The following is a 288,358-nucleotide window of genomic DNA, read 5'->3' as shown; positions in this document are numbered from 1 at the left end:
CCTAACAATCTTAATGATTTCCATGGGAAAAAAGAGAATGGGAGAGAAACAACACCTGATTAAGCATGACTTCAATTTTAAAATTTCACCATTGTTTTCGAATATTTCTATATATTCTATCCTCCATATCTTTGGAGTCTTTCTCAGCATTGTTACCTTCAGAGGTTTCTGCAGTCCTGTCACTCTTGACTCCTGATCAATTCAGACTTTAATTGCCGCAACTCTGGTAGTTGTTCAGGTCCTACATTTCAATTCTTTTTTATCTCACTTCCCTTCTTAAAGGCACCACCCTAAAATTCTAGTTAGTTGATCACATAACACTAACATCTGTTTTGGAGAGATTGCGCCTGGTAAAAGACTCTATATGGTTGCACAGTGTTGTCAATCTTTCTAGGAGATTGGTATCGGATGAACTTTTGGTCATTTTAGGATGGACATCGCTTAGCCAAAACAATATTGTGTCTGGATAAAATTTACATAATCTTCTCTGTATGTCTGCACCATTTTTACATGCACATGAGTTATACCTGTATATTAACATTGTTACCAATTAGATCTTACCTTTAGGTAACACTTTAAACATATCAAATCATTCCGGGGTGCTTCATTATTAAAGATGTTGGGACCATGTTACAAGAGTAGTTGTCAGGATGAGCATATTAGGAGTTAGATAGTGTCTGAAAGGGGTAAACTGAGTTAAACAGTCAGGGAGTTTTCAGGAGAGTGGTTTAAGAGCTTCAAGCTGCAAACAGCTGAAAGCACAGTTACAAATAGTAGACTGATTAAAATAGGGATATCTAAGGGACCAGAATTGGAACTAGGTGGGAATTTCAGAGGTCTGCAGCACTGAAGAAGCAACAGGGGATGGTGGGGATAATGCCTTGGAAGACTTTGAAAATAAAGATAAGAATTTTAATTTTGAGGCATTGCTGGCTACAAATTGTTGAACTCTTAATTGGCTAATGTTAGCTTTGTAATTGTGAACATCAGGAAGAATGATTCCCCATCACGTCCCAGGAAGATAGACGTCGCTCTCCACATAGAAGGAATCTGATTCTCATTCTGCTTTGTGCCATTAGTGGCACAGAACCTATTCTCAACACTTCAGATTTCCATTCTACTGCTGAATATTTCAGTGGTAGTGGTGAGACAAGATGGCAAACTAATAGCCTATAGAGTGAAGCTGAATGGTTGTCAGAAAGTGAAATGGCACTAAGACCATATCCACCCACACGTAGAACAGTTCCTTTACCATGTTAGGATTACTTTGCAACTTCTATTTATGCAAACTAGATACTGATTCACAGTCAAATAGAAAGTGTTTGAATATATTCAGATCAAGGCAGCTTGTAAGGGCATATCTCATCTTAGATCTTGATAAATGTCATGCAATGTACTGATGAAAAACTGAAGTGGCTTTACATTTGTGAAGGATAAAAGTATGTGCAATGAGGTCAATCTATGAAAAATCAAAGCTATTTCTTTATCTGACCTTGTCGTTTAATGTCTTAGAACTTGCTATGAGATTTAATGTACTGAGATGTTGAGAGATGCAGTAGGATGCTTAATTTCCAAAGCAACCCACACAAAATGCCGAGGAATTCAGCCGGTCAAGCAGCATCTATGAAACTGAATAAGAGTCATTGTTTTAGGCTGATACCCCTTCATCAGGACTGGAAAGGAAGAAGCAAGAAGCCAGAATAAGAAGATGGTGGGGGAGTGGAAGGAACACAAGCTAGAAGGTGATAGTTGAAGCCAGGAGGCTGGGGGAGGAAGTAAGATACAGGGAGCTGATAGGTGGGAAAGGTAACAGACTGGAGAAGGAGGAATCAGATAGGAGAGGAGAATGGACCACAGTTGAAAGAGAAGGAGGAAGAGGACCAGGTGGAGGTGATAGGCAGGTGAGGAAAAGAGGGAAGAGTGGTTCAGAGTGGGGAATGAAAGAAGACAGAAGGTGGAGGAGGGTTCTTACTGGAAGTTAGAGGTCAATGTTCACGCCATCAGGTTGGAAGGCTAGCCGGAAGAAATATGAGAAGTTGCCCCTCCAACTTGAGAGTGGCCTCATCATGGCAGAAGAGGAGGCCATGTTGGAATGGGAATGTGGATTGGTATTAAAATAGTTGGCCACCGGGAAATACGGCTTGTTGCAGATGGAGTGAAGGTGCTCAGCAAAGCAGTCCCCAGTCTAGGCTGTGCCTCACCAGTGTAGAGGAGGCTGCATCAGGAGCACAGGATAAAGTAGAGGACCCCAACAGATGTGCATGTGACATACAGCCTAACTTGGAAGTACTGCTTGGAACCCCGAAAAGAGATGAGGGAGGAGGTGAATGGGCAGGTGTAGCACTTCTGCCACATGCAAGGAAGAGTGCCAGGAGGGAGATTAATTGGGAGGGATGGATGGACAAGGGAATTGTGGAGGGAGCAATATCTGTGGAAAGTGGAGCATGCTGGGGGGCGAGGTAATATGTGTTCGGTGGTAGGATCCCATTGAAAATGGTGGAAGTTGCAGAGAATTATGTGCTGGATAATTGGAGGCTCATGGGGTGGTAGGTGAAGACAAGAGGAATTTTGTCCCTGTTAAGGCAGTGGTAAGGTGGAAAATGGGGGAGATGTGGGTGTTAAATTCCAATGGCTTGCTTGTTATTAGAAACTGAATGCTTTAAAAACTGCAGGTGCTGAATATCTGAAGCAATAATGGAAATTACTGATGACATTCAATAGGTTAGACGGTATTTGTGGAGGGAGGAACAAAATTAACTTTTCAGATCAAGACCCTAAGGACTTCCTCTTTTGATTGGTCAATGGTATCAGGCAACTTCAACCCATTTCAGATTGTTGCTAGGGACTTCATTTTGGCTTGCTTGAAGTAACCTCTGCCTAGTTATCGTCAACATATCACCTGCAGCACCAGTGGTCCCAGGACAATTGACCACTGTTACAGTACAATCAGGAATGCCAACTGTTCCATATCTAGACTGCATCTTATCATCTACCTGTCTTCCTCCTACCTGCATACAGGCAGAGACTAAAGAGTAAAGCAAGGGTAAGGACAACAAAGAAGTTGGCACAGGAGACAGAAGAGTGGCTATAGGATTTCCTTGAGTCGGTAGACTGGGCCACGTTCAAGGACTCATCAAAGGATCTGGACAAACACCACAGATGTTATGGAATTTATAAAAGTCACTCATGGATGAGTGTGTCCCCACAAAATCATTCAGCCATCCTCCAACCAGAAGCTCTGGATGTACCAAGAGACCCACAATCTGCTGAGCGATCAGGTCTGGCGACCAAGTAAAATACAAGAGGTCCAGGTACAATATCCAGAAAGCTATCCCACAAACGAAGAGGCAATTCTGGACCAAACTCGAATCACAGAAGGATGCTCGACAGCTGTGAAAGGGCTTAACTGCTATCACCTCTGCCAAACTAAAACCAAACATCATGCAGTATGTTTCACTCCCAGATGAACTGAATGCCTTTTAGACTCACTTTGATCCATAAAACATGGAGGCCCCTCCATGAATCCCCACAGCCCCCAACAACCCTGTGATTTCAGTTTCTGAGGCCATAGTGAGAGCATCCTTTAGGAGGGTGAACATCTGGCCCAGATGTTCAACTGACAGAGTACTTAAGATCTGTGCTAATCAACTGGTTGGACTGCTCACTGATATCTTTAACCTCTCACTTCAGCCGCCTGAGATACCCACCTACTTCTAGGAGGCATCAGTTATAAATGGTGTTCAAGAAGAATGTGGTAACCTGCTCAATGACTATCACACAGTAGCACTTACATCCTTGAGATGTAGGTGATGAAACATATCAACTTTCTGCCTGAGGAGTGACTTGGATCTGCTCTAATTTGCCAACTGTCACAACAGGTCAACAGCAGGTTCCATCTCATTGGCTCTTCACTCAATCCTGGAACATCCGGACAGCAAAGGTGTGTACATCGGGATGCTCTTTATCAACTACAGCTCAGCATTCAACACTATCATCCCATCAAAACTAATCAATCAGTTCCAAGATCTAGATCTCAATACCTCCTTGTGTAATTGGACTCCTGACTTCCTCACTTGTCGACCCCAGTCAGTTTGCATTGGTAACAAGATCTCTTCCATAATCTCCGTCAGCACAAGTGCACCGATTTATACTCGCTTGTTGCATCATCAAGGGCCCCCACAATCCAAGCCATGCTCTCTTCTCACTGCTGCCATCAGGAAGGAGTTAGAGGAGCCTTAGGTACCATACCATCAGGATCAGGAATAGTTATTACCCTTCAACCATCAGGCTCTTGAACCAAAGTGGAAAACTTCAGTCACTCCAACACTGAAATGATTCCTCAACCTATGGACTTACTTTTAAGGACTTAATAACTCATATCCTTAATATTAGTTACATTAATATTCTCAATATTAATTTGCTGTGCTCAGGTTTTCATTTATTCTATTGTGTTTTTTTGATATTTACTGTGAATGCCTGCAAGAAAATGAATCTCGGATTAGTATATGGTAACATATATATTCTACGATAATAAATTTAGTGTGAACTTCAATTTTTTTTGGCTCAAAGTATCACAGTCAGTTAATTTGATCTCTGGTGCTCTCAATGATGATGTTGTCTGTATTGATGCTACGGCTGTCTCAGAGAATCACAACCAGTTGACCTGTAATCTTGTGCTTCCAATATCCTGGTCATTGCAATGAATTGACTTGATATTCAGCCATAATGCTCTGTTCCCAGCTCTTTCTGAGCATGGATAGTATTAGATGGATATTCCTCTATTCCTAACAGAATAATTTCTGTTGGCAGCTTTCAGTATTAAACCAGTCTGAAAATACATTGGGTTTTCCATATCCACTGTTGCTATCTCTTCCACCTCAAATTACCATTTGCAAATATGTGTAGAAGGCATTTAAGTGGTGGGTGCATTGTGGGGAGAGCACTTGGTGGATATTTGTGGACTTACCAATCCAGTTGATTTTGCCTTTCTCTAGACCAAGATAGTGACAAGCCTAACATGTCCCTGGCATCAATCTTCACCTATTTGGTTCCTTTGGTATATAGGCTTCAGCCCTTGGAATATCCATAGAGTTTGTTCAGTTTCTTCACCAAGGATGGCAAGAGGGGAAAGAAGCGGTTCTTTCATTGTTGAGTGTGTGCCTTCAGGCTTCTGTACCTCCTTTCTGATGTAGCAATGAGAACACAGCATTTCCTGGGTGATGGGGGTCCTTAATGATGAATGCCGCCTTCTTGAGGCATCAGTCCTTGAAAATGTACTATTTAGGCTAGTGCTCATGATTGAGCTAATTAAGTTTTCAACTCTCTGCAGCTCATTTCAATCCTGTGCAGTAGCAAGCACCCCCACCCCCACGCAACCCCCAGCATCATACCCGATGGTGATGCAGCCAGTTAGAATGCTCTTCACAGGACATATGTAGAAATTTGTGATTGTCTTTGGTGACATACCAAATTTCCTCAAACTTCCAATGAAATGTAGCTGCCATCCTGCCTTCTTTGTAGCTGCGTCAATATGTTGGATCCAGGTTAGACCCCCAGGAACTTGAAATTGCTCACTCTTTCCACTTCAGTATTGGTATGTGCTCCCTTGTCTTACCCTTTCTGAAGTCCCCAATCAGTTCTTTAATCTTACTGATGTTGAGCGCAAGGTTGTTGCTGCGACACCACTCAACTAGCTAATATACCTTGCTTCTGTACATCCTCTTGTCACCATCTAAAACTCTGCCAACAATAGTTGTGTCATCAGTAAATTCATAGATGGCATTTGAGCTATGCCTAGCCACACAGTCATGAGTGTAGAGAGAGCAGAGCAGTGGGCGAAGCACACACCCCTGAGGTGTGCCAGTGTTGAATGTTAGTGAGGTGAAAATGTTATTTCCAATCCACACGATCTTCTGGTTAAGAAGCTGAGGATCCAGTCACAGAGGAAGGTACAGAGGCCCAGGTTTTGTAGCTTTTTGATCACAACTGTAGGAATGTTGGTGTTAAATGCTGAGCTGTAGTCAATAAACAGCATTCTGACATAGGTATTTATATTTTCCAGGTCATCCAAGGCTGCATAAAGAGCCAATGAGATCGCCTCTGCCGCAGACCTATTGTAACGATAGGCCAATTGCAGTGGGTCTAGATCTTTGCTGAGATGGGAGTCAATTATAGCCATAACCAACCTCTCAAGGCATTTCATCCCCATAGATGTGAATGCTACTGGGTGATAGTCACTAAGGCAGCTCACGCTACTCTTGGATGCTAATATAATTGTTGCCCCTTTGAAGCAGGTTGGAATTTCCTACTGTAAAAATGAGTGATTGAAAATGTTTTTGAACACCCCATCAGTTGGTTGGCACAGGTCTTCAGAGCCTACCAAGTTCATCATTGGTACCTGTCACCTCTTGAAAGACAGCCTGATATTGGCTTCTGAGACAGAGATCACAGGGTCACTGGGTGCTGCAGGGATCCTCATAGCTTTAGTTTTATTCTCCCTTTCAAAGTGAGCGCAAGAGGCATTGAGCCCATCATTTTCATTCATATTTCTAGGAATTAATGGCCTGCAAACCCTGCCAGTGTTGACACAAATCCAATTCCACTTCTAACCTCATTCAGAATTTTTCCTTGGCTCTTGACTGACCCTCCGCAAGTTGTACCTGGCTTTCTTGGCCCTGGATTGCCAGACTTGAATGCCATAGATATAGCCCACAGTAGGCTAGGATCTTCCTGTTTCAGCCTGACTTTTGATTTGTGTATGTACAGTAAATTCTCATAGGCACACACTCATCCACACAGGTCTTAATGAAGTCAGGTACAGCTTTGGCAAAATCATTCAGACTTGAAGATGAATCCCTGAATACAGTCCAGTCCACTGATTCAAAGTGGTCCTGTAGGTGCTCCTGCACCACCCGTGTCCACATCTTCTTGGTCCTCACTACTGGTGCTGCAGTCTTCAGTCTCTGCCTGTTCTCAGGGAGTAGAAGTACAGCCAAGTGATCAAATTTTCCAAAGTGTGGGTGTGGATTAGCACAGTAAGCATTCTTGATGGTGGTTAACAGTGTGTAGGTCCTTCTGGTACTACAATTGATTTGTTGGTTGTAATTATTTAGAGACTTTTTCAAGTTGGCCTGGTTAAAATCCCCCAAAATGATGGGGAAGACATCAGGATGTGCTGTTTCATGCCTGTTAATTACATCGCTCAGTTCGTCTGGAGACGGTTTGACACTGGCCTAAGGTGGGATGTACACCGACACCAAGATGATCACTCCAGATAAAATAGATGAAACTTGATCGGAGGATTATCCAGTTTGGGTGAGCAGGACCAGGATAGCACTGCAACATTTGTACTCCACAAGGAGTTGGTCATAAAGTGTACTCCACCTTTTCTGCCTTTGACAGACTCAGCAGTTCTATCTTGGTGGTAAGTTGTGAAGACTTCAAGCTGTATTGCTCCATCCCAAATGGAGATCATCCAAGATTCTGCAAAACAAAGAATGCAACAGCTTTTAATGTCCCTCTGGTAAGGCAATCTAACTCTGTTAGATCTTTGATTTTATTTACCAGAGACTTTACATTTGCCAGCAGGATAGAGTTGGTATTGTGATTCAAAAGCCATGCTTCCTTAATCAAACTCTTAAACCAGAGCAGCATCCTCTCTTCCACAGTCTTAAAGGAGAAACATGCCAGAGTCCAGAGTCCGTTCGAGTTATGTCGACTTAGAGTAGTGATCGATTTTGTCATCACCTTAAAACGATTTCTAACTGTACAGACCATAGACGTAGCTTCAGTTTTCAGCTGTGTTAGAATGAAATGGGAATATTTGATGGTTTTCATCAATGCTGCTCGTACAAGTCATTCTTTTGATGACACTCCAGAAATTTTAATTGTCTTTTTCCATCGTCTTGAGTTCAAAGAAAAATGAAGCAGGGGTTGTGTCCGAAAACCTTAGATGGAATGGTATGGAATATGCTTCTGGGACTTCTCTTGGAGACATTGAGTCATACAGCTTGGTAATAGGACCTTTGGCCCAATTGTCCATACTGACCAATACTTCTCTTTATGAAGTGGCCCTTCGACCGCTTGGGAACACCTGCCTTGCTGATTCTCACTGGGTGGGTGAAGTTTGACATTAGATGATGAAGTTTGATTAATAGGACTGGATGTTACAATCCCTGAAGTTTCTGTACTGCACTTGACTTGAGTGGAAGTAGTTCTTAAAGATGACCACTAGATGATGTTACCACCATTATGACACATCTTCAGTTGTGTATCTCGACATCACTGGGTGTTTCGGCCTTTTATCACAAGACACCCTCAGCCGAGGCAGGCCCACCACAGGCTGACCACACCTGGGTGTGTGTCACATGGTGAGTCTCTAGATGGTCACTTGGCAGCCCAGACAGCATCCCTTCTTTCCAGCCACAGCCAGTGAATGCTCATTTCGGTGGCATTAGCAGGTGCTTTGATTGCCTTCCTATGTGCCTGCCCTCTGACTCCTACTTCCCTCAGCAGCTTTACGGTGGAACTGGCTACAAAGCCCCTGCACCCCACCTCAACTGGGCGCACTTTTACGTTCCAGCCTCGCTCCTCTGCTTCAACTGCAAGGTTGGCATATCGCAGCCTTTTCTGTTGGTAAGCCTCTTCCATGGGACTGTCAGCTCAATGATAACTTTACTCCACATCCACTGTGCACCATGATAACCTGTCTTCCATGCTAATGTTAACACACCAGTCAAGCAGAGCCCTGAAGACAATACCTGGCTGAGTCTTAGGTCGAGATATTGGCTTAGAAAGAAGCAGCATGGTAACAGGCACTCTGTTCCACTGAATCCACATTGACCATCAACATTCACACATTAATCATTAATCCCAATTTTATTCTCTCTGCACTCTCATCTATTACTTTCCAATTCTATTACTCACCCGCAGCAAAGGGAAAATCTACAATTTGTTACGAATGCAGCAGCAATCGATATGAAACTGAGACAGGGTTTATAAACAAATCCCGAGATTTATTAACCTCTGCTCAGAAACATCGAAAAGAAAACGAACAACTAACTTAACCAGAAGTTAACAGTTAGGCGGCTAGATCCAACAATCAGTCAAACTTAGAAATTGTTCTTAATGAGTTCTCATCTAAGCACAGACTTAAAGTGGTGAATTTAAAAGTCCATGTGATCTATACAGTCATTAAGGACAGACTTCCCCGAAACAACAATTCCTTCGAAGTAATGACGAATCTGCTGATCCCACAGCCGAGCGATGCCTTGATCGAAGAAATCACGAGGAAATAACAGGAACTGACCTTTTGACTGGAGGGTGGTCACTGCACAAACCTTCCCGACTTTGCAGGGGTTTAATTCAAATGTGCATGCCACAATTCCTGAACAAAGACTCAAAAGGGTCAATCATTTGCTGAACGACATTAACTTTATCCTTTTGAACTCAGATAACTCCGGTAATGCCTTCACTCTCCGATACTGGACTGTAAGGGGAAAATAAATGTGCAACAAACAAAACCAGTGGAGCCTCCACACCTCCAACTGGCAACAACAACGTTGCACAAAAATAAAAATGAGAACTGCGTCACAGACCGCGGGCTTGGTTTAAATACCATTTGGAACATGCCATCACGTGACATAACATCACCCCACGGTCATGAGACCATTACATCATCCCACAGCCCTGTGTTCAAACTGTGAGTATGTAACAAATTGCTAACTTAACATACTGGCCCTGGTGTCTTTGTGATGTGGGAGGTAATCATGCACCTGTGGGAAACCAGAAGACAATATTGAGAACACGCCAACTCCATGCAGACAGCATGTGTGGTCAGGTCCTGAAACTGGATCTCTGGTGTTGCCAGGCATTCCTCTACTAGCCACTCCACTGTACTGCTGTTTCAATAGGAGAAATTTTACCAAGGAGTTTTGAATTACAGAGTTTACTCTGTCCACTTATAGTCTAAAATATCAGTGAATATTGCAGTGATGGAGGTGCCATCTTGATGAAGTCTTAAACTGATGCCCTGCCTACTATTTTATGTGAAATATTAAAAAAGAATGAGTCCTCTGGCTGATATTCATCCTTCAGTGTGTATGACTAAACATTCAGATAACCTTCTTATGAAGAAAGCACATCAATACCTCCACTTCTTCAGATGTTAGGGGAATTCAGCATGCCCCTGATGACCTTTGCCAATTCTCATAGATGCACAATAAAGAGTATCCTATCCTAATGCCCCATTGGCAACTGCTTTACTCACGACCGCAAAAAATGCAGTGGATTGTGAATGCAGTCCAGTCTATCACAAAATCCAGCCTCCTCGCCGTTGAATCTGTCTACACTTCTTGCTGCCTTGATAATGTAGCCAACAAATCAAAGAACACTTCTCCCCTTCCATTGGACAGAATATACAAAAGCTTGAAAATACTAGGCTCAAGGACAGCTTTGATTGTGCTGTGATAAGACTCTTGAATGGAGCTCTTGTACAATAAAGATGAACTCTTGATCTCTCAATTTACCTTGGTATTGCCCTTAGCCTGACAGCTCATTCCACACTTGATAAATCTATCAAAGCTTTGATAGCTTTCCCTGCTGTCCACTATGACCCCAATCTTGGTGTCATTCACAAATTTGCTGATCCACTTTATCACATTATCATCCAGCTCATTGATACACATAACTAACAACATCAGGCCAAGCACAGATCCCTGTGACACACTACTATTCACAGGCTTCCAGTCTGAGAGGCAACCATCTACAACCACTCTCTGGCTTCTCCTGTGAAGCCAATGTCTTATCCAATGTCTAGCCAAGTTGACTCATCCCTCTACAGCAGGGATGCGTTACCATGAGGGAGGTTACAGAGGAGTTTTATGAGGAATGTTTATGGGGGTGTTTGGTTTAGTCACGAAGCAAGACTGATTGGACATTCTTTGGCACAGAAGGAAGGTATAACAGGGTGCAGGAAATTATGAGGGATTTAAAGAGAAAATATGAAGGACCTATTTACTTTAACAGAAATATCAATAAAAAATGGGTCTGAATTGAAGGTAATAGATAGAAGGGGGTGGGCTAGAACTTGCTGCCTTGAAGTATAGTGGATCAGAACCACCAGCACATTTAGTAAAGACTCAAATAAGCATTTAATGCTCTTAAACAATCAAATCTATAGAATAAGAGGCAGGAGATAGAATTAGGATAGATCATTGTTGGCTAGCATACATTGGGATAACTGGGATTAATGGCCTTTGTAAATTTCAAGTGTTGCAGATCAGAAGCTGCTGCTGATCTTGAATGCCTACTGAGCCTCAAGCAATGAGAAGGATGGGGGTCATCAGGACAGTTGGTGTAGCAACTTAGCAGCAGCACTGTTAAATCAATTCTTTCCTTTTCATCAGTTAATATAATGAACAAGAGCTGCGCTGAGTACTTTGTTGCTGTCTGGCAGTAAGGAATAATAGGTCTAGTTTTCTGAAGTTCAACACAATGTGACATCCCTAGTGCCAAAGTCAGTGTCAGCAAACTATCCAAACATCTGTTCCTTCATTTTTCCTGGAATAAACCTTTACTCTTGTACTGCACATGTTATATTTAAGGCTGAACTTCATGACAACACAAGCCAGAATGGCGACCAATCTCTTTACAATTAAGCTTGATAATCACATGACATTTTCAGTAAGAGGGCAGCCCCGGGGGGGGGGGGGGGCAACAAAAGGGGCTTTTTCTTTGTAAAATTAGTTTTTTTACGGTTGCAAGGCAATTCTACTCCAAGAACTTCGGGTACTTTAGGGTTACAGTGAGCTGCTCGTTGATCAGAGTAGTCGGACTGGTGTCGGTGGCAGAGCTGGCCGAGGTGTCGAAGGGGCCAGCTGTGATGTTGGAGAAGTTGCTGGCTGAGGTTTCGAATGAGACAGGATACTGGGAAACCAGATGGTCAGGATATTGGAGGAGCCTACTGGGACGTTGGAGGAGCCAGCTTGGGTTTGGAGAAGCTGATCTGGCTACAGACCTTGTTGCTGCCTGCTACTCGGAAACATCGGAGTTGGTGCAGCATAACCATGGGCGATCGTCTTGGACATTTCACTTACAATTGCAAGAATCTGTTGGACAGTGATAATGTAAGCTGCTGCAAGCCTGTTACCCTTGTCTGGTGAAGGAACAGGTGACATGGGAGCTGTACAGCCTCTGTTGTAGAGAGAACTAGGCCTCAAGACTTGGGCTTGCCTGCTGCTGCAGACCGAGTGGGAGACGCAGAAGTGCTATAGCATGGTGTCCACACTTGGCTGGGCCCTGGCCTCTCCCATTGCTGCAGCCCTCCTGTGTTCGAGTGGTGGAATGCAGGTGTCTGAACACTGCTGCCAGACTGTACGCTGATTGCTGGACTTTGTCACTCCAGGTCTTGGACTAAATACTGTATATCTACTCAAAGCCAGAGGGTGAATGTACTATTTTGAAAAATGTCACTTGCTATTTTGAATGTTTTGCACCTTGGCCCCAGAGGAATGCTGTCTCATTCAGCCATATTTCTATGCATGGTTTGAATGATAATTAAACTTGATTTGATTTGAATACACTGAGATTGATTCTATGTTCAAAATTTCTATGCAACTATACTCCACTCACTGCAGTTTTCTGGAGAAATTCCCCTGCTTTCGCTGCGAGAATTTGCTTTGAATGGTTTCCTTAGCTCCTTAAATAGTCTTTCATTGCTGAGTGAATCAACACCGTTGTCTAATTGACTATTTGCTGTAATCATGCACTCTATCCCCATTTCATTAGATGAGTAGTTAATAACCTATTTAGTCCCAGGCCCTTCAATATCTCTAATAACTGACTAGAAAATGCAGACTATTCAGAGCACCAAGGCATCACCAATTATTACACTACTTAGATACGTTGATCTTAATTTTTGATGCATGAAGAGATGATTTTCATGGATTATGACAAACATCCTTGGTGTTTACTCGAAGGATGAAGGGCATAGTGAATTCTAATACAAAAAAAAGGATGCCAATTAAAGAGCTAAGTACACTGTTGAGATGGATGGGGTTTCTAATTTAAACCTATCAGAAAGGCTTGGATAGAGTTGACATGGAGGGGACTTTTCCATTAGTAGACAAGTCTAGGATTTGAGGACAGCCTCAGAATAAAGGGATGTCCCTTTAGAACTAAGCTGAAAAGAAATTCCTTCAGCCAGAGCATGGTGAATATGTGGAATTTCTTTACCGCAGAGCAGGGTGGATGCCAAGTACTTGGGTATATTTCTGGTGGAAATTGATTGATCTTTGATTGGTAAGGGGATTAAGGGTTACAAGGAGAAGATGAGAGAATGGGACTAAAAAGATCTGCTATAATTGAATATTGGAGCAGACTTGATGGGTAGATTGGCATAAATCTGGTCTTGTACACAAGTTAGAGCCATAGAAGCATACAACATTGAAAAAGGTCCTTTGCTCATCATGTCAGTGCTGATAATGAAGTATCCAACTATACTGATCCTACTTAACCTGTATCCTCCACCTTCCGTTTTTCCATCCCTACCTAAAACTCTCTATTGTGTAATATTTTCCTATTCAAATATAGATGGTGCCACATTTGTCTTTCCACCATCCAGGGACACAGACTGTCCTTCCATTTGAAGCAGTGATTCATTTGTACTTCTTCCAATTTAGTTATCCGTATTTAGCGCATACAATGTCACCTTCTCTACAGTGGGGATATAAACTACAGACTGGGTGATCACTTTGCTGAGCATCTGTCTTCAGTCCATACGATTGATCTTGAGCTTCCAATTGTCTGCCACTTTAGTTCATCATGCCATTCCCATGCCAATCTCTTTGGCTTTGGCCTCCTGCAATGTTACAATGAGGAACAACCTCTCAGATGTTTTGGCTGGACATACAGGAGCCTGCAACAGTCAGTATCGAAATTTCCACCCTCGGATAACTCATTGTAGGGTCATAGTCACAGAGCAGCACAACAAATAAACAGACCCTGTGGCCCATCTATTCTGTATGAAACTATTATCCTGACTAGCCCTTTCAGTTTGCATCTGGACCATAGCCCTCCATACACCTCCCGACCATGACTTTTCCAAAATTCCCTTAAATGTTGAAATCAAACCCTCCTACCTGCAGCTTCTTCCACACTTTCACCACCCTCTGAGTAAAGAAGTTCTCCCTCATGTTCCCCTTAAACCTTTCACCCTTAATCCATGTCCTCTAGTTCTAGTCTCACCCAAACTCAGTGGAAAAACCCTGCTTGCATTTACTCTATTTATATCACTCTTAATTTTATGTACCTCTATCACATATCCCCTCAATCTCCTACACTCCAGTAAGTAACCACACCTGTTATCATTTTGGTTCACCTATCCTGACATTTTTTATTTACCTATTCTTTTCTGTAATATAGTCTATCTTCTGGTCAGGTCCCACATCCTAACCATTAACAGCACACTACACATGCAAAGAAGCTTAACCTGAGTTATCTGCCCCTTAACTTCCACATCAGTTCATCCAGTCTCAACATATCAAAGAAATTCCTTTTGTTCCACCTATCTATCTCCCCTACCTTTTCTGCTACCTATTGGAAGTCTTGCTTTCTCTATTTTCTAGTTTTGAAGAGGTCCTAGACCTGAAAGATTGAAAACTTCTTTATTCGCCAATGCTGCCTGATATGCCGAATGTATCCAGCACTTCTCTGTTTTTACTTCAGACTTCTGGTTGATTTTGTTTTTGATTTTCAACCTTCACAATATCTTGCCTAATCTACTCATTCTTCACCCAATCTCTTGATCCTTTTGTTTACTCCAGTGTAATAAAATAATGCAGCTAGTCAGCATCCCATTGGGAGGGTTATCAACCAAGATCTGGTAGCAAAAAAAATAGGTAAATTGGCTTATTCTTGTCACATGTACTGAGGTACACTGTAAAATCATGCTTTGTATTCCGATATTGGGGTAGTACAAAGGCAAAAACAATACAGAATGTGGAGCGACGCACACACACACAGTGCTAGAGGAACTCAGCAGGCCAGGCATCTATAGAAAAAGGTGCAGTACAGGTTTCAGGCTGCGACCCTTAGGAATGGGATAATGGAGACCAGTCTCTGGGCAGCTGATGTCATGATCACCAATGATGAGAGTGATAGAGAGCATAGATGCGTAATAGGCAAGAACTGGAGCAGAAGAGTACTGCAGATCACAGAGATAGTAAGGAATGAAGCCTTGAAGGGATCTGAAACAAAGATGAGATATTAATATGTGGAGACTATGTCTGAATGTTAACTCAGTGAGGAATGAAGTGATGCAGGGTGACTAAGAATCACCAAGATAAAAGAACTTGATGACAATAATTCCACTGCAGTCTTAATTAGATCTACCCATGCATGTGACTCCATGGTATTGATTAGATATTAATAAATAATTAAAATTTGTTGTTAAAAAAAAGATCCTTTGGTCATTTCATATTCATTGAGCATATGATAATGGGAAAATTTCTCGAGGTTTCAAACTGTCTGAAGGCATTAATGCTTTCACACTAATAAAGAGCTCTCTGCTGCATATTCCATACAGCCTGGATCACTGCACCAAAAAAATCAGCATGTTTAAGAAGAATGTAGTTCCAGAATTGGAGGAACAGAACTATATTGATTGAAATTGTGTGGTATGTTGATAAATTTAGTTTACCTTAGGAGTATATTAATTTAAATGAAACAACTGAGGGCATGTTTATTGTAGATGGACTTCTATTTCCATAGCAACTATTGAATTTTCTTTCAATCGGTTGAATAAAAATTGGACAAGCAAACAAGCAAGCATACTAGTAACCATAAGCAGAGCTTTCTACAACTCTTCAGTAGGTTAGCTGGAATCTGCTCAGAGGGAAACCAGTTAACACTTCAAGTTGACATCGGAAGTGGGAAACGTTGGTGCAGACGGAAAGGAGGGAGAAGAGGAGTGAAGGAGAAAGAGGCAGGCAGGTGAGGTGGATGATAGGGTGTGATGGCACATGAAAATGTCAGAAGTTGGGCGTAAAATTCAAAAGATGTGGTTTCAGAGGAGGCATAAATGGACCAAGGGGAAGCGTTTTCTTAAGTTGCTGAATTAGTGTTGCGATTGCAAGGTTGCTACATGGGGGTTCAAAAGTGTAAGAATTTCACAAATGTGAGGTCAGAGTGGGAAAGGGATGGAGAGAGATTATAAGATATTAGCACTGCTATTTCTCTGGTTGCAACCCAATCAGTGTACTAAAGAGGAAAGGAAAGCAACACTACGATTCAGCATGCAGGACTCTGTTAGAGAGTCATTTTTAATTTTAATTTTAATCGCATCCACTAGAGGGAGTGGCAAACAATGGGATCTTTTTTGGTCAAGACATGTACCCTCACTATCATTATTCTACTGCACCAACCTGGACAAAAAAAAAACCTAAAATTAAAAAAAAATTAAAATAAAGCTTCCAAAATTGACTACAAACTAACCAACATTTTCTATGGTAAATTAGTAAATTGGTAAATTGGTTTTTTGTCACTGGTACTGTGAAAAACCTGTTTTAGTACAAGGTGAAACAATAACAGTGCAGAATGAAGTGTTACAGCTACAGAGAAAGTGCAGTGTTGTCAGTAAGGTGAAAGGTCATACTGTAACAAGGTAGACTGCAGTGATAAGAGTCCATTTTATTGTACTAGGGAAACATTCAATAATCTTATAACAGTGGCATAGAAGCTGTCCTTGAACCAGCTGGTATATGCTTTAATGCTTTTGTATTTGCTATCTGATGGGAGGAGGGAGATAAGAGATCATCTGGGGTGAATAGGGTCCTTGATTATTTTGGCAGCTTTACCTTGATGGTGGGTGGTTTAGATAGAGCCCATGAAAGGGAGGCTAGTTTCTGTGATGTGCCCAGCTGTAGCCACAGCTCTGTGGTTTCTGGCAATTACAGATAGAGTAGTTGCCATACCAAACTGTGATGCATCCAGCTAAGATAATTTCTCAGGTGCATCATTAATGTTTGGTGAGGGTTGAAGGGGACATGCCACATTTATGTTACTGGGACTGGAGGGTCTGAGTAATAACGAGTGGACTGATGCACAGATACATTTTCCCCTGTAACATGGGAAGTTGAGGAGTTATGTTACACAGATTTGTACAATCATGAGGGGCATTCATAAGGTGAAACGCTACAGTCCTTCCTTAGAGAATGAGTTTAAAGTGAGAGGGGAAAGATTTAAAAAGGACTTGACTAGGAACAATTGACGTTTCAGGTCAAGGCTCTTCAGAAACCAGTCCAGATGTAAGGTCTGGACTTGAAATGGCGACTATCCATTTCCCTCCATAGATGCTGCCTGACCTGCTAAGTTCCCGCAGTGCTATTTTGCATCACCCTCTAGTTTTAACCAGCCCTACCATGGGAAACATTCCCTTAGCATCTACGTTAACTTTATCTCTCATAATTTTGTATATCTGTAGGATGTCACCTCTCAGCCTGTGCTCCATTGAAAAGACAGCCCCAGCCTATCAAAGCTCTCTCTGCAGCTCAAGTTATGCATTTCAGGCAACATCCTTATGAATCTATTCTGCATCCTTTCTAGCTTAATCAATGTATGCCAACATATGGAAAGATTCAGTACCCTTTCATTTGAAATGCACCATTGCTATGTGTTCAATGCCTTGGGCTTCATACCGGCTCCATATCACTTGGTGGCTTGACTTTACCATGGCCTTATTTTGTTTTCAGTCAGACTGTTGACAGAAGTCTCCTGGTCCCAGATTTATGGCAAGCAAACTCACTGACCCAGAACATGGATCATTTGGACTCATTTTTCATTCACCAAACTGTCAGGCTGCATTAGAAATTGTTTCTAAGTAGCATGACACCCATCACCCATCACCTCCCAATTTCTCCCCATCCACCACTTAACCATATTCCCCTTCTCAAATGGATTCACCTATCACCCTCTAGTTTGTAACCCCTACCCCTCCCCTTCCCTTTTTCCTGGCTTCTGCCCTTTTTCTTTCTTGTTCTGATGAAAGGTCTCGACTAAAAACGTTGACTGTTCATTTCCCTCTATTGATGAGGCCTGACTTGCTGAGTTCCTCCAGCATCTTTTGTATGACATCCATAAAGAAACTGTTCTGAATATTTTGATGTATGATTCATCTTAGTTTGGCTGATGTACTCTCAAGCTACTGATGCACATTGTGCTGTGAACAATCTTTTCACTGTTGCACAAACCGGAAATTTTTGATGCAGCCCTCAACCTCACAAAATAACTAGAAACATATTGCTCAGAAAATGAAAAGAAGACATCAAGCAAATGATCTGCATTGTGACTTTGAGACTCAGGAGACTGCAGATGCTGGAAAATATGGTCATGCTACTTAACGGGCCAAGCAGCATCTCAAGGAGGAAATGGATAGTCAGCATTTCATTAGAGATTCTTTATCCTTTTCCCTTTACAGATTCTGCCTGACCGGCTAAGTTTCTTCAGTAGTTTGGTTTTCACTGTGCCATTGCTGTCTCGCATGCAAAGTCTGAGTGTCTCGATATTCAAGACATTGGAAACAGCATTACTGCTTTCTACCCTTTTATACAAATCAGATCTGAATTCTTGATCAGACCACTGCTCAGTGGTGTGGGATTTAATCAGGGAAGGCTTTTGCTTGAGGGATGCAGAGACACACAGGAGACAACATCCTCTCATCCCACCGCGGAGGTTTTCCTCACCTCTATGACATGACAGCAATTACTCTCGTGTTTTGTGATTGCCATGAGGAGAGAACTTTAAGTTTGACAGTTGTGTTGCCCCCATATAGGAAGGGTGTAGAGGCTCTGGAACTAGTGCAGAAGAGGTTTACCAGGATGTAGCCTGCATTAGAGGGAATGAGCTTCAGGAGGTGTTGGATAAACTTGGGTTGTTTTCTCTGGAACGCCAGAGGATGAGAGGTGACCTGCTAGAAGCTTATGAGAGGCATAGAATGCATAGACAGCAGAATCCTTTCCCCAGGGTAGAAAAGTCAAACAGCAGAAGACATCCATTTCAGATGAGACAGGGAAAGTTTAAAGGAGAGAGGCCGGGCAAAATTTTAACGCAGGTAATGCCTGGAATGGGCTGTCAGGGGTAGTGGTGGAGGCAGATATGACAGTGCTTATTTAAGGGGCTGTTGGATAGACACATAAATATACTAAGGTTAGAGAGATAGTGATCATGTGCAGTCGAAAGAGATTTTGTTTACTTTGGCATTGTGTTCAGCACAGACATTGTGGATAAAGGACCTGTTCCTATGATGTACTGTTTTATGTCCCAGAACACTGTTTGCTGATGACAATGACACTACCGGGTTCTCTCAACAGAAATATTATGGGGCAACTCACAGAAACTGCTGGAGGATCTCAGCAGGTCAAGCAGCATCTACGGAAAGGAATAAGCAGTTGGCGTTTCAGGCTGAGACCCTTCATCAGGACTGGAAAGGAAGGGAGAAGAAGCCAGAATAAGATAGTGGGGGGAGGAGACAGATTACAAGCCAGAAGATGATAGGTACCATTAGGTGGAGGAGGGGGGAATCAATTGAGAAGTTGGGAGATGATAGGTGGAAATGGTAAAGGGCTGAAGAAGAAATCTGATAGGAGAGAAGAGTGGACCATGAGAGAAAGGGGAGGAGAAGGGGCCCTAGAGGGAGGTGATGGGTGGATGAGAAGAGAAAAGGTGAGAGAAGAGCCAGAGTGGGGAATGGAAGAGGGAAGGGAGAAGGGGAAACACTCTCGGAAATTAGAAAAATCGATGTTCGTGCTATGTGGTGTTGCTCCTTCAGCTTCATCATGGCAGTAGGGGAGGCCATGTGCCAGTATGTCAGAATGGAAATTGTCAGTGGAATTAAAATGGTTGGCTACAGAGAAATCCTGCTTCTTGCGGATTGAGCAAAGCTGCTCGTCAAAACAGTCCCCCAATTTACATCAGGTCTCTCAGCTATAGAGGAGGCTGTATCAGGAGCACCAGGTACAGTGGTGGATACTTGTTACCTCTTTATTCCTCAAGGCCTCCATCTTCTGCCCACCCTACCTTCCCTAAACACTCCAACCCCACCCCCCTCTCCTCTGATGCTTCCAACTCTCTTCTCCCACTGACCCCAGCTCTAATCCCTGCCATGTCTTCACATCCCCTTTGAACTTCTGCTCTCTGAGGCAGAACATTTGTTCTCAGCAACAACCATACCTTTGATCCTACCCCTCCTCCCCCACCCTTGCCCGTAACTCAGTGAGCTCTGCATCTGTCACGATGCCAAGCTCATCTTCCATCACCTCATTTCTGAGCTTGGATCCTTAACTTCCTCAACGGGAAACCACAGTCTGTGTGGATTTGAAACAACATTTCCAGGCACCATGATAGTGCAGTGGTTAGTGTGACACTGTTACAGCTTGGGACGTTCCAAAGTTCGGAGTTCAATTTCAGTGCTTTTCTGTGAGGAGTCTCTCTACTCCCACCCTGTAGAATGTGTGCATTTTCTCCGGGTCCTCTGGTTTCTTCCCACAGCGCAAAGATGTACTGGGTAGGTTAATTGGTCATTGTAAATTGTCTCATTATTAGGTTAGAGTTAATTGGGTTTGTTGGGGTTTGCTGGGGCGGCATGGCATGTGAAGAACTCAGTAGTAAAGGAACTTAAGACTTCCTTGAGAAGCAAAATGATTTTGAATCTAATTGATTGTGACTTGCTTGTAAATTGGAGGCCCATTCAAACTTCACTTTTCCATCAAAGGAAATGAATTTTCTGTGTTTATCTGATCCTATATCTTCCATAGTTAAGGGAAGAGTGAAGACCTTTTCAACTCAATAATTATGTGCAATAAGTGGGGGTGTTTAGCTTTTGAAAATAGATGGGCAAAACAGCCACACAAATTTGACCTACACTCATTTAGGGAGTGTTCTGTTTTGTTTTTGTCATTAGATCTTTAGACAATTAACGATAACTCGATAAAAGATTTCTTAACTCAAGGTACCTGGCAATAAATTAAATGCCAGGCATATGACTGAGAAGAGAAGGAACCAGAGAGATAGGTCCAAGATTTCTGTGTTCAAACCATAGAAAGCTCTGTTGTCACACAAGGAGTTGTGAAATTTGGAACTCTCTCTCCCAGTGGCTTGTGAATGACAGGAGGATTGGACCCTTAAAGACAGATATTGGTTAATTGTTTTGTTGGAAAACTGAATCAAGGGATTTAATGGAAAGATGTAAAAGAGGTGTGAAATGTTGGGAAATATATGATAATGCATTTAGGTAAAGGGAACAATAGTGTGGACTATTATTTAAATGGAGAGAAGGTTCAAACATCAGAGGTGCAGAGAGACTTATGATTTATACTTGTGCGTGGGGGCTACACTGCAGCCTACGCCGTATCCCTGATTTTCACTTCTGCATCGCTCTATGCCGTAGGTGGCATGTGTTGGTGTGTGCCAAAATGCTAGTTGGCGGTGGGGTTTCTATGCCACTGTGTTGAGTTTCTTTGTGAGAGACATGGACGAGGAAATGCATTTCAAACATTTTCGCATGTCAGCAGGTAGATTTGATGATTTGGTTCATCTATTTCGCATCAGAGTATGCACAGCCTACAGACATGGCGGAGAAGAAGCAACCGGAAATGCGTAGGAGAAAATGCGATGCTACCAAGCAATCACAGTTGTTGCGGTCTGCGTTGCTGCAACATGTGAGTAACTTTTCTGGAGTAGTGCACGTCACCCTATGGTGTAGAGTACAGCGTAGGTACAGTGTAGGGTATGCGTTACTTATGGTGTAGATGCGACGCACAAGTATAAATCAGCCTTTGAGTCTTCATGCAAGACTCCCAGAAGGTTAATTTACCGGTTGAATCTGTGGTGAAGAAGGCAAACACAATGTTGGCATTTATTTCAAGGGGAATAGAATATAAAAGCCAGGAGATAATGCTGAGCCTTTATAAGACACTAGTTGGGCCACACTTAGTGTATTGTCAGCAATTTTGGGCCCCATATCTCAGAAAGGATGTGTTGTCATCGGGCAGAGTCCAGAGGAGGTTCATGAGGATAATTCCAGGAATTAAGGGGTTAACATATGAGTGTTTGGCAGCTTTGGGCCTGTGCTCACTGGAATGTAGAAGAACGCAGGGGGAATCTCATTTAAAATTTACTGAATGTTGAAAGGACTAGATGGGGTGGATGTAGAGAGGATGTTTTCTATGGTGGGGGTATCCAGAATTAGAGGGCACAGCCTCAAAATTCAGGGGTGACCCTTTAGGACAGAGGTCAGGAGGAATTTTTTTTTTTTAGCCAGAGAGTAGTAAATCTGTGGAATGATCTGCCACGGACTGCGGTGGAGGCCAAGTCTGTGGGTATATTTAAGATGGAAGTTGATAGTTTTCTGATAGGTCAGGACATCATAGGATATGATGAGAAGACAGGTATATGAAGTTGAGTGGGATCTGGGATCAACCATGATGGAATGGAAGAGCAGATTCAATGGGATGAATGGCCTAATTCTGCTCCTCCTATGTCTTATGGTCTTATAGCACAGATCATCAGTTAATAAACAAAAGACCAAAGCAGGCTTGAGAGAAGTTAAATGATCCATACTTGTTTGTAAAGCTAATGTGACTGTACCAGGGGAAAGATAGGTTTGTGCTACATTTCTCACAACCCCAGTCCTTACTCCCAGTTTATCACAGGAGCTAAATTAATTGCTATCACAGGCACATCACAGCCAGAGCTTTCAGTTTCCATTTCCATTATAACCAAAAATGTTAACAAGGCAACAATCAATCAGTTGAGCAGCATCTGTGGGGAGGAAAGGAATTGTCAACATTTTGGGCCAGAATCCTGCATGAGGACTGACTGTGGAGAGGAGTGATGGTTAATATAAAGAGGGGAGGGGGAATGGTGAGATCGGACTTCAAGTTCAATGGTGGACTGAGGAGGGATGTAAGATAACAGGCAGGTAGTGCGAGTAAGGAAGGAAAGTAGGTGTGGAGTTGAGAGATAGTAGCAGGTGACTAAAAAGTGGATTGAAACAAATGGAGGAAGGCAGAAGGAGAGGAGAGTGAAGATGGGATTCAGCTGCTGGAGGGAGATAATCAAAAACACAGATCTACCAGTGCTGGTCTCTGTTAAGTGAAGGAGCTGAGAATGGGAACCATTGGGAGAGAGGTGAATGGTGGTTGAAACCAGAACTAGGTAGAGTTAGTGTGTGTGTGGGTGCGATGGGGCGAGGGGTCCCTGCAGGTGAACTCTGTGTGTGTGTATTAGGTCAATGGAATCTGGATAAGAAAGGGGAGGAAGTGGGAGAAGTGGGGCTGGAAGAGTATGAATGAAAAGGGGACAAAAGGATTGGAAGGAGATGATAAAGAAGTGGGACAATTTACTGGAGAGGAGCATAACCTAAATTTGGAAAACAACAATGTTAACAAAGGACACTTTCTGACATCAGTGCTTCCTTAGATCTCTGTTATTCTTGGAAGAAATTTAAGCTTAAAAGTTTATTGTGGATGCTTTGGTAGAAGCTTGGCCCACTGACTGAAGTTCATTGTTTGTTTCATTTTGCTCCTGGATGTAACAATGGAGTTTTCGATTTATAAGGAAGATAAAGGTAAACCCAAGCCAAGGGGAGGTGAGAGAAGGAGTGGATTCATTCAATAGTTGGTCCCAGAACAAAGAATGGCATTGAAGTAAGTATTCTAATCCTGACTCATCAGACAGCCACAGCTAAAAATAAAAGTGGAAGTGGAAAACTAGCATAATTGTCTCATGGTTAATTGAGACTGAGAATAAACCCCAGTCACAGGGTTAGTGGTGAAAGATAACTGACCCTCAAATTTATTTGAACTATATTGGAATATTTTTAATAATGCAACATGCTTGTACTAAAATTCTTGTTGGCCATGGTGTGTGATCAAAAGTCCCCAGAAGCTGAGGATTCAATAATATTTGTAGCATATGAAGGAAAGCTTCCAGAATGCCAATCATCATTGACCTTGAAAACCCTTTCTTAAATTTGAGTTGAATATCTTTCCTTATTAATAAGTTCGTGTCCAGAAGTGAGACAGAACGCCAAGGGGAGTGGTGCTATAACAATAACATCATGTTCGATGTCATCAAAACCAAGGAGCTAATCATTGACTTCAGAAGGCGTAAGTTGGGAGACCATGTGGCAGTTCTCATAGGTGGGTTAGAATTGGAGAGAAAAGCTTCAAATTCCTCGGCCTAAACATCTTGGATGTCCTGTCCTGGACATGGTACAAAGGTGAAATATCATGAAGAAGGTGCTCCAGCACCTCAGCTTTCTTAGAAGTTTAAAGAGATTTGGCATGTCACCAAATTCTGCAATTAACATCTACAGCTGCATCCAACTTGTTGCATCATGACCTGGTCTGGCAATTCCAATGCACAGCAAGACAACGGCTGCAAATAATGGCGGACTTAGCCCAGTTCATCAGATGCATTGCCCTTCCCACCACTGACAGCATCTGCAAGGGGTTTCGGCCTGAAATTTTGATGCACATTTTTTCCATAGATGCTGCCTAGCCTGCTGAATCCCTCTGGCATTCTTGTGTGCGTTGCTTGGATTTCCAGCATCTGCAGATTTTCTCTAGTCAGCATCTATCATCGAGGTATTCCCCCATCAGATTCATGCCCCCTGTTCACTGCTATCATCGGGCAGGAGGTACAGAAGCCTGAATTCCCATACCACCCAGGTTCGGGAATAGCTGCTTCCCTTCACCCATCAAGTCTTGAACCAATCTGTGCAACTTAACCCTACCTCAGCAATGGAATATTCCGGATAACCTCTTGCACTGCCATGGACTTAAGTTTTGTGGAGGTGGAGCAGAAGACGGTGCCAGAGGATGAATTCTTCCAGCCCATCAGAAGAATAGATTAATGTTTCTAATGCTTCTATTTTTCTTTTTCAAGGTGGCTAGGGTTCTGTTGGATTCTGTGATCTACAGCTGAACTCAAACCGTGGTTCTACACAGCAACTTGTTCCCATTCTTGGAGCTTGCTGATCGGCCACATTTTCGATATCTCCAAGAGCGGCCTGGAAGACGGGTGCCCTTGGGGAGCAGCCTAGTGCGGCCGTGTGGAGCCGATTGCTCGCCAGTGTCATGGAGAGCCAACACATTGAGACAAAGAGTACGGCAGTCGGAGGCCTCTGCACGCAGTGATCACTCTCTGTCTCTTGATGGTGACTGAGCATTTGCCACCAATACTTGGGTCGGAGGGAACTCGAAATAAAAGCGGTGCTACAGACTGTGACATCAAATCAGCGATGGGTTGTCTCCCCTCTGGCTGTGGAAGGAGTGATACATCTCTCCCTTGTTAGTGAGAGAGAGAGAGCCTGAGCGATGTGGAACTATTGGGATGAACATCAGATTTTTGATGAACCTTAGAGCGTGGTCTCTCTTTGGAGGTTTGCTGTTGTTTTCATGGTGGATGGTGGGAGTGCTGATGCTTTTTGCTAGAACATGTCGGGGGGGAGGGTTGATGCTGTTTGTTGCTGCTTGTTTGTGGGAGGGGGACAGGGGGCTTTGGGGTTCTTCTGTTTTTTTCTGTCATTCATTCTTTGGGGTTTTTCTTCTGTGTTGAGGATGTCTGCGGAGTGTAAGAATTTCAGGTTGTATATTGTATATATTCTCTGATATTAAATGGAACCTTTGAACCACTGTTTTACACAGTCTTTTTTCTTCATTGTATTGTATGATTTATTTTCAATGTATGTGTTATCTGTACAGATATGCCTATGATGCCGATGAACCGTACTTGTGCACCTGACCATAAACTCCACTTGACCTGATTTGAGAATGAGGCCTTTGCACATCTGATCAGCATTTATTGACTGTCCTTGAACTAAATGATTAACTGGATCATTTCAAAAGGCAACTGAAAGATAATCACATTACAGTCAGTTTGGAGCAATGAGTAAAGAGAGATCAGGTGGCAACAGAATCTTCCTTCCCTGTTCATTCTGATAGTTTAATCTCCACTGGAGGTTATTTGAAAATTCACACCAGTTTGCAGACTAGAAATGGAATCAGAAAGCATTTGCAAAAATTTGGCTGGACTGTAAAATGACACAGGGGTCAGGCAAATTGAAACGAGGCAGGGGGCATACAGAGGATGCCTACAAGTTACCAACACCTCCCAGTCATTAAGAAGAAGCATATGTATATGTACACAATAAGCATCTGTGCATAGATGTGCAAATGTTCACAATTTTTTATTGTACTGCTATGAAGTAAATCAAAATTTATTATCAAAATACATATATGTAATCATTTACTACTTTGTGATTCATTTTCATTCTTGACAAACAGCCAAAAGAAGACAAATGGTTACAAAAAATATAATACTGAGAACATGAATTGTAAAGTCCTTGAGAATAAGTCTGTAGGTTGTAGAATCATTTCAGCGTTGTGGTGAGTGAAGGTATCTGTGCCGGTTCGGGAGCCTAATGGTTGTAGAGTAATCATTGTTCCTGAACCTGGTGGTGGTGATAGACCTAAGCTTTCCTAAAGTTTCTGGCCCTTTCCACCTCTGATCCTCTAACGAGGACAGTCTCACAGACCCCATGCTTCTTTCTCCTGTGATCCATAATCAGCTCTCTTTGGTTTTGCTGATGTTGAGTAAGTCGTTCTTGTTGCGGCATCATGCAACCAAATTTTCAAACTCCCTCTTTCTATATGGCAATATGTCACCACATTTAATTCGGCCAACAACTGTGGTGTTGTTAGCAAAATTAAGTATAGTGTTGGAGATGTATTTAGCCACACAATCAGGTCTAAATTGAATAGAGCAGGAAGTGAAGCACACAACCTTGTCGTGCACTGGTACTGATGGTGATTGCAGAGGAGATAATGTTGCCAATCTGTGGTCTGCAAGTGAGGAAATTGAGGATCCAGTTGCACAGGGAGGTACTGAGGCCCAGTTCTTGGAGTTTAGTGATGAGTTTAGAGGAGATGATGGTGTTGAATGCTAAGCTGTAGTCAATGAAGAGCATCCTGATGCATGCATCTTCATTATCCAGATGTTGCAGAGCTGAGTGAAGGGCCGTTGAAATGCTGTTGACAGTAGGCAAATTGGAACAGATCCAGGTCACTCCTCAGGCAGAAATTGATATGCTCCATGACCAAAGTACTTGTCACGGTAGATGTAAGTGCTACTAGATACTAGTCACTGAGATAGGTTACCACGTTCTTCTTGGGCACCGGTATGATTGAAACCTGATTGAAGCAGGGGGTACCTCAGACTGCCAAAGCAAGTGCTGAAGATGTGCAATTACACTTCAGCCAGATGATTAGCACAAGTCTTCAGTATTCGGTCAGTTAAACCATCCTGAAGGGTGTTCTTATGTCAGCCTCAGAGACTGACATTGCTGAGTCATCGGGGGCTGTGGGGGTTTGTGAAGCTGCTTCCATGTTCTGTTGGTCAATACAAGCATAAAAGGCATTGAGCTCACCTGGGAATGAAACCTTATTATTATTTATGTTGCTTGGTTTTGCTGTGTAGCTGGTGATGATATTCAAAGCCTGCCACAGCTGTCAAGCAGTTTTCTATGATTCAAGTTCAGTGAAGAGTTGCCACCTTGCACGTACACTTTTCCAGATTGTCAGTCCCGAATGTTACTGATCTAGCCTTCAAAAGATTTTGAATTGCTTGGTTCTTTCAGGGCTTCTGGTTGGGGTCTGTGAAAGAATTCATCTTATATTTTGGTGCACGGCCCTGGAGAAGAGGAACTAGTCAGGATTGCAGGAGGTATGGCACCAAGAAGAGGACAAGGTGCAGGAGTGGTAACTTCCTGAACTTACAGTCAAAGAATGATCTTTTAAGGTAGCCTGTAGGAGGATACCTAGATACACTTACTGAGAAGCTCTATATTTGAATGAAGAAGCACAGGGAACAGCATGAATAACAAAACATTGTTACTTAAATCGTTCTGTCCTTTTTAGGCACTACAAAACATCTTAAGTCTTAGTATGATGAACAGAGAGCCCTGGTAACCCATCAGCTGCCAAATTGGATAGATGAACATCAGAGATATTGTAAGGGATAAAATGTTTACATAAATGTGCTTCTTTCTAAACATCTAATTTTTCAGAAGTATGATTGTTTCACCTTGTGTTCCTAAACTGACTGAGAGACAAGAGGCTGCAGGTGCTGGTATGTGGAGTAACAGATGAGGCGCTGGAAGAAGTCAGCAATCATAAAGAAGACATGCCAGCAGCTCTAATTCATTAGGAGTTTGAGGAGATTTGGTATGTCGTCAGAGACACTTACAAATTTCTACGTATATGTGATGGAGAGCATTCTAACTGGCTGCATCAGTGCTTGGTATGGAGGCTGCAATGCGCTGGATTAAAAGAAGCTGCAAGTGTTGTAGACTCAGCTAGTTCCATCACATGCACAACTCTCCCACCACTGAGGACACTTTCAAGAGGCGGTGCCTCAAGAAGGCAGCATTCATCATTAAGGACTCTCACTAGCCAGGACATGCAGTCTCCTCTTGCTACAGCCATGGGTGAAAAAGTAGAGGAGCCTGAAGACCCAGACTCAACGTTCTAGGAAAAGCTTCTTCCTCTCCTCCACTGGATCTCTGAAAGGTTCATGAGCTCATGAACGCTATCTCATCATTTCTTTTTTGCACTATTTATTTATTTTTGCAACAGTAATTCTTACGTCTTGCACTACACTGCTGCTGCAAAGTGATAATTGTGATTCTGATTCTGGACACGATGTTTTGCATTGAGACCCTTCAGCTGGATTTAGCTTTACTGAGGGAAAGGATGGGATTTCAGTCAGGAAGGTGTTTGAAACATTAAACTAAGACTGAGAGTCTCTGTAGCAGATGTGAGACGGGGACAGAGACAGTCAGTACAATGGGGGTGAAAGTGGTAGGGTTTAGTGACACTGTACAAGACTAACCTTTCATAGACTTTCTGCATACGCTTTCACTGATGTACATTTGAGACATCTAAATTACTCATCCTCAAAATAGTTGGTAAAAGAGTTGTCTTTCTGTAAAATCAATATTCAACATTTGTCTTCTGTGAACAGCCAATGAAAATTAATGAAGAGAAAAGGAAAGGTTATACTGTAACTCTCATGACCTTGTTATGTCCCAAAGTGATCTATAATAAAATCAATACTTCTTGAAGAAGAGTACTTAATTTAGCCTTTAACCCCATTTTCTCACAAACATACAAATGCATATGTGACGTAATAGAACACCACACATCAGAATAACCTTTCTTGACAGGTGTCAAGAAATTAATACTGCCTTGGGATGCTATTCTTGTGTATAGCAATTAGTTGCACTGAGAACTTTAATTTAAGCTCTTTGTTGGCAATCACTTTCAAACTGACTCATTGCACAAGTTGACATTTCATTGTTTAATTAACTACAGCATGTTGACAAAGTCACACACTTCTGAAGACATGGATGTTGCCAACATATGGGGAGAAATGCATCCATCCATAGTTAAATGTAGATATTAACAGATGAAGAGGAGTTTTGTCAAGTAACCATGGCAGAAGTTGGACCGGATATAAATATATCTGGAAGCAAAGGCAGGGTTTGAAGTTACTGAAAGCAATTTTGTCGCAACTGGAACTTGAATATACAAATTTTACAACATAATGTATATCAGTGATAATAACCCTGTTTCTTATTCTGAAATTATGCTGTATAGTTTAGATTTCTTCTGCAATTTGAGTAACATGGCACAACACATGCATCATTACAGAATACAAAAGCAGTTGTAGTGTTCATTCCTGAGACTAACACAGAACTGGTGCTGTCAATAAATAATGTCAATCTTATTTGATAGTAGTCAGGAGCATTATCAGAGAATGATTTGAAACAGCAAAATAGCATTTTAGTCTTTTATTTTACTATATTTTTGGGTCTGACAGTGACATCTCCTTGAGTTCAGTGGCATTAAAAGCTGTGCAGAATGAACTTAGAATGGAACAGTAAAAATCCAGTGTATATGTGACAAGATTTTATTGCCCTGTTTCATTTGGCCACCTTCAATCTGCCTAAAGCTTGCCATATTTGGTTTGTGATGTAAAATTTGCAGTAGAGGAACAGACCACGATGCAAATGATCAATATTAAATTCCACTTGGGTCATCCCTTACTTTTCCTAATCTAATCCTCCCTTCTATTCCTCTCTTTCATGTTTCTCACTATATACATCCATGCTAACTGGCTCGAGTACTCTATATGGTAATAAGTCCAAGTTCCTGCCATTCTCTAAGTAATGAAGCCTCCCCTAAATCCTTTATTGGATTTTTGTCAATTTCATATTTACCTCCGCTGCATTGGATTTTTTGTGCCTGATGTAGCAGCAGCTGTAATTCAAAGGTCCTTTAGCTAAAATTAAGACTCGGGTTCCAAGTTGCTTTTCAGTAATAATTGACATTCCAGTAGACCCTTGAGGAGATTCATGTTTATGCTTTTCTTGTGCATTCTGCTTATACGATGCAATGTGCCTGTGAGGCTGCTGTGATTAAGTTTTTCGTTGCCACTGTGCATGCATATGCTTGTGCAACTGACAATAAGCTCAACTTTGAATTTAACTCTCAGGGGTGCCATCTTTTGGTTGAAGCGTTAACCAGGGACCATGTCTGCTCTCGCAATTAAATGTAGGAGGTCACCTGACATTACTTAAAGAGAAATGGAAGAGTCTAGTTACTTGGCCAATATTAATCTCATAACCAATGTTCTTTCAAAAACAGGTCACTTTGTCATTCTCTCTTTGCTTCCAAAAAAGCTGCAAAGCATTGCAAACTCTGCCAGCTCCATCATTGGCTGCTGCCTCTCCTGCATCAAGGGCATCTTCAAACGGTGATGCCTCATAAAAGGTGGCGTCTATCATTAAGGACCCCATCACCCATAACATGTTCTCTTTCTATCACTACCATCAGGGAGGAAGTACAGGAGCCTGAAGACATGTAATCAGTGTTTCAGGATCAGCAGCTTCTTCTCTGCCATCAAATTTCTGAATGGACAATATATGAACCCATGAAAGCTACCTAATTATTTTTGATCACTTTTTGCACTACTTATTTAAATTCTTTTAAAAATATATTTCTTACTGTAATTTATAGTATTTTTATGTATTGCACTATACTGCTGCTGCAAGTTAACAATTTTCATTATATCTGCAATTTGATGATTAGAGGCATTGATCATGTGGATAGTCAGAGGCTTTTTCCCAGAGCTGAAATGGCTGTAACAAGAGGGCACAGGTTTAAGGTGCTTGGGAGTAGGTACAGAGGAGATGTCAGGGGTAAATTTTTTATGCAGAGAGTGGTGAGTGCATGGAATGGGCTGCCGGCAACAGTGGTGGAGGTGGATACAATAGGGTCTTTTAAGAGACTTTTAGATAGGTACATGGAGCTTAGTAAAATAGAGGGCTATAGGTAAGCCTAGTAATTTCTAAGGTAGGAACATGTTCGACACAACTTTGTGGGCCGAAAGGCCTGTATTGTGCTGTAGGTTTTCTATGTTTCTATGCTTCTATATATCAGTGATATTAAACCTGATTCTGATTCTGTTAAGTGAAACACAGACTGTTATATTGCAAAGTGGCCATATTCCGAATATTCCTGTGTAAAATTCAAGTATCAAATAATTTCTTAATTTTAAAGAATAACATAAGGTTTGCCTTAAATTTAATTTTCCCTTTAAACCTTTGCATTTACCATTCCTAAAATGGTCTTTAGTTGAGAGGCTTGCTAAGTATTCCAGAAGGCATTTAAGAACCAGGCACCTCGATAAGGGGTTGGACTCACATTAAGTGGTGACAGATAAAAATACTAGTTTTTCTTCCTTAAAGAATCGTGTAACAGGCTTTTAATGACACAAGAGATTCTGCAAATGCTGGAAATCTGGATCAGCACACACAAAATGCTGGAGGAACTCAGCAGGCCAGGCAGTAATCAGAGAGGAAAATAAACAGTCCTCCGTTCATGTCCCTGGACTGCTGAGTTCCTATGAGCAAGTTCCTCAGGAAGATTTGGGGGTGGGCTTTAAATCATGTGACAGGCGGTATGTAGAGAACAAATAATTTAAAAATATCCAGTACCACGCCATTATTCAAAATGAAGAAGCTAAGGGTCAAAACACAGTAAAAGAGCCTTTGTTTAAAGTAAAATATTGGAATTCCTGTATAAATGTTGAAAATTCACAATGGAGTAGAAAGGCTTTTTACTAGATTTCTGCTGAAAGGTTTATTTTCAAAATCACTTATCCAAATAAATTGAAAAGCATAATTGGAAATATTTGTGGAACTTTCTAGAATTTAGGCTATGGAAGTTAAAAGCATAACTTCTGATGAGAGGGTCAGTGGTTTTGCTCAATGCTAGATTTGGAAGGATACAGGATTCTTGGAGGTTTATAAAGCTGAAGAGAGATGGTAAGATATGGGCTGAGAGACATTTTCAGCAGAGCAGTCGCACAAAACAATGAAAACACAAATAAGAATTTTATAATTTAATGTAAGTCTGCAAATCTAGTATGAGAGGTGAAGGGAGAGAATTAACAGATAATTTTCATGAAGAGAAAACTCTGATGAACTATTTCAGACTGAACAAATTGAGGTCGGGATTGAATAATTCAGAACCAAAATCAAAGTTAACCTAAAATCTAAGTTCTGGAACTTAAATATAAATTGGTTCACCTTCTATTCAATGGACAGAAAAATAGCATTTTGCATGAATGTTCGATATCACAGAAATTCAGGGTCAGAATTTCAATCCTAACAATGTAATATCATAATGGACTGTTGTGACTGCAATGCTGTGATACGCTCACTTACAGTTTGTTTTTTCCTTCGTCTTCTTGAAAACACGTAATTTCAGAGTTGAGTAAGGAGTCACTGGTATCCAGAATACAAGGCCATAAATAGATAGATAGAGATAGATAGATAGATACTTTATTCATCCCCATGGGGAAATTCAACTTTTTTCCAATGTCCCATACACTTGTTGTAGCAAAACTAATTACATACAATATTTAACTCAGTAAAAAAAATATGATATGCATCTAAATCACTATCTCAAAAAGCATTAATAATAGCTTTTAAAAAGTTCTTAAGTCCTGGCGGTAGAATTGTAAAGCCTAATGGCATTGGGGAGTATTGACCTCTTCATCCTGTCTGAGGAGCATTGCATCGATAGTAACCTGTCACTGAAACTGCTTCTCTGTCTCTGGATGGTGCTATGTAGAGGATGTTCAGAGTTATCCATAATTGACCGTAGCCTACTCAGCGCCCTTCGCTCAGCTACCGATGTTAGACTCTCCAGTACTTTGCCCACGACAGAGCCCGCCTTCCTTACCAGCTTATTAAGACGTGAGGCGTCCCTCTTCTTAATGCTTCCTCCCCAACACGCCACCACAAAGAAGAGGGCGCTCTCCACAACTGACCTATAGAACATCTTCAGCATCTCACTACAGACATTGAATGACGCCAACCTTCTTAGGAAGTACAGTCGACTGTGCCTTCCTGCACAAGGCATCTGTGTTGGCAGTCCAGTCTAGCTTCTCGTCTAACTGTACTCCCAGATACTTGTAGGTCTTAACCTGCTCCACACATTCTCCATTAATGATCACTGGCTCCATATGAGGCCTAGATCTCCTAAAGTCCACCACCATCTCCTTGGTCTTGGTGATATTGAGATGCAGGTAGTTTGAGTTGCACCATATCACAAAGTCCTGTATCAGTTTCCTATACTCCTCCTCCTGTCCATTCCTGACACACCCCACTATGGCCGTGTCATCAGCGAACTTCTGCACATGGCAGGACTCCGAGTTATATTGGAAGTCTGATGTGTACAGGGTGAACAGGACCGGAGAGAGTACGGTTCCCTGCGGCGCCCCTGTGCTGCTTACCATCGTGTCAGACCTACAGTCTCCCAACCGCACATACTGAGGTCTATCTGTCAAGTAGTCCACTATCCAATCCACCATGTGAGAGTCTACTCCCATCTCCATTAGTTTGTGCCTTAAGATCTTGGGCTGGATGGTGTTAAAGGCACTAGAGAAGTCAAGGAATGTAATCCTCACAGCACAACTGACCCCATCTAGGTGAGAGAGTGTTTTGTGCAGCAAATACGTGATAGCATCCTCCACTCCCACCTTCTCCTTATACGCAAACTGAAGAGGATCCTGGGTGTGCCTGGTTTGTGGCCTCAGATTCTGTATTATCAGCCGCTCCATGGTCTTCATCACGTGCGACGTCAAGGCAACAGGTCTGAAGTCATTCAACTCCTTTGGTTGTGGTTTCTTCGGTACCGGGACAATACAGGATGTTTTCCCCTGTCTGGGTACTCTTCTCTGCTCCAGGCTCATGTTGAAGATGCGCTGTAGTGGTTCTCCCAGCTCAGTCGCACAGGCCCTCAGTAATCGTGGGGAAACTCCATCCGGTCCAGCCGCCTTGCTGATACAGATCTTCCTCAGTTGACCTTCCACCTGTGCAGCCGTAATCCTGGGCATGGGCAAGGTCTCCTGTGAGTGGCTATTTTCCTGTGAGGGAAGTAAGCCTGGTGTGGATTTCTGCGGTGAGGATGAGATTGAGCTGTCGAACCTGTTGAAGAAGTTGTTCAGCTGGTTCGCTCTCTCCACATCTCCACTTATGTTCGCCCCCCGCTTTGCACCACATCCGGTGATGATCTTCATCCCATCCCACACCTCCTTCATGCTTTAATATGCTGTATTATAGTCACCACCACATAAATACGTAATACATAATGAGCTCTCTTTTGCTGATGTGGTGGACATGGAGCAAGCTAATTGGCTCACATTCATTCTTCAAAGTTCAGTGACAGTACTTCCTACAGAATTTGGAAAAGAGCTCCAGAAGGCTAGTTGCAGCCAGTTTAACACAGGATTAGGGATGTTCTTAATTCTGCTTGCTTGTAGTTGTGCCAAAGAAAAACTGCCTTTCCTGTCCACAGCATGGTCGAAAGGATTCTACAGCCAGAGAGGTACTTATGCACTGCAGTGGCAGCTTTAGTGCAGGAAAGGTGACAGCAATTTAGTGCACAGGAAGCACCCACAATGAATTAGTGATAGTTACCAAATAATCTGTTTTCGTGAAGTGGTTAAGGGAAGAATGTTGGTCAGGACAATGAATGATAACTTCACTGTTCTTCTTTGCAATAATGTAAGGGAATTCTTTGTGTTCCACTGAGGAAAAAGACAGAGGCCTGGCTTAAAGTTGTATCCAGAGCATAGTAAATCTGCAGCACTCAGTCAGCAATTGCCAGAAATGTCAGACTCCATGGTGGGGGGACTTGTGTTTACAGCATTCTAACTCAAAGGCAAGGGTAGTTTCAAGAGTCACAACTTGTACATGTTGCCATGTGTTATATGTGTAGATGTTCTGGGAAGAGAAACTCAGGAAAAGACTTCACGGAAATGTGTAGGATACAGATAGGCATTTAATGTTGTTCTGCTGTCCATGTAGAGACACAGACACAGACATGCACAAATACACTAACATGTGTATATACATTCCCACAGGCACAGACAGAATCACACAGTTCATGCACATGCATTCTCGTGTACACACACACACACACACACACACACACACACACACACACACACACACACACACACACACACACACACACACACACACACACACACACACACACACACACACACACACACACACACACACACACACACACACACACACTCCTTTGTATTACAAATAGCCAGTATTGTGTTTGTGTTTGTGAAATGATGATGTTTATCAATACTTATGTATTATTAACATGCATTGATATTTCCCCCAGTGACGATGAGCAGGGCATAAACAATCTTGCAACTTATTGTTAAGAAGCAATGAAAGACGATTTTCGGGCTACACTATCCAAACCTTAACAACACTCTGGGATTGAGGAATCAAAGATAGGGAACTTAGTTGGGAGGAGGAGTTCAGGAAACTGGGGGAGTAAGTTGTAGTGGGGGGACAAGCCTAGAATGGTGTTTATGAGAGAAAGCAAATCTGCTTATGGGCAAGTAACGTACAGTTGCAATTACAAGTTTATTATTTACTGATGAAGGTGCAACTCTGTCCTAGAGACAAATCACTTGCCCATCACCAGAGGTTAGATGACTTTGTCTATAGGTGAAAGGGAATTAGAGGAGCAGGAAAATTTGTCCATAACTGGAAAGAATTTCTTATAATTGCTGTGAGCTTAACTGTTGCTGATGGCAGCATTCCCAAAGTTGTAGGTGGGGTCTTTCACATTAGAGGGGAGCTTACCCTAACTAGAAGCGTTTATGGGCATATGTGGAGAGCTCCTTGACAGCGGGGGGGGGGGGGGGGGGAGTTTTTGGACAGCTGGAGGTTGTTTTGTGAGATGAAAGAACCCAGTGCAAACTGGGTGCTAGATAGCTGGCACAAACTCAGTAGGCCAAAAGGCCTGTTTCTGTGTTTTAAGGGTTGCCAGTGGGAATTTCTTTGATCTGTTCTCTGTGGCATGGTGTCATCAGAAAATATGATACCACTATTCAAATTTTTATAGGTGTTTGTTGGAGGGCACTCATACTTGCTTAATCACAGCCTTTTATGAAGGCTCTAACACACAGGATCACAAGAGGCTGCAGAGAGTCAGCCAGTTCCATCATGGGCATAACCCTCCCTACCATCGAGGACATCTTGATGAGGCAGTTCCTCAAGAATGTGGATTCCATCACTGAGGACCCACCCCATCCTGGACATGCCACTTCTTATTACTACACTTGGGGAGAAGTTACAGGAGTCTAAAGATCCATACTCAAAGATTCAGAAGTAGTTTCTTTCCCTGCTCCATCAGATTTTTGAACATTTTATGAATCCAGGAATACCACCTCATCGCTCCATTCTTTTTGCACTATTCATTGATTTTTACAATTCATTGTAATTTTGTGTCTTTGCACTGTACTGCTGTTGCAATACAACACATGTCACTTCATCTACGTAGTGGATGATAGATCTAAATCTAATCTGAGATACAACATAGAAACAGGACCCTCTGAAGACGAAAACAGTTAAACACCCTTTTGCACTAATCTCAGTTTAGTTCCCATCAACTCCCCCTTATTTCTACACTCATCTGCACTAGCAACAACTTAAATCAACCTGCCTCATCTTTGAGATGTGGGAGAAAACTGAAGCACATGGTGATACGTTTTGTAACTCCAAAACGTAAAACTAATTTAAAGAAAAACATGGAGCCAGGGATAACTTGTGTACATTTATTTTTTTACTTCAGTGAGGCGCTCACCTATGACGTGGTGCCGTGGTGATGTAAGCCATTCACATACTTTTACATATAACCTGTAATGTATTACATAACAACAAAGAAGTCTGAATCAAACAAAATTACCCAAATACTATGGAGTATAAAATACACAACACACATCCCTGCTTAGCTCAATATAGAATGGAACTCAATACAAATGGGTAATGTATTGCTCTCTAGTCATCTACTATACAGTATATATACACACACACATAGAATAGTATATTACTACATAATATAACTGTTGCAAGGACGAGGCTGAAGACGAACCCAAGTGCAGGACACAGGAGCAGAGGCAGAGTCGTGAGGCGCTGGCACCATCGCGATCAGGTAACCGGTATCCAGGAGAGTCTTTACACGGAGACAAGGTTTACATAGAGTATCCAGGAAATGATGCAGACTTTGTAACTGCCAGTCCTAAGGAATCAGGAAATGAGGTTGACTCAGACTAGAGTCAACCAATGAAATGGCAAAGCATGGCTGTGACGCACAAGTTTCGTCCTATGTTCGCTAATGGGAAACAGGTGTGCAGTAATTAGTGGAACAGGGAATGATTGGAAATCAGCCGAGGGGATTAAGGCCCAATTAAGGAAGTAATAGCAAGATGAGGAATTGTCAGATGGGACCATGACAATAACGACTATATAACTACTACATACCCATGCACAGCATATTAAATTTTTAAATTGTCCAGTTCAGGCCTAAAGATTTAATCACTATGGAGGATTTCTTACTTTTGTGAGATGCTGTGTTTCCTGACAAGGGGTGTGACTCTTTGCTTGACGGGTGAGGCTTGTGGCTGTGAAACCATCTCAGGTTTTGACGCCTCCGTGTGGTTGTAGGAGTTGACTCTGGGACTGCAGGAAGTGGTGTGACAGCTCCGGACACCTTTCTTCTCCAACAATTGACTCTGCTCACCTCAGCTGATTGATTTGTTGTCTCCAGGTGATATCAGATTCAATATCCACTGTACAGGAAACTGGTCCATTTCAGTCTTTAATCTAAGTATGCACTTCTGATCATCTTTGTAGTCGATCATCAGGACTACATGTGTCCTACTTTGTTGCATTTTTTTGCAAGGTTTACCTTTAAACCTGCATTGGGCTGGTGTATGTGAGCCCCTGCCACAATAGTAACACAATTTGTTCAGCCAGGCAGGCTTCCGTTTATACATTGCAATTTTGTTCAGGCTCAATCTAATTCCTCACTGCAACTCAATTCAGAATCAGATTTAATATCATTGGCATACGTTGTGAAATTTGTTAACTTTGTGGCAGCAGTACAATGCAATACATGATAATATAGGGGAAAAAAAACCATGAAAATAGTTAAATTAAATAAGTAGTGCAAAAGCAGAAATAAAAAGTAGTGAGATAGCATTCATGGGTTCAATGTTCATTCAGAAATTGGATGGCAGAGGGGAAGAAACTGTTCTTGAATTATTGAGTGTGTGCCTTCAGGCTTCTGCACCTCCTTCCTGATGGTAACAATGAGAAAAGGGCATGTCCTTAGGTGGTGGGCGTCCTTAATGATGGATACCACCTTTTTGAGACACTGCTTCTTGAAGATGTCTTAGATACTACTGAAGCTAGTGCCATGATGGAGCTGACTAATTTTAGAATTCTCTGCAACTTACTTTGATCCTGTGCAGTTCCATCACCGCCCCCTCCATTCCAGATGGTGATGCAGCCAGTTAGAAAGCTCTCCATGATACATCTGTAGCAATTTGCTAGTGTTTTAGGTGACATGCCAAATCTCCTCAAACTCCAAATGAAATACAGTCACTGTCTTGCCCTCTTTATAGCTGCATCAATATGTTGGGACCAGTTTAGGTCTTCAGATATATTAACACCCAGGAACTTGAAATTGCTCACTCTCTCCACTTCTGATCCCTCTATGAGGACTGGTGCATGTTCCCTTAACTTACCCTTTCTGAGTTATCTTTCTGGCTGCTGTTTCCATTGATATAGCAATTTTAACAGCTCTTTTAAATGAGTCCTGGTTCAGTTAGGAACTATTTTTGAATGCTTTCTTGTAATATTCCATAAACTAAGAGATCTCTCAATGCATCATTAAGCCTTTCATAAGCTCACAATGCATGGACAATTTCATTTCAGACATGTAAGCTGAGATGGACTCCCTTACTTTAGATTCCACTTATGAAACTAAAAGCATTCTAGTTTTAAATGTTTATGCACTGCTTTCATGATATCAGCAAATCACAATATTATTTCACTATTATTTTGGAATAGTTAAACTTCTAAGCACCTATTACATCTGGCACTCGTCTTGCATTAGCTTTTTCATTTGCTTCAAAATACTGCTCAATTTGCTCAATATATATATTCCAGTTATCCATTGTGCAATTGAATGCATCTATCTTTCTGATATAACCAGCCATTTCTGTTATTTATTTATTTATTTATTATTATGGCACAGGTACACTGTTTATGTACCTGTGAATTTCGTCTGTTTTCTGCCTCCATTTAACTTAACGCTCTCTCTCTTGTTTTCTAAAAAAGCAGGTGCTGAGCTTTTATCTATCTTGACTGTCTCTCTTGCAAAGAGAAAACATGCTTCATGTTTTTAAACTCAAATGTCTTGTTGCACTTCAGCAGGTAGGTAGTCAATTCAAGTTCAGTTTAAGTCTTACTGTTCATTGCTGTTCTGTTTTGTGACTCTAAAGCATAAAACTAATTGAAAGAAAAACACAGAACTCCTGTATACTCAGTTTTTTACTTGTAGCAAGGCATACACTTATGACATGGTGACGTGATAACATACGTCATTCACGTACTTTTGCATATAACATGGAATGAATTATGTAAACAACCAAGGATGTTCAATCAAGCAAAATATTTACAATATTACTCATAAGTTACTGAAATATTAAATACATAACACATGAGATAAACCATCACATAGCCACGGAAAAAATGTGCAAACTCCACAAAGAGAGCACTCGAGATCAGGATTGAAACTAGGTCTCTAACGCTGGGAGCAAGTTACTCTATTAAGTATGACACTATGGCACCCAGCAAAACCCCTACATAAACACTTCTCCAATAGCAAAACATGAAGGCAATTTACACAAGAACATATCCTATGAAAATTTGTGAAAAGGCAATCTCCTGGTGCTATTAAGGGAAGAACACTTGTTAAAAACTAATTTATTCTCAACCCTGACGAACTCCTCCTCAGTCAGAATGGGTGAAGTCAACATTTAGTAAATTCAAATCCTTTTTTTTGGCTTTCATTGGAGAAGCTCATTTTGCTGATGAAAAGAAACACAGTGTAACTGTGAGGAAGTAGAGGTGTTATAATTCAAAGCAATTTGATTGCAATAACTGTTCTGTGCTGTTGAAGTCTTGGCCATCTGTGAACATGATAGTCAGGTTAATCTTTGCAAAGGTGAAAGAATACAGTAGACTCGTTCTTCCTCATGTTAGCTGTTCTCTGAGGACAAAGAATAAGCACTTTCTGCAGCAATGATTCCTGAAGATTTGTGTTATCTGGTGTTGCCAGGGTTCTGAGATTTTCTAGGTATCTCCAAGAATGGAACTTTAAACGTTCATAGGAGAAAAATGACTGGAGTCATAAAGTATTTTCCTTAATTTTTCAGTTTTTGGAGGGGAAGAAAAATGGTGCAGTAAAGTGTAAAATTATTAAGGACAGAGTTTGGAGAGATGAAGTCTTCAGGAATAGAGATTAGATCTCGAACTATTTACTGGAATACTGTAAGCTCAACCTCTCAATGGCACCGAGATTGATGTGCATTTAACTCTGTACCACCTCTGTTGCCCTAGCTCTCTCAAGACCTTTGATACACAAAAAATCTATCAGTCTCATCAAATTAACCTTGGAATGATGCCTGGAATAGAATTTTTAAAAACAGAAAAATATTAGCTTTATTTGTCACATGTACATTGAAATATCAAAACATCAGTGGAATGCATAGTTTGCGTCAACAATCAACACAGTGTGCTGTGTTGGAGGCAGCAGCAAGTGCCTGCCTATTTCTAGTACCCATGTAGCATCCCCACAACTTACTAGCCCTAACCTGTACATCTTTGGAAACTGGAGCACTGGAGGAAACCCGTATGGTCACTGGGAAGATGCTCAGTTTCCTTACAGACAGTGGCAGGAACTGAACTGATAACTGATGTTGTAATAGCGGTAGACCAGCTGCAAGGATAATACGCTGCTACAGTACTATACCATGGAATGGAGTTCCAAAGTTCTTCACACTAAGTTCCAGTGCAGAATTATTTCCTAACTTCACTGTTGGAAAGATCAGCTTAAATATTTATCTGGCTAACCGGTTTGATATTTTACAGTTTACTGATCGATTTTTAAAAAATAATCTCCTGAATAATTTTTATCTTCACCAAATTTTACGTTGGTGACAAGTTCAGCATTGATTGCCCATTCCTCGTGCCCTTATGAAGCTGATGGTGAGCCATCATCTTGAGCTGCTGCCCTCCTTGCAGAGAAGATATTGCTGGGTTCCTGGGCAGAGAGCTTCAGGACTATGATGAAGGAAGAGGAATACATTTTCAAATGAGGATGGATTTGGAGAGGAAGTTGTAGATGGTGGTGTTCCATGGGCCTGATGCCATTGCCAGTCTTAGTGACTAAGGTTTGAGGGGTGTGGTAGAGTATGAAGAGATCAGTGCATGAGCCAAAAACCCATAAAAAGCACTTTCCCCAAACTTTATTGACAAACGATGATGGTATGAGGTGTGAAGACCACCTCTGGGGTCCAGAAATATCCTAAGAAGTTTAAAGTCTGTGCTAGCTGAACCAATCTAAGGTAAGGCAGCACTGCACCAATACTATTAGATTGGGGCAACTTGATCTTCCAGTTACAACTGAGTAAACACTGCAGCAAGGTAGGACAGTCTGAAGGCTGGGTAGTCAGAACCTGCCAGTATGAATCATGTCGCATCAAATTTTAGAGCACTTAAATAGCAACCTGGGCATTCTACTTTGCCCCACAGCCGCTCAAAGAACTGCATGAATTGACGTAAACAAGACATAGATCAACAGGCAGTTGGTTGCAGATTGAAATGAGTCATTGAATCAGAGAATTGTACAGCACAGAAACAGACCCTTCATTCCACCATGTCCTATCGCCCATCTACACTGATCCCCCGTGACCTTCTATGTCTGTCTAAATGCCACTTAAACATAACATCTGCATCTGATTTCAATGTTAAATACATCATGCTTAATTGCTAAATCTTATCTTCCAGGATAATTGAGACAGCTCGAAAGGGAAGGACATGCCTTAAAGATAGCACCATTGTGAGTATTACCATGGGAGTGTGTGTGTGTGTGTGTGTGTGTGGTGTATATGTTTGTGTGTGTGTGTGGTATGTGTTTGTGTGTGGTGTATATGTTTGTGTGCGTGCGCGTGCGTGTGGTATGTGTTTGTGTGTGTATATATGTGGTGATGGTAGGATTATGGATCATGTTTTTCTTCCTCATCAGTTGTAATAAAATAATGGTGAGGTGACATGTCATTTTTTTGAACAGTTGGAGTTTAATGCCTCATGAAAAAGCAGTTAAGAGTCATCCTCAACTGACAGTGGAGTCACAAATAGGTTTTAGAGCAGGGTAGGTTAGCTGATTGCTTTCTCTAAGGGACACTAATCCAGCGACCACGTAAGGACTGTATGATCTGTTTTTGTCCTACCATGATTAAGATGAAGAATAGATAGACTAAGGATTTAAGAAAGGGAGAAAGTAGAGATAGCCCAGGAAATCATAGATCAGCGAGTCTTACTTCAGTGGTTGGTAGGTTAATAGAGAATGAGAGGCAGGATATATGAACATTTGGAGAGACATAATATGATCAGGAATAGTCAGCATGGCTTTGTCAAAGGCAGGTCGTGCCTTATGAGCCTGATTGAATTTTTTGAGGATGTAACTAAACACATTGATGAAGGTAGAGCAGTAGATGTGGTGTATCTGGATTTTGGCAAGGCATTTGATAAGGTACCCCATGCAAGGCTTATTGAGAAAGTAAGGAGGCATGGGATCCAATGGGGACATTGCTTGGTGGATCCAGAACTGGCTTGCCCACAGAAAGCAAAGAGTGGTTGTAGACGGGTCATATTCTGCATGGAGGTCGGTGACCAGTGGTGTGCCTCAGAGATCTGTTCTGGGACCTCTACTCTTCTTGAATTTTATAAATGACCTGGATGAGGAAGTGGAGGGATAGGTTAGTAAATTTGCTGATGACACAAAGGTTGGGGGGTGTTGTGATGGTGTGGAGGTCTGTCAAAGGTTACAGCGGGACAATGATAGTTTGCAAAACTGGGTTGAGAAGTGACAGATGAAGTTCAACCCAGATACGTGTGAGGTAATTCATTTTGTCAGGTCAAATATGATGGCAGAATACTGCATTAATGTTAAGACTCTCGGCAGTGTGGAGGATCAGAGAGATCTTGGGGTCCGAATCCATAGGACACACAAAGCTGCTTGCAGGTTGACTCTGTGGTTAAGAAGGCACACGGTGCATTGGCCTTCATCAATCGTGGGATTGAGTTTAAGAGCCGAGAGGTAATTTTGCAGCCAAATAGGACCCTGGGTAGACCCCTCTTGGAGCACTGTGCTCAGTTCTGGAAGGATGTGGAAGCCATAGAAAGGGTGCAGAGGAGATTTACAAGGATGTTGCCTGGATTGGAGAGCATGCCTTATGAGAATAGGTTGAGTGAACTCGGTCTTTTCTCCTTGAAGTGATGGAGACTGAGAGGTGACCTGATAGAGGTGTACAAGATAATGAGAGGCATTGATCATGTGGATAGTCAGAGGCTTTTTCCCAGGGCTGAAATGGCCAGCACAAGAGGGCACAGTTTTAAGGTGCATGGAAGTAGGTACAGAGGAGATATCAGGGGTAAGTTTTTTTACACAGAATGTGGTGAGTGCATGTAGTGATGGAGGCGGAAACGATAGGGTCTTTTAAGAGACTCCTGGACAGGTACATGGAGCTCAGAACAATAGAGGGCTATGGGTAACCCTAGGTAATTTCTAAGGTAAGGACAGATTCGGCACAGCTTTGTGAGCCAAAGGGCCTGTATTGTGCTGTAGGTTTTCTATGTTTCTATGAGAAGTGTTCTGCCCCGGAGTTTGTTTGCTGAATAGCTAATCCAACCATCCTGGTTCAAAGCTCAGTTAGATGATGTCCAATTCACAAAACTTCTTCAGATATTTACTGGGATGTGCCTTAAATTTCTTATTCCACAGAAGAGGTCTTATAGTGGTTTAAAAATAAGATAGTTCTTTGTCCAAATTTCCTACAGTTTTCCTCACTGATGCTTATGAATTGAAATTATTGATTGTGGAGGTGGGATGGGGAGTTTGGTTATCATTAGAGCCATAACCAAGGATGTATATTTGTTGGAGGACAGATAATACCATTCTGGGAGGCCACCATGGCAGTGTTTCAAAACTATGTTAAATATTCAGTCACCTTCTGGTGCTGTATAATCGACTTTCCCTCTTTTAGGATCTCATTGTATCTTGGATGAATCATGAATCCACAATTATATTAGCAGTACATCTGCAGTCGATTTCAGTTGTTGGTATGTCATTACAGACACCCACCAGAGTTACTGCTTGGCAGCTCCATTAGCTGAATCTCCCGGGCCATCTTTCTGATATGTTAGAATTAGCAGACAAAAATCATGTCGATCTATTTTGTATCCACAATTACATCCAGTACCCCAGTGCATTGCTGTAGGAACTTTTCTAATAAAGTTAGTTGCAATTAGGTGCCTTGTTTGAGGTTATATTTGTTGATGTGCAGTTTATTAAGCTCACTGATTGTTATTTGACAAAGATGTTGCTTTTGAAGTAATTCCCAAGCAAGATGGATACATTTAGGCAGAGGTGTTATGTATAAGAAATGATAATAATTTTGTAGAAAATATCAGCTTCCTAACAAACCCAATCCCCAAGTCCACATATTTGAGAAATGAAACAGAGGGTAGAACAATGATTCAGTAAGTAGTGTCACTGCCTCACTCAGAAACATGCAGTAACTCAGGGCTGTGGCCTCAGCCCCCTTCTGTACTCTCTGAATACCCATGACTGTGTCGCCACCCACAGCTCCAATCTGCTGATTAAATTTGCTGACGACACTACACTGATTGGCCTAATCTCAAATAATAATGAGGCAGCCTACAGAGAAGAAATCATCACCCTAACACAATGGTGTCAAGAAAACAACCTCTCCCTCAATGTCATAAAACAAAGGAGCTAGTTGTGGATTACAGGAGGAATGGAGACAGGCTAACCCCTATTGACATCAGTGGATCTGGGGTTGAGAGGGTGAACAGCTTTAAATTCCTCGGCGTACACATCACCAAGGATCTCTCGTGGTCTGTACATACCGGCTATGTGGCGAAAAAGGCACAACAGCGCCTCTTTCAACTCAGACAGTTGAAGAAGTTTGGTATGGGCCCCCAACCCAAGTCCTAAGAACTTTCTACAGGGGCACAATTGAGAGCATCCTGATTGGCTGCATCACTGCCTGGTATGGGAACTGTACTTCCCTCAATTTCAGGACTCTGCAGAGAGTGGTGCGGACAGCCCAGTGCATCTGTAGTTGTGAACTTCCCACTATTCAGGACATTTACAAAGACGAGTGTGTAAAAATGGCCCAAAGTATCACTGGGGACCCCAGTCACCCCAACCACTAACTGTTCCAGCTGCTACCATCCAGGAAATGATACCACAGCATAAAAGCCAGGACCAACAGGCTTCGGGACAGCTTCTTCCACCAGGCCATCAGACTGATTAATTCATGCTGATGCAATTGTATTTCCATGTTATATTGACTGTCCTGTTGTACATACTATTTATTACAAATTACTATAAATTGCAGATTGCACATTTAGATTGAGACGTAATGTAAAGACTTTTCCTGCTCATGTGTGTTAAGGATGTAAGTAATAAAGTCAATTCAATTCACCTGTTTCTGTGAAGTTTTCATGTTCTTTCTGTGACCGAGTGGATTTCCTCCAGGTTCTCTGGTTTTCTCCCATGTCTCAAAGACTTGATGATTAGTGGGTTCAGTGGCAACAAATGTCAGAGAATTAGGGTGGAGCTGATGGCGATATGAGACAGAGTGGATTACAAGTTCATGTTCAACCTCGTTATCGTAGGTACGCATCCACCAGGTATAAACGCCGTGGGAATTAGCAGTTTGCAGCAGCAGCAGCAGCACAGAACATTGTGAACACAGCAAACATAAACTAATACAAACATGAATTAACATAAATTATACCTATCTTACATGTGTGCAAAAATGAACAATAACATTAACATAACACATCTTTTGCAAGTTGAGAGGGAGATAAAATTAAAAAAAAATCTGAGGTCATGTTAGGGTCAATTCAAGAACCTGATGGCAGTGGGGAAGAAGCTGTTGTTAAACCTTGAGGTATGAGCCTTCGGGCTCCTGTAGTTCCTGACTGATGGCAACAATGAAATGATCGATGGGGAATGCATAAGGAAAATGACTAATGGTATTGCTCTAAAATTATGAAGGGATTTAATAGAATCAATATGAAAATGCTGTGATTAGACTGTCAATTTAAAATGATTAAAAATGTTTTTACATAGTAGTTTGTATATTGACTGTGTAGGGGATAAATGGGCAATACTGATTTCTGTTGTAACTAATAGAAGATAGCTCGGGAATATTCTTTCACCTTGATCTAAATCCAGGTATTATATTCAAATAAGTTGCTTCACTTAATCTTCTTGCTTCTTGAACGTCTCAGCCACATGCAGTTTGATGTGGACAACTCATTAACTTCTGGATGCCTGCTGTTGCTTACAGTGTAGCCAGCTTTACTTCCACTGTGTGTCTGAACTCCGCCAAACTCAAGTTTATAGAACATAGAACATAGAATAGTACAGCACATTACAGGCCCTTCGGCCCATAATGTTGTGCCGACCCTCAAACCCTGCATTCCATATAACCCCCCACCTTAAATTCCTCCATATACCTGTCTAGTAGTCTCTTAAACTTCACTAGTAAGTTCTTCAGTAATATTTTCCCTCACATTGATGTAGATGGGGTTTAATATGGCTCATCACCAAACTCCAAAAACACAAGAAATAAGAGCAAGAGTAGGCCACCAGACCCCTCAACTCTTCCAACTTTCAATATAATCAAGGTTGATCTATTCCAGACCATAAAACCTTCTCCGTGTGATATCAACATGGCCTTCCATTCCCATATATTATAAAAATTTATCTGCTTCTATCTACTGAGCTAGCCTCCACAAATCTCGAGGGTAGAGAGTTTCAGAGAAGTAGGAGAAGTAATTTATTGTTCCTCCATTTTAAATTACAAGCTCTAATCTTGAAACAAGATCCCCTTGTCTGAGATCTTCTCACGGAAAACATTTCAATATTTATCCTGCAAGCTCCCTTCGGTTCTTCTATGTACATATGCTCAGTAAGATCACTTCTCATTCTTCTAAATGCTGAATAACACAGACACAATCTGTTCAGGCTGTCTCGATGGGACAATCCATTCATCAGAGGAATTTGTCTGATGAATCCCCTTTGGACTGCCTTCAATACCACTATATCCTTTCCTAGGCGAGGATACCAACACTGCATGCACTACTCCAGGTGTGGTTTTATCTGGAGCACAATGGAAACAAAAGTTCCTATTTCTGTGCTCCAGATTAAAGACCAATATGTCACTTGCTATCTTAACTACTGGGAGAACTTGCCTGTTTTTTTTTGTGATTCATGCACAAAAACACTTCAGTCCACCTACTCTTCACTTCTTTGTTGTTTATCCCCATTTAGATAATAATCTGCCCGTTTAGTCCTCTAACTGAGAAGCATGACCTCACACATCCCTACATGAAACTCTATTTGCTACGTTTTTGCCCAGTCAGTCCATCTATCTATACGTTTTGCAGTCACAACATCCTCATTACAACTTATACTTTCACCCATTTTTGTGTCAAACAATAACCCAAACAACAAAATCGAAAGGAGAATAAAATACAAGCAAATCATAAATGGTTAATTAAAAATACTGCAGACGAAGGAAATCTGAAATAATAAAGAACACATTTGAAAATCCCAGCAGCTCAGGCAGCATCTGTGCAGCATGAACAGAATCAACGGTTCATCAGAAAAGTCATTGACTGGAAACATTAAATCTGGTTTGTCTCATCAGATGCTGATTTATTTTCTGAGTATTAACAGCTGGTTTTGTTTTGTTTTGGGGGATTTGGGCCAAACATAGGCAAAGAGCACTAGCTCAGATGGGCATTATGGTCAGTGTGAAGAAGTGGCCCAAAGGGCCTTTTTCCACGCTGTGTAACTTAATGACTCCAAGTTTTTATTGCACTCATACACCTCAGTTTAATAAATACTCAATGAATCCAGAGAAAGAATGAAATAACGGGGTCACATTGGAATTACACTTATGCACAATACAATGACAACTTTTATATCTAGAGTATAACACTGATGCAACCAAGCTACGTCTCATTTATTGTTCAATGCACAAGTACTGTGAGGTTCAGCTACAATGCGAAATATGCTTGCAGCAGCATCACAGACATGTATATACAAAGTACACTGCAGATGCTGGGGTCAGAGCAACACGTACAACAAGCTGGAGGAACTCAGCAGGTTGGGCAGAATTCGTGGAAACGAGCAGTCAACGTTTTGGGCCAAGACCCTTCTCGGCCCGAAACATTGACTGCTCATTTCCACGGATGCTGCCCAACCTGCTGAGTTCCTCCAGCTTGTTGTGCATCTTACAGGCATGTATAGTAGGTACAGACAACACAAAGAATGATAAATGATGCAAACAGTATACAAAGAGTGAAGTAAAAGACTGTGCAAACCAAACATTAGTGCAAAAAGACACAGAGGCAAATCCATGGTAAGAGGTGGTCCATAGTGTTTCCCTACTGAGGTACACTTAGGGTTGTGCCAGGTTAGTTCAAGAATCTCATGGTTGTAGAAAAGTAGCTGTTCCTGAAGCTGGTGATGTAGAACTACAGGTTTCTGTACCTCCTGCCCAATGGTATCAGTGAGAAGAAGGCATGAACTGGAAGGCGGTGATCTTTGATGATGGATGCCACCTTCGTGAGGCAGCATCTCATGTAGATGCTGTCAAATGTGGTGGACTAGGCTATGTCCACAACCGTGTCTGCAGCCAGTTCCAGTGTGCAGCATAACATCTCAAGTGTTTACCAAACAAAACCAGATGATGTTTTTGACCAGGATAAGGAAGTGGAGGGATGGGTTAGTAAATTTGCTGATGATACAAAGGTTGGGGGTATTGTGGATAGTGTGGAAGGCTGTCAGAGATTACAGCAGGACATCATAGGATGCAAAACTGGGCTGAGAAGTGGTAGATGGAGTTCAACCCAGATAAGTGTGAAGTGGTTCATTTTGGTAAGTCAAATATGATGGCAGAATATTGCATCAATGGTAAGACTCGGCAGTGTGGAGGACAGGAGGGATCTTGGGGTCTGCATCTATAGGACACTCAAAGCAGGTTGACTCTGTGCTTAAGAAGGCATACGGTGCATTGGCCTTCATCAATCGTGGGATTGAGTTTAAGAGCCGAGAGGTAATGTTGTGGCTATATTGGACCCTGGTCAGATCCCTCTTGGAATACTGTGCTCAATTCTGATTGCCTAAGGATATGGAAATCATAGAAAGGGTGCAAAGGAGCTTTACAAGGATGTTGCCTGGATTGGGGAGCATGTCTTATGAATGAACTTGGCCTTTTCTCCTTGGAGTGATGGAGGACAAGAACGTGACCTGATAGAGGTATACAAGATAATGAGAGGCATTGATCATGTGGATAGTCAGAGGCTTTTTCCCAGGGCTGAAATGGCTAGCACGAGAGGGCACAGTTTTAAGGTGCTTGGAAGTAGGTACAGAGGAGATGTCAGGGCTAAGTTTTTTATGCAGAGAGTGGTGAGTGCGTGGAATGGGCTGCTGGCGGTGGTAGTGGAGGCGGAAACAATAGGGTCTTTTAAGAGACTCCTGGATAGGTACATGGAGCTTAAAAAAAAAGAGGGCTGTGGGTAAGCCTAGATAGTTCTAAGGTAAGGACATGTTCGGCACAGCTTTATGGGCCGAAAGGGCCAGTATTGTGATGTAAGTTTTCTATGCTCTATGTTCTATGTTCTATATAGCACCTGATGAAGGATCTGGATAAATGATCAAAGACTTAGTCAAGGTGTTTCTTAAAGGAGGTGAAATAGGTAGAAAGATTGACTGGTTTAGGAGAGAGACATTGTAAATGAAGCAACAACCACTAATGGTGGAGAAATTAAACTTTTGACAATCAAGAAGCCAATATTGGAAGAAAGCAGGTATCTTAAGAAAGATATGGATGGGCAAAATGATGGAGTGAGTGAAAACAAGAAATTGAGATTCAACTAAGCCAGTGATTCTGGTGTTCAAATAAAATAGTATCATTAATTATAGGACAGTTATTTTTGGCTTCTTATTGTCGATATTCTATTGGGTTTGATGTATGATGTGCTGCTTTATTAGGCAATTATCTTGGAAATTCGAAATGTGGCCTGAACTATATTTTAACTTGGGCCACTACTTGCCTTCGATTGAATTTTGACGGGCTCAGGGGATGGGTGAATTATACACTTCTCTCGACCATGAATCATTTTTCTCATTGCCAAAGTTTCAGTAACAAATAGTCAGAAAGACCGAGAGAATCAACCCTTTTAGAAATATGGAAGCATAGAAATCCTACAGCACAATAAAGGCCCTTCAGCCCACAATGCTGTGCTGTACATGTACATATTTTAGAAATTACCTGGGGTTACCCATAGTGCTCTATTTTTCTAAGCTCCATGTACCTATCCAGGAGTCTCTTAAAAGACCCGTTTGTATCTGCCTCCACCACCGTTGCTGGCAGCCCATTCCACGTAGTCACCACTCTGTGTAAAAAACGTACCCCCGACATCTCCTCTGTACCTACTTGCAAGCATCTTAAAACTGTGCCCTCTCGTGTTAGCTATTTCAGCCCTGGGAAAAATTCTCCAACTATCCACACAATCAATGCCTCTCATCATCTTATACACATTAACTTGTTGAGATTGATTGACTCAACAATCTCACCAAATCACTCAATGACAGACTAGTAACAACTAAGCTCAACAAATCTGCAAATAAATTGACTCTGGTTGCCAGAACAGTAATGATGAAAATTGAATTGCAAAGTTACAGACAATTGGAAATGAGCTTGGATGGTAATCGTGTTGTTTGGTTTGGTATCTAATTTGCTGCAATTTTACTGCCTTTTTAAAATGGTCCATCTATCAATAAATTTAATGAAAATGAAAAGCCCTTATGCCAATATTGATTTTGTTGTACAATGACTTCTCTTTCCTGTGATAATCTTTTCAGACAGTATGTTATCATTTAGTTCCGATGTTTACTTTGGTGAATCATCTAATTTAGTCATTCGATGATTTTATTGATGTTGACCAGTCTTAGACTATTTGTGGAAGCTTGATGTTGTTCAACACATTGGGAAGAGGTTTGTGAGCCAATCTTGTAATAATCTTGAGGCGATACCAAAAGCTTCAGAATGTGGGCATTCACTTTACTGCAGACTAACAACAACTACTGACTGTGCTTACATCAATGTATGATATTGTGATTGTCATATGACTTATTTACATTCAAATACACCAGTTTTCTCTCTCTGAGAAGTTATTTCACCCATTATACCCACTGGATTCAGTGGGCTAACTGGATTTTTCAGATGCTATGTGTTTGGATTTCTGCCAAAGTAGTTTGTGTTTGTACTGCTGTACATGTGATACACTGATTTATCTTGTTTGTTCTGGATCCTCTCATATTCAATTCCAGAATAAATTCATCATTTACCCTGCAGTCTCGTGTCCCCTCATTTTGCACTTACAATTTCTCACAATACCCAGCTCCACATTAGCTGTTATCTTTCTCCGGTTTCCCTCCTTGTCCCTTCCTAATGCGTTGTTCAGATGCAATTTGTGCCGTACTTGTGTTTTAGTTTCCATCCCTCCACTTTCTCTGCGAAAACTCATTTGAAGTTTGCACTGTATCAATAGCTCTGCTACAGTGGAATCCTGTTCTGCAGTTTATCACTTGAATAAAAATTGACTATCCAACAATTCATGATTACACTTGAACTTTATCCACCATGGGATTGAGTTCAAGAGCCGGGAGGTAATTTTAAAGCTATATAAGAACTTAGTGAGGCCCCACTTGGAGTACTGTGTTCAGTTCTGGTCACCTCACTACAGGAAGGATGTGGATACTATAGAAAGGGTGCAGAGGAGATTTACAAGGATGTTGCCTGGATTGGGGAGCATGCCTTATGAGAATAGGCCGAGTGAAATCGGCCTTTTCTCCTTGGAACGACGGAGGATGAGAGGTGACCTGACAGAGGTGTATAAGTTGATGAGCAGCATTGATGGTGTGGATAGTCAGAGGCTTTTTCCCAGGGTTGAAATGGCTGACATGAAGAAGCATAGTTTTAAGGTGCTTGGAAGTAGGTACAAGGGGGATGTCAGGGGTAAGTTTCTTACACAGAGAGTGGTAGTTGTGTAGAATGCACTGCCAGCAACAGTGATAGAGGTGGATACAATAGGGTCTTTTAAGAGATTCTTAGATAGGTTCACGGAGCTTAGCAAAATAGAGGGAAATTCTAGGAAGTTCCTAGAGTAGGCTACATGGTCGGCACGACATTGTGAGCCGAGGATCTGTAATGTGCTGTAGATCTCTATGTTCTATGAACTCATCCCTTCAAAGCTTTCAAAAGAGTACATAGTCACCCTTTGGGCGCACTGAGTTGTGTGGGTAGTTAATGAATGCTTAATGCCATTGCACCTCATAAGCTGCATGCACAAATAGGATGTGAATTGAGGTGATCTAGTATACAACAGCTTTCCAGATATACTATTGGTTTACAAAAAATAATCTTGGAACCTCAATTTTAATATTCTGCTCTTGCACATGATCTGACATGTTGAACATCATCCATTAGAATTAGCAATGAGAATGATTAGAGAGTACCTAATATTGCCAGTGGCTATACTTCATTAGGAGTCTGAGGAGATTTGGTATGTCAGCAAAGAATCTGGCAAGTTTCGACAGGTGTACAGTGGGGAGTATTCTGACTGGATGCATCACCAACAAGAGAAAATCTGCGGATGCTGAAAATCCAAAGCAACACACACAAAATGCTGGAGGAACTCAGCAGGTCAGACAGCACCAATGGAAACGAGTAAACAGCCAACATTTTGGGCCAAGACCTGCAGTCCTAAAGAAGGGTCCTGGTCTGAAACGTCAGTTGTCTACTCTTTTGCATAGATGCTGCCTGACCTGCTGACCTCCTCCAGGATTTTGTGAACGGTAGAAAGTTTTTGACAAGAACAGGCTGTTTGGCCCAACAAAGCTTACCAAATTCCTATTCACATAGTGTATTGAAATAACTATCAAATTTAAGTTTGAAATTCTCTAAGTTACTAGTCTCAGCTACACAACTGGCTGGTTTGTTCCTTATGTCCACAACTTGCTGTGTAAAGAAATGCTTCCTGATGTTAGTCTGAAATCTCCCTTTAACTAGTCTCCACCTATGGCCCTATGTCCTTATTGAAAGGTTAATTTTGAAGTAGCAGCTGGCATCCGCTTTACTTACACCATTAATGGTTTTGAACATTCCTATCATGTCTCCTCTCATTCTAGGTCTACATAGGCTAAAAAGATATATTTTTTTCAGTCTTTCTTCATGGCTCATACCCTGCAGACCTGGAATGACTCTAGTCACCCTTCTCTGGACACTCTCCAGTGCCTTCACGTCCCTCACAAAATATGGAGACCAAAAGTGTACACAGTATTCAAGGCGTTACCTCACAAATGCATTATACAGCTTAAGGAGAACGTCTCTAGACTTGAACTCCACTGATCGAATTATGTAGCCCAGCATTCCATGTGGATGCATCACCGCCTAGTATGAAGGCTCTAATGCACAGAATCGAAGGCGACTGCTGGGGCGTAGACTCAGCTAACTCCATTATGGGCACAACCCTCAGCACCATCGAGGACAGCTTCAAAAGGTGGTGCCTCAAGAAGGCAGTATGATCATTAAGGACCCTCACCATCCGGAACATGCCCTCTTCTTATTACTACCATCAGAGTGGAGGTACAGGAGTCTGAAGACCCACATTCAATGTTTTAGGAAAAGTTAGTCCACTCTGCCAGCATATTTTCAAATAGTCCATGAATACGACCTCACTATTCCTCTTTTGTACGACTTATTTTTGTAACTTATGGTAATTTTTATGTCTTGCAATGTACTGCTGCCATAAAACAACAATTTCATGTCATACCTTAGGGATAATAAACCTTATTCTGATTCTGTAGTTGTTGTTGCCTTTCCTCCAAAAAATCAGTCATTGCCAATGCCCTGTATGTGTGGATATTTTGCCTGGTTTTGTTATATACTCATGGTTGTACACACTCACATGAAACTGATGTAACTAGTAGAGTGGATAGGGGAGAACCAGTGGATGTGGTATATTTGGATTTTCAAAAGGCTTTTGACAAGGTCCCACACAGGAGATTAGTGCTAATTTAGAGATTAGCACTAAAGATTAGTGCTTTTAGTGTATTTAAAGCACATGGTATTGGGGGTATGGTATTGATGTGGATAGAGAATTGGTTGACAGACAGGAAGCAAAGAGTAGGAATAAACGGGACCTTTTCAGAATGGCAGGCAGTGACTAGTGGGGTACCGCAAGGCTCAGTGCTGGGACCCTAGTTGTTTACAATATATATTAATGATTTAGACGAGGGAATTAAATGCAGCATCTCCAAGTTTGCAGATGACACGAAGCCGGGCGGCAGTGTTAGCTGTGAGGAGGATGCTAAGAGGATGCAGGATGACTTGGATAGGTTAGGTGAGTGGGCAAATTCATGGCAGATGCAATTTAATGTGGATAAATGTGAGGTTATCCACTTTGGTGGCAAGAACAGGAAAACAGATTATTATCTGAATGGTGGCCGATTAGGAAAAGGGGAGGTGCAACGAGACCTGGGTGTCATTGTACACCAGTCATTGAAAGTGGGCATGCAGGTACAGCAGGCGGTGAAAAAGGCAAATGGTATGTTGGCATTCATAGCAAGAAGATTCGAGTACAGGAGCAGGGAGGTTCTACTGCAGTTGTACAAGGCCTTGGTGAGACCACACCTAGAGTATTGTGTGCAGTTTTGGTCCCCTAATCTGAGGAATGACATTCTTGCCATAGAGGGAGTACAAAGAAGGTTCACCAGATTGATTCCTGGGATGGCAGGACTTTCATATGAAGAAAGACTGGATCAACTGGGCTTATATTCACTGGAATTTAGAAGATTGAGGGGGGATCTTATTGAAACGTATAAAATTCTAAAGGGATTGGACAGGCTAGATGCAGGAAGATTGTTCCTGATGTTGGGGAAGTCCACAATGAGGGGTCACAGTTTAAGGATAAAGGGGAAGCCTTTTAGGACGGAGATGAGGAGAAACTTCTTCACACAGAGAGTGGTGAATCTGTGGAATTCTCTGCCACAGGAAACAGCTGAGGCCAGTTCATTGGCTATATTTAAGAGGGAGTTAGATATGGCCCTTGTGGCTAAAGGGATCAGGGGTTATGAAGAGGAGGCAGGTACAGGGTTCTGGTTGGATGATCAGCCATGATCATATTGAATGGTGGTGCAGGCTTGAAGGGCCGAATGGCCTACTCCTGCACCTATTTTCTGTTTCTATGAAACATACAATAGGTCTTCAGCAAGATACTAACAATGGTGGAATGTTCTGAGTGTAATTCATCCAATAAGTCTTTATTCAGCAAGATCTTGTCCATTTTTGTTTGGGAAATTTTCAGTCAAGGCATCACTGTATGTGACACTTTGTAAGGGTGGAATTCGTATATATATTTATGGTGAAGTAATATTGACTTGCACCTTCTACAGACTTTATAAAGAGTATGCCAACATTTCATGAAGATTTTGAGGTGTTTGGAATGGATTTTGCACTTCAGCTGGCTGAAATACTCATTGTAACTGTCATGCAGCCTTGAGTGCCACTACAAATGAGGTTGCTTCGTCACTTAGAGTTGACTTTATTTTGTCTCTTCCTCACTCAGCTTTTCTTCCATCTGAGTCGTTAGTAAAATATGGTTACTGTACAATCGGCTTGGAATCAGGTTTGAAACTGGTTGAATCAGAGTCATTGGGTAATACAGCATGGAAACTGATCCTTTGGCCCAATTTATCCATGTTGACCCTGGTGCCCATCTTATTGGCATAAAATCTTTCTGTGCGCCTTTTGACCATTAATGCCAGTCTGAGCATCTTGTATAACTTCTCACTTGATCCCTAGTTTTATTAGTCAAATCTTATCTTGTGGAAGTTAGATATGATGAGAGTATTCATTGTAATCTTTGTATTTGGGATCAGACTGGAACTGGCCGTGGTACCAGTAGGACCAAAGAAGGTTTAAAAATGCTGTGAAGGAATCTGAAAATTTCAGAATAATTGATATGAAATTTAACTAAATCTCATGGTTCATTAGCAAAAAAGGAACACTTATAATGACCTAGGGGAGTCCATTATGGGATAAGATATGCAAATGTAACCACAATGGGTATCACTAATTTAGGGACGGTGTTAAAGTGGATCCATTATCGTAATTCAGAAAAAAAAATGGTAAATGCAGGAATCAGGCTGGGAATGCTGTAACATTATATCACTAAGTAGCTTAATGTGCTGGAACTCTGGAACATATAAACTAAAGGGAAAATAGGGCAATATTAGTCTTTTGACTTTATTACTGATCTATTCATGTGGACTAATTTGTGGTTTATCATGCTTACAATCCCAGTAGGGAAAGTCAGATCCATTCTTATCTGATCAGGGAACCATAGAACACTACAGCACAGTACAGGCCCTTCAGACCTCCATGTTGTGCTGACCCATATAATCCTTAAAAAAAGTACTAAACCCACACTACCCCATAACCCTCTATTTCTCTTTCATCCATGTGCCTGTCCAAGAGGCTCTTAAATACCCCTAATGTTTTAGCCTCCTCCACCACCATCCCTGGCAAGTCATTCCAGGCACTCACAACCCTCTGTGTAAAAAACTTACCACTGATGTCTCCCCTAAACTTCCCTCCCTTAATTTTGTACATATGCCCTGTGGTGTTTGCTATTGGTGCCCTGGGAAACAGGTACTGACTATCCACCCTATCCACGCCTCTCATAATCTTGTAGGTCTCTATCAAGTCCCTTTTCATTCTTCTACGCTCCAAAGAGAAAATTCCCAGCTCTGCTAACCCTGCTTCATATGACTTGTTCTCCAAATCAGGCAACATCCTGGTAAATCTCCCCTGCACCCTCTCCATAGCTTCCACATCCTTCCTATAATGAGGTGACCAGAATTGAACACAATACTCTAAGTGCAGTCTCACCAGAGATTTGTAGAGTTGCAACATGACCTCTCTACTCTTGAACTCAATCCCCCTGTTAATGAAGCCTAGCATCCCATAGGCCTTCTTAACTACCCTATCAACCTGCGCAGCGACCTTGAGGGATGTATGGATTTAAACCCCAAGGTCCCTTTGTTCATCCACACTCTTAAGTAACTGACCATTAATCCTGTACTCAGTCTTCTGGTTTGTCCTTCCAAAATGCATCACCTCACACTTATCCAGATTGAACTCCATCTGCCATTTTTCTGCCCAGCTCTGCAGCCTGTCTATATCCTCTTGTAACCTTCAACAATCTGCAACTCCATCCACAACTCCTCCAATCTTCGTGTCATCCGCAAACTTACTCACCCATCCTTCCGCCTCTGCATCCAGGTCATTTATAAAAATCACAAATAGCAGGGGTCCCAAGACAGATCCCTGTAGTGCTCCACTAGTCACTGACCTCCAGGCAGAATACTTTCCTTCCACAACTACCCTCTGCTTTCTTCCTTTAAGCCAATTTTTTATCCAGCAGCCAAGGTTCCGCTTATCCCATGCCTCATGACTTTCTGGATGAGTCTCTCATGGAGGACCTTGTCAAATGCTTTGCTAAAGTCCATGTAGACCACATCTACTGCCCTACCCTCATCAATTTCTTTTGTTACCTCTTCAAAAAACTCAATCAGGCTCGTGAGGCACGATCTTCTGTTCAGAAAGCCATGTTGACTATCCATGAAAACACAAAATGCTGGGAGAACTCAGCAGGCCAGACAGCATCTATGGGAGGAGGTAGTGACGACATTCCGGGCCGAAACCCTTCATCAGGAGGGTTGATGAAACCCTGATGAAGGGTTTCGGCCTGAAACATCGTCACTACCTCCTCCCATAGATGCTGTCTGGCCTGCTGAGTTCTGCCAGCATTTTGTGTTTTTATTTATTTCCAGCATCTGCAGATTCATTTGTTTTGACTATCCATGAGTAGACTGTACTTCTCCAAATACTCATAGATCCTATCCTTAAGAATCCTTTCCAGTAGTTTGCAGACCACCGACGTAAGACTCACCGGTCTATAGTTCCCAGCTTTCTCCCTATTACCTTTTTTAAATAGGGGAACTACATTTACCATTCTTCAGTCCTCCAGCACTTCCTCTGTAGCCAAAGAGAATTTAAAGATCATAGCTAATGCTCCAGTGATCTCTTCTCTCAATTCCCACAACAACCTGGGGTGTATCATATCCGGCCCTGGGGATTTATCAATGTTGATGTTTTTAAGAAGATCCAGCACTTCTTCTTCCATAATCTCCACATTGTCCAGCACACAGGCCTGCTCTATTTCGACCTTACCCTGATCAAGATCCTTTTCACTTGTGAATACTGAAGCAAAGTATTCATTTAGGACCTCCCCAAACTTCTCCGCCTCCAGGCACATGTTGCCCTCTTTATCCTTTAGCGGTCCTACCTTCGTTCTCGTCACCCTCCTGTTCTTCACATACGCATAGAACGCCTTGGGGTTCTCCTTAGTCCTACATGCCAAGGCCTTCTCATGCCCCCTTCGAGCTCTCCTAAGTCCTTCCTTTAGCTCCTTCCTGGCTACCCTATATTTCTCATGAGCCCCTCCTACTTCCTACTTCTTATATCTAACATATGCTTCCTTTTTCCTCTTGACGAGTTGCCTCACGTGTTTCGTCAGCCACGGTTCCCTTTTCCTACCATTTTTTCCTTGCCTCAGTGGGACAAATATATCCTGAACCCAGCTCAAGTGGTCCCTAAACTTCTCCCACATTACTTCTGTGCTTTCCCCTTTGAACATCTGTTTGCAATTTACTAGTTCCTGCCTCATCTCTTCAAAGTTAGCCCTTCAAAGTCCAAAGGGATTTACTCAGAAAACATATTTAAAATTTCCTAAATAGCAAAAAATCAAGACATCTGAGGAGGTAATGTGGAATGTTTGCACCAATCAAAAATGGTTAATCAAAGTGAAAAGAACAATTAAACTCAGTGTGCCCAAAAGGTGTTTCCCTTTCCACAGATGTTGCCTGACCTGCTGAGTGTTTCCACCAATTTTTGTGTTTGTTCCAGATTTCCAGCATTTTCTGTTTTTTGATTGTCAAAGTAGAAGGTACAGCTGTGGAAAGTATGAGATCATGCAGCTTGATTGTTCTGTTTTATTTTAGGACAAATGAAAGACAATTTATAATGCACAATCTTGCATCTAATGCAAAATCCACATCATAACAAATAACTTAAGAGTGCTTTGACAGGTTAACAGATGATGAGTCAGTAAAGAGTGCTTTGGCAACAGTGGTCATCAAGGTCTGATAATATGGCTGATCAATGGTCCAAACAGCGAACAGAAGATACAGGATGATTTTTTGATATATGCCATTTTCTCTTCTCCCTTCTCCTGTCAGAGAGAATACACAGAAGTCTGAAAGCCACCATCAGACTCAAGGACAGCTTCTACACCACTGTTATCAAACTCTTGAACAGACCACTCTTATGCTAAAGGTGAATTCTGGTGCCCCAGTCTACCTTGTTGTGATCATTGCACTTCGTTTGTTTACTTGCACTGTATGTTGTAGCTGCAACACTATATTCTGCATTCTGATTTCTTTTTATTACCTTGATGCACATATCTATGGCAGGATCTGTCGGGATAATATGCAAACAAGTTTCTCACTATACCAGAGACTATCTTCACAGTATACATAATAATACAAAAACAATCTTATCTGATCACTATTGAAGTCAGAAGAATCAGGTGAACTCTGTTCAGATAAACCCAACCTCCTCAGTCAAGTCGATCAAGTACTACAAGGCAGTTAAGAGTGGGAGTGGTATGCCAGTTGAAAGCTCTAGCAATATTGTGGATTGTTCCAGAAGTCTTCTGGGTTCATATTGGTTACTGGGTTTCCTACATTGCATAGGAACTGCAACTCATTGACTGTCAAGCACCTTTGACCGGCTGAAATTGTGAAAGGCAGTATTGACTGTATGTATCACCTATTGAAGCTGATCCAATAGGCGTTGTTGTAATGCTAAACGTTTCCTTTGCCTCAAACACTGAGCTCATCTTTCAATTTTAACTTGACACTTTTTATTTAACTGTGAAGAACTTCTGAATAATAGCAGCTAAAGCCAGCTATATACTTCTACTCTAGTTGCTTTGAATAACTCAAATTGAATGGAGTCACCAAATTATCAATGATTTGTAGAACATAAAGTCACCAGCATTTTGCCCACAATTTTTTATTTTATAATGTTAGCAAGGACAAAGGAAGTTTTGTTCAAAATTGTACTGTATGGAATTTTACCATCATGTTCAACCCATTTTTTTTATGAAGCAAAGAGACGTTTTGAATGGTTACGTGATTGATTCTGCTATGTCACTATAATTGGGAAGTCTGCACACTGAATGTTGGTGCCATGGAGTTGTTAAAACAAAGCACCTTGATTAGTTGATTGTATGCTCTCTCTACAGATGCTCCAGAGATCTGTGAACTCACCAGTTCTGTCACCAGTACAGCTCTCCTCAACATCGAGGTCAACTACAAGAGGTGATTTCTCAAAGTGACATCCATCATCAAGGACTCTTACCATGCTGGGAATGTCACCTTCTCTTACTGCCATCAGATAGGAGGTTGAGTAACAGCCTTTTCCAAACTGCCATCACGTACTTGAACCAAACAGAAAACTGCAAGACCATTCTAGACTGCATTTTGCTTTGTCTCTCTCAACCTGCACTGGTGCTGTTATGTTTATTTCTGTGCATGTGTAGATTATTTATAATTTATGTTAATTTAAGTTGATGTTAACTTTGGTTGGAATGTACTGTGCTTCTGCTGCTGGGAAAAAATGGTGGCACAAATACCCAATGTACCTATGCCTATGACAACAACAAATTTGAACTTTTATGGTTATAGGCTGAAGGGGAGGGATAAACTATCCTCTGGTGATTCTTGCAATAATGTATTACTGATCAACATTCAGCTATATATAATTGCTCTTGTTAGTTATGTTTTCAGACCACCCAGGGGCAACCCCCTATTAGTCCAATATGAAGGGCAAATTAGCTGCAACTCATTGTCAAAATGACAAAATGGGGAAATAATCTTTGAACGAGATTACAATAGTTTCCAACAGGTTTACTTTGAGAGCCAATATGGACTCAATGAGCCAAATTGCCTCTTTTTATGTCAGAATGAAATATAGAGATAGGCAAGATAATAGAAAGTAAAAGAAGGAATAAATGTTGGGTTATATTCTAAACTTCTGTCACTTAATTAAATGACAATCTAACTACAATCTCTTTTGAGACAGCTTATGTGTGAGAATCCCATTACGTTCATTCCATGACATTGATAAAATATATCAACTGCACTCTGGAGAATACAATAAAATGGGCACATAATCAACTTAGATTCTAGACAGAAGCCACAAGCTGTACAATTATATAGAGTTTGAAATAAACTGGAATTCTTTTTACAAAATTGCTTGTTATTTTCATACCCAGATTCATTCACCAGACGAAATGGCAAGCTATCTTTCAAGCAACAGCAATAAAAACAGAACAGCTATGGGTGTTCATCACTAGTTGTTTTGAGTTGTTGGAGAGAAAATTCCATTATGCACCAAAATGCAAGACACGCACTTTCTTATCACAGAATTCCATAATATTGAGGACAGTAAGGTTTTCCAGCAAAGCCCATTCTTTGTATAACAAGACTCAAAGAACAGAACTTACTGGATTTCTCTGGCAGGGAGCACGGGATGCAAGAAGTAATGCCGGAGAATTTGATTGTGTAAGATTGCATCTGAATTTTGAATACTGTTCAATTCATTTGCCCTGTGACTTTGACTTTGTTTTTGTCTGGAGCAATGAGGGGAAGCCCATGTGGTCGCAGGGGGAAGATGCAATGTCCACATAATCAGCATTTGAGTTTGGGGATATGTATTTGAACTAGGCTGCTCTGCAATGCACTGCAGTCAACTGTGTTATCCACGCTTTTGCTCTGCCTGAAATATTGGAATGGGTTTCCTTGAACCTCATTTATGGTAATGGTTGGATGTGGAAAACATTCCTCAGGTTGCACTTATTGTGGTGGCTTGGGTTTCCAGCTCGTACCCCTGCAGACCAAGGGCATCTGAGCGCACCAGTCAAAATGGAAACAGACACAAAGCCGATGAGTTTGACGTCAGCATGAAGGAGATTTTATTTGATCAGACATATTAATTTAAATTACTGAACTCCAGTGAATGTGTGGAGGTTGGCTGGCAAATGTCAATGACTACAGTACAAAATTCAGCTCATTATGATGGTATCTTAGCTAATTAAACCCACTTTATTTCCAGCCCTGTAGACTTTCCATTTTAAGTGCATTTACACAAGCCCATTTGAAGGTTTCATTGCTTATTCCAGCAAAGTTACAATTCAGTGCTTAAAAAAGATTGCACTCCTTACTCCTCCTGTTCTTCCGTTTTTAACTAAATTAATTCTCTTGTCTTCAGGTTGGTATAAGTGACTGAAGTCCAGTTCCCCTCCTCATTTCCCAGAGTAGATTTCACAATGGAGTTGCCAGATACTTCAGAGTATGTTTTATCAGTTGCACAGAGGGGAAGACCAAAGCCATTTGGAAACTAAAGACAACTCACAAAATATGGTTTACAAATGCCCCTTGCCCATTTTGCAGCTTTTCAAAACCACGTAAGTTGCTTTCAGAGCACAAAAATGATTTAATGCTACATCCTATCTTTGAAGAGGCGTCCTCACTTGTAAAAGAAGAATTTCCAGATACAAAGCACATAGTTTTTGCTAGGGTTGATTGTGTTCAAGAAATTCTAAATCTAAACAAATTGGAAACACTTAATCGCAGCAAGCGAGACATCTTTAGATTTGTTGAGCAAAAAGATTCATACAACTGCAATCATGACTTCTGCATATGAGTGAAGAACATCACTCCAAAGCCAACTGCTGCATAAAATGAGCTGAAAGTCACTACCAGGTCATTGATTCCAAATCAGTGCAAGAATATTGGCTGCTAGTGTGTAAAGGAGGAAATCACAATTCCCATTCACACCTAATGTGTGTAGTGAGGCAAAGAAAGCACAATCCTTATACCCACACGATATCCAGTGAGGCAGACACAAATATCATTTTTATGCACACATATTGATAGCTTTTCTCTTTACAGAAGCTGCCTGATCTGCTGAGCCTTCCCAGTATAATCTGTTTTTGTTCCCGTTCACAGATGTTACCCCCGAGACAATTACAGATATAATCCCTATCCCCACTACCATGTAGAAATGTAGCCAACTGCCATTTTACAAGATCCATATTCAGAGTAGTGCTTAGTGCTGGCAATCAAAGGTGAATTTAGTTCCCAGGGTCACCGTCCTTGAACCTTTAGCAGCGTCTCTCATGACTGGCTTCCTTCTGATACGGATGTAGCTGAGAAAGGAACTTCAGTGCATCAAGTCTCTACACAACACAATGTATTGGGCCACACATACATCATGCTGATATCTCTAGTGAATGGTGGATTTAATCACAAGGATGACTACAACATTGAAACGGACTCAATAGTGGAGAGAGTTTTGTACATTCCATTTAATTGGTTTCACAGAAACACCAGATATTTATATACACTCATCAAAACACCAGCACAAACTGATTTTCAGTGTCACAGTTGATACTCATGTGCATAGCTCCATGCTGGCTATTGCAAACATTGTACACCAGACAAAGTCCTCAGCAACAGAGCCATCTGACATGGAAAACACAGCGATAAATAGGTTACACAAAGTTACACACACATAAACAAAGACACACACGCACATGCATTCAAACACTCGCACGGACATACAAGCACATGCACTCACACACTCACATAAGTTTCTTTGTTTATAGATTGGAAAGCAGTAAACAATGTCATAATATTGAACTTCAAAACTAGTGGGGTATAAACTCATCCTCAGCTGTGTGCTATAAGTGTAGAGGTACTCTAAGTTCCACTTCAAAATCCTGTTCAGCAGAACCAAATTTTGGAAGAGTGAGTGCAGCTGCTAAATGGCAGCATGTTTAATGCAAGTGACTGAGGATGGATTTCCAACCCAATACTGACAGAATAAGGAGGCTCCTGTCCCTAGATCCTCATCACAGTGGGAGGGACCTTGAGGTTGGGGCCTGAACAAAGTCACAACAATCTGGATTACAGCAAATAAAAGACTTTAAAGTACACTGTGAACAAGCTTACACTTGGAAAAAGAATTTTACAACTAGTCACATTTGAATTGAAGAACTTCCACATGGTAAAAGAGTAGTGGGGGAAAACAGTTCTTGGTGTGTGTGCCCATTCTGTTGATACTCACGCTTCAGGCTCATATTCTTGATATTCGTCCTATATAGAGAGAGATTGGAAAAATATCAGTGCTTTTAAGTAAAAGAACTTTCTTTCCATTCCCCTTCCCTCTTTGGAGGGAAATATCAGTACAGAGAAAACAACACACCCATTAGTTTGGTTAAAACAACAACACACACAAAATGCTGGTGGAACACAGCAGGCTAGGCAGCATCTATAGGAGAAGCACTGTCGACGTTTCGGGCCGAGACCCTTCATCAGTGCTTCTCCTATAGATGCTGCCTGGCCTGCTGTGTTCCACCAGCATTTTGTGTGTGTTGTTGTTTGAATTTCCAGCATCTGCAGATTCCCTCGTGTTTGCTCATTAGTTTGGTTATTTCAGAGCAGCCTAACTCACCCTGCTCTTATTGGTGGCTGTGTGTCTCATATCTTTCTGTCCATTTGTTCATATTCTCAACCAACTGGCGGAATTTTGCATTAATAGTTCATAAATTAATCACTTAGGAATTCACTGGCGTTGGGGAATGAGCTAAAGGGTTACACAGCATATTAATTACACAGCATCTTAATGATCATTTTGGTCATGACCCAGTCACAGCAAAGTTCCATACAGCTTATAGTTAGAGGCGGAGAGTTGTGTCAGTGCAAGCAGGGTGCTGAAGGAGTGAGTAAATAAAGGAACCTACTGAGGAGGTTAACACCTGGCTTGGTGCATTAGCACAATTATTGTTCTGAGAGGGCCAATAATAGATACATCATAAGATCGTCACCTACTTTCCTGACAATGCTCCAAATGTGCATTGCAACGTTTGTGATGTCATTCCGTGTATCTGGTCAGAGGTCGTGTCATCAGCATGTAAGCAACTCAAGACCAGCGGGTGTCAGGATGAATGGGTTTCAAGACATCTCACATGCAAAGTGGCGACTCCAGACCAAATAAATCACTGAAGGACGCTCAACAGAGGTGGCAGGTCTGGAATGCTGTCACCTCTTACAAAGTAAACGCAAGCGACTTTACTCACTTCCTCCACACTAATCCTAACCTCATCCTCAAACCTGCCGATAAAGGGGGTGCTGTAGTACTCTTGCATACTGACATCTGTCTTGCTAAGGCTCAGCGACAACCTCAGACACCTCCTCTTACTTACTCCTGGAACAGGACCCCACTAAGGAAGACCAGGCATTGTATCCCCAACCACATTAGCTCTGGGGATCTCCCATCCACTACCAACAACCTCATAGTTCCCGCACCTGCACCTCCCATTTCTACCTCCTACCTAAGACCCACAAACCCATTGTCCAGGTAGACTCATTGTTTCAGCTTGTTCCTACCCCACTGAACTCATATCTGCATACCTCAACTCTGTTTTGTCCCCCCTTGTTCAGACCCTTTCTACTTACATCTATGACACTTCACATGATCCTCACCTACAACCCCATTAGCCTCTGCATCCAGCACATAATTCTCTGCAACTTTTGCCATCTCCAATGGGATCCCAACACCAAGCACATCTTTCCCTCCCCCAACTTTCTGATTTCCGTACGGATTGGTTCCTATGTGACTCCCTTGTCCATTTGCCCCTCCACACTGATGGTATGAACATAGATTTCTCAAACTTATGGTAATGGCACACCCCTCCTTCACTAGGCCCCATCCCCTTTTCCCTCCCTCAACATATCCCCTTACCTGCCCATCACCTCCCTCTGGTGTTCCTCCCCACTTTTCTTTCTTCCTTGGCCTTCTGTCTACTCCTATTAGAATCCTCCTTCTCCAGCCCTGTATCTCTTTCATCAATCAACTTCCCAGCTCTTTACTTCATCCCTCCCCCTTCTGGTTTCACTTATCACCTTGTGTTTCTCCCTCTCCTTCACCCTCCCACCCCACCTTTTAACTCTATTCCTCATCTTTTATTCTCCAGTCCTGCTGAAGGGTCTTGGGCCGAAACATCAACTGTACTCTTTTCCATTGATGTTACCCAGCCTGCCAAGTTCCTCCAGCATTTTGTGTTTGTGTTGCTTGGATTTCTAGCATCTGCAGATTTTCACTTGTTTGTGACAACAAAGCTATGCTCTCAAATGAGATCAAAGCCTTTTATGCTCACTTTAAGCAACAAAACATGAAGGCATCATCACGAACTCCCACAGCCCCGACAACTCTGTGATTTCAGTCTCTGAGGCTGACATGAGATCATCCTTCAGGAGGGTGAAACCCTGGGAAACATCTGGCCCAGACGGAGTACCTGGCCATGTATTGAAATGCTGTGCTGATAAACTGTTTGTAGTGTTCACTGATAACTTTAACCACTCGTTTCAGTAGTGCGAAGTACGCACCCACTTCAAGCAGGCTTCAATTATACCAGTGCCTCTATAGAACGCGGTAACCTGTAATGATGTCTATTGTCCAGTAGCACATACATCCACTATGATGAAGTGCTTTGAGAGGTTGGTGATGAAACATCAACTCCTGCCTGAGGAGCAACTTGAATCAGTTCCAGTTTCCCTCCCATCACAAGAGGTCAACAGTGGATGTTGTTCCATTGTCTCAACCCTTGAACATCTGGACAGTGAATGCTCATACATCAGGATGCTCTTCACTGACTACAGCTCTGTCTTCAATACTAACACCACCTCAAAACTAAGGAATACACTTCAATACCTTGGCTTTAATACCTCATTCTGTAACTGGATCCTTGATTTCCTCACTTGCCAACCCCAGTCAGTTCGGATTGACAATATCTGCTCCACAATCAACATCAGCACAGGTGTACCATTAGGTTGTGTGCTTAGCCCCTGCTCTACTCGCTTTATACTTATGACTGTGTGACTAAGCACAGCTCCATTGCCATATTTAAGTCTGCTGATGACACTACTGCCATTGGCCGAACCAAAGGTGGTGACAATTCAGCATACAGAAGGGAAAGTGAAAACCTGGCTGAATTGTGTCACAACAACCTCTCACTCAATGGAATCAAGGCCACGAACTGATTATTGACAACAAGAGGAGAAAACTGGAGCTTCATAAGCCAGGCGTCATCAGGGGATCAGTGGTAGAGAAGGTCAGCAACTTTAAGTTCCTTGTTATTATCATTTCAGAGCATCTATCATTGCTCTGCTTTCTCAGAAGTTTGCAAAGATGTGGCATGTCATCTAAAACTCTGACAATCTTTTATAGATGTGTGGTGGAGAGTATACCAACTACTTGCATCATGGTCTGATATGGAAACACCAATGCCCTTGAGCAGAAAAGCCTACAAAAGTAGTGGATACAGCCTAGTCCATCACAGGGAATGCCCTTCCCACCATTGTGCACATCTACACAGAGCAGTGTTGCAGGAAAGCAGCATCAATTATCAAGAACCTCCACCATCCAAGCCACACTCTCTTTATGTAGCTACCATCAGGAAAGAGGTACAGGAGTCTTAGGTCCCACACCACCATGTTCAGGAACAGTTATTGCCCCTCAACTGTCAGGCTAGTTAACCAGAGGGGATAACTTCATTCACTCCAATACTGAACTGTTCCCACAGACTATGGACTCACTTTCAAGGACTTTTCATCTCATGTTCTCAATATTTATTGCTTATTTGTTACTATAATAATAATTATTATTATTATTTGTATTTTCTGTTTGCCGTCTTTTGCATATGGGTTGTTTGTTGTCTTACAACACGCTGGAGGAACTCAGTAGGTTGGGTGGCATCCGTGGAAATGAGCAGTCAATGTTTTGGGCCGAGACCCTTCGTCAGGACTGAAGAGGGAGGGGGCAGGGGCTCTATAAAGAAGGTGGGGGGAGGTGGGAAGGAGAAGGCTGGTAGGTGCCAGGTGAAAAACCAGTAAGAGGAAAGATCAAGGGATGTGGGAGGGGAAGCGGGGGTGGGGGGGGGGGGTGTTTAGGCAGGAAAGGTGAAGAAGCTGTGTACTTTGTGTTTATGTATTGTTCGTTGTCTTGCTGTGTGTGGTTTTTCAATGATTCTATGGAGTTTTTTGCATCTACTGTGAGTGCCCACAAGAAAATGAATCTCAGGGTTATATATGGTGACATATACTTACTCGGATAATAAATTTGCTTTGAATTTTGAACTTTTGAAGTGGCATATTTCAAGCCAAAATTTGTGGTAATCCTACCCCATGCCAGAAAAAGCCAATTTCTATGAGCAAATTATTGCAGAAAATAGTACTGCACACTTAAGATTTCTTGGCCACTTTTTTTTATCACAACAGTTTACTTTAACAGAATATCCATTTCAGAGGAGGTTCAATACCATGGGTCCGTATAAACGTAGCACTTAGTGTAATAGCCAGACTGAGTAAAGGTGTTACATTTCTTTCCTTGAAGGATATCAGGTTTTTATGACAATCCTACCATCACTCTTTCTAGATTTATTTATTTATTTACCTAATTTTAAATTTACTATCGTAGGATTTGAAATTTCATTTAAAGCTCATTGGATCTTTAGTTGAGGTCCTGTAATTCTGGATCAGTACACAAATATTAAACCTCACACTACAGTTTCCGTAAGTCATAGTGAGCTTTGTGATGGAGTCCTCTATGCTTACTTGGATGAATACAGCTCCAACTACACTAACCACCGTGCAAGACACTGCAATTCACTAGACTGGCCATGTCCTACATTCATTTCTGTCACCACCAATGAAATGCAGCTACTATGTGTGCATTGAAAACACAACAGCTCCCAGATCCATCCAAGTAAGGTACTATCATGCCTTGGAAACATATTCCTTGCAGGCTGATCTGAGCACACCCTCGCATGTGTTGTTTGTTGAGGAGTCTAGGACCACAGGGTGCAGCCTCAGAATACAGGGATGTCCATTTAGAACTGAGATGAGAAGGAATATTTTTAGTCAGAGGGTGGTGAATCTGTGGAATTCATTGTCACAGAGAGCTGTGGGGACCAAGTGTTACGAATGTGCCACAACACTGAGGGGCCGAAGGGTACAAAGTAGCCCCCTCCTTTTTGAGAATCGCAAGATCACTATTAATTCGGGTCTGGGACCCAGGAAATGAGAGAGAGACGTCCAGAATACACAGTGCTTGGAATGTGTCCTGGCCTCAGCGGAACGGAACCACTGACAACGGCCATTGTCTCTTGGAGACGGAATTGTGTATTGAGTACTGTACTATTCATTGAAGCCCTCAGGGGACGACCAGAGTGGGCTGGTTGAGGGATTGCATCATCCCAACCTGATTGACATCTGAGACCCCGTGAGTAAGGATAAAAGAGGGTCTGGGGAACAACCCCTTTAGACGCACCAGGAGAGACGCTAGAAATCCCGTGACAGCATTTAATAGCGACAGCCAGTGGAGGGCTCGCGTGCGTCCTTTCCCTTTGCCTGGGATTGGGGCCTTACCACGGAAGAACGGCTTAGCTAAAGAAGAGACCCACACCAACGAAATTTCGAAGGATCGACATCATAAAAAGGAAAAGCTGCCAAGTTTCTAAAATCTCTCTCTTGACTCCAACCAAAGGCTGCAGCCTGAATGAACTGAGTGACTTTTATATTTCCATCGGACAATACATTATCCCCTAGACAACGATAGAGCTTATTTCTTATTGATTATTATTATACCCGCACTTTTAGATCTAGTATTGACGACGTAGAGTATCTGTATGTTTTGCATTGATATTATTTTTGTGTATTTTTACCATTAAATACTGTTAAAAATAGTACCATCAGATTTCAACGGACCTCTCTATCTTTGCTGGTAAGTGACCCAATTACGGGGTTCATAACACAAGTCATCGGGTATATTTAATGCGGAGGTTGATAGGTTCTTGATTAGTCAGGGCATCAAAGGAGAAGGCAGGGGAATGGGGTTAAGAGGGATAATAAATCAGCCATGATGGAATTGTGGAACAGACTGGATGGTGAAATGATCTAATTTTGCTCCTATGTCTTAATAGTTATTAACACAAATTACATATTACCCTCAAAATGCTGGTGGAACGCAGCAGGCCAGGCAGCATCTCTCGGCCCGAAACGTTGACAGTGCTTCTCCCTATAGATGCTGCCTGGCCTGCTGCGTTCCACCAGCATTTTGTGTGCGTTGCTTGAATTTCCAGCATCTACAGATTTCCTCGTGTTTACGTATTACCCTGTATGTTTTGATGAACGTATGATAAATAAACTTAAATCTCGAATCTCTCTCACTTTAACTTCTGTCATTGTAAATCCTGGAACAACCTTTTCTATTACTTGGTATGAACACCTTTAGCTCAACAGTCCAGCAATTGAACAGAGTGAATGACCAGCACTTTCTCAAGGGTGATTGTAGATGAACAATAAATGCTGGTTTAATTAGACCTGCTCAGATCCCATAAGTAGAAAGTACCTCTATCAAGCTCCATATCCCTCAAACTAAACAATCATGGTGGGCAGACTGAGAGAGAGCCATTTGTAGTGATTGTCCCTTCTACTTGCCTGGAGGACCAGCCCAATGAGGTTCAACTGATTATCAACCTGCAGCCGTGAGCTCAGTTAGCAGTTCCTGACCTCACCTGGGATTCAGGCAGGTAATTTCGCAGCACTGGATGGGGATCCTCTTGTTGATCAGTACTCAAGTCTCCAACCACCATATCAAAAACAGGTGCTATGTGCCTAACAACAACACACACAAAATGCTGGTGGAACACAGCAGGCCAGGCAGCATCTATAGGAGAAGCACTGCTAACGTCTCAGCCCGAAATGTCGACAGTGCTTCTCCTATAGATGCTGCCTGGCCTGCTGTGTTCCACCAGCATTTTGTGTGTGTTGTTGTTTGAATTTCCAGCATCTGCAGATTCCCTTGTGTTTGCTATGTGCCTAAGCTCAGCTGGTTCAACACTCTAAGGACAATCTGTCTCCATGGATTACAGGCCATCTGCAGATTATTATATACCTCTCCATCCTCTGCATGTTAATTATCTCTCCCTAATCTGCCTTCCTTTCTCCTGCTTCCCAAATTTCGGGAAGGGGAATTTCTACAGTACCTATGAGATGGCTTTTTAGAGCAGCTCCTGGTTAAATCTACTAGAGGATCAGCTATTTTGGATTGGGTGTTGTACAATGAACCAGAATTAATTAGAGAGCTTAAGATAAAAGATCATAATATGATCAAATTTTACCCTGAAATTTGAGAAGGAAAATCTAAAGTCAGATGTATTAGCATTAGAGTAGAGTAAATGGAATTACAGAGAGAGAATTGATTGGAAAAGAACACTGGCAGACACAAAAGAGGATCAGCAAAGGCTGGATTTTCTGGAAGCAAATCAGAAGGCACAGGATAGAAAGAAGTATTCTAAAGGAATGATGACACAACAGTGGCTAACAAGAGAAGTCAAAGCCAACATAAAAGCCTAAGAGAGGCCATGTGATAGAGCAAAAATTAGTCAGGTTAGAGGATTAGGAAGCTTTTAAAAACCAACAGAAGGCAACTAAAAAGTCATTAAGAAGGTAGAGATGGAATATGAATGTAAGCTAGCCAATAATATTAAAGAGGATACCAAAAGTTTCTTCAGATACATAAAGTGCAAAAGGGAGGCGAAAGTGGATATTGGACTGCTGGAAAATTATGCTAGAGAGGTAGTAATGGGAGACAATAAAATAGCAGACAAACTGAATAAGTATGTTGCATCAGTTTTCACTGTGGAAGACACTAGTATTATGGTAGAAGTTTGAGGTGTCATGGGTCATAAATTGTGTGAATTTACCATAACTAGAGAGAAGATTTTTGGGAAACAGAAAGGTCTGAAGGTAGATCAGTTACCTGGACCAAATGGTATACACACCAGAGTTCTGAAGTAGGTGGCTGAAGAGATCGTGGAGAAATTAGTAATGATCTTTCAAGAATTGCTAGATCCTGGAATGGTTCTAGAAGACTGGAAAATTGCAAATGTCACTTCATTCTTCAAGAAGGAAGAGGGGCTGGAGAAAGGAAATTATAGGCCAGTTAGTCTGACTTCAGTGGTTGGGAAGATGCTGGAGTCGATTATTAAAATGGAGGTCTCAAGGTACTTGGAAGCACATGATAAAATAGGCTGAAGTCAGCATGGTTTCCTCAAGGGAAAATCTTGCCTGACAAATCTGTTGGAATTCTTTTAAGAAGTAACCTGCAGGATAGTCAAAGGAGAATCTGTTGATGTTGTGTACTTGGATTTTCAGAAGGTCTTTGACAAGGTGCCACACATGAGGCTGCTTAACAAGATATGAGCCCATAGTATTATAGGAAAGACTCTAGCATGGATAAAGCAGTGGCTGATTGGCAGGAGGCAAAGAGTGGGAATAAAGGGAACCTATTCTGACTGGCTGCTGGTTCCACAGGGTTCTATGTTGGGACCAATTCTTTTGACGTTCTATGTCAATGATTTGGATGATGGAATTGATGGCTTTGTTGTAAAGTTTGATGAAGGTATGAAGATAATTGGAGGGGCAGGTATGTTTGACGAAGTAGAGAGCCTACAGAAGGACTTAGACTGATTCGGAGAATGGCAAAGAAATGGCAGAAGTAATACAGTGTTAGGAAGTGTATGGTCATGCATTTTGGTAGAAGAAATGAAAGAGTCAACTGTTTTCTAAATGGAGAAAAACATGCAAAAAAAACTGAGGGGCAAACAGACTTTGTGCAGGATTCCGTAAAGGTTATTTTGCAGGTTGAGTCTGTGGTGAGGAAGGCAATTTCAATGTTAGCATTCATTTCAAGAGGACTAAAATATAAAAGCAAGGATGTAATATTGAAACTTTATAAATCATTGGTGAGGCTTCACTTAGAGTATTGTGAGCAGGTTTGGGTACTTTACCTTAGAAAGGATGTGCTGAAACTGGAGAGGGTTCAAAGGAGGTTCATGAAAATGATTCCAGGATTGAATGGCTTGTCAGATGAAGACTATCTGTTGGCTCTGGGCCTGCATTCACTAGAATTCAGAAGAATGAGAGGCGACCTCATTGAAAGCTATCGGTGAAAGGTCTTGATAGAGTGGAAGTGGAGAGGATGTTTCCTGTGGTGGGAGAGTCTAAGACCAGAGGACACAGCCTCAGAACAGTTGGCATCCTTTTAGAATGAGAATGAGGAGGAATTTCTTGAGCCTAGAGAGTGGTGAACCTGTGAAAGGTTGATAGATTCTTGATTGGTCAGGGCATGAAGGGATACAGGGAAGAAGGAAGGAGATTGTGGTTGAGAAGAAAATTGGATCAGCCATGATGAAATGGTGGAACAGACTCAATGGGCCAAATGGCCTAATTCTGATCCTATACCTTATAGTATTATGGTCTTTTATGTAACCTATCAAAACTTCCCTTAATGGCAAGTCTTTCGACCACCACGTGATGGTGGATGTTCACATTCTTACCTCAGTTCTGTGTCCAGAATTTCTTCCTAAATTCTTTAACTAACCTGTTAGTGGCCAATGTATGCATCTTTGTTCAGGACTCCTACATAGATGAAGACAGCTTGTCCACATTCAATCAACCAACACCCACTCATTATTCAAGGTTAGTTTCCATGTTGTGTGTCTCTCCCTGTCTACGGAGTCAGAGCCATGACTTGAACAGAGGACAGAGATAAAAGTAACTGCAGCAATTTTAAATAAGTTGAAGTCATTGTACAGGATTTCTCTGCTTTTGCTCTCCTATCTCAAAGCTACAATTATACTTCGATGTGATCACACTTCAGGTCTGTGTGCAGTTCTGATCTTATCTTCTAAATGACGCACGTGTCATAAGAGAGAATTGAACAAAGATTCACAAAGTTGACCTGGAGCCACAGAGTTACAGAGTAATTCAGCATGGGAATGGACCCTTTGGTCCAACCAGCCCACACTCATCAAGATGCCTATATAAGCTAGTCCCATTTGCCCATGTTGGCCTATACCCTGTCTAAATATCTTTTAAATATTGTTACTGTGTCTTAACCACTTCCTCTGGCAGCTTGTTCCACATACCCACCACTCTCTATGTGAAGCAGAGTATCCTCAAATTTCCTTTAAATCTTTCCCCTCTCACCTTAAGCTATGTCCTCTAGTTTTTGATTCCTTTTCCTTAGGAAAAACAGTGTGCATTCTGAGATTTCTGGGATGTGAGGAATGATTGAGTTGATTAGGCCTTTATTCATCAGAATTCAAAAGAATAAATGGAGATTTTATTGAAACGTACAAAGGGCTCAAAGGCTGATGTTCTCCCTCAGCTGGGATGTCAAGAACCAGAGCTTTAAATTTACGATGCAGGGTAAGACATCAAAGACCAATATAAGGATAAATTTTCTTGATTCAGAAAGTGGTAAACTTATGGAACTATCTACTTTTGGAAGCTGTGGAAACTTAGCAGAACATAGGTAGGTTTCATAGAAACATAGAAAATAGGTGCAGGAGTAGGCCATTCGGCCCTTCGAGCCTGCACCGCCATTCAGTATGATCATGGCTGATCATCCAACTTAAAACCCTGTATCTGCTTTCTCTTCATACCTACTGATCCCTTTGGCCACAAGGGCCATATCTAACTTCCTCTTAAATATAGCCAATGAACCGGCCTCAACTGTTTCCTGTGGTAGAGAATTCCACAGATTCACCACTCTCTGTATGAAGAAGTTTTTCCTCATCTCAGTCCTAAAAGGCTTCCCCTTTATCCTTAAACTGTGACCCCTCGTTCTGGATTTCCCCAACATCGGAAACAATCTTCCTGCATCTAGCCTGTCCAATCTCTTTAGAATTTTATACGTTTCAATAAGATCCCCCCTCAATCTGCTAAATTCCAGTCAGTATAAGCCTAGTCGATACAGTCTTTCTTCATATGAAAGTCCCGCCATCCCAGGAATCAATCTGGTGAACCTTCTTTGTACTCCCTCTATGGCAAGAATATCTTTCCTCAGATTAGGGGACCAAAAATGCACACAATACTCCAGGTGTGGTCTCACCAAGGCCTTGTACAACTGCAGTAGAACCTCCCTGCTCCTGTACTCGAATCCTCTTGCTATGAATGCCAACATACCATTCGCCTTTTTCACCGCCTGCTGTACCTGCATCTGGCCCTGGGGATTTATCTGCCTTTAATCCCTTCAATTTACCTAACACCACTTCCCTACTAACATGTATTTCCCTCAGTTCCTCCATCTCACTAGACCCTCGGTCCCTTACTATTTCCGGAAGATTATTTATGTCCTCCTTAGTGAAGACAGAACCAAAGTAGTTATTCAATTGGTCTGCCATGTCTTTGTTCCCTATGATCAATTCATCTGTTTCTGACTGTAAAGGACCTACATTTGTCTTGACCAATCTTTTTCTTTTTACGTATCTATAAAAACTTTTACAGTCAGTTTTTATGTTCCCTGCCAGCTTTCTCTCATAATCTTTTTTCCCTTTCCTAATTAAGCCCTTTGTCCTCCTCTGCTGGTCTCTGAATTTCTCCCAGTCCTCAGGTGTGCCGCTTTTTTTTGCTAATTTATATGTTTCTTCTTTGGACTTGATACTATCCCTAATTTCCCTTGTCAGCCATGGGTGCACTACCTTCCCTGGTTTATTCTTTTGCCAAACTGGGATGAACAATTGTTGTAGTTCGTCCATGTGATCTTTAAATGCTTGCCATTGCATATCCACCGTCAATCCTTTAAGTATCATTTGCCAGTCTATTTTAGCTAATTCACATCTCATACCTTTAAAGTTACCCTTCTTTAAGTTCAGAACCTTTGTTTCTGAATTAACTATGTCACTCTCCATCTTAATGAAGAATTCCACCATATTATGGTCACTCTTACCCAAGGGGCCCTGCACGACAAGATTGCTAACTAACCCTTCCTCATTGCTCAATACCCAATCTAGAATGGCCTGCTCTCTAGTTGGTTCCTCGACATGTTGGTTCAGAAAACCATCCCGCATACATTCCAAGAAATCCTCTTCCTCAGCACCCTTACCAATTTGGTTCACCCAATCTATATGTAGATTGAAATCACCCATTATAACTACTATTCCTTTATTGCACACATTTCTAATTTCCTGTTTAATGCCATCCCCAACCTCACTACTACTGTTAGGTGGCCTGTACACAACTCCCACCAGCGTTTTCTGCCCCTTAGTGTTATGCAGTTCTACCCATATCGATTCCACATCCTCCAGGCTAATGTCCTTCCTTTCTATTGCGTTAATCTCCTCTCTAACCAGCAATGCTACCCCACCTCCTTTTCTTTCCTGTCTATCCCTCCTGAATATTGAATATCCCTGGATGTTGAGCTCCCATTCTTGGTCACCCTGGAGCCATGTCTCTGTGATCCCAACTATATCATATTCATTAATAACTATCTGCACATTCAATTCATCCACCTTGTTACGTATGGTCCTCGCATTGACACACAAAGCCTTCAGGCTTGTTTTTACAACACTCTTAGCCCTTATACAATTATGTTGAAAAGTGGCTCTTTTTGCTTTTTGCCCTGGATTTGCCTGCCTGCCAGCCACTTTTCACCTTACTACTTTTTGCTTCTACCCTCATTTTACACCCCTCTGTCTCTCTGCACTTGTTCCCATCCCCCTGCCACATTAGTTTAAAGCCTCCTGAACAGCAGTAGCAAATGCTCCCCCTAGGACATTGGTTCCAGTCCAGCCCAGGTGCAGACCGTCCTGTTTATACCGGTCCCACCTCCCCCAGAACTGGTTCCAATGCCCCAGAAATTTGAATCCCTCCCCCTTGCACCATTTTTCAAGCCATGTATTCATCTGAAATATCCTCCTATTTCTACTCTGACTAGCATGTGGCACTGGTAGTAATCTAGAGATTATTACCTTTGTGGTCCTACTTTTTAGTTTATCTCCTAACTCCCTAAATTCACCTTGTAGGACCTCATCCCATTTTTTACCTATATCGTTGGTACCTATGTGCACCACAACCACTGGCTGTTCACCCTCCCATTCCAGAATGTCCTGCAGCCGCTCAGAGACATCCTTGACCCTTGCACCAGGGAGGCAACATACCATCCTGGAGTCTCGTTTGCGGCCGCAGAAACGCCTATCTATTTCCCTTTCAATCGAATCCCCTATCACTATAGCTCTCCCACTCCTTTTCCTTCCCTCCTGTGCCGCAGAGCCACTCATGGTGCCATGAACTCAGCTGCTGCTGCCTTCCCCTGATGAGACATCTCCCCCAACAGTATCCAAGACAGTATATCTGTTTAGGAGGGAGATGACCCCAGGGGACTCCTGCACTACCTGCCTACTGCTACGCTGTCTAGTGGCCACCCCTTCCCTTTCTGCCTGTGTAGCGTTTACCTGCGGGGTGGACAACTCACTGAACGTGCTATTCACGACTTTCTCAGCATCGCGGATGCTCCAGTATGAATCCAATCGCAGCTCCAGACGCTCAATGCGGTCTGCCAGAAGCTGCAGTTGGACACACTTCCTGCACACAGTCATCAGGGACACTGGAAGTATCCCTGATTTCCCACATGCTGCAGGATGAGCAAACCAGGGGGCCGATCTCAGCTGCCATGACTTACCCAATACTTGCCTCAACTTTTGAAACTTTCTCCTTTGAAAGGAACTTACCCGGCCTTACCTCACTTGGAGTGAAGCTCGTCCTCAGCCTCTTCTCGTCGAAGCCTCTCGAGTCAAAGCCTCAAATCTCCACTCCTTCACTGGCCGCTCCGCTTGAGGTAACCCTCTATTTATTTGTTTGAGCTTTTCAAACTGCTTGGTCACCTGACCTCGATTGCCCAATAAGCTGCTTTCTGCTGAGTCTGAGCTATTCAAATCTTGATTGTCTAATCAATGGCTTTCTGCTGAGCTATTCAAATCTTGATTGCACAGTCCAACTGCCAAAACTGTCAGAATCTCTCGAGTCAAACCTCAAATCTCCACTCCTTCACTGGCCCACTCACTCACTCACTGGCTGCTATCCACAGGCCACAAAAGACATTTTGTTTCAGGGCACAAAAGACATTAAACAGTACAAGGCGAGAGAGCAGGAATATGGTAATCAGATTTATATTGAATTATCTTAAGCATTGGATGATTAGTTGCTTTATTTTTCAGTTTCTATTACAATCCCTCCAAATGTTCTGGAGTAATGCAGTCAGGTATCTCAGTTACTCTGCTTTAATAAAAGCAAAAGAGAGGGCATATATTATAACAGATATTAGTTGGAAGGTAGAGGATTGGGAAGCCTTTAAAACCCAACAGAAGGCAACTGCAAAAGCCATAAGGAGAGAAAAGACAAAATATGAAGGAAAGCTCGCCAATAATATAAAGAGGATACAAAAGGTTTTTCTCAGATATATAAAAAGTAAAAGAGAGACTCGGTCAGGCAGAATCAGAACAATTTGCACCTACCCCAGGAACTGCACCATAGGCCTCAGCATCAGGGTCCATCTGCAGTGTTTCTGTGCGATCCATAACACCCTCCTGTGGGAAGAAATCTTCATCCTGTCAACAAAGAAAGTGACTGTCAATGCCGTTGGATTCAATCCTACTTCAATGTTACGCCTGCTTTTTGAACTGCACAATTTCTCCACTGTGAGAGTATAATAAATATCAACAATGTACATGTATCATAGAGAAAAAATTCAATTTAGCCCTTGGAAGACTATTCCAAAAATGACACCAAGCAATTATAGATCACTTTGTTTCACTATCGATGAGTTAGGAGCTATGGGTTTGAGCCCCATGAAACATTACAAAAATCTAGGCATGCACAACAGAGGGAAGGCTGTATCAAATGAAACTAAGGCACTATTGTCGACATAGTTGGATTAAAAAGATCTCATCATTTTATTTTGAAAAAGCACGATGGAAGTTCTGTGCTTATCCTCACTAATAGTCATGTCCCATCACAAAATAGACTCCATCATCTTCAGACCCTTTGTTGCCTCTACCTATCACTTTCCAGCTTCTGTCACTATATCCACTCTTCCTTCTTCAGTCTACCATTATCTCTTCATACTGGCTATCTCCCTCTGTCCTTCAGGCCAGATGAAGGGTCTTAACCTGAAACACTGACTGTCCACTTCACTTCGCAAATGCTGCCTGACCTGCTGTGCTTCTTCAGGAATAATTATCTTCAGGAAAATAATCTTCCAGAAATAGCAGGGGACCGAGGGTCTAGTGAGATGGAGGAACTGAGGGAAATACATGTTAGTAGGGAAGTGGTGTTAGGTAAATTAAAGGGATTAAAGTCAGATAAATCCCCAGGGCCAGATGGTCTGCATCCCAGAGTGCTTAAGGAAGTAGCCCAAGAAATAGTGGATGCATTAGTGATAATTTTTCAAAACTCTTTAGATTCTGGATTAGTTCCTGAGGATTGGAGGGTGGCTAATGTAACCCCACTTTTTAAAAAAAGTGGGAAAGAGAAACTGGGGAATTATAGACCGGTTAGCCTGACATCGGTGGTGGGAAAAATGCTACAGTCAGTTATCAAAGATGTGATAACAGCACATTTGGAAAGCAGTGGAATCATCGGACAAAGTCAGCATGGATATGTAAAAGGAAAATCATGTCTGACAAATCTTATGGAATTTTTTGAGGATGTAGCTAGTAGAGTGGATAGGAGAAAACCAGTGGATGTGGTATATTTGGATTTTCAAAAGGCTTTTGACAAGGTCCCACACAGGAGATTAGTGTGCAAACTTAAAGCACACGGTATTGGGGGTATGGTATTGATGTGGATAGAGAATTGGTTGGCAGACAGGAAGCAAAGAGTGGGAATAAAAGGGACCTTTACAGAATGGCAGTCAGTGACTAGTGGGGTACCGCAAGGCTCAGTGCTGGGACCCCAGTGGTTTACAATATATATTAATGATTTAGACAAGGGAATTAAATGCAGCATCTCCAAGTTTGCGGATGACACAAAGCTGGGTGGCAGTGTTAGCTGTGAGGAGGATGCTAAGAGCATGCAGGGTGACTTGGATAGGTCAGGTGAGTGGGCAAATTCATGGCAGATGCAATTTAATGTGGATAAATGTGAGGTTATCCACTTTGGTGGCAAGAACAGGAAAACAGATTATTATCTGAATGGTGGCCGATTAGGAAAAGGGGAGGTGCAACGAGACCTGGGTGTCATTGTACACCAGTCATTGAAGGTGGGCATGCAGGTACAGCAGGCGGTGTAAAAGGCGAATGGTATGTTGGCATTCATAGCAAGAGGATTCGAGTACAGGAGCAGGGAGGTTCTACTGCAGTTGTACAAGGCCTTGGTGAGACCACACCTGGAGTATTGTGTGCATTTTTGGTCCCCTAATCTGAGGAAAGACATTCTTGCCATAGAGGGAGTACAAAGAAGGTTCACCAGATTGATTCCTGGGATGGCAGGACTTTCATATGAAGAAAGACTGTATTGACTAGGCTTATACTCGCTGGAATTTAGAAGATTGAGGGGGGATCTTATTGAAACGTATAAAATTCTAAAGGGATTGGACAGGCTAGATGCAGGAAGATTGTTCCCGATGTTGGGGAAGTCCAGAACGAGGGGTCACAGTTTAAGGATAAAGGGGAAGCCTTTAGGACCGAGATGAGGAAAAACTTCTTCACACAGAGAGTGGTGAATCTGTGGAATTCTCTGCCACAGGAAACAGTTGAGGCCAATTCATTGGCTATATTTAAGAGGGAGTTAGATATGGCCCTTGTGGCTAAAGGGATCGGGGGTATGGAGAGAAAGCAGGTACAGGGTTCTGAGTTGGATGATCAGCCATGATCATACTGAATGGCGGTGCAGGCTCGAAGGGCCGAATAGCCTACCCCTGCGCCTATTTTCTATGTTTCAGCATCTTGTGTGTTGCTCCATATTCCAGCATTTGTAGTCTTTTTTTGCCCCTCAAAATAGATTGCCCACTCATTCAGCAGCCTCTGGGAGCTTGATGCGTGCAAAGGGACTGCCTTCTCAACTCAAAGTGGCGACCATCCCTTTGCTTTCACAGATGCTACGTAACTCAGTGAGTTCATCCATTTGAACAAAACTTGCAGTGAGATAGTACTGCAACCAATAGCATAATAAAATTAAAATTAAGGAAACAAATATCATTTTCCCACTTTTCTCTTCCTGCTTCAGCTTTTCTGCCTTGCAACCCCTTTCAGTGCTCATACCTTCCTCACACAGGGTCGGAATAAGTGTTAAGACTCTTGGCCATTGGAACGTAAAGGTTTACAGCACAGAAATAAGCTCTTTGGTCTACCATGTCCATGCTGAACATCAGGACTTCATCTGAAATGCACCAATATGTTCACTGGAAAAGATTTCTACTCTGATTGTCCATTGCATTTAAACACATGAAATCCAAACTTCATGACACTTCAAGAAATATTTTGAAAATGTTATCAAACCAATAGATCAATAAATATTTTCATCAAATTTTATACAGCTTCATAGCATTTACCCAGAACATACAAATAATATTATTAAATTACAGTAGATACAGAAAAACACTAACCATCTAGATTATAATCAAATTTATCAGTTAATCCAAATGTAGTCTGGTCTCAGGGAATTTGGACTAGAAATTTTTCATGAATGGCACGAAAACACCAAAGGGCTTTGCAGACAGGATATGTTCCGCATAGGTATCTCTTTTATTTTGCATCAGATCCGAATGACTGAAGACTGAAAACTAAATTCTATTTTTATGGCTTAACATTGCAAAGTCAGTTCCATTGAAAGAAGCTGCACAATCTGGTTGGTTAATGGTGCTCTAGACACAGTGGCACCGAGATGCTGCCTTACTGCTCCAGTGTCTGTGTTTAATCCTGATCTTGGTTGCTGTCTGTGTTGAGTTCACACACTTTCTTTGTGACCAAGTGGGCTTCCTTTGTGTCCTCCAAGGATCAGTGTGGCATTGGTTTGAATGATAGTTAGTGGTACTTGGTGGGCCGATGGGCCTGCTTTCATACTGTATAACTTTGTGACTTGATGGCAACCCCTCTCACCTTAGTTTGAACTGTAGAGCAGATTTGACAAGGTTAACTTGAATCCATGGGTCAAGGGGGCCTTGCATTATTCCAGAGTTTGGTGGTTTTGCAGCTGATTGTCAATGGTGGACAGGTTGAATTCCAGAAGCCAAGATTAGAGGAGTGCTGATATCCCAGAGGATGCATGGCTGGAAGAGCTTTCAGGAATAGTGAGGAATAATGCTATCAAAGATCATGAGAACCATGGTGGGAAATTAAATTTCAAGGCTCTGTTTATCTGGGAAGTAGTGTGACACATTGGTGCAGGAACAGTGCTGTATGTTTGATCAAGGTCAAGAGCAAGAGAATGGGATGACCTTCAGTGTAATGGATAATTTGGCTGATATCTTCCATACCAATCAAGATGCCTACCTGAGTTACTCCAATTTGCATGCACATGGCCTATATCTCTCGAAACCTTTCTTATTCATGTGCCTCTTCAAATATCTCTTAACTGCTGCAATTGTCCCCAACTTTACAACTTTCTCTGGCAACTCATTCTACCTACCCACCACCCTCTGTGTGAAAAGGTTTCCTTTCAGGTCTCTGTTAAGTCCTTACCCTCTCATCTTAAACCTATCCCTCCAGTTTTGGACTCCACTATCCTGGTAAAAAGACAATGACCATTCACCTTATCCATACCCTTCATGATTATATATACCTCCAAACGATCACTTCATAGACTTCTACACTCCAGGGAAAACCAAAACAGTCCATTGCAGCTCACTATTTAACCAATTTGAACTCCTATTGATAATGAGAAATATTCAAACAAGGTAAACAAATATGATTCTGAAATGCATCAAATATCTCAAACATTTCATATGCAAATACAGTGGATTCCAGTTAATTGGGCCATCGGTTAAACAGGGCAGCTCTTATTTGGGACAACTCTTAAAAGAACAAAAACTAATCAAGAAAATATCTGGGATTCACTTTGTTTTCTTGGGAAACTATGCCACTTAATTGGGACAGGAGACCGTTGTTGAACTGTTTCCAACATCAGTCACATGCATTTGCATTGCTGTTAGACACGACACCGTGCTTACAGCAAGCAATTTTTAAATAGCATCAGTTGTGTGTGATGTGTTCACAAAGCAGTATTTTTGTCACTAATAGTTCACCAAAAATAAGCAGTAAGATAATTTTGGAACTGTTTTGCTCACTGCAGTTTCAAGTATTCAGCTGCGGAGATGCCAGAAGTGTCCATAAGTGAAAATGAAATAATTTCACTAACTCAACAAGTTAGGACCTACAAAAAATTTGAAGGTATTGGCAATCATCTTGAATGTTACATTGTAAATGAAGATCTGGAGGTTGCAATCGTTAAAAATATTGCATGAAGGTAGTCTATTATCTACACTAGTTGTCTGCACTGATTTTGTTAATTTACAGTCAATCAAAATAGCACACCTGTGTTCATTGGATGAACTATTAACTATTAGGAACCAATACACAGTTTTATAGTACCATAGTTGTACTGGTAGTGTTCAAATTTGTTTTGTATTTCATTTAGATACGTAATTTGTTACTCAGTTAAATGGCAGTTTGCCTTTTTTTAATACATTTTTTACAACTTCCATGCATCTTCTATTGATTGAAGCAGCTGATTAACTGAGTCAAAATGCACTGGTTCTGTTGTGTCTGAATTAATTGGAATCCACTATAATTGTTGACCACTTTGGATACTCCAGGTCAAAGAAGCATAATTATTATTTCAGATGCCTTTTGTGTAGTGGATTCAACTAAATTTAATGCAATATCAAGATAAATAAACTTCAACTGGGCCCTGGGATGCTTAATGCTGTTATTTTAGGTCCACCCCTGTCATAAATTCTATACTTCTACAACCCCATCTAATCACTGCCTCAGTCTCCATAATGGCTGGTGTCACCATGTTTATACCATAGCAAACAATACTCTGTCCGTATTGGAACTGTTCTTGTGTCAGCCTTGAGGGTTGGGACCCTCATACATGCATTATGCCCAATTTTTCTAACGTTCCCCTGTGTGGCCTCTCATTCCTAATTCTCCATCAACATCTACTCATCCAACAAATCTGCTGCACCACTACATGTCAATTTTCTGAAGAAGGTATGGGGTGTTTCATCATGCTCTGGTTATAATAGATCCTTTCGTCTTGCATCTCATTCCTGAATGAGGAATCTTGCTATGTGCAAATTATCTATTCTACTTATTATGTCCTTCTCTGGCTGTAAATACTTCGACATGCCAAGAGGTAGTGAAATATACTGTACTGTGTGAATACATCTTCCTTTTAACCAAGCAATTTGTTATCCTCATTTCTGCAGAAATTGGCTGATTATTTTTGACTGATACACTGACTTGGTTGTTTCAGATATAAATCACTATTACATACATATTATTAACAACTAATTGGCTAAAAATTTGGAAACGTAACACTCACTCTCCAGTAATGTAACTAATAACCTGGAAACCAAAATGGACAAAACTATTACTCACTGCTCCATCCCACACAAAAGAAGAAAATTTATAAAGTGAGAAATTATCTCAGAATCTGACCTGATTATTTACTAATTAATTTTAGATTTATGATAAGCATGCTTGCATTTTGATGTTAATTTGAACATTTCCCCAGAGCTTAATAAAATATTCACCATAATAACAATTGCTGTTAAAATAAAAGATCTGGCTTCAGATCTGGTATAAATACATCTGTGCAAATATTAAGCACAAACAAATCTATGCCAATGATAGCAGAAATATAAACAGGGAAACATGAAATCAGGAAAGAGATCATGACAGATCATCATAGGCTTGATGGAAGTGGAAGAACCTAAAATTAGAGTGCACAAATTTAGGATTAAGAGGTGCAAAAAGGATCCTAGGAACAACTTGTTCATCCAGAGGATGGTTGAAACCTAGAATGTACTTCCTGAGTCTATGATGTGACTATGAAGTCTAATTGAGCAAGATCTCTATGTAAAGCACTATCATCAAAATCCCCTAGTTTATTTTCATTAGCAAACTTGCTTGTCATGCCAAACTATTTACATAAATAATGAAAACAGAGGTCCCAAAACAGATCTCTGATGCACACATCTATTTACAGGCATCCAAACAGAGAATTAACCTACAATCCACACACTGTGCTTTCTATCTTCAAACCAATCCTGGAACTATCTTGCTGGTTCCCCCAAATCTCATATAACCTGATCTTCCAGATCAGTCTGCCATGCTGGACCTTTTCTGAAGTCTATGAGACTCTCACACTTAAGGAGTATCTACATGAGCACTTGAACCACTTGAATTTGTCGGAGACTATAGACCAAATGCTGCTGAATGGGATTGGTACTTGTTGGACATCATGGACATGATGGGCTAAAAGGTCTGTTTCCAAGCCTTATAGTTCTTTTGGTGCTACGGTAATATTGCAGTTAGTGCAATGCTGTTAGCAGTTTGGGCATCAAAGTTCTCTATTCAATTCTGGCACTGCCTGTAAGGAATTTGTACGTTCTCCCTGTGACGTGTTGGTTTCCTCCAGGTGCTCTTATTTCCTTCCACAGTCCAAAGACGTACTTGTTAGTGGGTTAGTTGGTCATTGTAAATTTCCTATGATTAGACTATGGTTAAATAGGTGGGTTGTGGGGGTGGCGTGTCTCGTCAAATATCTTCGAATAAAGCAAACCTCTCAATCAATGAAGAACCTTCTCAATAGATTGGATACAAACAAAAATAAAGTAACCATCATACTTAGCAAATCTGTATTTTAGGATTTTTAATGAAGAGATAGAGGGAGAAGAGTTTTGTGTCAATAATTATGTTGCTATGATTTATTGTTCTTCTAATATTTGCTCCTCTTTGGACTACTGTGAACCTGTATACAGTTATATACCTTTATAATTCATTTCAGTACAGGACTCAGTTTAATACATTCTGCAACATTGTCTTATTGTAATGGAGTCAGAGTCATGCAGCTAAGAAACAGGCCCTTTGGCCCAAATGATCTATGCTGACCCACAGCATTTTCTCTCCCATTTCCAGTTTTCTGTATTTGGCTCCTATCTCTCCAAGCCCTTCCCCACCATGTACCTATTCAAAACCCTCTTAAACATTGCAATTCTACCCATCTCAACCAGTTCCTCTGGCAACTCATTCCAGGTCCTCATGACCCTCTGTGTAAAGAAGTTACATATGCCTCAGGTCTCTTTTAAATCTCTCACATCTTATCTTGAACTTGTGCCCTCTAGTTTTGGACTCCCCAAACCTGGGGAATAGACTATGACCATCCACTCATGATTTCATAAACTTCGATGAGGTCACCGCTCATCCTCCTGCACTCCAGGGAATAAATATCCAGCAAGGCCAAAATTCCGTATAACTCGGCCCCTCTAGTATGAGCAACGTTTTTTGCACCCCCTTCATCTTAACAATATCTTTCCTATATATAACAAGATGACCAAAATTGCACATAATACTCCAAACCCAGTATCACCAAAGACATGTATATCTGCAACAAAATGTCCCTACTCCAAAACCTGATGCCCTGACTGATGAAGATCAGCATGCTAAATAACTTCTTCACCATTCTGTCTACATGTGCGGCCACCTTTAGCAAACTATGCACTTGGACTCCCAAGTCCCTCGGTCCCACAACACTCATCAGCACTCTGCCATTCACTGTAGAGGTCCTACCCTAGTATGAATGCCCACAATCATCATCTCACACTTCTCTAAATTGAAATGTATTTGCCATTCCTCAGCCCATCTTTATAATTGAGCAAGATCTCTATGTAAATCACTATCATCAAAATCTCCTAGTTTATTTTCGTTAGCAAACTTGCTTGTCATGCCAAACTATTTACATAAATAATGAAAACAGAGGTCCCAAAACAGATCTCTGATGCACACATCTATTTACAGGCATCCAAACAGAGAATTAACCTACAATCCACACACTCTGCTTTCTATCTTCAAACCAATCCTGGAACTATCTTGCTGGTTCCCCCAAATCTCATACAACCTGATCTTCCAGATCAGTCTGCCATGCTGGACCTTTTCGAATGCTTTACTGAAGTCCATATAGCCAACAAGACATCATCTAATGTCCTATCTACATCTAACTCCTTAGTTACCGCTTCAAAAAACTCCAGTAGATCCATCAGACCATGCCAAGTCTGACAAAACATTTCTAATGACATAGGTGTGCATAAGAAAATCATAATAATATATCTGTCATCCTCTAGCTGCAGTTCTTTTCTTTTTACAATATTTTTATTCAGAAGAAAAAAAACAAGATTTTTAGAGTGCAACACATAGATACATCTCAACATAACTTGTGTACATTCATATATTGTAATAAAATTGATCAAAATGTTATAGCATAACACATAAAGGTTTACCACTCTGTAATCAAATATTTAAAGACAGGTCATACATCATAAAAGAAATTTTTTATATAAAAAAGTCAACCCCCTACCAACTACCAAAGAAAAAAGCTTATGGATGATAATGGATAATCAGAAAAAAAACATACCTGCTTAAGAAGAGAAGATAAAAATATACATAAAAGTCCGTGCACTGTTAAACTTTATAAATTGGAAAAGTAATTTAGGAAAGATCCCCAGATATCATAAAAAGATTGTTTCGAATTTAAGACTGAGCAGCGGATCTTTTCTAAATTTAAATAAGACATAATATCACGTAGCCATTGAAGATGTGTAGGAGGGGTAGACTCCTTCCATTTAAGCAAGATTGCTCTTCTTGCTAAAAGAGAGTTAAAAACTAAAACCAGTAGGTTAGGAGTATTTAAAGTTATATTGTAGCGGTGTGCTACACGCAGCGCTGAAATAACGACACGTAGTCGATGAGCTGCAGTTGCGAAAGAGATTTATTCAAACTTAGCAGCCTCGCTTTAAAGCCTTCCTGATCCGGCCCTCCCCGGGTGGGAATGCTATAGGGGGCACGTATTCACAGTCCCATCCCGCGCACGGGCTTTTCCCCTTGTTGGTGAAGCAGACTTGGCGCCCTTTTTGGGACTGGCCTCAGTGCTGGCGCGCACCAATTTGTGAGCCGGTTCGAATGCGCTGGGAAGTGGGTCGCCACAATATCTTCATTTGCAATAATACCAAACAAGGCAGTAAGGGGATTTGGGTCAAATTGGACCCTAAAAAGTTGTGAGAAGGTATAGAATACTTCTCGCCAAAACTTTTCAATTTTAGGGCAAAACCAAAACATACGAATTAAAGAGGCATCAGCAGAGTTGCATTTATTATAAAGTGGAGAAACATTCGGATAAAAACTGGACAGCTTTTGTTTAAAAATGTAAGCTCTATGAACCACTTTAAATTGTAGAAGAGAATGACGAGCACAGAAAGATGATTTATTAACCCGTTTAAGAATTTTATTCCATCTATCATCAGAAATCTGACAATTTAGGTCATCCTCCCAAGCTTTTTTTATTTTATATAAGAAGTCTTGTCTAGAATCAATCAACAAGTTATAGATACTGGTAATAGAACCATTAACAAAAGGTTTTAAATTTAAAAGGTCGTCCAGTAAATTTTTATCAGGACCTATAGGAAAAGTAGTTAATTGGAAACGTAAGAAATCTCTAATTTGAAGGTATCTGTAAAAATGTGTTTTTGGGAGTGCAAATTTAGTTGACAATTGGTCAAATGAAGCAAGAGATCCTGAGATAAACAGGTCCCAAAAACACTTAATACCTCATTCATCCCAATCCTTATAGACTTTGTCAGTCATGGAAGGGATAAAAAAATAATTAAGGAGAATGGGAGATGATAATGAAAAATTCACTAAACCAAAAAATTTCCTAAATTGAGACCAAATCCTTAAAGTTTGCTTAACAATTATGTTATCTGTTATTTTATTTGCTGAAAAAGAGTATGATCCAAGAAGAGAGACAATAGAGGAATTTTTTACAGAATTAACTTCTAAGGAGACCCATGATGGGCAATCTTTATGATAAATATAATAGGACCGGAAAGTAATATTCCTTATATTGGCAGCCCAATAGTAAAACCTAAAATTAGGTAGGGCTAATCCACCCATCTCTTTATTTCTTTGTAGGTAAACTTTATTTAAATGAGCTTGTTTATTATTCCAAATATAAGATGTTAAAATTGAATCTAAAGAATCAAAGTAGATCTTAGGAATAAAAATAGGTAAGGCCTGAAAAAGATATAAAAATTTAGGAAGAATCTTCATTTTAATCGAATTAATTCGGCCAATTAGGGATAAAGAAAGAGGGACCATTTAGAAAGCATCTTTTTCACATAATTCAATAAGGGGTTTAAGTTTTCTTTAAATAAATTCTTGAAGTTTTTAGTAATTGTTACACCTAGATATGTAAATTGAATTGTAACAACTTGGAATGGAAATTTGGCATTTGATGACATTAGGTCATTTAAAGGAAATAGCTCACTTTTATGTAAGTTCAGCTTATATCCTGAAAAAGAACTAAACTGGGAAATTAAAGAAAGAACTGAAGGTAAAGAAGTTTCAGTGTTAGAGATAAAAAGTAAAATATCATCAGCGTATAATGAAATTTTATGAGTCATACCTTCCCTTAGTATACCAGAAATGTCCTTAGATTCTCGAAATGCTATTGCTAAGGGTTCTATAGCTAAAGCAAAAAGTAAAGGACTAAGAGGGCAACCTTGTCTAGTTCCCCGCTGTAATTTAAAGGGCTTAGAAATTTGAGAGTTAGTAATAACCTGAGCGGTAGGAGACAAGTAAATTAATTTAACCCAACGAATAAAATTAGGCCCAAAATTAAACTTTTCTATGGTCTTAAAAAGATAATTCCACTCAATCCTATCGAAGGCTTTTTCTGCATCTAAGGATAATATACACTCTGATATTTTTTTGGATGGTGAATATATCACATTCAATAACCGACGTATATTAAAATGTGAGTAACGATTTTTAATAAATCCTGTCTGGTCATGTGATATAATAGATGGTAAAATATTTTCAAGTCTTCGAGCTAAGATTTTGGATAAAATTTTTGCATCAACTTTTATTAAAGAAATCGGTCTGTATGAAGAACATTCAGCTGGATTTTTATTTTTTTTAAGAATGAGAGAAATAAAAGCTTCATAAAAAGATTGAGGGAGTTTACCTGATTTAAAGGACTCCGATAAAACAGAGGATAAATAAGGTGTAAGTAACGTAGTGAAAGTTTTATAAAACTCCCCAGGAATGTAAAGCACATATTGCCTCAGCCACTTCTTCATTGGAAATAGGCTGATCTAACTGTGTTAGGCTATCAGCAGACAATGTAGGAATGTTGATATTACTGACAAAAGCATTCATATACAGCCACCGATAGCTGTAATGGAGTAGGTTGCAGTAGCTACGTGCTCCGAAATTATTCGCTTACTTTGCTGTTTAAACCTATCTCGGTGAGAGCACCATGAGTAGAAAACACTCAAAAAAGACATTACTTTAGAGACTTTGACTGAAACGTTTCCACAAATGTCAGAGAGACTCTAGCTGCAGTTAAACTGATATTGGTAGAAACTGGGAGCACCCTCTCAGAAAACTCCCAAGGTTAAGCCAAGATAAAATCCAACACTGATGATACACTTTTACCTGGGAAGGATAGTGAGCCAGCAAGTATAGAGAATGCATGCCAGGAAAGTTCTAATTGAAAGATGGTATATCATTAAGAAGCTGAGAGGCTTATTTTTCTTACTGTGTTTCTGGCCACCTGTGGAATTGTGGAATGCAAGCCAAATGACTTATCAGTGGCCAAGTTGTCCATTAAATGTCAGGAATCTGGTTAAGAATGGTAAATGACAAGATGCAGTCAGAAACACCAAGAGCATTTGGCAAGATGCCAGCCAATTGGAACTTGTTAATAACAGCCTCTCAGTTGGCATGGTGCCTAGTGTTGACAGCAAGCTGCATAGTACAATGGATAGAGTAGATATTATCTGCTGGTGAGACTTCATCCCTCCTGCATAATTTATGATTATATCTCCTTTGCCCTAATAAAGGACACAATCGTCCTCACCTATGTGGTCTTTCTTGCATTAATTACACTGTGGTTGGCCGCAGCATGGATATCATTACAATCAAACTTGATCTTGACTTTAAGTAAAGCCCAAAGTGAAATTTGTTTTTCTTTACTTTTAATGCTTTCCCATAGTCAAGGTCAACAGCTCTTACAGAAAACTCTTGCATCCTTGGTGATTTTATGGGCTCATTATCCTGCCCAATAAGGTAAATGATATTCCTAAGAATCAAATTAGACAACCCTTACTCAGTACAATGACAGTGACAGTACAATAAAGTCACTTTATGATTCACTTTCATTGCATCATATTGATTCACTGTGATTTGTATCACACAGAAATAGGCCCTTCAGCCCAACTCAACCTGAATGACTCAGATGCCAAACTACATTAATCCCATGTTCATGCAATTGGCCCATTCCCTCTGTTTTGTTTCCATCCTGTACCTATCCAAATGCTTGTTAAACACTGTGATTGTACATGCCTCTTTCAACTCCTTTGGCAGCTGGTTCCATATACCTATCAGCCTGTATGGAAAAAGCTTAGCCCCTCAGAAAAAGAGCTTTGACCAGCAACCAATCTGGACATTGGAGGTTTTGAAAGGAGGGCATTTCATTCGGGTCACTGTGGAGGACAGAATGCAGCAGAAGGTCGTTACAGCGATAAAGAGCTTTGAGCAGCAACCAAGTCGGACCTCAGAAGTTTTGAGAGGAGGGGATTTCACTCAGGTCCACTGCCTGAGTAGAAATGGCAGCAGTGGGTCACTACAGCAAAAAACAGTGCTTTGACCATTAACCAATCAGTGTTTGGGATTGATTAGCAACAGCAAATTAAAGGAAGGAAGGGGCAAGCGCTGCAGCCATCATCACAGCGGAGGTTGTCAGAGTAGTCAGAGTCAGAGTGATGACCTTGGTGCTTTAGCTCTTCGAGGCTTCAGGGAAGAGAAACTTCAGTTGGAGAAAGCTAAGGAAAGAAAAACTCAAGGTTTAGTTTCTGTTTCTTTCCTTCTTTATATCTGCTCAGCTGGGACAGTAGAGATGCCAGGCAGGATAGTGGACTGCTCCTCTTATGGGATGTGGGAGGGCAGGGAGATCTCCAGTGTCCCTGATGATTACAACTATTTCTACTCAGGCAGTGGACCTGAGTGAAATCCCCTCCTCTCAAAACTTCTGAGGTCTGGCTTGGTTGCTGCTCAAAGCTCCTTATCGCTGTAACGACCTTCTGCTGCATCCAGCTGCAGCTTCTAACAATTTGTGTTAAGGATTTGGAGCTGGAACTGAATGAACTCCAGATCATTTGGGAGGCTGGGGGGATAATAGATAGGACATATAGAGAGGTAGTGACACCCAAGGTGCAGGACATTGGAGACTGGGTGACAATTAGGAAGGAGAAAGGGGTTAAGGAGCCAGTGTAGAGTTCCCCTGTGGCCAACTCACTCAATAACAGGTATATCACTTTGAATACTATTGGGGCGCTTGAACTAACAGAGGACAGTCGCAGTGATTGGGTCTCTGGCACTCAGTCTGGCTCTGTGACTGAGAAGGGAATGTGGGGGGAGGGGTGGAAGGAGAGGCACCCTGTGGTGAAGGGGGATTCATTAGTTAGGGGAATAGACAAGAGGTTCTATGGGCGAGAACAAGATTCCCGGGTGGTATGTTGCCTCCAAGGTACTAAGGCATGGTATATCTCGGATCATGTCCTCAGCATTCTAGAGGTTTTAGTGAAAAAAACAGCATGTAATGTTGAGACTTTATCATGCACTGGTGATGCCTTACTTGGAGTACTGTGAGCAGTTTTGGGCCCTTTATCTTAGAAAAGATGCGCTGAAACTGGAGAGGGTTCAAAGGAGGTTCACAAAAACTGATTCCAGGATTGAATGCCTTGTCATATGTAGAGCATTTGATGGCTCTGGGCCTGTATTCACTGGAATTTAGAAGAATGAGGGGTGACCTCATTGAAACCTATTGAATGGTGAAATGCCTTGATAGATGGGATGTGGAGAGAATGTTTCCTATGGTGGGAGGGTCTAAGATCAGAGGACGTAGCCTCACAATGGGGGGGGGGGCGTCCTTTTAGAATGGAGATAAGGAGGAATTTCTTTAGCCAGAGGGTGGTGAATATGTGGAATTCTTTGCCACAGGTAGCTGTGGTCGGCAAGTCTTTATGTATATTTAAGGCAGAGGTTGTAGGTTCTTGATTGGTCAAGGTATGAAGGAATACGGGGAGATGACAGGAGATTGGGGCAGAGAGGAAAATAGAATGGAGCAGATTCAATGGGCCAAATGGCCTAATTCTGCTCCTAAATCTGATGACCTTAGGTCTTATATCCTTTAAACATTTCCGCATTTACTTTAAAGCTATTTCCTCTAGTTTTAGACAACCTTATCTTTGGAATTATTAATTTGACCCTATTTATGTTCCCTATAACTTTATAAGCCTTGATAAATTCACCCCACAATCTGCTGTACCCCAGTGGGAACAATCCAGCCAATCCAATCTCTCTTTGTAACTAAAGCGCACCATTATAGGCACCATCTGTGTGAATCTCTTGTGCACTCTTGCAACCATTAACTCATCTTTCTACAGTGTGGTGATCAGAAATGTAAACAGTATCCAACTGTGGTCTAACATGGTATTGTTCAGCAGAAAAGTAATGCCCCAGGTCCCCAGAGAACCAAACAAACAAAATACTTTCTTCAGTACTCTATTCACCCGTGTCATCACTTTTTGGAGAGCTTAGAACTTTTACCACTAGGTCCCTTTATACATTAATGCTTCTATCCTTGCTGTTTACTATATATGGTTGGCCAATATTAGATGATCCAAAATGCATTACCTCTGACTTGTGTGGATTAAAATCCATCTGCCATCACTCTGTCTAACTTTCCAGCTGTTCTATGTTCATCTGTATCCTTAGGCAACTACCCTACATCTGTACAATCTCAACAATCTCTGTGTCATCAGCAGACTTTGATTCTCAGCCAAGTCATAGATATATATGATCAAGGTTCCAGGAGAGTCATGCTGGAATCTGGAGCAACAAGCAGTTCCGATGCAGGGCTTCAACTAAAATGTCAGCAATTCCTTTCCTGTACTAAAATGGTTAAAAGTGCAACAGTTATAGTCTTGTAACATTCACCTCTCTTAGTTTTGCTGAGGTGAAGGAAGCCAGATGAGTAAAATAAGTTCAACCAGTGGCTGATATTCGTGGAGGATCTTGGTGCAAGACTGACAGAGACAAATTTCTGCTCCTATATTCTCAGGGGTGATACTCATCCAATTACTTTCATGAATTATTGGTTCAGTGTTTTCAATTTTTATGAACAGACATGGCCTGAGGTAAATTACAATGCAATTAAGTGACATAATCTCTTCCTCACATTCTCTACTACTGTGAAAAAGAGGAGAGTCAGAATCTAAGTCTCTTAAAATGCTGGTGTAGAGGATGCTGCTGAGAAGTGAAACAAGGAATCTAAGGGTTCCCTTAATGAGCAGAAATTGTAAGTGGTCTCCCAGAGATGTTGCATTTAATGGCCTGTAAATGCAAAATAATCTCAGCAGTCCTGAAATTTCTGATATCAGCACGTTAACAGAGTAACATTTCAGAAGATGAATGTGTTGAAGTCAGTATTTCTCCATTCCTTACTGCACCTGAACTTTACTATATTTTCAACTCCGTAGTACAACATCATCACAGTTTTCATGATATCCACACCAGATCCAATTGTTTAATTTGAAAACTCTAAAGATTATATGTTGCAAATTAAAGTGAATGCCAAAGTCAAACAATGAGACAGGGACAGCTGATTTTTTGAGACATTATCTGAAACAATCAATTTAGATAAATCCCTTCCAAATATGCAAATTTTTGGTGTTAACAGTCTCCTCTTTCAGTGAACCTCATGTCCCTAATATCCAAATGCTCCTGTTTACAGACAGTATCAACTCTGAACACCTGGGAAACACGGCCGAAGTACGTATACTGCTCTGTGTCATTGCAGTGAATAGTAGACACACACTTTTAAAGTTGAATGAAGATCAACCTAAACTCTTAGGAATAGTTTGAGAAGCTGTTCAGTTTCTTGAGTCTCAGGAAATGGTTAAGGGAAAGCATCAATGACAAACAGTGAGTGTTAAATAACCTTGAAATTTAAGCACTGGAAATTACTTCAAGTCAAATAGTACATTTAAAATGGTGAATGACAAATTTAGAACAGATATTGTACAATTTAGAACAATACGGCTTGTAAGCAGTATTGAGCCTCTTATCTAAGAACGGATGTGTTGGCACTGAATAGGATCCAGAGGAGGTTTACGAGAATTATCCCGGGAATGAAAGGGTTAACATATAAGGAGTGTTTGATGGTTTTGGGCCTGTATTCACTGGAGTTTAGAAGAATGAGGAGGGATCTTATTGAAACCAAGCAAATATGGAAAGGCTTAGACAGTATGAACTTGGAGAGGATGATTCCTATAGTATGGGAGTCTAGGACCAGAGGGCACAACCTCAGAATAGAAGGACTTCCCTTCAGAACAGAGTTGAGGAGAACCTTCTTTCACTAGAGGGTGGTGAACCTGTGGAATTCGTATCTGCAGATGGCTGTGGAGGAAAATCATTGGCAATATTTAAAGCAGAAGATGATAGATTCTTCATTAGCAAGGGCAACAGAGGTCAAGGGCAGAAAGTAGGATAATGGGATAATAAATCACCCTTGATGGAAAGGCAGAGCAGACTTGATGAATTGAATGGCCTAGTTCTGTTCCTATGTCCTATGGCAGATTTCAAAGCAGGGTATAATGATACATACACTGAGTTGGAATATGTAGATGCTGAGTTGGATAAGGAAAACTACTTCTCTCTTGAATGAGGAGTTTTCAATCATATTGTGTAGTCAAAAATTAATAAACTCTTTTACATTGTATCTGAAATTTCATCTTGAACAAGTAGAGGGTTAACCCAGTCGATCTCCCCAATGAATCAGGTGTAAATACTATCGCAAGAATTTACAGCATGTTACTGGGATGAAATCTCATGGAAAAAAAATCAAAAATATCTTAAGAGATTCAATGTTAGTTATGTTATTATTCACATACTGATTAAAAGTAATTCCATTTTGATCCTATATCAGATAGGATTACATCAAATATAACACAATGAGAGCTATTTAAAACTCAGTATGTAAGTAGACAACAGCAGAAGTAACTGGGTTGGACACTCATAATAAGCTTTTCTTATTTGCTCATGGACAACATGACCAGGCATTGCTAGTCACTCCAGCATTTATTGCTCCTGAACTCAGAAGGCAACCACATTAATGTCAAACATGAGAAAACCTGTAGATGCTGGAAATCCAAGCAACATACACAAAATGCTGGAGGAACTCAGCAGGCCAGGCACCTTCTATGGAAAAGAGAAAACAGTCGATATTTCGGACCAGTCCTGAAGAAGGGTCTCGAAGATTTTTTTTTGACTTTTGTGGGTTTTTTTCACTATGTAGTTACTCTTACTGAGGCTATCCTTTACTTTTAAATTCCAAATTTATTTGATTATATTAATTAAACTTCATCATGACTGTGGAAGGATTCAGATAAAAAATTGTTTTAACATGTCTCTGGATCAGTGGACCACACTCTTGGCTCCTCATTAAGTAACAATAAGTACATTAATGGACCAGCAATCCTTTTTTGAATTCTGCACAAACTTGAGGTTAGCTAATTGACCCAGTTGTCAGGAATTTAGTTACAATGTCCTTTCATGGACTTGGAAGTTTGGATAGCAAAAGATTGGTGCTGGGTCACATAAGGAATGGAGTTGATGGGAGAATCATTAAAAACGTGTGTAATGCTTAGTCATGATGGCGCTAAATGGCGACTCCTTTGCTTGAATCTTCGAAAACAACTCTATTTCCATCTTTAATATCTCTATTTTCCCCTTTCGGTGTTCTTTTGAAGACCCTGATCTGGAGTTACACGCTGACTTTGTGGGAATGGGACCCGCTCTTGGGGTTTCACGACTGGCCGTTATTCGATATGCCAAGGGTGTGGCCTAAGAACTTAGCTCGCTTTCGGAGGCCCGAGATCTCGTGGCTCTGGAAACAGGCGGATCGAAGGTTGGTGTCCCGGCAGGAGATTGGTGTGTCACGGGAGTTGGAGGCTCTCTGGTTGTGTGCCTAGAGACCTGAGATCTTGGGGAAAAGAGTTTGGGAAAAAAGTGACGCAGAGGACTTTTAATGTCGTAAACCAGTGAGTTGTTTGTTATGTCTTCCCTCTTGCTGTGAAATGGAGACATCGTTAGGGAGAGAGAGAGCCTGTGGTATGCAAATACCAGGTGAGTGAATAGTCTTTGGGGTACTGCAAGTCTGTGTCTTTGCTGTTGCTTTGCTGCACGCTTGAGTGTTTGGTGGTGGGTGCCGATGCTTTTTTTTTGCTGGTGTTGGGAGGGCGGATTGTTGCTTGCTGCTGCTTATGTGCAGGAGGGAGGGCAGCTGGGGGGGGGGGGACTTTGGGTTTCAAACATTTAACTGTCATTCATTCTTGGGGGTACTGTGTGTCCTCTGTTTTCATGGATGATTGCGAAGAAAATACATTTCAGGATGTATATTGTATACATTTTTCTGATATTAAATGTACGTTTGAAACCTTTGAATATATGGCAATTTTTTAATACTTACAATCCTCATCAATAGTCTCTTCAGTCTTATTTTCTGTTGCCACAGTGACAAAGAAACAGTGTATTATGTAGCCTTGACTGCACTTAAGTTATAATCATCGTGATCAATTTACCCCAATAGGAAAGAAAAAATTGACTTATTCTGTTGCCGTTTTAATTCAAAAATTGTTTAGCTTTCCAGTGCAGTACAGAGGAATGCACAGGCATTTTCTGTGCCACAGTTCCTGAGGAGTTATTGGATTATGCAGAGAGTTTAAAATAAGCAAGCAGGGCATTTGGCACATTTTGCATGCCACAGTCCCTGAGGAGACATTGGAATGCGTTGCGGGAAAGTGAGTTTAAAAGAAGTGAGTGGGGCCCCTGGCACATTTTGCATGCCACAGTCCCTGAGGAGACATTGGAATGCGTTGCGGGAAAGTGAGTTTAAAAGAAGTGAGTGGGGCCCCTGGCACATTTTGCATGCCACAGTCCCTGGGGAGACATGGTTTGTACATAATTAGGCACTTGACAAGGTCCAATAAAAAGAAGTTAGGTTTAAGTGGAGCAACCATTGTGTGAGTGGGCCAGTGTTAGAGTGGGGAGTGAGCCTTTGGCTCATCGAAGCTTCAGCAAGGAGAGGCATAGAACGTATGTTTTTTTTCATTATTTATTCTTTCTTTCTTTCTCAGTGCACATTTAGAGTAGTGAGGATGCCAGGCAGGAGGGCAGAATTCTCTTGCGGGGATGTAGAAAGGCAGGGTAACTTCCAGTGTCCCAGACGACTACACCTGCAGCTTTTAACGGACCGTACAAAGAGTTTGAGCTGGAATTGCATGAATTCCGCATCAATCAGGAGACTGAGGGGTTGATAGACAGGACATACAGGGAGGTGGATAGTCTCAAGTGGCAGGACACAGGTAATTGTGTGACCATCAGGAGGTGGAAAGGGGATAGGCAGCCAGTGCAGAATACCCCTGTGGCCACTGTCCTCAGCAACAAGTATACTTCTTTGGCTTCTGTTTGGGGGTGGAGAATGAGCTAGTAGAGGAAAGCCATGGTGGTCAGGTCTCTGGCACTGAGTCTGGCTCTTTGGCTCAGCGGGGAAGGGTTGAGAAGAGGTATGCTGTACTGATAGGGGATTCGTTGGTTAGGGGAACAGAAAGGAGGTTCTGTGGATAAGAACGAAGAGTCTTGGATGACATGTTGCCTCCTGGGTGCCAGGGTCAGCGACTTCTCAGAGCAAGTCCACAGCATTCTTAAGTGGAAGGGTGAGCATTGTATTCAAGTTTGCTGATGACACCACTGTTGTGGGCCGTATCAAAGGTGGTGGTGAATCAGCATATAGGAGGGAGATTGAAAATTTGGCTGAGTGGTGTAATAACAACAATCTTTCACTCAATGTCAGCAAGACCAAGGAACTGATTGTAGACCAGGAGAGGAAAACCAGAGGTCCACGAGTCAGTCCCCATTGAGGGATCAGGGGCGGAAAGGGTCAGTAACTTCAAATTCTTAGGTGTTACTATCTCAGAGGACCTGTTCTGGATCCATCTTATAAATGTAATTGCAAGGAAAGTACAACAGCACCTCTACTTCCTTAGAAAGCAGTGGAGATTCGGCATGACATCAAAAACCTTGACAAACTTCTATAGGTATGGAGAGGAAAGTGTATTGACTGGCTGCATTAGAGCCTAGTATGGGAACACCAATGCCTCTGAATGGAAAATCCTACAAAAGGTAGTGGATTCGGCCCAGTACATAAAAGGTAAAGCTCTCCAAACTATTGAGCACATCTACATGAAATGTTGTCGTAGGAAAGCAGCATCTATCATCAAAGATCCTCAACACCCAGGCCATGCTCTTTCCTCACTGTTGCCATCAGGTAGAAGGTACAAATACCTCAGGACTTGCACCACCAGGTTCAAGAACAGTTACTATCTCTCAATCATTAGGCTCTTGAACAAAAGAGGATAATTACACTTATCCTTTGAGATGTTCCCACAACCGATGATCTCACTTTAAGAACACTTTATCTTGTTATTTCATGCTCTCTTTATTTATTGCTATTTTTGTATTTCAACAGTTTGTTGTCTACTACGCTCTTGCTCTATCATTGATCCTGCTTACAGCTATTATTCTATAGATTTGCTGAGTATACGAAAAAGAATCTTAGAGTTGTATGCGGTGACATATGTGTACCCTGATAATAAATTTTACTTTAAACTTTGAGCAGCCAGAGGTTGTGGTCCATGTTGGTACCAATGAAGGGTGATGCAGTCCTCTATATTGAGTTCAGGGTGTTAGGTGCTTAGTCAAAGGACAGGACCACCAGGGTTGTAATCTTTGAATACCTGTACCACATCGTATTGAAGCCAGAAAAAGGAAGATCATATAGTTTAATATGTGGCTAAACTGATGGTGCGGGGGGGGGGGGGGGGGTCAGATTTTTGGATCAATGGACTCTCTTCCAGGTAGAACCTGTACAGAAGGGACAGTTTGCACCTGAATGGGAGGGCACCTTATATCCTAAAAGGAAAGTTTGCTAGTGCTACACAGGGTATGGCAGAGGGCATGTGGGGGAGGGGGGATGGTTAAACTAGATTTGCGGGGGGGGGGGGGGGGATGGGAACCTGCATGGCAGAATAGATAGTGGAATGGTTGTGGAGAAGGATGTTGTTAAGATTACATACGTCAGGAATCAAATGGCTGAGCATAGTGGGACTAATGTTCTGAACAAATTATGATATTGTAGCTATTAGTGAGACTTACTTGCAGGTAGCAGATCAATGTTATTGATTGGTTCCATTATTTTACGTGTGATAGAGCATGAAGGATTAAAGGGGGAGGGGTGGCATTACCAGCCAGGGAAAATATCATGGCAGTGCTCAGAGAGGACAGAATGGAAAGCTCGTCTAGTGAGGTTTTACGTGTAGAACTGAGGAATAAGAAATGTATGACCACATTAATGGGATTATATTGTAGACCGCCCAACAGTCTGTGGGATTCAGAAGAGCAATTTCTAGAGAGATCACAGACTGCTGCAAGAAATATAAGGCTGTGATATTAGGTAATTTTAACTTTCCACATGTTGACTGGGACTCCCATGCCTTAAAAGGGCTGGATAGAAAAGAGTTTATCAAATGTGTTTGGGGAAGTTTCCTTAATCAGTAGATAGAAGTCCCAACTAGAGAGGTACAATACTAGATCTCCTAATAGGAAATGAGTCATGGCAGAGAACAGCAGTTTATGTACCGGATCACTTTGCATCTAGAGTTCATAATGCCATTAGCTTCAAGGTAATTAACAAAAAGGATAGGTCTGGTCTAAATTGGAGAAAGGCCAATTTTGATGGTATCAGAAAGGATCTGGAAAATGTGGATGGGACAAGTGGGTTTCAGGCGTACTTGGTAAGGAGGCCTTCAAAAGTAAAATTTTGTCAGTAAAGAGTTTTTGTGTTCTTGTCAGAATAAAAGGTGAGGATAACAGGTTGTGGGAACCTTGGTTTTCGAGAGATATTGAGGCCCTGGTAAAGAAAACGTAGAAAGTGCATAGCAGGTATAAGTGGGTCAGGACAGATGAGGTACTTAAGGAGTATAAGATGGCAAGAGAATATTTAAGAAGGAAATCAGGAGGACTAAAGGGAGACGTGAGGCTGCTTTAGAATACAAGGTGAAGGAGAATCTTAAGGGCTTCAACAGATATATTATGAGCAAAAGGATAGCAAGGGACAAAATTGGTTCTCTGGAGATCAGACTGGTAATCTATGAGTGGAGCCACAGGAGATGGGGAGACCTATGGATTTTGTGAATCTGTATTTACTCGGGAAAAGGGCACAGAGTTTATAGAAGTGAGGCAAAGCAGCTGCAAGGTCATGGACCCTACAGATTACTGAGAATGGTGTTTACTGTCTTGAAGCAAATTAGGGTGGATAAATCACCAAGGCCCGACAAAGTGTTCCCTCAGACCTTGTGAGAGGCTAGTGCAGAAACTGCAGCGGCCCAAGCAGAGATATTTAAAACATCCTTATCCATGGGTGAGTTGCTGGGGGAATGGAGGATAGCTAATGTTGTTCCATAGTTTAAGAAAGGCCCTAAAAGTAAGCCAGGAAATTATAGGCCAGTGAGCCTGACATCAATAGTGGGAACATATCCTAAGGGACCGTACATATAAGTATCTGGATACACAGGTACTGATTAGGGATAATCAACATGGCTTTGTGCATGGTAGCTTGTGTCTAACCAGTCTTACAGTGTTTTTTGAGAAGTTAGCATGAAAGTCGATGAAGGAAAGGCAGTGGGTGTTGGCTATATGGACCTTAGCAAGGCTTTTGAGAAGGTTCCGCATGGGAAGTGGTCAAGAAGTTTCACAGTCACTTGGCGTTCAAGGTGAGGTAGTAAACCAGATTAGACATTGGCTTCATGGGAGAAGCCATAGAGTGGTAATAGAGGTTTGCCTCTCTGACTAGAGGCATGTGACAAGTGGTGTGCCATAGGGATCAGTGCGAGGTCCATCGTTGTTTGTCATCTATATCAATCATCTGGATGATAATGTGGTTAACAAGACGGACAAATTTATGGATGATAACAAGATTGGAGGTGTAGTGAACAGCAAAAAAGACCATTAGAGCATGCAGCGGGATCTGGAACAGTTGTAAAAATGGATTGAAAAATTGCAGATGGAATTTAAATGCAGACAAGTGCAAGGTGCTGCACTTCCATAGGACCAGCTAGGCTAGGTCTTACTCATTGAACAGTAAGACACTGAGGAGTGTGATAGAACAAACAGATCTGGGAATATAGGTCCATAATTCATTGAAAGTGGCATCACAGGTTGATAGGGTCGTAAAGAAAGTTTTTGGCATATTGGTCATCATAAATCAAAGTATTGAGTACAGGAGATGTGATGTTATGTTGACATTGTATAAGACATCGGTGAGGTGTAATTTGGAGCATGGTGTGCAGTTTTGGTCACCTACGTGCAGGAAAGATGTAAATAAGGTTGAAAGAGTACAGAGAAAATTTACAAGGATGTGCAGGATCTAGAAGACCTGAGTTATAAGGAAAGGTTGAAAAGCTTTGGACTTTATTCCTTGGAATGTAGAAGATTGAGAAGAGATTTGATAGAGGTCTACACAATTATGAGAGGTATTGATAGGGTAAATGCAAACCTCTGTGTTTGGGTGGGACTACAACCAGAGATCATAGGTTAAGGGTGAAAAGGGAGAAGTTAAAGGGGAAAATAAGGGGAATCTCTTTCATTCAGAGGGCCATGAGAGTGTGGAAAGAGCTTCCAGCACAAGTGGTGCATGCAAGGTCAATTTCAATGTTTAAGAGCAGTCTGGAGAGGGACGTAGTCGGGATATGGAGGACTATGGTCCCAATGCATGTCAATGGGAGTAGGCAGTTTAAATTATTCAGCATGGATTTGATAAGCCAAAGGTCCTGTTTCTGTGACACTGTAAAAAATTGAGCAGAGATTTGATAGAAGTAGACAATATTATGAGGGATATAGATAGGGCAGATAGAAGCAGGCTTTTCCCACTGAGATTGGGTGATACTACAACTAGAGGTCATGGGTTAAGGGAGAAAAGGAGAACGTTTAAGGGAAACTTGAGGGGGAAGGAACTTCCTCACTCAAAGGACGGTGAGAGTGTGGAATGATCTGCCAGCACAAGAGATGCAGGTTTGATATCAACATTTAGGAGGAATTTGGATATAGGTACATGTTTGGAGGGGGAAGGAGACCTATGGTCCAGGTGCAGTTCAATAGGACAAGACAGATTAATGGCTCAGCGTGGGCCAATTGTGTTGGAAGGGCCAGTTTCTGTGATGTAGAGTTCTATGACTCTAAGCAAAGACGCTTTCTGCAATATTAAGACAAAAGATCTTGTAGTGTTATCCAAATTCAGATAAACTGCAGAGGCCAACAATTGATAGGTTAATAGGGTATGATTGTGTGTGAGAGCACAAACAACAGAGTGTAAAACATTGTGAAAAGGAATGTTGAAAGATGTGCCCAGGAGGAAAGGCAGTTCTAACAGAAATAGAAAAGATGACCCAATCAACACAGATGGTCAAATTAGAATAGAAACAATCTGTTCTGAGACTGTCAAAGAAAGCAATTTATCCGAAGTTGAAGAATTCAGTCTTGAGTCTTGCAAGTTGCAACATGCCCAGATGGAAGATGAGGTGTCTTTTATTACTGCTCATTCTAACAGTGCAGAAGGGCTCAGACAGAGAGGACAGAGTGCGAGGTAGATGGTGATTTAAAATGGCACACTACAGGAAACTCTGTGGACTAAACGCAGGTACTCCACAAGGCAGTCATCCAATTTGCTATTTGTTTCTCCTATATAAAGACTAAATTGTGACTACTGAGTTTAATTTACTACATTGGAGGATGTGCAAATAAACTGCTGCTTCACTTGGAAAAAAATACTTAGGTCCCTGGATTGCGGAAAGGGAAGATGTGTCAGAACAGCTGTGGCATCTCCTGTGGTGACATCAGGAAGTGCCCTGAAACGAGGAGTGGTTAGTGGGAGCAGACGATGGACCAGGGTTTCATAAAAGGAATGGCTCCTTTGAAATGTTGAAAGGGGAAGAGAAAGGAAGATGTGCCTGGTGGTAGAATCTTTTTAAAGCTGGAAGAGATTGTAAAAGACATTGCCTTGAATGCAGATGCTGTTATGGTGGAAGATGATGATCAAGGAAACTGTATCCTTTCTCTATCCAGGACAGGAAGTTAGAGCAGAGGTTCTAGAAGGAATTAATGCAAGCAGGCTTTTTCCACTGAGGCTAGGGGAAAAAAAAAACAGAGGTCATGGGTTAAGGGTGAAGGGGGAAAAGTTTAAAGATAACATTGGGGGTGCTTCTTCACGCAGAGAGTGGTGGGAGTGTGGAATGAGCTGCCAGATGAAGTGGTGAATGCGGGCTCACTTTTGACATTTAAGAAAAACTTGGACAGGTATATGGATGAGAGGGGTTTGTAGGGATATGGCCCAGGTGCAGGTCAGTGGGACTAGGCAGAAAAATGGTTCGGCACAGCCAAGAAGGGCCAAAAGGCCTGTTTCTGTGCTGTAATGTTCTATGGTTCTAAGGAGATGAGATGTGGACAGGAGTTCTGTCAATTATAGAAGGAAGGAGGAGATATTAGCTTTATTTGTCACAGGTATGTTGAAACACTTCAATTGAGTCATCACTTTTGCAATATGCTTGCGGCAACCGCAAACGTTTCCATTCTTCTGGTGTCACGTAGCATGCCTACAACTCACTAACCCTAACTGTACATCTTTGGAATGTGGGAGGAAACTGAAACATTCTGAGGAACTCACACAATCACAGGGAGATCACACAAACACCTCACAGACAGTGGCAGGAAAACATCTTGAAAGAACCTGTGAGAAAAGTCTGACTGGTGAAGGAACTAGTAGAATGGAAGAGCACCCCTACAGAAGGCAGAGTGTGAGGAGGTAAAGTTAGAATAGTTGTGGAATTCAGTAGGCATGTATTGAATGCTTATCAATAACCTGTGTCCTAAAATGGAGATAGAGAGAACCAGAAAAAGACAATAACAGTTAGGGATGGATACATCATAGTGAAAGCAAAGTGGAAATTAGCAGCAAAAATAAAGACTTCATTGATTTCTGTTCTCTACATTTGAGAAAGAAGTTGCAGATGGGATGAACGCTTTGTGGAAGTATTTAGTCCACAGATGTGGCCCTATTCTTTCACTTGATTGCCACTTTAACTCCCCATTCCTCTCCCACTTTGACATACCTGTGTCTGCGTTCTAGTGAACTGTTAAAATAAGGGTCCAACGTAAGGTTAAGCAACTACACTCACATTCCATTTGGGCATATGGCAGTCTTCAAGGCCCTATTAGAACTATAAGTCATCCATATATGATCTCAGCTTTTTTCTTTTTGGCATAGCCTGACCTGTTGAGAATGTCCAAAAAGTCTACATTTCACAGCTTTTTATGTTGTTTGTGTTTTCACTCTTTAATTCCCCATTATTATCAGATCAGCCTGAATAACTTATCACCATGGCAACCTTGGCCTCGCCCTATCACAGATTTACCTATAATTTAAAAAGAACTTCAGCTATCTTCAACGGGATCCTACCACCAAAAACACCTTTACCTTCCCTGTCCACCCACTCTCTGCTTTCTGCACTGATCATTCCCTCTTTGATTCCCTTGTCTAATCATTCCTCCCTACTAATCTCCCTCCTGGCACTTACACCTGCAAGCTAAAGAAGTGCTGCCCTCCTGCCTCACTTCCATTCAGAGCCCCAAATAGTCCTTCCAGGTTTGGTCACACTTCACCTATGATCTGTTGGGGTTGTTAATTATAATCCCGATGCAGCTTCCTCTACATTCGTGAGTCTTGACATAGGTTGGGGTAAAACACACAAAATACTGGAGGAATTCAGCAGGTGAGACAGCATCTATGGGAATGAATAAACAGCCAACATTTTGGGCCAAGACCCTTCATCTTGATTAGGAAAAGAAAATGAGAGGTTGGGGGACTGCTTTGTTGAGCACCTTCGCTCCATCCACAAAAGGCAAGGTTTCCTGGTGGCCTGCCATTTTAATTCCAATCTCCATTTCCTAATCCAACATGTCGGTCCATGGCCTCCTTTACTTCCACCATGAAGGCACTCTCAAGTTGGAGGAGAAACACCAATATATCCATTTGGTTAGCCTCCAACCTGATGGCATGAGCACCAATTTCAATTTACCCCCTTCCTCCTTCCCTCTTCTTCCATTTCCCATGCAGGCTCTCTTCTCACCTCTCCTGTTCTCCTCACCTGCCTATCACCTTCCCATGAATCTCTTCCTCCTGTCATGGTCCTGATCGTTAATTCCCTATCTTACTCCTAATTTCCTTTGATTTTACCACGGTTCTGACCGCCAATTTCCCAATGGCTTCTAATTCGCTTTGATGACAGCACACCTGGTTTCCATCAAGAACTGCAGTATAAGAACCCTGGTGTCACAACCACTAGTCGCCAGTTCATTGGTCTTTTTCCTGTGAGATTACTACGTTTCCCGACCGCTTAGAACTGTTTGTTCTAAGATTAGCTCCAGTTTTAAGGTTTACCTATGGGACTCCGTCTCTCTGAGTCAAGGCTCCGTTTCAAGGCTCCATATCAGGGCTCTGTGTCAAGATCCCTCCTGTTTGCTGTTCGGCATTTACGCCCGTGTAAGCTCAAACTCAATCTCCGTGCCTGTGTCCTGCACTTGGGTTCGCTTCCTTCGCTCATTGCAACAGAACAAACTGGACACAATGGACTCAGCGGACGTGAAGACCTTGCAACAAGCCCTCGCCAGCCAGGGCTCCCTACTGGGTCTGCACGATCAACTTCTCTGGGATGTCGTGGAGTACCTCTGTTCCCTGTCCACTAATGTAACAAAGATCGGTGACCAAGTGGATCACGTATCCACTCAGTTTACCCCATTCACTCCGAGAACTCTGTCTACCGGACGCCTGTAGTGGCAACCCCCTACGTGTCAGCAACACCTCCGCCAAGAGAGCTGCACGTACCCGAAACAGAACACTATGCTGGGGATTTGGAGAAGTGCCGGGCCTTCCTCCTGCAATTCTCCTTAGTATTTGACCAGCAGTCATCCACGTACTCCACAGATAAGTCAAAGATAGCTTAAATCATGGGGTTATTACAGGGAAGTGCCTTAACAAGGGCTACAGTTGCCTGGGATAATCAACCGGAGATCTGCTCTTCTTTTCCCACCTTTATCACGGAAATTAGAAAGATCTTTGACCACCCCATCCGTGGTAAAGATGCCGCTAAGCGTTTACTCTCTCTCCATCAGAGCTCACGCAACATTGCTGAATTTTCCGTGGAATTCCAGATGTTAGTGGCTGACTCGGGGTGGAACAACGAGGCACTCCAAGGGCTATTTCGGAATGGTCTCAGTGACATGATGAAAGACGAGTTGGCAGCAAGAGATAATACTGACAGCCTAAATTCTTTGATCTCCCTAAACACCAGGTTGGACAATCGTCTTTGAGAACACCACAGAGAGAGAACTGGTCGTCCACCACCTTTCATGGCACTCATTACCATCTCCCACCAGCACAAGCCTCTCTTCTTCTCCTGCTCCTGGAATAGCTCCCAGTCCGGCTATTTCCACCACCCCGGGAGAGGAACCAATGCAGCTGGGACGGAACCGTTTTCCCCCCACAGACTGACTTCGGAGATTCAGAGTGGGGGAATGTCTCTATTGCGGTTGGTCCAGCCACTTCCATGCCACCTGTCCCCTTCGGCCAAAAGGGAAGGCACCAGTAGAAAGGGGGATCCTGGTGAGCCAGACAACTTTCCCTTCCATTCCCGGAACCCGGATGCAGATCCTGGCTACTTTATGTTACAACCAACAATCCCTGCCTCTGTCTGCTCCAGTGGACTCTGGTGCTGAGGGAAACCTTCTGGATGAAGACATAGCTTCCCGGGCCGGAATTCCTTGGGAACCGTTGAGTACCCCTCTGGAAGCCCGGACACTAGACGGCAGACTTCCAGCCTGGGTCACACACTGCACACCACCCCTGTCTCTTATTCTATCTGGGAACCATCGGGAGCAGGTACAATTTAACTCAATTTCCTCTCCTCAAGCTCCTATCATTCTTGGGTACCCCTGGTTAAGCTGCCATAATCTCCACATTGATTGGTCCACTGGGAAGATAGCCAGCTGGAGTTCATTCTGTCACTCCACTTGTCTTCAATCGGCTGTTTCCCCTGTGAAAGTCGAGTGAAGGTCGACGCCTCCGACTCTGGGGCGGGAGCAGTCCTCTCCCAACGTTCAGGCCCTCACCAAAAACTTCATCCCTGTGTCTTCTTTTCTTGCTGACTGTTCTCCGCCGAACGAAATTATGACATAGAGAACTGGGAATTACTGGCAGTCAAAGTTGCTTTGGAGGAGTGGAGGAACTGGCTGGAGGGACCGGAACATCCGTTTATCATCTGGACCGATTACAAGAACCTCACATATATCTAAAACACCAAACGCCTGAATTCCCACCAAGCCCGTTAGGCATTATTCTTTGGCCAGTTCAGATTTATGCTCACCTCTCTTCCAGGGTCCAAGAACAGGAAGGCTGATGCTCTCTGCCATCAATACACTTCCGAGGAGGGCCTTCCCAACCCCAAGACCATCCTGTGTAGTGGCTGCCCTCACCTGGGAGATTGAGTCCATAGTCAAAGAGGCCCAACGGACTCAACTTGACCCAGGCAACGGACCCTCCAATCGCCTCTTTGTCCTCGTTTCTGTTCAGTCTCAGGCTCTCCAGTGGGGGCACACTTCTCGTTTCGCCAGCCATTCCAGAATCGATCGGACTCTGTCCCTTCTGAAGAGACTTGGGTTTGCTTCCTTCGCTCACTGCAACACCTTCTTTCCTTTCTCCTGTGATTCACTGTCTTCTCCAGATTCCTTCTTCTCCAGTCCTTTACTTTTAGCACCTATCACCTCTCAGCTTATTACTTCATCCACTATCCCCCACACACTTGGTTTCACCTCTCACCTTCCAGCTTGTATTCCTTTCCCTTCCCTACCTTCTTATTCTTACTTTCCAGTCCTGCTGAAGGGTCTCAGCCTGCGACGTCAACTTTATTCATTTCAATAGATACTGCCAGATCTGCTGAGTTCCTTCAGAATTTTGTGTGTGTTTCTCTCTCTCTCTCTCCATCCACATTCTAATGAAGGATCTTCAACATAAAACATAACCTTTGTTTCTCTATCCACACATGCTGAAAGTCTGAAAATGCTGATTTGCTTAAGAGTATTTTTTATTCTATATTTTCAAAATCTGCAGATTTTATTTGATTCAAAGCTGTGGGCTTTGAAACAGATTGATTCATCCTAAGGGGAGGAATGTGCAACACAAGAACAAACCATCTTTAAAAAATCAAATACTATCAATGAGACATACAATATATATTACTCCAATTATTGACTGTGCTGTTCTGTACTAAAGCTATTGATGTAATTGAACCTCAAATAAGTCAAATCTACTAATGTATGTCCCTTGGGGAGTGGCAATGCACAAAGCCTGCTGCACTCAGGAGCTGAGGAAGCACGGATTAAGAACCAATAGGGGATGATTTTAATTAAGTGTGTATTCAATTCAAGTATTTCACTTGACAATTAAATGCAAGGAATGAGACACTGCAGACAAGCATCCTCATTAAACTTCCAAGAATCAGAAATAATAAATTTTACAGCCCACTTATTCAAATGTTATCATTGTTCAGAATTATAAAGCAATTTAATGCTGTAATGCAATGACATTGTTTAAATATTAACAGCTTGATTTTTTTTTTAGTCTAGACATTAACAGAAATAAATGAATCACTAATAGACTATAACACATAGGAGTAGAATTAGCCATTCAGCACATCGAGCCTGCTCAACTATTTGATAAAGGCTGATTTATTTTCCCTCTCAACTCCTTTTTTCCGCCTTCTTCCTGTAACCTTTACTTGGCATAATTTACTTATTATTATTTCATTATTTATGGTTTTATATTGCTATATTTCTACACTATTCTTGGTTGGTGCAACTGTAACGAAACCCAATTTCCCTCGAGATCAATAAAGTATGTCTGTCTGTCTGTCTTTGATGCCCTCACTAATCAAGAACCTATCAACTTCTGCTTTAATTATATCCAATAATTTGGCTTCTACAGCCATCTGTCACAATGAGTTCCATCTAGATATAGAAATTTCTCCTCATCTCTACTCTACTCTACTCTACTCTACTCTTCTATTCTGAATATGTGTCCCCTGGTCCTAAACTCTACACTGTTGGAAATATCCTTTCTTCCTCCATCCTATCTCGGCCTTTCAATATTCAGTACATTTCAATGAGATTCCACTCCCTCTATTCTTCTAAACTCCAGTGAGTATGTCCAGAGCCATCAAATAGTCCTCATACATTAACCTTTCGTTCCTGAGATTGTAAACCTCCTCAGAACCCTCTCTAGTGCCAGCACATCCTTTCTAAGATATGGGTCCCAAAACTGCTCACAATTTTCCAAATGTGAAGAAGGCACCCCAGTGGCTATATTTCATTAGGAGTTTGAGGAGATTTGGTATGTCACCAAAGGCTCTCACAAATTTCTACAGGTGTACAGTAGAGCATTCTAACTGGCTACATCGCCCTCCATGATGGAGGGATCACTGCACAGGATTAGGAAGATCTTCAGAGGGTTGTAAACTTAGCCAACTCCATTAATGGGTACTAATGGTACTAACTCCTCCACCATTGAGGACATCTTCAAAAGGTGATGCTTCAGAAAGGCAGCATGTATCATTAAGAATCCCCACCAGCAAGTAATGCCCCCTTCTCACTACTACCATCAGAGGGGAGGTTCAGGAGCCTCAAGGCACATCCTCAGTGATTTAGGAACAGTTTCCTCCCCTTTGCCATCATCAGATTTCTGAATGGACAATGAACCCAGGAACACTACCTCACTATTTTTCTCTCTTTTATCATGACTTTTTATGGTAATTGTAGTTTGTGTATCATATTGTACTGGTGTTGCACAACAACAAATTTCACGATATATGTCAGTGATAATAAACTTGATTCCGATTCTGGTTCTGGTTCTGATTCCAGTGTGGTCCGACCAATGCCTATTAAAGCATCAGCACTACATCCTTGCTTTAACATTCTAGTCCTCTCAAAATGAATGTCAAAATTGCATTTGCCTTCCTTACTACTGTCTCAACCTGCAAGTTAACCTTTAAGGCATCCTGCACTAGGTCTCCCAAGTTCCCTTGCACCTCCAATTTCTAAATTTCCTCCCTATTTAGAAAATAGTCTACGCCTTAATTGCTTTGACCAGATCATTAACTATTGCATAAAATGAAAAGTAGTGGACCCAACACTGACCCCTGTGGAACACTGCAAGTCACTAACCAAAAAATGCCCCCTTAATTCTCATTCTTTGCCTTCTATCGGTCAGTCAATCTTCTGTCCATGCTAGTATCTTTCCTGTAATAACATTAGCTTTTATCTTGCTTAGCAGCCAGGTGGGCAGCATCTTATTAAAGACCTTCTGAAAATCCAAGTAACCAACATCCTCTGACTCTCCTTTGGCTATCTTGTCATTTCCTCAAAGAATTCATGACAGATTTGTTTTGCAAGATTTCCCCTTAAGAAAACCACACTGATTTTGGCCTATTTCATCATTTGTCTCCAAGTACTCCAAAACCTCATCCTTAATAATGGACTGCAACATCTTCCCATCCACTAAGGTCAGGCTAAATGACCTGTAATTTCACGCCTTTTGCCTCCTTTCCTTCCTAAATAGCAGATTTGCATTTGTCATTTTCTAGCCCTCTGGAACCATTCCCGAATCTAGTAATTCTTGAAAGATCTCTATTAACGCCTCCACAAACTCTTTAACTGCCTCTTTTAGAATCTATCTGTTCCACCTTCAGACCTTTCAGCTTTCCAAGCACCTTTTCCTTTGTAATAGTGTCTACACTTAATTCTGACCCCTGACTCTCTTGAATTTCTAGCATGTTGCTGGTATCTTCCACGGTGAAGACTGATGCAAAATAATTATTTGGTTTATCTGCTATTTTTATCCTTTTCTTTTAGATATGTGCATGGGTAGAGTTCAGTCAGGGTAGGGTTCCCCTGTGACTATTCGCTCAGCAACAATTATACAGTACTCCTTTGGTTACACAGGAGCAGTAGCCAGGCCATTGGAAGTTGTGAGGCTCAGCAGGGAAGGGTAAAGTCAAGCAGAGTGATTGTGATAGGAGATTTGATAGTTTGGGGGGGGCACAAAAGAGAAGCCAGGACAATGTGTTTCCCTCCAGCTGCTAGGATCCAGGATGTTTCAGAACAGCTGCAGAAGATGCTCGAGGTCAGGTGAGCAGCCAGAGCTCATGGTGCACAGTGGCACCAATGTCATAGGTAGAAAAGGGGAAGAGGTCTTGCTCAGTGAATATAGGAAGAGGCTGAAGAGCAGGACCTCCAAGGTAGTAATTGCTGGATTACTCCCAGTACCATGTGCTAGTCATTGCATAGTACAAATGAATGAGTGGCTGAGGAAGTGGTGCAGGGGGCAGGAATTCAGATTTCTAAAACATTGGGATCTCTTCTGGAGAAGCTATGACCTGTACAAAAAAGGATGGGTTACACCTGAACCCAAGGAAAACCAATATCCTTGTGGGTGAGTTTGCTAGATCTGTTGGAAGGATTTAAGCCAATTTGGCAGGGGGATGGGAACCGGATGATAGGACTGAGGATGGAGTAATTGATATAAAAGTTGATGTGATGTGTAGAAATAATAGACAGCCAGTGGATGTTGTTTACTTGGATTTACAGAAGACCTTTGATAAGGTGCTGCACATGAGGCTGCTTAACAATATTAGAGCTCATGGTATTACAGGAAAGATGCTAGCATGGATAGAAGATTTATTGACTATCAGGAGACAAAGAGTCAGAATAAAGGGCACCTATTCTGTTTGGCTGCTGGTGACTAATGATGTTTCGCAGGGGTCAGTATTGGGATTGCAGCGGATGACAGAATTGAAGGCTTTTGTGGCCAAGTTTGCAGATGATATACAGATAGGTGGTGGGGCTGGTAGTATTGAGGAAGCAGGGAGTCTGCAGAAGAATTTAGACAGATTACAAGAATGGGCAAAGACGTGACAGCTGGAAAATAGTGCAGGGAAGTGTATGGTCATCCACTTTGGAAGAAGGAGTAAAGTTGTATACGATTTTCTAAATGGGGAGAAAATTTTAAAAATCTGAGTTGCAAAGGGACTTGGGAGTCCTAGTGCAAGATTCGCATAAGATTAACTTGCAGGTTGAGTCAATCAGTGGTAAGGAAGGAAAATGCAATGTTAACATTCATCTCAAGAGGTCTAGAATATAAAAACAAGAATTTGATGCTGAGTATTTTTAAGGCTGTGGAAGTCAAGTTATTGATTATATTTAAATCAGATGTTGATTGGTTCTTGGCTAGGGCATCAAGGTTACGAGGAGAAGGCAGGACAATGGGATTGAGAGGATTAATAAATCAGCCAAGATGGAATGATTGAACAGACTTGATGGGCTGAATGGCCTAATTCAGCTCCCAAGTCTTATCCTCTTATGTTCTTACTACACCTGAGGTGATGAATGTTCAACTCAGGAGCTAGTGCACCTCAGCTGAACCCTCAATGTCAGGGCCCTGAATTTAAGGTTTGAAAGCAGGTCTCTAGTGTGATTGGTATAAAGAGCCTGTGCTTAATTCTTGTGTCACAAAGTCTGTTTCTACTTTTGGACCATGAGAGCTCATCAATGGGCTAACAAGTTATGGGTGTTTATTTGGCAGCTCCTGGCAGCTTGACAGTGAACCAAAGTTGGAGGCAATCAAGGATAAAAAATAAACTCTAAGAATTAGCAATAAACCAAACTGCTACTGCTTCACAAACAATATTAATAAATGATACAAAATATTAAATATTCAGCAGACCAATACAATTACAAAGCAACATGCAAATAGCTAGTGATTTTCCTTTGCATAATGGGTATCTTGTCATTGAAAAGATAGACAGGGTCTCCCTCTGGTGCCCACTGGACACAGCTAACTGAATATTGCTGTTGAGGAATACAATGCATAGACAACTTTAAGAACCTCCATATTCTGGGTGGGAGAGATCTCTCCGTCTTTACTAACTTGGCACTTCAGTCTATTAGCAACTTCACATGCATTTCTTCGCATTCTGTCAACTCTCACCCACTGAAGAATTAACACAACTGCTCAAAATATCTAATCCCATCTCACTTCCCCAGCAAAATAGCTCTTTCAGCACTTCAAATCAGAATATTGCAGATTCTAGAAAGCTGAAGTAAAATGGAAGAATGCTGGGAACACACAGCAGGTTAGGTAATATGTGTAGCGAGAGAAAAACAGCATTTCATATCAATACCATTTCGTCAAAGCTTTTTTCAGAAGATTTCAGATTTTTTTTACATGATCCTGCATTATACTGGATCTAGCATTGCTGCAAGAAATAATTCATTATGCCTGGTGCAATCTTTTGTGTTACATGGTCAAAGCACTCTGAGACAAGCAGTTCTACGCATGACTTGTTTAATACAGTAATATCATTCTGACTAAAATATGAACTGCTCCAAAAATCTGCCAGAGCCTGCTCAGCACAGACAGAAGATCTTCATTAACCTGTCTCCCCTAAATTAATTATTCAATGGCATTTCAGGGAAAAAATACACCCCAAGGCAGCATAGGTTTCTCATTGTCTTCTCTATTAAAATGTTCAAGGCTCTGTCATCATTCAGAAATCTCATTGCTGCATCTCCCGTTACATTTAATTACCTGCTTCACCTTAACATTTTGAAATTGACTTTGGGAAGCAAAATACATACATGTGTGATAAGACCGGGATCTGAAACTTGATGGAGTCAAATACAATTGCTGCGTTTAAGAGGTAATTAGATAAACACTAGAATGGGTAAGGCATAGAAGGTTATAATCCTAATGCGGGCAAGGAGATTAAAGTGCTAGCACTTCCTAAACCTGCAAACTCAACTACCAAGGTGAACAATGCCAGAAGCTACAAGCTAAGTTCACCCTCACCAATATGATCCCCTCCAAGTACATTCCACCCCGGCTTTGAAGTATATCATTTTTCTTGCATCAGCATTGGTCAAAGCTTTGGAACTCCAGAGAGATGCAATAATAATTTTTGTATGACTGGAACAGTGGAGGAGTGATAGTTATTCATTCATTATTTAACTGAATTGTCCCAAATTTAATCACTCCACCACTGGTGGTCACTCTTTCAATGGCAAAGCATCAGCTCTTCAACGCCCATCCCAATGCTCTCCATCTCTCCACCCATTTTTCCTCTATCCATCCCACCTATCTTTCTGGTATGGAGGGGCTACTGCACAGGACAGAAAGAAGCTGCAGAAGACTGTAAATCTAGTCAGCTCCATTTTGGGCACTTGCCTACAAAGTACCCAGGACATCTTTAGGGAGCGGTGTCTCAGAAAGGCAATGTCCATTATTAAAGACCTCCAGCACCCAGGCATGCCCTTTTCACACTGTTACCATCAGGTAGGAGATACAGAAGCCTGAAGGCACCCACTCAGCGATTCAGGAACAGCTTCTTCCCCTCTGCCATCCGATTCCTGAATGGACATTGAACCCTTGGACACCACCTCACTTTTTAAAAATATACAGTATTTCTGTTATTGCACGTTTAAAAAAAATCTATTCAACATACATAGTTGATTTACTCATTTATTTATTTATTATGTCTTATTTTATTTATTTTTCTCTCTCTCTGCTAGGTTATGTATTGCATTGAACTTCTGCTGCTAAGTTAACAAATTTCATGTCACATGCCAGTGATAATAAGCCTGACTCTGATTCTGATTCTTCAAAAGCACTGCTCCAAATGACTCCTATGGCCCATTTGATACCATAAGGACACATTACAGCAGATGACAGACATGACATGAGTGGGCATATACTGTAACTCAGAACAGTACAACACTGAATCAGGCCCTTCAGCCCACAATGTTTGTGCTGAGCATGATGCCAAATTAAAATAATCTACTTTGCCTGCACATCATCCATATCACTTCATTCCTTGCTTATTCATATGCCTAACTAAAAGCCTCTTGAACACCACTGCCACACTGGCAGCACATTCTGGGCACCTACTACTCTCTGTGTACAAAACTTGTCTTGCACATCCCCTTTAAACATCCCTCCTCTCAACATTAAGCTATGTTTTCTAGTAGCAGACATTTCCATGCCAGGGAAAAAGAAAGACTCTGGCTGTTTACCTTCTCTATGGCTCTCATAATTTCAGGCTTCTGACGCTTTGGAGTAAACAATCCAAGTCTGCCCAGTATCTCCTCATAGCTATCAACCTCTTATCCAGCCAACATACTGGTCAACCTCTTCGGCATCTTCTCTGCAGCCTTCACATCATTCCTTTAATGGGACAAGTAGAACTGCATACATTCCTTCAAATGTGGCTTCACCAAAATTTTTGATTAACTACATCAACTTTGATAGTCTATGCCCCTAGCAATGAAGACCAGCATGCCATGCACCTTTTTTTGCCACTCTATCTAACTGCATTGCTACTTTCAGAGAGATATTTCATGTAATGGAAGCAGCTTTTATAGTAGAGTACCTCCTACTGGTGGGCCACAGTACAGAATGTGTGCAATTTGCCACATTAGTGGAGTTTTGTGGAGCAGACTCAACGGGCCGAATTCTGATCCTGTGTACAGGATTCATTATCTCAGGATGGTGACCACCATACACCTGAAAAGAACAGACCTCTTGTATGATAAGGACAACTCCTGCCTCGATATGATCTTGCACTTTACTGTTTCCCTCAAATAAACCCTTTCAGTAGCTTTTACACTTTATTCTGCATTGTAATTGTTTTACCTTATTCTAGTTCACTGTGTAATGATTTGATCTGCATAACAGTATTCAAGACAATTTTTTGCCTGCACTGTGGTACATGTAACAATGTACCAATATTAAATATTTAATATACTTGTACCAATTAACAAATATCAAAAAGACAGGTGGTGGATATCAAACCCCACACAGAAGGTCACACTTCACCCTCTGGTAAATATTAAGTAATCCTTCCACCCTTCTGGGAGTTCGGGTCAACATTACTCCTTGACCAAAATTGCAAAGGTTCAGCATTTTGAGTCATTATCTTAATGTTATTTGTGGGAGCTTGATGTGACTCTGTTGACTAGATTTTCAGTGTCACCACTGTGACTCTGCTACAAAAAGCCTTCTGAGTGTAAAGTGCTTGGAGATATTCTAAAGTCATGTAAGTTTCTCTGTAAATACAAGTATATATTATTGAATTAATTTTTAAAAGGATTTTATGGCAGTATATTTCTTTCTCCATCACTCTACACAATTCTTTGTGCTTCCTCTTTACCTACAGTGGAATCACCACTAGAAAATGTTTATCATCACTCCTATGTATCTGAGGCAACATTGTATGCCCCACAATACTTAATTGTTGAAAACCTCTATTTTCTCCACGGCTCTGTAGGACATCTATTACGGGTTGAATAAATCTCTGAAAAGTCATGGACTTGGCATGTGTCAGAGACACAAATACAAAGCAAGAAAGTATAGGCTAGAAGCAAAGCAGTAGTTAGCCTGGGATGTGATAAAACAGCAGAGGTGTCATTATCTCTTCTGAGAGGGACTTGTTGGTGATTGTTAATCATTCTGAGTTTAATAACATATCTTCGCGGTGGAGGTACACTGGGTGGGAGGAGGGGAAGGACCTTAATAAGCAGCTCCAGAAGTCAAACAAAAATCAAGGGATCAAAGCCTGAGACATGCATATCCCTGTAATTAGCAAAGGGGGTTGATACCGAGCTAGTAACTGACTTATGTGAAGTAAGAAACTACAACAGAGAAGGCTGCAAATACTCAGAGGGTCAGGACGCATCTGTGGAGAAAGGGAATTCAAGTCTGAACCTTTGACAGGATTGGGAAAGAATAGAGATAAACTTGGCAGAGATGTTGCCTGGTTGTTGAGTATTTTTAACATTACCTTATTTCCTCATAACATTGATCATTTGACCTATACAGACTGGGCTGGCTCACAGAGCATTCCCATTCCTCGCTGTTTCCCCCCAGAATCTATCCTCCCCACGCTCTTATTAATTGCACCAGATTCTGCCAACCACCCATTCACTTGGGTTGATTTACAGGGGCCAATTAACCTTTTAACTCATATGTCTTTAGAATGTGGGAGGAAGCTGGAGTATTTGGGCAGACCTGCACAGTCACAGAGAGAACATGCAAGCACCACACAAACAGTACTGGCGACAGGACCGAACCTGGGTTAATGGAGCTCTGAGCCCACAGGTCTACTGGTTGCACTGTTGTGTTCCCAATTCTATTTTCATTTGAGATTCCCAGCATCTGCAGCACTTCCGTTTTATATAAAATGAAGGTGTGTGCAAAAGACCAACTAGTGCAAGTGGTGTTTGTGTGACTTTCAGTTTTACTCCTGTATATAGGCAAGCTATGTAATAATTTTATTGAAGAATTTTCACATCTAGGGAAGGTAAAGAAGATAAAGGCTTTATGATAACATCTTGAACACTGCCAAAGCTGTCAGCTCACTGCTGATATAAGTGTACCTTTGGCTTCATCGTCTAGCAGGGTTCAGAAAGCCAACCTACACTTAGTATATAAAGTGTCATACATATATTACGATCAGCTTTTTTTCTTCAGCTTTATTAATTGTATTTATATCAATTTGTTGAAGCTTTGTATCATTTTATAGCTGTAGAAGATTATGTATCAATAAAAAGATTCTAAAAATGAAAATGAAATAAAGTGTAAGCCAGTCTGTGCATGGACACAACGTTCACTCTGAACACTGAGCAGCTGAAGAACTCACACTTTCCACCAAACTCACTGATAAACAGGCTAAGTAGACATGGATTAAAGTATTGTGTACAGTTCTGGTCACTGAATTAAAGGAAAGATGTCAACAAATAGAGAGAGTACAGAGGAGATTTACTAGAATGTTACCTGGATTTCAGCACCTAAGTTACAGAGAATAAAGTTAGGTCTTTATTCTTTGATGCATAGAAAGTTGAAGGGGGACTTGATAGAGGTATTTAAAATTATGAGGGGGATAGATAGAGTTGACGTGGATAGGGTTTTTCCATTGACAGTAGGGGAGAATCAAACAAGAGGACATGAGTTGAGAGTTAAGGGGCAAAAGTTTAGGGGTAACACGAGGGGTAACTTCTTTACTTAGAGAATGGTAGCTGTGTGGAATGAGCTTCCAGTAGAAGTGGTAGAGGCAGGTTTGATATTGTCATTTAAAAAAAAACTGGATAGGTAATATGGACAGGAAAGGAATGGAGGGTTATGGGCTGAGTGCAGGACAGTAGGACTAGGTGAGAGTAAGCGTTCAACACGGACTAGAAAGGCTGAGATGGCCTGTTTCCGTGCTGTAATTGTTATATGGTTAAAGCTCAATCCCTGTGTAAGAGAACTAGTCGGCTGATTTCAAATGTGACATCATTTGTAACATTGTTCTGTTAACAAACAACAGTTCCTTGGGAGTAACAGAAAGAATGACCATAAAACTTTATTAATAGCTGGTGTTTAATGAATTAGCTAAGTTCTGTGTGAAACTAAGCTGCCTGATTAGACATAAATTTGGACAGGTCTTTAACAGTTGTTCTGAAATAAACTCTGTGATCACAAATCTTTATCAATCGCTCATGCTTCATGAATTAGTTATATTGTGTGTGAAGCTAAGCTCCCTGATTAGTGGTAAATTTGAAAGGGCTTTATAAGTTGTTCTGACATAAACTCAGTCAAACACTGTTCCTGCACAATTAGTGTTCCCTCATTCCCAACTTTGGCGAGAACAGGCGGAGACTCAAAGTAAGTTTCTGTTTTTAGTAATTTTTCTCTTTCTTTGCCTATTAGTACATTAGCTAGTGAGTTGAGAATAAATGCAGGGTTAGTGGTATTTTCTTCATGTAAGATGTGGGAACTCTGGGAGACAGTCAGTATTCCTAATAACTCATTTTCAGAAGTGCAAGAAGCCGTGCTAAGGAACTGGAGCTGCAGATGGATGACCTTTGACTCATATCAGAGAATGAAGATTGATAGATAGAGGCTACAGGGAGGTAGTCACCCCTAAGTTGCAGGAGACAGGCAGTTGGGTGGCTGTCAGGAGAGGGAAAGGGAATAGGCAGCCCGTGCAGAGTATCCCTATGGATACTGTTGAGGGGAATGACCTACCTGGAATATGCTGCAGTGGTCAGATCCCTGGCACTGAGAATGGCTCTTTGGGTCAAAATGGAACAGGAGAGGAGTGCGGGAGTGATTGGAGATTCCATAGTTAGTAAAGCAGACAGGAGATTTTGTGGACATGAAAGATTCGTGGGGTGATATGTTGCTGCAGGTGCCAGGGTCTGGGGTGTCTCAGGGTTGGGTTCACAAAGGGGGAGGGTGAACAGCCAGAAGTCATGGTACATATTGCTACCAATGACATAAGGAGGAAACGGGAGGAGGTCTTGAAGAGAGAATACAGGGAGTTAGGTAGGATGCTCAAAAGCAGGACCTCAAGGATAGTAACCTCTGGATTGATACCTGTGTCATGTGTCAGTGATGGAAGAGTAGGATGATTTGGCAGATTAATGCATGGCTGAGGAATTGGTGCAGGGGCCAGGGTTTCAGATTCAAAGATTATTGGGATCTCTTCTGGGGAAGGTATGACCTGTACAAAAATGACAGGTTACAGCTGAACTTGAGGGGAAACAATATCCTTGCAGGCAGGTTTGCTGGAGCTGTTTGAAAATGCTTAAACTAATTTGGCAGGGAGATGGGAACCAGAGTCATAGAGCTGATGATGGGGCAGTTGGTATACAAGTAGAAGCATTGTGTAGTGAGACTGTGAGGAAGGACAAGCAGATGATAGGGCAAAATTGCAGTCAATGGAATGAGCTGAAGTGTAACATGGGGGCAGAATCAAAATGGTTGATGAATACAGGTCCTGATGAAGGGTTTCAGCCTGAAACATTGACTGTACTCTTTTCCATAGATGCTGTCTGACCTACTGAGTTCCTCCAGCATTGTGTGTGTGTTGCTCAGATTTCCAACATCTGCAGATTGTCTCTTGTTTGTGACATGACTGAAGGCATTATATTTGATTGCATGCAGTAGGTGAAATAAGGTAGATGATCTTGAAGTGCAGTTAGAGATTGGCAGGTATGAATATTATGAACAACACTGACTAAAAGAAGATCATAGTTGGCAACTTAACATCCAAGTCTAGTGTACTGACCTCTACCTTGCTGAGGCCCAGCAACAAGTTTCAGACACCTCCTCTTACATACCCCTCAGACAGGACCCCACTAAGGAGCACCAGGCTATTGTCTCCCACACTGTCACTGACCTTATTAGCTTTGGGGATCTCCCATCCACTGCCACCAAACCACATAGTTCTCACATCCCACACCTCCCAATTTCAGTCTCCCACCCAAGATCCACAAACCTGCCTGTCTAGGTAGACACAATGTTTCAGCTTGTTCCTGCTCCACTGAGCTCATGTCTGCATACTTTGAGTCAGTTTTATCCTCCTTGGATCAATCCCTTCCTGCCTACATCCATGACACTTCATATGCTCTTGATCTTTTCAATGATTTCAAGTTCCCTGGCCCCCATCATCTTATTTTCATCATAGGCACCCTGTCCCTATATACCTCAATCCCTCACCAGGAAGGCCTCAAAACTCTCCATTTCTTCTTGGACACCAGACCCAACCAGTTCCCCTCTCCCACCACTCTCCTCTGTTTAACAGAACTTGTCCTCACTTTCAATTTGGCTCCTCCCACTTATTTCAAACAAAAGGTGTAGGAATGAGTACTCGCATGGGTCCCAGCTATGGCTGTCTTTTTTGTCAGCTACGTGGAATGGCCTATGTTCCAAGTTTACATTCGTGTCACTCCTCCACTCTTTTCCTACATTACATCAATGACTGCGTTTGTGCTGCTTCCTGCACCCATGACAAGCTCATTGACTTCATCAACTTGGCCACCAACTTCCACCCTGCTCTCAAATTTACCTGGTCTATTTCTGACACCTCCCTCCCCTTCCTGATCTCTCTGTCTCTATCTCTGAAGACAGTTTATCTACTGATGTCTATTATAAACCCACTGACTCTCACAGCTACCCTGCCAATATATCTTCCCATACTGTAACTTGTAAAAATGCCATCCTTTCTCTCAACTCCTTTGTCATCGCTGCATCTACTCTCAAGATGAGCCTTTTCATTCCAGAATGAAGGAGATGTCCTCCTTTTTCAAAGAAACGGGCTTCCCTTCCTCCACCATCAACGCTGCCTCTTCCATTTTGCGCATGTCTCCCCTCACCCCATCCTTCTGCCACCCACCAGGGCTAAGGTTCCTCTTGTCTTTACTTACTACCCCACCATTCTTCATGTCCAGCACATTATCCTCCATAACTTCTGCCACCTCCAACGGGATCCCACCACCAAGCACATCTTTCTCTCACCTCCACTTTCTGCTTTCTGTATGCTCCCTACGTAACTTCCTTGTCCATTTGTCCCTCCCCATGATCTCCCTCCTGGCACTTATCCTTGCAAGTGGAACAAGTGCTACATCTCCTCCCTCACTGCCATTCAGGGCTCCAAACAGACCTTCCAGGTGAGGCGACACTTCACCTGTGAGACTGTTGGCATCATCTACTGTATTTGGTGCTCCTGGTGTGGCCTCCTGTATATTGGTGAGACCCGACGTAGATTGGGAGACCACTTTGCGAGGTATCTATGCTCTGTCCACCAGAAAAAGCAGCATTTCCAGGAGGCCACGCATTTTAATTCTACTTTCCATTCCCATTCTAACATGTCAATCTCCTGTCGCGATGAGGCCACATTCAGGTTGAAGGAACAGCACTTTATAATCCGTTAGGGTAACCTCCAACCTGATGGCGTGAATATTGATTTCTTCAACTTCCGGTACTGTTCCCCGTTCACCATTCCTCATCCCCTTTTCCCTTTCTCACCTTATCTCCTTGCTTGCCCATCACCTCCCTCTGGAGGACCCACCTTTTCTTTCTTCCACGTCCTTCTGTCCTCTCCTATTAGATTCCCCCTTCTCCAGCTCTGTATCTCTCTCACCAATCAACTTCCCAGCTCTTTACTTCACTCCTCCCCCTTCCAGGTTTCACCTGTCACCGTGTTTCTCCTTCCCCTCCTTACACGTTCTAACTCTGACCCCTCCCCACACGTTCTAACTCTGACCCCTCCCCACACGTTCTAACTCTGACTCCTCATCTTTTTTTTCTCCAGTTTTGCGGAATGATCTCAGGCCGAAACATCAACTGTACTCTTCTCCATAGAGGCTGCCTGGTCTGCTGAATTCTTCCAGCATTTTGTGTGTGATCCAAGGATGCACATTGTATCAAAAGGACAAACAGGTAGGTAGAGGGGTTGCAATGGGTCTGTTCATAAAAAACAAAATCAAATCCTTGGAAAGAGGTGACATAGGATCAGAACATGAAGAATACAGTACTTGTGGGTAGAGTTAAGAAACAGAAAGGATAATAAGACCCTGATAGGAATTATATACTGGACTCTGAACAGCAGTCAGGATATGGGGTACAAGTTACAATGGGAGATAGAAAAGGCATGTAAAAAGTGCAATGTTATGATAGCTATGGGGGATTTCAGTATGCAGGTAGATTGGAAAAATTAGGTTGATGCTGGACCCAAGAGAGGGAATCTGTAGAATGTCTATGAGATTGTTTTCAGAGCAGCTTGTAGGTGAGTCCACTAGGGAAAAGACAATTCTGGATTGGATGTTGTGTAACAAACCAGATTTAGTTTGGCAGCCTTTAAAGGGACCCTTAGGAGGCAGTGATCATAACATGATAGAAATCACACTGCAGTTAGAGATGGAGAAGCTACAGTCAGATGTATCAGTATTACAGTGGAATATAGGGAATTACTAAAGCATGAGAGAAGAGCTGGTGAAAGTTGATTGGAAGGGGCACTATCAAGGATGACAGCAGAACAGAAATGGCTGGAGTTTCTGGGAGCAATTCATAAGGATAGATACAGTACAGCCAATGAAGAAGAAGGAAGAAGAGTTCTAAAGGGAGAAGATGCCACCGTGACTGACAAGGGAAGTCAAAGACAGCACAAAAAAGAGATGGCTTGTAATATAGCAAAAGTTTTTGAAAGTTGGAGAATTCGGAAGCTTTTAAAAATCGACAGAAGGCAACTCAAAAAGTGTTAAAGAGAGAATAGAATGAAGTGTAAAGGTAATCTAGCCAACAATATAAAAGACAATACAAAATGGTTTTTTCAGATATACGATAAAAAGAGAAAAAGAGACAAGAGTAGATATCGGACCATTGGAAAATGATACTAGAGAGGTACTAATCAGGAAAAAATGGCAGGCGAACTTAATGGGTTTTTTGTGTCAGTCTTCACTGTGGAAGACATTAACAGAAATTTGAATGTGTCAGGGTCAGAGCTAAGTGTAGTTACTATTTCTAAGGAGAAGAGGCTTGGGAATCTGAAAGGTCTGAAGGTTGATAAGCGATCTGGACTCGCTGGACTACACCAAGCGTTCTGACCGAGGCAATAGTAGTGATCTTTCAAGAATTGCTAGGTTCTGGAACAGTTCCAGAGGACTGGAAAATTGCAAATGTCATTCCACTCTTTACAAAAGGAGGGAAGCAGAAGAAATTATTGGCCAGTTAGCCTGACTTCAGTGGTAGGGAAAATGTTGGAATCCACTACTAAGGATGAGGTTTCAGTGTACTTGAAGGTGCACGATAAAGTAGGCCAAATCAGAATGGTGTCCTTATCTGTTGCAATTCTTTGAGGAAATAACAGGCAGGATAGTCAAAGGAGAGTCAGTGAATATTGAGTACTTGGATTTACAGAAGACCTTTGACAAGGTGCTGCACATGAGTCTGCCTAACAAGATTAGAGCTTGTGGAATTACATTAAAGATACTAGCATGGATAGAAGATTGGCTGACTGGCAGGAGACGAAGAGTGATCCGTGGTGTTCTGCAGGGGTTGATATTGGGACTGCTTCTTTTCACATATCAACAACTTGGAAGACAGTATTGATGGTTTTCTGGCCAAGTTTGCAGATGATACAAATTTAGGTGGAGGAGCTGGTCGTGCTGAGGAAGCAGGGAGTCATAGAGTCATAGAAAAGTACAGCATTCTCTGGGACCCGAGCCCTCCATACCCCTACCATTCAAACTTCTCTTGAGCTTTGAAATCGAGCTTGCATGCACCACTTGCACTGGCAGCTTCTTTCCACACTCTCATGATCCTCTGAGTGAAGAAGTTTCCCCTCATGTTCCCCTTAAACTTTTCACCTTTTACCCTTAACACATGACCTCTAGTTGTTCTCCTAACCTCAGTGGAAAAAGCCTGCTTGCATTTACTCTATATATACCCCTCATGATTTTGTATACCTCTATCAAATTGCCTCCCAGTCCTCTACATTCCAATGTATAAAGTCCTAACCTATTCAGTCTTTCCACATAACCCAGGTCCTCCAGACCTGGCAACATCCTTGTGCCAAATGCTTTCTTTACGACCCTGTCAACCTGTGATGCCATCTTCAAAGAATTGTGGACCTGTATTCAAAGATCCCTTTGTTCTACCACACTCTACAGTGCCCTACCATTCACTGTGTAAGACCCACACTGATTGCTCCTACCGAAGTGCAATGCATCGCACTTGTCTACATTAAATTCCATCTGCCATTTTTCAGCCTACTTTTCCAACTGGTCCAGATCCCACTGCAAGCCGTGATAGCCTTCCTTGCTGTCCACTACACCCCAAATCTTGGTGTCATCTGCGCAATTGCTACATCCAATTAACTACATATCATCCAGATCATTGATGTGGATGACAAAAGGACATGTTTGCAGAAGGACATAGATAGATTAGTCAGCTGAGAAGATCATCGGGGTCTCTCTTCCTGCCATTACGGACATTTACACTACACGCTGCATCCCCAAAGCTAACAGCATTATGAAGGACCCCATGCACCTCTCATACAAACTCTTCTCCCTCCTTCTGTCTGGGAAAAGGCACCGAAGCATTCGAGCTCTCACCACCAGACTATGTAGCAGTTTCTTCCCCCAAACTATCAGACTCCTCAATACCCAGAGCCTGGACTGACACCTTACTGCCCTATTGTCTTGTTTATTATTTATTGTAATGCATGCCCTGTTTTGTGCACTTTACGCAGTCCTGGGTAGGTCCGTAGTCTAGTGTAGTTTTTTTTCTCTCTGTGTTGGTTTTTACGTAGTTCAGTCTAGTTTTTGTACTGTGCTATGTAACACCATGGTCCTGAAAAACGTTGTCTTGCTTTTACTATGTACTGTACCAGCAGTTATGGTCAAAATGACAATAAAAAGTGACTTGACTTGAGAAATGGCAAAAAGTGGCAGATAGAATATATTGCAAGGAAGTGTATGGTCATGCACTTAGGTAGAAGGAATAAAGGTGCAGAATATTTTCTAAACAGGGGAAAATTTAGAACTTAGAGGTGCAAAGGGATTTGGGAGACCTAGTGCAGGATTCAGTAAAGGTTAACTTGCAGGTTGAAACAGTGGTAAGGAAGGCAGATAGATTGTTAGCATTTGTTTCAAGATGACTAGAATATTAAAGCAAGGGTGTAATGCTTGGGCTTTATAAGGCATTGGTGTGTCCGTACTTGGGAGTATTGTGAGCATTTTTAGGCCCCTTACCTATGAAAAGGAGTGCTGACATTGGGGAGGGTCTAGAGGAGGTTCACGAGAATGAAAGAGTTGAAGTGTGAGGAGCGATTGATGGCTCTAGCCCTTTACTTACTGGAATTTAGAAGAATGAGGGAGGATCTTATTTAAACCTATCGAATATTGAAATATTAAGATAGAGTGGATGTGGAAAGGATGTTTCCTATGGTGGGGGATTGTAAGACCAGAGGGCACAGACTCAAAATAGAAGGATGTCCATTTAGAGTGGAGATGAGGGAGGAATTTCTTCAGGCGGAGGGTGGGGAATCTGACAACTGTGGAGGTCAAGTCATTGGGTATATTTACAGTGAACATTGATAGTTTCTTGATTAGTCAGGTCATCAAAGGTTATGTGGAGAAGGCAGAAGAATGAAGTTGAGGGAAGTAATGAAGCAGCCATAATGAAATGGTGGAACAGTCTCCATGGGCAAAATGGCCTAATTCTGCTTCTATATCTTATTTTATTTGTAGAAATAACTAGTACACTTTACTGGTGGTTATAGGTCTTCCATACTGGGAATAAAACAATCACATATTGACAATGGTACGATATCTCGTGGCATATATTTTACACCAAATAAGATTGTCAATAGTTATGTTCTCTGTTGATTTGAAAACATAGTGCAGCCACAAATGAGTGCATCTACTGTTTCTGCAAGATGCATCCATTTATTACCTTCTTTCCTTATTGCCCTCTTCAACAGAGGATGTCAAGTGGCACCAATTAAGAGTACAAGCCAGCAGATAGATCTGCGTGGCAGGCTCTTATCCACTGGACCGTGATTGCTCCAACTTTCTTCTCTTTGAAATGTTCAAAAACACAGGTACCGGTATATAACCAGAAGAAATACAAGTATTCTTACCAGTCAGCTTAAGGACGCAGATGATTCATTTTCAGAAAGGTTCAACTTACATGAATAAAACCAGAGGGCACAGCTTAAAGGTATGAAGGGAATGATCCTGAGTAAGATCTGTGGAGTAAGATTTTCACATGGTAGCTAGTGATTACATGGAACAAGTTACCAAAAGAAGGGATAGGGCCAGATACAATTAGGATTCTTGGAAAGGTACATGGATAGGGAAGGTTTAGAGAGACATGGCCTAATACAGGCAAATGGAACTAGCTCAGGTAGTATGAATTTGAGTTGGGTCGGACGGTCTATTTCCATGATATATAACCAATTCCAATTATTCACAGTGGTTGCGATTGAGAGGAGATATAACAGAAGTTTATAAAACCACGCAAAGCATCGATAAACAGCTGGTATCTTTTCCCCAGATTTGAAGCATCTGATATTAGGGGGTACGGCACTTAGGGTGAGAGGGGGAAGTTTTTTTACACAATGAGTGGTGGGGGTCTGGAATGCACTGCTAGGGGTGGTGGTAGAGATAGATAATATTGGAGCATTTAAGAGTTTTGTAGATGAATATGTAGAAAAGGGAAGAATATAGTTGATGTGCAGATAAGAGGGATTATATTAATTAGGAGTTCACCATGACATCGTGGGTTGAAGGGTTTGTCTACTGTAAGTTCAATATTCTAGGTATTGAAGACATATTACAATCCAATCCATGGGAATTATTCCAAAGTCTGCAGGTAGATTGTGCTGTCACAAAAAATATAGACCATGGCTTATGAAACTCAAAAAAGAATTAGTAAAGATCTCCCCACAGCCAAAAAAAAGATTAAATAGTTGTTTATGGGAGCTTTCTGTTGTAAATTGATATTTTTTCAACATATTTCTACAGTTCAAGCACACTTTGCTGAGCATACTGAAGGATGAACATTAATTAAGCTTTGAAGCTGATCCACAGGTGAGATGTACTGGAGAGAAAGGTTATGTGTATCCAAAAAGGTTATGTGTTTCCTTGCTACTGTACAACAAACATGGTGAACCTTGTGGAAATCTTTCTCACCAATATCTCAAGGTGCTCTGTTGACTAATTATTAAGGTGACCTCCATTTAATGATGCACTAGCCTTAGAGCTAGTGAGCAAATTTATGTCATTGTATAATGCTAATGCTCTGATGGTCTTTATTGCACATCAACGATTTACAAGTTCAATAAGAATCACAGAAACAGCTCATTACTTACTGGTATATATCCTTTCCAGCAATTATCAAACAGCTTTTTGGAATGTAAAGAAGAATGGGAAATAGCATTTTTATAATATTATAATAACCAAAGTCATTAATTTTGAAACCACCCTGTAAAGCAGCTGAAATTATTTATCTTTTGGAAGAAGGCAAAATTTATTCTTATAAACAGAAATTGAGTTAAGCATTACAAACAATAACTGCTTACTTTTAACATAGAAAATCACATCAGGATGTTTGACTGGATCACAATTAAACACAGAGCCCCCTCATGTATGATATTCAATTAAGTTGCTGAAATCTGAGTGGAAGGGGGAGCGAAGTATACACATGCACAACAGAGATTGAGGTAAAAGCAGAAAATGCTGGAAGTATTCAGCATGCTAGTCACTAAATGAGGAAAGAGAAAAACAGAGTTAATATTTCAGGCCACAACAGTTCTGATGATGTCACTGACCTGAAATGTTCAGTGAAAATTTTTACAACTCATTTTCTCAGGATTATTTTTATTTACAGTTTGGCCTCTTTCGCACATTGGGTGCTCATCAGTCTTTGTCTATCAATATATAGTTTTGTGTAAAATTCTATTGTATTTCTTTTTTCTTGTAAGTGCCTGCAAGAAAACAAATCAGAAGGTAGTATATGGTGACATCTATGATCTTTGATAGTAAATTTACTTGAAGTTTGGAAACTAAAAAAAAATGCAGGCAATACCTATCAGACCAGGATCTGTGCCTAAAAAGTTCAAAGATGCACTAATAATTTCTATTATTTTTTGATTTTATTCTAGATTCCAGCATTGCAGTATTTTGATTCTGTTCAATAGAGGTTGAACCGTACAACCTGGCTATTCCTTCATTTACAGTGGGTTAAGCCCTCAGTACTTTCAAAACTGACATTACTTCTTTTAAGTGAGTGAGGAAGTGAGAATAGGTCAGAGTGGGGAAGGTTTTTGCCTTCTATAGTGGTAACACTACAGCCTAAGTAGAGTGAGGTCAAGTTCGGAGCCTTGATCTTGGGAGTTCAAATGATCACAGCTTGAAGACAAGCTAAAACAGAAGGTGCAGCCCGATGCCAATGACATGAGAATGAACCTGGACCTCATCGTAAAGATACAGTCATACCTCATAGCTCAGACCCAAGAAAGGGGCAACAGGGAAAAATGGGTCCACATTATGCATCAGGTACAGCTACAAAGATTAGATTCTTTCAGAAATTTATCTTCATAATCCCTTACATGGAAGTGTACTTTCCCCATTATCTCCACCCAAACCTTACCATCAAGCACTTGCTACAAACATAGCAGCAGTTCCTGAATTTAATGGTGCATTATGACTTAGCGGCATTTGTGCTGAACCTATCTAAATAGGACGCCCATTGATTGATTAGATTGATTGGTTGTCTGTCGTATCTCGCAATGACAGTTAAGTTTGTGACATTCTGCTACTGTGCATTCAAAGGTGGCTGTTGAGTCCAAGCTGTGAGCAACATGCGCATCCACAATAAGGACATAGAAACTATCATAGATCTGGTAATGGAGCCACTGCTATAGTGTTGTTTCTTTGTCAGGCAGCGACTAGTTCAGGTTGGTGCCTCTCCTCTCCTCTATTGTAATTGCCCATTACATGCCTGTAAAAATGCATCATATACCCTAACAATTCACAGGGTTACACACATGATCACAAATACATTGATCCCAGAGTTCCACAAAACTTTGAATGCTTCAAAACTGTAGAAGAATTATTTGTGTAGGGCATGGAGGGAGTAAAGGACTTTAATAGTCTCCCCCTTCCACTGGTTGGATTGAATCCAATTAATTTGCTCTTCACAAAGGCACAAAATAACCTATGCAATTTTATGTCAATATAACAGCAGTACAATCACAACAAGCTCTTTCTTGTTTATGTAACACCCTGGGAAAGGTTTCACTGCTAATGCAATGGCCTTTCTGTAACAGCAGTGTTTGGGTTACGGTTAGAAGTAATGGGTGCTTTGGAATATGCGCTGTCCAATGAGGGGAGTGTTTTATCGTACTGTGTGCCTGAGACCGAGGTGATCTGGGTCTTCTGTTCGGCGAGAGGTGGAAAGAGAAGATGCCAGAAAGGAGAGGTCATAGACTCCAGAAAGGAGCGGACTTGGAGTGGGGCCGGGAGTTGACGAAGCCCAGGAAATCGAAGGTGGACCACCAGAAGGGAAACCGTGAGCTCCCACTTGTGCACATTGGACTGTTTCTTTAAAATGGGCCCTTTTCTTTTTGTTTTACTTTACTAACCCTTTAGTTAAATTAAGAATTATAAAGCTAAGTCATTTAATTGCATATGGTGTACTGACTGTTATTTCATGGTACTAATTTGTAACAGGGAAACAAATCACACACCATCCACACAAACAGGAGGGTTTGCACTCAATCTCACACATTTGGTGGGGCCAGAGATTGTTTGCAGCCAACAGAACCTGAGGGTTACATTTGATTCAGCTCTCACCAGTTAACTATGCTCAGTTACTTTTGCGAAATATTTACAGCAAAATGCTGTGATCTGTTTTCATATTTGAAATATGACATTCCAGGAAGACATCAGATTATTCTCTTATACTTTGTATCATTTCACAGTTTTGAACTTGTCACTGTGCTTACTGCTACTGTATCTACTGTTTACTCTGTGAGCTTCACATGAACAAAGTACTGTATTCCACTGCACCCTGGCGTGTTTGACAATAAACTAATCTGAATTTCTAAACTTGGTATTAATGGCAGAGGCAGAAATGAAGGTTTTGGCATGCCATAGAAAAGCAGCACTTGTTACTGTGTGGTGAGAAAACTGTCTGAAGTATGCAACAAAGCCCTTGTTACAGCTTTCGGAAGATGATGTACAATATTTGCTATTGCCTCCTTAGAATTAACCCTACAATGGCTATCATTATTAATAATAATTGCACATTATACTTAAGGATAGGCTTGCAATAATATGAACCAGAATATTCACACATTTCAGTGCTGCTCCGGGGACCAGCTCACTAGGTCTTAACCAATTCTGCAGGATTTTTTCTCGCTTTTCACACATTTTTTTCACACCAGCTATCTGATGATCCATGTGTTTTAAGCAAGGACTGCCAGCTGATCTTCACTTGATGAACTTCAAGATCTCTTGGGCATGTTATCTTAACTGGGTTGTCAATCAAAGACAACCAACAGGAGCAGTAACTTGTCTTTTGCAGCTGAACAACTGTAGGAGCTTATCTGTGACAGGACACCACAAAGGTAAAATCACAGGATGCTTATGAGTTATCACAGAGCCAGATGAGCCGAATCAATGGAAGATATCATCCAAGCAAGGGGTCAAAATTATTGGTTGGACCTAATTTGATTTATTGCATCCAAGTTTTGGAATGGCACTTAGGAAAAATGACAAGATAAAAGGAAGTTTATCAAAAATGTTCGAAGGAGTAAAGGACTTTAGTAATTCTGAACAACTAGACTGGATAGGGTTATTTTCCTTGAACATGAAAATGAAGACGAGATTAATAAAGTTGTCCACAGTAACACTGGGAAAGACAAATTTAAAGTTAATTGGAAGAAGAATCAACAAGGAGTTGGGATTTTTACATTTTTAAATGCCGTGAGTTATGTATAATAATATGGAAACCACTCCCTGAAGATCAGGTAGCAAATTGAAAAATAGCTTGTTGTAGACTATCAGATTAAGGACATGCAGCAGAGTCCTGAATTACATCCATGAGTCTTTCAAAGGGGCAACCTTGCAGAAAGACTTGATGGTTCCAAGAGGGCTGCACTGTTCCTGTTTGCTGGGGTTTCCTTTGTAAACAGGATGGCCATGTTCATCACATTGCATGCAATATAAACGAGAGCCTTTGCTCAGGGGATAGCAGTCCCAGGAAGGCAGTAATACTCTGACAAGATGTTGGAGAAAAGGCCAAATTGTCAACACATTTAAGTCACAATGGCAAGAGACTCGTATGCTATCTGTAGAGAAAGGCTTGATAAGGTCATGTCTGCCCATTGTACTCTGCTACAATGAACAATCTACTTGAAGAAGTCAATGGGTCAAGAAGCATCTGTGGAAAGAAAGAAATTGTCGACATTTCGGGTCAAAACCCTCCATTACACTCTGCCTCCTTTTGTGTCAGTTATCTTGCCTTCTCGTTGGTACATTTAATTTTTAAATCATAGAGTGTGCTTTTACACAATGAAGCCTTTCCTATAGCTCTTTCCAGATGCTAGTGTGTAATCTTGGTTTGATTACCTTTCTCAGAGGTGGAGTAATATAATTTTTAACTTACTGAGCTGGTGGCTATAAGTCTAAATTGGTGAACTACAAATAAAAATTGAAAATTGCAGATGTTGAAAATCTAAAATAACAGGAAGAAAACGCTGGAAGTATTCAGCAGGTCAGTTTGCACCTGTTGAAATAGAAACAAGGTTAATGTTTCAAGTCAGACACTAAGTGGAAAGGAGATAAAACATTTCTTCAGCTGCTGGGGTAGTGGGGGAGGAGGGATAGACAACAGAACATAAATTTGTGAAACGCAGAGCAGGAAGATAGGCCTATCCTGCTGTGCATAACACCTCCTCCACCCCCATAGGGGGAAAAAAAACAGAAATAATTGCACAAACAAGTTGAACAAATATCACAGATGGGTAACTGATACAGGCAGAGATAAAAAGTTAATTCTGGACTCAGTATTGAATTGTAGAATTCAATATTAAGTCCATAAGGCAGCAACATGCTCTGATGGAAGATTAAAGTGCTATTCCTCAACATGCATTGGGCCACACTGTAACAATGCAGGAGTCCACAGACTAGTGGATAAGAGTGGGGGAGGGATGGAGAACTGAAGTTGCAGGCATCCTGAAGTTCAGGGTTTGGTTCCCTTTATGGTAATGTATAAATTAAATTTAAGTATTTAAATAATTTGGAATTTAAAAAATAGGTCATCATGAAACTGCCAGATTGTTGTAAAAACCCAGTCTAGTTTGTTAATAATCTTGGGAAAGAAATCTGATGTCTGTACCCACTCTGATATGCATGGAACCCAAGGCACACCATCTAATAAGTAACTACCTTAATTCATGGGTAATTAACATAAATAATAAATGCTAACCTCATCAATTTCCATCTCAAGAATGAACTTAATTTTTTTCCCAAATTGTAAGAGACCACAGGTTGTTCTATCTACTGCATTTTTGTTAAAGCCAGTATTAGATTATATGTATGGCATAAACTATGAGACAGAGCAAATGGATTAATGGCTTGTTTCAGGGTTGTAAATTCAATGCTATTCTATGTAATAAGCAACATTAAAAAAAACAAGATAGGAGAGGAGAAGAGAGAAGAAATGATCAACAATAAAAAGAGGGAATGCTCCCACTTAGTTCTGGCACCATGTCTCTATCAATACAGAATCCCCACTGATTTCAGTATTGATTCATAGAATAGAGTGGCAACAGGAGAAACCAAGAGGCCACTCAGCTCATCAACCACCTACCAGCGTTTTGCACAAAAATCCAATTTCTTATCGATTTCAGCAGTTCATCTTCATAACTAAATAAATCACCTTACATGGATCATTGCTATGAGCAATATGGCAACCCAGGTTGTAAATTCAAAGTAGATGAGGGGATGCAAACTGGAGCAGTAATCTAATCCGTACAGCCAGTAGCACTAATGATCTGGCCCCAAGGGGTAAAAAGTACCCCTCAGCCTAGGTTTATATCTGTCAGTGCAGAGATTAAATTTCTGCAATCAGGACGAAGTGGAACCTGTTAGCCACAAGGTATCATGCAGATTCACTATTGAGCGTCCATCTGTGTCCAGTCTGCTCAGCATTCTGTTCCTGAAAGAGGCTTTCCAATTGTAACTAGGCAGAATCACTGCAATTAAAAGTTGGAATTCTACAGCTTAGGGGGAGGCATCTGGACACATTGTTCATTGAAGGCACTATCCAATTGGCCCCTGTATCCCATTCCTTCCCACTGTGGCTCTGTTGATTTCTGCATCCCCACAGACATATCAACGCAGCCATAAAGATGGCAAAACAGCGGCTATATTCCATTCAGAGTGTGAGGAGATTTGGTTTGCCATCAATAACATTTGAAAACTTTTACAGATGTACCGTGGAGAGCATTATTCTGACAGGCTGCATCACCATCTGGTAAGGGGATGGGGGTGGGGTGCTACTGTACGGGATTGAAAGAAGCTACAGAAAGTTGTAAAATTAGTCAGCTCCATCTTGGGTACTAGCCTATGTAGTATCCAAGACATTTTCAAGGAACGGTGCCTCAGAAAGGCGGCGTCTATTATTAAGGACCTCCTTAATTATCCAGTACACGTCCTCTTCTCAATGTTACCATCAGGAAAGAGGTACAGAAGCCTGAAGGCACACTCTCAGCAATTCAAGAACAGCTTCTTCTCCTCTGCCATCTGATTCCTAAATGGACATTGAACTCATGAACACTACCTCACTTTTAAATATTTATATTTTTGCATTACTATTCTTAATTTAACCATTTAATAGAGATATATACTGCACTGCTGCCGCAAGGTGAACAAATGTCACAACATATGCCGATGATATTAAACCTGATTCTGATTCCAGCAACTGTCATTTCTGCACCCCATCTCCCACACACCCCATTCATTCTGCATCCCCTCTCTCACCCCCACACAATCTGTACCCTCTCCCCCACCCCACCCATTTTGGTGACCTCACACTCCCACCCATACAGCCCTTCCCTCCCACTGCACCCATTCTCACAACACACGCAGCTTATGGCAAGGTCTACGCACCATCGCCGATGTCAAAGCTCAGTGCAGTGGTGCTGCCTACATCGCTGCCTCTCTCCCAGGTGAGCTCAGTTCTATGTCACTAACATTAAACCCCTGAGGAATGCTGCCGAAGCAACCTGCACCTTGGTCATCTCTGAGGTTGAAGTGAGCAGGTGTTTCCAACAAGTGGACAGTCGCAAGGCTGCGGGACCTGATAGCATCCCAGGGCGGGTACTCAGGATGTGCGCAGCACAACTGGCAGGTGTGTTTACAGACATTTTTAATTGCTCCCTCTCCCAGTGTAGAGTGCCATCCTGCTTTAAAACACTCACCATTGTCCCTGTACCTAAAAAGAGCAAGGCAACATGTCTGAACAACTGGTGTCCTTGTCGCACTCACCTCAATAGTAAGCAAATGCTTTGAGAGGCTGGTCAAAGACTACACCTGCAGTATGCCACCACCTACAATTGGCCTACCGACACAATCGATCAACAGATGGTGCAATAGCCACAGCTCTTCACACCGTCCTTGCACATGTGGAGAAGAGGGATACTCATGTAGGAATGCTGTTCCTGGACTAAAGTTCAGCATTCAACGCCATAATTCCCTCCAGGCTTGACAAAAGCTCAGAGACCTCGGCTTTCACCCTGGCTTGTGTAGTTGGATCCTGTACTTCCTGTCAGATTGTCGACAGGTGGTAAGAGTAGGCTCCCTCACATCTGCCCCTCTGACCTTCAACACAAGTGCCCCTCAGGGCTGTGTCCTAAGCCCCCTCATTTACTCTCTGTATACCCATGTCTATGTTGCACCCAGAGCTCCAATCTGCTAATTAAATTTTCTGATGATACTACATTGACTGGCATAATCTCAAATAATAATGAGGCAGCCTACAGAGAGGAAGTCATCTCTCTGACACAGTGGTGTCAAAACAAACTCTCCCATAACCATATAACCATATAAAAATCACAGCACAGAAACAGGCCATTCCGGCCCTCCTAGTCCGTGCCGAACTCTTAATCTCACCTAGTCCCACCTACCCGCACTCAGCCCATAACCCTCCACTCCTTTCCTGTCCATATACCAATCCAACTTTACCTTAAATGACACAACTGAACTGGCCTCTACTACTTCTACAGGAAGCTCGTTCCACACAGCTATCACTCTCTGAGTAAAGAAATACCCCCTCGTGTTTCCCTTAAACTTTTGCCCCCTAACTCTCAAATCATGTCCTCTCGTTTGAATCTCCCCTACTCTCAATGGAAACAGCCTATTCACGTCAACTCCATCTATCCCTCTCAAAATTTTAAATACCTCGATCAAATCCCCCCCTCAACCTTCTACGCTCCAATGAATAGAGACCTAACTTGTTCAACCTTTCTCTGTAACTTAAGTGCTGAAACCCAGGTAACATCCTAGTAAATCGTCTCTGCACTCTCTCTAATTTATTGATATCTTTCCTATAATTGGATAATTCGGTCGCAAAAACAAAGGAGCTGGTTGTGGACTACAGGGGGAATGGAGACAGGTGACATCAATGGAGCAGTGGGGTTGAGAGGGTGAACAGCTTTAAGTTCCTCAGCATACACATCACCGAGGCTCTCACATGGTCATACTGGCTGTGTGGTGAAAAAAGCACAATAGTGTCTCTTTCACCTCAGACATCTGAAGAAGTTTGGTTTGAGTCCCCATATTCTAAGGACTTCCTATAGGGGCATGATTGACAGCATCCTGACTGGCTGCATCACATCCCAGGCATGGGAATTTTACTTCCCTCAACCGCAGGACTCTGCAGGGAGTGATGCAGACAGCCTGGCGCATCTGGGCTAGAAGATATGAACTTCCCACTATACAGGACACTTACAGAGACAGGTGTGTAAAAAGGGCCTGGAGGATCATTGGGGACCCAAGTCATCCCAACCACAAACGGTTCCAGCTGCTACCATCTGGGAAATGGTACCACAGCATAAAAGCCAGGACCAACAGGCGTTGGGATAGCTTCTTCCACCAGGCCATCAGACTGATTAATTAACGTTGATACAATTATATTTCTATGCTATATAGATTGTCCCGTTGTACATACTATTTATTATAAATTACTATAAACTGTACATTGCACATTTAGATGGAGACTTAATGTAAGATTTTTATTCCTCATGTATGTGAAAGAATTGAATTGAATTGACTTTCTTATATCCTTCAAATACATGAGGTGTAAAAATCTTTACATTACATTTCTCTCTAAATGTGCAATGTGCAATCATAGTAATTTATAATAAACAGAACAGTCAATGTAATATAGAATACACTCAAATCAGCGTGAGTTCATCAGTCTGATGGCCTGGTGGAAGAAGCCATCCCAGTGACTGTTGGTCCTGGCTCTTATACTGCGGTACCATTTCCCAGATGGCAGCAGCTGGAATAGATTGTGGCTGGGATGACTCAGATGCCCAGTGATCCTATGAGCCCTTTTTACACACCTGTCCTTGTAAATGTCCTGAATCATGGGAAGTTCACAACTACAGATACGCTGGGTTGTCTGCACCACTCTCTGCAGAGTCCTGCGATTAAGGGAAGTACAGTTTCCATGCCAGGCAGTAATGCAGCCAGTCAGGATGCTCTCAATTGTGCCTTTTTCACCACACAGCTGGTGTGTACAGACCACGTGAGGTCCTCGGTGATGTGGATGCTGAGGAACTTGAAGCTGTTTACCCTCTCAACCCCAGATCCATTGATGTCAATAGGGGTTAGCCTATCTCCATTCCTCCTGTAATCCACAACCAGCTCCTTTGTTTTTGCGACATTGAAGGAGAGGTTGTTTTCTTGACACTACTGTGTTAGAGAGAAGACTTCTTCCCTGTAGGCCACCTTGTTATTGTTTGAGATAAGGCCAATCAATGTAGTGTCATCTGCAAATTTAATTTGCAGATCAGAGTTGTGGGTTGGGTGGTGACACAGTCATGGTATACAGGGAGTAAAGGACAGGACTCAGTACGCAGCCCTGAGAGGCTCCTGTACAGCGAATCAGAAGGGTGGAGGTGAGGGAGCCCACTCTTACCACCTGCTGGAGATCTGACAGGAAGTCCAGAATCCAGCTGCACAAGGCAGGGCCAAGGCCGAGGTCTCTGAACTTTTTGTGGAGCCTGGATGGAACTATGGTGTTGAATGCTGAACTGTAGAACAAGAACAGCATTCCCACATAAGCATCCTTTTATTCCAGATGTAAGGACGGTATATAGAGTAGTGGCTATTGCGTCGTCTGTCGTGTCGGTAGGCCAATTGTAAAGGGTCCAGTGTGGGTGGTAGCAAGCTGAAGATGTAATTCTTGAACAGCCTCTGAAAGCATTTGCTTATTATTGAGGTGGGTGCGACAGGACACCAGTCGTTCAGGCATGTTACCTTGGTCTTTAATTCAATTCTACACTCTTTCTCTCACACCCACTGTCTCTCACCATTCTCTCCTTCACCTATGTAACCTCCTTGTGCCTGTTCTAAAAGGATGGAAGATAGAGTCGTATGGACAGGGGAAGAGTGTGGAGTCCCCTCTTTAATTAAAAAGGTGAGCCTGATTGCACTCAAAGTGAAATCTTGGTACACAATATGCAACACACATACAAACTGCTGGAGGAACTCTGCAAGTCAGGCAGCAGTTATAGAGGGGAACAAACAGTCAACATTTCAGGGTGAGGCTCTTCATTAGGACTACACAATGTACTGTTGCATGAGGGTGTAGTGTGAGGGCACAGAGTATCTCAGTGTGTTGGATAACCTTCAGGACCTTTGGCCAATGAATTAGAAAGTCAGGACTCAAGGCAATAGCTTTCAGAGGTGAATCTCTAAAATGTTTTGTTATTGCACAAAAAACTTGGCTTCTGCTCAGTATAGGATTCATGCAAGGGCAAAGGAGTATGACCAGCTGGATTACTCTTACATAATCGGTATGGACTCAATGGCCCATGTCCTTCTCTGTCCTAAAATGTTCTAAATGTTCTTCGCTGCCTTGATGTTTCTGTAATACAAACGGTCAAGTAAAGAGATTAAGCAAATTCAAGAAGAAAATTACTGGAAGAAAAGAAGGCAATGGAGCTGAGCTGAAGCACATGTAATCCAGGTAAAGCTGTTCTGGTCCAAAGGAGGCATGAGCAAAGAATCATCTGAACCAAGAGGAGCTGTGAGGGGTTCATTAGAAAGAAAAAAAACTGTGCAATATTGGAAAATAGTATACACAAAGGAATGAAACCTTGTGAACAGATGGAGATCTGTGGTAGCTGCAATCAGACTGACAAGGTGAGACATACAGAACATACAACGCATCAGGCAGCAAGCTTTCTGGTTCAATGGCTCAGTATACACACTGGAGCAGGAGTCTTGCAAATAATGACTGGTGGAAAGGAATGTTTTGGATGATCTATATCATCCTCACATAATTGCAAACAAAAATAAAACAACAAACTCTCTTTTCTAAGGCAACACGAGTGAATCTGCAGATGCTGGAAATAAATAAAAAACACAAAATGCTGGCAGAACTCAGCAAGCCAGACAGCATCTATGGGAGGAGGTAATAACGACGTTTCGGGCCGAAACCCTCAATCAGGAGCGAAGTAACATGGGATGGTCGAGGGGGGATAAGAAGTCGTCGACCATCCCATGTAACTTCACTCCTGATGAAGGGTTTCGGCCCGAAACGTCGTTATTACCTCCTCCCATAGATGCTGTCTGGCCTGCTGAGTTCTGCCAGCATTTTGTGTTTTTTTAAACTTTCTTTTCTCTTTGTCCATGCTAACCAACTTTGATAAATGTTGCATCTTTCTGTTTGCAAACTGCTTCTCTGTTTGCTACTTCCAGGAACATTTTTTCTGCTGCAACATTTTACAACATATGCCAGTGATATTGAACCTGATCTGGTTCTGATTTTGCTGAACTTCCTCTTTCCAAAAGCTTCAGCCCATCCAAATTCTGCTTCCCAATTCTCACCATACACTGATCAACTTACCCCTGTGCTAAATTTCTTATCTGTCTATTCAAGTCTCCTTCCTATAGCCTACTGAAGCTTTGAAGTCCTGTTAGATCTCTGACCCTCTGTGGCACTAATTCCTGGTCTCTTATCCACCATCAATCTTCAGCACCCCTGGTGCTCTGTTTCCCAATGCCCTGTTCTGGGACTGCCTTTCCAAACCTTTCCATCTCTCCACCTCTCTCCCTTTATTAAGGCAGTCCTTTAATTTCCTCCCTGTTTTTGTCCAAGCTTTTTCTCACCTGTCCAAATCATCTTTTGATGCACTTGCTGTCATTTTTATCTTTGATAAATTTTATCAAATTCCTTCAGCTTATTAAATGTGCTTTACAAATTCTAGACCGTGATTCCTAGTTCTCTTCTGAAAATGCTGGCAGATATCTTTGATTTCCAGGAAACTGTAGTCACCTCAGTCAAGAGGGTGGATGTGTGTGGAACAAGGGCTCACAAAGGCAGGAAAAACTCAACAGTGAAGTAGAATGATTCTGAACTAATTGCTCTACAATGTAGAACAACTCTTGAACAATAATAATGGGATCAGACAACTCAGTCACAGCTAACAGCTTTTATTTAAAAAGTGAAAAACTTGTGCCAGATGTATTTCGTTACCATTACTCCCAGTTGATCTCTAAGCTTTACAATTAGGACTTTAACGGGACAAATTTATCTCAGTCCTAACACAAAAGCCAGCTCCCAAAGAGGTGAAGATTAGACTGACAAAGTAAGATTGCTACACCAATAAGCAGAGCAGCAGTGACTTGTGTTCCACTGGGAATACTATGAGCAGAAGTGTAAACAGCAAAGAGAACAAACAACTGCACAGGAATGACTGAAAGAATGATCATTTTGCCTTGCAATGTCACCTTGGCTCAGTGGGTAGCATTCTCTCGCTTCTGAGTCAGAGTGCTGTGAATACACATCCTATTCCAGCAGTTAATCGCATAATCTTCGTTGATGGTCTGATGTACCAAAGCTGTTATCTTCCTCATATATTAAATCAATGCTCTACCCGCTTATTTAGATGCCTATCTGTTTAGCTAAAATTAGACTGTAACTACACAATTAATCAGCTTGTGAAACATTCAGAGTATCTTTTCATTAAGAGCTCACATTTCGCAGGTTTAATAACACCTGTGAGTGGAGACCTACAAGTGGTCAGTTTAAGACACCTGCTTTACAATTCTAAACAATGACTTAATTATATAAACTTCTGGTTAACCATGAGGTTATAGTAAAAAGGCCACAATGACTTTTAGCTGTTTTAATTGTTCATGGTTTGCTAGGACACAGATGTTACAATTTGGCCTCACTTTACACGTTTGCTCAGATCCAAACCCCATGTTGACTTTTTGGAGCTTGAGGTGAAAACCTGCAAGAACAATGGTATAATTGGTACTGACTGAACAATATATCCCTTTGCAGATGAGCTTCAAGTGCCCTTCACCTGTTGTGATGCATACAGCCCTAAATCATCTATATATCTGAACATAAGGGTTCCGAACACTTCGGTCACAATAACCATAACTCTGTGCTACAAACAGGGCGGAATCATGTTGCTAATCATTCTACCGGTCCCTAATCATGTCAATTGCTCTTTCAACCTAACTTCATCAACTCTGTAACCTGGAATCTCAAACTACACCAATACTCTGTCTGGGCATTAACAGGAGGATTAGTTTCTCTAATCTACATTCTATTCCTCTGCACATGAAACCCAACCTCTGATTTACTTTTCTAGAGGATTTTGTATACTTTCTTGTAATCTTAGAGCACTTTTCTAGTATTTCCCTCAGATCTGTCACCCACTGGCTGCCTTGGATCTATATTCAACACAATCAGCCAATTTCCTATCATACATTCAATGAACCCATTGTGCCTTTTATCCACCTCAGGATATATTTTGCTACATAAGGCCACTAGTATCATAAATTCTTATTTTTGCATGGGATGTGGTCAAGACCAAAGCTGAATGGCCTAGCTGTCTCTCGGGTAGGTCTGTATGGTGAGGGTAACCCTACAGTGGTGACTGCTGAGATAAAGGCTAAAGGAACAGCAATATAATTCCATGTCAGGATAGAAAAGGAGGGAGGGAAACCTGGAGGTGGTGGTGTTTTTATACACCTTGCCCTTGCCTTTTCAGGAGGAAGAGGCTGTACATGTGGGAGATAATGACAGAGGACCCTTCCAGCACAATTTGTAGATGACGCCTTGTCAGTTAATGAATTAGCTGCAGAGTAAGTGGGCTGCTTAAACCTGTGTTTGTGTCATTTCTGACAGTGCCAAGCTTCTTAAATGTGATTGGAACATCCAAGCAGGTGGTGCACAACTTGCTTTGCAATGTTTGACATTGGAATGACTATAGTCAGTCAGAAGGCGGGTTTTGGGAAAGCAGATGTATATGGAATTTAGAGGATGGGATGCTGGTCAGCACGTCATCAGTTTTTAATGGGTACTGATGAACCCTCACAGTCCCTCTGAATCATAAAGTAGATTAGAGCTCTTCGGCCTCAGTTTTCCAGATAATGTTGCGAAGAAAAAGTTGGTATGACCCTGACGATTCTTCCCAATCTTTACAGATGCAACATAGAATGCACCCAATTTAGGTATGTATGTCACAGCTTGGTATGGCAACTGCTCTGCCAAAGACCACAAGAAATTGCAGATTATTGTGAACTCAGCCCAGTCCATCATACAAATCAACCTCTCTCTCCATTGACTCTTTCTACACTGCCTGCTGCATTGGGAAAGTAGCCATTAGAATCAAGGACCCCTGCCTCCCTAGTGATTCTCCAGAACCACCAGACTCAAGGACAGGTTCTCGCCCACTGTTATTAGATATGGTATAAACCTCTCATATACTAAATAATGGACTCTTGATCTCCCAACTTATCGGGGCAAAGCCCTTGCACTTTATTTGTCTACCTGCACTGTACTTTTTCTGTAACTGTAAAACTAGATTCTGTATTGATTTAACCAACACATTAAAAATGCTGGTGGAACACAGCAGGCCAGGCAGCATCTATAGGGAGAAGCAATGTCGACGTTTGGGGCTGAGACCCTTCGTCAGGACTAACTGAAAGGAAAGACAGTAAGAGATTTGAAAGTAGGAGGGGGAGGGGAAAATGCGAAATGATAGGAGAAGACCGGAGGGGGTGGGGTGAAGCTGAGAGCCAGAAAGGTGATTGGCAAAAGGGATACAGAGCTAGAGAAGGGAAAGGATGATGGGACGGGAGGCCTAGGGAGAAAGAAAGGGGGAGGGGAGTACCAGAGGGAGATGGAGAACAGGCAGAGTGATGGGCAGAGAGAGAAAGAAAAAAAGGGAGGGGGGAGAAAAAAAGGGAGGGAGGAGAAAAAAAAACTAAGAAGGGGAGGAGGGGCATTAACGGAAGTTAAAGAAGTCAATGTTCATGCCATCAGGTTGGAGGCTGCCCAGCCGGTATATAAGGTGTTGTTCTTCCAACCTGAGTGTGGCTTCATCTTGACAGTAGAGGAGGCCATGGATAGACATATCAGAATGGGAATGGGACGCGGAATTAAAATGTGTGGCCACTGGGAGATCCTGCTTTCTCTGGCGGACAGAGCATAGGTGTTCAGCGAAACGGTCTTCCAGTCTGCGTCGGGTCTCACCAATATATAAAAGGCCACACTGGGAGCACCGGACGCAGTATACCACACCAGCTGACTCACTGTACTTATGTGTGTCATGATCTGTCTAGCTGGCAGGTAAAACAAAAATGTTTCACTATACCTTGGTACATGTGATAATAATAAACCAATCAACGAAAACCAGTATAACCCATGATCAATGTAACAGGCGAACACCAAGATAACCAGAGGAATGGCACATGGGAGCTTGGGTGCGGGGCACATGGACAGCCATTTTTTTGTGGCATGAAGCTCTATGACATCAGCATTATCTGTGTTTACCAAGTGCCTGCAAACACTGGTTCTCTTACCATACTTTGCCCAGTCAACTTCTGTCAGTGACGGGTGAAATGAAGAAAGTGCTGAGATGTACAGTACTGCAAATATAAAATAAAATACCCTGATAAAATTGTTTCAACTACCTGCATTTCTTCACCAAACTTAAAAAAGAATCAGTGTGTTTGATATATGAGTTGCATCAAAACTGTTGAAGATTAAGTTCACAGAAAAGGTAAGAAAAATCCATGTAACCTCACAGATTTATGATGGAGAAAACAATCACTTTGAAGATATAACTCTGGGGAATCAATAGGCAAATTATAAACATTTTAACAGCTATTCAAGCAGATTATCTATCATTACTATGTTTCCAATGTGTTTTTGCTTTTCCCACTGTGTCATTTCCTTTCAGGAGCATGTCTCATTATTTTCAAGGTAATCTGTAGTTACAGGTAGAGGCAAATGCAAGGGATGGTGTCCTTCAAGCTTCCTACAGGAAAATCAAATCTAAAAACATGACAAGTAACTCCATCTATCAATCTTCATTTCTTTCAGTGGCTGAGTTCTTCTCTTTTGATGAACATAATTCCTGTTCCATACCTTGAGGATGGGAGAGCTTAACTCTGTACCTTGTCCAATACTGATCCCATAATCAATATCACTAAAGCAGGAGATCTTATTCCTACACCATCAGTGTTCATGAGAACTTACTGCATGCAAATTAACAGCTACATTTTCTATTTTAATTCAGAAAATATTGTATTGTGTATAATGTGTGTTAAAATAACTCAAGGTTATGAAACATTCCATATGAGTCACTGTGCCTTCCAATGGATTGCCTACAATATCTGCACACAAGAACTCAAATGCACATGTCTGTTTTCTGTACTCCTTTGTCTATGACCGGAAAAGCAACCATTATCCCAGATGGTGTGTACAATGTAATAGGAGAGAGATAGAGCAAAGATTTTTTAGTTATATAATCACCATTCATGACCTCAAGATGTCACCAAGTATCTTACTATGTATGACACAGCTAGTTAAATACTTCGTATGAAATGTAATCTCTATTATTATGTGTTAGTTAATTGCATACAACAAGGTCCAATGAAACAGGAACAAGACATTCACAGAGTCATACATAGAAACACAGAAAACTTACAGCACAATACAGGCCCTTCGGCCCACAAAGCTGAGCCGAACATGTCCTTACCTTAGAACTACCTAGGCTTACCCATAACCCTCTATTTTTCTAAGCTCCATGTACCTATCCAGGAGTCTCTTAAAAGAACCTACCATTTCCACCTCCACCACCACTGCCGGCAGCCCTTTCCATGCACTCACCACTCTTTGCGTAAAAAAGTTACCCCGACACCTCCTCTGTACCTACTTCCAAGCACCTTAAAACTATGCCCTCTCGTGCTAGCCATTTCAGCCCTGGGAAAAAGCCTCTGACTATCCACACGATCAATGCCTCTCATCATCTTATACACCTCTATCAAGTCACCTCTCATCCTCCGTCACTCCAAGGAGAAAAGGCTGAGTTCACTCAACCTATTCTCATTAGGCATGTTCCCCAATCCAGTCAACCTTTAATGTAGTGAATCTTCCCAAAGTGCTCAGCAGTAACAAAATCAATAAAAATTGAGCTAGATCTACATAAGGAGAAGACAGTCATACAGCACAGAAGTGCAGCTTTCAGCCTACCTTGTCCGTGCCAATTCTTTTCCATCTAGACTAATCCCACATGTCCACATCAGGACCATATCCTTCTATGGTTTTCATATTTACTCTAAGTATCAATTTAAATGGCTCTTAAACATAGGAATTATACCTTTTTCTACGACCCTTCCTTGTAACACATTTCAGATACCAACCACTCTTTGCGAAAAAAAACTTATTCTTTGTATCCCCATTCAAGCTCTTTTCTCTCAATTTATGCCCTCTTTATTTTATATAACTCTAATCTGGGGGGAAATGTCTATATCTTGACAAAAAGACTTTATAAACTTCTATAAGGTCACTTCTCATTCCAAGAAAAACAGTCCTAGCGTATTCAGTCTCACCCTATAACTCAAACCCCTCCAGCTCAAGCAACAGCTTTTTGAAGTATATAAGATCATGAGGAGCATAGATAAGGTGGATGGCCAGTCTTTTTTCCTAGGCTAAGGACTCTAAAACAAGAGGGCATAGATTTAAGGTGAAAAGGGAAAGATTTGCCAGAGGAAGACGTAGAGACAGGTACAATGACAATGTTTAATTTGCATAGGTACGTGGATTGAATAGGTTTAGTGGAAAACATAAGCCAAATGGGAATAGCTGGGACAAACACCTTAGTTCAAATTGGGCCAAACAGCTGTTTCTGTGTTGCAATAATTCTCGGACTCTTACGCCTTGAGAAACCTTAATGTACCATACAGTCTTATAGCATGCAAATGGGGGACATTCATGCCAACCTTTTTGCCCAGCTACAATTAACCCATATGCCTGCATCAGGACTATATCCTTCTACACTTTGGATAGATAAGTGCCTGTCTTGGGGGTAGAGGACTGTATTTGTGTGTGGGTGGGGGGGGGGGGGGGGAGAGGTACAGGGTTTGTTTTGCTGCTGTTGTTCTGTTGCCTGTTGAATTCTGTTTTGCTGCATTTAGCTGAGCATTGCGGCCGTGCTATGTTGGCACCGGAATGTATAGCAACATTTGCCGGCTGCCCCCAGCATACCCTCAGGTGTGATGGTACTAATGCAAGTGACATATTTCTCTGTATGTCTTGATGTACACGAGATAAATAAACTCACATCTTATATCTTGAATCTTGATGCTTGCTGAGTGATAAATATTGGCTAAGACAATGCCAGCGCACCAAGACTTAATTTAAAAAAAATTTATATCTGTTTAAGTCTCAGAACAATAAGAAGGAAATTAGCCAGGACACCATGGAGAATTACCAAGGGAAACAACAAATCCTGTGCCAAATTCCTACCAGGCTCTGCAATCTGCATACACCCGGGAATACATATGCTTATGTGCATTGATTTCACAAAATTGTATTTAAACTGAGCACCAAGTAAAACTCTGCAGAATAATGAGAGTATTCACCTTGCTCGCATTTTGAAGCCCATGAGTGAAGAACTTCTTCAAGTTTGCAAGGTTTGTGTTTTGCAACTTTGACAGCATATTTAGAAGCATTTATAAATAATTTCTTTCCTATTTTTAATACTTCAATCTTCAATGTGCAGTGCTGGAAAGATGATGTAATTCTGTCTATATTTTTATGTGCTTTTTCAAGTGCCTCTACTACAGTACTTACAGTTGAGAGCGTATGCCAAGAGCAGTAACAAGCTCCAGACCATATGTGCAGACGTGAGTAAAGCTACCAGTGAAAGACTCTCACAGCAGGTATTTAGATGCAGAGATTTTATTTTACCATCTGTGGCAAGGGCAAACTTATAAAACAAGACAGCACCATCAATGGTTGATAAGTCATCTTTGCCCTCAAATATTAGAGTAGCGGCTTATTTGCTGTTAGTATTTGAATGCAAGCTGATATAGTAAATAGATGACTGAAGCAATGCTCACTATGAACGGCTCTCTCAAGTCTCCACTCGAAGGAATCTTCATAAGACCAGAAGATATATGTAGGAGCAGAATTAGGCTATTCAACTCATCGAGTCTGCTCCGCCATTCCATCATGGCTGATTTATTATCCCTCTCAATTCCATTCTCCTGTCTTCTCCCCAGAATCTTTGATGCCCTGTCTAATAAAAAATCTATCAACCTCCACTTTAAACATACCCAATGACTTGACCTCCACAGCTGTCCGTGGCAATTAATTCCACAGACCCACCACCTTCTGGCCAGACTGGGGTGGCACAGTAGCGTAGCGGTTAGCACAATGCTTTACAGTACAGGTGACCCAGGTTCAATTCCCCTCACTGCCTGTAAGGAATTTGTACGTTCCTCCCTGTGACCGTGTGAGTTTTCTCTGGGTGCTCCAGTTTCCTCCCCACAGTCCAAAGACATACTTGTTGGTAGGTTAATTGGTCATTGTAAATTGTCCCGTGGTTAGTCCAGGATTAAATTGTGGGATTTCAGGGCTTCGTGGCTCAAAGAGCCAAGGGGGCCTACGCTGTGTTGTATCTCAATAAAATAAAATAAAGTATTTCCTCCTCACCTCCACTCTAAATGGACATCCGTCTATTCCGAGACTGTGCCCTCTGGTCATAGACTTCCTCACTATCGGAAACATCTCCTCTATATAGACTCTATCTAGGCTATTCAATGTTCGATTGGTATCAATGAGATCCTCCCACATTCTTCTAAACTTCAGAGAGTACGAGCCCACAGCCATCAAATGCTCCTCATACAGTAACCCTTTCATTCCCAGAATCCTCCTCTGGACCCTCTACAATGCCAGCACAACTTTTTTTAGATAGGTGCCCAAAACGGCACACAATACCCCAGGTGCAGTCTGAGCAATGTCTTATAAAGCCTCAGCATTACTTCCTTACTTGTTGAAATGAAGGGTAACTTGCATTTGCCTTCCATATCATCAGCTCAAACTGTAAGTTAACCTTCAGGGAATCCTGCACAAGGTTTCACAAGCCCCTTTGCACATCTGATTGTTCAATGTTCTCCCTGTTTAGAAAATAGGCTACACCTTTATTCCTTCTACCAAAGTGTATGACCATACACTTCCCTATACTACATTCCATCTGCCATTTCTTTGCCCATTCTCCAAATCTATCCAATCCTTCTGCAGACACCCAGCTTCCTCAACACTATCTGCCCCTCCACCTATCTTTGTATCATCCACAAACATGGCCACAAGGCGATCAATTCCATCATCCAAATCACTAACATAGACAGTATCATGAAAAGAAGTGGTCCCAACACTGACCCCTGCAGAAAACCACTAGTCACCGACAGCCAACCACAAAAGCCCCCTTTATTCCCACTCAATGCCTCCTACTAATCAGCCAATCTTCTATCCATGACAGTATCTTTCCTGTAATACCATGGGCTCCTTTTAAACACCTTCAAGTGAGGCACCTTGTCAAAGGTCTTCTGAAAATCCAAGTAAACAACATTCACTAACACTCTTTTGTCTATCCTGCTTGTTATTTTCTTAAAGAATTCCAATAGATTTTGCATGCAAGGAAACCATACTGACTTTGGCCTATTTTATGATTAGACTGAACTCCTGCCTCAGCAATGACCTGGACCCATTGCAATTTGCCAATTGCCACAGTAGGTCAATGGCAGACACAATCTCAATGACTCTCCACATGGCTTCAGACCACCTGGACAACACAAACACCTACGTCAGGATGCTGTTCATCAACTATAGCTCAGCATTTAATCCCACCATTCCCACAATCCTGATTGAGAAGTTGCAGAACCTGGGCCTCTGTACTTCCCTTTGCAATTAGATCCTTAACTTCCTAACTGGAAGACCACGATCTGTGCGGATTGATGATAACATATCCTCCTCGCTGACGATCAACACTAGCGCACCTCAGGGGTGTGTGCTTAGCCCAATGCTTTACTCTCTGTATACACATGAATGTGTGGCTAGGTATAGCTCAAGTACCATCTATAAATTTGTTGACGATAAAACCATTGTTGGTAAAATCTCAGGTGGTGACGAGAGGGTGTACAGGAGTGAGATATGCCAACTAGTGGGGTGGTAGCAGCAATAACCTGGCACTCAATGTCAATAAGACGAAGGAGCTGATTGTGGACTTCAGGAAGGGTAAGATGAAGGAACACATACCAATCATCATAGAGGGATCAGAAGTCGAGAGAGTGAGCAGTTTCAAGTTCCTGGGTGTCAAGATCTCTGAGGATCTAACCTGGTCCCAACATATCGATGTAGTTATAAAGGCGGCAAGACAGCGACTATACTTTATTAGGAGTTTGAAGAGATTTGGCATGTCAACAAATACACTCAAAAACTTCTATAGTTGTACCATGGAGAGCATTTTGACAGGCTGAATCACTGGTATTGAGGGGCTATTGCACAAGACCGAAAGAAGCTGCAGAGGGTTGTAAATCTAGTCAGCTCTATCTTGAGTACTAGCCTACAAAGTACCCAGGACACCTTCAGGGAGTGCTGTCTCAGAAAGACAGCTTCTATTATTAAGGACCTCCAGCACCCAGGGCATGCCCTTTTCTCACTGTTACCATCAGGGAGGAGGTACAGAAGCCTGAAGGCACACACTCAGCGATTCAGGAACAGCTTCCTCCCTTCTGCCATCTGATTCCTAAATGGACATTGAATTTTTGGTCACTACCTCACTTTTTTTAAAATATAGAGTATTTCTGTTTCTGCACATTTTAAAAATCTATTCAATATGCATATACCATAATTGATTTATTTATTTATTATTATTTTTAAAAAATTTTTTGCTGTTATATTATGTATTGCATTGAACTGCAGCTGCTAAGTTAACAAACTTCACATCATATGTCGGTGATAATAAACATGATTCTGATTCTGATATGCCTCCAGCTGAAACCTCATCTTTAATAATGGATTCCAACATCTTCCCAACTCCTGAAAGCCACATTAACTGTTTATAATTTTGTTTCTCTGCCTCCTTCTCTTCCGAAAGAAGGAAATGACATTTGCCATTATCTAATCCTCCAGAACTATTCCAGAATCTAGTGATTCTTGAAAGATCATTACTAAAGTCTCCACTTCTGCAACCTCTTTCAGAACCCTGGTAAGTAATCCATCTGGTCCGGGTGACTTATCTACCATCTGACTTTTCAGCTTCTTAAGCACCCTCTCTTTAGTAATAGCAACTACACTCATTCACTTCTGACCCCTGACACTCACACATTTCTGGCAAGCTTCTAGTGTCTTCCACAGTGAAGACTGATGCAAAATACTTATTAAGTTTGTCAGCCATTTCTTTGTAACCAATTACTACCACTCCAACATCATTTTCCTGCTGTCTGATATCCACTCTTCCCTCTCTTTTACTCTATATATCTGAAAAAAAATCTGTATCCTCTTTTATATGTACTTTCATATTTAATCCCTTCTTTCCTTATGATTTTTTAAAATTGCCTTCAGTTTTTTTTAAAAGCTTCCATTCTAATATCCCACTAATTTTTGCTATATTGTATGTCTTCTCTTGCTTTTATGCTGTCCTTGACTTGTGTTGTCAGCCACGGATGCCCTTTAGAATACTTCTTTATCTTTGTGATATATCTCCCCTATGCCTTCTGAATTGTTTTCAGAAACTCCAGCCATTGCTGTTCTGCCATCGTCCCTGCTAGTGTCCACTTCCAATCAACTTTGGCCTGCTCCCCTCTCATGCCCCTGTAATTCCCTTTCCTTCACTATAATACTGATACATCTGACGTTAGCTTCTCCCACTCACTGCAGGGTGAATTTGCCGATATGTCAGGGAAGGGAAGGGAAGAGCACAGATAGTAGAGAGCACCTCTGTGGCGATCACCTTCAGTAATCATTATCCTGTTTTAGATGCTTTTGAGGGGAGTGACCTGACAGAGGATGACCACGGCGATCGGGTCTCTGGCAGAAGGGAGAGAAGAAGATGAGGAATGCGGTAGTCATAGGGAATTCTAGAGTGAGGGGAGCAGACAGAAAGTTCTGTCAGCCTGATAGAAATACCTGCATGGTGTGTTGTCTCCCAGGTTCCTGGGTACGGGATGTTTTCTGTAGGGAGAGGGTGAACAGCCAGAAGTCTTGGTACACATTGGTATCAATGACATAGGTAGAAAAAGTGAGGAGGTCCTGAAGAGGGAATTCGGGGAGTTAGGTATGAAGCTGAAAAGCAGGACCTCTAGGGAATTAATCTAAGGATTGCTGCTAGTGCCATGTGCTAATGAGTGCAAGAACAGCATGATCAGGCATATTAATGCGTGGCTGAGAGACTGGTGGAGGGGGCAGGGATTTGGGTTAGAAACAGAAACACAGAAAACCTACAGCAGAATACCAGCCCTTCGGCCTACAAAGCTGTGCTAAACATGTCCTCACCTTAGGACTACCTAGGCTTACCCATAGCCTTCTATTTTTCTAAGCTCCATGTATCCATCCAGGAGACTCTTAAAAGACCCTATTGTTTCGCCTCCACCACCGATGCCAGCAGCCCATTCCACACACTCACCACTCTCTGTGTAAAAAACTTACCCTTGACATCTCTTCTATACCTACTTCCAAGCACCTTAAAACTAGCCATTTCAGCCCTGGGAAACAGCCTCTGACTATCCACATGACCAATGCCTCTCATTATCTTGTACACCTCTATCAGGTCACCTCTCATCCTCCATTGCTTCAAGGAGAAAAGGCCGAGTTCACTCAACCTATTCTCATAAGGCATGCTCCCCTATCCAGGCAACATCCTTGTAAATCTCCTCTGCAACCTTTCTATGGCTTCCATGTCCTTCCTGTAGTGAGGCGACCAGAAATAAGCACAGTACTCCAAATGGGGTCAGACCAGGGTCCTATATAGCTGCAACATTACCTCTTGGCTCTTAAACTCAAATGCCAATGCACCATATGCCTTCTTAACCATAGTCAATCTGCAAAGAAGCTTTGAGTGTCCAATGGACTCGGACCCCAAGATCCCTCTGTTCCTCCACACTGCTAAGTGTCTTACCATTAATTGTATATTCTACCATCATATTTGACTACCAAAATGAACCACTTCACACTCATCTGGGTTGAGCTCCATCTGCCACTTCTCAGCCCAGTTTTCCATCCTATCAATATCCCGCTGTAACATCTGACAGCCCTCCACACTATCCACAACACCACCAACCTTTGTGTCATCAGTAAATTTACCAACCCATCCCTACACTTCCTCATCCAGATCATTTATAAAAATCACAAAGAGTAGAGATCCCAGAACAGATCCCTGAGGCACACCACTGGTGACTGACCTCCATGCAGAATATGACCCATCTACAACCACTCTTTGCCTTCTGTGGGAAGCCAGTTCTGGATCCACAAAACAATGTCCTCTTGGATCCCATGGCTCTTTACTTTCTCAATAAGACTTGCATGGGGTACCTTTTCAAATGCCTTGCTTAAATCCAGATACACGACATCTACTGTTCTTCCTTCATCAATGTGTTTAGTCACCTCCTCAAAAATTTCAATCAGGCTCGTAAGGCATGACCTGCCTTTGACAAAGCCATTTTGACCATTCTTAATCATATTATGCCTCTCCAAGTGCTTATAAATCCTGCCTTGCAGGATCTTCTCCATCAACTTACCAACCACTGAAGTAAGACTCACTGATCTATAATTTTCCGGGCTATCCCTACTCCCTTTCTTGAATAATGGAACAACATCCGCAACCCTCCAGTCCTCTAGAACCTCTCCCTTCTGCATTGATGATGCAAAGATCATTGCCAGAGACTCAATCTCCTCCTTCGCTTCCCACAGTAGTCTGGGATACATCCCGTCCATTCCCAGTGACTTATCCAATTTGATGCTTTCCAGAAGTTCCAGCACATCCTCTTCCTTAATATCTAGCTTTTCAGTCTGCTGCAAGTCATCCCTACAATCGCCAAGATCCTTTTCCGTAGTAAATACTGAATTAGTCATTAAGTACCTCTGCCATCTCCTCTGGTTCCATACACACTTTTCCACTGTCACGCTTGATTGGTCCTATTCTTTCATGTCTCATCCTCTTGCTCTTCACATACTTGTAGAATGCCTTGGGGGTTTTCCTTATTCCCGTCTGCCAAGGGCTTCTCATGGCCCCTTCTGGCTCTCCTAATTTCATTCTTAAGCTCCTTCCTGCTAGCCTTATAATCCTCTAGATCTCTACCATTACCTAGTTTTTTGAACCTTTTGTAAGCTCTTCTTTTCTTCTTGACTAGATTTACAACAGCCTTTGTACATCACGGTTCCTATACCCTACCATCCCTTCCCCGTCTCATTGGAATGTACCTACGCAGAACCCCATGCAAATATCCCCTGAACATTTGTCACATTTCCTCTGTACATTTCCCTGAGAACATCTGTTTCTAATTTATGCTTCCAAGTTTTTGCCTGATACCCTCATATTTCCCCTTACTCCAATTAAACATTTCCTTAACTTGTGTGTTCCTATCCCTCTCCAATGCTGTGGTAAAGGACATAGAATTGTGATCACTATCTCCAAATTACTCTCCCACTGAGAGAACTAACACCTGAGCAGGTTCATTTCCCAATACCAGATCAAGTACAGCCTCTCCTCTTGTAGGCTTATCTACATATTGTGTCAAGAAACCTTCCTGGACACACCTAACATACTCCACCCCTTCTAAACCCCTTGCTTTAGGGTTCTTGTATCACTAGGGCCTCTTCTTGAGGAGGTACGACCTATACAAAAAGAACAGGTTACACCTGAACCCAAAGGGGTCCAATATCCTATCAGGCAGGTTTAATAGAGCTGTTAGGGAGGGTTTAAACTAATTTGGCAGGGGGATAGGAACAAGAGTGATAGGGCTGAGGAAGGAGAAAACAGAAATAAATCAAAGATAATGTTCAACAGAGATGATAGAAAGGACAAGCAGGAGATGAGGCATAATCAAAGCCAGTAGGATAATTTACAGAGAAATAGAGGTGTGGTTCAGTTAAAACAGAAAGCAATAAATACTGAACTGAAAGTGTTATATTTGAATGCACACATCATAAGAAATAAAATGGACGAGCTTGAAATTCAGCTACAGATTGGCAGGTATGACATTTGTGGCCATCTCTGAAACGTGGCTAAAGGATGGCTGCCATTGGGAACTGAACATCCAAGAATATATGGTGTCTCGGAAAGATAGGTTAGTAGGCAGAGGAGGTGGTGTGGCTCTGTGTATAAGAAATAATATTAATCTTCAGAAAGGGATGACATAGGATTGGAAGGTGTAGAATCTCTATGGGTTGAGTTAAGAAATGGCAAGGGTAATAGGACCCGAATGGCAGTTGTATACAGGCCTCCAAACAGCAGCCGGGATGTGGATTACAAATTACAGCAAGGGATAGAAAAGGTGTGTCAGAAGGGCAATGTCATGATAATCGCTGGGGATTTTAATATGAAAGTGGATTGGGAAAACCAGGTCAGTACTGGACCTCAAGAGAGAGCATTTGTAGAATGTTAGAATGTCTAAGGGATGGCTTTTTAGAACAGCTTGTTGTTGAGCGCACTAGGGGATTGGCTGTGCTGGATTGGGTGTTGTGCAATGATCTGGAGGTGATAAGGAAGCTTAAGGTTAAGGAAACCTAAGGGAACAGTGATCACAATATGATTGAGTTCACTTTGAAATTTGAGAAGGAGAAACTAAATTCTAATGCATTGGTATTTCAGTGGAATAAAGGAAATTACAATGGCATGAGAGGGGAACTGGCCAAAGGTGACTGGAAAGGGACACTAGCAGGAAGGACAGCACAGCAGCAATGGCTGGAGTTTCTGCAAAAAACGAGGGAAGTGCAAGACAGATATATTCAGTTTCTAGAGACTAGAGGTATAGAATATAAGAGCAGGGATGTGATGTTGAGGCTCTGTAAGCCACTCATGAGACCACAGTTGGAGTATTGTGTGCAGTTTTGGGCTCCTTATTTTAGAAAGGATATACTGACATTGGAGAGGGTTCAGAGAAGATTCACGAGAAAGTTTCCAGGAATGAAAGGGTTACCATATGAGGAACGTCTGGCAGCCATTGGGCTGTATTCCCTGAAGTTCAGGTGAATGAGGGAGGAATCTCATAGAAACATTCTGAATGTTAAAAGGCCTGAACATATTAGATATGGCAAAGTTAATTCCCATGATAGGGGAGGGTATGACTTCAGGATTGAAGGATGTCCATTTAGAACAGAGATGTGGAGAAATTACTTTAGTCAGTGGGTGGTAAATCTGTGGAATCTGTTGCCATGAGCGGCTGTGGAGGTCAAGTCATTCGGTGCATATAACGCAGAGATAGGTAGGTTCTTGATTAGCCAGGGCATCAAAGGGTATGGGGTGAAAGCAGATGAGTGGGATGACTGGAAGAATTGGATCAGCCCATGACTGAATGGCGGAGGAGACTCGATGGGCCGAATGGCCTACTTCTGCTCCTATATCCTACGGTCTATACTACGATCACTGTCTCCTAAGGGTTCCTTTACTTTAAGTTCCCTAATCAAATCTGTTTCATTACACAACACCCAATCCAGCACATATCTCAGTCACTATGGCTTCCCCCTGCAGGACCCCCTCAACAGTATCCAAAGCAATATACCTATTATTGAGGGGAACAGGGAGTGCCCAGTACTCTGCACTGACTGCTTATTCACTTTCCCTCTGGTCACCCAGCTCCCTGTCTCCTGCAACTTATTGGTGACTATTTCCCTTTAGGTCCTATCTATCACCTTCTCATAGTCCTGCATGAACCAAATATCATCTAGCTGCAGCTCCAGTTCCTTAACGTGGTCTCTAAGCAGCTGGAACTTAATGAATTTCAGAGAGGCTGGGGATCTCTTGGAGGTCCCACATCTCACACGAAGAAGAAAACAAACCCTGGTCCCTTTCTCACTGCACTAACTATATTCTAATAGACAAAAAAAGAGAAACAAAACCTTACTAGAAACTTACTTAGATCCTCCGCCTTTTTTTGCCCAAATCTGTCCTAGGCCAAGCCTGTTGAGCCAAAACCTGACCACTCTAACACTGTCCACACCAACAATGGCCACTCTGCCTACACCTCGCTTTTTTTTAATTGGCCTTTGCCAAGTGCCTAATGGATCATTATGAATTCAGCCAGCCGAAAATTCCCAAAGACCCTGAGCTTTTTTTAAACCTCATCCCACCCTCAGCCAAACAAATGTCATTGTTTGCAGCCTGTCAAAAAGAATGACACGGTCACCCAAATGAATGACATGCAGTGCTCCCTGAAGCAGACAGGGTGCCACTCATGGCTGGTGCCCTGAACTCACTGATGTAACCATATAACCATATAACAATTACAGCACAGAAACAGGCCATCTCGGCCCTTCTAGTCTGTGCTGAACGCCTACTCTCACCTAGTCCCACCGACCTCCACTCATCCCATAACCCTCCATTCCTTTCCTGTCCATATACTTATCCAATTTTTTTTTTAAATGACAATATTGAACCTGCCTCTACCACTATTACTGGAAGCTTGTTCCACACAGCTACCACTCTCTGAACAAAGAAGTTCCCCCTCATGTTACCCCTAAACTTTTGCCCCTTAACTCTCAACTCATGTCCTCTTGTTTGAATCTCCTCTACTCTCAATGGAAAAAAGCCTATCCACGTCAACTCTATCTATCCCCCTCATAATTTTAAATACCTCTGATGATGGATGGTGCTTTCCTATGTTAGTGTTTCATGTTGATGCGCTCAGTGGCGTTATGTGCGATGTACTGTTTGAGTAGTAAATATAAATTATATGTATGCCCAGTCATGTTATTGTTGGGCAAACTACCTAAATCAGGGCAATAGCATACAGATTTAACTTGCCTCACTCCCAATGAAATGCCAGCTCCTCCTACTGCATACCCAGTCCTGTGGATAAAAGTGGGACAGACTATCTTCTGCCTGGATCTGGTGCAATGCCAACTACAATGAAGGCTGGCAGAACAATGCTGTATATAATCCATTACATTTCTTTCCATACAAACACACAATGGGAATTTGATGCTGTATCATTCCACCATCTCCTTAAAGAAATTCATTCAGAATTTTCCACTAAGTCTACCTTCACTATCACCTGCAATCATTCTCTTGATCAGGCTGAGTAAACATACAATAACTATGGCCAAAGTTTCCTTGGTTTGGAATAGTTTGTACTTTTTTTTCCTTTAAGTGTCCCCCAACCAGCAATGTTACATACCCTATCTATACTTCAAGCGCATTCCCCGAGGGTGTGCATGGATATTTTAATCTGATCACACTTGGAGAGATGCCTTCATCAGACAGGGGGCATAAGTAATGGCCCTGACAAACATAACCGTGCTGGAATCTCAGCCTATACTTTAAACACTTGCCTCCCCCCCCCCCCCCACCCCAACCCTCCATCAGCCTGCATGGTCAGGAATCATTAAAGAACTCTGAATACTGGAAATTGCAAACCTGGCTAATGTCAGTTCAATGTACATGGCTTTGGTGAACCCATTGTCAGAGCTTTTGAAATTACATCTCTATGGTAGTCATCAGCCTTGGTGAACTGATGGTCCTCTTGTCAGGGTCTGGGCTTGTAGGTATGGGTTGATATTTCTGAAGGAGTGCTGCAGTGTTTGATACCCTGCCTCACAGACTTCCTGTGGTATTGATTGGAGGAGGAAATTTGAGTCATATTTATCTCTCATTTACATTACATATTCAAAGACAATGTGGCAGGCATATTGATTGTTGCTTCTTGATGTCACTACCTATTTGTCAGAAATGACATCTCATGATTTAAGCCTTAGTTTGAAATCTGTGCTTTAATTGGGGGCTAAATATTGGATTTTTTTAAAATATACTGCCCTCTCCTTGCTAATTCCATTCATCCATTCACCCCATTTAAACACTGTATACTTTTACTTTTACTTGTCTAACTCTTACTCTGAGGGGTCTTGATGGGGAGACACTAAGGGTCTTTCCCTACTATGGAAGTTTTAGAGCAGGTGGGACTGCCTTAGCATAGGGCATCAATTAATTAAGATGGACATTCAGAGGGTTATTTTGACTCATCTTGCAAATTGTCCATCCAAGAGAACAGGGATAATGATCCATTAAGTATTCAAGGTGCAAAGTGGAGTTCAGCTAAAAAACCAGATCTGCCACTTAATGGTAGAGAAGGCTTGAAGGGCCATAGAGCTTAAAACTGCTCCTATTTCTCAGCAACATTACTTTACAGAGTAACACAACAGCTGACTCTGTTGAAAAGATATTTTAAAAACTTTACTATACATAATACCACAAGACATAGAAGCAGAACTAGGCAATTTTGCCCATCAGGTATGCTCCAGTATTCAATCATGGTTGATTTATTTTAACTCTCAAACCCATTCTCCTGCCTTCTTTCAATAACCTTTGATACCCTTGCTAATCAAGAACATAGCAACCTCTGCTTTAAATATACCCAATGACTTGGCTTCCACAGCATCGATGGCAACAAATGACATCACTTCAACAACTCTAGCTAAAGAAATTGCTTCTCAAACAAGAGAAATCTACAGATGCTGGAAATCCGAGCAACACACACAAATGCTCAAGGAGATCAGCGGACCAGGCAGCACCTATGGAAAAAAAGTACAGTCGACTCTTTGGGCCAAGACCCTTGGTCCTGCAGAAGGGTTTCGGCCCAAAACGTTGACTATCCTCTATTCCATAGATGCTGCCTGTCCTGCTGAATTCCTTCAGCATTTTGTTTGTGTTGCTTGAAATTCCTTCTCAACTCTATTCTAATGGGACATCCTACTATTCGTTGGCTGTGTCCTCTGATATAAGACTCTTCCACTATTGGGAACACCCTCTCCACATCCTCTCTATCTAGGCCTTTCAATGTTCAGTATGTTTCAATGAGATTTTCCCCCATTCTTCTAAACTCCAGATAGTACAGCACCAAATCCATCAAACATTCCTCCTATGTTAATCCTTTCATTCCCAGATACTTCTCATGCACCTGCTCTGGACCCTTTCCAATGTCAGCACATCCTTTCCTGGATGTGGGGGCCAAAACTGCTCACTATACTCCAAGTATGGTCTGACCAATGCCTTATAAAGCATTGCATTTGCCTTCTTTACCAATGACTCAACTGCAAATTAACTTTGGGGATTCCTGCACTAAGACTCACAAGTCCCATTCCACTTCCAAACATTGAAAATTTGCTCTCTGTTTAGAAAATAGACTATGGCTATATTGCTTCTACCAAAGAGCATGATGATATGCTTCCCTACACTGTATTCTATCTGCCACTTCTTTGCCTATTCTCCAAATCTGTTTAAGTCCTTCTGTAGCCTCTCTGCTTCCTCAACACTACCTGCTCCTTCACTCATCTTGGTACAGTACACAAGCTTGGCCACAAAACTCTCAATTTCATAATCCAGATCATTAATATATAATGTGAAAAATAATAGAGCTAACACCAACCTCTGTGGAACACTACCAGTTACTGGCAGCCAACAAGAAAAGACCCACCCCCTTTATTCCCACTCTTTGCCTTCTGCCCATCAGCCACACTACTATGTTTCCTGTAATACCATGGGTTCTTATCTTTTTTTATCAGCAGCATGTGTGGCACCTTGTCAGAGGCCTTCTGAAAATCCAAGTAAACAATATCTCTGATTCTCCTTTGTCTATCCTCTCTGTTATTTTCTCAAAGAAGTCCAACAGATTTGTCAGGTAAGATTACCCCTTAAGGAAACCTTGCTGGCTTCAGCCTATTTTATCACATAGCTCCAAATAGCCCAAAAACCCATCTTTAATAATGGACTCCAACATCTTCCCAACCACTGAATTTAGACTAACTCATCTATAACTTCCTGCCTTTTATCTCCATCCATTCTTAGAGTGGAGTGATATTCAGAATCTTCCAGTCCTCAAAACCATTCTAGAATCTAGTGATTCTTGAAAGATCATTACTAATCCCACTACAATTTCTTTAGCTACCTCTTTTAGATCTCTGGGGTGTAGTCTATCTGGTCCATGACCTATCTACCTTCAGACCTGTCAATTTCCCAAGCCCCTTTTCCTTAGTACACTGACCTCTGTCCACTGACACTCTCTTAATTTCTGGCACACTGATGGTGTCTTCCACAGTGAGGACTGGTGCAAAAACTAATTTGGTCTGTTCACCATTTCTTACTATCGCTCTGGTGTCATTTTCCAATGGTCTATTGTCCACTCCTGCCTCTCTTTTACTCTGTATATATCTGAACAATCTTTTGGTATTATCCTTTATATTATAAGCTTGTTTACCTTCATATTTCATTCTTTTTCTTTTACTCTCATATCTCATCTTGTCCCTCCCCCCCACCTTAGAAAATAAGTGAGCACTTTACTCAACTGGCCCCTGAACAGAACAAACAATGTCCAGCAGTTAGTATGGCCTCAGAGGCCTGGGATTCAACCTTGACCTCCAGTGTTGTCTGTGGAGCTTGCACATGCTCCCTGTGATGGGTGGGCTTTCTGTTGGTGCTCGGATGTCGTACCATATCCTGATGGCATGGCAGCTTAATAGGTTAACTGTTTATGTAAAATGCCCACTGTAATATATGGGAAGCAGTAAAATTGGGTGGGAGTAGTGAATGGGTATATCAGCAAAAATAGGTAACAGCTAAATGGGGGGGGGGGGGGGATGGAATTGATGGCATTGCCATGAAAGCTGACATAGACTCAGTGGGCCAAAATGCCTCTTGGAGTAATAGGAAAATAAAAATATAAAATGTAATCTAACATTTATGGCTCTGCTGTGTGGCTTTCAAAGGCAATCTAACTGGAGAAACTAGAAACTAATTTTCACATTACTCACTCCAACCTGAATCTAAATTAGGCAATGATCACAAATTAGCCTTAAGTAATAATGCAAGTGTGTTTCAAGTTCTGAATTCTGTGTGAGTCTCCCAAATCAGGTCACATCAGGTTTTTAATTTATCGGAGTGCTTACATTTGAATGTTTTACCATGAAAACATGCCCTTTTCCTGTTGTTTTATAACTCTCTCTGACTTTAAAATATCCCTACTCTAAAGCTTACATCAGCTTATTCACTAAAACCCACTGCTGGTGAGACTTTCCTCAATGACAAGTCTTCAGATCTCCTCAGACTGAAAGGCGTAATTACACCAAATTAATTGAAAGCCCCAACACTGCCTGCCAGTTAATGTCAGACCAGCGAGAGAAATATTTTCACGTTGTTGAAGATGTGTGCAAGTTCAATATACTCATCCTGTTAATGCACTTTCAGCATTTCTAAGTTCCATGTTCAAAGCATTTTTTTAAATATATCCATTCCTTGGCAGCCTATGGACTTTTGCGTCTACACAGATCCAGAAGATTAGATTGAGATGGTTATGACGTCAAACACTCACTCGCAATCTGATGCTAGGAAAGGATAAATCATTTAACAATACCCACACTGCAATCAACAGAGCAGAAAGGAATGACTGCCTTGCACATAACAATATCAAAGCCTGGGGGAAAAGTGAAATGAATTTTGAAAAGCTAACCTGCTTCACTAGTTGCTCCTTCTTCACCAGTCCAGTGGCTGCTGCTATGTTTCCAGCTCCTTCCACTGTCTTCTGAGCGACTGTGGACATTCCAGTCACCATGGCTCCTCCAACCAGAGATGCTTGTTCCTTGGTCTTCTCAGCCACTAACCAAAAATACAAACCACAGGGAACATTCTGACTGACTGCACACTCTCATCCTAAGGAAAGCTTTTCCAACGGAACACAGAACATAGAACAACACAGCACAGAAACACCCCACATATACACCAACCGTGATAACAAACTAATCACATCTGCCTGCACGTAATTCATATCCCTCTATTTCCTGTCTGGTCACATCTGTCTAAATGCCTCCTAAATGTTGCTATTGTAATTAGTTCTACCCACACCCCTGACAGTGTGTTCATAGTACCTATAACTCTACATGATTTGCCTTGTGCAGCTCCTTTAAAATTTTCCCTTCTCACCTTAAAACTACAGTATGCCCTCTACTATTTGATAATTCCACTCTGGGAAAAAGACTGACTATCTCCCCTATTTATAGAAACATAGAAAACTTACAGCACAATACAGGCCCTTTGGCCCACAAAGTTGTGCCGCACATGTCCCTGTCTTAGAAATTACTTGGGTTACCTATAGCCCTCTATTTTTCTAAGTTCCATGTACCTATCCAAAAGTCTTTTAAAAGACCCTATCGTATCCGCCTCCACCACTGTTTATGCCTCTCATCATTTTATATACTTCTACTGTATTGCCCCTCAGCATTCATGCTCCACAGAAAATAATCCAGGTTTGTCCAACATCTTATAGCTCTACACTCTAAATCAGTCAACATTCTGGTGAACTTTTTCTGCACCCTCTCCAAAGCCCCCATATCTTTCATTTACTGTGGCAAACAGACCTAACCAAAGTTTTACACAGTTGGAAAGTGACTTCCCAATTGTTTTCTCAAGGCTTTGAACGATACATGTCTCCTTCATCATCCTATATATTGTAATCTCTACAAAAAATGGTTCAGCATATTAGACACAAGGTGGATTTGATTTTAGTAAGGGGAGCAACAGCATGAGAAATTGTGCAGAGGAGCTTTATAAGAACGTTAATCAAGGTGACATAGTGGTGCAGCTAGTAGAGCTGCTGCTATATAGCTCCAGAATCTGGGTTTGCTCCTGACCATGAGTACCATCTGTGAGTCCAGGGCTTTCTTCCAGGTGTTCCAGTTTCCCAACAACATACCTAACATGGTAGGTTAATTGAGCACTGTAAATGTCCCCTAGTGTGTGTGTGAGAGAATCTAGTGAAATTTTTGGTGATGTGAGAACAGAAAAATGGGAATAGTGTTGGATTAATGTTATAGCGTGGAAGTGAGTGGGAAAATCTAGAGGTATTGTTGGCAATGTGAAGAGAATAGAAAAATAGGAATAGTGTTGGATTAATGTCAGTCTGTGTTTGATGGCTGATAAGATCTCATTGGATAGAAGGTCCTGCTTCCATTTCACTCTGGTTCAAAGAGCCACTGTGGTATTAGGCATAAGGAGCTAGAACAAGCTTCAACTTTTCAAGCCAAAATGCTAGCTACTCTGCAATATTTGACCTGCCTTTCAGATACCATCTCGGACTTTATCCTTTTACCAATCCTAAATAACTCTCCTTGTTCTGGTGTGTTGTTTCAGTCTGAAAAGTCCTCTGTGTGAATTATGGTTGTGCTCCTTAGGATGTTATGAATATTCAGGCCCCTTTAGGCAAGATGAGTGAAGTCTGCAATGCAAATTTTTGAGGCCAATCTCAGTCATGCGTATCTTATCCACGCAAGCATGTTGGTCTCAAAATTGCTGTTGTACCTTGTGACAAAAGCCAGATTGAGTGACCATAAAACTAGGTGATTTTGGCCAAACACCTCATACTCATCTGAAATAACAATATAACCAGACATATTGTATTGTTGAAAGATTTGTATGATTATTCCTAAATGATAATTAGAAACTTTCCTTGCTGCCACTGAAATTAACAGTGTTGTCTACAGAAGCAGACTTGTTAACTGGTTCCAACAGCTTATTTCCTGGGCACTGAATACATGAGGTATTTTTAATTAAATGAGGAAAAACTTACCACTGTACACTGTAATATTGTGTTTGTTGAATATGGGAAGGAATATAGAGATTAAATTACTTTCACAGTCAGGTGGCACAGCTGAATGACTTGTAAAAGTAACAACCCAGCAAGGTTCAATCCTGACCTTAGACGCTCCAGTTTCCTCCCACGTCCCGAAGATATATGGATTGGTAGTTTAATCGGACACTGTAAATCGGCCCCAGTGTGTGTAGTTAAGTGGCAGAATCTGGGTATAGTTGCTGAGAAGTTCGGGAGAATAAAAAAATTGATTAGTGTGGGATTAGTGTAAACAGGTAGTTGTGAGCTGAAGTGGGTTGGTGGGTTGAAGTACAATACTTGTTTCTGTGCTATCACTCTCCTTCTCTATGGCAATGGATGAAATAAATACCTTACTTTTGAGTAAAGGCCTTGGGCTGTAAACTTGCTATTTTACAAGAAATTGGTGAGGCTGTACTTAGAGTATTGTACACAGTTAAGTCATGCTGTTCTAGGAAAGTCATAATTAAACCGGAAGGAGCACAGAGAAGATTTACAAGGATGCCAGCAGGACTTGAGGGCCTGGGTTTAAGGAGAGGTTGGGTAAGATAGGTCTTTATTTCCTGGAGCAAATGAGATTGAATGGTGGCAATACAGAGGTGTATAAAGTTAAGAGAGGAATAGACAAGAAGTATTTTTTCCTAGGAAAAGGGATATAAAAACCAGAGACATAGGTTTAAGGGAGAGAGGGGAGATTTAAAAGGGAGCTAAGGGGCAAATTCTTAACACAGTGGAAGGAGCATATTTTGAATAAGCTACTGGACAAAGGGGTTGTGTCAGGTACAGTAACAGCATTTAAAAGACATCTAGGTAAGTACATGAATAGGGTGATTTAGAGGTATACGGGCCAAACACAGGCAAGTGGAATGGCATGGTTAGTATGGACGAGTTTGGCCAAAGGGCTTGTTTCCATGGTGTATGACTCTATTTCCCATTCAGCTATTCATCAATCATAATTGTGTTTCTATGTTTACAGACCATTGTCTAAATGCAGTAAAACTGTGGAAATGCTACCTAGCTAAACCTCAGTGCGTATCCAGTGAAGGAAGGTAGGTCTGCAATTTGCATTAAATTTGTCACTTTATGTTTAGGTGGAATGTTTGGTATTATAAGAACACATACATACAGCCCATGGTTTATCTTTTATTATTTATTTGTTCATGAGACACAGATATCACTGGCATACCTGACATTCATTGTCCATTTTGAATTACTCTGGAATTAGAAATCGTTGATGATTCTAGAGTCACACATAGGCCAGGCAGGAAAAGAAGATTAATTTTACTCTCCTCAAGGTTTTTACAGCAATAGATTCATGGGCATCATTACTGAAAGTATTTATTTTATTAATTGAGTTCATATTTCCAATACTGCATTAGAATTGCACCTCCTATCCCTGGATCCATAATCCTGGCATGTGGATGCTAGTTTAGTATCCTCACCTTCATGCCACCTTACCTCCACTACCTTGCATTTATTTTGAAGCTACTGACATCCATTATATGCTTAAGATATGAAGCATCAACCAAGTGAAAAGGTACCTTTTACAACATTATTTCTATGATCTAACTCCCAGAAGGGGTTTTGTTTAAAATATGCGTTAAGTACATCTGTGCAATACTTCAAAAACAATTATAATCAATTCTATATCCAGCTCCTCTGTGAGAGAAATCCAGAAGAGGATTGCTTAATTTTATTGCACTCAAGAAAATTGTTTGCCATATAACTCTATCAATTACCAATTCTTATTATGAATTCATAATTTTCAAGCTCATTGAAAAATAATAAGCTGTCATATACATGCCCCACAAAATTCTGATATACTTGAATCTTACATTAGATATCCTTTCAAAGGTATTTTATGAGCGGCTTAAAACTAGTTTGAAAGACAGGTAATAAAAGTGGTGAATGAAATTACGGTATCTCTTTTCTGACTTTAAAAAAAGGTTATCAGATCAAGACAATCTGGGAAAGATTTTGCTTTTATTCACACAGTGACTGGTTGCTCTTTAAGCTTGCAAATACACTCAGTGGCCACTTTAATAGGTACCTCCTGTACCTAACAAAGTTGCTGCAGAGTGTATGTTCATGGTCTTCTCTGCTTTAGTCCGAGATCAGAAATGTTCCACAAATGACTGTTGTAACATGTAGTTATCTGAGTTACTGTCACCTTCCTTTCAGCTTAAATCTGTCTGGCCATTCTCCTTTGATTCTCCCATTAACAAGGAATTTTCACGCACAGAACTGCTGCTCACAAGATGACTTTTTATTTCTCTCGCCATTCTCTGTAAGCGCTAGAGAATGTTGTGTGTGAAAATCCCAGGAGATCAGCTGTTTCTGAGATACTCAAACCACCCTGTCTGGCACCAACAATCATTCCATGGTCAAAGTCACTTAGATCACATTCTTCCCCATTCTGATGTTTGGTCTGAACAACAACTGAACCTCTTGACCACTTCTGCTTCTTTTGTGTTTTGAGTTGCTGCCATATGATGGCTGATTTGATATTCTGCATCGATGAGCAGGTGTACAAGCATACCTAATAAAGTGGACACTGAATCTATTTGCCACACATAACACCATACGATATAGGAAGAATTAGGCTATTTAGCCATTGAGTCTGCTCTGCTCGTCAATCATGCCTGATATTTTTCCACCCCATACTCTTGCTTTCTTCCTGTAACCTTTAACCCCCTTACTAATCAAAAATCTATCAATCTCTGCCTTAAGTACACCCAATGACTTGGCCTCCACAGCCCTCCCTGGCAACAAATTCCATAGCCTCCCCACCCACTGTCTGAAGAAATTCCTCCACATCTCAGTTTTAAAGGGAAGTCCCTTTATTCTGAAGGTGCGCCCTCTTACTATTAGAAATCTCCTCTGAATGTCAACTCCATCCAAGCCATTCAGGATCCAGTAGGTTTCAGTGAAATGCCTCCTCATCTTTCTGAACTTCATTAGGTGCAAGTCCAGAGACATTAAAAGCTAATCATATGTTATTCTGGTGGCCTGATGGTGGGATATATGGCTCCTACACCTGGATTATTATTGTGAATCTCCTCTGGATCTTCCCCAGTGCTAGCACATCTTTCCTTAGATATGGTGTCCAAAATTGCTCGCAATATTCCAAATGTGGTTTAAAAGGCTGGCTCCAACCTCCACAGTTTACACCTCCAGAATATTTCAACTGCCATTTTATTCTAAATAGGGAAGGGAAATAACAGCAGCTTCTTGGATTGCTCCAAGTACCATACATTCCACAAACACTTCATTTCGGCTTTTTAAAGTTCTTGCAGATTCTTCCTTTCACTGTCCAGTACTGCACCCAGCACTTAAAACTAATTTTTTTATTAACAAAATATACTTTATTCAAAAATAAAATTATTTCCAATACACCAGTCAATTGTTTGCTGAGTTTCTGTTGAACTGCTCACAGGAAGGCACGTGGGAAAAATTGCATAACATCCACCACATCTCCCTTCTCAATCGCAGTAGGAGAGGCTAAATTAAGACAGAACAGGCAAGTGTTAGCAGAAAAGAAACCTTGCCTCAGGTCAGTGTCTTATTAGCTCTTAATTTTCAGATGCAGCTCACAGCCATTCTTCTCACAATTCTGCACAGCAGTTGGTCACATGACTGATGATAAAGCAGGCATGGGGGAGAGATAGGAAAGATTTCTCTCAGACATTACCTACCAAAGGACAGCTTTGAATGAGTCGGAGCCCTCTAATGAGGGAGGAGTTGGGCAAGTCAAACTAGACAACAAATGTTGATACACTGAGCATCTGAAAATGAATAGCAATAGAAAATAGGGCAACAGTTGGATTAAAGGTGGGGATCTTTGAATTAGAAACAGGAACAGTGCCCTCAAGATTGTTTTGAAGAATGCTCATTGTTATGCACAGGCACATCTCAAAATCCAAGCTTGGTCCAATGCTCTATTATCTATACACTCATGACTGTGTGGCTAAGCGTTGCTCAAATGTCCTCTATAAATTTGCTGATGATACCACTGTTGTAGGCAGAATTTCAGATGGTGATAAGGAGGCATATAGGAGCAAGATAGATCCACTGATTGAAAGGTGTTGTAACAACAACCTCACACGCCACAACAGCAAGACCAAGGAACCTATTGCCAACTTCAGGAAGGGACTCGCCAGTTCTCATTGAGAGGTCAGTGGTGGAAAGAGTGAGCATCTTTAAGTTCCTGGGTATCAATATCTCAGAGGACCTATTTTGGACCCAACACATCGATGAAATCATAAAGAAGGCGTACCAGCAGCTCTACTTCATTAGTTTGAAGAGATCTGTTATGTGACCAAAGACTCTTGTAATTTTCTACAAATGCATAGTACAGAGCATTTGGTTTCATCATAGCCTGATATAGCCTAAATAATATGCAGGATTGCAAGTGGTTGCAGAGGGTTGGAGGTTCAGCCAGCTCCATCATGGGCACACTCGTCTCCACCATGGAGAACATGTCCAAGAGGCGAAACCTCAAGAAGGTAGCACCCATCATTGAGGACCCCCACCATCCAGGACATGCCCTCTTCTCATTACTACCAATGGGAAGGAGATACAGGAACCTGAAGATACACACACAACATCTTAGAAACACCTTTATCTTCTCTGCCATTAGATTTTTGAACAGTCCATGAATCCACAAATACTACCTCGTTATTCCTTTTCACAGTATTTATTTATTTTTCAAACATTTCAAAGGTACATTATATGACAGAGAAATATATACAACACATACTGAAATGCTTTTTCTTTACAACCATCCATGAAAACAGAGTAGTGCCCCCAAAGAATGAAGACAGTTAAATGTTAGAATCCCACAGCCCCCCCAGCTCCCCCTCACACACATAAGCAGCAGTAAGGTAACTGTCCTCCACCCCACCAGTAAAAAAAATGTATTGGCACCCACCACTGAGCACTCAAGCGTGCAGCAAAGACACAGACTTGCAGTGTCCCAAAATTCACCTGGTATTCGACATACCACAGGCTCTCTCTCTCTCTCCCTAATAAGGGAGAAAGAGATGTCTCCACTTAACAGTGAGGGGGGAGACATAACAAACGACTCGCTGGTTTACAATGCTAAAAGCCCGTTGCGTCTCTCTATGCCTAAAGATCTCGGGTCTCTGGGCACACAGCCAGAGATCTTTCATCTCCCACGAAACTATAAGTTTGCAATTTGTATGTCTTGCATTTCACAGCTACCACAAAACAACGAGCTTCATGACATATGTCACTGATATTAAACCTGACTCTGATTCTGCTCCACTGCCCAAACCCATAACAAGAAACTTTTTTTCAAGTTCCAAAAGTGATATTATTGCAGTCACTACTATAGTTAACAGAATGTGTTTCCTTAGCTGCAGTTTGGACACAATGATACTCAAGAGAAATTAGCCTGAATGGCAATACTAAATGCACAGTACCATTAACTACTGGTGGTTTTCATCGTCTGTACATTCGTTTTCACTGGAATCAATAAAACTGGTCATGGTACTTATTACTGGTAAAAGAGAAATTTTCAGTGCTGCATCAAAACTATCTATTCACTGAGCATCAATAAATGATGAAGCTTTTGAACCACATTAGAAAAATAGAAATGTGTTCACTAAAATCAGGAAATGGAAGAGAGCATGCTCACACTATATTCACTGTGATATAAATTTGTGTAGCCCATAAGACAGTAAGATACAGGAGCAGACTTCAGCTACTCAGCCCATCAAGTCAGCTCTGGCATTCAATCAATCATGGCTGATTTTTTTCCAAACCCTGCCACCTTCTGCCTGTAACCCTTAACCAATCAAGAACCTATCAGTCTCTGTACAAAACACACTCAGTAACTTCTGTGATAATGAATTCTAACAGTTCACTACCCTTTCTCCACATCTCAGGCAATCATACACATTCTCCACCTTAAAGAGAGCCAACTATTTTCACTGCTAATGCAAGCTACATGTATATACTGGCGTGAGTAGTCTCAATTACAACAACCCCAACAATAATTGCTTCATCTCTAAACACCTGAACCCTGAACAATTATATTAGAAAGGTCACAAGGTCAAGTATTGATGACATACCCTCATTCAGACTTGCTAACTTTTTCTTTCATAGTTCACAGTACACTCTCTTTCTTGCAAATCACCACCCAATTCATTCTTGTCAGCATGTGAAGTCAAGATCTAAACAAATTATACTGTTGTTTAATTTGCACTTACTTTGTATTTATTTCAAGACATTGGTTTTGGGAATTAGTGTTTGCAACATAAATGGCAAAGGAATCGATGCATCATCGAGGCGTAATCAATACTGATTTCACAGTGGTACCCTGGAGAGCTCCACATAGCAAAGTAACTGCCTTCACACTGTTGTCTTAAAATCCAACTTTAATTTACTAATCCAAATAATTTTGCCTTCTGACGCATTGATTTTGGTGGCAACCCACTTTATAGGAGGAACTGGCCAGTCAGCCAAGCTTCCGAGCCTACTCACAGGATCACACATCCAGTGAAAAACCAGAGAGGCATATGGTTCTGCTAACAGTCACAGAGGCCAGTGAGATTCAGAACCCTTCTTTTATAGCTGTAGGGAACTAGAAAGTCCTACAATGCTTGTTTGAACAATCTGGTTTGCTCTTTGTTACCGAAAGCTCTAGATTGAAGAAAAGCTCAAAGCAGTTCTAAAAATCACTGCTCCACATTTGTGTGAACTGGATTACAAAGGCAGTTTGCATTGACTGGGCTGTATTTCCTCAGTGCAACTGATCAATTAGATATGTTTTAAATAACTAAAATATCTGAAAGGAAATTTGTCATTAGCCACAAACAATCTGCTGAAGAAACCCTGTGGCTCAAGCAGCATCCACTGGGGGAATGAAATTGTTGACATTTCAGGTTGAGATCCAGACTCAAAATGTTGACAATTCCTTTCCTCCTATGGATGCTGCTCAACTGGCTGAGCTCCTCCAGCACACTGGAGGCACACAAGAGATCGCAGATGCTGGAATCTGGAGCAACACACAAATCGCTTAAGGAAATGAGTCCCGATGAAAGATCTTGAACTGAAATGTCCACTGTCCCTTTCCATCCATGTATGCTGCCTGACCTACTGAATTCCTCCAACTGATTGTTGCTCTGGATTCCAGCATCTGCCATCTCTATTGTCTCTAGATAGCAACCACTCATCTGACAGGAGACACAATGAGGAAACTGCTGAAAACTAGAACCCTCTTCCACAGAATGATCTAACGATAGGACATCACTTGAAGATATTAGATCTTCTTTAAAGAGATTAATGGATTTTTGCTTGGGATGTGTTAAGGATGACTGGGTAATAACATAGAACAGGTAATGGTGGAATAAACCAGAAGGGATGAATAGCCTTAACCTGTTCCTCCAACCCTAACACCAAGAAACAGGCAAGAATACACGTGCACAAAACACACAGCACAGACATGGAGAAGTCTATTAGGCAGTGATACCTGAAGACACTCCGTGAAATACACCTTCTTTAGTCTTCGAACCTGAAAACAAATACATTTAAAAATAACAATTAAGGGAAACCCTGTTAAGAAATTCAATGTTTTGGGAAAAAATGTCACAAATTAGAAAAGTAATTACTCCCGACCCTCACACCCCTCATACGCCCCTCACCCTCCTTTATCAGGTTCCCGGAGCGCGGGAAGCAAGCAGAAGCAGTGGAGGAGAGCCAGAAGACTCATTAAACCCATGCGTCGCCTCGATAGCTGTTTCAGCGGCTGTCTAGGTCGCTGGGTCTTTGGGGCGCTTGCGGATGGTCGGTTTGAGTCAAAAAGGAGACAGTTCCCAGTGAACGTTCGCACCGTGCTAGCCAGCAAGGGGTTAAACACGCCATTACTACTCTAGCCTAGGACCCTCTTCACAGCACACTTCCTTTAACGCCTGAGAGCTGATAACTGGAGAACCTGTTAAAGCTACCATTCCGCAGGTTCAGTTTAATGGAAAGGGCCAAAAGCAATTTTATTTTATATATAAATCCAATTTTTTTTTATCGTAAATGCTTAAACAAGACGATTAGATTTTTAAAAACCTTTACGTGACATCAATGAACGCTGCCTTCTGTAACTCACTTTGATCAGAAAACAGGAGTCCCTGACTTTGGAATCCAGGTCTCTTATACTATGCAGTCCCTCCAAACGGAAGGTGCGAAATAATCTTCCCATAAAATCGCCTAACAGTTTGCATTTATAAAGCGCGAACTCTCAGCTAAATTGGTTTGATCATCGTTGTCCTCTTCCCGACCAGACACTTGATGCTCCTTTCCGATTGCTCCCACCATCAGCTCGTTCTCCACACTATCCACCCTTATTAATATTATTTAGTCAGATCCTCTGGTTCCACACACGGAGTCCCCCCGCCCCCTCCCCACGGGTGAATAAACGGCAAACTCTTCCTCAGGTAATTCAGCTTCTATTCAACTGGAAACACCGCAATTCGGTTTGACGATTTCATTTTGTTTTTGTTTTAATTTTCAACCTACCTACATAAAGTACCCCATCCTTCGTCTTTCCTGCCGCCTCTGCCACTCCTTGCTTTGTTTTCTCTGCGGCCGCTACCACCCCATCTTTGGCTTTAGACAACCCTTTCATGAACATATCCATGGTCACCGAGCGCGAACGAGAGAGCGAGGAGACGTCTTCACGCTGCTTTTCGCGAACAGATCATTTACCCCTACAGCCTATCTGTGCAAGTTGATTTCTTTTTTCCCCCGTTTGTTTATTACTTATCCGGTATTTCAGCACATCACTGCTAGATCATTGATTTGAGAGGCAAGGGCGTACAGAGCCGAGAGCCGCTGAATGCTGAAGAATGTTTTGCCTGAACAGATTGCAATGACTCCAGCTCAGAGGCGTCCCCATCTCGAGATGCAGGCGTGCATCCTGATTTGTTCATGTGAGGGACTTTCATCTCTTTGATCCAAACCCTTTTTGGGACAATTAGCGCCTCCCTCTCTTCCACTGAACCCTCCCAACATTGATAAAAATGCTTTCTCCACACTTGAAACATTTCAGGAGATGCTGGAAGCTGTGGTTTCTCATCACCAGGACCTAAGAGATTGCAAGTCGGCAAGTCATTCACCATTGCCCCTTCTCTACCATTCCATGACTATCCTTCACCTTCAGCACCCCTATCTGACATCCACTTTGACTAATCTGGTTAATAATAAAATAAGCAATATTTGTGTTGAAGATATTCAATGACTGAGTCTCCACGACCTCCTTAGTTTGACAATTCTAAAGATTCTCTGCCGTCTGGTTTCTTCAACCCTAGGACCTATGATCCATCTTAACTCCTTGAACTGAAGAGGCAGCTAAGAAGCTCTGATTCCTCCCCTCCTTCCCCATGAAACATAAACATAGAAATCTACAACACATTGCAGAACTTTCAGCCCACCATGTTGTGCCAACCATGTAACCCACTCTAGAAATGGCCTATAATTTCCCTACTGCATAGCCATCTATTTTTCTAAGCTCCATCTGCCTATCTCAGTACCTCTGAAAAGAAAAATAGAGAGCTATGGGTAACTCAAGGTAATTTCTATGGTAAGGACATGTTTGGCATAGCTTTGTGGACTCAAGGGCCTGTATTGGGCTGTGGGTTTTCTGTTTCTATGCTTGTCTACTAATTTAACCATTATGCAACTATATGGCCAACTCAATGAAATCCAATTGATAAGCAATTTTCAAATTGATTTGGTGGTGGGTGGTGGGCGCTGATGCTTCCTGTTGGAACAAGTGTGGGGAGGGGGAGGTGTGGTGCTTTGCTGCTGCTCGTGTGTGGGAGGGGTGAGGTAGGCTTTGGGTTTCCAAAGTTTTTCTGTCATTCGTTCTCTGGGGTTTTCTTCTGTTTTGTGGATGCCTGCAAAGAGTAATAATTTTAGGTTGCATTTGTATAAATTCTCTGATATTAACCACTGAACCACCGATTTAAGTGCAAAGCTCTGGTAGTAAAACAAAGGCAGAAATACTTAAATTTTTGTTAAATTAAATTGGCACCAACATCATGGGCTGAAGAGCCTGTTTTTCTGCTGTACTATCGATGTTCTACCTTCTTATCTTTGTCCTGACTTTTGCCCTTATTTTGAGCCTGTGACCCCTGGTTTTATAACCCCCAGCCATAGAACATAGTACAAAAACAGGCCTTTTGGCCCATGAAGTCTGTATTGATCATGATACCAACCTACACTAATCTCATCTACATCAAACATAGATTAGAAACTTTATCCCTGAATCTATCCCGTAAGGACCCATTAGAAGCTTCAATGAGATCAACTATCCTTCTAAACTAAAGAGCATATGGAACCAGTCTGCTTAATCCCTCCTCATTCAGCTAGTCTGATATCCCTAGAATCAATCAGGTGAACCTCCATTGCACTCTTTTGTCTTATATATATCTTTAGGAAGGAAAACCAGACCTGCACACAATATTCAGGTGCAAACTTACCTGGGGTCCTTATTCTTTCTCTCATTGAAAAATGCTCAGAAATTTTAGCTGTTGGCAAAAGGAAACAGGAATGGATACAAATGGATGTTTCTAGAAGATGTGCATTAATTGCAATTCTCTTGAGTAGGTTAAACAAAACTAAACACTCCTCAATTGCCATGCATGATGTCTGCAGCACATTCATGGTGATTTTAGATTATTTGTTTAAGTACACTGTGTGTAGTGTCACAATGGGGAATCTTGCAAATCAGGCAAGTTTTGTCATCTGGAGAGAGTGCAAACATAAAGTAGAGCAGAAAAGAGATAGAGATCAAATTGAATTTCTCTTTCTCTGATACATGCAAAGGAAGTGAAAGCACTTCTAAATTCAAATTCAGACTTCACATGTACCCTTTATAATCCTATGAGACTTCATAGGATTTTATATTTGTTGAGAGTGTTCACTACTCTTTAATATAGTACAGGGTATGTCCTTTGTATGATGTAGGGAAGCTGAAATGCTAATGTGTGAGGGAAATCAGAGATAACAATAAAGTATTCCGTCAACAAACCTTACAAATGGTTGTGGTGGAAACTCACTGATTTTAGTGATTTATTTTATATTAATCATCAATTTGAGGTTACACTGCTGGAAGATAGAGCACTCCTCTACATTGGAGGTCATTACTTAAAATAGAGTAATTGAGGTTAGATATGGTGGTGTGCTGTGCTGTGCAATTGCCCCAGTGTTGTCATTTGCTATCCTTTCCAAAAAGACATTCTGCACTGCTCCCAAGGTTTATATATTGGCATCTTCAGCTGTGGCTGGTAGGAAATGATATTGTTCTATTCAAGATATTAATGGTGATTCCATGCAAACTCACAGGAAACTTTAAGAACTAGTACAGAAGCTCTTATTAGCCATTAAGATTAGACTTAAGCCCAAAATGTAGAGATAATTCACTGGGTTCTTAAAAAGCTGAATGACACATGATGGTAATCCACAATTCCATTTAATCTCTCCAGTTCTTAAAATATGATAAAAGATGTGTCTCTGAAAGAAACACAGGCATTTTTAAAAATACAAAAACAGGAGCAGATCATTCAGACCATCAGACCTATTTCTCATTCAATTAGAGAGGTATTTTTTCTTTGAAGTCCTATGCAGAGAGTCTTACAAGGAATTGGGCCTTCTTTGACTTCATATTAGGAAATGAGGATGACTAAATATTGTAAGTACCTTTGGAGGTGCCCTTTGGAACAGGAATCATAATGGGTTAAGTTTCAAAGTTATGGAAAACTGTAAGGTTGGTCTTAAACTTAGGGTCTCAAATTGGGGATGGGCTGATCTCAAATGTATAAGACAGGACCAGGCAAAAGTTGATTGCATCTAATGAAGCTAGAACACATATAGAATATAGAGCAATGCAACACACAATGGGTCCTTAGGCCCACAACGTTATGCCAACCTACTCCACAATCAACCTAACCCTTTCTTCCCACATAGCCCATGGCCTTCAATTTTTCTTACATCCATGTGCTTATCTAAAAATACTTTAAATGTTCTTATTTTATTAGCCTCTATCACCACCAGCAGCAGTTCATACCATGCTCCTACCACACTTTGTTTAAAAAATCTGTCTACTAAAACATGTTTCCTAAATTTTCCTCCAATCACCGTGGTATCCTTTGGTATTGGCCATGAGTGGGAGATGTTTAAAGATGAGATAATAAGAGTTCAGAGTCAACAGGTCACTGTATGGGTCAGAAGCAATGATAGTAAGATTAAGGAACCTTGGTTTCAAAGGAAATTGTGGATTTGAGTAGAAAATAGAGGGAAACATATGTCAGGTATAGGCATTGGTATCAAATGATTCCTTTGAACTTATGAAATAAATGCAGAGAGTGAAGAGGGAACATTAAATGACTTTGCCTACAGTATTACAGAGGATTACAGATCTTCCTACAAGTATTTTAGAAATAAAATGGTAACTGGGGAAAGAACAGGTCTTCTCAGGAACCAAAGGGATATCCATGTGTGAAGCAATGAGATCTGACACATGGGTCCCAAGTGGCTACATTTTATTAGTATTCACCAGGGAGAAGCATATGGGAGATGGAGAATTTAGAGAAAAAGTATACTGATATTCTGGAACATGTTTGCATCAGGAAAGAGGGTGTTGAAGATAACTGTGCACCTTAAGGTGGATAAATCCCAAGGTCCTGACAGGATCTATCCCAGGATCCTGAAGGAAGCAAGGGAAGAGACTGCCTGAAGCTACAATTGAGGTATTTGTACTTTGGTTAGTCTTGGGTAACATTTCAGAAGTCTGGAGAATAGAAAATGTTGTTCCCTTATTCAAAAAGTGAAGTAGGAATAAGCCAGGAAATTTCATGTCATTGAGCCTTACATCAGTAGTAGAAAAGTTACTGGAGATGACACTGAGAGTCAGGATTTCTCTTCATCTGGAAAGGTAGAGATTAATTAGAGTGAGGATTAGGATGTATATTCATGTATATTGAAGAGAATTTGGAGTCTAAAGTTGAACAAATGACTTTTTAATATCTTCTCCATTCGCACGCGGGATGAAATCTCAGATAGATATCGGGTTTAAAGATATGTTGAAGAAAATTAAAATGCTTGCATAGCTACAAGGAACTAAGGAATCCTGGAGACATTCTTGGTCGCTTTGTAGGAAATAATGTCCTGCAAACCTTGCCAGAGCTGACGTGCAACTGTGCTTGTCTCCAACCTCAATCAGAATTGTCTTCTCGCCCTTAAGATAGCCTTCGAAGGTCATATCTGGGCTTCTTGTATAGTGCTGGATCACTGGTCTTGAATGCCACAGATCTAGCTCTCAGCAGTCGATGAATCCCCTGGTTCATCCATGGCTCACGGTTTGTGTGTGCCCGGTATGTTCTTGAAAAGACACACTCATCCACACAAGTCTTGATGAAGCCAGTGACAAGTGTGGTGCATTCATTCAGACTTGAAGATGAATCCCTGAATATTGCCCATAAGCGCTCCTCCACCTCACTTGATCATGCCTTCTTGGTGCTCACCACTGGTGCTGCAGTCTTTAGTCTCTGCCCATATGCTGGGAGTAGAAGTACAGCCAGGTGATCGGTCTCTCCAAAGTGTGGGCATGGGATGGCACGGTAGGCATTCTTGATGGTGAATTAACAGTGGTCAAGTGTGTTGGCTGCTCTAGTTCTGCAGATCATAATTTGGTGGTAGTTGTTCAGAGACTTCTTCAAGCAGACCTGGTTGAACTCTCCCATAGTGATAGAGAAGGCATCAGGGTGCATAGTGTCGTGCCTGTTGATTACTTTGCTCAGCTCCCCCAGTGCCTGCCAGACGATGGCCTGAGAGGAATGTACACTGCTACCAGGGTGATGGCGGAAAACTCCCTCTGCAGATAAAATGGATGACATTTAACTGCTAGATGTTCCAGGTCAGGTGAGCTGGACTGAGACAGAACTGCCATGTTTGTGCACCATGATGAGTTAATCATAAGGCATACTCCAGCTTCTCTGCCTTTAAAAGACGGAGATGCCCTGTCCTTGCGGTGAATGGTGGAGTCATCCAGCTGCAGTGCTTCATCCAAAATGGCCAGTGAGAGCCATTCTTCCATAAAACAGAGTACACAGCAGTCCCTGAGGTCTTCAGTTTTATTTTCCAGAGACTGTACATTCATCCATAGGACAGTCAGGAGTAGAAATCACAAGCATCAACAATGCAGAGAAACGTGGAAAACGCCAGGTTCTCATCCGCCCATGCTCCAAAGTGATTGTGAGGTTCCTGACTGTAATGATGAAGCATGGCTACATTGGAGAATTTGAAATTATCGACGATCACAGGGGTGGAAAAATTGTTGCTAATCTCACAGGGAGACTGAACAAGTGTGGTGTCATCAGCCCCAGATTTGATGTTCAAGTAAAGGAGCTGGAAAGGTGGTAGAATAGTCTTTTGCCTTCCTGTCAGTTTGGGTACCTCGTTCTCACGACCTCAGCTGGCAGCATGAACCATGAAGAGGCCAAACGAAAACACACAGGAGGAAAAATCTTAGGATTCTTTTTCTAAAATGTGAGACCAGCCTGCAATAAAAATTTTAAACAAGTGAAAAAAAAAAGAAATCTAAAGACTGTGCATTTCTATCATACCTGGAAACCAGCACAGTGTCCCTGCTTCTGATTTCTTAAAGGGGAACTGCACTCCCGACCAGCGTCTACCACTCAAGGTTTGTCAATATCAAGTATTGATAGGTTTTTAAAACGGTGCTGCTTACATGGTTGTGATTGTGAATGTCAGCTGCTATAGTCCTGAACAGGAATATTTGATGATTCCCATTGGAGCTACATGCAAAGAGTCACCACTTAATGCACCATTTTCAAAAGACCTACATCAGGACAGAAAGTGGAGAGGAGGTTGCCAATAGTGCAGTGTTATTGCCTGGATTATGTGCTTCAGTCCCTGGAGTGGAACCAACTGACCTTCAGATTGAGATGTGAGTGTCGCTGCTATAACATAGCAGAGACCCAGAGTTTTTCAGCCTCATAGCTTTTGGGGAAGCCTTGAATGAAGCAGGACACTGAGTGGAGCTTCTAGAAAACTGTTGGACTCTAAAGCAAAAACAGAAATGCAGGGAAATCTCAGGCAATCAACCAGGATCAACAGAGAGAGAGAGAGAGAGAGAGAGAGACCAGTAAGAGAAAGTAATGACCTTCAGAAGTGGAGAAAGAGTGGAGTTTTCACAGTTTTCAAATCACAGTTGGAGTGGACTGAGGTGTAAGACAACAGATAGCACATATTGGTGGTAGAAATATCCAGCCATTCACTTTGATAGTTTCATTTCCAATATTGATCCTGTTGCTACAGGTGACATTACTACAATAATCCTGCTGTTTTCCCAGAACCAAGTTTCTCATACACATATCTGTTCGGAAACAAAAAATAAAGTGAACTTTTGGTATCGGAAATAAAGACCTTCCACACACTATGGAGTATATCTATCAATTATAGACTTTCAAGTAAAAGTGGAAATGGCAAGCTATCACTTAAGTGTCTGGAAAGGTTGAGAAGAGTAAGAGATGGCAGCAGATATTATGAAGTTATCAAAATGACAGCACTGGTACACCAAATGCTACAGGGAAGCCAAAATGATGGACAGCAAACATCTTGTTTGATAATGCAAATGAAGAAGTTCTATTATATGATATATTTTCAACAATGCAATTTAGAGGTAAATCATTTGTCTGTGTAGTGAAGGTGATTCTGCAATGCAGTTGCATTAGGAATTCCAGAATTTTGACCGAGTGAGAGAGAGGGAACAGTGATATGTTCAAGTTAGGGTTTTCCAAATAAAGTCTGGATGGTGGAGTACCCATGCAGTTACCTTTACCTTTTTTATTTTTTTCAGGTGGTGGAGGTCATGAGGTTTGAAACTGCTAGACACACATGACATAGTGTGAGGATGGTGCACATTGGAATGGATAAATAGTAAAAGCAGTGAACAGTGTACTGATCAAGTAGGTGGCTTAATCTGGCAGTGTGTTAAACTTCTTAACAACTGGAAGATCTCCTGTCCCAGTGATTTTGAACAGTGAAAAGCTCCTGAAGCACCAATTCACAGAGTCAGCAATTTAAGGCACAAAAGAAGATACATCAGCTCATTATATTTATGAGTCAGAAATAGAGCTACTTAAGTTACTCCCACTTCCAGTTTTCACTCTGAAACCTTGTAGATTATGGCACATGCAGGTACTTTGTGAATGGGATGAGGATTTATAACATAGAGCAGCAGAGCACAGGAACAGGCCATTCTGCCCACATTGTCTGTGCTGAACATGATGCCTATTTAAATTCACATCTGCTTGCAGAGATCAGTCCCTCTCCATTTCCCTCCTGTCTATGTTTATCTGTAAGTACTTTTAAAATGTTGCTATTGAATCTTCCACTTCTATCACTTCCCCTGTCAATGCGTATCAGGCACCTACCATTCTCTGTGTAGAAAAATCCCTCATAAATCTCCTTTAAACTTTTCCAATCTCATTTTAAAGCTGTGTCTTCTTGCTTTTGCATTTCCTGGGAAAAGGACTTTGACTAGCAACCCTGTCCATGCCTTGCATCATGTTGTACAGGTAATGTTTTGCCATGTTGCCCCTCAGCCTCCAACGCTCTGCCAAGATGACCTTTTCAGCTAGTTAATTGCAGATATCCATTGCTCTTTGAATCAAAACAATTTTCCTTGACTCCTCTGTAATCTTCCTGAAAAATAAACTACAATCTGTGTTACAATAAAGATTTGCATTGCTTATCGCATGTACGTTAAAATATCAAAACATAGAGTGCAATGCGTGATTTGTGACAATGATCAACAGCTTGAGGATGTGCTGGGGGTGTCCACGTGTCACCATGCTTCCTGCAGCAACATAGCATACCCATATCTTACCAATATTAACCTCACCATCAAAGGAAATAACCTCCATCTGTGCTTAAACCCTTCAGTCTCTGGTGCTGCCGAAAGGTTTTGGCTCAAAATGTCCACTGTACTTTTTTCCATAGATGCTGCCTGGCCTGTGAAGTTTCTCCAGCATTTTGTGTGTGTTGCTCGATTTCCAGCATCTGCAAATTTTCTCGTCTTCATCTATGCTTCTCTTTTTATGCATGTCAATTAAATCTCCTCTTAGCTTTCTTTGTTTCCAAGAAAGTTTCATGAAACAGCTAAGGATGAGGTGCCAATAGCTTGCACTGTTATAGTTTGCAAACTTGGTGCCCAATTTGCATTAAAATGCTGGAAACAACTACGTGACAATAATCATGTAATCACATTTCAGTGGAGGTATAATTATTGGCCAGGGAGCTGGGGTGTGTTCCCCTCCCCCTTTTCCTAAAATTAGAGCTAAAGGTCTTTAATGTCTACTAGAAAGCTTTTGTTTGGTTCACTTCCAACAGAGCAGCATATTGCACCAGAACTCCAGCCTTGCTTTGGTGCCTAGGTCTCTGGATTAGAACAAAATGGGCTTCTAGTTTGCCACTGCTGACACATAGCTGAGATCCAGATTATTCCAGTTCGCCTGCTGTGAGGCAGAATTGATCACTGATAGTACGTATTTACAGCAAGCTCCGAGAATTTTCCAAACAGTTGTAAGTTCATTTAGAATGATAGAACCATAGAACACTACAGCACAGTACAGGCCCTTCAGCCCTCCATGTTGTGCTGACCCATATAATCCTTAAAAAAAGTACTAAACCCACACTACTCCATAACCCTCCATTTTTCTTTCATCCATGTGCCTGTCCAAGAGGCTTTTAAATACCCCTAATGTTTTAGCCTCCACCACCATCCCTGGCAAGTCATTCCAGGCACTCACAACCCTCTGTGTAAAAAACTTACCCCTGATGTCTCCCCTAAACTTCCCTCCCTTAATTTTGTACATATGCCCTCTGGTGTTTGCTGTTGGTGCCCTGGGAAACTGGTACTGACTATCCACCCTATCTATGCCTCTCATAATCTTGTAGATCTCTATCAAGTTTCCTCTCATTCTTCTATGCTCCAAAGAGAAAAGTCCCAGCTCTGCTAACCTTTCTTCATATGACTTGTTCTCCAAACCAGGCAACATCCTGGTAAATCTCCTCTGCACCCTCTCCATAGATTCCACATCCTTCCTATAATGAGGTGACCAGAATTGAACACAATACTCTAAGTGTGGTCTCACCAGAGATTTGTAGAGTTGCAACATGACCTCTCTACTCTTGAACTCAATCCCCCTGTTAATGAAGCCTAGCATCCCATAGGCCTTCTTGACTACCCTATCAACCTATGCAGCGACCTTGAGGGATGTATGGATTTGAACCCCAAGGTCCCTTTGTTCATCCACACTCTTAAGTAACTGACCATTAATCCTGTACTCAGTCTTCTGGTTTCTCCTTCCAAAATGCATCACCTCACACTTGTCTGGATTGAATTCCATCTGCCATTTTTCTGCCCAACTCTGCAGCCTGTCTTTATCCTCTTGTAACTTTTGACAACCTACAGCTCCATCCACAACTCCTCCAATCTTCATGTCATCTGCAAACTTACTCACCCATCCTTCCACCTCTGCATCCAGGTCATTTATAAAAATCACAAATAGCAGGGGTCCCAGGACAGATCCCTGCGGCACTCCACTAGTCACCGACCTCTAGGCAGAATACTTTCCTTCCACAACTACCCTCTGCTTTCTTCCTTTAAGCCAATTTTTTATCCAAACAGTCAAAGTTCCACTTATCCCATGCCTCATGACTTTCTGGATGAGTCTCTCATGAGGGACCTTGTCAAATGCTTTGCTAAAGTCCATGTAGACCACATCCACTGCCCTACCCTCATCAAGTTCTTTTGTTACCTCTTCAAAAAGCTCAATCAGGCTCGTGAGGCACGATCTTCCCTTCACAAAGCCATGTTGACTATCCATGAGTAGACTGTACTTCTCCAAATGCTCATAGATCCTATCCTTAAGCATCCTTTCCAGTAGTTTGCATACCACTGACGTAAGACTCACCGGTCTATAGTTCCCAGGTATCTCCCGATTACCTTTTTTAAACAAGGGAACTACATTTGCCATTCTCCAGTCCTCCGGCACTTCCCCTGCAGCGAAAGAGGATTCAAAGATCATAACTAATGCTCCTGCGATCTCTTCTCTCAATTCCCACAACAACCTGGGGTGCATCATATCCGGCCCTGGGGATTTATCAATCTTAATGCTTTTAAGAAGATTCAGCACTTCTTCTTCCTTAATCTCCACATTGTCCAGCACAAAGGCCCACTCTACTTCAACCTCATCCTGATCAAGATCCTTTTCACTTGTGAATACTGAAGCAAAGTATTCATTTAGGACCTCCCCAACCTCCTCCGCTTCCAAGCACATGTTGCCCTCTTTATCCTTTAGCGTAGAACGCCTTGGAGTTCTTCTTAATCCTACATGCCAAGGCCTTCTCATGTCCCCTTCGAGTTCTCCTAAGCCCTTTCTTTAGCTCCTTCTTGGCTACCCTATATTTCTCATAAGCCCCTCCTACTTCCGGCTTTATATAGCTAACATATGCTTCCTTTTTCCTCTTGACAAGTTGCCTCACATGTTTCGTCAGCTATGGTTCCCTTTTCCTACCATTTTTTCCTTGCCTCAGTGGGACAAACCTATCCTGAACCCAATTCAAGTGGTCCCTAAACTTCTCCCACATTACTTCTGTGCTTTCCCCTTTGAACATCTGTTTCCAATTTACTGTCGTTAGTTCCTGCCTCATCCCTTCAAAGTTAGCCCTTCCCCAGTTAAGCACTTTACCATTTTGTCTGATTTTATCCCTCTCCATAGCTGAAGCTAAAGGAGTTGTGGTCACTCTCACCAAAATGCTTCCCCACCAAGAGGTCTGTCACCTGACCAGGTTCATTACCCAGAACTAGATCCAGTATAGCCTCTCCTCTCGTAAGCCAGTCCACATACTATGTCAGGAATCCTTCTTGAACACACCTGACAAATTCAGCCCCATCTATCCCCCTTGCACTCAGGAGGTGCCAGTCAATATGAGGGAAGTTGAAATCACCCATAACTATTACCCTGTATTTCCTGCACCATTCTAAAATCTGCCTGCTTATCTGCTCCTCGGTGTCCCAAGGGCTATTTGGGGGCCTATAGACTACTCCCAGCACAGTGATTGATCCCTTCCTATTTCTGACTTCCACCCAGACTGACTCCGTGGACACTCCTTCTGCAGCGTCCTCCCTTTCTATAGCCGTGATACTATCCCTGACCAGCAATGCCACTCCCCCCCCCCCCCCTTTTCTACCTTCCATCCTATTCCTTTTAAAACACCTGAACCCCAGGACCTGCATCATCCAATCCTGCCCTTCCTCCAACCAAGTTTCAGTAACGACCACAACATCGTAGTTCCATGTACTAATCCATGCTCTAAGTTCATCCTCCTTGTTCCTGATACTCCTAGCATTGAAATAGACACATTTCAACCCCTTTAACTGGCTACAATTACGTTCTGTCCCCTGCCTGTCCTTCCTCATCAACTCAGAACTCTTAGCATCATGCCCTTGTTCTTCTACCTTAATCCCTGCACTCACATTCTGATTCCTACCCCCCTGCCAAACTAGTTTAAACCCTCCCCAGCAGCTCTATCAAACCTGCCCGCCAGGATATTGGTCCCCCTGGGATTCAAGTACAACCCATCCTTTTTGTACAGGTCACACCTGCCCCATAAGAGGTCCCAATGATCCAGAAATCTGAATCCCTAATTTCTCATACAGATTTCTAAGGGAAAAGCAATTCTAACTAATTTGATAATTTGTTTCGATAAGTTATGTAGTCCAGTCTATCCTGAAACCAGCCTCCCATCCATTGACTCTTTCTACCCTTTCTGCTGCCTTGAGAAGTTAAAGACCCTCACATACCAGTCATTCTCTCTTCACTCTCTTTCCATTGGGTAGAAATACAAAAAGCTTAGGGACATTTACCACCAGGCTCAAGGACAGCTTCTATCCTGCTGCTATAAGACTCTTCCATGGACCTTGTGTATGTTAAAGGTGAACTCCTGACTTCACAATGTACCTCATCGCAGCCCCTGTACTTGATTTGTCAACCTGCACTGCACTTTCTGTGTAACTATATTCATTTTCCCCCTTTTGTACTACCTCAATGTACTTATGTATGCAATGATCTTTTTGACTTGCATACATTCAAAAGGTTTTCACTCTTTCACAGTACGTGTGGCAATAATAAATCCATTACCAGTTAATGGATATCATTTCTGTGGGTAATGTGGCATAGATTTTCAGAAGGCTTTAAGTAATGTGTGTAAGACTGGCTGATCAACAAAGTTGAAGGCACCGTTTCAAAGAAACACTGATATATATGAATAGTCATTTCATTATAATAATATATAACAGAGCAAAGTTAGTTGTGTTTTCAGATGAGTTGCTATCCTTTCGTGTTTGTGTTGGAGACATGGGTGTCTTTTGATTAGTGATCAAGCTATAATTTCTTAAGTTTGCAGATGGCACAGAACTTGACTGTATTGTGTGTCTAAGAGAGAGTGCGAGATTGTAAAGAGATATAAACAGGTTTGTGAAATTAGCGGATACTTGGCAGATGAAGCTGAATGCCGAGAAATGTGAGGTGATGCACTGGGTGGGATGAATGAGAAGAGGCAACATGGAAGAATGGATTCTTTTCCATGAAAGGTGCAGTGGTAGAGGGTGTGAAGGGTAATGTAATGGGAGCAAAGTGACACATATTGTTTAGAATAGAAACTGTTCTACATGATTGAGTTGTTCTGTTCACTTTAAGTGATGGCATCTGACGTAGTGATATCAGTGCAAGGTGACTGCCTTTGGTTTTTTGGTAATGGCTGCGGCTTTTGTTAGGCACATAAAGTGACCCTCACATGTATTATTCACAAAATCCTACAGGAGTATGTCTGTATAAATAATAGACAGTTGCAGGGCAAGATGAGAAAGTGGTTAATAATGTGACACAGTTCCTATCAACAGAGAAATAGAATATAAAAATCGGGGAGGTCATGCAGAACCATGACAAAACAATCAGCTGGCCTTAATGGGAGCATTGTACTCATTTCTGATCTCCTCATTATTGGCTGTGATATGATGTGTGCTACTTCAGATAAATCACAGACGTGTAGCTTAATTCATTCAGTAACTTGGGCTGGTTTGTGATACAGCTGGAAACCAATCTGGAGGAAGTCCAAGAGCCTTAGATTTCCCAAACGATTTGCACATGGTGTTCATAGCTTCTTAAGAGCTACTGGGGACACTAAACCAAAGTGATGGGAGTAAGAGAGTAGGCCAGTTAATGAAAAAACTTGTTACTTGCTCACAACACTGGTAAACCCAATGTATGTCAAAAGAGAAAAAGTATGCCTGGCAAAACAGATTGAGATCTGGATGCAATCACATCAAAGCATCGAAATTCAGAAAATGTACCTTGGACAGGCTTGTGTGTGGTGTCAATCAGGCAGGGCAGTATTTAACTGAAACTTACAACTCTTCGAACTACCTGGAGAAAGGGTGAAAACAGAATTTATGTACCGACTGAAGACATGAGACTGTGGCTACGTCCACACTACACCGGATGAATCCGTAACCGAAGGTTTTTCTCTTAGTTTTTACCCTCCGTCCACACTAAAACAGCGTTTTTGTCCCCCTAAACTGGAGCTTTTCAGAAATGTTTCCAGGGTGTGTAATTTTGAAAACACCGCTTGGGCAGATCAGTGTGGACGGGGTAACTGGAGAAATCTGAAAACGTTGTCAGACAGCAGCATGCCGTTTCATTGTTTTCCTGAATGCAACCTAACAATTTCAGAACAGATGACAATGAGACTGAAGCCAGAAGAGTTAGAAATATACTCACCAAATACTTTGACCCATAACTTACTGACTAAATAAGTATACTCACTTTGCCCTGTTTTCTGTCCTTGCTCGTATGAAGGTGGTTTACCTATTTATGCAAGTACTTCTCTGACAATAGATGTGCAACAGCCTAATGTAACATTGTATGGAAATACAAGATAATACTGATGCCGACATGTTTTACACATTTAACACGGTGCTTTATTAATGCAACAGAGTTAATCAGTTTTTCAATGTTCGTCGTCAGCTGGGTCATACTGTCCGTGAACTCCCTGTCAGTTGCCTCCATACGCTTCAGTATTTGTTTTCTTTTACTTTTAAGTCCTCCTGCATGAGAGCCAACAGCTGCCCATCAGCTTGTTTTCGGTAGATGTGTCCTGTGCATGCACAGTAGGAGGAGATTCGCCAGAATATCCATTTCAATGTGGACAGAGATATTTTTAAAAACGCATAGTGTGGACACCTATCGTCTTTACGCAAAACCGGCGTTTTCAAAATTTTCCGGTTTAGTGTGGATGTAACCTGTGACTCATCTATTTAAGAGGCTCATATTTGATGGCATTCAGAAGAAAAGACCAGGACAATTTGCATATCTATAACAGTAAGCCCTTAAAATTGCTGTTAAATTGTTGTAAATGCATGACAGGTTGTGCGATTACTGTTCTGCGGATACGTGTACCAACTGAATGGATGACAATGAACAAGGAATTACGTTTTCAGTTTACATTGATATTCATGGGAGCAATGGATGTTATCTAGTCACAAATGAGGGATGTATTGCTAGGTGTTACAAGTTATAGTCGAGTTCATTTTCATATGTATATACTGGTGCAATAACAAAATACTTGCTGCAGCATCACAGGCACAGAGCATTAGTTAAGCGGCATTCACAAGGAAAACAAAGTATGCAGAAAGTCTACAAGAAAAATTTCCAAGTCATGGAAATGTTCAGAGTGTTGCTAAGCTGGGACATTGATTAGGCTTGTATAAGGTGGTTCAAACAAACAGAAGGGCAACATTTTCTCAGAACTTGAGGGACAAATTTTACACAGAATTTGGAACATGTATGGTATGAACTGTCACAGGATGTGGTTGAAGCATATAAAATAACAATTCTTAAATGGACAGGTACATGGATGAGAAAGGTTTAGAAGGTTATGGGTCAAATCAGAGCAAATAGGACTAGCCTGGCTGGGTACCTTGTTCGGAATAGACAGTCATTTGTGGTGAAGAGCCTGTTTTCTTGCTGTAAAACTCTATGACTCAGTGACAAGCCCTATCAGAATCCAAAGCAGCTATCACAAAGTACAAACTTTGTACAATGGGAAAAGAACATGGAACATGGAACAGTACACTCCAAGAACAGGCCCTTCATCCCACCATGGCTGTGCTGAACACAATGCCAAATTAAACTGTGTACATCTCTTGTGTATGCAAACAATTCATGTCCCTCCATTCCTTGCATATTCACGTGTCCACTCTTAAATGTCACTGTCGTATCTGCTTCCCTGACAACCTATTTGAGGCACCCACCACTCTGGTGAAAAATCTTGCTCCACACATTCCCCCTCTTACCTTAACATCAGACAGCTCTAGAATTCATTACTGGTCTGGATAAATACTGACAGGTACTTTCATCATGGGTAGGGTGTGTCCAAAGCAGGTTTCAAACTTATGAATAGAACCACCTGTTAATCACTAAATATCAGAAAGGCTCTCTAAAAAATAGGGTATTACAAGGAGATGAGGCAATAGTTTCATATGTTCTGATTTTAACCTGATTTCAGGAAAATTGACAAACATGACTGGAGGATGAGTTTCATGTTGGGAGTCAGATCAGGCCTATGCATCAGGAATGCACTCAAAGCAGATCCATGAATTGTGCGAAGATTATCCATACCAGGAACTTGCCAGTTTATTCGCCCACAAATCACAAAGTACTTGACAAAGAGACATGAGGCAAGAAACAATCTGATGTGCACTCTTGTAGATTCCAGAGGCAGAAATGTGAATATTGACAGGACAGAAACAAGAAAGGTACAGTAATAGGAGGAGGAGCAAATGTAGGAACATGACTGCGAACAATTACAGGAGCTGGGAATGGAACGGGAACAGAGCAGGAACTGGAGCAGGAACAGGAGCAGGAGTGGAAACAGTAACAGGAGCAAGAACAGGAACAGGAATGGGAACAGCAATGGGAACAGGAACAGGAATGGGAACAGCAATGGGAACAGGAACAGGAACAGGAACAGGAACAGCAATGGGAACAGGAACAGGAACAGGAACAGGTGTGGAAACAATAACAGGACCGAGAACAGGAACAGGAATGGGAATGGGTACAGGAATAGGAACAGGAACAGGAAAAGGAACAGGAACAGGAGTGGAAGTGAGAACAGGACAGGGAGTATGATTAGGCACAGGAAAAGGAACAAGAACAGGAGTGGGATTGGAAACAGTAACAGGACTGGGAACAGGAACAGGAGCAGGAAAGGGAACAAGAACAGGAACAGGAACAGGAACAGGAACGGGAACAGCAATGGGAACAGGAACAGGAACAGGAACGGGAACAGCAATGGGAACAGGAACAGGAACAGGAACAGGTGTGGAAACAATAACAGGACCGAGAACAGGAACAGGAATGGGAATGGGTACAGGAATAGGAACAGGAACAGGAAAAGGAACAGGAACAGGAGTGGAAGTGAGAACAGGACAGGGAGTATGATTAGGTACAGGAAAAGGAACAAGAACAGGAGCAGGATTGGAAACAGTAACAGGACTGGGAACAGGAACAGGAGCAGGAAAGGGAACAAGAACAGGAACAGTAATGGGAACAGGAACAGGAATGTAAGCAGGAATAGGAATGGGAACAGGAACAGGGAACAGAATTAGACACAGGAAAAGGATTAAGAACAGGAACAGGAGCAGGCCAATGAACAGGAGCGGAAAAGGGAACAGGAAAAGGAGTAGGGAAAGGAACAGAAAAAGGAACAGAAGCAGGAACAGGAGCAGGTACAGGAGCTGGTGCAGGAGCAAGGATGGGAACAGGTGCAGGAATAAGAACACATGCAGGAGCAGGAGAGCTGGCTGATTGTACCTTTTTCCTATTCCAGTCTGTGAATTGGTGAGTTAACGTGGGATCACACAAACCAGCCATTTTGCTTCTCATTGCACTCAGAATAATATGTTCACAGTTTCCAGACATCTTGTTTGCCTTCTTCTTTTGTACACACATGGATAAACTCATTAATCATATAGAACAAAACAGCCGAAATAGTTGAAAATAAAAATATACACAGAAGCTGCATGTCGGAATTAGAAATGGAAAACGTTGGCAAAGCTCAGCAGATCAAGCTGTGGTTTGTGACCCTGCCTGTCTGCTACTAGCTGTACGATATTTAATCAAATCAAGAATTTCTTTGTTCCCCAATAATGCACTAAAGCTCAATCAAACTAAAATTGTATCCCTTCTGCATCCAATTAAAACAAATATGTGTTACAGAAGAACTTGCAAATGAACGAGTGAGCTGCTACCCTCCGAGGATGAACTGGTTTCTCCGTATTAATTGATGTATTTGATGTTCAGTGTAGCAATGATCACAATTTGTTGCATGGTGAGGTTTGTTTCTGTAACACCTTGATCAGCTCCACAAAGGTACAACAATAACAAAGAAAAACCAAAGGGGTATCCTAACCGGGATAATAATTCTCTGTTAAAGCAGACAAGCTTTTTATGTATAGCAGCCGACATTCTCAGTAGCTGTAGAGGTTAGGTATACTGAAGTGTATTGCATATTTACTCCCTGTTGCTTAATAAATTTCACTGATATATATATTTTATGTATGATCTTGTGATGAATTGATATTACCAAATTGAAATTGATTGCTTATCCACTTGGAAACTTAATACCGTAGGGTCAGTCATCATATTAGTCAGATGCAGTATCAAGGTAGCCCCAAGGTACACCAATAATGAAATAGATTAGGAATTCAAAGCATATTCCTTTGGTTTATTTAGCTTCTATGCTAATTAACTTTGAAAGTATCAGAAGAGAAACCACATCACTGAGGATTGATTCTGATTAGAGTCCCTGCAAAAAAAAAATCAGCTGTGTCACATTGAGCAAGTGCAGAAGGTGTCAAAATGACGAATCAGTTCCTGGTATTATCACAAGACTTCCTAATGATAGCACAATTTGAATATAGTTTCCACGATCATCTATCCCATTTTTTAACTTCAATTATCACCAACCAAGACAGCTTTATTACTTTCACACCGGAGTTAATTTTGATATAATTTTAGTTAAATGTTGCAAGCACTTTAAAATAGAAATTGCCTGATTCCATATGGCAGGAGGTGAGGAATAAGTGTTTTTTTTCCCTGCACACACAAATTTCTATTTTATTTTTTATTATGTGTTAGGAAACTACTATTCTTATAAACAGTAGAATTTTGGCCAATTAGCTTAAATATAGTTTGATCACAACATGTTTGATTATTTGTCAAAGTGTGAATGTAAATTTCTGATTCCAGAATTCATCATAAATATAAAAGATTTGCATTTTTGACCATCTCAGGATACCCTTCTGTGACATTAAATTTGGTGAGGTAGTTCAGTAGCTGTCGCACTGGGCTAGCAATCTTTGTAACATTCTGGTGCTTTAGCAGCCGTGGATAGGAGGAACCCTTCATTCTGATTGGTTATATTGGTAAGGCTAATGAGAGGGCAAGGCCACCAGCCCTATTTGAGCCATTATCTCCTAACTACCAGCAGACACAGTAATTGACCTCCATTCACGTGGAAAGGATACAGTGAAGAGGAATATAAATAAGGTTGAACCCTAACATGGACTGAAATGTTTTTGTTGTCTGCTGTCATGTGTGTGGCCAAAGGATCTTCTATTTAAAATGGGAGAAAATGGTTCTCTTCAAGGAGAGATCAGGTGATAATGAGCCAGGCCTGGATGTAGCCTACCTGCATCCACATTACACTGGATAAATCTGTAACTGAAGCTTTTTCTCTTCATTTTTACCCTCCGTCCATACTAAAACAGTGTATCCGTCCCCCGAAACCGGAGCTTTTCAGAAACGCTCTCCAAAGTGTGTAATTTTGAAAATGCCGCTTGGCCGGAGCAGTGTGGATGGGGTAACTGGAGAAATCTAAAATACTGTCATGACAGATGGTGATGGCAGCGCGCCATTTCATCGTTTTCTTGAACGCAACCTAACAATATCAGAACAGCCGGCAACGAGACTGAAGCCAGAGGAGTTAGAAATGTACTCACCAAATACTTTGACCCATATCTTACTGAATAAATAAGTATGTTCACTATGCCCTGTTTTCTGTCCTTGCTCGTATGAAGGTGGTTTTCCTATTTATGCAAGTATTTCTCTAACAATAGATGTGTAACAGCCTAATGTAATATTGTATGGAAATACAAGATAATACTGATGCAGTCATGTTTTATACATTTAACAAGGTGCTTTATTAATGCAACAGAGTTAGTCAGTTTTTCAATGTCCGTCGTCAGCCAGGTCATACTGTCTGTGAACTCCCTGTCGGTTGCCTCCATATGCTCCAGTATTTGTTTTTTTTTCACTTTTAAGTTCCCCTGCGCGAGAGCCAACAGCTGTCCGTTGTTAGTCTGTAACTACACAAACGCACACTTTCATGGCGAGATTTGACACGAAACATGTCGCTTGTTTTCGGTAGATGTGTCCTGTGCATGTGCAGTAGGAGGAGATTCGCCAAAATCTCCGTTTCAATGTGAACAGAGATATTTTTAAAAACGCATAGTGTAGACGCCTATCGTTTTTACGCAAAACTGGCATTCTCAAAATTATCCGGTCTAGTCTGGACGTAGCCTTAGATTAATCAGAAAAGATTTCTGAAAAAATTAGAAGTGATTTGCATTTCATTAGTATTGCTTCTGTCATCCTTACTATCGCTGTGTCCTTTCTGGCTACATCCACACTGAGCCGGTGAATTTTGAAAACGCCTGTGTCACGAGAAAACAATAGGCGTCCACACCAGGCATTTCAGAAAATACCTCCATCCACATTAAAACAGGTATTTGGGCGAATCTCCTCCTACTGGGCACGCGCCCAGGACACAGCTACAGAAAACAGGCGAAGAAGAAATGGCATACTATTTCCATTTCCTCCTCTTAGTTCAAGAAAACAATGAAATGTTGAGCTGCCGCCACCATTTGTTCCGGCACGTCATGACAGCGTTTTTAAAAAAGCTCTGGTTACCCCGTATGCACTACACCGCCCAGCCGGCATTTTCAGATTTACATACTCTGGGGAGCGTTTTAGAAAAGCTCCATTTTCAGGGGAGGAAAACGCCATTTCAGTGTGGATGGAGGGTCAAAACGAAGAGAAAAAACTTTGGTTACGGATTTATCTGGTCTAGTGTGGACAAGGCCTTTTCTCATGTGGTGTCCCTCTCTTCCAATGAATGTTGGTGATATCGTGGTTCTGCGTTTATAGATTGAACTATTGCATTTATGGACTGTGGACTTTTTCAGACTTATGGTTTTTATATTCTTGTTTTTTTTATCGCCCCTTCCTTTTCCGTTTTTTTGTGCAGGGCAGTGTTTGTTTTTTTTGTGTGGGTGGTGTCAATGTCCCTGTTCCATTTTGGATGGGGGGAGGAAGGTTTTTGGGGTTGATGATCAGGATGCCTTTCTTTTTTGTGTGAGGGTGGGGGTGGGTTTGATGTTTGTCTCTGAACAACTTTCATGTTCTTTCTTTGTTTTGTGACTATCTGGAGAAAACAAGTTTCAGAGTTGTAAATGGATACATGATTTGATAATAAATGGTGCTTCGTACTTTTGAACTTGGCCTCTATTAACGTATTTATTGCAGATGACATCTTATTTCACTCCAGTTTATCACATTACCTTGGGATGCCTGATAGTATGAGTGCTGGGTTTGAACTATTGGTCTTCAGACAATGTTTTGGTGGACATCTGATTAGGAAATGAGGCTGTCCAAAAGCTATAAGTGATTCTCTGGCCAGAGATTAAATATAAAACCTTTTGGCTGCAGATTTGCGAGCAACACAGACCAGAGTAAATCACCTGTGGTCAAAGACAACAACACAACTTTAACCCAAAATGTGCTGCACTGTTCCAATGGCACACTTAGGGAATTTCAAAGCAGGCCAGTGAGCCCTGAGCACTTGGATTCAGGGCAAGACTTACAATGGTTTGGCATGATGCCTGACAAGGAGAAATATTTAAAAAATAATAAAAATAAACAAGAAAACAATAATCTGAAATAGCATTGCATTTTTTATTCTAAAGGATAGAGGAAAATAAATTGCAATGCAAAGTCCTGGCTGGACTACACTTGGAGAGGCAGGAGCAATGTAAAACAGCAGACCATCAGATGGATACACTGGCCTTGGAGTTCAAATGGTCCAAGCAATTACCGGTAAGCCACAGGGAGATATTATATAAACTACAGTTGCTTTCCCTGGCAATAAGTTGAGGTGTAATTTGACTAAAGTTTTTAATTATTAACTACAACTGACAGCTTAAGTAGAAAGGAACCTTGAATGTCAAGAGTACTGTAAACAATGAAAATCTTAAATAAAAGCACAACGTTATAAACACGGTAGTCAAACAGCATTTGTGGAAAATGACAGGTTGTAGCGGTGTGCTACACGCAGCACTGAAATCCAAAAAGCGGCATCCCGACTGCTTGTCCCAGACATACGGGAAGCTATCCCGATGGCCAGCCGCTGTAGCCATCAGCGGCGGCTGGCCCTGGCGTTTCCCGGGAACTTGCAGGGCAGGCTACAGCAGCGGGCTTCTGTGCCCCACCGCTGGTGGTAGAAGCACCATTGTTCATTAGCCTCCTCACCCCTGCCTCGGGGGTTAGCGGGCTCTGCGGCCGGGCCTGTTCCGGTTTGCTGCTGGGAGCGTGGCCTGGTGATCTGTGTGACGGACGCCCCATTCTCCTTCTTGGCTTTCCACAGCATGTCCGCCCGGGCCGCCACCTTCCGGGGGTCGCTGAAATCTGCGTTGGACAGCAGCAGGCGTATGTCCTCGGGCAGCTGCTCCAGGAATGCCTGCTCAAACATGAGGCAGGGCTTGTGACCTCCGGCCAGGGAGAGCATCTCGTTCATCAAAGCCGATGGTGGTCTGTCCCCCAAACCATCCAGGTGCAGTAAGCGGGCAGCTCGCTCGCGCCGTGAGAGTCCGAAGCTCCTTATGAGCAAGGCTTTGAATTCTGTGTGTTTGCCGTCCGCTGGGGGCGATTGTATGAACTCCTCAACCTGGGCGGCTGTCTCCTGGTCGAGGGAGCTCACCACGTAGTAGTAACGTGTGGCATCCGAGGTTATCTGACGAATGTGGAATTGGGCTTCTGCTTGCTGGAACCATAGGTGAGGTCGCAGCGTCCAGAAGCTTGGCAGTTTTAACAAAACTGCATGAACAGATGCGGCGTCATTCATCATCGGCCCAAATATCATTTAGGCCATCGGGGTCACCAATTGTAGCGGTGTGCCACACACAGCACTGAAATAACGACACGCAGTCGGTGAGCTGCAGTTGCAAAAAGAGATTTGTTCAAACTTCGCGGCCTCGCTTTAAAGCCTTCCTGATTCCGCCCTCCCCGGGTGGGAATGCTGTAGGGGGTGCGTATTCACAGTCCCGTCCCGCGCGCGGGCTTTTCCCCTTGCCGGTGAAGCAGACTTGGCACCCTCTTTGGGACCGGCCTCAATGCCGGTGTGCGCCACTTTGTGAGCCAGTTCGAGTGCGCTGGGAAGTGGGTCGCCACAAAGTAACATTTCACGTTCTAGACCTTCCATCAGAACTTTATTTAGCTGCTGTTTGAAAATTAAAATGAGCACTGGAAGAGCCAGTGAATGGTCATCAGGTAATGCATATTCACACACAACATCAGAATAAAACAGTCTATTCTGGATTTTCACACACCCTGAAACTAGAGTCAGATTAAGGAAGTAAATGTCAGCAGAGAGAGCACTCTCCCTCAATTTTATATTGAGTAGAGTGTAAAAGGTTATGTGGGTCAAATGGAAAATTCCACATCTCAAAACATTAGTGACCTAGAGATGATAGTTGTCTCATGCCAATTTTTTCTGAGAGCTCCTCATAAGTCTAGAAGCTCCATGCAACCTAAACAATATAATTTTGGACCGATATGAAAAGAAACTGATTGTTAAGGCATTAAATGGTCAGAAGTTGTCTTCACTCTTTTCAAATTTCAACACAAATAAAAAGCAGGCAGGTTCTCTAATGAACCGACCACCCCAAAGTTTGCTCAGCTGTCTATCTGAGCCTCCTCACTGCTCCTGAATCTGTGGGAGTCTTCATCTTTTCCCATTCACTGTGAATCCAAGTTGGAAAAGAGAACATTACAGCACAGGAACAGGTCTTTCAGCTACAATGTTGTGCCAAACTAATTAAATGCTTAATCCCTTCTGCCTGCATCATCTCCCATCCCTCCATTCTCCTGCATATTCATAACAACCTGCAAAGATAAATGCCACCACCAATGGTTTATACTTAACAATGACACCTTTGACCTTTGGGAGAAATTTAATAGCCATCGTGAGGTAGATAGTCAACATCATTTTTACAGAATAAGATAATCTAAAGAGGGTTCCGAATCACGTTGAAAGGGGAAAGATTTAAAGGAGAGATGAGGCGCAAGCTTTTCACACAGAGGGTGGTGCGTAAATGCAGCAAGCTGCCAGATTAAATCATAAGGGAGGGTAAAATTACAAGGTTTAAGAGACAGTCTGATTCTGATTCTGATATATGTAGCGATACATGGATAAGAAGGGTTTAGATGAATGTGGACCAAAAGTAGGCAAATAGGACTAGCTTTGATAGATCGCTTTGTCAGCATGGAAAAATTTGGCTGATCGACCTGTTTCCATGCAGAATAGCTGTATGCATCTATACATCTATTTCCTAGATTAGGAACATTTCATTCTCCAAGGTGACGACATTATAAATATTGCACAGAGTACAGTAGATAAGAGTGAAAGTAAAGGACATATATAAAGGAAGGTACAATTGTAAAGAGACATTTGGACCAGTATATGGATCGGAAAGACTTAGTGAGATTTGTGTCAATCCAGGGAAATGCAATTAGCTTCTTGTTGGCATGGGCCAGTTTCCATGCTAATTCTATGACTAGGATATATTCCATTTCTGGTTGCCCCATTTGTGAAGGATGTGGAGGCTTTGGAGAAGGGGCAGAAGAGGTTTCCCAGGATGCTGCTGAATCAGAGGGTATGTGCAATAAGGAGAGTTTCGACAAACTTGCGTTGTTTTCCCCGGAGCAGTAGAGGTTGAGGGGAGACATGACAAAAGTTTATAGTTTTATGAGAGACGTAGATAGAGTAAACTGGCAAATCTTTTTCCCAGGATTGAAAGGGCATGAGTATAAGGTGACAGTGAATAAGTTCAAAGGAGATGTGTGGGACTAGCTTTTGACACAGTGTAGTGGATACTTGGAATGCATTGCCAGGAGCAGTAGTGGAGACAAATATACTGAAAGCATTTAAGATATTCTTAGCTAGGTAAATGAATATGCAAAGAATGGAGAGATATAGATATTGTGTAGTCAGAAAGGATTAGTTGAGTTAGCCATTTGTTTACTATTGTAATTATTTCATCATAATATCTAGGCTGAAAGGCCCGTTCCTGTGCTGTACTTTTTGATGTTCTGTATTTTCCTTACATGGAAGATCACCAGAAGTTTTATTTAAAGGAAGAAAGATTAGAAGGCAGTGAAGGAAAAGTGTGAAGAACTCCTTCACCAAGAACACAAGGCAGAGTTAGAATTTACTAGCTCGTATTAATGTCTTCTTCTTGGAATATTTGTTAGGATTGAAAATGACCTGCTGCTTCCGCTCTTACATTATGAGTTCTGAGATGAGCGATTAGGCCAATGTAGTGATCACAGATGAAACATCAAGAGGCTGATGAAGTAGAAGGGAGAGCAGTTCGACAAACAATGATTGACTGCTCCCCTTATTGTCAACACAGGACTTCTGCAGGTTGCTGATATATGAATTCAAAATACTCAATGCCATCCCAAATACTCCTTCTCCATGCTGTGTAGCTAGTGGGTCTGAAAGGCGGAGGAATGAGACAGGGAACCTAGAACATAAATCAGTATGACACAGGAACAGCCCTTCCCCCTTCAGCCCACGATGTATGTGCTGACCATGATGCCAAATTAAATTAAAGCTATCTGCCGGCCCATGATCCATACCTTGCTATTCCTTGCATGTTCATTTGTGATTTTACTGGGTATTGCATTTGATCATTGTGAAAATAGGATCAGATTGTGTAACTATTTAATGGCCAGCATGGGAATATGAATTTCTTTGATTTGATGATTAAATATCTTCACCTTTGAACTCTGATGCAACACACAGATGTAATTCCTTGCCCTTACAAAATTAATGGAAAATCTATTTCCACCAGCTTCACGGAAACTGCATTTACTTTTTCTCTTCATGAGCTTCCTGGGAAGGGCCTCTCTGTTTCCTTCTGTCACATCCAGAATACGGATGCTATTTCCTTTCTGAGACGACATAAAGCTGTTAAAGGAATGATTTCATTGTGTCGGTACAGGCAAGTGTTCTCTGCACTGGACTAGTTGTTACCCTGGGAAGGACAGTGATTTCCATTTCAGTAGGAATGCAAGACCTCGTTGTTTTTGGATTAATTTTCAGCCTTTCAAAAGTTTGCTGTGTGGTTTCTTACACAAACACCAGTGCCAGCAAGACAGCTGAGAATGGAAGCAATGACTTTGCGATGGAGCAAGGAAAAAAGACTGGGCTCAAAGAGATGATGATTGGGAATTCATCTTCTAACGACCGTCTTGTTGCTAATAGATCTCTTCGACAGGCAAATTACGCTGTGGGAGGAATGAATAAACTCAGCCATAAACAAAAGCTTCTTTCGTACAGCAGGGTTGGAAGCAGCAAGCCAAACTTTGAAACAGCCAGGGGAAAGTAAGTACAACCACATTTTTACATCATAGTAATCATTTCTTTACTTCATCGAACTGGAGACTCTCATGGAGAGATACAGCTCAGAAACAGGTCCTTTAGCTCGTTGGGTCATTGCTGACCATTAACTACTCATTTACACCAATTCTATAATATACTGTCATAGTCTGTATCTCCATATGATCACCTGTCTGTATTTTTGAGGAATTTCTGTATTCATTTATCCTCTATGCAGATACCAATGTTCAGGTATCAATAGTCTAGGATACTGAAGAAATCAATGCTTATAGGAATCAGACAAGATTATTGACAATGATGAGCCATAAACTCATTGTATGACATACCAAGCTTTTTTGTGATTCCTATACATTTACTCATGCAATGTGGATGATATTGGCAATATCATTTTATGCCTATTCCTGGTTATTCTGAACTGAAGGCAGATAGGAGTCAATTGTACTGATGACTTTAATAATGAAAAGCGATTTCCTTTCCTGCAAATCATTAATAAATGATGGATTTTTTATAAACATCAGCTTTCTTAAAAAAATTAGCTTTCTTTTTAAAAAAATCCTGACTTATTAATTTACGGCAGTTTAAATTTCCCAGCTGCCATGATGAGAATCGAACTGTTGTCTCCTTAATAATGGTCAGACCTTTGGCTACTAATCAATAAAGAAGCGGTTTCTATTTATTTTGCTATTATGGCATAAATGATCAATGATATTTTATCTGTGTGATTATTCATGTTGTGCACATTTATAAGAAACGTATTTTGTGTTTCATCCTATATGCTTTTCAAGTTCAATAATGTGAGAGGCTATATCTACCCAGATGACTCAGAGTGTGTAGTGTGGCTTGAAGCCAGACCAATTTTGACTCCTTGAACAAAATGCACTGAGACATCAGTACTTTTGTCAGCGATGATGGAACAGTGAACACAAACTGGTAGTTTTCCAGTTGGTACATTATTCCAAAGTGACACACCTTTCCGTCTTGAGAACCTGGTGACTGGTTCAACAATAAGACCGGAAGCTAAGCCCATAATACATGTGCAAGAGCAGAACTAGATCATTCAGCCCATTGAGTCTGCTCTGCCATTCAATCACTGTTAATTTTTTTTTTTTTGAGTTTATTCCCCAGCATTCTCTCTGTAACTCTTTCTCCCCTTACCAATCAAGAATTTATTATTCTATACCTGAAATACATCCAATGCCTTGTTCCCCAGAGCCTCCCGTGGCAACAAATTACCCAGATTCACTACTATCTGGCTGAAGAAATTCCTCCTAATCTCTGTTCTAAAGGGCCATCCCTTTATTATGTACATTAAATTTATTTCATAATGACAGAAAGTTCTACACCTTCTTCTGGGGAAAACCCTTTCCCCGCTATCCTTGTTGCTCATCATTCCATTTGAAATCAGGGTACTGGTAGATGGGTAACTAGGTAAATTGGTACTATTGTCACATATACAAGCTGCAGCAAAAAAATTGTTTAGCATGTCATCCATACAGATTATTTGATTGCAACAATGTAATTGTGTAGTACAAGTGAAAAGCAAAAGCAGACTGCAGAGGAAAATGTTACAAATACAGAGAAAAGTGCAGTGCTAGTAGATAATGAGGTGCAAAATCAGAATGAGGTAGGTTGTGATGCGAAGAGTTCATCATTAAGACCATAAGACATAGAAGCAGCATTAGGACACTGGGCTGTTGAGCCCGCTCCACCAATTCATCATGGCTGATCCAGTTTCCCTCTCAGCCCCAATCTCCTGCCTTCACCCGTATCCTATCATGCCCCGACTAATCAAGAATCTATCAACTGCAGCCTTAAATATACCCAATGACCTGGCCTCCACTGATGCCTGTGGCATTGTATGTGGCTTATCAGCGGCGTCAACAGATCTCTACGATCATTAGAGATGCAGAATCAGAAAGGACAGCAGACATGGTACTCAAGGTGTTGTATCTAAATGCGAGTAGTTTAAGAAATAAGGTGGATGATCTTGTTGCAATATTACAGATTGCCAGGTATGATGTTGTGGTCAGCACTGAATCGTGGCTGAAGGATGGTTGTAGTTGGGAGCTGAATGTCCAAGGTTACACGTTTTATCTACTGGTAAAGAATGGCATCAAATCAGTAGAAAGATATTGTTGAATCCCTGTGGGTTGAGTTAAGAAACTGCAAGGGTAAAAGGATGTTGGTGGCAGATATATAGGCTTCCCAACAGTGGCTAGGAGGTGGACTACAGGTTACAACAGGAAATAGAAATAGAAAGTCAAAGGGCAATGCTATGGTAGTCATGAGAGATTTTAACATGCAGATCAATTGGGAAAATCAGGTTGGTAATGGATCTCAAGAGAGTGAGTTTGTTGAAGGCCTAAGAGATGGCTTTTTTAGAGCAGCTTGTCGGTGAGCCTACTAGGTGATCAGCTATACTGGATTGGGTGTTATGTAATGAACTGGAGGCGATTAGGGAACTTAAAGGAAAAGAACTCTTAGGATAGGGAGAAAGTAAAGTCTGATGTAGCAGCATTTCAGTGGAGTAAGGGAAATTACAGTGGTATGAGAGAGGAATTGGCCAAAGTAAATTGGAGGGAGCTGCTGGCAGGGATATCAGCAGAGCAGCTGATGTGTTTCTGTGTTTCAGCAGAGCATGTGTTTCTGGGAAAAATGAGGAAGGTGCAGGACATATGTATTTCAAAATTGAAGAAATACTCAAATGATAAAATAGTACAACTGTGGCTGACAAGGGAAGTCAAAGCTATTGTAAAAGCAAAAGAAAGGCATACAACAAAGCAAAATTTAGTGGGAAGATAGAGGATTGGGAAATTTTTAAAAATCTACAGAGAGCGATTAAAAAATCATTAAAAAGAAAAAGATGAAATATGAATGCAAGCTAGCAAATAATATCAAAGTGGATAGTATAAGATTTTCATGTTAAAATAAAAGAGAAATGAGTGTGGATATAGGACCTCTAGAAAATGAGGCAGGAGAAATAATAACGGAGGAAGAAGGTGATGGCTGATGAACTAAATGAGTGTTTTTCATCAGTCTTCACTGTGGAAGACACTAGCAGTATGCCTGATGTTGTAGTGTGTGAAGCAAGAGAAGTGGGTGCAGTTACTGTTACAAGAGAGAAGGTGCTCAAAAAGCTGAAAGACCTAAAGGTACATAAGTCACCCAGACCAGAGGAACTGCACCCTAGGGTTCTGAAAGAGGTAGCATTAGAGATTGTGGTGGCATTAGAAATGATCTTTCAAAAATCATTGGACTCTGGTGTGATGCCAGAGGACTGGAAAATTGCAAAAAAGTGTTACTTCACACTTTAATAAAGGAAGAAGGCAACAGAAGGGAAATTACAGACCAGTTAGCCTGACTTCAGTGTTTGGGAAGATTTTAGAGTCAATTGTTAAGGATAAGGTAGGTGATGGAGTTCTTGGTGACACAGGACAAGATAGTACAAAGTCAGCATACTTTCCTTCAGGGAAAATCCCGCCTGATGAACCTGTTGGAATTCTTTGAGGAAATTACAAGTAGGATAGATAAAGGGCATGTAGTAGATGTTGTATATTTGAATTTTCAGAAGGCCTTTGACAAGGTGCCACACATGAGGCTGCTTACCAAGTTCAGAGCACATGGTATTGACTAATTGGTAGGAGGCAGCAAGTGGGAAAAAAGGATCCCTTTCTGGTTGGCTGCCAGTGACTAGTGGTGTTCTGCATAGATTGGTTTTGAGATATAAATGATTTAGATGATGGAATAGATGGCTTTGTTGCCAAGTATACAGATGATACGAAGATTGGTGGAGGAGCAGGTAGTTTTGAGGAAACAGGTAGGCTGCAGAAGGACTTAGACAGATTAGGAAAATGGGCAAGAAAGTGGCAAATAAACTATGAAGTTGGAAAATACATGGTAGTTTTCTAAATGGGGAGAATATCCAAAAATCTGAGATGCAGAGGGACTTGGGAGTCCTTATGCAGAACACCATGAAGGTTAACTTGCAGATTGAGTCAATGGTGAGGAAGGCAAATGCAATCTTAGCATTCATTTCAAGAGGTCTAGAATACAAGAGCAGGGGTGTGATGCTGAGGCTTTATAAAGCACTGGTGAGGCCTCACCTTGAGTATTGTGAACAGTTTTGAGCCCCTCATTTTAGAAAAGATGTGCTGACATTGGAGAGGGTCCAGAGGAGGTTCACAAGGATGATTCCAGGAATGAAAGGGTTATCATATGAGGAATGTTTGATGGCTCTGGATCTGTACTTGCTGGAATTCAGAAGGATGAGGGGGGATCTCATTGAAACCTTTTGAATGTTGAAAGGCCTAGGCAGAGTAGATGTGGAAAGGATGTTTCTCATGGTGGGAGAGTCTAGGACAAGAGAGTACAGCCTCAGGATAGAGATGCAGAAAAATTTCTTTAGCCAAAGGGTGGTGAATTTGTTGAATTTGTTGCCACATGCAGCTGTGCAGGCCAGGTCGTTGAGTGTGTTTAAGGCAGAGATTGATAGCTTCTTGGTTAGACAAGAAGGTTAAGGGGACAAGACCAGGAACTAGGATTGAGGATGAGATAAGAAAAAGGATCTGCCATGTTTGAATGGTGGAGCAGACTTGATGGGCCAAATGCCCTAATTCTGCTCCTATGTCCTATGGTCTTATGGGATTCCACAGATTCACCTTTTCTGGCCCAAGAAATACCTCATCTCCATTCTAAAAGGACAACCTTCTGTTTTGAAGCTGTGTCCTCTGCTCACTCTTAGACTCCTCCACCATAGGGAACATCCTGTCCACATCCACTCTATCGACGTCTTTCAACATTCAATAGGTTTCAATGAGGTTACCCCTCATTCTTCTGAATTCCAGTGAATAGAGGCCCAAAAAACTATTATATGCTCTCTCTTTGGCTATTATGTTGGCTTTGACTTCTCTTGTCAGCCATGGTTATGTCATCCTACCTTCAGTATACTTCTTCCATTATGGGATGTAAAGATCCTGTGCCTTCTGAATTTCTTGCAGAAATTTCAGCCATTGCTGTTCTGTTGTCATCCCTGCCAGTGTTCTTTTCCATACAATTTTGGCCTGCTCCTCTCATGCCTCTGTAATTCCCTTTACTCCACTGTAGTACTAATGCATCTAACCTCAGCTTCTTCTCAAATTGCATGGTGAATTCTATAATATTATGATCGTGGTCCCCGAAGGGTTCCTTTACCTTAAACTCTCTAATCAATTCCAGTTCAATGCACAATACCCAGACCAAAATTTCTGATCCCTAGTAGGCTCAAACATGAGCTTCTCTAAAATAAAACATCTCATAGGCATTCTCGAAATTCCCCCTTTTGGGATCCAGACCCAACACGATTTTCCTAATCTACGTGCATATTCAAATCAGTTCTGTGCAGTTCTGGTCTCCATACTTGAGGAAGGATATACTGGCTTTGGAGGCAGTGCAGAGAAGGTTCACCAGGTTGATTCCAGGGATGGAGGGATTAACCTATGAGGAGAGGTTGACTCACCTGGGACTATACTCTCTGGAGTTCAGAAGAATGAGAGGGGATCTTATAGAAACATACAAAATTTTGAAAGGGATAGATAAGATAGAAGTGGGAAAGTTGTTTCCATTGGTAGGTGAGTCTAGAGCTAGGGGACATTGCCTCAAGATTCAAGGGAGAAGATTTAGGATGGAGATGAGGAGAAACTGTTTTTCCCAGAGAATGGTGAATCTGTGGGATTCTCTGACCAGGGAAGCAGTTGAGGCTTCTTCACTAAATATATTTAAGAAACAGTTAGATAGGTTTTTACATAGTAAGGGAATTAAGGGTTGTGGGAAAAAGGCAGGTAGATGGAGCTGAGTTTACGGACAGATCAGCCATGATCTTATTGATTGGCGGGGCAGGCTCGATGGGCCGGACGGCCTACTCCTGCTCCTATTTCTTATGTTCTTATGTTCACCCATGTCTATCGTAACATTGCCCTTTGGGCATGCAGTTCCTTAGCTCTACCCAGAACAATTCTACACCTTCTGACCCTATGGCACCTCTTTCTATGATTTGATTTCATTTTTTACCAACAGAACCACACCTCTGCCTACCTGCCTGTCCAGTCGATAAAATTTGTATCATTGGATGTTAAGCTCCGAGCTGTAATCTTCTTTTAGCCATGATTCCGTGATGCCCACAACGACATACACGCTAATCTGTAATTGTGCTGCAGGTCCATCTACCTTATTCTGTATACTGCACACCTTCAGTCCTGTATTCACTCTTTTCGATTTTGTCTGACTTTTACATCGCAACCCATCCTGTTGACTGCAATTTTGCCCTATCATCAGCCTCTCCTTGCTATCAGTCCCACTACACACTGCCTCTGTTTATAAATCGACTACCTCATCCTCAGCCCCATCACTCTGGTTCCCCTCCACCTGCCAAATTAGTTTAAACCCTCCTGAACAGCTCTAACAAAGCTGCCCACAAGGATATTGGTCCCCCTTGGGTTCAGGCTTTACCTGTTTCCTTTGTACAGGTCATACCTTCCACAGAAGAGAACCCAATGATCCATAAATCTGAACCCCTGCACCAGTTCCTGCCAAATTGCATGTGGCACAGGCAGCATCCAGAGATATATGTGCCAAATCTTCTGGCTGCTTACCCTGCCCCTTGAGACTATGGACCCGATATAAGACATCCCTGACCCTGGCACCTGGGAGGCAACATACCATTCGAGTGTCTCTATCATGCCCACAGAATCTCATCTCTGTTCCGCTGACTATGGAATCTCCTTTCACCACTGCAGTCCTCTTCACCTCTCTCCTCTTCTGAGTCACAGCACCAGACTCAGTGCCAGAGACGCTGCCACAGCAGCTCACAACCCCACCCCCGTAGTATCCAGAGTGGTATACTTATTATTGAGGGGAATGGCCACCAGCTGCCCATTTCCCTTTCTTCTCCTGACAGTCACCCTGTTACTTGCTTCCTGCAACCCAGAGGTGAATACCTCCCTGCAGCTTCTATCTATCATCGAGCTGTAGTTCCAGTTCCTTAACTCATTCTCTAAGGAGCTGCAGCTTGGTGTACTTGGTGCCGGTGTGGTAATCACAGAGTCCAGAGGTCTCCCAGAATTCCCACACCTCACACAAAGAACTCGAAAGAGCCCTGGAGCCATTCTCACTGCATTAACTATGCCCTGACAAATGAAGAATAAAGAATTAAAGAATAAAAAACGAGAAACTTAGCACATAAGAGGTCCGGTCAAGGTTCTTAAGACAGTGAGATAGAAGCTGTCTTGAGCCTGATGGTACATGTTTTCAACCTTTTGAAATTTCTGCTTGATGGCAGGCAATGTCTGGGGAGGGATGGATAATTGATTGTGTTGGCTGTTTTACCAAGGCAGCGAGAAGTGTAGACAGAGTCTGTGGAAAGGGGGGCTGGTTTTCATGATGGACTGCTCTGGGTCCACAACTCTTTGGTACTGTGCTCTCATCTCACAATTCTGGCTTTGGAATTCCTTGAGATATGCCAAAAAATCACGATTTCCATGATCTGTTGTGTGAAGAATTCGGTGCTGACAATGATCCTAAACCATCTGGTTCAAATGTAGAGGATATAGTCGATGTTTCAGGTTAAAGTACTGCATCAGGACATTTTAGCTCCAGAATCTGCAGTTTCTTTGTTTCTTTGATAATCTGGATAGCTTGACACTTTGATGGTATCTGACTGGCAGACGTTCTGGACCATTGAATATTATTAAGATATTATATGCACAACACATTCTTACTTCACCTTTTTTTAGATGTTGTACAGCAGCATAATAGCATTCCCAGTGAACCTGATAAGTTTAAAGCAAGAGTGAGCAGTGGAGACACAGTGTGCTGACATGAAGTGTGCGAACTGAGGCCGAAGTGAGCGGAGAGGGACATCATTTTGTTGAATTAATGGTGAAATATTGGTGTTTCTGAAACTATAATGTACTATTCTAATGGTACATTATTGGTGTTCTACTGGCAATTGAACCTGGGTTGTGCTGCACAATGCTGTCACCTGCTGGTCCATAGTTATATGAACACAACAGAAACACCAAAGTGCTTGAAACACTTCAGTCGTTCCTTCCTCAGTCCCTGCAGCTGGAAAATTAATGCTTTGGTCAAACCACTGTACTTACCTCTTCTCCGAGTGCTTACCTTCATGTGCCTGTCATATGATCTCAATAACAGGCTATCTAACAGTGGGAGACATCTTAACTGTTTAGGTTTGGATTTAGATTCAGATGATTATACGCCAGGGGGTACTGAAATTCTTTATCTGTGTGAGCTCACAGAGAAAACAGTTTTTATGTTAATAATAAATCCAACAATAAGTGCAGTGATGAATGTAAAAACAACAGAATGTAGAGTAATTTGAGATAGTGAATAAGGAAATGCTGAAGTGACAATAATGGCATAAGAGGTGTATGTAGAGTTAAGAGTCTGACAATGTGGCAGCAGCACTGGGAAGGGGATGTGGAAGGGGCAATTGGTTCAGGAGTCTGATAACAATGGGGAAAAACGTTGCTCTTAAGACTGGAAGTCTGGGCTTTCTGGCTCTTGTTCCTTTTCCTAGAGAAGGACATCATGCATTTGTAAACTTCTAGCAAAGGTGTGATCTGAAGAGAGAGTCCTGGAAGATTATCCATCATGTTCCACTATCTCCCAGATCTACGTGTGCTGAGATGCTGGAAGTCTGGAATAAATACAGTCAACTTTGGAAACACTCAGCAGGTCAGGCCACCTCTGTGGAAGGAGAAACTGAGTTAATACCCCAGCCCATCTTATCTATGTCTGTCACCATTTTAAATATTTCTGTAAGGCCACCCCTTATTCTCCTACGTTCCAAGGAATAAGGTATTAGCCTGGTGGACCTCACCCAATAACTCAGGCTCTCTTGTCCCGGTAACATCCTTGCATACCTTTTCTGCGCTCTTTTGAGTTTAACCACATCTTTCCTATAATAGGATGACCAAAACTGTACACCGAGCTCCAAGAGTGGCCTCCACAATGACTTATGCAACTGTGACCTAACATTACAACTACAATGCTCAATACTCTGACTGGTGACTCAATGTTTTAGGACCAGCTTCTTCCTCCCTGCCATCAGACTTCTGAACATCCATGAACCCGGTGTTCCTCTTCTGCATCATTTATTTATTTAGTTTTATTGTAACTTTCTTAATGTCTTATGCCTGCATTGTACTGCCGCCAATAAACAATTTTCATGACTTATGTTAGTGACTATATAACTGTTTTTGATTGTGAACTTTATTTTACCATCTTGTCTACCTTTACCAGAACTTTCAATGAGCTATGCACTTGTACTTTGAAGTTCCTCTGTTCCATTACACTATATAGTGGATATAGTATAATTCATAGCTTAAGTCCTATATTGTTTCACTTTCTAAAATGCTTTATCTCACACTCGTTTGTATTGAAATCTTTATGCCATTCCTCAGCCCACTTCCCTGACTGATCAAGATTCCCTTTGTGATCTACACTGATTTGCTACACTATTAACAACACCTCCTAATTTCATGTCATCTGCAAACTTACTGATCTAGCCTTATGCATAAATGCCAAACTACGAATCACTGGCCTCCATTCTGAGAAATAACCTTCAACCATCAACCTCTGCCTTCTACCATAAGCAAAGTTTGAATCCACTTAACTCGCTCTCCCTGGATTCCATGGGATCAAACCTTCCAGTCCAACCTACCATGTGAGTCCTTGTCAAAGGCCTTGCTGATGTCCAAATGGAGAACATCTTCTGCCCTACCCTTATCTGCCTTTATGGTTCATCAAGCATGACATTCCCCACACAAAACCATGCTAACTCTTCCTAATTGGACTCTGTCTATCCAAATGCTGGTAGGTCCTGTCTCTTAGAATTCTCTTCAGTAACTTCTCCCCTACTGATGTTAGGCTAACTGGACTTAGTTCCCTGGCTTGTTGATGCTAACCTTTTTAGACAATGGAACAACATTGTCACTCTCCAGTCTTCTGTAATTTCACCTGCAGCTGATGATGAAACAAGTATCTCCACAAGGGCCTCCGTAATTTCTTCTCCATCTTTCCATAAAGTCCAAGGCTGCACTCTGTCAGGCCCTGAAGAATTGATGCTTGGACTTGGATACAAATGTAAGGTTGTCAGCAAGAGAAATGAGGATGGAGAATCTCTTGAATGACTCTAATATATCTCCTTTACAGCCACTCCTGGCAAGACATTCCAGGCACCCACCACTCTCCGTATAAAGAACTTAGCTCTGACTTACTCCACTCCGTATTTTCCTCCAATCTTCATTAGTTATTTATTTAGAGATACAACACCGAATTGACATTTCGAGGCGTGCCACCCAACAGCCCATCAAGTTAACCCTAACCTAATCACGAGACAATTTACGATGACCAATTAACCTACTAACCGATAGGTCTTTGGACTGTGTGAGGAAATTGGAGCGCACAGAGGAAACACATGCGCACATGGGAAAGAACGTACAAACTTGCTTACAGAGGACGCAGGAATTGAAAAACAAACTCGGACAACCTGAGGTGTACTAGCATTGTGCTAACCACTACGCTGCCATTGAGCCTCTAGTCAGGGGACTGAGTTGAAGAGCCACAAGGTAATGTTGCAGGTCTATGAGGCCCTCCTTTGGTCGGAGTGGACCATGGATGTTGTATCTCAGCTCTCTATGTAACACACAGGCCAGGGCAGTACAACATGGAGAGGCAGATGTTGCCCATGTAGCAGGCTCCCCTCTTGTCACAGCTGATGAATCCAAAGCAACAGCTGAGACCAGTACAGTTTGGCAGGAGTTGCCAGTCAGCATTGAACTCAATGTAGGACTGCCTTAGGGACACCAGCTCCATACCTTTCCCCAGGTTTTACTTCCAAAGCCTTCCCCATGAGTGGGTTTAACTACAAGATTGTGAAGGATTGAGATCAGGGTTTTCCTTCTCTTACATGAGTTTCTAACAATGGCTGACGATCCCCCTCCACCCGAAGTGACTGGTTTTAAGGCATCAGTAACCCACCTTTGCCCTTTCTCCTGTCAGTACAAAGAGTTCTTCTGGGCTTAGTAGCTAAGCCACATGTGAAGGTCAGGAGGTGGACTTGGTTGTCCGAAGCTATTTGAAACACACGCCATTTGGAACATTTAATAGCTAGTGGGAATTTATCCCCACTACCTCCCCCAGCTATAACAACCTAAGGAACCAAGTCTATAATATACAGATCTATAATAAGCTGGTTAGATCACACTTGGAGCATTGTGTTCAGTTCTGGTTGCCTCGTTATAGAAAGGATGTAGAAGTTTTAGAAAGGGTGCTGAAGAGATTTACTAGGATGTGGCGTGGATTAGACAGCACGTCTTATGAAGAAAGGTTGAGTGGGCTAGGACTTTTCTCTTTGGAGCTAAGGAGGATGAAAGGCAATTTGATTGAGGGGTATAAGGTTATGAGAGGCATAGGTATAGCGGCAATGACCAATACCAGAGTACACACTATTAAGGTGAATGGATGAACGATTAGAAGAGACGTCAGAGGTAGGTTCTTCACACAGACAGTGCTGGCTGATGGGTGCCTGGAAAGCACTTCTGAGAGTGATGGTGGAAGCTGATACAATTGAGACACAAGAAAATCTTAGATATGTACATGACTGAAGAAAAATGCAAGGTTTGGCTGTGAAGGAGGGGAGGGTGATATTGATCATGGAGTCAGCTTATATAGGTTAGCACAACATTATGGGCTGCAGGGCATGTACAGTGCTGTATATTCTGTGTTCAAAATTCAATGTTCCAGTGCTGTTAGGGAGGGCGTATGAATGTTGGCCTTGCCAGCGATGGGATGGACAATTTAAAATTAAATTCAAAACTTAACCTTAAATTGAATTTTGCAGAACTCATTATTTTCAAGAAGATAATCTACCAAATTTCCCATTTAAACTTAATGAGTTTTTTCCCAAAATTTACTTTATTGAGAAATATTACAAAATAAAGTTATTTACATAAAAAAACCATTGGTGACTCTGAGTCTTTATTCAATAAAGCTATTTACAATAAATTATGCGTTGACTCTCTGTCCATATTCAAATTAAAGATGTTTACAACAAATCATTCATTGACTCTCAAACCACAGTCAAGGACTAAAAAACTTACTTACAATAAAAATATTAACAATAAAAAAAACCAGGCGTTGACTCTCATTTCTTTACTGAAGTTCCTTTACAGTCTATACATTTCCAGCCACTCCTGGGGCACCATGTTGATTCATCTACCCACACCGCTGATGAGGGGTATTCTCCTCCCCACCTGATCCCTCCCACTCCTGCGGGTGACGAACCTTAAACTGTGGTCCTTCCCCAACGGGCCTTCGCGATGGCTGCACCAAGCTTGAGCGCATCCTGCAGGCGAGAATGTGCCAGCCAGCAGCATTCAGCCATGGACATCTCCATGTGCTGGTAGACCACCAAGTTTCAGGCTGACCAAAGAGCTTCCTTCGCCAAATTGAGGATCTGCCAGCAGCACCGGATGTTTGTCTCCATGTGCATCCCTGGGAACAGCTCGTAGATCAGGGAAACTTAATGAGTTTACTCCAGTTGATTCAGCTGGGATATAATCAAATTGGAATGGATGATCCAGTCAGAAGTGAAGAGATGATGAAGAAATTGGCTCACAAAGACTAAATCAGTCTGAACGAGAAGTGTCACTATCTATGTCACCCAGTAACAGTAATGTCATCTAACTACCTGAGCAGCCAGTCACATCAGAGATATTGCAAGAACAACAAATCTGTAAAATTATAAAGAATCCTGATTTTATTACAACAAAAAAAACTATAAGAAGTGAAATAAAGACTGGACACATACATTGGGCTAAAATTGAAACTGAAGTATAATAAGCCAACTTTTTAAAACATTTATTTTTTAGGACTTTCAGAACTATGGAATTGGCTGATGATATTATGACAAAATGAAACATTACATATGGAAAAAATTCAGCGCTAGATTGGATTGGTGGCAATTGTGACCTAGTTAAACACTCAGGTACAACTGAGTCAATCATGTTTTTACATTCTCAATGGTTTATAAGCAAGAAAGGTGGGAAAAGGTTGAAGTTCATGTCAATTTGCAGATCTTTTTTATTCTCTGTGATTGGGGAGAGTCAACAGAATACTCTGTGAAGTTCAGAGTATCACTGAGACCAATTTCTGCATTTATAGGGATATTAGTTATCATTGCCTAGTGTAAAGAAATAGAATTAGTGACAGGGAATCATTCTAACACATATCTCAGGCATACTTGGCATTTGGAACTCATGCTGGTCCCCTCCATGAGTCCTGATGAAAGGTCTTGGCCCAAAACTTTGATTGTTTATTTCCCTCCATAGGTACTGCCTGACTTGCTGAATTCCTCCAGCATTTTATATATCGTGCTCAAGATTTCAAGCATCTGCCAAAATTCTTGGAATTATTACTTGTCTCTCTGCAATTAATCTGTTCCTTCTTATCATCCCTCAAGGGTTGACACAATGGCATACATCTCCATACCTTCTGACAACCTTGCCTTCATAGGTAATTGTAGTTGTGAAGCCTACAGGAGGGTTTCCATTTACTGCCTACCATCCAGGTTGAAAGTAATCTCTCTGATCTTGTTTTACAGAAACTGGTGTGCTTATGTTCATACAAGACTCTCTCCTACTGTGACAATAGAAAACGTGCAGAGCCATGTATTGATAACATCAAAGTCATGTATTTTGAAAATGAAGAGCTGCCTACCCAGGTATGCATCATTATTTGTTAATATCAATGTACAATACATTCAAATATTATAATTTGTCCAAAGACATAGTCTCATTTACCAAGATTGCAAGAAGATCTGATGTTTATCATCATGAGTAGTTAGGTCAGAGATAGGTAGAGAGAAGCTTTTCCCATTGGTGAAAGGGTCCAGAACTTGGAGTTATGGAATGTGGGTGAACAGCAAAACAAAAACAAAAGTGATGACAAATAATTTCATATAGTGAGTGCTTAGGATCCCGAATGATTGTTTAGGGTTGGTTAGGGAGTGCTGTCATGAGGAAGCTGGATAAGTACACGATGAAACAAATTTTCAGACCTGTAGGATAAAAGGTGGAGTAAGACTCCTCTTGCATGGAACCTGTACAGCCTTGACGGGCTTCCATAATGTGAGCAAGATGGCACTGCTGAACCACGGTGATGTTCTGTGGGCTATATACAATACTTCTCAGTATACCTCTTTTGACCTACTGTCACTGCAAATTGCATCATGTAATTTCTGTTTAAGCAATGTCCTTTTAAATCAACTTAATGAGCTACAGATTTCACAATCTTCTGAAGGACTCAGTGGACTTAACTCTCAAGTAAGTGGTGTGACATTTTTAAGTGGGTGAAGGTACATCACCACGGCCAGCAGGGAGGGACTGCAAGCCTGGCTGAAACACAGAGAATGAGACCCCCTCTACCCAGCATCTTGTCAGCAAATGTGCTGTCGATGGAAAACAAAACTGAGGACCTGAGGTCAAGATTGCTGTATTGGAGGGCAATGAAAGATTGCTGTATTCTATGTGTAATCGTGACATGGCTTACTCCCAGTATACCAGGTATGGCGATCAGACCTCCGGGCTTCTTGATTCACAGGATGAACTGAACTGTTGATTCGGATAAAGCAGAAGGTGGAAATGTGAGTTTTATGACAAACTCGCGGAACTTCATTGTGGTGGATTTGTCAAACACATGTTCCTCTGATCTTGAACTCCTAATGATCCAAAGCTGTTCATTCTATTTACCTGGGGAGATCTCCTCCATAATCCTGACCATAGTTCACATACCACTAGTGGCCAATTATAATCAAGTGCTTGAGACACCGCATGATGTCATCTCCAAACAAGAAACAGTCCATACCAAAGTGTTTCAAATCACAGTTGGGTGTTCAAGCAGGTTTGTGTGAAGAAAACCCTGCTCAACTTCCATCAGCATAAAAACCTGTAGCACCAGTGGTCCCAACACGCCAGACCACTGTTGTACTGTACTAAGATAAGGAATGCTTATCATTCCATGCCCAGACCATATTTACAACCATCTGAATCCCAAATTTTTCCCTCATGTTTCCCTTAAATCTTTTACCTTTCACTCTTAATCCATGCTCTCTAGTTGTGGTTCCACCCATCCTCAGAGGAAAAAAAACCTGCTTGCATTTACTCTATCTATATCTCTCATACTTTTGTATACCTCTATCAAATCACCACTCAATCTTTTATGTTCCAGGGAACAATGTCCTTTGTTTTACGACACTCCTCAGTGCCCTAACATTCACTGTGTAAGACCTATCCTGGTTGGTTCTACCACAGTGCAACACCTCACACATGCCTGTATTAAATTCCATCTTTCATTTTTCAGGCCATTTTTCCAGCTGGTCCAGATCCCACTGCAAGCCCCGACAGTCTTTTTCGCTGTCTACTACACCCCCAATCTTGGAGTCATCTGTAAATGTCCAGTTTATCACATTATCATCCAAATCATTGATATAGATAGAAAGCAACAGATGTAGCACTGATCCCTGCAGCACTCTACTAGTCACAGGCCTCCAGTCAGAAAGGCATTAATTATTATTTTCTGGCTTCTCCAACAAAACTTATCTTGAATGCCAAGCGACCAACTTTGCATACAGGATCTTGTCAAATGCCTTGCTAAAGTCCATGTAAACAACATCTATTACCATGGTCTTCTGTCCTCTTCTATCCGATTCCCCCTTCTCCAGCCCTTTATCTCTTTCACCAATTAAGTTCCCAGCTCTTTACTTCACCTCCTCCCTCTCTACTGGTCTCTCATATCATCTACCACCTTGTACTTCTTCCTCCCCTCTCCCCATCTTCTTATTCTGACCTTTTCCCTTTCTTTCCAGTCTTGATGAAGTGACTTGGCCCAAACCATCAAGTATTTATTATTTCCCACTGATGCTGCCTGGCCTGCTGATTTCCTCCAGCACTTTGTGTGTGTTGCATTAGATTTCCAGAAACTGAGGATTTTCTCATGTTTGTCCTCATTAACTTTCCTGGTAACTTCATCAAAAAATTTCTATAAGATTGATTAGACACAACCTACCACACAGAAAGCTATGCTAACCAAGTACTAGATCCTTCTTACTATCATTAATCCATCCATGCCTAAAAATACTTATATACTTTTAATACTTAAAAATACTTTTAATTTCCAAGATGGCGGCATGACGCAGCTTGTAGCGGCCACTCCGGAGCTGATTATCTGTTATTTGTGAAGTGGGGTGCCATGCTCAATCATAATCGATTGAAAATGAACGTGGGAGCATGGAGGAACATCGGGAAATCTCCAGGAAGACCTTCTTCATTGCTGCTGCTGCTGTGAGGTCCGGGACTCTGCTGGGAAGAACAGGCCCCCAGTCCTCGGAGTCGTGTTGCCGATGGCTGTTGGTGGGGCCGTCTTAATGCGCTCAGCAGAGGATGGTGCTCGGAGAAGCTGTGCCGGAGGGGATGGTCGTCAGCTCGGAGGTTCGATGGACTCAGAGTCCGCTGCGGTCAGGTCGCTTTCAGTGTGTGCTTCGTCTGCGAGGTTGGGTTTGACGGAGCTTTCATTGTGTGCTGCGTCTGCAAGGCTGAGTCGGGCGGTGCCGTGGAAGTCCATAGCAGGGGTATTCCCTTCTGCCGCCGGCGTGGGATGGCGAGTCTGTCGGGACCCTGGGGACTTGTGGAAACTGTGTGGTGATTTCTTTTGAACTTATAGTCCTTTAACATCTTTGGACTATTTTTACTGTGCCCATGGTCTGTTTTTTTTTATCAATTATGCTATTGTTTGCACTGTTGTAACTATATGTTGTAACTATGTGGTTTTGTGCAGGTCTTGTAGCTTTAGTTTTTAGTCTTGTTTCGTCTGGTGGATTTGGAGCTCCTTTCTGAGGAACGCGCTAAGACGGTAGCGCAATATTAATATGCAGCAGCCTCTCCGGACTCTGGATTGGGGATTGCCAAACGTTATGTGGATTTTCTGGTGTAGTCTGTTTTGTCACATGCTTTTGTGATATCATTCTGGAGGAACGTTGCCTCATTTTTTAATCACATTGCATTTGTGGTTTCTAAATGACAATTAACTGAATCTGATATCCGGTTCCTTAGAATGCCTTCCAATAACTTTCCCACTACTGATGTCAGGCTCACCAGCCTATAATTTCCTGGTTTATTTTTTAATGACTTTCTTAAACAGTGGAACAACATTAGCTATCCTCCAGTCCTCTGGCACCTCTTCTGGCACTAACAATGATTTAAGTATCTCTGCTAAGGCTGCTACAGTTCTGCATTTGCCTGCCACAGGGACCAAGTGAACATCTTATCAGTCTCTGGGGTTTATCCACACTATTTGCCTGAAGACAGTAGACATCGCCTCCTTTGTATGCTGTATAGGGTCCATGAGCTTGATGCTGATTTGCTTCACTTCTATAGACCATGCTAATCTCTTGAGTGAATACAGATGCAAAAAATCCATTTCTATCTCCCCCTTCTCTTTTGGCTCTTTTGAGTCATTTTTCTCAATAAATAAATGAACAAGTATAATGTTCTTGTGTTATTTATTTAATTGGGTTCTCTTTATCTAGTTTTAGGACATATGAGGATCTGATCACATTTTAGGTCATATTTATGCAGAAATAGAGAAAATTCTACTAGGTTCACAAACGTTCTAGCTTAGGTTACCATTCTGATCTTCCAGAGGACTTCAGCACAGGAGCACCATAAGGCTGTGTGCTTAGCCTACTGCTCTACTCACTTTACATTTATAACTGTGTGGCTAAGCACAGCTCCAATGCCATATTCAGGTTTGCTAGTGACACCAGTGTTGTAACCCAAATCAAAGCTGGTGGCGATTCAGCACATAAGAGAGAGATTGAAAATCTGTCTGAAAATGTTGAGAATACCTGTCGAGAAAATGAATGTCAGGGTTGTAAATGGTGCCATATATGAACTTTGATCATAAATTACCTTGAACTTTGAACCACTCAGTGATTTACGGTCATTGAGTCAACATTGAAATAGGCCCTTCAGAACGACTTGTCCAATGACAAAACATACTTTCTGAGATAAGGGGCTCAAAACTGTTGACAATACTCCGTGCAGCCTGATTAGTGTCTTCTAAAGCCTCAGTATTATCTCCTTTCTATTCCCCTTGAAATAAAATGCCAACATTGCATTTGCTTTCTTTATCACAGAATCATCCTGTGAATTAACCTTCTGGGAGTCTTGCACAAGGACTCCTAAATCCCTCTGCATCTCTGCTATTTGAACCATATAGATAATAGTCCGCACTATTGTTCCTTTTACCAAGATACATTATTATACATTTCCCAACACTGTATTCCATCTCCCACCTTTCTGCCCATTCTTCCAATTTATCTAAGTTCTGCTGCAATCACATTGCTTCCTCAGCACTACCTACCTGTCCACCTATTTTCATATCATCCACAAACTTTGCCACATCAATTCCATTATCCACATCATTGATGAACAGTGTGAAAAGTAGTGGTCTCAATACTGACTAGTCAGTGGCTTTCAGAAGTTATTGGTCCATGCTGACCTAGATATCCATCTGAGCTAACCCTATTTGCTTGCATTTGATCTCTATTCCTCTGAGTCTTTTATACCCATGTGCCCTTATTGTAATTGTACCTGCCTCTACTAATTACTCTGACAATTCGTTCCATGTGCACACTAACAGCTCTCCAGTCACTTTAAATTTTTTTCTCTCTTACTTTCAACCTCTGTCTTCTAGTTTAAGAGGGGAATCCCTCTTCCCTGGGAAGAAGATCAATGACCATTCATTGAATCTAGTCACCTCTAGATTTTATATATCTCTACAAGATCAACACTCTATCTCCTCTACTCCAGGGGAAAATATCACAGCCTTTTGAGTGCCTCCTTACAATTCAAGTCCTCCAGTCTCAGTAATATCCTTGTGAATCTTTCCTGCAGTTTTTCTGGTCTTAATGAACATTCTTTGTGATAATAACGGCAGGCTTGTTTAGGATTGACACTCTTGCCACTGTAAGGTCAGATATTCATAACGTCAGGAGCAGAGAAGCTGATAATTGTGTAACTTTCAATTCCATTCACAACTCCTCTGCAGATGAAGCTGCATAGACCAATAGCCAGCAAGAACCAGATACAATCTGGCAAACACTGATAAATATTGTGTAATATTCACATGAGTTAATTACCAGACAATGATGATCTCCAAGAAGAGAGAACTTAGCCACCTATCCATGACAGTATTATCATCACAACCTCCACAATTAATGACCTGATTGGTGGGGGGGGGGGGGGTCACCAATGATTGCAACCTCAATTGGAACATACTCATAAGTACTGCTGCTACTAGAGTGCACCAGAGTCTGGGTACTTTACAATGAAAGACTCATCTCCTGACATCCCACGTCTCTTCCAGCATCCACAAACCACAAGAGTGAGATGGAATATTCTCCATTTGCCCAGACATGTGTAGCTCAACCAACTCTCAGGTTGCTTGACACCAATCAGGACAATACAACCCTCTCAAATGGTACATCATAAACTGTCCTAAGAACTATTCTCTCCATTTTCAAACAGAATAGGCATGTTAGCAGAAAGCCAGCATGGGTTCAGAAAGGGAAAATAATGTTTTACTAATATTCTGGATTTCTATGGAGAGGCAACTAAAATTTATGATAACAATAGAGCAGTTGGTATAATTTACTTGGACTTTCAGAAAGCTTTTGACAAGGTATCCTACACGAGGTTGATAATCAAATTGCAGGAGGTAGGAATTCAGTGTAAGGTATGCAAATGGGTGCAGAATTGGCTCAAAGACAGAAAACAATAGGTTATGGTGAGATGATCATTTTCACACCAAGAAGATGTTAAAGGTGGAGTTCCACAGGGATCAGTTTTGGGGTAATTTACATTAATAAGCACATAACAAATAAACTAGTAAAGTTTGCATATGGCTCAAAATTAGGGGGTCGGCCTGATATCATTTAGGCAGCAGAATCGATACAGTTAGATCTGAAAAAAATCCAGATGTGGGCAGATAAATGGCAGATGAAACTTAATGTAGGTAACTAATATTAAATTATATTACATTAGGGAGTAGAAACATTAGATATAAATATACAACGGGAGGAGTCCTTGAGTTGGAAAGTGCACTGTATGAGAAGGGTTTGGACTTCCTGGTAGACTCATCACTATCATCTAGACAATACACAGAAGTGTTGAGGAAGGCTCATAGAATGTTTGGCTATATAATGTGCTCAGTGGAGTTCAAGTCTGGAGACATTCTCCCTAAGCTGTGTGATGTGCTTGTCAGGCCACGCCTTGAGCACTGTGTACAATTTTGGTCTCCATATTTCGTGAGGGATGTGAAGGCACTGGAGAGAGTTCAGAGAAGGGTGACGAGATTCATCCCAGGTCTGCAGGGTATGAGCTATGAAGAAAGATTGAAAGAATTAAATCTTCTCAGCCTAAGTAGATGTAGAATGAGAGGAGACATGTTAAAAGTACTCAAAACCATCAAGGGTATAAGTAAGGTGGATGCCAGCAGCTACTTCAAAACTGATCCATCAACAAGGACATGGAGCCATAGGTGGGGACTGGTTAAAGGGAGATTTTAGACTAACATCAGGAAGCATTTCTTTACACAGCAAGTTGTGGACACAAGGAACAAACCATTTAGTTGTGTAGTTGAGAGTAGTAGCTTAGAGACTTTCAGATCTAAACTTGATAGTTATTTCAATACACTATGTGAATAGGAATTTGTTGGGCCAAATACCCTGTTCTTGTCAAAAGCTTTCTTAATGTTCATTGTTAAGGTTAGGCCAAGCCTGCAAACAATGATGAAGCCATTGCATAATAGGAAATGGATCATAGTGAAGGGAATAGAGGTTAGCTGAGAGACACACAACAGTAACTGGAGTTGCGAGCAGAGAGCTTCATTATCATGGTTGATGTTTGGGATAGTGTGGGCAGAGAGGAAAGTAACTTGGTAAATAGATTTATTTTTGTCACGTGCCCACAGGTACAGATCATTTAATCACACCAATACAGCAGGACAGTATGAGGGAAAAGCAACAGGAGGCAGGAGTAGATGAAGGAAGAGCTGAAAGGACTCTGCTGGTGACCAAGACTACTGAAGCAATGATGCTATAACAAATAGGGAGAATAGCCTTGTGTATATTAATGTGAAAAACTAAACTATCTCAAGAGAATTGAAAGGAGTGCAGCCGATTCCCACAACCATCACACTTCATGCCTCAAATCTCCACTCTACACATAGGAGAACCTCACATTTCATTGACATCAGTGCTTTTAAAAGTGTATAGCTTTCCCTTCATGTATTACATAAAATAATTAGTCAGGTATAATTTTTACATGCTCCAGAATTCTTTACAACACAGTCATGAGGTAGCCAGTTCTGATGATCATAATTGACCTCGAACTGTCTCCTTCACTGTTTGGTTCTTTTTGGCCACACTTTCTACGAAGGAACAGAAACAGATGAAGGCAGACGTCATGCAGACTGGAATGCCAGAAAGTGCCTTGCATTGCCCTTTGACCATCTCACTGTACTTCAGCCCACGTTTCATTTCCTTTCACAGCAACAAAGTTGTGTAACCTTTTGCCTCTTTATGATCACTGCAATGCAAAACACAAAGTTTAGCAGGCAAGCTACAGTCAACAATTAACAAAAGAAAATACAGACATTAGAAATCTGAAATAAAAGTTGGAATGTTGGAAACACTCAGCAGGTTGGGCAGCATCTGTGGAAAGTGAAAAAAAAGGGTTCTATTTCAGGTTGAAGACTGGAGATGGACTGTTATCTCAGACAATTTTTTGAAGTGGATGGGTTATTGTGCCTTTCCAAAAACACACACAAAAAAGCTGAAGGAACTTTGCAAGTCAGGCAGCATCTATGGAGGGAGATAAACAGTCAACATTTTGGGCTGAGACCATTCACCATAACTGGAAAGGAAGGGTATAGAAGCCAGAATAAGAAAGGCTGTAGGAGGCCAGGGGGAGGGAAGGACTAGCTGACAGGCTGAAAGGTGACAGGTGAGGCCAAGTGAATGGGAAGGAAGATGGGTGGAGGAAGGGGGAATGATGTTAGAATCTGGGAGGTGTTTTAGTGGCTTAATATCCATAAGGGGTGGAAATTTGCCAATTTTCCAAACATATCTCCACACCAACAGTGGAACGCAGCAGGCCAGGCAGCATCTATAGGAAGAAGTACAGTCGACATTTCGGGCCGAGACCCTTTGTTAGGACTAACTGAAAGAAAACATAGTAAGAGATTTGAAAGTGGGAGAGGGAGGGGGAAATCCGAAATGATAGGAGAAGACCGGAGGGGGAGGGATGAAGCTAAGAGCTGGAAAGTTGATTGGCAAAAGGGATACAGAGCTGGAGAAGGGAAAGGATAATGGGACAGGAGGTCTAGGGAGAAAGAAAGGGGGAGGGGAGCACCAGAGGGAGATGGAGAACAGGCAAGGAGGGGCAGAGAGAGAAAAAAAAGAGAGAAAAAATGGGGGGGGAATAAAAAATAAATAAGGGATGAGATAAGAGGTGGAGGAGGGGCATTAACGGAAGTTAGAGGAATCAATGTTCATGCCGTCAGGTTGGGGGCTACCCAGACAGAATAAAAGGTGTTGTTCCTCCAACCTGTGTGTGGCTTCATCTTGACAGTAGAGGAGGCCATGGATTGACATATCAGAATGGGAATGGGACGTGGAATTAAAGTGTGTGGGACATATTTCCAGCATCTGCAGACTTCCTTGTGCTTGCATTTTTAAATCCACACCAAAAGTGATGAGATTAACACCATTACATTATGAAAGTGCCTGGGCAGGCTGTGAGTTCAAGAGCAATAAAGATTTGCCTTATCAATGCCAGGTCACATCCCATGAGTTCATAAAGAAAGCACAGGTAAAGATAAACAGTTAAAGTTTAGTTGGACATTGAACACCCAGCTGTGGGTGGTGGTAGAGACAGATACATTTAAGAAACTCTAATGTAGATAGGTGCATAGATGATAGAAACCTGGAGGGATATGCAGGTTGGAAGGGTTAGATTGATTTGGAATAGGTTAAAAGGCGGCACAACATAATGGACCAAATAACCTGTACTGTGCTGCAATGTTCATTCTCCAATGCTAGAAAGTACTCTTAAGCAATTTTATTCTGCATTTTAGTCTTTGCACATTTTAATTAATTGAAAGTATTTTAAGTGGCCTTGACTATAAATATTTCTGAGTTTTTGTGTTAAGAGGTTTCATTTGTTGACAATATAATGGTGAAGGAATATTTGGGGGTTTTCTTTCAGTTCCTGCTTTGTACAAGTTGTTCACAACCTTCGGCTGAAGTGGGAGGGACCAACCCGTCCCACACTCCAGCGGCTTTGCTTCTTGTCGCCACTGGATGGCGTGCAGTCCCAATCCGTGACGGCTCTTCCTCTGTGTGTCTGCTGTCCACGAACAAATGTAGCAGGGCTAATGGAAATTCAGTAACATGCGGGCTTTGAACTCAATGTACTACAGGCATCTGCACTCTGGTGATATAGTGCTCTGTTTCTAATGCTCAGTGGAACACTCCTGAAGTGAAACTTTGACACCACATCCTGAAGCAAGAAATCCGGGTGATGCACTTTACATCGTCGGGGAGAACAAGTATTCAAAGTGCTCTGACTAATGTTCAGGCTGTCAGGATGCCCTGGCTGGTTTTGATACTTGAACTCTTTGGGTTGTGGGGCTGTGGCTTGGGGGAGGGGGGGGAACTATGATTTAAATGGCTCCCATATTACGTGGACTGGTTGGTGGGGCCAGGGTAATTAGATGTTTAAGTTCAAGGCAGCTTTATTATTGAACTACCCATGTCATTCATTTTCTTGTGGCACACAGTAAATCCAAGAAGCATAATAAAATCAAGGAAAGATCGCACCCAAAAGGATGCACAAATATCCAGTATGCAAAAGACAACAAACAGTGCAAATACAAAAAGAAAAAAATAATAATATTAAAAAAATGAATAGCGAGAACATGAGATAAAGAGTCCTTGAAAGTGAGTCCATAGGTTATGGGAACATTTCAGTGTTGGGGCAAGTGAAAATGACTGAAGTTATCCTCTCTGGCTCAGGAGACGGATGGTTGAGGGTTAATAACAGATCAATGGAACTGCTGGTGTGGATCATGAGCTCCTGTACCTTCTTTCTGATGGCAGCAGTGAAAAGAGAGCATGGCCTGGGTAGAGCATGGCATGGGGTTCCTTGATGCTGGATGCTGCTTTCCTGCGACTGTGCTCCATATGGATGTGCTCAACGGTGGGGAGGGCTTTACCTGTGATGGAGTGAGCCACATCCACTACTTTTGTATGATTTTCCATTCAAGGGCATTGGTTTTTCCATGCCAGGCCATGATGCAACCAGTCAATATACTCCCCTCTACACATCTATAGAAGTTGTCAAAGGTTTAGATTTTCATTCAAAATCTTCACAAACTTCTAAGAAAGCTGAGGCACAGCCATGATTTCTTTGTAATTGCACTTATATGCTGTGTCCAGGGCATATCCTTTGAAATAATAACACAGAGGAATTCAAAGTTGCTGATCCTCTCCACCAGGACTGGTTCATGGATCTCTGGTTTCCTCCTCCTGAAGCTAATAATCAGCATCATGGTCTTGCTTATCTTGAGGAAGTTGTTGCTGTGGCATGACTCAGGCAGATTTTCAATATACCTCCTATATGCTGCTTTGGCTTATAACAGTGGTGTCATCAACAAACTTAAGTATGGCAGTGAGAGCTGTGCTTTGCCTCACAGTCATAAGTATGAAGCAAGTAGATCGGGGGCTAAGCACACAGCCTTGTGGTGCACTGTACTGATAGAGACTGTGGAGGAGATGTTGCTGCTAATCTGAACTGACCAGGTTCTTCAAGTGAGGAAACTGAGGATCCAATTGCAGAAGGAGGTACTGAGGCCAAGGCCTCGAAGCATATTGATTAGTTTGAGGGAATGATAGTATTGAATGTCAAGCTGTAATCAATAAAGAGCATCCTGATGTTTGCATTTTCACTGTCTAGATGTTGCTGGGTTGAGTGAAGAACTATCCAAATGGCATCTGCTGTGGACTTGTTGTGCTGGTAGGCAAATTGGAATGGATTCAAGTTGTTTCTCAGGCAAGAGCTGATATATTTCTTCACCAACTTCTCAAAGCACTCTGTCACAGTGGATGTAAGTGCCATTGGATGATAGTCATTGAGGCAGGTTGGGGAAGGCTGAATAATTTTATGGCGACATACTACTCTACAACTGTATTTATAAAGTCTGTGCCAACTGTGGTGTAACATTCAGATCTTCTGATGAGTCCTTGAGCACAGCCCAGTCCACCAACTTGAAGCAATCCCGTAGATGCTCCCCTGCCTCCCGTGACCACCTCTGTGTTGATCATAACTCAGGAGCCTTGCTCTTTAGCCTCTGCCTATATGTAGGTAGGAGCATTCAGATTCCTCGAAATGTAGTCTAGGCGTTGAATGGTGGGCATACCTTATTATAGTACAGCAGTGATCAAGTGTGCTGGGCCTCCTGATGCTGCAGGTTATATGCTGATGATAATTGGGCAGACAGTTCTTCAAACAAGCCTGACTGAAGTTACAGACTATGATTTGAAATGTGTCACGTTGGGCAGCATCCAATATCTCAAGTACCTAATTAACGTCGGATTGAATTCTCTCAGAATCGATTCTCTGAGATGGAAGGAATCCTGCAAAAGGCAGCCCTGTGGCTGGTCAGTTGTTGTGGAGGCAGAGGCAGGTAGAAGGTAATGATTATATGTCTCTGGGATGATTAGGGAATGTTTCATCAACAGGAATACCTTTGATATTCCAAACAACATGAGACGAGGCCACTTGTCCCATTAATTCTCATTCCCCATATTTCCCTGTAACCTATTCTACCTCACATGCCCATCAATTCCCAACTACCCACCTCTGATTCTTCCCCATCCACCTACACCAGGCAGCCAATTAACCCACCACTCAGCATGTTTTTGAGATGTCGGAGAAACAGGAGCGCTCTGTAGTCGTGGGAAGAATATGCAAATTCACCACAGCATACTAAAGGTCAGGAATGAATCCAGATCACTGGATCTGTGAGGCAGATGCATCACCTGCAGGACTCTGCTCCACAGCGATGTCAGATCATCTTGGACCAGTTAGGACCTTCTCCCTATTATGCAAAATCAGCCTGGACTGCATAATAATATCATACTTGACCATTATAGATAGGCCCTGGTGTGAAGGTGAGTACTAGAATTGCAGGGGAGTTACTGGGAATATGAGCACAATAAAATAGGACAAATGTGAATCGATGCTTGAAAGTTGGCATAGACTTGGTTCAAAGGCCCTTGCTTCCATGCCGCATTTCTCTGTGTCATCTACGTGCTCTTGAACGCAACTTCAAATTCAATACACAAGTTCAAGTTTATTGTCATTGGCATACAGACCTAGGCTATAAATACCAGAAAAACAATTGCTTTTTGTAGAGGCAGTACAATTCAAATATAAATTAGATAGCAAATATAAATTATATCAACTTAGATTGCCGTAAGATGTACACAACAAATAAATAGAAATAAACACATTTTGCTAAGTTGTGCATTTTAAGCATGCTTGTGACTCGCTTCAATGGCAGGTGGTTGCTATCGAGGTTCAGGATAATTTAAAGCCACTATGGATGAATATGTTCAATGTGAAGTTATACAAGTGGGTTAATGAATACCTTAGCACTCAGTAATATGATAATGATTAAGTGGAACTCACTTTTAAATAAAGGGAAACTTTACCATTCAATGTTCAAGTTCGAAGTAAACTAATTATCAAAGTACATATATGTCACCATATACTGCCCTGAGATTCTGAGATACACTGGCAGAAAGGTAATTGGATAAAGAATGAAAGAGGGATGAAAGGGGAAAATCAGGAAGCACATGCAATGGAATTATTCAAAATGATATGTATGTGGAGTAGATGCATTTGTAGGGTAGTGAGGAAAGAATGGTGGAGATGATAAGTTATGGGTGGACACCGCCATGGAGCTAACAGCATTAGGATGGGCTGAATGGCCATTTTATGAACCATATGACCCAATGTTATTTCCTCCGGTGTTTTCCAAGCTCTGCTACAACTTTGGGGAGATTGAAATAATCCTCTGCAGAGAGTTATAATTGAGGCTTCAGTTCATCTGTCAAGGCACCTGACCATGAGAATTCCATGGGAAATTCCTCAGCCTTCTCCTGCTCTGCTCCATGAATCTACCTGGTGAAAGATGACCCACTCCATGTCTTTAATCCTGAAGGTGACACAAGTAGCAAGTGTTCAACCTAAGACCAGCTCAGCTCTGACCAGTCCCCTGCACCTCCTCTCCCACTGTGCTGGTCGGGGTTTGGTTGAAAGCAGTTGGCTTTTGAACTAATAGATCACGTGTTGAAGCAACCTGCACTTTTACAAATAAACCATTCTAAAGTACTGAGTGAGTGCTGCCCTGCCAGAGGACATGTCTCAACAGTGGAGACATTAACCTTACAACCATGACATCATTGGGACGTGCTTACCCTCTTAAAAGTTAATGCGATACTATTTTTGAACTGGAGCTAATGGTGGAGTGTCATTCATAAAATCAACAGGTCACAGAGCTGTGCAGCACAGAAGTGACCCTTCTAAGCATCAGATCTGCATTGACCATCAAACAACTATTAATGGTAATCCAATTTTATTCTCCTCACATGTCCATCAACTGCTTCCAGATTCTGTTACTCAACTGCACACCAGGGGCAGCTTACAATAGTCGTTCAAAGTACTATCTCACACAACTGGGATATGGGAGGAGATTAGAATATCTAGACAAGGGTTCCCAACCTTTTCTATGGCATGGACCAATACCATTAAGCAAGGGGTTCATAGACTGCAGGTTGGGAGCCCCTGATCAAGGGTAAACCCTCGTATTCACATTGAAATTAAGAACTCCTCACTGTGAGTACCAGAGGACAGGTTTGAACCTGGGTCAAGGAAGCTGTGAGCTGGGTTCTCCCTGCCACTCTAATCAATGATTCTCCTGCAGCTGCTTGCCCTGAAACAGATGAGCTCATGATTCATCTCATACTCGTGTGCAAATGTACATCTTACAGAATCTTAAAAATGCTTTGAGATATCCTATGTTCCTGCAAACCGCTGTATAAAAGGCTCTTCCTTTCCATGTAGTCTCTCCCTGAACCCGTTCTCTTTTAGTGTCACTGACCTGTTGAAGGGTCTCATGCTGACAATCTGACAGTAATAACAGCCCCATGGATAAAGAAAACTAGCATTCCTGTTGCCTGTGTGACTGTGCCTCAGCAGGATGTTGCTTAAATGGGGGGAAGAGAGAAGAAATCATCTGGAAAATCTAGGAATCAGCTCCTTCTTGTCAACACTATTCAATATACAATACATCGTCAATGATACTGACATTTTCTTTCTGGCCAAAATTACACGTTCTGCTTTCTCTGCTCACAATGCAATCGACTCCATTCACCTTGAAACAAGAAGTGTCAAATCTACCCTCTGAAGCAGAAGTGAGCAGAAAGAAAACAAAAAAATAAAAATTGATTTATGATGAAATCAAACGTTCTTCCTGCAGGAAGTGAATAAAGACATAATAGTTAACATCATGTGGACAAAGGCACATTTAGCCAGCCCATCTTCACATCTGTCAGCTGGTGTGCAATCTGCATCTGCTAATCTTTACACTGAATAGAACCTCATAAAATATTTATTACCCCAAATCTTCTCCTAAGTATATATTATGGCGTGTTTGTATCTCTCCTGATAATGTAAGTAAGATAATTTCCCTTAATAATATAAAATGATGAATCGATATACAGTATTCATACATCCACACTATATTAAAATGATTGTGTGTTGTCCGACTGCTAGAACGTTTAAACCTTTCTTGTGGGTAGCTTTAGTATGCTCAAAATGTGGCAGCACCTCTGCCTGATGATAGATACATAAATGGAATATTAACTTTCCTCTCTTAATACTCTTGGAAAAATTATGAAATTATGAATCACTTTTGATATCAGCATTAAGTAAAAATCTTTGATCACAGAAGCCACATGTAGGTAAAAGATGAAAGAATGAGATGCCATTGAGACTGTTTTTGCTCAGTCTAGGTGTAGCATGCTTGGCTTGTAATTAGTGCCCATTCATAACTGCCCTTGGGAAAACAGTAGTGAGCTCTTCTTGAACCATTAAGCACTTTCTGGTAAAAAGGGTAGGGAGTTACAGGAGAGAGATACAGCGATGATAAAGGAACGGAAGTATCCTTCTGATGTGGGATGGTAAGAGATCTGTGGGCAATGCGGTTCCCCTTGTCTTTCACCTTTGCAGGATACATGTCAGGGAGGTGACTTTGAAGAAGCTGTGTCAAGTTGCAGCACTGCTTTAGCATTGGATGCCAGTTTTTATTTGAAGGTGTTAAAGCTCTTGGTTTTGTGCACTCGCCCTAGCAAAAGTGGAGTGTTCTAATACACCAATGTCTTGTAGGCAGAAAAATGGTCAGCATCACTTTTCTCACCAATTTTCTTATTCAATCCTCCCCTCAGTAAGTCAATGGATATATAAATCAATGTATATAGATATACATATATTGTTCTATGTATAAACTTCTATATTGAACATTATACGTAGAACAATACAGCACAGGAATAGGCCTTTCGATCCACAAAGTCTGTGCAGAACCCAAACTAAACAAAATCCCTTTGGCCTGCACATCCTCCATTCCATGCATACTCATGTCCCTATCTAAAAGTCTCCTAAACACCACCATCATATCTGCTTCCATCACAATGCAGACACCTACCATTTTGAGTAAAAAACTTGCCCTGAATAACTCAGTTAAAATTTCCCCTCTCATTTAAATACACGTAGTCTATTATTTACCATTTTTATAAATTAATTTCAGATACCTCCTCAGTCTTCGATGCTCTAGAGAAAACAATCCAAACTTCTTCAACCTTTCCTTATAGCTCAAATCCTCTAATCCAGGAATTCCCAGTGAACCATTTCTGAACTCTGTCCAATACTTCCACATTCTTCCCATAATGGGGCGACCAGAATTGCATACAATACTTCATATGCAGCAAAACCAAAGTTTTATTCAGATATATCAAATAGCTTGTTGCGACATTGACTACACAAATGAAAAAATTCCCAGGATTGATCCCCTATTTGTGCAGCTCGATTCTGCTGGATTGGCAGGCAAGTCTGTATCACTTATCCTGTCAGATCAGAGCTGGGGAAGGTGAAGAATTATCCGTTGTTTGGTTCCTTGCAATAATCCGCTGGACTGTGGAAAGACGGCAGACTTCAGTGGAGTAGAAAATGGGGCCAAGGCGAATAAGGTCGTCTTCTTTACACTTCAGCCCAGACATAAAAATTCAGACATCAAGGGACAGGGACATGTTTGCAGAGGATCACCAGGTGTGACCAGGTCATCGGTATATGTGTGTGAATTAGTAGGCCAGGGTCACTGGTTTACTGGACCTTGATCAAGGTCATCTGTTAGCAGGACTTGGCCAATGGGCCAGGCAACATCTGTGGAGGGAAATGGACAATCAAGGTTCTTCTTCTGGACAGGGGTCTTCATATGAAATGATAATTGTTCACTCCCCTGTACAGATGCTCCTTAATCTACTGAGTTCTTCCAGTATCATGTTTTTTTCTGTTCTGTATTCCTGCATCTCCAGTCTTTTGTGTTACTTGTAAAAAAGGCTGGGATCACCTGTTACTAGATCATAAGGCTCTTTTAAAGCACTCTGGCAAATTTTTGAGATTTGCTCAATGCCCACTTGTTGTGTATTAAATATTTAAGTAATATAGTAAATACATTGCTTGATTAAGCATACTTTTTCATTTACATAATTCATTGCAGGTTACATGTAAAATCACATGAATGGCATACGTCATTATGCCACCATGTCACATGTGTGCACCTTGCTAAAGGTAAAACAAAACTAAGACATGTTCTCCTGGGTTCCCACGTTTTTCTTTCAACTAGTTTTATGTGTTGGAGTTACAAAGAGAACTTTTAAGATAAGTTTGGATAAGTAAATGGATGCTTGGGGTCTGGAGGGCTATGGTCTGGCTGCAGGACAATGGGATGGCATGGACTTGATAGACTGAAGATCATCTTTCTGTGCTGTACTTCTCTATGACTCCACGACTCTAAAACATAACACCAGTAACAAAGAGGCCTTGAGATTTGGAAAGAGGAAGAGAAATTGAGTGTGATGGGGCTATTGCTAGGGATTGGAGGTTGCAGTAAATAAGTGTGGGGTTGAAAGTGGTCCTGCTCAATGAGATAATAAATCACTCTACTTTAGAAAAGGCCTTGTTTTGCCCTTAATCCTTCGAATGAAATATATCTTAAATTCGATCTGATGCCTATAGGAGTTGGTATGTCAATCCCTCCCCAATACTTAGCATCTTAGGGCAATCAAATATAACTGAGCTGTTTGCATGGCCAAATTGGGTGGGCTTAAGGTCCAAGGGTGGAAGACATAATCAGAAAATGCCCCTCTCATCAGCAGAACTGTAGCAGCCCATATTCCAACTTGAACTCCATTCATATGAGAGGTTTTCTATTTATGAGGGATAAAGTTTAGAGAGGAACAGATATGCAAGTCTTAGAATTGGAGAGCATCGTGTCAATATGTGACCAGCCATCTGGGAATGAGATGAGGAGAAACTCCTTTACCTAGAGAGGTACAAAAGTTTGGAATTCTATATCTAAGGATGCTCTTTTGTTGACACCACATGCTAAGATACAAGAGTACAAATTTTTACCAAAGTACAAATCCATATGCTATCAAGACTTAAGTTATGATTTCTGCACAGAATATGGTGCACAAGTGAGTGATGTGATATAATAAACATAAATAAAGATTCCTGTGTATTCTTCTAATAATATAGAGAACTGAAAGAGTGTAAAGATGGAAAGAATGCAAAGAAGATTTATGAAGATTTATCAGGACTTGAGGTCCGAGTTACAATAAGAAATTGGATGGACTAAGACATTATTCTTTAGTATGTAGGAGAATGAGGGGTTGCTTTATAGAGGTGTGTGTAGTCATGAGGATGAATACACACAGCCCTTTCTGAATGCATTGGGAGTCAAAATCCAGAGGGTATAGATTTAAATTCAGAAGTGAAAATTTTAAAGGAACCTGAGGAGCAATTTCTTCATGCAGAGGATGGTGTGTATATCAAATGAGCTGCCAGAGGAAGTGGTTGATGCAGGTACCATAACAAATATTAAAAGGCATTTAAGTAATGTCGGTACATGATGGGGTGTGGGGAGGAGGATGTGGTCCAAACATGGGCAAGTGGAACAAGCTCATATGGGTGTCTTGGTTAGCTTGGATGAGTTGGACCAAAAGGCCTGTTTCTGTGTAATTCTGCAACTCTAAGTGAACCTAGAGCATATAAATCAGGGGTTATTTGGCTGACTCCAAATTTTACCTCATGTCGTAAGATATTTTACTTACTGTCTCTGGTATCAGGGGGTACTGAGTGATTTCCTACACTCATCATTCTCCCATTCCCTGCTTTCATTGGTATTTTTTGTAACCTGTTTTTACTTTCCTTCAGGCAGATGGCTTCCACACCTGCTCCATATACTGTGTCATCCAGGAGGGTGCATTAAGCTCCCATTAGTCTGGTTGTATTTTCACAATTTGGTGGCTTTTGCACTATTAATGGTGCATTAATCTGATATTAATTCACAATCCAACTGTTGGTAAATCAAAATTAAAAGAACTCCAACTACCACAACAAAGAGGATGTGATGTAATCCAGTTAACACAGAGAACAAATACAGTTTGTTATTGCAAGATTCAACTTCCATAGCTCATAGTAACAGGAAAGGAGGTAAACTGTTATTAAAAAAAATCACTATTAACAGTTACATTATTGAGAATGGAGGAGTTATCTTTGATCACTTGAGCTAAACATAAGCAAGAGTTTCAACACTATCTGTACACAGTTCCCAATAACTGGTTCCTTTAAAATCAAATGAAATAAGTGTGCAGAAGATTTCACTGAATGAATGATATTCTCATTTGCTTAATTGGTGATCAAAGACAAACATTTCCCCATGTAATTTTGTACTTATCCTCTGATAAAACTAATATCTATTCCTATCCCTAGTTATGCTTAGAAAGTGATGATACACAATAGATGCTCCAATGAATGTAGAACATAGTGCACAGAACATAGAACTGTATAGCACAGGAACAGTCCATAACATTGTGCTGAAGCAAATGAACAGGTAATTAAATGCTTAAATAAACTGTTTACTTCCACCTACACAGCATCTATATCTCTCAATTCTCTGCACATTCATGAATCTCTTGAACACCTCATTGTATTTGGCTCCACCACCACTCTTGGCAGTGTATTTCAAGCACCCACCACTATACAAGTAAAAATCTTCCCCCTAACCCTTACCTTAAATCTAATATTAGATATTTCATTACTGACGAAAAAATAAACTGGCTCTCTACTCCATCGATGACTCACATAACTTTATAAACTTCTATCAGTTCTCCCCTCAGCACCCATCACCCCAAAGAAAACAACCCAAATTTGTCCAACCTCTCCTTATAGCACATACTGTACCCTCTAATCCAGGTAATATCCCGGTAAACCTCTTCTGCACTCTCAGCAAAGCCTGCACATCCTTTATATAAATGTGTGACCAGAAATGATGACCCCAGGCCACGAAACCACAGAAATGAAGGTGCAGGGCTATCAACCCATGTTGACACGGAGTTTGAAAACTGTAATATATTAGCTGCTTGTCCTTTTAAAGGTGCCGATCGAGAAGCTATGGTAGGAAGACTGAACCACCAAAGCAGGGAGAATGGATATTCAATATTGTAATTGGACTATTGTAAGAGAAATCTGGCTGCATTCTCCTTCTCTTTCCTTTTCTTCTTGTAAAGTTTAATGGCAGGTGGCAGACCAAGAAAAAGTGCATTCTCATTGCCTACTGAGTTGGAGTTTGGAGCAAAGAAAATGAACTATGTCCACTAAACTCCCCCCCACCCCCAACCCCAGAAAATTCAACTAATATCAAAAGGTCTCATGTTTTTCAGAGAGTCCAATACACTCTTATATACATTACGATGGCAGTGATATCTTAACAAATTTTCCATGTTGAACTGTGTCTCTCCCAAATATCTTCATTTAGCATGTTTCCTTTGCACCTCATAGCTCTGTTTCTTGACAAGTGCACTGCTGACAAACGTCTGTATAATGAGGAATTATTCAACCTGGTACGTCTCACACGTAAATGTGGGAAGTATAACTTCTTTCCTCCTTTTACACCCATCTCCCAGTTGAGTTCCCACCATCCTCTGAATTATATATAAATACTGTCCTTTCTTTTCCTTATCCCAACTTTGTTGCCACAGTGATTGAATGGAGTTTTTAATTATGGCTTTCACCTCCCCCTTTTGCAAAGGCACCGCTACATTCGTATCCTTAATTTTAAGTAATAGCTTGGCTAGTATGCCTGCCACCTTGAGCTGCATTCTCTTGGACAGTGTTGAGATTCTTGAATGTTGTTGCAGCTAAATCCAATCAAATAAGCGGAGAGGGTTCAATCACATTTATGACATGTCAGCAAATGATGCAATGGATTTGAGGAGTTTGGAAGAATGATCAGTCACCTCAGGTGACCTAGCCGTTAATTTGCTCTAGAAACTGTTGTATTATATGCCTGGTCCAATTGACTTTATGTTCAGTATTATCCTCCAGGATGTTGATGGTGAAGGAGTTTTCCCCTAAGATTTGATCATTCCCTGGCACAGGGTGACACAGTTGTTACTTACCACTTATTAACCCAAAGATGGATGTCATGCTGGTCTCTCAGCAAGTTCATATGGATTAGTTCTTTAGACGTGGAATTGTGAAAGAATTCCATACAGTCATCAGAGAACCAGCAATGTCAAAAACATGATGCCAAATAAATAATTCAAAATGCAAGATAGTAGTAAATGCATGTTTTGGACCAAATTCCATAAGACTTCACTTGATCTTTGTCTTAGTCAGCATGAAAATCTGGCACATGATTTCCAGGCAGGAATGGAAGGGTGGTAAGAATATTATAAGTCATTACACTAACTCAAGGACTGTTTTTATCTCTTTGAACTGATCTGGTGTATGATAAAGGTGAACTCTTGACCTCAAAATGTACTTTGTCATGGATCTTGCACCTTATCATTTGACCTGCACTGCACTTTTCTGTAATTGTAACTAAAACACTATATTCTGCATTCTGTTATTGCTTTTTCCTTTGTACAATCTGAATGTACTTATGTTTCAAAATGATCTGTATGGGTGGTATGAAAAGCAAAGCTGTTCTTTATACGTCAGTACGTGGGACAATAATATACCAATTAAGTTACATATTCATTTCTACTATACCCCCTCAGACATCATACTGTTAGAATAGGATTTCACAGCCATCTATTTTTTAATCATCTTCTGTAATGCCCCATGTACCAGTTTGAAGCAGCTCCTTTCATGATTTCATTGGAGTCGGGCAAGATGATTTCCAGCATGGCTTAAAAGGAAGAATATATTTCTTAATATATGTTTATTCATCTACAGGATGTGAGCATTTATTGTCTGATCCTAATTGCCTCGATTGAGGAAGCAATTAAGAGTCAACCATATTCTTCACTCAGAGAGTGGTGGGAGTGTGAAATGAAGTGGTGAATGCGGGCTCACTTTTGACATTTAAGAAAAACTTGGACAGGTATATGGATGAGAGGGGTTTGGAGGGATATGGCCCAGGTGCAGGTCAGTGGGTCTAGGCAGAAAAATGGTTCGGCACAGCCAAGAAGGGCCAAAAGGCCTGTTTCTGTGCTGCAATGTTCTATGGTTCTATGGTTCACGTTGGTTGGTCTGGAGTCCCATTTAGACCAGATGGCATTATGCAGCACAGTGGAATGCATAATAGGGCAGCTGTCTCACAACTCCAGCGACCAAACTTCAGTCCTGACCCTGCGATGCTGCCTGTGTGGAGCTTAATGTTGGCCACTGTAAATTGCTCCTGGTGCAAATGAGTGGGTTAAATGGAGGATTATTGACAGGAATGTGGGGTAAATTAGGTGGAGGAATGGGATTGCTCTGTGGGCCAGTTGAAAAGTTGGAAGAAAATATGAAAATAATAAAAAGATCACTATGTTCAAAAGATATTTCAACCAGTACTTCAATAGGAAGTGTTTGGTGGGGGGGGGGGGTGGTATGGTTGAACTAGATCAGGTAGGCAACTCGGTCGGTATGGACAGGTTGGGCCGAAAGGCTTGATTCCATGCAGTATAACTCTATGCCTCTTTGACTAGGTTTGGTCATCAGATTTCCTTCATCGGAGAATGGACCTTTCCAGCAGTCAGTTGCTCAATGTGTGGAAGATTCAAACAATTGCCACATTTCATCAGCTTTTCAGACATTAATATTCAAATATAATAATTTAATCCTTATGCATTGGACCCCCTATTGCTAACTGAAAACATAATCAGCTTGTTAAAGAAAGCATGAACACAGAAGTAGTGCATCCAAACTAAACATTTTGGCCATTTCTGTTCAAAGGTATCAGATCCGGAATCAACCTGTGTACAGGATGAAGCACAAAATTGTGACATCATTGAACTGGAAATGCTGTCCGGGATATATTGGAGCTGACTGCCAACCAAAAGGTCAGTGCTAAGCCATTGAGTGCCTGGTTTTGGAAAAAACCTGATGCACCCGAGTCACATTCAGGGCAGTTTTTGGGGTGTTTTAATCAGATTTCATGATTGTGCCACAGGAAATATAGTGACAAGAATCTTAGTTTAAGTGATTTTTTAAAGCACATAATAAAGACAGAATGGAAAGATTTAATGAGGGAACTCTAGAGCCCGAGGTGCGGTCAGCCTCCATTTTTTGAAGGGGGTCATAAAATGTGGGCTTCACCTTTCTAATGTGAAGTACTCTGATGTGAACAGGAGGAGGTAAATAGTTGTTTTGAAATCATTGAAATTAAAATTCAGGCAGATTCTATAAAGTCCTTCCTATCTGCACCACCAGGGAAGGAAGGCAAAAACCTGTCCAGGAGGGAACTATAGATTTAGACAAAGCAATGAATATTCCTTCACACTAAAAGAGCATAAATGTGTGACCAGATTTAACAACAAGTGAACTGGCACAATAGATTACGAAGCACTTGACAGGCAAATTGCCCGCGAGTCAGTAACAGAGTGATGTCTCACACTGAAAAGCCACTGACAGCTCCACCCCTGCATTTAAACTGTGGTGGCCGGCAGTGGATTTCAGGTTTAAAGAGCTCCCTCGTTCCTCCTTTAAAGGTCACTGCACAACACTCAAAACTGCTGGTGGACTGCTGTTTTCAGTCCACCAGCAATACACAGATTGAGACGAAGGGAAGGGAAAGTTACTAACCTCTACTTGCTCTGTGTTCCTCCCTGCTGTTTGTGTAATTATTGCCATCCGCCTTTTCACTGTCACTTTGCATGCCTTCTCTAATTACTATGCTAAACCAGTATTACAGATAATAGCAAGCATTTACCACCCATCAAGAGCTGACTTCAGTCCCTTCTCATTAGATTGTAAATGACACCAATGCAATTTTGTGTCAAGATAAACTATTGTACAAACATCTTGATGTGTTATTATGCCGCTTGTGGTTTTTGTTATTTTTATTCCCATCCACAATTGATTGCTTTCCCCCTTTTGAGCATTTTTGTTTTGACCCCTTCATTTGCAGATATTACCTTTGCCTGGGCTAACTCCACCAGTGGATGAACTGGTAAAGCAGCCAACACAATCTCCGAGTCTGCACACCCTGGGCATTCTCTCTTCTCCTCTCTCCCATCAGGCAGAAGATACAAAAGCCTGTAAGCATGTACCACCATTCTCAAGGGCATTTAGTCTGATCCCACTGTTACAAGACTAATGGTTTTCATGTACTATGGGATGGACTCTTCACCCAACAATCAACCTTTGTCATGGCCTTGGACTTTATTGTCTCTCTGTACCGCACTTTCTCTGTAACTGCAACACTATATTCTTCTATTGTCAAAATGAATCCAAACTCAGGTTGGAGGAACAACACCTTATATACCGGCTGGGTAGCCTCCAACCTGATGGCATGAACATTGACTTCTCTAACTTCCGTTAATGCCCCTCCTCCCCTTCTTACCCCATCCCTGACATATTTAGTTGTTTGCCTGTTCTCCATCTCCCTCTGGTGCTCCCCCCCCCTTTCTTTCTCCTGAGGCCTCCCGTCCCATGATCCTTTCCCTTCTCCAGCTCTGTATCACTTTCGCCAATCACCTTTCCAGCTCTTAGCTTCATCCCACCCCCTCCGGTCTACTCCTATCATTTCGCATTTCCCCCTCCCCCCTCTACTTTCAAATCTCTTACTATCTTTCCTTTCAGTTAGTCCTGACGAAGGGTCTCGGCCCGTAATGTCGGCATCGCTTCTCCCTATAGATGCTGCCTAGCCTGCTGTGTTCCACCAGCATTTTGTGTGTGTGTTGTTTGAATTTCCAGCATCTGCAGATTTCCTCGTGTTTGCACTATATTCTTCTTTCTGTTTTTGTTTCCCTTGTACCACTACAATGCACTGATGTTATAAAATGGATAGAAACAAAAGTTTTTCACTGTGCCTTGGTATATGTGACTATAATAAACCAATTTACTTCTGCACAGATCCCTACAGACTAAAGGGGAAGTTAATCTGTGTGGTCAACTCTTCAGAAGCAGAATAGTTTCTTGCAAATTTGGATGGAGGTAGGAATCAGATGATGGATTGAAACCATCTCTATCTACCTTGCGGATTGGCTTATGGCAAAAAATGGCCTTCATTGTTGTGAGAAGCAAATCCTTTTAAGAAGAGATTGGAATGAAATTGTGGAATTATGTAGTATTTAAATTACTTTAGATACCTAAATCCTGAACACTAAGGCATAATTCTCCTCTCCTGCTTGCTATCCTCTGATATAGCTGACCATACCAGGGCAGCCACATGGGAAGACAAACCCTATTGTCATAAAGTCATAGAGTGATATAGAATGGAAATGGGGCCTTCAGTTCAACAAATCCATGCTGACTGTGGTGCCACCAAGTTAGTTCTATTTGCCCACATTTTGGGTCATATTCCTCTACACTCTGTTCCCCCTCCCCCATCTATATACTTATTCAATGTTTTTTAAAATTATGTTACTGCATCTGTCTGAATAACAACTTTCCCTGGAAGCTCATTCCATTTATGCACCAGCTTCTGGGTGAAGAAGTTGCCCTTCAGGTCGTTTTTAGATATTTCACATCTCCGTTATTGTTTTATTTTGAACTATCTCAATGCACTATTGTAATGAATCTATACGATTGGAGTGCAAAACAATTTTTCACTGCACCCTGGTACTTTTGACAATAATTAAGCAATTTACCAATTTACTGCCTTAAACCTATGTCCTACAGTTTTAGTTCTCCCCTGAGAAAAAAGGTTATGCACATTCATCCTCTCCATAACCGTCATGATTATATACACATCTTTTAGGCTGGCATTTAATCTCCTACGTTCCAAAGAATAAAGTTGTAGCGTCACAGCCAAGTGAATCTGCCCATGACCACTCTCTCTCTTACTTGTGATAAACATAGGGTCCAGCCCCACACAGTCCAAAGGTGGCATTGGCTTAGCCTGATTCAGGATTCTGTAGCGTTACCTTTGATTACTAGAACAGGATTCACAATCCAGAACGATGGAGCTAAGATGTGAGTTCAAATACAACAAAGCAACTTTCGAATTCAAATTTAAATAATAAATTGGAATTTAAAGAGGGTTGTTTTGTAAATGGTTTTGGTGTAGTGACCAGAATTTGAAATCTACTCTGACCACCACTGCTTGAGTATCTGACTGAAACAGACCTCATTAATTTCAGACAACACACACAAAATACTGGTGGAACACAACAGGCCAGGCAGCACCAGTGCTTCTCCTTATAGGTGCTGCCTGGCCTGTTGTGTTCCACCAGCATTTTGTGTGTGGTGTTTGAATTTCCAGCATCTGCAGATTTCCTCGTGTTTGTTCATTAATTTCAGTGTGAAATATCAAAATCAGCAGAACTTCTGGCAGCTGGAGTTTTCCACAGCCTAAATCAGGTGACTTTCCAGCGAGAAAGGAGGTCACTAAATATTCATGTGGCTCACTGATCTAATGGGAGTGGTTCTGTGTTGGGCTCCAGCGAGCACCAGCTGTTCTTTACTGTTCTGTATTTTCTGGTTAAATGACAGCTTCGAGGATCAGGGGTTCTTCCACTTGCTGTATCGTCCTTGGTCTGGGAGATCCAGAGCTGCTGCCTCACTGCCTTGGGCTACCCATGTACCTTAGAGTTATCACATATCATGGTCCTACTCCAATCATTTTAAGACCCAATGTGCAAAGCTGATAAGTTTGTACCCTCTTTTAATGCATTTACTTTTGTTATTCCTTCTTGATAGTGGTTTACTGTGGGACCTTGGAGATAAGGTATAGTTACTGGAAATGTTAAGTAGACAAGTTGTGCTGGCGCCAGAATGCATGGCGGAATTTGTGGGATGCCCCCTCCTCCCCCCAAATACATCCAGAGGTTGTGCTGGCTGTTAATGCAAATTACACATTGCAGCGTACGCTTTGATGTATGTGTGATAAGTAAATGAATCTGAGCTCCAGTGAAATTCTGGAGGGATAGCAAGCCTGATTGTCCAGGAACAACAGATCTTGTTGGAACTGGCACAACAATGAGATTCACCACCAGTGGTCCCCATATGAAGCACTTCCTTGTGCTAGTAGCAGGCTGCTTCAGTGACCCTCTGTCCCTTTGAGACCAGTTACAATATCTCTGAGATGATTGGGCCTCTGCTGCTGAGTCTGCCTCAAGAAAACTCTCAGGAGTACCTGATAGGGGAGTGGGATGGTTGTCTACAGAAAAGCCGTCATTTGTAATTTAAGTGCTTCAATGTCTCTGATGTTCAGTGATCTTTAAAAGCTATTAAAATTGAGCTAAGTCAGTTAAAATACCAAATTATTAATTGAAAAGTAGCTAATTAAGACAAACCACACTAAAAATAATTAAAAGCATTAAACTAAAAGGGAATAATGTGACAGAGTACAGTAATATATCTTCCTCTTTGTCTTCTGATCTGTGTTCTGGAATGCCCACTGAAACCTGGTACAGTTTCGGAGAAATCCAGGAAGAAGGAGCTCAGCCCCTGGTTTCTTAGGGAAAGCTATTGGCTTGAATGAAATGAAAAATTCCACTCCCAAACCTGGCAGTAATTCCAAGGCTCACATTGCCTGCAAGGAGGCCATTTTAGTGTCCTCACTAGAACCCCAAATTTACCTCTGGGCACTGCCAGAGGACATGGCCCAATATCAGCTTCATAAAGCAGTTGAAAACCTCCTATAGAAAACATATAAAAATACTGCAGACAGTCAGCAGGCAAGGTGGCATCTGTGGAAAAAGTAGCAGAGTTAATGTTTTGGATCAAAGATCATTCATCAGGAAACAGGTTAGATGGAGGGTCTGAGAAGTTACCACTATTTCTCTGTCTACAGATACTGCCTGATATGCTAAAGTGCTTCCCAAATGTTCAGTTTTTATTTCAGACTTTAAGCATCTGCATTTTTAAAATTTTCATTTGAATATCTATGTGAAGCTAGAACTATGCCTTGAATCCCTGCAGCATATGTGAATGCTTGCCTCATAATACACGTGCGTACATACACAGGGCACCTGATAACCGCAAAGACTACTTTAAAACTTATGTATTAATTGTAGATTATTTGAAGAGACAAGCAGAGGAAAGCCAAGCTGAGAGTCAGAGAACTGGAGCTGATCTCCCCAAGAATCCTCAATCCCGTTATGGTCCAGGTCAGCTGCACTCAGTATTATTTAATTCTAAGAAAGTTTATTACAGAGTGGCGTGGAGTAGCTGCTGTATTTATTCAGTTCTAGGAACTGTGCATACTTATTCCTTCAGTGGCAAGGGACTGGCTGCCTTATTTATTCACTTCCAAGATCTGGGTGTGCCTCCTGCCTTTTCAGTAAGGATGATTTAGACAGATTTATACAGCTTCTGATAAGGTAGATCGCAAAATGCTATTTCCTCTTATGGGAAAGTTAGATCACAACAGTCTCATGTTAAAATTTGAGTAAGGTAATTTCCTCCAATGATGGCGACAATCTGAATTCCTTACTCCAAAGTGGAAGGGTTAGTGGGGTTCAATGTAAGGTTTCAAAACAGATACTTTTGATGGTAGGTAGATGATGCAAGGTAGGTAAAGCAAACTGACTGACAGGCCAATCCTGATGAAGAGCCTCAGCCTGAAACGTTGACTGTCCATTTTCCGCCATAGATGCTGCCAGGTCCATTGAGTTCCTGTAGCTCCTTTGTATTCTGATTCAGATCAGTCTTGAGTTATTGAATGGCAGACCAAGTTTGAAGGACTGACTGGTCTATTATTCTTTTGTAGGGAGTCAGAAATAGAACTCAGTACAGGCTGATCCATTCTCATTCAAGAATGTGATTGAAAGTTCACAATCGAATCCCCTGAGGTAGATGAGTTTGGCTTAGTATAGCAGTGTGGGAAAGAGTCATCACTAATAATCCCAACTGTGCAATAAAGCTCAGGCATCCTGTAAGGCAGGGGAATTGATTTAACATGGTGTCAAAACTAGTTCTTAAAAACTGATTAAAACAAATAAAACTTATGCAGGTGACACACTCACATCTGGTTTTCTGCAACCCATAAAACTAATTAGTACCTCGAAGACAAGACGTAAAACAGATCGTAAACATCCAATCATAGGGTCGAGGAATATCAACACAAACTGGGGAAAAAGTCAATTACAGTGACAGAGCAAAGCACAGATTGGAGAAATATATAACCGTGTCTTGAAGGTCACAGCTTCAGTATGATTCAAGCAGTGCAACATGCCAAAAACTGTGCGCCATCTTTGGACACAAGAACTGAGAATTCTTGTAAAAACTGGAGAAATCCCCCTCACGTCAGGAACCACAGTAAAGTTCCCGGTGGAATAATTACAGAATAGTACATCAGAACATAAGATAAGGGGCAAGAATGGGCCAGTGGGCCACTCAATCCTGTCCCATGTTCATGGCTGATCTGTCACAGGCCTCCTCTCCTCATTGTGCTGGTTCCCTGTGGCATTAAAACCCTTGCTCATTCAAACATGTATTTATTTCAACTTTAAAATCTCTTAATGAGCCAACCTCCACAACCTTCCACAGTCAAGAATTATAGAGTCAACACCGTCTGCAGGAGAATGTCCAAATGAACTGTCCCCAAATCTTACCACAATGTTCCCTAGTTTGACATCTATCTATTCATGCCCCCTTAGGATCTGGAGGCACAGATACTGGAATCTGAGCAGCAAACAAAGGACTGGAGGAGGACAGTGAGTCAGGCATTGTCTGAGGAAGGAAATGGTCTTTTATCTGGACTGAAGGAGTAAAGGGGAGATTGCCAATACAAATAGGTGGAGTGAAGAGATGGAGCAAGAGCTGGGAGGTGATAAGTGAGTTGAGGTCTGGAAGGATGACAGGAAGAGTGGAAATAATGACAGAGGCTGGGGAGGAGGTAGATGGAGGCACCAAAGAGTTGCAGATGGGTGCAGAATCTGATAGGAAAGGAAGGTGGAGCACAGGGTCAAATAAGGGTGTTGAGGTGAGCAATAGAGAGAAGGAACCCAGTGGGCAGATTATAGGGGTGATAGGCAGATGGGGTGAGTGGGGGAGTTGAGAGATGGAAAATGAAGTAGGGTGATGTGGAGGCAGGGATGGGTGCAGGATAAACTGGGTCAATCAGCCAGAGAGAGAAAAGGGGCAGAGAGGAGCAGTTAACCAAAATTGGAGCATTCAGTGTTCATGATATTGGATTGTAGACTACCCAGAAAGGATTACTTCCCTTCAGGATGTTATACGTCTTAATAAGGTTAACCCTTGTCCTTCTTTTATCCAAAGAATATCTATCTAGGGATACAGAAAGAGATGTATTTGATTTTGTAAGTGTGTTTGGCTGAATTGAGTATCTGTTTTTTTCCTTTTCCCATTTGACCTTTTATTAACTCAACACAGGATTCTTCTGCTTAGGCCGTTTATTGTTTCCCATCCCTGGCTGCCTTTGAGACAAGAGGCTTGCCAAGGCATTTTGGAGTCCCAGCAACCATTATGGCACACTTTCATCTTGTCGGATTGGAGTCACATATAGGTCAGGGCTTATTTCCTTCCTAAAGGGCGTTGGTGAACCAGATGTGTCTTTTTTCTGGATTTAGTTAATTAAGCTGAACTGAAATTTCCGATCTGCTTTACACGAGTTGCATTTCCAGATCACTGGACATGAATACACAAGGAAATAAGAACCATGAGCAGAATTAGGCCGTTCATCCCTTTGTGCCTACTCTGCCATTCAATGACATCAAAATCATCTTTAACCTTAGCATGATTTCCTGTACTAACCCATTATCACTTGATTTTATTAATTTCAAAAATCCTATGACCAAGTAACAAACTATCCTGATTTGAAATATGTCACCCTCTCTTCACCATTGCTGACAACATTGACAAGACACAATTCAAGGACTGCAGCACTTCAAGAAGGCAGCTCATCATCACCATTAAAGACAACTAGAGATGGACAACCCGTGAAGCCCAGATCCTTTGAATGAAGATATTTTAAACTATTCTCCTCATAGACTAACCACAACCAAGCTTAGTATCTTCCCCAGACTTGAATACACTGCATTTAATCCCCTCATCCAATTCATTGATTTAGTTGGAACCCCAGAATACTAAACTATTCATAGCCTCTTAACTCATAAATCATTCTTTTATTCATTTTCTTTCAATTATCTGCAGCTCACACCTATATATCACTCCACAATCCCATGGTCCCTAATTTAGTTTGAAACACCTGATTAGAGCCCTCCCAAAAGTCAAAATCCATTCGATCACCCTTATCAATTCTAGTTAGAATCTCAAAATGCCCCAATATGCCTCTGTATTAATGTATTCATAACAGAAGCAATATACTGCTCTTAAGGCAATAAAAGAAAATGTTGGATGGATTTAAAATTATAGCCTGGTGTAATCCTGGCCTGTTCCTCCTAATTAGGTTACTTGAGTTTATGATCATTGCTATTCTTCCTCAATTACAGTCATGATTCACCACTACAACCTCAGTTTTCTGCTCTTTCATTGGAAAGAGCTGGTATGATAACTGCGCAAGGATTTACAACTTCGAAGCTTTGGGCCATTATGTTTCTTGTATGGCAAATCACTGTTCACAATTTCTCAGTTCTGTAAGCTAGTTAAGTTCCTCTTTAACCAATCAGGTCAGAATGCAGTGAAATAAACAGCACAGTGACCACAAAGCTGTAAGTTATAGAATAAGAAAGAATAGAAAGACAAACAAATGTTAAAATTGTGAAAGGAAAAAAAAAAGCAGAAGCAACATTGCAGAAAAATCCATCTGATGTGCAAACACAGAACATTAAATGCACCACAGTAGCTTTGCTACAATTTCTGTAATGCTGAGCAGATTATCTCAGGCAGCATGTTGTGGACATAGTTAGCAGGGTGGTGTGGAGGGAGGGATACTAACCGTACTTAACTATGTCCCTCGCCTAATGTAGCTTTGTCTTTCTTTTGTTCAAAGTACATTATTTCTCGTAAAAATTGTGGTTACGTTTTTCCTGTGAAAGTTGCTAATATAATGCTCCATGCCTGTGATGATTTTCGCTGCACCAATGCATACTTGTACTTATCCATGTGCAAGTAAGCTAAACTTTGACTTTTGACTTTTACAAATAAAAATATACCAATACTTCAATTTTAGTGTGAGAAATAATATTGGGACATATTCTGAACTGCCCAAAACTTAAAGGCAATGTAAGAAAACCTAGATGCGTGAGAGATCTTTAAGTTGTTTAACTTAAAACTTCACCAATTCCATCTTTGAATCCAAACCAAAATGTAAGGAACCAAAAGCTAGAGGGGATAGGTTTAAGGTGGGAGGAGAAAAATTTAAAGGGGACCTGAGGGGCAACTTCTTGCAGAGGGTGGTGTGCGTATGGAACTAGCTGACACAGAAAGTAGTCGAGGCAGGCACAATGTGGCATTTAAAGGGCGTTTTGATCAATACTGTATATAGATAAGGAAGGTTTAGTAGGATTGGGTCAAACATGGGCAAATGGCTGAAGAATTATTTGGCACGGATGAGTTGGGCTAAGGGATTTGTTTCCATGCTATGTAATTCTATGATTCTCCCAAACAAAAAAGTAAATGAATTGAGACTTTACTCTTTATATCATTTTTAGCATTCACACTTCTGCAGCTCCTGCACACTCTTGAGATAATTTTCTTCACTTACCTATTGCAACCCATCCCTAGGTCAATATAATAGTTAGGAAAATGCTGGTAATATATTTTGATAAGTGGCTTAGTTAAAAAAATCAATATACAGATTTAAGTCATATGATAAAGGAGAGCCCTACAATTCATTAGACCAGGGTCCTGGGAGAATGTCACTGAATTAGACAGTTAACCAGCTGCTTCCATGTCTTGTGTCCTTAGTAATGTAATTGTGATTGGCAGCAAAGCTCTCATTCATGGTATGTCAGAAATTATTCCTCCTTTCAGTATCTTGACATTTAACGCAAATGCATTTGCTGCTTTAGGAATAATATTTGTGTGTTTTACTTGCATAGTAAGTTTAAATTGCAAATATCACGTTGCTGGTGCGGCAGCGTCTCATATAGTAGTAGGAACGGAGCATTGACATTTCAGCAAGGTGTATATTAGTAAACCCAGGAGTCACTCACAGAGTGTAGTCATCTTCTGACTCTTTGTTAAAATACAACTAAACTTTATGTGTTTGGATTGAATCATAACTTTAATGGTTTGTTTTGATGTTTCAAAGCATTAGCAACAAAATTCAATGACAAGCTGTATAATCAGGAAATAAAACTGGGTCTTCTGCAAAAGAAGGTTGTAAACATTTCTGCCAATGTGAATGATGTGAGGAGTCTGCTGTATTCCCTGGAGGGCAAGATAAATGAAGATAACGAGAAAGATCTTCAGTCAACTTCAAAAGGTACGGCAAATATTTGCAACAGGCTTGTACATTCTAAATTAGGCAATGAGTCACCTTTCTTATCACTGATTCTGAAAGTGAATGAATAAAAAGCAGATTTCTTTCCAACCTTTGTAAAGAAGTCTAATATCCATGACTCAGTGCGGCTGGGTTTGAGCAGTCTGGCTTGAAGATACGGGTGTATGGATTGCAAATACTTTCGAGTTAGCCAGTTCAGTTTATATAGGCTATCTGGCCTATATGAATGGGTTGCATGAAAGCAATGTCATACTCTAACACCCATTCTCAAGTGTCCAAGCTATATTGTCCTTGGATGTGTGACTTATTTCTTCATGGTGCCTCATAGCTCCTGTGGCCTGGGTTCAATCCTGACCTCCAGTGCTATCCGTGCGCAGGTTGCAAATTCTACCTGCGACTGTGTGGATTTCCTCCGGGCGTTCTGGTTTCCTCCAACTTTGTAAAGATGTGATCTTGGTCAGATTGGTTGGCCACTGTAATCATCCCTAGTGTGGGGGATTCGAGGGGTGTGTGGGTGGTGGTGTTGTTTGGTATGTGAGAGAGAATAGGTTACGAATGGTGGAATGGGATTATTGGGGGTGTTCTGAGAGATAACATAGATTCAGTCTTGTTCGATGTTATAGGTAGGAAAGTATGCTTCAGAGAAAGCATCAATGAATTTCATTATGGGATAATTGCACTAATGTCATGTTGCCTTTCTATACAACTGTGATTGACCAATGGGTCTCTGTCTAATTCTGTGGAATATTTCATTGCACACTGTCATAGTTTGAAGGGTGAGGGGGTTTTGATTTGGGGAAAAATACTTAGAGAATTTTCTTCCAGCCCTCCCACGTGTTTGTGTGTTGGTTGGTGTTTCGATCTCCTTCAATCAAGGTGGTGTCCTATGGGCTTTAAATCAGGAGAAATGATGCTATGGAGATCCATGAACATCATCTCTCCAATCCTGGACTAAAAGTGAATCCACTCCTGATCAAACCAAGGAAGGAGTAAAGCTAAAAGTGGGGTGAGCAAATCCACGGCTGGAATGCTTTCCCAGCTGTTTTGTAGCATACCGATCAAGAAAAGGACAATGAAGCTGAAGGAATTTGTTCCCGACTAGCTTTAGGTAATTGTTTGAGGGGTGCACTTCCAACAATACTCCAGAAGCTTAACACTACCCAGGACAAAGCAGCTAATGCAATTGGTAGTTTATCCATCTTCCTGAACATTTATTTCATACATCAGTCCCAAACAATGTATTATCCACAAGTGCACTGTGAATCCTCACTTTGGCCACTTCCATCTTCTACTATCAAGAAAGACAAGGGCTCCTGATATATGTGATCACCACAAACTGCCGATTCGCCTCCAAGTTATATACAATCTTCATTTATAAACACATTGCAAGTCCACTGTCGTGGCTGGGTCTAGGTTCTGAAGCTCTCTGCCCATCAGCATTGTGGAAGTATCTTCAACATGAGGAGTTCAGTGGTTCAATTAGCTGGTTCAGCACTACAATCTCAAGAACAACGAGGGATGCTGGCCCTGCCAACAATGCTATGATATTAAAATCAAATTAATGAAAAAGGGTTGGGGATGGTGGAAATTAGGAATATTTTTTCTCCTCTTACAATAACTATTCAGAGGGCAGCGCACATGCTCCTTCCTGTTCACCTCATTGGTACGTAGCCTTGACCCTAGAAAGCATTATGGCTTGATATGGCAACTGCTCTGCCTGAGAGTGCAAGAAACTGAAAAGAGTTATGCACATCAAGGAAACCAACCTCCCCCTCTATGGACTCTGTCTACACTTCTCACTGCCTCAGTAAAGCAGCAGCATAAATGAAGATCCCACCTACTCCAAACATTCCCTCCTCTCCCCCCTCCCACCTGGCAAAAGATACAAAAGTCTGAAATCATATAACACTAGCTCTTTCCTGCTTTTATAAGACAACCGAAAGGTTCCTAGTATGACAAGATGGAAGTTTTCAACTCCTTCTCAACTTCAGCACATGATCAGGAGTATATACATTGCTTCTCCTTCCTCCTTTTATGAAAGATAATTGTAAGAGGAGAAAAATATCCCTAATTGCCTCTATCCTCCACCCTTTCTCATTGATTTGATTTTAATACCCTAGACTTGCTGGCAATTATCATGACCTCACAATCGACCTTGCACTGTAACGTCCACCTGTATTGCACTTACTCTGTAGCTTCGTTCTGCGTCCTGTTTGTAGCTTGTCCTACCTCAACAGCAGCGTGTCAGCACAGCAGTTAGCACAGCACCTTACACTGCCATGATCACCAATCAGGGTTCAATTCCTGCCACTGCTGTAAGAGGTTGTATGTCCCCCATATGATCACATGGGTTTCCTTTGGCTGCTCCCGTTCCCTCCCACATTTCCAAGAAGTTCACAGTTCAAAGTAAGTTTATTATCAAAGTTCCTATATGTTGCCATATACAATCCTGACATTCATTTTCTTGTGAGGATTCACTGTAAATACAAGAAACACGATAGAATCGATGAAAGACCTTTCCCAACAGCATGGTTATTCAATCGAAGTGCAAAAGACAACAAACTGTGCAAATACAAAATAAACAAAAGATGATAATAACAGAAATAAATAAGTGACAAATATTGAGAATATGAGACAAAGAGTCATTGAAAGTGAGTCCATAGGTTGTGGGAACTGTTCTGTGATGGGGTGAGTGAAGTTGAGTGAAGTTATCCCCTCTGATTCAAGAGCCTGCTGGTTGAAGTATGGTTAGCGTTAGGGTTAGTGACTTGTGGGCATACTATGATGGCGCCAGAACCATGGCAACTTCTTGTGGGCTGCCCAGTACAATCTTCAGAATGTATTGGTCATCGATGCAAACAAAACATTTTACTGTGTGTTTCAATATTTTAATCTGCATGTGACAAATAAAACTAATCTTTATACCTTTCATCTATAAATGCACTGCTGTAATGAATTGTGTGCAAGAGAAGTTTTTCACTGTACCACAAAATGTGACAATAATAAATTAATTAGCCAATCTTAATTTTTTAAAAGCTGCATATGGCCAGTTGTTATGGATACACTAGTTCATTCCCATCACTCTGAGGATGCACACTTGCTGTCAGATATAACGCCACGTTCACGTCCTTCATTCACGTAAAGCTAAGGACCTTCCCAGAAGAGCTGGTGAGGTTGTCTTCTTCTTTCAAGAAGCATGCCCTTTTTGGTGACATGCTTACACTGACAGCAGACAAATAGGTCATAAATTTTACACTGAGCTGCAGTATTGATGTACACTGCTGCTGTGAAATCATTCTCTTTTCTTAAGGCATTGTGCCCTTAGATCAGCCAGCTCACACTGCGAATGCACACTGCTCGTCACCACAGATTTGCAGGTTCCTATGCAATCAATGGAAATTGACACAGGTCCGCAGCAACCAGAGGTCAAAGGTCATTTGTTAAATTATGTATTGGGCTCAGTCTGGTCCCAGTGCAATTGAGTCCACAGCATACAAACTAAATTGCCTCGTTTCGCAGTCTGGCATTTTTGTGACCTAGGGCTCGAAGAGAGCAATGCTTTTGAAAGGCTTTGAAACTAAAAATTGTTAAGATTTTCATTGATAAGGAATTCCCAGAATGAGACTTGTTGTATCCTGTCTGATTTAAGTGATGTGCTGTGGAGACTTTGCCCCAATTTTCTTTGCAAAACTGACATATTCTTACTCAGCTCTTGATCTCTGTTGGAATTATAGACATCAAACTTATTCAGTCTCTTTGACAGAGTTTCCTCATGCAAACTGATGTGAAAAACATTTGAGTAGAAGAGCTTAAGTGTCTGTGACAATGTAGGCTGGTTAAAATGAAAGCGAACAGATTGATTGAGTGAGGGAAGTTACATTTGAATGCAGTGCACTGGGGAACAGAGAGAAGCTTTTCGGTGACCCAAGTGATGGGGGACACTGGAGTCCAAAGGTATCTAATAGTTATTTTGCTTAATTCATGGCATAGGGTGATAGAATTTTATTAAGCATGGCAAGAAGTTAGTGTGAATGCCTGTTCCAAGCTCAAATCTCTGTTCACTTTCATTTTAACCTGTCTACCTTGTCACAGACGTTTAAACTCTTCTCATCAAAAGTTTCATCAAATTCTATGATTGTGCCATGAATTATACAAAACAATGCGCAATTACCCATGATGCCCATTTAAACTAGTCTCAATTGACCATGTTAGCCCCATATCCTTTAAAACCTTAGCTGTCAAGTGTCTATTGTACCTGCCTCAACTACTTCCTCAACAATTTGGGGAAATGTAGCATGTTCAATATTTTTCTATTTTTCTTCAGTATCATATTATGTTAAACATATAATATGTTCACAATATGTAATCAAACTGTTGGTTCATTTTACATTTCCTCACCTTGGCACATATTTATACCTGCCTTTGAGGAAACACAAGAGGCATGTGAGGGTGTGTGACTGAAAGATTAATAACTGTATCAGATCAGTATGAACCACATTGCAAGGTTATAAAGAAAATCATGTTCTGTATTTGTATATAATCTTTTATCATCTCATAGTACCCAAAGAATTTCATTCAGTACATTTTAAGTTTAGTCACCATATGCTTTGTAAAATAGAATTTTTTATGGTGGTACAAGAGAAACAACTGTTGGAGGAACAGCAGCTCAGGCAACTTCTATGGAGTATAGTTGATGTTTTGGGTCTAGATCTTGCATTTGAGAATGTAAAGGGGAGACAGCCAGAATAAAGATGTGAAGAGGAGGAGTGAAGCAAGCAAAAGTCAGAACCAGGTGAGGAGGGGACCATGGGCAGGTGGAGCCATTTGGGGTCAAGAAATTGTGTTGAGTTGTTTTCCGATCTTGGCAATACACTTACAAATGTTTTGTCTGCGTACGAGGAGAAATCATCAATGCACTGTTCCCTTGTGGCATGTCCTCTAAATGCTAGGCTTTTATATACTTATCAATCAATTGATTGGTCATCATCACGGAAATTCAATTGTGACATAGGGACGGAGGTCTCATCACCGATTGGTTGCATGGCCAACTCTGTGCGCTGTCTGGAATTTTGCCCGCATTGGTTTATATTGGGATCAGGATGGTTAGAGAGAGTGACAGCAACTGAGAGTTGATAAAAGGAGGCAACAAAGCAGGGCAGTTACTGCAATCTTACAAGTAAAGAAAAAGTTAAGTGGGACCAGACAAAGGAGGGATGATGGGCAGGTGGAACCATTTGGGAGAGAGGATCGGAGACCCAGTGGGCTGTCTTTGGTCTAGGATGCTCAGAACAGTGAGCAGTGAAATCCAAAACCTCAAGACAATACTATCCTTTCTACCTGCAAACAAGGACAATATTCATTCCAGTCTATTGGAATCTGAGGAGGGTAATGATGATAGTGGCATTTCAGAATATACAGAGAATGGCGGATTTTGGATCATGTGCAGACAGAAGAGATTTGATTTAATTTGGCATCATATTTGGCATAGACACTGTTGGCGAAAGGCTTGTTCCTATGCTGTACTATTCCACGTTCTATGTACTTTGACGGGGAACACAATACTTTAGGCTGCATGATAATTATAGAGGAACACAACAGAAGGGTATCTCTGCCAAATTTTTACAAAATAGGATTTCTCCTCAGAAACTCTGTGTTGTGTCAATAGGAGAATATAAAGAAATAGAGTCTTGGAGTTATACAGCTTTTTATCCCAACTCATCTATGCTGTCCAAGATGCCTATCTACAAAAATTACATTTGTCTGCATTTAGCCCATATCCTTCTGAACCTTTCCTATCATGTTCCTGTCTAAATGTCTTTTAAACATTGTAATTGTTCCTGCCTCTCCCACTTCCTCTGGCAGCTCATTCCACCTACCTATTACCTTCTGAGTGAAAAACTTGCCTGTCAGAGATTCTTTAAAATTTTCCCTTTTCACCTGAACCCTATGACCCCAAGTTACAGTCTTCTCTTTAGAAAAAATTATGATGTAACTAATTTATTTGTTTTCTAGCCATTAGACATATGATTGACATGCAAACAATTTAACAAAGAAGGATTACTTACTTAATTTGCTTAAATTATTTTGTTTCAGGGACCAAATCAAGAGGGATTCAGGAGCTGGTGAAAGAGCTGGTAACGCAACAGGTTCGATCATTTCAGGGGAATATGCAGGAGATGGTAACTCAGATGTACAAAACTATCTCCGGTATAAGTAAGGAACTTCAAAGTACTAAAGACATGGTCAGGCAGTTAAATGAGAGCATTCTGTCATTGTCTGGGAATGTCCACTCCACAACAGTGGAGCAAAATCTGACATCCTCCTCAGAACTCCATGAAATTCAGGAGCAAATAAAAGTGCTCAGAGCTGATGTGTCACGAGCTTGCCACAACGCATCACAGGAGCTAACCAAAAAGCACGAATCTCTTCTAATGCAACTGGAAGAGGAATATGAGAGCACCGATACCCTCTCAGAAAAAATAAACCAAACCTTTTCATTAGCAACGGAAACCCAGGAGCTGCATCAATCCAGCCAGATGCTCCAAAATGTCCCTGAGCAAGAAGGTACCCAGAGAAATGAAATGCTACAAAGATATTTGTTAAGCATCATGAAGAATGTGAAAAAGAACAGCCGCTTTATATTTCAATTGAACAGTGACGTGAATGCCCATGAACTGCAGCTCTTTAACTTAACGTCAGCAAGTGGCAGGAAGGAAATGGAAATCAGAACTTGCCAAGGAATGGTTGAAGAGTGCCAAAGTACCCTGGGCTCCAGGTTGCACCAAGCAGAGAATGAAGTACACAACTTAAACAAAACATTCTTTGATATTTTTTCCCGATTAGTGGACCTTCTTGAGCCAATGGATGAGAAGATTAGCAATCTATCGTATGATGTTGAAATCCTCCAACAATTGATTGAAAACCAAGGGCCACCCCTTGAGACCATCAGACCTAACTCTAGGCATGTGCAAAGACAGGATCTCACTGAACGTTTGGACAATCTCAGTTCTGAAGTGGCGAGCCTCAGTATGTTTGTCAAAAGCAGAGTGGGAGCACAGTTGATCAAAACCCAGAGCCAAACTGGCAAAGAATCATTAAGGGGAGTTCTGGCTGAATGCCGCCTTGAAATTGAGGATGGTTTAAATAATACAATGACTGTCATTAATGATGCCATGGATTCAATGAGAGGTGATTACTATACCTTGAAAAATAATGTCACTCACCTGTGGAGGTATATTTTAGAGCTGGTTGATGAGAGCACCGTAAAGCAGAATAATGAGTTAACCTTGTTTCCACAATTTGATCAGTTGAATGAGTCCTTTAACGTTCTTCTGGCTGATGTTACAAAACACCAGAATGCATTGGAAATGATAGGTGCCCTTCAGGCTACAGAAGAGCTGGGGAGAGTTACGCCTCCAGTCTTAACAAATATATCTCAGTTGTTAAATAAAACAGCAATCAGCATTGAAGATTTCCAACAAAGGATTCACCGTCTCGAGGAAGCCATTCTTTCCTCCTCTCCAGACACCAAAGATTACCAATCTCGCATTCTGGCCCTTGAATCTCAGCTGAATTCTGTGCTGGTGAACTCCAAATTGTTACGAAAGACCAAGCCCAAAGAAGCTAAGATCCAGCCTGTGCCTCCAAAGTATCAAGAGCTGAGCCGCAAAGTGTTGGGGCTGCAGGCCAAGTGGACTAATCTGAACAGTATGGTCTACCGTATGAAGGAGGAATCAGACCAAACCCGGGGACTGTGCCAGAACATGTCGCTGCTACTCACACAAGCAACCAACAGCATCCCTCAGGTTACTGTGCCAGCAGCAAAGCCAAACATCTCAGCTCTTCAGCAGGAGCTCAGAGAGTTTGTACAAACCACTAGTTGGACCACCGCTGAGCTTTTCTTCACCAATATCACTGTGTTCCTGGACAGGGCCATTTATGACCTTGTCAGGAACATTACAAGGATCCAGAAACAAGTTAAACAATTGTACAACAGGCCAAAAGCTGTCAGGAAAAACAACTTCACAGTCAGTTCTGGAAGAAGCCAAAGATATACCAACAAGGTCTCTGATCCAGGTAATTCCATCATTTACAAAGCTGGACGCCATTGTGTCTGTTACAACTCTGCCTATAGTCCATAGTCCTGGAAGTTCTTCTACTGCACATCCTTCTACTGTTTAAATGTGATAAGGACTTCTGCTTTTATTGCACTTTCATGTCTCTACAATACTCTAGGTGAAAAAAAAAATGTTTTTCTCCTTTCTCCCAATTGCTATAAATCAATGCCACAGTCAGTGGTTTAGAAACATAGAAACTTAGAAAATAGGTGCAGGAGTAGGCCATTCGGCCCTTCGAGCCTGCACCGCCATTCAGTATGATCATGGCTGATCATCCAACTCAGAACCCTGTACCTGCTTTCTCTCCATACCCCCTGATCCCTTTAGCCACAAGGGCCATATCTAGCTTCCTCTTAAATATAGCCAATGAACCGGCCTCAACTGTTTCCTGTGGCAGAGAATTCCACAGATTCACCACTCTCTGTGTGAAGAAGTTTTTCCTCATCTCAGTCCTAAAAGGCTTCCCCTTTATCCTTAAACTGTGACCCCTCGTTCTGGACTTCCCCAACATCAGAAACAATCTTCCTGTATCTAGCCTGTCCAATCCCTTTAGAATTTTATACGTTTCAATAAGATCCCCCCCTCAATCTTCTAAATTCCAGTGGGTACAAGCCTAGTCGATCCAGTCTTTCTTCATATGAAAGTCCTGCCATCCCAGGAATCAATCTGGTGAACCTTCTCTGTACTCCCTCTATGGCAAGAATGTCTTTCTTCAGATTAGGGGACCAAAACTGCACACAATACTCTAGGTGTGGTCTCACCAAGGCCTTGTACAACTGCATTAGAACCTCCCTGCTCCTGTACTCAAATCCTTTTGCTATGAATGCCAATATACCATTTGCCTTTTTCACACGTCTGCCTTTTTGGCAGAGGGAAATAATTCTTCCTGCTTACTCTATCTGTCCCTTAAAATGTTACAGCCCCATTTAAAAGCTATAGAGTCATACAGCACAGAAACGGGTGCCTTGACCAACCACATCCATGCTGACTATATAAATCCCATTTGCTAGCACTTGATCTGGAGCCTTCAGTGTCTTAATGATATTGCTTGGCTATATACTCCTTCAATATTGTGAGAGTTCCTGTTGCCACCAGCCCTTATGTAGCGTGCTCCTGATTCCTACCACCCCTTTGGGTGTAAAAAAGTCTCCTTTAGGTCCTTCTGAACCTCCTACAGTGAGGTTTTTCACTGTGACATCATACATAATCCAATGATCAATTACCTGATTATCAGTACTCCAGTTTTAGAGATCTCTGCTTTGGGATATGTTTCTTACTATCTTACCCAGCTACACATCTCATAATTTTGTATGCTTCAACCAGGCTCTCCCCTCTCCTCATGTCTTCGGCTCCAAAGGAAGCAAACCCAGCATATCCCGTCTCTCTTTTGAACTCAACCATTCCATCCCTGGTGACATTTTGGTGAATCTTCTCTGCATCCTTGCCTAATAATGTGGTAGCCAATTCAAGCTCATCTCACTTCCTCTTTTCTAATGAGAAGAACTCTGGCCTATCCAACTGTTCCTTTGTAATTTCTGACTTAATTTATAGTTCATGATGGACCAATGAAAATAAAGGTGTAAGAGACCAGAATTAGAAGAACACAGAGCACTGCAGTGCTGGAGACTGTTGAGGTAGACATAAATGGTACCATAGAGAAATGTTGACAAGAAAGGTGAATAGAAGAGAGTTTGTTGTGTTGGTAGTCTCTTGCTAGAGTTCACCAAAGCTAATTGAAGGTTACTTTTTCACTATGATTAAGTGAACAAATAACTTTAGATTGTGAGGCCTAATATAATTTATAGGATGGAAGAGAATAATACTAAAACAAGTACTATATTGGGTCAACTTGTACAAATTACAGTGGATGTAAGTCACAAATTATTTCCCTTGAAAGAAAGAATGTGCATTTTGCCTTTCATTTCCAAATCCTCTACAACCACCAAATCAGTATCACTGCTACAACGTAAAGAAATACAGCAGCCAAACATTATGCAGAGAGAGACAAGAACAGTAAGATAGACAACTATTTCATCTGCTTCATTGGCTTTGGTTATGGGTAAATATTAGCTCAGAACATCCTGGTCTTCATTGAATAAGGCCATGCAATCTTTCGTATTCACCTGAAACCCTCAGTTTAATTTTCAATCAGAATCCACCACCCATTGTCAATAAATCATTGAAGCCAGCAGCCCAGAAGAAAACTTTCAGTACATTGTGGTTGACATCAGCCAAAGTTGAATTATTGGTACAATCCCATCCCCAATCATTTTGTTCTGTGCTTTGTAAGTTAATGTGTATCAAGTGCTTATCGAGGTACTTGTTAAATCAAAAGAGATTTTCCTCCATCATCCTTCCAGACAGTGAATTCCAGACCCTTGATTGTTTATTCATCCTGTTCAGCCATTGGCCTTGATATTAATCTCCCCTAGGTTTAGACTTCTCTCCTAAAATCAGAAATAGAATCAGAATCATGCTTATGGCCACTGGCTTAAATGATGTGGAATTTGTTGTTTTGCAGCAGCAGTAGAATTCAGATATTGAATTACTATAAATTACAAAATTAGTAAGTAGTGCAAAAACAGGTTGTGTTTGTGGGTTCATGGACCATTCCGAATTCTGATATTGGAAGAGAAGAAGCTGTTTCTGAATTGTCTTCTTATTCACTTAATTTAGGATTCTGACAACATTGACAGAATTAGTTAATAGTTTCATCTGCTTCAGAAAAGTAACCCCAGTGTTCAAAAAGTAAAATTCTTCAGCCCAGGCAACATCCTCATATAAATCCTTGCATCATCTCTGGGTATCAGTGGTGCTGTTTAGATACCAGACTAGAAATGCAGGGGATTGGATGTTGAACCCAGAGGCCTGAATTCAAATCCCACCTCAAAATCTGTGTAATTTTGATTTTGTTAATAATGTAGTTTATGTACCAGATTTTGAGATAATAATGGTAAAAATATACTCCAGTGTTATCACACTAGTTTTGCTAGGTGCTAAATAAATGGAATGATGAACACAAGCTATGATTGAACTATGGTGTTACCATGGTGTAATGAAGGAATCATTCTTTCTTGTGTTCCCGAGGTACACAAGGACCCATCAAGCAATGTTGAGGCTGACATTGCCCAGTTGAGCAATTACTTGCCACCCTCCCTTTCTGTGTGCAAAACAGTTTGCCCAATAGAAGCTTCTGTTTGAAAAAGAGGTCTCTTATTAGTTGATAGTGGGTGGAACTTCAACCTTCACAATATTCTTGACTTCACACAGAGCCATCCATTTATAGTGCAAACAACATTAGTAGCAAACAGCTTGCTTTGTCTTTTAGAATAATATACAGCTGAAAATTGTATTTGCTGCCAACAAACTGATGGTGTTTGAAGTTCCCTCTGTGACAAAATACTTCAATAGAAGGAACAGAAAGACACTTGCCAGGGTATTAGAAAGTCCTGCTTTGTGATCATGATGACTTCAGGAAAAAGAACCTCATTCAGCATCTTATGTTGGAAGTAGGTGGGCTGCAGATTGAGCATCTTACATTGAACAAAACAGTGTGTGTCTGTGTTTCACAACGGTTCAACTCTTTCTTGCTGATTAGGATGTGAATATCAATAAATTATTAGTGTTTTATCCAATGAAGGATGGCTAACTTTCCAACATTGTAACATTGCCAAATTACATTTATAAATCATCTTTAACACAACACGGTAAAGAAGATAATCAAGTAAATTTTGACAATATGACAAAGAAAGATACATTGCACTAGACTTGTTCAATCAATAGAGTTTGGCACCTGTAATGAAAGGTCATGACCTGAAATGCTCTCTCTCTCTCTCTCTCTCTCTCTCTCTCTCTCTCTCTCTCTCTCTCTCTCTCTCTCTCTCTCTCTCTCTCTCTCTCTCTCTCTCTCCCCCTCTCTCTTTGTCTCTCTCAGACTCTCTCTCTCTAGATACTGCCTGATCTCTTGATCTATATCAATTTCTGTTTTTAATGCAGATTTCCAATATTCCAAAGTACTTTTCTTTCAAATTAGGCTCTAAACATCATCTGGAAGGAAGAGAAAGTGGTAAAGAGATATGATGAGGAAAGTCTAGAATTTGGGTCATAGACGCCTGAACACGAATTGAAATAATGGAAAATGTAGTTTAGGTTCATTTTAGTTATTTGAGGGTATGCATGTGTGTATTGATGTCATTTTCCACACTATTTTGCCATTCATGATATCTGTCAATTGAAATACCAAGAACAATTTGCTCACATTCTCATTATCAAGCAGAAAATCAATGGACCTTTAAGCAGGGGGCTCCATAGAAAGTCGGTTAGCTGCTTCATTAGCATCCAGAGAGGCGACAAAGATGTGAATCTATCTCCATGCTTTTTTATTTGATCTCTCTCCCTGACAGCTCTGTTGCAAAAGATTTTTTCTTTGAGGAATTTGGAGGAGAAAGGGAATTGGAAGAGTGGCGTGCTGGGGTGGCTGTTACCTGATCTCAGCTCTCCCTGCGGTACAGATTGCCTGTCATACACATGCCTTCAATTCTCTGCCACTGTCTTATTTGAAGCTAGAATTACAATGTTGTCGTGTGAAGTTTGTAAGGGACTGACCTTGCTTTGAAGCCAGATGTTAGCACACCAATCCATCGCAGGAGAGTTACCAGAGAACCTCTGGATTGTGCAGCTGACCTGTGCTGTGTGATATTAAAGGCTTGTCAGCTTTTATTAGAAGCGTGATAGCAGATTCTGTCATCTGCAGCTCCATGTGAAAGGGAGCAGTGATATAAACTGTCTCATTACAATGCATTCAGTATTGATCATATCTGCAGTGGCACTGAACTATCGAGCAGAATCACAAAGGCTTTATTTTTCCATAAGGATCCATAATTTCTGATTATCGATTGTGTCTGCCAATCTATGGAGAGGAGGGTTGAGATAATATTGCAAGTGATTACTTTCATACCATCAGCAGTCATATATTAAAGTTAATGTTAATTCAAGGTTGCAAGTACCTTATACCAACATCTTCTATACTATTTATTCTTGAAACTACACTTCCACACTGTTAAGGAAAAAGGCTGGTGAGCTGTTATTGTTGTTCCAGGGATCTGGATGCAATCCTAACCTCAGGTCCTATCATTGTGAGGTTCATAGGTTTTTCCTGTGACTGCATGTGCCTGCCCCAGATCCCAAAGGTATAATGTGGAGTTAATTGGCTACTGTAAATTAACCTTCAGTATGGATTAATAGCAAATGAATCACCGCAGAGTGGAGGGGCATGTGAGAGAGAACTTGGAGAAATTCTGGGAAATAAGGAGAGGGGGAAGGGGTGTAATGGGATTATTCCCCTGGGAGCAGGGATGGGTCTGCTGTGCTGCCTTGTCTCCATTGGTGTCATTATCAGGGGAGAGAAATTGCTGTCATCTTTGTTTTGAGCATGGCAGTGTTTTCAGAAGAAGGATGATTTTTTATTGCCAGAGGAGGGAGCAATGAGTTTGTAAATGGCAGTGGGAGTATCAGCTTGAGTAAGAGCACACACTTTCGGCAGGGGAGCAAACCACATCTGTCCACATTAACCAAGAGTTTGAAGTTAGGTGTGAAGATGAAAATGCTGAATGCACAACAGGTCAGTCAGTATTTGGGCAGAGAGACACCGAGTCAAGGCTTCCGAGAAATAATCAAAGGAAAGGAAATGTAAATGAACCTGATTAGCTGATCCAGTTGTCACATTTCCTACATTACCACAGCAACTACATTTCTCTGACTGCTTTTTTTTATTTTGCAAAAGATGCTCTAAAACTGCAAGTTATTTGACATCATTGGGATATAACTTTCAGACGTCATAAAGCTAATGGCAGCCTCAGAGGGTAAGGATCATCCTGACAGCAAAGACTGACAAGAATGGAGGAGGCTGAATATTTTTAAAATGTCTCTGTATTATTAAATGTTAACACTCTAAAGGCCTTTGCTGTCTATGTTAATAGCGGAGTCTGTAAGCTGCAACAGTGCCCCATGCCAGAATGGTGGGACGTGTATTAATCAAAGAAAAGGCTTTGTCTGTGCCTGTCGCCCTCCGTTTGGTGGTCCCAGCTGTGACATTAAACTACTGGATGAAAATGCCTTGAAGACAGGTGGGTTTGTTTGATTTTCCATTTATTTCATCCTCTCAGCAATGTTGACAGATCCTGCAGAAAGGAGTGGGGGAATTGTTTTCACTTGAGGAATTTTCCAATTGATCGAGCTAAAATTGAGTTTCTTTTCATTTTAACACTTGGGCTGTTTTATCAATGGAATAATCCAGCACCTATTAGTAAGATCTCAAGTGCGTGGCTTTAAATGGGACAGCAGGCAGCTACCCCATAACAAAGACACCCCAGCACAGTCAAATCCTCTAGCATATCAAAGCTATTAATTAAACTGGATAAGATGTGATTTGGTTGGTAAAATAGATACCAAATTTTAGCAAGCCTTTGTGGCACACCATTTATTCAGCATTTCATTTATACCCTAAAGCAAATTAATCAAAAACCTGATTATGTTCCAAATGCTCAATTGGTAACACTGATGTTGTTGAATATGTTCTTTTTTCTCATTTTATGACTTTTATATTCATATTCAGATTATCTTTTACCACCTTCTGCATTTTAAGATCAAAAGTATGTTCCATTTTCAATTGCATTGCCACTGTATGTGGCCATATATGAAAACACAACCTGATGTATTTTGCAATGAATAATGTTTATAGATGAAAATAATAATCATGAACTTGTAACTAATGTACATGATCAGAAGGACATAAATAAAGTCTGAACAGGATACTTATATGTGTTCTCCATTCAATAATTACATGGTCAATGATTTACCTCAGTACCATTTTCCTGCATTCATACTTTGATTCCCCTAAGGGAGGACCTTCTCTCTACAAGGGAGAAGGTGCTCAAAAAGCTGAAAGACCTAAGGGTACATAAGTCACCCAGAACAGATGTACTACACCATAGGGTTCTGAAAGAGGTAATGATAGAGATAATGGAGGCATTAGCAATGATCTTTCAAAAATCGTTGGACTCTGGTATGGTGCCGGAGGACAGGAAAATTGCTAAAGTCACTCCACTCATTAAGAAAGGAGAAAGGCAGCAGAAAGGAAACTATAGACCAGTTAGCCTGACCTCATTGGTTGGGAAGATGTTGGAGTCAATTGTAAAAGATGTTATGAGTACTTTGTGACACAGGACAAGATAGGAAAAAGTCAACATGGTTTTCTTAAAGGAAAATTTTGCCTGATGAACCTGTTGCAATTCTTTAAGGAGATTACATTTAGGATAGATAAAGGGGATGAAGTGGATATTGTATATTTGGACTTACATAAAGCCTTTGACAAGGTGCCACACATGAGGCTACTTACCAAGTTAACAGCCCATGGTATTACAAGAAAGTTACTGGCATGATTAGAGCATTGGCTGATTGGTAACAGGCAGCGAGTGGGAATAAAAGGTTCTTCTTCTGGTTGGCTGCCAGTGAGTAGTGGTGTTCTGCAGTGGCCAGTGTTGGGATCGCTTCTTTTCATGCTGTATATCAATGATTGAGATGAAATAAATAACTTTGTTGCCAAGTTTGCAGATGATACGAATATTGGTGGACAGGCAGGTAGTGCTGAGGAAACGGGTAGGGTGCAGAAGGACTTAGACAGATTAGGAGAATGGGCAAGAAAGTGGCAAAATGAAATAAGATGTTGGAAATTGCATGGTAATTTTCTAAATGTGGAGAAAATCCAAAAATCTGAGATGCAAAGGGAGTTGGGAGTCCTTCTGCAGAACAACCTAAAGGTTAACTTGCAGGTTGAGTCAGTGGTGAAGGAGGCAAATGCCATGTTAGCATTCATTTCAAGAAGTCTTGAATACATGAGAAGGGTGATGTTGAAGCTTTATAAGGCACTTGTGAGGCCTCACCTTGAGTATTGTGAACAATTTTGAAAAGATGCGCTGGCATTAGAGAGGGTTCAGAGGAGGTTCACAAGAATGATTCCAGGAATGAAAAGGTATGATAACCTCCTTCACCACTGACTCTGTGTCTGTACTGGGTCTGTACTCGCTGGAATGCAAAAGGATGAGGGGGGATCTCATTGAAACCTTTCAAATGTTAAAAGGCCTAAACAGAGTAGTTGTGGAGAGGATGTTTCCCATGGTGGGGGAGTCTAGGATGAGAGGGCAGATCCTCAAGATAGGGGGCATCCATTTAAAACAGAGATGGGGAGAAATTTCTTTATCCAGAGGGTGGAATTTGTGGAATTTGTTACCACAGGCAGCTGCGGAGCCCAGGTTGTTTGGTATACTTAAGGCAGAGATTGAAATGTTCTTGATTGGACATGGCATCAAAGGTTACGGGGAAAAGGCTGAGGAATAAGGTTGAGGAAGGAAAAAGAAAGGATCAACTATGATTGAATGGCAGAACACACCTGATGGGCCAAATGACCTAATTCTGTTCCTATATCTTATGGGGAGAAGTGACAAAAATGTGGGAAGAATTTAAAAATAGGAGGTTAGTGTAGATTGTTGATTGTTGGTACAGACTCAGTAGGCAAAAGGTTTGTTTCCATGCTGTTTTCTTATGATTCTAAGACTCTGTTCTAAAAGGCTAGCCCTTACTTCAAGACTGAGTCCTGGTTTAAGACACCACTGTCACTGGAAACAATGTCTCTGTAAAGCTCCATTACTCTCTTAACTCTGTTAAGGCATAGAGATTACCTCTGGTTTTTTAAATTCATAGACTCAATCTTAATCTTTTCTAAAACACAATGTATGCCACAGTGACATCTTTCAAACTGCATACCAATGCAAACCTGCTTCCTCTCCATCCACTCTTCTTACACTTCCCACTGCCTTGGTAAAAGAAAGAAGCCAATATAATTAAAGACCCCATCACACCCCAGTCATTCTCTCCTTTCCTGTCAGGCAAAAGATACAAAGGATTGAAAGTGTGCTGCCAGGTTCAAGGAAAGCTTCTATCTTGCTGTTATCAGACACTTAGTTATCAGATATAGATTTCTCATACACTGATGATGACCTCTTGATTACTCAGTGTATCTTATCATGGCCTGTATACTTTTCTGCACTATGCTTTCTCTGTAGCTGCTACTGTATATTCTGCATTCTCTTATTTTCTTTATTACCTCCATATATTGCAACCTGATGGCATGAACATCAATTTCTCCTTCCAGTATTTCTTTATTCTTTCTTCCCAGCCCGTTACCTTCCCACCCACAGGCTTCACCAGTCATTTTCTAGCTTATCCTCCTTTTTATTCTGGTGTCTTCCCTTTTCCTTTTCAGTCTTGATGAAGGGTCTCGGCCTGAATGCTCACTGTTCATTTTCACAGATGCTGCTTGATCTACTGTGTTTCTCTGGCATTTTGTGTGTATAACTGAGGCATGATGCATTTAAAAATTATTTAGGCAATTTTCCTTTAAATCCTTTGGCAGATTTCTCAAAAGGATCGTACAGATACGCTCCGATGGTGGCATTCTTCGTAGCACACACCTATGCAATGAATACTTCTGGTCCAATCAGATTTAATCATCTCTACGTCAATTATGGTGCTTCCTATGCACCTGCAAGTGGGAAGTTTTTAATTCCTTTCCTTGGCGTGTATGTCTTTAAATACACCATCGAGTCCTTCAGCTCACACTTGTCTGGTTACCTGGTGGTCGATGGAGTGGATAAACTGGCCTTTCAGTATGATGGTAATGGAGTTTCCGGCAGCAGGACTGTCACCGGTGATGCAGTACTGGAACTTAATTATGGGCAACGTGTTTGGTTGAGATTGACATCGGGCTCGATTCCAGAAAAATTTCCACCTGTGACGACATTTGGTGGCTATCTATTGTATCGCACATAGGACAAAATAATGACATACATATATATTTGTGGTCAGCCATGAAGTAAGCACCAGGGTTATGTTATGCATCTTTTACTGCAGAATTACTCAGCTGATATACTTAACATACCCGTCCTTTCAGAATGGAAACAAAATTTATTGTGAACTTTAGATGCTCATGTTTAGCTTTGTGTTCTCCTGCATTTAAATTGATAGGAGTCAGAAACTATTGTTGAAGTATTACAACAGTGTCTCCAAACTTTAGAAACACATGATAATACTTGTATTTCTTGTTGTGTATGATCGCACACTTCAATTGACAGATTGGAAATAATATAGTACTTACTTAAACCAGAATAACAGAGAGTTTTATTCAACACGGCAGGAATCTAGGTTGAATTTGCCTCCATAAATTCAATTTGATTGAAGTCATTATCTGCTTTAAGTACTCTTAAATGCATCTAATTTTAAGTATGACTATATTAATTATATTTAAAGTGCAATTATAGGTTTTATTTGTTCATGTTTAAATATAATGAAGGAAAATGAATGAATTAGCAAACAAAAACATAATGTTTCACATACTTATAAATACTTGAGATAAACAATTGAGAGATCTTCATCTGTCCCACTACCTGTATTTTTGGGATCATTGGTAAGAGCCAGTAGTTGGTTGTTTTCATTGCTTCAGTAATTCATTTGTCCATTAGATAAACAAAAGATAAGAGGGAGCAAGATAATTCTTTATTATGAAGAGAACCAAAGAGTAAGGCATTTGTAGTGGGAGTTGTGGAATTGAAAAGGATCTGCAGTGATAGAGCATGCATAAGGGGCTAAATGGCCTATAACTGTTTCTCTTCATTATGTTCTTATGAATTCACTACTGAAGTCTCAAGGGGCCTTGAAATTTTGATTAATTAATTGAATTACATCAAAGCTAGAGCAAACCCAAATATGCACTATGAATAAACTATTGTTAGTGGTTGTAAACCATACTTATGGCCAACTTCAGAACCACTCTTCTGCAAAATATTGGCAATATTTCAGCATGTAATCATTCCATGGAAAGCATTCATAGTTGTTATTATTTTAAATGATTTTATAGATTTATGTTCTAGATATAATTGAATGGATGTGGTAGGCTATCAAGGAGTGGTTTGAAGTCATCCATGTAAGTGTATATTGTTATGAATGTACCACAGCTCTGAGGGGCCGAAGGGTGCGGGACCAGCCCCCTCCTTCCGGAGAATCGCAAGATCGCTATTAATTCGGGTCTTGGACCCAGGAAATGAGAGACAATGCAACGGATTTGACCATTGTTCTTAGAGACACCTGTGTGAATTGCAACTCTATAGTACGTGCCAGCTATCAGGGACATGGACACCCTCGGGCAATGTGGGGTGGGGATTGTATCACCCTACCTTGAGTGACATCTACAAATCTGCCAGTCACGATAAAAGGGGACAGCAGGAGGCAGTAAGCCAGCGACGCACCAGACGGAGACACCATCGCTCATCGCTCCCGTAAGGACAGGAAGCTGTTCGGGAGCCACGTGTGATTCGGTTCCCCTAGCTAGGGAATCGAGTGGCTGATAACCCCGAAAAGGATTCCGAACTGACAACGGGGAACTCACGTTCCCGATTCAACGATTTGAGTCCAACAGGCTGGCAAGTTTATTTTCTCTCTCCAACACATGAGCCCCAGCGGTCTCCGAAAGGCTAAAAGCCTGCATGAGCTTCAGAGACTTTGATATTTCCATCGGACAATAGTTTTACCCCTAGACAAACGATAGAGCTACTTTGCGTTGTTGATTATTACTATACCTGTGCTTTAGATTGAGTATTGACGATGTATATTATCTGAATGTTTGTATTAACCTTACTTTTGTGCCCCTTTATAAATAAAAACGTTTAAAAATGGTACCATCAGACTTCAGCGGACCTCTCTATCTTTGCTGGTAAGTGACCCTGTTATGGGGTTCATAACAATATGTAAGATATAGCATCACAGAAGTAATTGAGGTTTTAGGTGGTATTCTGAAAGAAAAGGTATGAATTTGGTTGTGGAAGGGTCAATTGAGTCAGATAATTCATGTAAGTTATAGCCATAATGTATTTTCTGATTTGACAGATGACACACCAAAACACCACCCGCTGATTGGGTGATAGGAAGCAATATAATCCGAGTTCAACCTAGTTAAGAGAAGTGTACAGTAGAACTGCTGGAGACATTTTGTGTAGATCGGGTGCTGGCAAGAAGTGGGGTGTAAGCCCCTCTTTATACCCTGTCCAAATTATTTCTTAATTGTTTTCAGGAGGAATTTATATCAGTTTGGGCTTAAATTGGATAGGCCATCAAAAGAAGACATTCAATTTCAGGAATTTGTTTGGAGTTGAGGAGTGGCAGAGGTAAGGGCTACTTTACTGAAGTTATTGGGTGGGGTAAAATAGGCTTTAATGTGCCTTGGTAGTGTTGCTCCAGTTTGTGAACATGAATCTCAGCTGACAAGTGCTTCATCACCAAGACCAGTCCATTCTATGTCAATGAGAAAACAGTAAACATAGAGGATTGATGAATGGTAACATGATGTATGCTAGTAATACTGAAATCTGATGAATATTCTAAAGCTGTAAGTTCAATTATTACCACTACTGGTAGGCAGTTTAAATTTATTTATTTAAATAATCTGGAAAAAGAAAATCTAGTTTTGGTACTGGCCACCATGAAGCTACTAGACTATCTTAAAAATGTATCTGGCTTATCTGTGATGCTTGTATCCACCATGTTTAACCAATATGTGACTCCAGAGCCAAAGTAACCTATTGAGACTAAAACAGTTTATCAGGCCATTCAGTTCAGGGACAATTGGAGATGGGCAATAAATGGTGACCTTCCAGGAGGAAAATCCAGAACATATTCCTTTAGTGGGATCAATGGTTTAGAAAATTAGCAGTTATTAAAGAAATGATGCATAGAAAAATCATTAAAAAGTTGTAATCCTGAACAATGCCAGTTGGTCCATCATTTCCATACTGGTCAAAGAAAGCTATCCTGTCATATGTCATCTTATTCTATGGCATTGCAGGTCATGCCCCTTCAAGTACAAATCCAAGTACTTTTTATGCATCTTTAATCTTTAGCACCTTTATATGAAAGGAAATCCAGATTACCAACTTAGATGGGAAAAAAATTCCTTAATCCTTCTGATAATTACACCAATTTTTTGTCTTTCTGATGTTTCCACACTGCCTCCCCCACCCCCTGCCCCCACACTCCATGTCCTCTCCTCATCAAGGAGTGAAATGTCAATTACATACCCAGGGAATTACCATGCAAGACTTCAAAAGTCACATAGCTGGGTTTCCTCCCCCACCAAAAGTAAGCAAAACTGCTCTTTACAGTCCTGATGAAGGGTCTCGGCCCGACGAAACGTAAACCGTTTACTCTTTTCCATGGATGATGCCTGGCCTGCTGAGTTCCTCCAGCACTTTGCGTGTGTTGCTTGGATTTCCAGCATCTGCAGATTTTCTTGTTTGTGATTGAAGCTGCTCTTTCTGATAGTCCTCCCTCTTTTTGTTGACTGACAGACATAATCTTTCATAGTTCCTCACAACCTACTCATTTCGTTCAAATTCAAACAACAGGCTCTTGTTCACTGATTTACCCCTGGGTCAACAATCCAGGAAATCTGGTAAAATCAACACGTACAAACAACTGATTTGACCACAACATCTGCAGTGTACTTTGTGTTTGCAGGAAATCTGGTATGGGTAAGATATGCATTCACAACATTATTTGAAGCAAATCACATTCCATGGAATTAATTTGAGAATTATATGTGCTTGGGATAATGTGTGTCCTTTACACACCCTCTCAACAAAATACAACCATAAGCTAAGACCCAGGAGCAGAATTTGTCTGTTCAGCCCATTGAATCTGCTCTGCCATTCCATCATGCCTGATATATTATCTCTCTCAACCCCATTCTCCTGTCATCACCCATGACCTTGGAAGGCCTGACTAATCAAGGACTTATCAACCTTAAAAATACCCAATGACTTTGCCTGTACTGTTGAATGTGGTAATAAGTTGCACAGATTTGCCACCCTCTGGCTAAAGAAGTTTTTTCTCATCTCTGCTCTAAATGGATGTTCCTCAGTTCTGAGGCTATGTTGTCTGGTCCTAGGCTCCCCCACTGTAGTCACATTTCTTATGATCACAAGACCTTTTTGGACATTATTAATGTGGAATTTTGCAAGTCCAATTCACTGATTTATTGGAGGATGGCAGAGGTGAATGGCAGGTGAGCTGCATCGACTTGGTCGTAGCGAGCACCTGGCCTCGAGCCGCGGTATCAGGAGAGAGCGTTGGAGCCAGGGCGCTCTACTAGGGGTGGTGTGGTGCATTGTCCAAGCTGGAGTCTGTGCTGCCTCCAGTGTTCTCTCAGCAGAAGACAACCTGTATTGTTTGACTGCTGACTGCTGCAACATTCATGGAATCAGGGGCTTGGACTATATTTTTTATGTGTGACTGTTTTACTGATATCTTATATGTGCTGTGTGTGACTGTGGGTACTATGTTTTGCACCTTGGTCCCAGAGTAACACTGTTTCATTTGGCTGTATTGATGGGTATTCATGTATGGCTGAATGACAATTAAATGTGAACTTGAACTCAAACTATAGGAGACATCCTCTCCACATTCACTCTAGGCCTTTCAATAGTTGAAAGGTTTCAACAAGGTCCCTTTCATTCTTCTTAACTCCAGTGAGTACAGGCACAGAGCCATCAAAATCTTCTCATATGTTAACTATTTCATTCCTGGGATCATTCTCACAAACCTTTTCTTAGATAAGGGCCTAAAACTGCTCACAAGTGTGGTCTGACCAATGCCTTATAAAGCCTCAGCAATATATCCTTGATTTTGTATTCTAGTCCTCTCAAAATGATTGCTAACATTGAATTTGCTTTCCTTACCTCTGCCGCAACCTGCAAGTTAACTTTTCAGGAATCCTACACGAGTACTTCTAAATCTCTTTGCATCTCTGATTTTTGAATTTTCTCTTCATTTAAAAAATAGTCCATACCATTATTCCTTCTGCCAAACTGCATGATCGTGCACTTGCCAACTCTTTACTCCATCTGCCACTTTGCCCATTCTCCCAATCGAAATCCTTCTGCAGATACCTTGGTTTTTGTAGTTTTAAAGTTGACACTTTTGCAACCATCTCATTCAAAATTCAATGCTCCTCCTTGAAGTGCATCAAAAAAGTAATCTTATTTCCTTCTGCTCTTTCAGTTGATCGTTACCTGCTTGCTGTTATCATTCAAATCTCAAGAACCAAGTTCTACTTCAAAATGCATGAGTACTCTACCCTTCACTGAAGATTTTGTGGAGCTAAAGTGATATCAAATTACTTGTGAAATCACCCAACTATTAAAATCAAGCAGCTCCTGTAAGCATTTTTTTTCAGTCTGAATTTGAAAGAAAATAAGATATCCCAACTTTTCACAACATTTTAACTTCCTAAATTTCACCATTTCTTTACAAGACTGTTCCTCATGTAAATATAGCCTTGAGAGGATTTAACTTAGATGACCGAAATTATGAATCATTGCACAATTTTGCAACAAGAATGCCCCAAAGTGTTTGAGAGCCACTGAAGTATTGTTTTTAAAACAAGATCACTATTGAATACCACAGTCATCTTAAGCACAGGAAGATGCAACAAACAATCCAATTTAGCCAATTTGGTTGAAGAATGAATATTAACCAGTGCAGCAAGCAGAACTCATATTTCTTCCTTGATATGCAGCTGTGAGATCTTTTATGTCAACCTTTGGGGACCCACATAGCTTAATGTCTCATTTTAAAGGCAGGGCAACAGACTTTAAAATTCATGAATAGATAACTATAATATCCCAATTTAGCCTTTTTAAGTTGGTCTAGTTCTTCATAAAAATGTAACTTTGAGAATGTTCAGTCTGTAAGAGAGAAACTATGCAGCATTATTCAATTCCTATTTGTAATTATTCTCATTTACATTAATGTTAGCTGCACAGCAGGAGACAGATGAACTCGTGGGCCTATAAAGCCGTGGGATTCTGAATATTTTATTTAATGTTATTAGTTATAAATTTTACATGCTAAGTTCAGCCACACAAATGTTGCTTTTATGCAATTACCCATGATATTATGTCACTTTGATACAAGCTCTGAGACTTCAATAATGTTGCAAAGTGTGTGAGCTATTATGGTTAATAATCTGTAATGTTACAAAGAGTGCCATAATTTTTTTTTAACATTTATGTGATATTTTATAACAGGATTGCATTAAGGTAATTATAACAAAATGAATAAGAATCAGGCTTCTTGCATCATTTCATGCTGCCATGCACATCGGTTAGTGTTGATTTAAGGGGTGGGAAGCATCTGATTTCAGGCAGTGACAATGAGGTCAAGAGTTTCAATAAAGAAAGATAAGGTTACACAGACTCTACTATTGTTTCTGGCTAACAGCCAATTACTGTATGGCTGTAGGTTACTCCTGCATTACTTCAGATTGAGGTGACATGTGATGCAGAGTTTGCAGGCTTTTCACATCAGCGGTAACTTGCAACTCCACTTCTGTTCCCTATATGGCCTCCGTGCACTTTGGATGAGAGAACGTTGTCATAATAGCTTTCATAAAGCAGTTGATAAGGTTCAATGCAAGGGGCTAGTCAGAAAATAGGGAGTGTGTAGATTTGGAGCGGAAGACGTTGAGGTTTGAGCTAATAATTGGTTGGGATTTAGTGATCTTGGTAAGTCGAAATCAAGTTTTTTTGTCACATGCAAAAATACATATTCACACAGGTGCAATGAATAAAATACCTCCAGCAGCATCACAGGCACATAGCATCATATAAGCAGCAAGTAAAACAAAAATTAAACAGAAATTATACACTATTTTCGCAAGAAGAACAAAAAAGGCAATACGCCAAGAAAAAATGAGGTACGAAGGTAAACTAGCCAAGAGTATAAAGGAGGATAGTAAAAGCTTCTTTAGGTATGTGAATAGCAAAAAAAAGTTAAGACCAAAATTGGACCATTGAAGACAGAAACGGGTGAATTTATTATGGGGAACAAGGAAATGGCAGATGAGTTGAACAAGTACTTTGAATCTGTCTTCACTAGGGAAGACACAAACAATCTCCCAGATGTAATAGTGGTCAAAGGAACTAGGGTAAAGAATGAACTGAAGGAAATTTATATTAGGCAAGAAACGGTGTTGGATAGACTGTTGCGTCTGAAGGCTGATAAGTCCCCGGGACCTGATGGTCTGCATCCCAGGGTACTTAAAGAGGTGGCTCTAGAAATCGTGGACGCATTGGTAATGATTTTCCAATGTTCTATAGATTCAGGAACAGTTCCTGCTGACTGGAGGGTGGCTAATGTTGTCCCACTTTTCAAGAAAGGAGGGAGAGAGAAAACAGGGAATTATAGACCGGTTAGCCTGACGTCAGTGGTGGGAAAGATGCTGGAGTCAATTATAAAAGAGGAAATTACGACACATTTGGATAGCAGTAGAAGGATCAGTCCGAGTCAGCATGGATTTATGAAGGGAAAATCATGCTTGACTAATCTTCTGGAGTTTTTTGAGGATGTATCTATGAAAATGGACAAGGGAGAGCCAGTGGATGTAGTGTACCTGGACTTCCAGAAAGCTTTTGATAAAGTCCTGCATAGGAGATTAGTGGGCAAAATTAGGGCACATGGTATTGGGAGCTGAGTACTGACATGGATTGAAAATTGGCTGGCTGACAGGAAACAAAGAGTAGCGATTAACGGGTCCCTTTCGGAATGGCAGGCTGTGACCAGTGGGGTACCGCAAGGTTCGGTGCTGGGACCACAGCTGTTTACAATATACATTAATGATTTAGATGAAGGGATTAAAAGTAACATTAACAAATTTGCTGATGACAAAAAACTAGGTGGCAGTGTGAAATGTCAGGAAGATGTTTTGAGAATGCAGGGTGACTTGGACAGGTTGGGTGAGTGGGCAAATGTATGGCAGATGCAGTTTAATGTGGATAAATGTGAGGTTATCCACTTCGGTGGCAAGAACAGGAAGGCAGATTACTATCTAAATGGAGTCAAGTTAGGAAAAGGGGAAGCACAACGAGATCTATGTGTTCTTGTACATCAGTCAATGAAAGCAAGCATGCAGGTACAGCAGGCGGTGAAGAAAGCTAATGGCATGCTGGCCTTTATAACAAGAGGAATTGAGTATAGGAGTAAAGAGGTCCTTCTGCAGCTGTACAGGGCCCTGGTGAGACCCCACCTGGAGTATTGTGTGCAGTTTTGGTCTCCAAATTTGAGGAAGGACATTCTTGCTATTGAGGGAGTGCAGCGTAGGTACACAAGGTTAATTCCCGGAATGGCGGGACTGTCATATGTTGAAAGATTGGAGCGACTGGGCTTGTATACACTGGAATTTAGAAGGATGAGAGGGGATCTGATTGAAACATATAAGATTATTAAGGGATTGGACACGCTGGAGGCAGGAAGCATGTTCCCACTGATGGGTGAGTCCAGAACTAGAGGCCACAGTTTAAGAATAAGGGGTAGGCCATTTAGAACAGAGATGCGGAAAAACCTTTTCACCCAGAGAGTGGTGGATATGTGGAATGCTCTGCCCCAGAAGGCAGTGGAGGCCAAGTCTCTGGATGCATTCAAGAGAGCGTTAGATAGAGCTCTTATAGATAGCGGGGTCAAGGGATATGGGGATAGGGCAGGAACGGGGCACTGATTGTGGATGATCAGCCATGATCACAGTGAATGGCAGTGCTGGCTAGAAGGGCCGAAGGGCCTACTCCTGCACCTATTGTCTATTGAATCAGAACAAAAACAAAACATTGGGTTTAGAAACACACACAAAATGCTGGAGGAACTCGGCAGGCCAGACAGTATCTACGGAAAAGCATATAGGCGATGTTTCAGACCGAGACTCTTCAGCAGGACTGGAGAAAAAAGAATGAGCAGTCAGAGTTAGAAGGTGTGGGGAGCAGAGGGAGAAACACAAGGTGTTAGGTGAAACTGGAAGGGGGAGGGGTGAAGTAAAGAGCTGGGAGGTTGATTGGTGAAAGAGATACAGGGCTGGAGAAGGGGGAGTCAGATCAGAGGGAATGGAAGGCCATGGAAGAAAGAAAAGCGGGGAGGAGCACCAGAGGGAGGCGATGGACAGGCAAGGGGATAAGGTGAGAGAGGGAAAAGGGGATGGGGAATGGTGGGGTGGGAGGAAGCATTACTGGAAGATCAAGAAATCAATGTTCGTGCCTTCAGGTATATCCTATATATCGGTGAGATGGGACACTGTTTCGTTGAACACCTACGCTCGGTCCACCAGAAGAAGCAGGATCTCCCAGAGGCCACCCATTTAAATTCCACTTCCCATTCCCATTCTGATATGTCAGTCCATGGCCTTCTCTACTGTCGCGATGAGGTGACACTCAGGTTGGAGGAAAAACACCTCATATTCCGTCTGGGTAGCCTCTAACCTGATGACATGTACATCGATTTCTTGAACTTCAAAATCCTACTGCAGCTGTATAAATTCAATTCTATTCAAGTTTAATTGTCGTTCAACTATACATGAATATTCATGCATACAGCCCAATGAGATAGTGTTGCTCCAGGGTCAAGGTGCTAAGAGACGTTACTGACAGTCACACAAAGGAACACATCCATGGAATATAAAGAGTCCTGACAACACTGCAGCTTGATACCCAGTCCCCGAACATACGTCAACAAACTCATATAGAATATCAGTGAAATACCACGACACAGAGTATGCATTTATATAGTCCAGACCCGCAAAGCCCACCAATATCATCTGAGGAGATGCCCCACTAGGTGACTCTGCGGCTTTGAGTCCAAGTCCTTGCAAATACAAGCACCTATAGAATACTACTAAAAATACAATGAGGTAAAATATGCATGTATATAGTCCAGACCTCCCAGCCCCCAGCCCACTGAGATTATTTCTCGATCAGCCCCGACACCTGCCCCAACCCCTGACATCCATTAGGTGACAGCACGGCTTAGTGGCCCTGTCCTCGCATATGCACGCACATATAGAATATTGGTAAAAACACAACCAGACAAATATATACAAGGCATGATTGATAAGTTCGTGGCCTTAGATAGAAGGAGAAGCGTTATACAGCTCTCGTTACATACACATACAGGTTAACTCTTTGAGTGATCATGCAGAAGGTTTGAAGTTAATAACTTACTTCCTTCTACCTTTGGCCATGAACTTATCAATCACCCCTGCTGTGGACACTTTCTGCAGGTCCATGATCCGTATGCTCCATGACCGCTGGACTGTGTGTAAATGTAGGAGGGGACTATGTCGAAAAATAACTGTGCTAGGCTTTCTAAAATCGACTCCGTCTATCTTAGGCCACGAACTTATCAATCACCCCAAGTGGGTATATAGTCCAGACCCTGGGAGAGCGCGATGGCTTGGATGCCTCTCCCCAGGTGGCGGGAAAGCAAGTGACCCCACAGCTTAAGGCCCGAGTCCATTGATTACTCCCAAAAACATCTGCAGTCACCCACAACAGAGCTTGTCTTCTGCTGAGTGAACTCATGGCGGGCAGCGTCACCTCCATTCTGGATGCTACACCACACCCCTTAGTAAACCACAACAGCTTCATCTCCTCACTCTGGCAGCTGCAAACTGGTCACCCTGTCCTTGCTATGACCGAAGCCAGGAAGTTACCCCAGCATCCACCCCTGCTGTCACCCAATCGAACTTGAAGCATACCGGATTAACAATGACCAAAAGGGTCTTGTGATCGCAAGCTGGCCACTCGCTATTTAATTGTAAGTCTCCATTGACTCAGGCAGGGCACGTTGTACAGCTCCTTCATTTTCTCCACCAGCAAGCAACACTTTGATGGTGTAGACCTGCAGTACTTAAAGTTCTTAATGTACAGCAGGACCTTGCGATCATTAGAAATACATTTAAGCAGAACAGTAGCAGCTTTTTTTGGCCCCATGGAAGCCAATGCAACCGGTCGCACTACCATCTTGGCAGAAACCTCTAAAACTTTGGATACGACAGATTTGGAGCATTATGTGCAGTTGTGCTCACCGCTGTACAGAGAGGATATGGAAGCTTTGGAGAGGATGCAAAAGAAGTTCACCAAGATGCTGCCTGAACTGTATAACTTGGACATGTCTGGACTGTTTTTCCCAGGGCACTGCAGGCTGACAGAGGTATATAAAATTATGAGAGGCAGAGATACGGTAGATTGTCAGACTCTTTTTCCCAGATGAAAAATATTATTGGGCCTGGAATTAAGGTGAGAGGGAGTCAGTTTAGGAGAGATCGATGAGGCAAGTTTTTCACTTAGAGAATGGTAAATGTCTGGAAGGTGGTAGAAGAAATGATAGCAATGTTTAAGTGACATTTAGACAGGCAGATGAACAAACAGAGCATGGAGAAATATAGAGCATGTGCAGGCAGATAGGGAGTTCGGACTGGTATCATGGTTGGCAGAGACATGGAGAGGGTTGATGCAGGGCCTACACCTGTGCTGTACTGTTCTCTGCTCTTTCAAAAGAGAAAATAACTGATCCTCCTCCAGCCCCAACAATATGAAACACTTACCCTTCAATACAAGCTTTATGTTTCAAGTGTGCTTTATTTAAAGTTTCCTGAGAGCATTGTTAGCAATACTACTAGGAATTATATTCTGTCATCACTTCAGATGCAGTAATTCCGTGTTTAGTTATTACAACTAGGGCAGAGCTTCCTCACCAATAGGAATGTATACACAAGGTTCCAAACAATATTTTATGCCTTTAGTGGAAACATTTAACAAAGGGTCACACGCAAATCGCTGGAGGCACTGAGACCTGAAGAAGAGTCTCGGCTGAAATGTTGACTATTTATTCTTTTCCATAAATGCTGCCTGACCTGCTGAGTTCCTCCTGCATTTTGTGTGTATTTTTTTGGATTTCCAGCATCTGCAGACTTTCTTGTGTTTGGGATTTAACAAAGGAATTTTGTGTTTTTCTCATCACAGCACTTGGCATTTTAGTACAGTATTAATATTTGCCAGTGGGATGTGAGCAGGTCTTGTAATGACAGCATTTATTCTCACCTCTAAAATGATTCCCCACCCAGTTACACCCTTCTGTAAGACCAGAAGACATAGTAGTTGAATTAGGCCAATCAGCCATTCAGGTGTGCTCCACCATTCAATCATGGCTGATTTGTTTTCTTTCTCAGCCCCTTTTCATTGCCCCTCTACATTTCTTTGTAATGTTCCCAAATTTGGCAACAAAGCCATCAATTCTGTCATCCACACCATTGACATATAATGCAACAAAGACCCCTGTATAGCACCATTAGTCATTAGCAACCAGCCAGAAAAGGCCCTTTTTATTTTCACTCTTTGCCTTTATCAGTATCTTTCCTGTAATATCAAAGGTCAAAGGTTCAAAGGTCCAATTTAATGTCAGAGAAATGTATACAATATACATCCTGAAATGCTTTTTCTTCGCAAACATCCACGAAAAACAGAAAAGAGCTTCAAAGAATAAACAACAGTTAAATGTATGAACCCCAATTTTCCCCCAATCTCCTCTCCCTCCCGCATGTAAGTGGCAGCGAGCAACAATCCCCCCCATCGGCAAAAAAATAGCAAGCAACAGCACTGCCACCGAGCACTCAAGCTTGAGCAAAGACACAGACTTGTAGTTACCCCTAAGACTTCGTGTTTCACCTAGCATTCGACGTCCCACAGGTTCTCTCTCTCCCTAATAAGGGAGAAGAAGGTGTCTCCATTTTCCCAGTGAGTGGGGAGACCTAACAAACAACTCGCTGGTTTATGATGTTAAAAGTCCATTACTTCGCTTTTTTCAAGCTCTGTGCCCGAAGATTGCAAAGATCCCGGGTCTTTGGGCCCACGGCAGTGATCTTCTGACTCCCCCGACGACATATGCGTCTCCTGCTGTGACACTGGTATTCGAAACGCCCATCTCCAGAGCCCCAAGATCTTAGGCTTTCAAATCCAAGCTGGACTCTCAGACCAAACCCTTGGCGTGCCGAACAACGGCCAGTCCTGAAACCCGAGAACGGGTCCCATTCCCACAAAGAACCAAAGTCAGTGTGTAACTCCAGGTCAGGGTCTTAAAAAGAACCCTGAAAGGGGAAAATAAATATATTAAAGATGGAAATAGAGCTGTTTCCAAAGATGCAAGTAAAGGAGTTGCTGTTTAGTGCCAGGTTAACTTCGGTCTGTCTCATGTGTGGCAGTTTGTTTATCAGCCTCATATGTGTCAGCTTGTCAAAGACCTTCTGAAAATCCAAGTAAACAAAACCCAGTGACTCTCCTTCATCTACCCTGCCTGTTATTTCCTCAAAGAATTTCCACAGATTTGTCAGGCAATATGTACCCTTAAGGAAACCATGCTGACATTAGCCTATTTTATCATGTCTCTTCAAGTACCCCAAAACCTCATCCTTAGTAATAGACCATAACATCTTACCAACCACTGCCCCTATAATTTCTTGTCCTTCACCTCCCTTTCTTATTAAAGAGTGAAGTGACAGCTACAATTTTCCAGTTCTCCAGAAGCATTCCAGAATCTAGTGAGCATTGAAGTATTAATATTAATGCCTCCACAATCTCTTCAGCTACCTTTTCCATATCCCTAGTGTGTAGTCCATCTGGTCCAGGCAACTTCTCCACTTTCAGACTGTTCCGCTTCCCAAACACCTTCTCTTCATTAATAGCGACTACACTCATTTCTGCCTCTGGAATTTCAGGCATGCTGCTGTTGTCTTCCATAGTGAAGATTGATACAAAATACTTATTCAGTTTCCCTTTCGTCTTCTCTCCACATTTCACAAGGATTGCTCACTTCTGACTCCCTGGTCTGTTCTTCCATCCCCACCTACCACTTCCCGACCCATAACATCTTTCAAGCAACCAGTGGGGATGCAATACATGTTCCCTTCCCATCACACAGGGACCCAGGCATTCTTTCGAGGTGTAGCAGTGATATCATTGCACCTCCTCCAATTCTGTGTACTGCATTTGGTGTTCACAAAAATTCCCTCAACATTGGACAAACCAAACAGAGATTGGATGATCATTTTGCACTCTGTCCACCAAGGTAATCCTGTGTTTCCTACTGTGTGTCACTTTAATTCCCCAGTCATGGTAGGTGATATACTGAAGTCAAGGAATGAAATGTATCTGGCTCCTTGATTCAGTAGTAACATAATACTCCTGGGGTTTGGACTGGAGCAGGAGGTCAGATGTGATTCTCTATGATCTCCAGCCTGTCCCAGTCTGCCAAGTTTTAGTTCACAGATGCATCAGTCCAAAACTTGCTAACCAGCATGCTACATCTAACTACTATTCTGGGGAACTATAAGCAGACTCACTGTATGGTCTGGTGCAGTAAGACAATCCCAACTTTCCTTCTGGAGCTGGATTGGCTGCCTAACTCCAGTTCTGCCATGTAGAACCCAGAAACATCATGATACAATCAGGCTCTCAACATGCCTAAAATATTGTTTCTCTTTTACCACCTGCCATGTCTGCACTTAATTCCACCTAATCAACTACTTTACGAATTCCCCCAACAATCATTGCTTTCCCAAAACTCTTAAAGCGTGCGAACTATTTTTAGTCACTGATGCCATATTGTGGTCTGAAGAAGGGCACAGATGGGATCTTCATCAATATGTATACAGTATCTCTCAAAAATGCTACTAATAAAATAAATTACCTGGTCATCCATCAAAATCTTCAAGCCACCTTTGTGATTTTCATAAATGACCTGGATGAGGAAGTGGAGGAATGGGTTAGTAAGTTTGCTTATGACACAAAGGTTGGAGGTGTTGTGGATAGTGTGGAGGGCTGTCAGAGGTTACAGCGGGACATTGATAGGATGCAAAACTGGGCTGAGAAGTGGCAGGTGGAGGTCAACACAAATAAGTGTGAAGTGGTTCATTTTGGTCGGTCAAATATGATGGCAGAACATAGTATTAATGGTAAGACTCTTGGCAGTGTGGAGGATCAGAGGGATCTTGGGGTCCAAGTCCATAGGACGCTCAAAGCAGCTGTGCAGATTGACCTTGTGGTTAAGAAGGCATATGGTGTATTGGCCTTCATCAATCGTGGAATTGAATTTGGGAGCCGAGAGGTAATGTTGCAGCTATATAGGACCCTGGTCAGATCCCACTTGGAGTACTGTTCTCAGTTCTGGTTGTCTCACTACAGGAAGGATGTGGAAGCCACAGAAAGGGTGCAGAGGAAATTTACAAGGATGTTGCCTGGATTGGGGAGTATGCCTTATGAGAATAGGTTGAGTGTACTTGTCCTTTTCTCCTTGGAGCGACAGAGGATGAGAGATGACCTGATAGAGGTGTATAAGATGATGAGAGGCATTGATCATGTGGATAGTCAGAGGCTTTTTCCCAGGGCTGGAATGGTTGCCACAAGAGGACACAGGTTTAAGGTGCTGGGGAGTAAGTACAGAGGAGATGTTAGGGGTAAGTTTTTTAATCGGAGAGTGGTGAGTGCATGGAATGGGCTGCCAGCAATTGTGGTGGAGGCGGATACGATAGGGTCTTTTAAGAGGCTTTTAAATAGGTACATGGAGCTCAATAAAATAGAGGGCTATAGGTAAGCCTAGTGATTTCTGAGGTAGGGACATATCCGGCACAACTTGTATTGTGCTGTAGGTTTTCTATGCTTCTATGATTCTATGTTTCCATCAAACATTGGCCCACAATGCCCTGTTTCTACATCCATGAGAAATTACAGAGTTATTTTTTGTTCAACATGTTTGGTTAAAATGAAAGTGGCTATTGATTGAAATTCATGAGCACAGACATAAGCCATTAAAGAAAGTAGACTCCATCAGTCGTCTCTGATTTAGCTGTAATATCACTCGTATGGTATTCATCAAGATAAACTGAGACCAATTGATGAAATGTACAGTGCCTGATAAGTACGCAAAGATCAAGAATAAAATACATTTTGGATACCACTGGGTGTCAATTATTTGCCTCAGTTGGGCATTTTATCATCAGTTTATAGTGCACTGGGTTGTGAAACCTATTATTCATTTAGGTTGGTAATTTATCGAGCCACATAAATTCCAGTGTTAAAATGCAAAAACATAGCTGAGTTTACAAATTGGCTTATGCTCTATTGAATGGGTTTTCATATTGCACATTAGCTTTATATCAAAATATTGGAAATGAAGTTGGCCCAGATACAAAATAAGTTGTATTGTATTTTTATATAATGTTCAATTCTTTCATCGATATTTCAGTACTAATATTTTATTCCAGATTCAATCACTAATTATAAAATTAATTCCTTCGCATGTACACCAGAAGTGTTTGGATGAATCAGGTAATTTCAGCACTAACCTCAAAGTCAAGGGTTATTTCAGAAGTAGCTTAAGACTTGAGGGCCTTCAACGATCAGAGTTGACCATGGATATTGCGTCCTAGCTGTCTAGATCCACAAGCCTGGGCAGTGCGATATGGAGAGCAAGCTGTTGCCCGTGTAGCAAGTTTGCCCTCTCCACACATCTGATGAACCCAAAGGAACGGGAGAGACGGATACAGTTTGGTACCAACAGTGCTTCAGAAGTTGCCAGTCAGAATTGAGCTCAATGTAGAAGAACTCAATGCCTCAGGGACTCCAGTTCTGGATTTCTCCCTTGCGATTTACTCCTGAAGCCTTCCCCATGAGTGCGCATACTGTAGCTGCAAAGCAGCGGAGGTTTGAGATCAGAGTTTTCTTTCTCACAGATGAGCTGCCAAACACAGCTGATGAGCCCCATCTGCCCAAAGAAACTGGATTGAAGGCGCCAGTAACCTGCCTTTGCCCCTTCTCCTGTCAGTAGAAACAGTTCCGCCGAGCTCAGTAGCTAAGCCACATGTGAAGTCCAGGAGCTGGACTTTGTTGTCAGAGGCTAGTTGACATGCACACCATTGGGAGCATTTAATTGGTAGTGGGAACTTGTCCACATTACCACCCCGGCTATAATAACATTAAGAAGTAGCAGAAGCAATATGCCAGGAGGAAGCTGAATGCTTAAATGCAACTTTCTTCTGGCTATGCTCCCATTAATGAAAATTATTCACCAAATCTTTCCCAGTATTGTCTGTTAGATTTTCATATAGGTTTGCAAAGCACCAAACGATTTATTCCGCTTTTTTAAAATTCCATATTTCATTGTCCTTGCTCTGATTGATTTCAAATGCAAAATGAAATAATTCTGTTGAAGAAGCTGTGACAAAGACATTTGTGAACCATGTTGATCTGTGAACCTTAGTTGATTTGGTCCAGGTTGATACCTATGTGTCCTTTCCCATAGCTCTAAATGGACAGGGCAATGGTTCAATACGATGAAGGCTAAATTCAATATCCTTGAAACTAACACTAACGCAGCAGATTAATCTCATGTTGTCTTCTCTGTATAAAAGGTGAGACTTCAGATACTACCAACTATACTATTCACGAGATGGAACGCTGAAAGAAAGTTGGTGAAATAAGGAAACATTATTAACTGGAGCCTCAAATTAATTAAGTTGGTCCTGCAACAAAACACAACAGTTATTTCTCATCATAGATGCTGCCTGACCTGTGGAGTTCCTCCAGTATTTTGTTTGTGTTGCTCCACATTTCTAGTATCTGCAGAATCTTTGTGTGGCAGTCATTTCTCAATTTATTAAAAAGAGACTTCCCTGGAAAATATTGCCAAATATTATTTGTGTTATTGTGAGTATTGTGTCTGGTTTTAGTCTCCCTGCCTAAGAGAGGATGCACTTGCAAGACTGGTTCCAGGGCTGACCAGTGGGCCACGTGAGGGGAAAATGGATGACTTCTAGCTCAGCTGGAATCTGGCAGACATCCAGACAGGAAGCTTAGCAAAGGGAAAATATTCCTTCCATGGAGTAAGCAACACTGACTTCCATCTGACTCAGGACCAATACCCTTACCACACACACATGCAATCTTCCCTAGCAGTATCCAAGCTTGCCAGTCTCCATAAAGATGTAGCTATAGGTTAGAGGATGAAAGAAGAATGTACAGCTATGTGGGAGGGAAATATTAGATTGACCTTGGAGTAGATTCAAAGGTTGGCACACTGTGGGCTGAAGGGTCTGTACTGTGCCTTACTGTTGAATATTCTCTGTTCTATCTAATTGGTCCAGGAGCTCCTTTGTCATAGCTCCCAGATCACCAATGGGGACCGAAGTGCTAAAGCTATTTCAAACATTTTTATGGTAACCTTGGCCATCATACTGATCAATTCCAAGTATTGAGGGTAAGTATTTCATGGGCTGTGTATAAACCAGCAATCAGGGAGGTGCATTCACTCTCCTCATTCAAATTGATTCATTATTCCACATCACTAAAAACAGATTGTAAAGTATGAAAGCACACATGCTGATGGAAGGTGACGGGAGTATTAACTCTTTCATTCTGAGGCTGCTGCCTCACCATTTGAGTACCTCTAGCATTTACAATCTTAATTATTAAAAGCAGATTATTGTATTGTCATTTGTGGGATGTATCCTACATGTAAATTGGTTGCTGTCATTCCCACAATTATACATCAAAAACCATTGATTGACTTAAAGACATTTGGATTATCCAGAGCTGTGCATAGTGCTATGTTGGATCTCTGTTTACTTTCTTTCGGGAGTCGGGAATGATGAGAAGTCTTAATTTCAAGATTTCAGTTTATTTCAGAGTACAAACATACAAATATGAAGCTAAATAAAGAGCTGAGAAACGATGCTAAGAGGACAAAGGAATAAAGATGCCAAGATAAGCCAAGAAGCTAAGATGGTGCATCTTAAAAAATCCATCCTTTTTATAGATAGGATAAGAGAAATTCCTTAGAAAGGAAAGAATTAGTTAATAGGCTACATAATTAAAACAATTACATCACGTGCTTAATTGCTGATACCTAGCCAATGAAAAATGAGAAAGGTGCTAAACTGATAGTTTAGCTGCTATTACATTTTCTGCCAGTGAGTGTGAAAAATACATGAGTTTGTCAAAAAGAACAAATCTTATAAGAATTATTATTTAAAAAACAGTGGTTTCCAGCAGCTATCTCAAATTATTTCCTTTCTTTTTCTTCCTCTTTTTCTCTATCTTGTTCTTCTACTCACTCTCTTCCCTTCCTCTCCTTTCTATTTTTTCTATAGCTATCAATTTAATATCAGTCTTCTACCATGGTCTTCTTATAGCTCATTGCATGATGGAAAGGTGAGCACATAGCTAGTCCACATGTTTTATTTTGAGAGGTGAATGTGCAGAGGGTGAATGAACCAGAGTTACTACAGCTTTACCAATAGATTAATGGTATGGTGTCAGATACTGTAGGTGATTACAGAAATTGCAGTAGAATGTGGAACATTTCTTGAAATGCTAGATGTTGTAGTCCATTATGGCTTTTTCTCACACCTAAAATATTCCACAAGATAGCTGAGGGTCATTATATTTCCATTAAACTCTTACAAGCATTTCATTCAATTATGTGTCACTGGCAACTCTGCTTCTTGAAGAGATCAGATGACTTATTCATTTTAAATTGATGAAACTGACCTGAAATTGACTAGTGGATTGATTGTGAGGGGTTACTGCAGATTTAAAGGGGCATTGTCATCTTCTTGGGATGATTTTCCAGGAGGGCTTAACTGCTGAGTACAATTAGGAAAATCCTATGAAGACTGGGGTACCATTTTCTTACTAGTAGATGGCACATCAGTAAACAGTTCTGTTTTTTTTCATGTTGTAACCCTTTGAATTCCACATTTAAATAAATATATTAAAGGCTTTATGAATCTGAAATTAACTAGTAATTGGCAATTGCTTTATTATTATCACATGTATCAAGATACAGTGAAAAACTGTTTTGCATGCCATCCAAACATAAATACATCTAGGAAGTAAAAAATGGGTGGCAATAAAAAAATGTAGAATATAATGTGACCATTACACCAGTGCAGAGAGACAATAAGATGCAATGGCCATGGCAAGGTCAGGAATTCATTCTTATCATCCAAGAGTTGTATAAGCTCGAGTCTCATGCTCTGAACCACTTTCAAAAGCCTTATTAAAATTTTTTAACTACTTTTGGCAATAGACTTCGCAAGACGGTATGTCATATTGATGCAATAACACCACATCTGTAGGCACTGAACAGAAACAAATTTAAGTCATGTGCAAGGGATATTGGGGAGCCTGAATCCATTGGTTTTTTATTCTTTTGGGATGTGGCATCATTGGCAAGAAGCCATCAATTACTTCCCTTCCTTGGTTCCCCTTCAGAGGATAGTGGAGAACCACCTTGTACCCTTGCAAGAAGAGATCATGAACCTTAGAAAAGTGACCATGAACCTTTCATCATGGTGTCAGAAGTACAACCGAGCCCTTAACATCAGTAAGATAAAATAATTGGGTGTTGACTTGAAGGAACATACCCATGTCCTCATTCAATGGAGCTGCTGAAGAGCTGGTCAACAGCTTCAAGTTCCTTGGCATTCATATCATCAGCAACTTCATCTGATCCCTTTGCACTGATGTAATGATCAAGAAAATTTATTACTTTCTTAGCCATCTGAGAAAGTTCCATTTATACACCTGACAGAAGTGTATAAGATGATGAGAGGCATTGATCGTGTGGATAGTCAGAGGCATTTTCCCCAGGGCTGAAATGGCTAGCATGAGAGGGCACAGTTTTAAGGTGCTTGGTAATAGGTACAGAGAAGATATCAGGGTTAAGTTTTTTACGCAGAGAGTGATGAGTGCGTGCAATGTGCTGCCAGAGACAGTGCTGGAGGTGGATATGATAGGGTCTTTTAAGAAACTCCTGGATAGGTACATGGAGCTTAGAAAAATCGAGGGCTATGTGTGATCCTAGGTAATTTCTAAGGTAAGAACATGTTCGGCACACCTTTGTGGGCTGAAGGGCCTGTATTGTGCTGCAGGATTTCTATGGTTCTATGCTTCTATTAGAATCAGAATCAGGTTTAATATCTCTGGCATATATAATAAAATCTGTTTTTTTGTGGCAATATTACTCTACACTATACACTAATAAAAACATTATTAATTATAAGGATCCTCAGCATCTAGGTCTGATTATTACCATTGTGGGGGTGGGGGGGGAAACTCACGTTCAATATTTTAGGAACAGCTTTTTCACCAGTGCCATCAGTTTCCTGATGACTAATGAACCCATGAACATTATCTTGCTATTCTTTTTTGTTGCATTTATGAATTTATTTATTTATTGAACCATGTAATAATTTTTACATCTTGCATAATACTGCTTCCACAACAAAATTCCACAAATCTGTCAGTAATATTAAACCTGATTCGTATTCTGACGTCCAATGCTGCTTGTGGAGTTTGCAAGCTCCCCCTGTGAACCTCGGCATTTCGGCTCCACTCTCCTGTCTTTTCTTACACCCCAAAGATGTGTTGGTAGGTAAATTGGCTACTGTGAATTGCCCCACTTATAGCTGAATGTTCAAATATCAGATGGCTCATAATAGACATGAGAGGCTAAAGCAGAGAGAATTAACTTTGAGAAAGCAATGGGTGGAATTGTTTTGAGAGTTAGCATAGATCCAATGGGCCTAATAGCCTCCTTGTATATTATAAGGAAATACGAGAAATAAAATACAAAGGACTGAGTGAACAAACTGTCTGGACCCACCAGGATGATGAGAATACCCAGGGTCCAACTGCAAGTAGCCCCAGGCATTGCAACACAAGGCTAGGTTGCTGCC

General features: G+C 41.5%; 2 protein-coding genes across 6 annotated transcripts; one reads left to right on the top strand and one right to left on the bottom strand.

Annotated features, from left to right (window-relative positions):
• Nucleotides 1-64,444: 64,444 nt before the first annotated feature.
• Nucleotides 64,445-175,232, bottom strand: LOC140726294 (alpha-synuclein-like). Of its 2 annotated transcripts, XM_073042480.1 has the most exons (5): nucleotides 174,830-175,230; nucleotides 173,793-173,834; nucleotides 164,147-164,292; nucleotides 79,523-79,615; nucleotides 64,445-65,258 (listed from the first exon to the last, which is right to left on the bottom strand). In XM_073042480.1, the coding sequence occupies exons 1-5, from the start codon at nucleotides 174,948-174,950 to the stop codon at nucleotides 65,226-65,228; spliced, it is 435 nt and encodes a 144-aa protein (XP_072898581.1). In that variant the 5' UTR covers nucleotides 174,951-175,230; the 3' UTR covers nucleotides 64,445-65,225. The 2 variants fall into 2 exon arrangements, with proteins under 2 accessions (XP_072898581.1, XP_072898582.1); XM_073042481.1 differs by lacking the exon at nucleotides 173,793-173,834 and having other exon boundaries at nucleotides 174,830-175,232.
• A 25,548-nt stretch (nucleotides 175,233-200,780) lies between these two features.
• On the top strand, nucleotides 200,781-268,428 carry LOC140726287 (multimerin-1-like). 4 transcript variants are annotated; one of them, XM_073042465.1, is made up of 8 exons: nucleotides 200,781-201,187; nucleotides 214,863-214,982; nucleotides 237,949-238,055; nucleotides 243,177-243,269; nucleotides 248,339-248,512; nucleotides 254,624-256,606; nucleotides 262,626-262,772; nucleotides 266,117-268,428. In XM_073042465.1, the coding sequence occupies exons 1-8, from the start codon at nucleotides 200,871-200,873 to the stop codon at nucleotides 266,530-266,532; spliced, it is 3,357 nt and encodes a 1,118-aa protein (XP_072898566.1). In that variant the 5' UTR covers nucleotides 200,781-200,870; the 3' UTR covers nucleotides 266,533-268,428. The 4 variants fall into 4 exon arrangements, with proteins under 4 accessions (XP_072898566.1, XP_072898567.1, XP_072898568.1 ...); XM_073042466.1 differs by lacking the exon at nucleotides 243,177-243,269; XM_073042467.1 differs by lacking the exon at nucleotides 248,339-248,512.
• Nucleotides 268,429-288,358: the final 19,930 nt, after the last annotated feature.

The sequence above is a fragment of the Hemitrygon akajei genome, chromosome 4, assembly GCF_048418815.1.
Source record: "Hemitrygon akajei chromosome 4, sHemAka1.3, whole genome shotgun sequence".
NCBI lineage: Eukaryota > Metazoa > Chordata > Chondrichthyes > Myliobatiformes > Dasyatidae > Hemitrygon > Hemitrygon akajei.
The sequence above is the reverse complement of the archived record's forward strand: the minus strand, read 5'-3'. Positions and strand labels throughout refer to the sequence as shown.

Coding starts and splice junctions, on each gene's coding strand:
- LOC140726294 (XM_073042480.1), bottom strand. CDS start 174,950: ATGGATATGTTCATGAAAGGGTTGTCTAAAGCCAAAGATGGGGTGGTA. Junction 173,835..174,829: donor GGATGGGGTACTTTATGTAG/GTAGGTTGAAAA, acceptor ATTTGTTTTCAG/GTTCGAAGACTAAAGAAGGT. Junction 65,259..79,522: donor CCTATGGTGCAGTTCCTGGG/GTAGGTGCAAAT, acceptor CTCTCTATATAG/GACGAATATCAAGAATATGA.
- LOC140726287 (XM_073042465.1), top strand. CDS start 200,871: ATGCAAGACCTCGTTGTTTTTGGATTAATTTTCAGCCTTTCAAAAGTT. Junction 201,188..214,862: donor TTTGAAACAGCCAGGGGAAA/GTAAGTACAACC, acceptor CTTGTTTTACAG/AAACTGGTGTGCTTATGTTC. Junction 262,773..266,116: donor TGAAAATGCCTTGAAGACAG/GTGGGTTTGTTT, acceptor ATCCTTTGGCAG/ATTTCTCAAAAGGATCGTAC.